The following is a 288,358-nucleotide window of genomic DNA, read 5'->3' as shown; positions in this document are numbered from 1 at the left end:
TACCTTCATTTCTCAAGTGGCCAGTCAGCATCCTGAGGCAGAATATTCCATTGCTATAATTTCGTCTCCTCTGGAACATGAAGCACTGAGGGAAAGAGAAGTCAATAAGAATATTTAATAAACACCACCAGGCCAGGAAGAGTGCAACTGAAATATTGCCAGTTTGTAATCCTTAAGGGTCCTATTCAATCCAATTTGCTTCCCTTAAAAACTAATTTTCACTTATTTCATTGAAGTGCTCACCCTGCCCCACCATTTCAGAAGAATCACCTCTCCAGTGAACAGGCAGAAGAAAGCAACAACAGCACACCATGAGAACCACACACAAGCAGGGAAGGGAGCAGAATAATACCCTGAAAAGAGAAGCAAGTGATGCAATCTCCAGAGAGTCCCAAAGGAGAAAATTCCCCTTCCCAAGCTGCCACAGTTGCCTCCCTTTCCATTACATTAAGCATGATTCATCTGGTTCCCCTTCTTCTGAAGAAAAGGTAGAACAGAGTTCAGATTGAAAATGCCCCTGATGTGGATTTTGCCCTATTCATTTAATCCCCCCCCCCTTATTTAGATCCTCCATTTCACCTGGCAAGGGATCCAGGGCAGCTTGCAAAAAGGCTAAAACCAGATGAATTTAAACAAATAATTAAGAAAGGTTAAAATGCAATTAAACAAATTATCATACTAAAATTCCACTGAATTTTAAAAAAATATAAAATCAACTTCTAAAAAAATGTAACAAAATTAAAAATACAGCATACCCTCCCCCTCCCCCATTGATTTAACCATTAAATGCCTTTTTGAATGAAAATGTATTTTCTTGCTGGCAAAAAGAGAGCAGAAAAGTGGATCACCCATAGACCCAAAGCCACCAAGAAGGCTCCTACCTATATATGTCCTCATCAGACCGGACTATGAAGATGGTGAGACTTAAAGGCTTCCCCCAAGGATCTTAAAGTTTGGGAAGGTTCATATAGCCCTATCCCTGACAAAAGTCCAGAGATAGGAAAGTTACATTCAAGATAATGTAGATAAATATATGTTTACTCCATTATCTATGTCCACTCAATTCATTTTCCTCAACATGGTTCTATCTTTTGACCTTATAGTCACTTCTTGGCTTTTCCCCTTCAGAACTCAAAGGCACTGAGCACTTTTGGAAACAAAGAGAAGTTGAAGATGTGGACAATATTTCGGGGGGGGGGGGGAATGGTGTGATCAGAAGTATGTCCTGGATTGGAGCTCTATGATTGCTTTTTCTTCAGAAGAATAGGGTGTTGATTCTAATCTTGGGTTCTCCAAACTGGATAACCACATGTGTCCTAGCTGCACAAGGAACCATGTTTGTGGACAGGTTCTGCAGGCATAGGTCCTCATATGATGGTTAGCACACCCTGCATATCCCGTGTTGTATTTGGGGTCCTGAAATACAGGCTAGAGTTCAGGTATAAATATTGGTCCAAAAAATCTAGCCTCTGCACACACTGTATGCATACAGTTGTCCGAGGCTGCTCTCTGCATCACCCTGAGACCCCAGTCTGAGCCACTTCCACTTTCTGTGGTCTACTCTTCAGACAGGTAAATATTGCCCTCCTCAAACCCTGCAACCTCCACAGTCCAGTTTCCATATTTCCATTTCAGTTAGCTCTAAATGTTGTGTTTGCGTGAATGGCTATCATGTGTGTGATAGCACTCTGCATTTTTCTAAATAAACCTCTCTCAATTCACCCAAACTTGGAGTCCTCCTCAGTTACTACCAATATACACTGGTGCCAATGGTCCTAAAGATTATCCAGCCTCTTGAAAAACTAATTTATTCCAATGTCTAAAGTAACACTGACATACTTGGTGGTCAGCCCCCCAGTCCTCCCACCTTTCTTTGGGTAGCATGATCCAAATATTTAAGATAAAATTCATTCTCCAGTTCCAGAGAGATTAAACTAGGAAGAAATTTCTCTTGGGGATGAGAGTCCAGAGGAAATTCAAAGCACCACTAATTAGAGTTAAATAGAGATAATCTCTTCATTAACTAGGGTATCTTTCAGGATCACTGTAAGCCCCTTATGTTTTACTTGGATCTCACTCTAGAATCAAACAAGATTAAGCAAGTCTGAGCATGTTATAGTTCAACAGTTATGTCTGCCTATCTATCTATCTATCTATCTATCTATCTATCTATCTATCTATCTGTCCTTTTATCTATCTCATCACTACCCCAGACATTTTTCCTCTGAGGTGAAGATGATACATATTCTACAATGCAGAAGCCAAAGGGCTCAGCAGTTGGAACTGGATTTTAATACCTGGCAGCAAGCTAGTTTAGGAACTCAAGGGCAGGCCATGTATTCTCCAACAGAGGGGAATGGCCATCAAGGTCACAAACTAAAGATAAAGGGTGGAAGATTCAGGATAGATAAATGGAAGTACTTCATCACAAAACACAGAGTTAACATCTGGATCTCACTGCCATAAAATGGTAGTTACACTCAGTTTGTACAATTTTATAAGGGTATTGATACACTCACCAACATCTATTATATGTCACCTCCAGAATCAGAAGGACTGTGATTTTATTTATTTATTTATTTATTTATTTATTTATTTGGTATCAGTTGCTAGAGAGTACAGTAAAGAGGGTACAACAGCATTCATGTCTGGCTGGTAGGTCTCCTGTGGGCAACTCATTGGCTCCAGCTTGAACAGAATGTTGGTCTAGATAGGCCTTTGGTCTAATCCACAATGGCCCTTATATCCTTAACAGAGATAGACAACACAAACATAAAACAATCAAAAGACATAGGCCCAGAACATACAAGCCAAATAAAGCGGATTTCAGACACTGTGGGGGCCTGGTGTTCAAACAACACATGCCCCCAAAGTGTCTGGAAGCCACTCTGATGCCACACATTGGACTGGAGCAAAAAGGAGCTGACCTGGAACTGCAACAGGCCACTGGGACCACGGTGGCAGCCCGCTTTGGAAGCAGGCTGTGCAGTCACCATGATCCCGGTGCAATTGCAGCCAGAGCGGCCAGAGGCCACTCCTTGCCACCCATCTGTTTCACCCCATAGGTATGGGTTCAAGAAGAACTATACATATAATAAATGTTTGTACATAAACAGAAAGGGAGTACTTCCTGTGTTGGCATCCCCTCATGTCATGACTAACAATTTTTGTGATTGCTGCTATGTCAACTTTGACATAGGGCAACACTATGAATGAGATCCCTCCACAATCCTCAGTCAACAATTGCCCTGCTCTGCTCTTGCTAATTCCATGGCTTCCTTGACTGAAACAATTCATGGAATCATAGAGTTTGAAGAGACCACAAAGGCCATCCAATCCAACCCCCTGCCATGCAGAAACTCACAATCAAGGTACTTCTGACATATAGCCACCCAGCCTTTAATTAAAAATATACAAAGAAAGAGACTCCACCACATTCTGAGGGAGTGTGTTCCACTGTCAAACCACTCTTACTGTCAGGAAGATCCTTCTACGTAATGTTTAGGTGGAATCCCTTTTCCTTTAGCTTCCATCCATTGTTCTGTGTCCTGTTCTCTGGAGCAGCAGAAAATAAACTTACTCCCTCCTCAATATGACATCCCTTCAAATATTTAAACAGGGTTATCATATTACCTTGAGCATCTCTTCTCCAGACTAAACATACTCAGCTCCCTTTGTCTCTCCTCATAGGGCATGGTTTCCAGACCCTTCAACTATAATGTGGCATACACTTTTACTATTGCCTTTCACTTTGCCACATATTTCATACATCTCATGAAATGTCCAAGTTATGACAGTCTCCATTCAGTCATCTTTGCTTCTAGTGAAAGTTCAAGCCTGATCTATTCTAGGGCCCTTTTGATTCTCTTTTTAGCAGTCCATGGTTTCCACAGAATTCTCCTCAGGCACAACGTTTCAAATGACTTGATTTTCTTCCTGTCAGAATTCTTCACTGCTTGACTTTCATACTCATATATAGAAATCAGGCAAACAGCAATATATGGGGAATTGAGCCCTGAAACTGGATAAGATCAAATACCTGTCTAGACCAGGTTTCTGTGACTTGCAGTGGCCAACCAGTTCCCTATGGGAAGCCATCAACAAAGAGAACATGATTGTATAGTACTGCCTAATAATAATAATAATAATAATAACAACAACAACAACAACAACAACAACATATAAAATGCTGGGCTAGATGATCAAATAATCTAATCTGGTGTATGACAGCTTCATATGCATATTGTTTTCCATCAGCACATTTCAATTACAATACATGAATAAAAAAGCAAGTTACCAGCCTCCAATGATTTCTAGGCAATGAACATTGGACAATTTTACCCTCAAAACACCCTTGTGAGGTAGGTCAGGTTGAGAGAGGGTGACATATGTCAGGATTTGAAGGGTTAAAACACAGCACACAGGGAAATGCTTGATGTGTGTGTGTGTGTTTGGCCATGAGCATTCAGCACGTGGCAAGGCTGATCATCCACAGCTGATGCTTCAGTGTCCAAGTGCACGTAGCCATGGATGATGAAACATGTGTCTGTATTGCACAGGAGACACATGACATGGCTACACACCTGAACTCACAGGGTTTGGGAGACCACATGGTCTGGAGTCTATATAAACCCAGGGGTTCCAAGGGTGTGGTGTGGGTTTGAAGTAGGAGTTTGGATTGGTTATGTTTTGGAGTTTTAGAGATCTAGTTTTGTATTATAGCACTGTGAATAAAGAGCACTTTGGGGACTTTTGTTTCTCTGGTGGTTTATCAGAAGAAGCTACAGCATCGGTCTGCTGTGTGTCCCTGGAGGTTCCTGCATTGCTGCAGTTCCTGGAAGACATCCAGTTGCTGTCATCCCAATTGGACTCTGGGAGCCATGCTTCGGCTTCTGGAAATTTGCCAGCTCTGCTCCAAGGGTCTGATTTAACCCCAGGACTCGTTGGAGTCGCTGACAAGGGTTGTTGGACCCCAGCAGTTGCACTGACAGTCTACCATCAATCAGTAGCGGATGGTGATTGACATGTGAACAGGGCAATTAATTAATTCTGAGTTGTTATTAACATCAGTATTAGTATCATATTTATTTCTATTTTGATGTTTCCCCAGTTTAGGATTCAAAGAGGCTTACAGCAAATTTAAAAAAATACAAGAGACAAAAAGTAAAATGAAATTAAGCAATCAAAAAGTTAAAACCAGGTTAAAGCATATATTGTTAAACACGCAAAATGGGTACATGGTCAAAATCAGTACTTTGAAATGTGCTCAGACCTGGACACGCAGCCAGTGGATTTGCAACAAGGGATTGTGTGTTCCCTGCAGCCAACCCAAGTTAGCAATCCAGCTGCATCCATCTGAACCAGTTGAAGTTTCCAGTCTTCAAAGGCAGCCCCACCTAGAGCATGTTACAGTAATGCCAACCGGGATGTAATCACAGCATGTTGCACTGGAGCAAATCTGACATCTCAAGGAATGGGCATGCACAAGCTTTAACTGTGCAAATGCATTCCTAGTCCCCAGTGAAACCTGAGCTTCCAGGCTCAGAGCTGAGTCCAGGAGCAAACCCAAACTCTAGACCTAGGTCTGAAGGGGAAGTATAACCCCATCCACTACAGGCCAAATCTATATTTCCTGATCTACCTTTCAACTGACCAAGATTTAGCCTGAACTTCAATACAGATGGCCCTCTATATTTGTGACTTAACTTTTGCAGATTTTATTATTCATAGATGTGATTAATATGTTCTCTCTAGGTCCTCCAGTGCAACTCTGCTAGAAGTTGACCATACAGTCATGCTGGAGGACCTAGAGATTCCTAGAGAAACCACTTCTCTAGGCATTTGAAGGTCTTCCAGCATGATTCTGTAGATTAGTCAGTTTCCAGGGGATGTTGACCACAGAGTTGCACTGGAGGACCTAGAGATTCCTAAAGAAGTGTTATCTCAGGTTTTTTTTAAAAAAGTGTTTTTTATTTTTAATTCCACTTTTATGGGAGCCTTGCATCCTTAACCCCAGAGAATGTAATAATAATAATAATAATAAAATTATTTATATACCGCCCTTCTTAGAATCAGGGCGGTGTACAGCAAATATATAACAATACAAATAGAAGGTCCACTGCAGAGCTATTCAGGCTGCTGAATCTATTTTGTATGAGGGTTCATCTCCTTTACAGTTTGGACAAAACTCCAGAGCAGATTCCCTGATATGTTGGCTCACTTGTGGCTTGAACAAGGATCGTAGGTCATCCTAACCACTGCACCACACAGTTTCAACCTTTAAACTTTCTTTTTGTCTTGAAGTACTGAAACACTCTAAGTTAACATGGAAACAGAGGTGGACACAAATATATATACACAGAGAGAGAGAGAGAGATTGGGGCTTGGAAAATTACTTTTAAAAAGCAATGTTCCCCTCCTCTTCATTTCCTTTCACTGTTTTAAGAATATCCGATGGACTGTTTCCACACTGATTTTGCTTCATAAACTGTCATAGGTTTTTCTTCCCATTTGTTCCTAGAGGCTCTATTTGAAAGCTGATATATGTGTTCCTTGGGACACTGAGCAGCCTGCTAATTGAACTTCATGGAAAAGCCAGTTCACTTTTCTTAGATTTTTCTGTTTTACAAGAGCTGTCAGGGAGCAGTCAGATTTTTTTTTCTGTGGGATCCACATGAAAGACCCTTCTACCCACAAGCTGGGTCAATTAAGCATTCTTTCTCAGGAGTTGCTCAAAGATCAGTCATTTCCCACAGAGCTAGAAGCTTATCTGAGGAGCACCAACCTTACTGTAAAGAACAAGGACAAATATAACTGTGATATGAGACAAGAGCCAATGTGGTATAGTGGTTTCAGTGCTACACTAGGTTTCCAGAAGACCAAGGTTCAAATCCCCACTCAGCCACAGAAACCCTTTGGACTTGGGCAAGCCATAGTCTTTCAACCTCAGAGGATGGCAATAGCAAATGTCCTCTGAACAAATCTTGCCAAGAAAACCCTATGATAGTTTTGTTTTAGGATTGCCATATGTTGGAAACAATTCATGTGAGAACTTCTTTATCTGGGAACAACCACCAAGGTCTTTTTGCATATCCCCACGAGTCTTTTCAATGTAGCTCCATCATAATTAGAAGTTTGCTGCTTTTGATCCTTCTTTCTTTCCTTCCTTCCTTTCTTGGCCACTTTCCTAATAAACCTTAATATGGAATCTGCCCCCCCCCCCCCCGCCAACTGTCATTGCACATATCACAAATTTTGCCACTTAATACTATAATGTTTCTCAATATCCCTTTCCTAAATGAAGACAGTTAATTTGGGGCATGGATCTTAGGGGATACAGTGGATCACTAGCTCTCCAATGGTAGAAAACCACCATCCCAGCAAATGTCATGAACCATGTCATTATTTCAACCTTCGCAGTCCACTACAAAGTAAGTCCTGTGCCTGCTTTGAATAAATGGAATTCAATTAGAGGGCAGATATTCTCTGATCTCTTTTAATTGCCTGCAATGGGACTCTCTAAAGATGGTCAGTGAGCCAAGGTACTCCAGTTTTGCCTGAATTAGATGCAAGCCAACCGCTAATTCACTATAGTCCTACAGAGCCAGATTGCAATAGTTTACATTAGAGCAGAGAAAGCAAAATCTTGAGGAAGGATATGATAGGTGCCAGGATTCTTCTGCCCTTTGCTCCAGGATCCTCATGCAGTATGACAAATGCAACATGTCCAACAAAAGTATCTTTTCTGCTCTAATCCAATCAATTGTGCAAGTAACAAAGGCCATATGAACAAATCCTATTCTTGTCTGCTTCCAAAGAAAGCACAATGCTACTCCAGTGTTACCCTGTCCCGATTCAGCAGCAGCGAGTCTCAAATAATCCTCTGTCCTCCCATGTTTTCAGTTGTTTTTAAAATATCCAAGTTTCTCTGTCTTTTCCTCCCACTTTCCCCCTTTGTCCTCAGCTTATCTCAGTGACTGCAAACTGAGTTCAGAGTGCAAATGTAGTTTACATTCAATTAACTCTGGTCTTCTCTATACTGACCAGTGTTCCCAGAGTATTCTGGCCCCAGTGCTGCCCCAGATTCCCCTGTTACCTTTGCACTCCATAGTGACACCAGGTGACAGTCTACACACATGTCCTGTGCCACCCAGTGCTGGCCCCACTGTTGCGAGTCTCTCCCTTTAGGATCAGAAACCAGGCACCCAGCTTCAATCTCAAGGCTGGGTGCCTTGTGACCTCAGAGGAAGTGACTCGCACCAGAAGTGGTGACAATGAGTGGCACAGTGGGACATGCATGTAGAAAGCTGCCTGCCATCACTACAGAGTGCTATGTATTTTCCTGCAAAATCTGGAGCAAATGGTGCAGGGTTTTTTACACCAGTTTAGGGAAGGGATAGGACAAATTTGATGAAGAATTGACTTCATGTTGTGAAGACAGTCCGCAGTTGGCTCAAGAATTTGTCCCTATGTCATGGAGACAAGTTGCAGTGAGAGCAGGGGCAAACCGGTTTAACTGACCCATGTAGATATGCCCTCAGTGGGATAGGAGGAGAGGAGAGGGTGGGGTCTTCCCCTTTCATGTAGTAGGCTCAGGCAAAAACACATAAATACCACCCTGACCTTGGAGGGAGAGAAGGAGAGAAAGGCACAGCTCCAACATGCTTAGTCCTAAAGGATGTTGAAAGGCCCTCCCTCCATTCAAATTGGCACTGGCTTTGTGTAAGAGGAAGAGAAGAAGAGGTAGGCATAGCTCCATCATTCCTAAGTTCAGAGGGAGATGAAAGCCCCTGCCTCCAACTTAACTGCTACCATCCTAGACTCAGAAGGAGAGAAGGAGAGGCAGGCACAGCTTCACCATGCCTAGTTCCAGAGGCAGATGAAAGGCCCTCCCTCCATCTTAACTGCTACCACTCTGCCCTTGGAGGAAGAACTGGGAGCATCTGCCAGACTTGATCCGCTTCCTCATTGCCATTCCCTTCTCCTTTGTGTCAAATATTTTGGACTTTAAGCCTGAGGACAGGGAACAGTCAAATCAACAATCTGTAAGCCACTCTGTAGCTTCTTTGTAGCTGAAGACTGGGGTATAAATACTTTAAATAAATAAATAAACTGTTGGGACCTCTCCTAGCTTGTGTGTTTATATAAAGTTTCATTGATAACTTTTGCCATCTTGACCTTACTGTGATGTTTCTCTGAAGTGCTGGAGGAGTGTATGCAACAGCTGCTTCTCAGCAAGGCCAAGCATGTGAGGAGGAACCCAACTCTCCTTCCTAGACCAGTTGCATCAGTGGCCACCCAAGCCTCATGATGTTTCAAACTCGTGGCTTTTCCCAAGTTGCCAAGGTAACAGCAAAAAAGTCCACCAGTGTGAGGAAGGCTTTGTTTCATTTGGCTTGTTTTATATTAACTTTAACATTCTTGAAAACAATGCTATGCCTTATTCTGTCCAGAAAAGCAAGGCTAAGTGGTACTTCTGCCTCTGAAATGCCTAAAAAAAAAATCAAATGCACATTTGAAAAGCTGACCTACATATGTGAATGCAACAAAGGAAAAGGGGGAAAGAAGGGAAAATCTATACCTAAGGAACTTGAGCTGTTGTTTTCACTGCAATACTCCTGCCAAAGCATTAGCTTTGATAAGGAGACTTTTTCATCTCTGCCGTTTCACACTCTCCTTCTCCATCCTGTTTTAAAAGTCAAAAGAATAAAGGCAGAAATTTTGAGGTCTGACTTATTAAAAGGTCTGAAACATTTTTTTAAAAAAGCATTTCAGGAAAACTCATTCTGAGATAAAAGTCTATCATCAGAGAATGAGAATTACAGCAGACTTAATCGATTCTGATATAATCAGATTGCTTTTTAGGCCTGGTTTTTTCTCTCTTTCTTTCTTTCTAATCCTGCCAGGCTTGTAATTTTTTTTTAAAAAAATACTTTTTCGGCCTCAGCAGCATGTGGTGCATTGTGTGGAATATAGTGGCAAATGAGGAACATTATTTTTGAACCTTCCTTTTGTCTACAGTCTTCCAAATGGAATGAGAGGTCATCGGTGATGGATAGAAAAATTGTTCACAGATGAGGAGAATATGTTCTCCCACCCATAAATGTTACCTATATGGGAATTGCCGATATAACAATCTAGGAAAGCTCTGTCTGTGTACCTTAAAGCAGTGTTTGCAAAACCATGATTTAGCCATGCACAAGTGAGAAAATAAATGGTTTTTTTCGAGCATAACAGACAACCTGACAGTTTTCTATTAGATGGAGAGATGGAACTGCCTCCACAAATACCAAGCTAGGAGCAAGCCATTGTTATCAGCAAACCTACATATCTCTTTACAGTGAGCAAAAGGTAAGTATATTGCAAACACACATATGTACATTATCACTCCATGCAAATGACAAATTTGATTTGTTGGGTCACACGCTTTTCTGCCTTGCAAAAAGCTTTTATAAAACAGAAACTTGGCAAAGTTACCGCCAATGGCAGCTAGTAACAGTCAGCCTCCATATCAGTGGAGTGGTGAGTCTCCTCAGGATTTTAGTCTGAAGAACTTTTAGTCTAAAGACCAAAGTCCTGTTTAGCCCACCATTATGTTTTTACACTGGCAAACTGGGTGGAGATTATTTTTGGAAGCCCACAATTTAAAGATGAGAGCAACTCCCCCTTTCATTCAAGTTCACTCAGTAAATGCTAATTACTTGCTAATTAGCTTACTTGCTGTTCACTGCTATGATCTTGGAATAGCGGTATATAAATAAATAAACAAACAAACAAATGGTATTCTGGAATATATTATTAATAATATTTATATTTTTCCTAGTCTGGGACCCATACCCCCTGTACACACCGGCCTTAAAGGCTGGGTTGGGGGTGGAGTTGGGGCATAGTGTCTATGGGACATAAGCCCCGGCTCCACCCCCAGGATGGCATGATGCTGCTTGCTACACCCCCAGCACTGCATCCACACAATGCAGCGCTGAGGGAGTGCCATAAAGCCACACCGGCTTGGCTATGACACCCTTCCAGGGCACAAAAGAAGCTGCTTTAGGCTGGATTGGGGCCACAGTGTGTGCTTGCCGCAGCCCCAATCCGATGAAAATGGAGGCACCTGCAGGCCACCCCTTAGGGGCAGTCTGCACAGCCCCAAAGAGCTCAAAACATGGGCAAACTCATACATTGCCTCTAATGAGGGAACTGTACCAAGGACAAGAGGTCACCATCAGAACAGAATTTGGGGAAACAGTAGTTCCCAGTAAGCAAAGGGGTCAGGCAAGGCTGCATTTTATCACCCTACTTGTTTATATGCTGAAAACATTATAAGAAAAGCAGAATTAGAATCAGTAAAAGGAGGAGTTAAGATAGGAGGAAGCAGCATTAACAACCTAAGATATGCAGACAACACTATATTATTAGCAGAAGACATTCAGAAATTGGAACAGTTACTAGGAAGGTGAAAGATGAAAGTGGAAAGGCAGGTCTGATGCTGAACATAAACAAAACAAAAATTAATGACCACAGAAGGAATACACAAATTCAATCTAGAAAACGAGGAAATTGAAATAGTTAAAGAATTCCCATATATAAGATCAAACATTGACAAGAATGGGACTGCAGTCAAGAAATAAGAATAAGACTAGGAATGGGAAGGGCAGCTATGAAAGAACTGGAAAAGATACTGAAGAGCAAAGACTAAAGTCAGAATCGTCCAGGCTATTGTATTCCCAATTACCATGTACAGATGTGAGAGCTGGACAGTGAAGGAAGCAGACAGAAAGAAAACCAACTCATATGAAATGTGGTGCTGGAGAAGAGTACTGACAAACAAATGGGTTCTTGAACAGATCAGACCAGGGCTCTCCTTGGAAGCAAAGATGATCAAGTTGAGACTATCGTACATCATGAGAAGGCATGGATTACTAGAAAAAACAATAATGCTATGAAAGGTGGAGGGTGGAAGAAAGAGAGGAACACCAGAAACCAGACGAATAGACTAAATCAGGGGATTATGTCAAGGGTTTGCTGGATGTGGGCAAAACAATGGAGGATAGGGATTCTTGGAGTTGTCTCATCCACAGGGTCGCCATGAGTCGGAACCGACTCAAGGACAGCTTACAATGACAAACAAACAATTACTCTACAAATTTTTAGCTTATTTCTCCCTATGGCCGAAAAACAGTAACCTCCAACTGGATCAGAGAAAGTACTATGACATTATAAAGATACCAAAATGGATACATGCAATAATCAAGACTGTTTATGAAACTTCAGAATGACTAATTTTAGGTGTTTCAAAAGAGGCATGCAACACAGAATGTGGTTCACTAAGTCGAATTAGAACAATGTTTTCCAGAACAACTAGATATACTGATACAAAGTGTCCAGAGGAGATTACAGTAATGATACAGCAACTCAAATAAGATGATGACAAAATCCGTTCCCGGGATCTTGAACTAGACGTTACGACCTGATACTGATCACTATGTTCAATCAGTATAGTCGTATTCTTCCTTTTTCATTCACCATGACTGCATAGTAACTGGGATATGTTTTTAAACTGAAATCATAAGAATTATCTAAATAAAATTACTTACAGATTCAAGAATTCCTCAAGAGTTTTTGTATCTTTATAATTTCACAGTACTTTCCTTGTTCTAGTTGGAGGTTATTGTGTTCTGACTGTATCTCCCACCATTTCATTTCACAGTATTATGCAGTGAAGGGAATATCTACTTTCTCCAAATCATGTATAATTTTATATACTCTTATCATGTCTCCCCTTGTTTGCTTGCTTTTTTATAAGCTAAATAAGACCCAGATGAATAGAACCATACCTCTTTATTGGTTCCAATTCAGCTGTTTGGTAGAAAGCAAAAAGGATGTGATAACACAATGTTTTTGGAGCATTTTGCACTCCACAAGAGCAAAGTATATTGAACTGAATGCAGTAATACAGAGAGAATGAACAGCTTTTTATTAAACTGGCTAGCTAAGAAAGAGCAAACAGCATTCTTTAGCTCCTAAAGTCTAGAAATTCCCAAATGTTAGGGGCTATTTCTAAGTCAGCAGTTCATTTATGACATTGACAGTGGATTGATTTGCACTAGAGTGGAAATTAAGAATATTTTTTTAAAAAGCATTACAACTGAGCTGTTTTTAAAGAGAGGCTTTCATTCTTAATTTGATTTTTTAAAAATAACAAATGTGTATGTGAAAGCCTGCCTCCCCCTTTCCACCCATCGCTGCTGACCAATGCAAAATGTGAATTGTTCAAGCAATTTACAGCAATCAATTCTTAATGGATATCTTCTTTCTCAACCCATCTATTAATTTATAATTTTGCTACTTCCAGTGCCAGAAGCAAAATTTGCTGCTTCTCTGGTGTCTTTAATGGGATATCATTGTCTTAGTTAATTGTTCTTGGACTCATAAGTCAAGGTGCAGCCATGTTGAAGACACATTGGCCTCACAAGAAAACCAAGTGGTCTGATGCAAACTCTAAGCACTGCCAAACTAACCTAGGATCATGGGACATACCTGAAGCCTGATTTGCTGGCATGGGGGGGGGGGGGAGGGAGTCTGGGGGCTAGCACGTTCTCATGAAAATTGTGACTTCCTTTTCTAGGAAGCTGATTTTCTTGGCATGACCAGTTGAAGATGTAGGCAGCTGGTCAGTCAACAGTTAGATGCTAGTATTGGGATGTTCCTCTTAGAGCTGAGGTCAGAATGCATAGTCTTTCCTCTGGAAAGAGCCTGGAAATGTCACTGGCTAGTAGGGATCTCAGGGTCTGGGTCTTTTTCTTTATTTTCCAGCAAGATGGAGATGAATCCCAGAGTGATATCATTGTCTTGAACATTCTGTGTTTGTGTGTGTGTGTTCTCTTTTGTTAGACTTGGATATTTGTTTATTTTAATAGCATCTGTTCACCAACCGTGGCTGATGCTTAACGTCTCATGGTTAACGACATCATCAGGGTCCCCCCCCACTTTGTTACATCTGCAAGGGATTCCCCCATGACCTCATCAGGCACCCCTGAAATCCCAAGGTCTGGGATGGTACCAACCCTGGCAACCTTCCTGGGCTGACCTTGATAAATGGCATTCTCCCACGTACTTCTCTAAGCTCTCTATGGTCTATGACTTAATGTTGGATTTTGAAGTGATGTGGTTCACCTTTCATTTTTTTAGTACAGGTGGGTGACTATTAGAATCTGGGGCCATTCTAAAGTCCCTGGACAGCTTCTAGGGTCACACACGTCCCACAAAAAGAAATCAAAATGTTGGTCCCAAATTGGGGGGAAGGGGGATATGATAAGGATTTTTGCCAATTTAGACCAAGAAGAGAACTTTTTAACCACAGAAAGCTACTGGGAACCCACTTCATGTTCTCTTTCTGTGTTATAAAAAGGTCTCTACTGGACCTAAAATGGACCAGGCAGCAAAAATGTGGTTAAAATGCCCCCATGCTTCCTAGAATGTGTTTAGGAGCACATGAGAACAAAAGAAAAGGTTACACCTGGTGGCCCCCAAGGGCCACAAAAGAGCCATGAGGCCCATGGTTTAAACCCTCAACACCAGTAAAACAATCTGATTCCACCTCAACTGATAGGCTTTGTTTCTCTCCAACATTTCACAAATGAAAACCAGGACAAGTGTTACCAAACAACATCAGAGTTTGCTTTTGCCTAAGCTTACTGGGAAGGGCACGATTCCTTCCCCTCTCAGTCCCTGCTGAGTTAACTGAGTGACAACTACTTTTGCATTTGCAATTCAAATTTCAGCAATTGAAATAAGATGAGGGTGAAAGGAGAAAGTGGGAGGAAGAGAGAAGTACTGGGACATTTTAAAAGCAACGAAGAAAGTGGGAGGACAGAGAATTAACCGGAGACTGTCCCTGTCAGACTGAGACAGTTTCAGGGCATGGTAACAACATCACATTCTTTCCCCATTATGCGTTTTTATCATCTCTATCAAATGAAGAAGCCTATGAGGCTTCATGATGCATTTTATGCCTTTTGGTTGGCCCAGTAAATGCAGTGTCATGGGATGGAATCTGGACCTTGTTGTTCTGGAATCAAAGTGAATTTCTTCTCACGCCAAATTTTGAAGTGCAAAAAGGCTACTTTCCTCAAGCAGTATCTAATCTACCCAAATCAATTTGTTTCCCTAGCCAATGTTTGTGTAACTGTTTCCGCCTATCTCCTTGGTGTGACTTTTATATCGTATCTATAAAATTGTGATCCTACAAGCAAAGGATATTTTGGGCCCAAACAGACAGGTCAAAATAAAGCTGCTTCGAGTCACTTTGGAGGTATGCTGTTTAAATGATGCATGCGTCCTAAGAGGCCGGAAGCCACCCCAAAGCCATACTCCAGATCTAAGGACTGGAGCACAGCTTTGGCACAGCTTCTAGACTCTTAAGATGTGTGTCTCATTTAAACAGCATACCTCCAAAGTGATCCAAAGCAGCTTTACTTTGGCCTGTCTGTTTGGGCCCTTAATCTTTTAAAATTTGAAAGCACATTTTTGGGCACTTTATAATTCCTTATAAGTATTACATAAATAAAGAAAAAAATGATGCTGTCTCTTTCATGGCACGCCTCTCCAAAGCCTTGGAAGATTAAATAACAAGATGATTCCCTCCCCCTTGTTTTTTCACACATATGTGTGAAGCATATTGAAGAACCAACGATGAGAACAAGCGAGACAGAGAGGCAGATTATCAGTGGTTGGCTTGTTTCCCTTTTCTTTTAACCAAAACACAATTGTGACAAGGTGTCACTCTCTTGAAAATATGAGCACGTGCAACAAATTGGTTCAGTATGTGCTGGAGCAACATTAATCCAACTCCAAATTTTCACTGTGGAGACATAACCTAATACATTTCAGCCACTCTATAACAACAAGACTGAGGTCACATAATGTATGGCTGTTTTTCTCTCTTTTTAAAAGGACTGTTAGTAGGGAGGAGATACTATTTTCACTGTAACTTAAGACTCTTATTGACAGAAAGAACTAAAACCACTAGTGGATTTTATTTCAGAAAGTAATAACAATAACCTACTATAGGACTGCAGCTTATTTATTGATGAACCAGTTAGATTAATTAATTTTAAACATTTCTAATTGACTAAAATGCCATTCCCACCTAATTAACCAACATTTTTCAAAGTTGCATGTTATTAATCACTGAGCAATTGTTTACAAAATTAATTAACTTTACCTATACCAATGACACTAGTCCAGGTGTGAGGGGTCTATTATTCTGCAGATGCTGATGGATGCCAGCTCCCATAAAACCCAACCAACATAATCAATGAGCAGGGATAACTCTAACATCAAGAAAATTGATGTACTCTAACATCAAGAAAACAAAAATAATGGCCACAGATGATTTACGTAACCTAAAAGTGGATGATGAAGATGTTGAATAATTAAATGTTTTTCTTCACCCAATCATCAATAAAAATAGAGACTGTACTGAAGAAATCAGAATAAAAGAATCCAATCCATCTAATCCAACCCATTGCTGCACAGAAAAGAAACAATTAAAGCACCCATGAAAGATGCTCATCTGACCTCTGTTTAAAGACCTCCAAAGAAGGGGAGTCTATCACTCTCCAAGGCAGTCTATTTGATTGTTGAACAGTTTTTACAGTAAAGAGGTTCTTCCTAATGTTTAAGTAGAATCTCTTTTCTTGCCATTAGAATCCATTGGTTCATTTAACAATCATCTTCCAGCCTGTGAGGGAGAGAATAGGCTGGTCCAGTTCCATCAGGGCTAGCCTGAAGAAGAAGAGCCCTCCCTCCGGTCCATCTGCCTTGGTCCAGGCCTCAGAGGGAGAGAAGAACTGCTGGACGTCATCCCCTCCACCCCACACCATTCCCTTCTCCTTTTGTGTCGTGTCTTTTAGATTGTAAGCCTGAGGGCAGGGAACCGTCTATTATCCCCTCTGTTGTAAGCCGCCCAGATTCCCAGTGATTGGGCGGCATATAATTATTATTATTATTATTATTATTATTATTATTATCTAATTTCATAAGCAGCAAATAATAAAAATTAATTAAAAATAGAATAGTGAAGAGATATAAGGCAACTAGTATAAAGAGAAAATATAGAAGCAAGGTTGATGAATGTATGTTATTATGTTTGAAAATGAAAATGGAAAGATACATTTAGGTGAGGGGAAAATTAGATGTACATTCTCAAAGATGAAATATCTCTTAGCATAAGATAAGAAATAGAAAGACTGAGATGGTTCTAGGGAATAGACAGTCAAGGAGGAACGAAGAAGAAAGTTGAATAAGCTATGTAAGAAGATGTGTGTAAGAGACATCTAGATGGTAAAAGAATATATGTAAGGGAAAGCGGGGGTGGTGGTGGAAGGGATGGTATATGGTAACATTGTAATAGCGGAAATGTAAATATATGGACAGGTTGCTTACCTGTAACGGTATTTCTTCGAGTGGTCATCTGCGAATACATACAAATGGGTTGTACTGCGCCTGCGCAGTGCCTTCGGAAACTTCTAGAATCACTGGGCAAAGTACTCTTTGCAACATATAGAAACTTTTTGGCGGTAGCTCCGCCCATCCCTTATAAAGCCCCTGCTTTCCCACTCTTTCCCCAGTTCCGCAATTTTTCCGCCGTGTAGGCGACAAGGAGTGAGCCAAATTAGAGCAGGACACCGAGGGGAGGATGGGTGGGATTTGTATGTATTCGCAGATGACCACTCGAAGAAATACCGTTACAGGTAAGCAACCTGTCCTTCTTCTTCGTGGTCTCTGCGAATCATACAAATGGGTTGAGACTAGCAAGCTAAGGTTAAAGGCGGAGGGAGTGTCCTGACACCATAGATAACCAACAATTTGTTTATTTGACAACAATAATAAAAAGCTCAAACATTGTCTCAAGACTCGTCTATTGAAACCTGAGTGATGGTCTGCATACTCTTGACCCATAAAGGGAGGGTAAGTGTTAAACCATTAACTCGGTAAGCCTACAGGAAGGCTGAAATCAGTGCAATCCAGAAACCAGGATGGCCCTGCCAAAGGCTGCATCTCTCTTGGCCCTGGTGTCCAGCCTGTAATGTTTAATAAATGTGAGGGGCTGTGCCCACACAGCAGCCTTACAAATGTCTTCCAATGAAACCCCTGACAAAAAAGCAGAAGATGCTGCTACCGCCCTTGTGGTATGAGAGCGGACCCTGACCGGTAAAGGCTTACCCAAGAGTTCATAAGACAAATAGATGGTGTTTGACACCCATTTAGAAAGTCTCTGGGCCGATACCGGTAATCCCCTCTTCGGTCCCGAGTAGCACTGGAACAGCCGCTCGGAACGGCTGGAGTCCTTAGTCCTGTCCAAATAAAAAGCTAGTGCCCTTCGGACATCTAGCGTGTGGAGGGCCCTCTCCGCATCCGTGCTCGGGTTCGGGGCCAGGGTAGGAAGCACAATGTCCTGACACATGTGGAACAGCGACACCACTTTGGGCAAAAAGGAAATGTCAGTTCTAAGGACTACCTTGTCCAAATGAAACCTGAGGAAAGGCTGGTCCCGTCTCAGAGCACAAAGTTCACCAGCCCGACGAGCCGAGGTAATTGCCACCAAAAACACTGTCTTCCAAGTCAAGAGCCTTATGTCCGTAGTGGCTAGGGGCTCGAAAGGCTTAGACTGTAAGGCTCCTAACACCCCCTCTAGGCTCCACGCCGGGGGTGGCAAGGACACTTGTGGGTTCAGGTTATTATAGCCCTTGAGAAAACCCTTAATAAGGGGATCTTTGAAAAAGGAAGGTTTATCTCGAAACTGGAAAAAGGAACAAATGGCCGACAGGTAGCATTTAATTGAGGTGAGGCAGAGGCCCGAGTCTACCAGGGACATTAAAAAGTCCAGCACAACCGGTGTCAATACCTGAGCAGGGGAGAGATGTCTGTCAGCCAGAAACTTGAGGAATTTGGTCCACTTCTGGGAGTAAGATTTGTGGGTGGCCGGCTTCTGGGCAGCTAGGATCACTCTGCGTACCGGTTCTGGCAGGCAAGCTAGGGACGGATTCTCCATGCTACTAGGGGAAGGGTGTCGATGTCGGGGTGGCGGACTCGACCTCCTTGAACCGTGAGAAGATCCGGCCTGCGTTCGAGTCGGAGAAAAGTGTTCTGGGAGAGATGAAGGAGGCTCGGGAACCAAGGCTGTCCTGGCCACCACGGGGTGATCAGGATGGCATCGGAGGCCTCCGATGCCATCTTGGACACTGTCCTGGTGATCATCGGGAATGGGGGGAAGGCGTACAGCAGCACCCCCGACCAGTCGAATCCGAACGCATCCCCGAGGGAGTCCTTGCCTCGCGTCCGGGAGCAGAACTGGGGACAATGGGTGTTGTGGACAGTCGCGAACAGGTCTATCTGAGGGGTCCCCCATCGACGGAAGAGGTCCCTTACGGTGTCCGGATGGAGCCTCCACTCGTGGCACGAAGACGGGGACCTGCTGAGGAGGTCTGCGAAGTCGTTCAGTGTCCCTGGCAGGTGTACAGCTTGAAGCAGGATGCCCCGGGCGATGCACCACTCCCACACTCGGAGTGTGATGTCGAGAAGGATGCGTGATCTGGTGCCTCCCTGTTTGTTTAGGTAGTACATCACCGTGGTGTTGTCCGTCCGGAGCTGTACGACCTTGTGGAAGAGGGAGGATTCGAATGCTCTTAGGGCCTTTTCCACTGCCATTAGTTCTAGGGCATTGATATGCAAGGCCCTTTCGTCGGGTGACCAAACGCCTTTCGCCCAGAGATCTAGAGCGTGGGCTCCCCACCCGTCGTCCAACGCATCCGTGGTTAACACCACCTCTGGCTGGGGCTGTGAAAATGGCATGCCTGCGCAAACGTTCCGGGAGTCGAGCCACCAATGGAGGGAACGGGCGACCGGTCTCGGGATGGTAAGACGAAGGGATGGAGCGTCGGTCTCCGGGTCGAAGACTGACAGGAACCAGGATTGGAGGGTTCGGGATCGAAGCCGTGCCCACGGTGTGACGAAGGTTGTCGAGGCCATGTGTCCGAGGGCCACCTGGACGTCTCTGGCAATAACCCGTCTTCGGTCCATGCACCGTCGGATGGCAACGCAAAGGGCCCAGAAACGGTCGAGAGGTAGAGAGGCCATGCAGGTGTTGGAGTCTAGTATGGATCCGATGAACCGTATTTGTTTGGTGGGAAGGAGCTGTGACTTTTCGAGGTTGACCACTAGCCCTAAGTCCTTTAGAAGCGTTAGGGTTTCGAAGGTGTGTCGGTGAAGCTCTTGACCCGAAGGGGCCACTATCAACCAGTCGTCCAGGTACGGGAAGATCCTGATGCCCCGGCGATGGAGATGGGATACGACCGGTGCCATGCACTTGGTGAAGACCCGTGGGGCCGTGGCTAGGCCGAATGGCAGAACATTGTAGCTGTAGACGTCCGTCCCAACTGCAAAGGTTAGGAACCGGCGGTGACTCTCTCGGATGCTGACATGAAAATAGGCGTCCTTCAAATCGATGGTCGCAAACCACAGGCCCTGGTGCAACAAAGGTAAGATAGAGGCAAGGGTTACCATCCGAAAACGGTGATAGGAAAGGTAAGTATTCAGGGCCCTCAAGTCCAAAATGGGCCTAATGCCCCCATCAGTCTTAGGGACCGTAAAATAACGGGAGAAGAAACATCTAGGGACGTCGACGGCATCGACGGGCGAGATGGCGCCCTTGGACAGCAAAGTGCGTACTTCGTCGAGAAGGGTGTCTGAGGGGGGGGGGGTGGACAGAAAAGCTCCAGTTGGAGGGAGCTCCTTGAATTCAAGGGCATATCCCCTACAGACAATGGTTAGGGCCCAAGAATCGGTGGAGATGGAGGCCCAGATGTTGCAGAAAGGCCTCAGTCTGTCCAAAAAAGAGAGGGAAGAGGAGACGACGGAGTACGCGGCACCGCTTCAGGTCCTCTTTTTATTCTGGTCGGGATCCTGCCTCCGGTAATTTTTCGTATATTTGGGAGCGGAACGGCGACCGGAAGAGGAGGAGGACTGCGAGGGGTACCTCTGCCTGGACTGATCCTGGCGCTGATAGGGGCGATCCTGCTGAAAAGATCTCTGACCCTGCCCGTACCACGGACGGACGCCAGTGAAGCGTTTACGGGAGGCCTGGGGAGAGGAAGACATACCGTGCTTCTTTGCTGCGGTGCGCATCCGGTACTTAAAATTGAGTTTTTCATCCGTCTCGCGGTGGAAGAGGCCGTCCTCGTCAAATGGCATGTCCTCTATGGTGGTACGGGCGTTCTGGTTGAGGTCCGAGGATCTCAGCCAAGCGTGTCTGCGCAAGGCAATTGCCGCAGCCATGGATCTTGCCGAGCAATCAGTGGAGTGTCTGGCAGAAGTGATTAGCCAACTCCCGATCGAGTGGGCCTCGTCCCGAACCTCAGAAAGGGTGGCCTGTGAGTCATCCGGGAGGTCGGGGATGAGAGGGGAGATCTTCTCCATCAGCCACTGTATATAGGCCCCCATACAAGCATTGTAGTTGGCCACTCTAATCCCCAGGGCTGAAGAAAAATAAGCCTTCTTGGCTAAGGCGTCCACCTTCTTTGCTTCTTTGTCGGCCGGCATCACGGACAATTTCGGGGTAGATGTCCGCTGAGCGCCCTCTACAATGGCGGAATTCTGCCTCGGGTGGCCGAAGAGCCATGAAGGGATGGAGGGAGCAATCCTATAAAGGGACTCAACCCTGCGATTGCTCGAAGCGGTAGAGGCGGGAGCTTCCCACGAACGCCTCGCGAGCTTCTCTAATGACGGTAGCAGGGGGATTGCAGGCGGGGTGGGAAGCTTGCCATGGATCCTCCTTTCAATGGGGTCCGAGGCCTCATCTTCCACCTGGGAGGTCTGGATGTCAAGTGCATTCGACATCTTTATCACGTGCTCAGCAAAGGTGCGGACATCATCCGAAGGTGAGACGGCCCCGGGCTGGGCGAATTCCTGGACGGAAGGTTGGTAGTCTCCGGCCTCCGAGGAACCGGAGTCGCTCCGGGGACGGTACCGAGCGTGAGAAAGGGTCTCCTCCTCGGGATCCAGATCCACTATCTGAAGGTCGGGATCGGGGGCAACCTCAGCCCGGCGGGAGAGTGACGTGGTGTCCCGAGTCGGTCTGGTACGTGGGTCTGATTTGGACCTCCGCGACGGAGTCCCGTATCGGGATACAACGGAGTCATGTGGGACCGCCATATAGTAAGTGTCTGTCTCACTGTCATAAAGGTAGTCCGGTTTCTTCGATTCCCTCAGAGGAGAAGGCGAAGCGGCCCGGTGGACTAAGGCGGTGTGGACTACCGATCTCGGCATCGGGGTGACAGAACGAAGGCTATGCGTGGAGCTCGCCGGAGACGCCGGTTCGGAGATGACGTCAATAGTGTCATCTGGCATGTGGCGAAAGCTAGGCAGGGCTCGGCCAACTGCAGGAGGACTACTAGGGCGGTCCGGTCGGGTAGCGGGGGCCTTTCCATGCTTGGAGCTCCCGACCTTGGAGCCTTTCTCGGCAGGGCGGGATTCCAGGGATCTGCGCTCGGTGGCTGGTCGGTCCCGAGAGGTCTCCCTATGACGGGAGTCGTCCAGGCCTCGCTTCTCGGAGCGGTGACGCTTGGCAGCTGGGTGTTGGTCCCCGGAAGAAGACGTGTGGGCCCGCTTTGGAGCCGAGGACGACACTGTAGCCGAAACTGAAGCCGGGGTGGCCGCCTTGGAAGACGTGGGCCTCGAAGCCGAGTCCGCTGAGGCCGAAGGCTTCGGGACCGACGGTGAAGGTCCTGAGCTCTTAGTTGAGCCAACCGAGGTCAAGGCCTTCGGGGCCGAGGATCTCGAGGCTGAACCCTTCTGGGCGCTCGAATCCTTCTCAGAAGCGCGGCTCTCCTTAGAGCCCTTCTTGCGCTTATCCTTCTTGGACGGTCGAGGAACGTCCATCGAAGGGGTGCCGGCGTCGGGGCCCTCACGGGGGGTCACCACCACAGAGCTTGGAGGCTCGGCCATAGGCTGAGTTGGGGCCTCGGGAAGAGCCGGTAGGGGCGCGGATCCAGACGAAGAAGGCAGGCCCAGAGAAGACATGGCACCTGCGGAGAAGACCTTGGAGTAGATGGCCGCCTTCAACCTAGTCTCCCGGTTCTTCCTCGCCTGGGGAGTGAGGGATTTACACAGGGCGCAGGATGCTGGGATATGCGCCTCTCCCAAACACAGGAGACAAGCCGAATGAGGATCCTGACCGGGGATCTTTCCCTCGCAAACGGTGCACTTTTTAAAGGGGACCGATGGCATGATCCGCTTACGGTTCGTCGTCGACAATCCGAGGTCCGCAACAAGGGTCAATCCGGTTGGAGAGAATGGGAAGTCGTACAGTCCAAGGTCACAACGTTCAATCAATCGAGGGTCAAGCAAAGAGTGGTCAAAAAAACAGTCCGTGGTCAAACTACCAGTGATCCGACAATTCAAAGAGGAGCGAAGTTCCCAAAGGCAGCTAACGCGGCGGAAAAAAGGAACTGGGGAAAGAGCGGGAAAGCAGGGGCTTTATAAGGGATGGGCGGAGCTACCGCCAAAAAGTTTCTATATGTTGCAAAGAGTACTTTGCCCAGTGATTCTAGAAGTTTCCGAAGGCACTGCGCAGGCGCAGTACAACCCATTTGTATGATTCGCAGAGACCACGAAGAAGAAATGTGATTTATTTTAGATTTCAAATAAAAAATAATTTAAAAAAAAAGGAAGGAAGGAAGGAAGGAAGGAAGGAAGGAAAAGGAAAAGGAAAAAAAATAAAAGAAGAAGCTTCTCTCATCTTCTACATGACATAGCTTTAGATACTGAAAGATAGTTATTATGTCATCTCTTAGTCTTCTTTTCCCCTGGTTAAAAATACTAAGCTACCTAAGTCATCCATTATAAGACTTTTTGCCTAGATGAAGTACCTTTACATTTGATGATGATGATGATGATGATGATGATGATGATGATGATGATGATGATTGCCTTCTATTCCATAATCTAAGTCACCCAACACTAGGGTCAAGACAGAATCCTGAGGCATCACAGTAGTCATTTCTCTCCTGGATCAGTCAGTCAATCAACTATGAATCCATCTAACAGTAGCACTGTCCAGCTCACAGATCACCAGCTTGCCTGCAAGAATATAATGGGAGATCTTTACAAAAGCCCTAGTGAAATCAAGATATACTACATATACAGTATTCCTTGATCTATCAAGCTTGAAAATGTGATAAAGAAAAGAAATAAGATTAGTTTGTCATTACTTGTTTTTGAAAAACCCATGCTCATGCTGGCTATTAGTAATCACAGCATTTTTTTTCCAAAGTGTGCACAGACTGACTGTTTATTCATCTGTTCTATAACCTTTCCTAGTATTGATGTCACGTTCACTGGTCAGGTTGCCCAGTTCCTCTTTGGAAGGACAGCTATGAAGGAACTAGATGAGATCCTGAAGTATAAATATATATAATTAAATATCAAAGTCAGGATCATCCATGTTATAGGATTTCCAATTTATATGCCTGATTGTGAAAGTTGGACAATGCAGAAAGCCAATAAGAAGAAAATAAACTCATGCCAGACCCAGGTTTTCAGTACTCCATCTTTCTTTTCTAGGAAGCACATAATCTTTTACTTGCTCTAAGACTGATCTTTTGACCACCTACGTTTCTTTCAGCAAACAGTCACAAGGCAGAGCTTGAAAATCCTACCTTTTTACCACTACAATTGCCCATGCTGACTGGAGAGGAGGAGCCCCAAGGTTATCACTCTCCAAAAGGAACTTTTCCAAGCAATTTCTCAAAGGACATTATCCTGCTTCAGAACCATTTGGCACATCCCCTTCTGTGCCTGCAACTCATCATAGGTCTCTTGACAGTATAAGAACTGGAAGCAAGAAGGAGTGTGTGAGAGAGTGTGAGAGAAGCAAAAGGAGAGAGAAATGAGCTTTCAAGAAAGATTAAAATTAGGACACTGGGATGGGGAATTGGAAAAAAAAGCTGCAACCAGCAAGAAAGCTGAAGTCTGGGAGAGATTTTTTTAAAACTTTTTTTGAGGAGGTTAATGTATTATTTTTGTTCTTCAGCAAATGTATAAATGGATGTCAAAATTAGATGTCAGGGAGGAATTCCCATGGAATCTCCTCTCAACAAATGGGGGTGAAAGCCACCTTCAGTGAATGAGAAAAATCCATTTGTGCACTCTTTGGGGAAATAAGGCCTTGCATGAAGAGATACACCCACCTATTCACCATACAAATCTCCTGTGTTTGTGGCTAGATGGGACACTGACTATAAAGATGTGCAAATGGCAACCCAGTCCATCAAAAAGAATTAAGAGAGAGAAAGAAGCCAGCATAGTACCCACGTTAAATATGGATCAAAATGAACCTGAACAATACAAAACACTACACAGTCAGATGGGCTACCCAACTGAGAGCCAAATCTCATGGCAAGAGATGTCACCAAACTGAAGCGTTGGGCATAGGAAATGTTTCTAGATGCTTAATTCCCTTTAGTTTCTACCTAGGGATGAAGCATGAGTCAGGTGTGTTTGACAGTATATGTATGTGTGTGGAAATGATCTCAGACTCAGAAAGTAATACAATGTGCCCGCGTTATACACGGACACAATATACGTGGCTTTCAGCATAAGCTGAAAGCTGCAAGGGGCACAAGGGGTGGCGCATCCCATTCATCTGAATGGGGTGCGTGCCACCACACCACAGCCACATGCATGAGCCTCATTACTGTCAATGGCGCTCAAGCATAAACTTTTTTTATGGATCCCCACATAAAAAAAAAAGGGCGGGCTGTAAAATGAGTAGTAAAACTAAATCTACACATTAGGCTTTTTTCAACGTTATCCTCCGAATGTTGAGGTGGAATCTCTTTTCCTGTAGCTTGCATCCATTGCTAAAGGAAAAGAGATTCCTCCTCAACATTAGGAGAAATTACCTGACAGTAAGGGCTGTTCGACAGTGGAACACACTCCCTTGGAGTGTAGTGGAGTCTCCTTCTTTGGAGGTCTTTAAACACAGGCAGGATGGCCATCTATCAGGGATGCATTGATTGAGATTTCCTGCATGGCAGGGGGTTGGACTGGATGGCCCTTGCGGTCTCTTCCAACTCTATGATTCTATATCTCTGTCACTGGCTGACATCCTAGGTTGGGGTTGCATAATATAAAACTCAACATGCAGAGGTATGTATTAATTGTGCTGTGCCACACTTGTGCTGAGTGACACAGGGGGGATACAGACGGGCAGCTCCATGCCCCCCAATTTTGCCCCTTGTCGGCAGAGTTCGGCACCAATGAGCTCCCTAAAAAGGAGTTGCTCTGTATCTGGGATACAGATGCGCCATGATGACACTTCCAGCTTCCTCCTGTCTGCTCTTCACCATGATCAAATAATTTTACTTACTCTCAACTTTTTCCATTAACCTGTTTTGATGCCCCCCCCCTTGTTTTTTCTTCCACAGCCATCAAATAAATGAAACAGCAGCTGAGGAAGAAACAGTGATAGGATCTGATCCAATTTGGAGGTAAGAATGAACTACTGTCTTTTCAAAAAATATATTCTGTGTCAGTTATACATAAAGGTGGATCCAGATGAGAGATTTTTCACTAAGTTTCTTCTCAAAGCAAGCAATGATCAATCATAACATTTTTCTTCCTACTGTAAAAAAGTCTTCAAAAACAACCTGTTTTGGGGACCCTATTCCCAATTTAGGATTTATTCTCTTCAAAATTCACATGTAGTTGGTTTATGCAGAGAGCAGCATTTTTAGTGCAAGGAATGACATTTTGTGGCAGGAAATAATAATAGTGTTATTCTGTGCAAAACAACCATGTCCACAGAATAAATCCTGAACTGTGAAGAATCTTGCCAGTCCAGGATTCTTCTCTGTAGGCTTTCTCAATAATCCAAAAACATGGTTTATATTAATTTTCTGAATAGTTTAATATCTTAATATTTCCAGACATAGCCACGCTTAGCATAGACCCATTGGAAACGCCCTCACTGTATGACAGATTGTGAAAAGTTACTTTTAAGAAAAATGGATGTAATGACATATTGAAGCCATCCATAACTGAGCAGTAGTAAGCTGATGTTCTGGTTCCCACAGCACCGCATTTACTGTGCACAGTTATGGATGGCTTTAATGTGTCATCATATTAATTCTTCTTAAAAGTAACTTTCCAAGCTCTAAAACAGCATCCCAATCTATATTGGGAGGGAGCAGGCACACACTGATTATTTGTGAAAGAAAGGCCCCATACAGACTGCCAAAATAAAGCTGCTTCAGGTTACTGAAGGTATGCTGTTTAAATGATGCATGTGTCCTAAAAGTTCAGAAGCTACAGTAAGAGATGATGGATGGATTGATGGATGGATGGATGGATGGATGGATGGATGGATGGCATTATATAAATCACTATATAAATGTTTCAAATAAAATTAAATAAAACCCAACTGAATGTTTTGGGAGGAACAGCACTATGGTAAAATCAAGTGGTTATTCTTTCTTTCCACCCAGATGTAGCAAATTGCTCCAGTCAAAGCTGAATAAAATCACATTTCTATTGTGATAACCACAATTAAGGCTGCATCTACACTGTAGAGATAATGTACTTTGACACCACTTTAACTGCCATGGCTCCATTCTATGGAATCCTGGCAGTTGTAGTTTTGTGAGGCACCAGCACTCTTTGGCAGAGAAGGCTAAAGACCTTTTAAAATTAATAATCCCAGGATTCCACAGGAGCTACAGCATTTAAAGTGGTGTGAAACTGCATTATTTCTACAGTGTAGATGCACCCTATAAGCAAGAGGGTATTAGCAAGATCTTGAGACAGGTGGCACCTTCATTTCTTGTCAGTGGTGGCACCTTCATTTCTACGGAAGATCCAGCACCTTCTGGGTCAGTTAGTTCCACTGCTGAAAATGTCATATCATCAAGATATTCTTCCTAAAGTCAAGTCAAAATCTCCTAACTAGTAGCCTTTCTTGCATCTGATGAAGTGACTGGTGATCCCCCAAAGTTATGCCTGATAAAACGTATTATTACTTAAGGTGACACAAGGTTCTTGGCTCTTTGTACTCCCACAACAAGGAAATGAGAAATTTCACAACAGAGCTCCATGAAGCCAGGAATTGTCAGTGTCCACTTGCAGCCTCTCTAGGTGTTTTTTTTAAAAAGATTTAGTGCCTATAAAAGAAGGGGAAAAACATTAAACTATATGACATTGTAGGTGTTAGATTTCATGATGCTGTAGGCAACTCAAGGCCTATTTCAAAATAAACAAAAACATTTTCTCTTTTAATATTGTAATAGTTTAATTCAATTTTGTCACGTTTGCAAGTATTTAATTGTACTGTGCTTTTAAACTGTAAGCCACTTTGAGTCCCAATCTTGGAGAAAAGGCAGGATACAAATGATGATGATGATAATAATAATAATAATAACAACAACAACAATAAGCTATGAATGTGATGTTTGAGCCAACACATGAAACATCTCCTCTTTTAAAAAAAATTACCATTATCTCTTAAAAGTAAACAGTTTCTGTTATGCATATAAATATATACATACCAGTTCTCTGAAATTTCTGGAGTTTGTACGTAGCCCAAAATGTAATGTTCCAAGGCCTCAGAGACCTAAGTTCAAATCCTTACTAAGCTATGAAGTTGATCAGGTGAACCTTGGGCCACCCACTGTCTCCCACTCTGACCAACCTTACAGGGTTGTTGTGAGGATAAATGGAGGTTGGGCCGGGAAAAACCAGTTATGAGGCCTGGGCTCCTTGGAGAAAAAGGGAAGAATATAAATGTAATAAGTAAGCATAGATGGATAAAGTCAGAAGATATTTTGTGATATTTCCAGAAATGCTATGGAGAAATTTCTTAGATAACCCTGGAGGCTAAAGCAAGGTGATGGTGAAAACTGGGATTTTTTACTGGGTTCTGTTGAACTTGAGAACTATCTGTTAAACTCACCATTTGAAGGTTGAAGGGAGAGAGTTTTCTTTTAGAACTATTTGTGTTCTAGGGCAAAGTACTTTTTAAAACCAAATCCAGTATAATAAGAGCATTTGGAAGCCCACCCATCCAAACACATTCTGATCAAAATCCAAATGGGAAAGGGAACCAGAAACTGCTGGTGATGGAGATGGTGCCGGTAGGAAGCAGGATAAACAGCCATCACATTCCCTTTGAAATAATATCAGCAATCTGGTCTGGAGGAGGTGGAGTGGGGGAGCTGACAGATGTACATAGAAAGCATAATTAGTGAAGGAAAGGGGGAAAAGACTGAGTTGCAAGGTAGGGTTTGGTTGATGGAGCTGTTGATTTCAGACGAATTCACAACAGACAGATGGCAACGAGAGGCAATATACCTCCTTAAGAACGGATGGGAGGAGAAGCACATTGAGTCTGGAAGATGGGGTGACATCAGACTTAAAAAGAAATTGGAAAGTTACTTTGAAAAATGCCACAGATGACTTACACAACTTTGATGACAAAGACACTGAAATAGTACAAGATTTTCTGTATCTTGGCTCAGTCATATGGAGACTGCAATCAATAAATAAGAAGGAGACTTGGAAGGTCCTATGAAGGGACAAGACAAGGTCCTATGAAGGGACTGGACAAGGTCCTGAAGTGTAAAGATATATCATTGAATACTAAAGTTAGGATTGTCCATGTTATCATATTTCCCACTTCTGTGTATGGTTGTGAAAGCTGGGCAGTGAAGATAGCTGATAGGAAGAGAACAAACTCATGTGAAATGTGGTGCTTGAGAACAGATCTACAGATCCTGTGAACTGCTAAAACAGACAAATAAATGAGTTCTAGGGCTAATCAGACCTGAACTGCCCCCTAGAAGCCAAGAAGACTAAACTGAGACTGTTGTACTTTGGAGATATCACGAGAAGACATTCACTAGAGAAGATGATTAAGATTGGTAAGCAGACAGCAGGAAAAGAGGAACACCACATTCCACATGGGTAGACCTACAGGCTATACAGACTGGCAAAAAATGCTGGCATCAGGGTGGGCTGGGGGCATGGCAACAGACTGCCACCCACCCTGACTCCACCCCAATGCCAGCGTCATGCTGTCACCTGCCCAGATGGTGGCTGATGTCATGACATTTCTGCAGCGCAGCATTTTGATATGCTGCACCAAGGAAACAGGGAATAGCTGCTGCTACGGCAAGGGTGACTTTTTGCTGAGTTCAAAAATAACAGCTTTCTGCCACTTCTTTCTGCCAGAAAATTGCCAGATCGAGGCCGCGGCATGCAGTTACTGCAGCCCCAATCCAGCAGTCAAAAGGGCCGCTCCTTTGGGGCCATCTGTTTAGCCCCTCAGTCAAGGAAGTCACGGCCCTGAGTCTGCAAGACCTGATCAAGAGTTAAAAGGTGCGGGAAGAGACAGTTAAGGGGTGATATGATCGCCCTGTTTAAATATTTGAATGGGTGTCACATTGAAGTTGGGACAAGCTTGTTTTTGCTGCTCCAGAGACTAGGACACAGAACAATGGATACAAGCTACAGGTAAAGAGATCCACCTCAATATTAGGATGAACGTCTTGACAGTAAGAGCTGTTCGAAAGTAGAACACACTCCTTCTGAGAGTGGTGGAGTCTCCTTCTTTGGAAGTTTTTAAGCAGAGGCTGGATGGCCATCTGTCAGGGATGTTTTGGTTGCGATTTCCTGCATGGCAGGGGGTTGGACTGGATGGCCCTTGTGGTCTCTTCCAACTCTATAAGTCTATGATTCTAAGTCTATTGATGATAGGGTGAATTTGAGGTCTCTCCTTCATGAGATTGCCATAAGTTGAATTTGAGTTATAGTAGTTAAAAACAACAAATGAACCTGAACACTATTAGTTACTCTCTGAGGAATTGACATATTCAGTTAACTGTTGAATGGTAACTCAGTTCAGGCCACTCCTCCTCCTGGTTCTAGGAAACAAAGAGTTGTAAGGTTCAGGAAATAAAATTTAAACTCCATTAGCAACCCAGATCTCAAATTATTATTATTATTATTAGTAGTAGTAGTAGTAGTATTTCTTACCCACCTCTCCGCATGGATCGAGACATGGTACAACAACACTTAACAAGCAACATCAGTTAAAATACACATCAGTTCAAAAGGACAAATAAGATGTACACATATTAAAATAATCCACATCTAAAATTCATCATTTAAAATTCACAAAGGAAGTAACTTTTTGTTTTGCTAAAGAAATTTAACATTTTTCCTGGACTTTATGACTCTTTGTCTCCCAGAAGTCATATGGTCAGAAGGAGGAGTGATCTGTCTACATGAATATCCCACCATGCCATTTTAACTGAGAACAACAACAACAACATCTTGACAAAATGTAGGCCTGTGACTCTAACATTATACCTTTCTTTCTCCTGTATGATTTTAACACCTTTGCTTGATGAAAAAGCAAGTGGAGCTTCAAAAGCTTATAATTTATATTTTGTGCATTTTGGTCACTCTAATAAAGGTATCACCCTTTTGTGCATTTTAGGTGTTATTGTACTTTACAAAAACACTGGTTAGTCAAGACTTACTTAAATAAAGCTGTGATGAATGTCTGAATTTTCACATCATTCTCCCAGTATAACCAAGGAGTTCTCAAAGGATGTCTCCCTGATATTAGTAATGAAATGTTTAAAAAACCAATTGCTATTCTCGCTGGCTAATAATAATAAAATAAAACCAGGCAACTGCTGTTGGTGTAAGTTGTTTTTTCCTCCATTGTATTTTACTACATCAGTCCAATGGGATTAGAATGATCGCCATTATTATAATCACCAAAAGCCACACATGTCTTGGAAATATTTTGCATTTTAATTAAAGGGAATAACAATTAAATAAATAAGTCATTGAGCCCATAAAATAAATAAAATAAACAAAAAGACTCCCAGCTGGAAAAGAAGTACTAAAAGAACAGAGGCATTTCTGGCCCTACTCACATCCCAGACATGAAATATTAAATGCCGCAGTAAACAAAAGGCAGCGCAAGCAATATTTTCTATCAGATGTAAACTGGAAGGAAGCAGGGACTGAGACCAAGGAATGGACAAACAGACAATGAAGGAACCAGCTGCAATTTTGGAGAGTTCCATAGCAGTAATCTTTGGGGAATTTTACACTAGTCTAACCAGGGATTACATCGATGGACTGACTTTTTCTACTGTTGCATAAGGAGGTTTCCAGGACCTCTTTATGCAATTGTTTTTGTTTGGCTGACTACTGAAAGGCACCTAGGTACAACTCTGCTCTCAACCAAAACAGACAAATAAACCCCATCCCCTGATACCCCCAAAGCTGGTAGACCTCCAGTTTTATACCACAAACAATATCTGATCACAAACCCACAAAACACAACCACTACCACCACCACCGCAATGACTGAAAATTGGCCAAAACAAAAATGAGATCCAACATCACTTCTGGGTCACCAACAATGTCTTAGAATAGTTACTCAAGGAAGCCTGGAGGTGAAATATGGTTTCTACCCCAGGACATCTATCCAACCATCCCTTACAGTGGTCTTGCCACTCAGAATCGACAATACTGAACTAGGAAGGCCAATGGCTTAGTCCTATGATGAGGACCACATCAAACTACAAGTTGCAAGTGGCATGATTCCCCGTGCATAGAAAACTAGCATATCAAGGCAAATAGTTTTCTAGCCTGGCTTTCTCCCTAGCATCCTAATATGGTGTGTGGAGAATATTTCTTCAGGGGAACTTTTGATTCTGCAAGCTTGCTGACTGAAACAGTACAGTCAAGACAACCAGGCTTTGCAAGATCATGCTTCAAATAATATGCTTTCTTTTTAAAGCAAGGCAATAGGAAGAAAGAGATTTCTGCAAGTGACCCCATGGAAAGCAGACTGACATGTTCTTTTATTGCAGGATGAATCCACTCTACCATGAATGGAAGATTTCCATCGCTTTTCTATCCCCATCACTCACCTCCTCTTAAATCAAGGTGGCTTGTTTAACTCTTGACTCCCTACAAGATTCAGTGCCACAAAAATTAGGAGAGAGATATACTGCAGAAGAATTTCCACTTTGAAAATTATACAGGGTCAGTATCCCTTATTCAGAATGCTTGGGACCAGAAGTGTTTTGGATCTGGGAATATCTCCATAAAAGCCTGAAGGTAATTTTATAAACAATATTTTTAAATAATTTTGTGCCTGAAACAAAGTTCATATACGCTGAACCATCAGAAAACAAAGAAGTCACTATTTTAGCCACCCACATGGACAATTTTGGGTTTTCTAATATTTTGTACTTTAGAATTCCAGACAAGGGAGGCACAACCTATATTTCCCTTTAGACCAGGGGTAATCAAATCCATGCAAGGCCTCCTGGGCTGTTTCTGTGGACCCTGGCTCTAATGTTTTTTGGGAGAAAGATCACTAAACTGAGACTGTCATACTTTGGATATATCATGAGAAGACATAACATGCTAGAAAAGATAATGATGTTCACTAAGATAGAAAACAGTAGGAAAAGAGGAAGACAGGGTTCCAGATGGATAAATTCAATCAAGGAAACCATAGGCCCGAGTCTGCAAAGTCTGAGCAGGGCTGTTGGGGATAGGGTTGCTTGGTTTGATAGCTGCTCTTCCTAGAAAAGGCTATGGGGGCTCTTTCTGGTGCTGGACGTGTCAGGAATAGGCGCTAGTGGCAACTGGATGGCTCACATAGAGCCTGGATCACCTGAAGGAGGAGCAGCCATAAAACTGAGAACAGATTTGCCACCACTACAGCAACAGACCTGCTGACTGTAAGAGATCTTGGGGTGCTCTTTTGTAGATGGATGAACACAGTTCTGCTGCAAACCAAATGCACTGAATGCAAACAGTTGCACATATTCAGCCAGTGGTATCTCTACTTAAAAGGCTGAAGCAGGAGAAGACGGGAAGGCCTTGTGGAGCTGGGTATGTTTAGCTTGGGAGTTAATAGGGTAGCCATCTTCGGATATTTGAAGGGCAGTCCTGTGGAAGACAGGGCATGTTGTTTAACACCACTTTAACTACCATGGCTCCATCCTACAGAATCCTGGAATTTGTTGTTTTGTGAGGCCCCAGCATTCATTGGCAGAGAAGGCTGAAGACATTGTAAAACTACAGATCCCAGGATTCCATAGGTTGGAGCTACAGCACTTAAAAATGATGTCAAACCGCATTATTTCTACAGTGTTGATGCACCCTGAGTGTGTGATGATGAGGAGGAGATGATTCCAAAGAGAGGACAGAAGGTCCACAGAACTGCAACTTGCATTATTAACAGTGCTTAATTTTTTTAAAAGTTTCCAGTGCTTTTGCATGCAAAGCTTGAAAGTCTCCAACATTCTGGGTGCAAAGCTAGGCTCAAAAATGTATAGGGAGGGGATCCCACTGAAATCCCTAAAGCGAGAAAGATTTTATCTGAATAAATATTTCCAGTGTTTAGAGCAGGGGTGCCCTGTGTATTTATTATTTGCTTGTTTGTTTTATTTGTTTGTTTTATATGCCACCTTTCTCCCAGAGTGGGACCCAAGGCGTTTCAAGTCTGAAATACTTCCATCCCCCTCCTTGTGACTGGCAAATTCTGAAAAATACCAAACACGGTCAGAGAACCGTGGCTTTGCCACAGCATAATTTGGCTCCCTTCAGATTGACAACTCTGCCAGACAGCTATTAAAAAGAAAGAGGCTGCAGCTCTCATACGAAACAGAAAAATGTAGTGGGTTTAATTCAGAATTGACTCTTTCTCTCTCTCTCTCCTCTTCCCCACAAACGTTGGACCACTTGGCTATATAAAGAAGCATTGCCTCTATTAGGTCTCAGCTATTCACCGTATTAATCATAATCCAGCGCACCTTTCAAAAAGTAAATAACATCTTTAAGATGATCAGACTCGGTTTCAAACAACATTTTTTCTTATTAAACAAGCATGCGTGAAGGGGTGGGGGAATCAATAGGAGAGAGTTGGAGTGGCTTGCAATAGCACCGCCGTCTAGGAGGCATTTGTTATTGCCAGCAGACTCTGTAAAAGATGACAAAGCTGCCACATTATAGGCAAAGGTAATCTTACAGTGCTCAGCTGGGGTGAGTCCTCCCTGGTACACTAGAAATATAAAAAGTTATGCACCTTTTGTGGGCACTCCTGACAAAAGCAACACAATACAGTACATATCTCAAGTTGAATTGTAAGCTAAGTTTAATTCTGTAATACAAGAAGAGCCTTGCTTCTTGCTCTCCCCTTCCCCATTTTTTTTCTCCTTTTAAACCCAACACAGAAATCCATATCTGGAGGGAAATGCCAACCATAAATCTACAGCTGTCCTTTTGAGGATATATAAAGACACTGAACACTTCTTCTGTTTTCTTCTTCTTTTACTTCCAAGCCAACATTTTTTTATTGGCTGCTCTTGTTCTGAAAAAACTTCTTCTGGTTTAAAATAAATATTGCCCAAGACCCTACATTGGAGCAGGGCTACACAGAGTGGTTGCCCATGAATGAGCCTTTAGCTGCCAATCCCTGGCGTTACCAGTCCCTGGTGGTGGTTTTCCAGGAATAAAAGAAACATTTGTAGCCAATGGGTACAAATATGGTACCAGTCCCTAGCACATATCATTTGGGGGGATGTCAGTCTCCCACATCAGAGGGCTCAAGAGGCACTGGTATAGCATAAACCTCTCCATGTGGAGCCACACATTGATTGTGCTAGATGTGTGTTTTGTTGTGCTGTGCTGTGTTGTGTTGAATGGCAAAGCTGTTCAGTGGGAGGTATATCTGATTGCATAACCAAATGCACATCCATCTCTACAGCTCCACAATGGGACCACATGCACAACCTTGAACTTATTGTGGATGTTATACATGCACATTGTACAACAGACAAGAGATGCTCAACCACGCCTGCAGGGGAATTAATGCATGCATAAGAAAACCAACAGAATTCTGGCCACTGATCTATTTGTCAGATAGATAGATCTATTTTAAGCTATGCTTTAGTGTTCATGTACAGTTTTTAATTTGTTAGCTATGTTTTTTTTCTTTTTTACATCTCATATTAATACATCACATTGACTGTATAAATCCAGTAATGTCTGCATTCCAAAGTTAAGAGGGGTCAGTTCTGCTTAGTTGTTCAACAGAAGATAACCAGTGGATACCAGGGATCTCCTAATAGGGCCAGGAAAGATTCCTAGCTGAAATCCCAGAGAGGCATTGCCAGTCAGAATTGGTAATATTGGCCTAGATGCAATAATGGTCAGATTTAGACAGATTCCTATTTTTCCATGCACCGGGACAGGGCATTTCTGTAGTGTTACATTGGTTTTATTGAATTCCACAAAGAACAAGGCTTGTGATGTAGGCATTGTGTGATATTACAATGGGCCCCCCACATTCACTGGGGTTGGGGTGGAAGGATCCCCCATGAAAGTGTGAAAACTGCAAATAAAAAGACACTTTTTTCACCTGAGAGAACACCTCTAGGAATCTCTAGGTCCTCCAGCATAACATAATGGTCAGTATCAAGAGACAGCTGACCATAGAATCACAGTAGAAGATGTACAGATATCTAGAGAAGTGTTCTTTTTAGAAAATTCTACATCCTTCAACATGACTCTCTGGTCAACTTCCAGCAGAGTCGTGCTGGAGGACCTAGAGAACATATTAATGAAATCCATGAATAATCAAAACTGCTAAAGTCAAAGCCTCAAGTGTGGAAGGTCAACTGTACTACCTGAGCAGTTGTAAAAAAGAGAGCAAAAGAGAAAGAAAACCCTCAAATTCCAGCCATTTACAGTGTATAGGTCTTTTTCTACAAACAAAAACTGGTGAAAGCAAAAATATCTTAACAAACCCATTGATTTTTGTCATGGACAACAGTATAATACATTGGGGGGGGGGAGGTAGTTTGGCCCTAAAGTGACCATAAGCCCTAAATAAAACAGAGCCATGTTGAAGAAAACAGTTTGCTCAGACACAGAAAATTAAGTCCCTAGTGATTTCAAGTTACATTAAACATGCACAAAATGTTCTGGGCCACGTTCCAAAATATCTTGACATGTTCTGCTGAGAAGATAACAGCTAGAAAACAAGAATAAGTTTCAACAGACATGTGTAGCATACACGGGCTGCAATTCTTTAATGGCTCAGTGTGTCATGCCATACCCCGAGGATCTAGATACTGAGACAGAGGACAAGATGGGCCAGAAGGGCAAGAGAGTGAGACAGAGTGCCATGCTAATGAGGGAGAGGGGCAAGAAGCATGGCAATATCTGAACAGAACTACACAGAGCTAACAACACCTACAGTAGCCAAATAAAGGAACGAAAGGGAGGTTCAACCAAACACTCATTAACCAGGCAATAGCTGTGTGCTAAGAACAGACAATAAATTCCAGCACCTTCCCCAGGGAACTTGTTGCTCATAACCAACCTATGTTGTGGAGGCAACATTTATATGACTTGGGTACCTAGTCTGTGTTGCCTGATAACCTCAGACCTTACTGCATTTAAAGACTACACTTTTGGATCTCCCTTTCAGACTGCCATTTGGACTGATCGCTTGACAGTGTTTGACTTGGATTGGCCTGACAACACTGCTACACCATGCTTGCTGCTGAGCCACACATCTTTCAGGGATTCTCCTCTGTTTTGTTGTCACTTGTTCTCTTTTGGGGACTTTGATTCATGTTGGCTTCAAAACAAGATACAGTAGCATAGCAGTTCCTCATGCAGAACTCTGCTATGCTGAACCATTCAACTCTTCCTGGACGTACTGTAAAGCCACTGAACCTCCCGACTCATGGTTATTAATTCCTGGAGGAGAGTCAGTGGGATTGCAGAAGCATTTGACTATTAGATCAGCTGCTGAGGTCTACTCTAGAGGTCTCAGCAGATGCTGTAGCACAGTGGTTCTCAATCTTTTCTAAGCCCACACCCCTAGGATATGTTTGATTAGTGTTTGCACCCCCTCCCAAAGCCATATCATATTTGAAAATGAAGAAGTCTAATTTCTAATTTTAGAACCACAAACTGAACCACATACAATACAAATTGAACTTTTGGACTGTATTTCAACTGAACAAATTGAACTTTTAAAAAATAGGCTTCAGTGGCTCTTCATTAGGTCTAGGGAGGACCTTTGGTCACTGCAGAGGAAGGTAGGGCATACCAACCTCTGAAGTCATCAAAAATACTCAAGCAAAGGCTTAACTCATGCCTTTGTATTAGCCACTAACAGGATGCCAGTCATAATTTGGAAATTGTATTTGCTCCTTGTTGTTGACTTAGTATGACAGCAAATAAACTTAGTATGACTTGGACAGACTCAAGCAAGCAAGACACAGCCCTGAGCCTGCAAGACCTGAGCAAGACTGTTGATGATAGGGTGACTTGGAGGTCTCTCATTCATGGGGTGACCACAAATCAAAGTTAACAACAACAATAGCCTTATGTCACTCTGTTGCTGCCACTGCGGGTTTTTTGTAAAAATTCTATATAAAGTTGGTTTAATTGCTTGTTTGGTATAGAATCCTGGGCTTGCAGCCCAGAGTCCACCTGATGCTGTACCATTAAATAAACCACAGAGTTCAATTTAGTATCAGAGTCCATTCATGAACCTTAGCATGTATCCAAACTGATTGAAAAGTCCCAGATTTTGTTTCTGTTCTTTCCAATTTTATATTGGGCTAAAATAAACTAACCTGGGGAGCTGATATAAAAAGTCTCTGATCATGCCAGGAGCTGACAGAGAATATTCTGGGATAAACAAAACATGTTGAGATCTCCAAAATAGAGCAGGAAAGAACAGGAACAGAATCTAGGACTTTCTGATCTTCTAACTCAGTTTGGATGCACCTTTAAAGGGTTTTAAAATTCTCCTTCAGTCCCATCACAAGAAAATACTGGGAGAAGACTAGAATACTTGGGGGGTCAGGAAACACTCCAAACTACAAGAAGTATATGTTTACCTTTTTTTACTGGATGTTATTTTGCTTTCTCTCTAATTCATGTTTTCATGCTCTGGGTTTTTGAGTGGGATGAATTTCACTTGATACATATAAATACTCCTTTGGACATGTTGTTGTGGTGTTGTGTGCTTTCAAGTCATTTCTGTCAGGTTTGGTAGAGCTTACGTAGTTAAGTATACTTAACTAACTTAACATAATTTAAGAATACTTAACTAAGTACAGCGGGTTTTGGGTATCCACTGGGGTTTGGTTTCAGGACACACATGCACACACACCTGTGGATACCAAAATCTGTTGATCCTCAAGTCCCGTTATATACAAGAGCACAGTAAAATGGTGTCTCTTATATACAAGGGGCTTGGTAGTGAAGTTTGATGGGATGTGTAGTGTTTGTAAAAGAAAAATGATTGCCTGACTGGGTAATGAACAGATGTGAGAGGGTACTAACTTTCACTAGGGTAAATCTCATGGGAAGCCTATTAAGGAAATGGGAAGCAAGCAAAGAGTGAATGTGAAAATACTTTGGCTTATGTGTGAATGAGAAAAAGTCATGAACTGATAGGAGGGTCCATTGCTTATTATATGCTTGTAACTGGGGATTGTGGTAGTTCTGTCTACAGTTGTCAAGATGTTAACTTCTTTGGTTACTGAAATAAAGTATACTATAAATACTGTTAACATACAGACTATTGATTTGGGGCCGGTACAGACTGGCACTAAAAACTGCCTTGCGGGCGCCATGAGAGTATGGTGTATGCATGGCGCATGTCCCAAGACCACTCCAACACTGCCCAAAGGCCACCCACCTGCCCACATGTGTACTGGCTTCATGGCACTCCAGCAGCAGTGTTTAGAAGTGCCACAAAGCTGCTGCAACGCACGAAAGGGTACCCATTTGCCAGCTCAAAAATGAGTGGTATTTTGCTGCCTTTTTTGACCCAGCAAATAGCCAAATCAGGGCTGTGGTGTGTGGTTCCTGCGGCCCCAATCCAGCACTCACTGCCCCTTTGGGCCCTCTGTTTCAGTCCTTACTGAATCAAAGGGATTAGGCAGATTCTGACAGGATGGTTGAATCTGTAGATGCAGAATCTGTGGATACGGAGGGGTGACTGTGGCTGATATGGAATACTGTCCTATGTTATCTAGATGTTAGGGCTATAGTATAGGAGCCTTATTAAATAAAATGTTCCACTCCTTTGATTATGGCTACCATGTTTGCTATGATTGTCATGCAATTTTATTAATAATGTCAGTATTTTATTGATTGTATCTTTGTATTTGTATTTTGTTTTTATTTTATCGGATGTAATCCCGCCTCGATCCACAGGAAGAGGAGGAAAATATACATACATACATACATACATACATACATACATATTACTTAGCTCTAAAAGTTTCCAAATAGATCCCTGTGCAGGTATGAAACCCATTTTTGTGAGGCAGAGACCATGAGGAAGAAAAATAATTACAGTAAATGAAATAAATAAGAAATCATTCCTCTCTGTTTCTCAGGTTCAAGCTGTGATAGTGAGCAGAAATGCCAGTAAAATCCATCACGTAATCTTCTTGCACTGGGTTTTTCATTCTGAAGGGGTGGCATCTCATTGATGCTTTGCTGCCTTCTCTCAGTGGAATCTGTGGCTGGGCCACAAAATTTACAGAGCTATTTACCAATATGCCTGTGGAAAATAGTGTGTTATTTTTATAAGTGACGGCTTAGGATGAAAGAGATGCTAATTAAAGGGAAGGAAGAAGAAGCATATTTTTGTGTATGTGCATATAAGTGGCTTCATTTTCCTTCACTGTGTAGAAAAATGAGCATTACCTTGTGTATTATTTTCCCCTCAAAATCTGCTAGCATTAAAAAAAAAAATCCAGAAAAAGAACACTGTGGATGAGAGTGAATGAAAGTACCTGGCTTGTTGAAACAAATGCAAAATGGATTAAGTTTGCTTCATACATCCCTGGCTGGAAATACTCTTCCTTATGTAGCCAGGATAATACTTCCATGCATCTTCCAAGCAAATCCCCCAAGAGGAGCTATTATCAAATTTAGAGGGAAAGCCAGATTTGTAGAACTGTGAACAAGCTATACAAAAGAGACCAAAGAAGCAGACCTAACAGCCATTAGAAGACCTGTACCCCAGAAAGTTTCCTTCTTAAAGTTATTTTAGGCGCTTTACAGAGTGCCCAAAAAGTGCGCTCTGCCGGCGCCGGTGGTTGCTGCGTCAGGGAACCGCAGCAGACAAACTGTGCTAGGCTGCTGATCCAGAGTGTCCCCTGTAGGAGACTCAACAGCCCCATGATCTGGTAGGACCAAACTAGGAGCTGGCAAGGCAGGGTTGGGGTCTAGCACTCTTTCAAGTTCCTCTGAGTCTTCCTTGTTGCTGGTCATGACACCTAGAGATTCCTAGAAAGAACATATTAATCAAAACTGCAAATAATCAAATCTGCCAAAGTTAAAGCCACAAATGGAGGGTCAACTGTACCCTCTTTTAGGTAAACTTTCATTTATATCATCCAAAACCCACAAAACAGTGATACCTTTATTCAACCAACCAAAATGTTCAAAAAACATGACACAAGCTTTCAAAGCTCAACTGGTTTCTTCATCAGGCAAAGGTGTTAAAAATCATACAGGAGGGGAAAAATAAATGATGATGTTAGTCACAGGACTGCATTTTGTCAAGATGTTGTGTTAATCTGTGCTGAGATAGTTTGGAGAGATATGTATGGATGGTGGGGTAATGGGACTGGTTGTTGCTCAGCTTCTGCCTTTCCAATTTGATTAGTAGAGCTACGCTAAAACTCTCATATTTCCCAACGTGTCAGTTCCATCAAAAGCAAACAGCATCTACATTGGGCCCTCATTAGTGCCCTCCATCACACCCCATGAAGCAAACCATAACTACTTGGAGGATCTCCTTCAAGATCTCATTTTTAGCTTATTTCAAAGCTCACATGTTCTTTTACTTTTCTAGACAGCACTGCATTGCTCCAAACTGTTTTCTCTCTACTCCATGCAGGCACAAGCAGATCAGTGACCTTCACAATGCCCTGGCTAGCCAATGAGTCCTGATAGGAATTAGCCACGGACCGTCATGGGCAATTGGCCAAACATCATACAACCATTTGTACTCACTGAAGAAACATTGGCTAATCATCACTGACCATTAGCTAGCAATCAGGTACGTAAAAGGTGGTCACTTAATGGCCATTAAAATACAGAACTTGGCAAGCATGAGCTAACCTATGACGGGATACACACCGCCATATAGTACGTATTGTATACGTACTAGGGTTAGGAAGGGGAGGTGCTTCCGCACCCCCCTAACCCTAGTATGTATACAATACGTACAAGATGGCGGCGCCCCTTCCACATGGGCGCCGCCATCTTTATGTACTGGACGCATAGCGTCCAGAGGTGTCGCGGCACCTATGACGTCACGAATGCGCCAGTGGCGCTTTGTGACGTCATCAGTGTGCCGCAAGAAGAAGCTCCGAAATGGAGCTTCTTTTTTGCTCCGCGCGGGAGCCACGCGGTTTGGCTGCTGTGGCTCCCGCGTGGAGCAAATGGCGCCGGCGGGGAAGCGTCGCAAAGCGGCAGTTTGTATCCCGCCAAAGTAAAGCCTGCAAAATGTTAATGTGGGACATTGTTAATTTTATGCCAATATTTGTGGACAATGGAAGTTTTATCTGCAGAACTTCTTCCTGCTAATACCTACAGTTACTGGAATAAAGGTCTTGCTGTTTGAAATACAGAAGGGTGGTTCACTAAACTGAGGGATGAAAGGGGCAGTTCTTGACAGCTGATGCCAAACAATATCAAGGACCATCAAGTTCAATCCCCTCCCATGTAGGATTTCACAATCAAAGCACTCTAAAGAGATGGCCATCCAGCCTCTCTTTAAAAACCTCAAAAGAAGGAGACACCGCCACTCTCCTAGGCAGTGTATTCCACTGTCAAAGAGCTCTTACCATCAGGATGTTCTTCTTATTTAGGTAGAATCTCTTTTCCTGTAGCTTGAATCCATTACACTGTGTCCTGGTCTCTGGAGCAGCAAAAACAAGCTTGCTCCATCCTCAATATGACATCCCTTCAAATATTTAAACATGGCTATCATGTCACCTCTTAACCTTCTCTTCCCTAGCTTCCTAAGACATTCCTCATAAGACATGGCTTCCAGACCTTTCACCATTTTGTTCACCCTCCTCTGGACACACTCCAGCTTGTCAATATCTTTCTTGAATTGTAGTGCCCAAATGGCCAAATGTTGCTCAAGGCCAATATAGTTTAGCAGCATTTGAACTAGCTCAAAAATGAACTTCCTCATCAGCCTTGCTGAGAAAAATGAGGAAGAGGGAAGACGGAACAGTCCCCACCTCCAGCATAGAATCAGAATCATAGAGTTGGAAGGGTTGACAAAGGTCATCTAACATACTTGCCATGCAGGTATACACAGTTAGCATGTCTGAGAGATGCCTATCCAACTTCTGTTTAAAGGTCTCCAAAGAATCTACCAGGCTGTGAAGCAATCCATTCCACAATTCTTAAAGTAACACACTCCACTCTCTAAGTTGTTCCTGGTTTCCAGTTGGAAACCAATCTGGACTTGTTTTCCTGACATTTTGTCATTGTGGTTGCCCTTTTTTGGACACGTTCCAACTAGTCAGTATCCTTCTGGAGCAGCATAAGGCTCTTCTTTCTCTTCAGTGTGTTCAAGTGTAGTCAGAACACTCACAAGCACAATCCCACAGATAATGAGTAGCCAGGGAAACAAAGCAGTATCTAGGATCCCCTGAATGCTGTTTCACATACATGGCAAAGGAAGTTGTGGAAGGAGGTACCAGATACCTCCTTCCACAATGCTCATTAAAATACACATGCTTGTGTAACTGGGGGCATGCTTCCTAACTGAAAGGATTCTGCCCAACATGTTTCCAAACAGTATATGAACACCAGTTTAGGATTTCCAGGGAATATCTTTTTTTAAAAAAAAAAATACCAGAGAGAAACACTTCATCTCAACAAACCAGTTCTACCACTTTTCATCTCCACTAGAAGCAGGCTGTTTGTAAAATGTACAGGTTTTAATTGCCCATTTACATTTGAGCCATCTCAGGATACTTTGCATTATAACAGAGATAGCTCATCACAACACACAGTTAACTGGGAAAATCCATTTTCCCCTCCAAGCTATTGTAAGGATTGTTGCAAAACTCAGAGTAAGCAGGGTAATCTGAGCAGGGTAGCAGATGGCATCATCAAGCCTTCTAATTGCAAACCCTGGCTTCATTACAGCATGCCTTCAGTTGCATATGCAAAGAACTTTGTTGTGCAAGGTTTGTTTGAAAAAACAAAGTAGATCCTATAAGTTTGAAGGTGAACACCCTTGCCCTATGCAGTTTTAGGATGTGTTCAGGTGAATGTGGGGGTTTACCACCTAACCCACTGGTTTTCCACCAGGTGTGAGGCTCTACCTAAGCCTCCACTGCCACCAAATGTGAAGACTTCCACGAATTGCACTGTGTGGGCTTTCCCTTGTCCCCACCTCTGCTACCAATGTCAGACCTCCTGCAAATCAGAGATGTGGCCTCCTTCATTGAGTTAATCCACCTGTATTATGGTCTTCCTTTCCCCTACCATCCTCAACTTTTTCTAGCATTATTTTTGATGGGATGACACAGAGGATGGATTAAACTGTTTTTCTCCTGATCCAGAGGGCAGGGCCCAAATAACTAGGTTCCAATTACAATAAAGGAGATTTCAAGAATCATAAATTTATAGAGTTGGAAGGGGCATCCAGTCCAAGCCCTGGCCATGCAGGAATACACAATCAAAGCAGTCCCAACAGATGGCTATCTAGCCTCTGTTAAAAAATCTCCAAAGAAGGAGACTCCACCAATCTCTGAGGCAGCATGTTCCACTGTTCAACAGCTTTTAACGTCAGGACGTTCTTCCTAATCTTTAGGTGGAATATATTTTTCTGTATTTTAAATTCATTACAGTATTAGAAAACAAGTTTACTCCATATATGACATCTCTTCAAATATTTAAATATAGGTATCATGTCACCTCTTAACCTTCTCTTCTTCAGACTAAACCTAACCAATTTCCTAAGCTGCTCTTCATAGAGCATGGTTCCCAGACCTTCACAATTTTGGTTGTGCTCCTCTGGACATGTTTCAGTTTCTCCACATTCTTCTTGAACTGTGGTGCCCAGGATTAGACACAGTATTCCAGGTGAGGTCTGACCAAAGCGGAATAAAGTGGTACTATTACCCTCAATCTAGACATTATACAGTGAGCCCTTGCATTATGTGGGTGATTGTCATGGCCAGCCAAGATCAGCTCTCGGAGGATGAGCCTCCTCCAGAGCAAGAGCTGATTGAGGCTACACCGGGTGGCAATCCTGCTCTGCCAGGTCCCAGCTGTGCTCTCCCAGCCCCAGAAGAGGAGGCCCAACCAGGTCCTAGTGCTAGACAGGGGCCTCCTATGGTGCAACAGCCTAGTGGTGACTCTGGGGAGGAAGCTTGCCTGGAGGTGCCTACGTTCAAAGAGAGAAGGGCTGAGAGTGCTTGCAGGCGCAGATCCAAGAGGATTGCAGAGAGGCAATCAGCCAACCAGCCTCAGGTGGCACGAGGGAGAGCTTCCCTTACTTAAACTGTTGAGAGACCTTCACTGTTTGCCAGAGTTTATTGCATCCCTTGGCGTGATTGCTGCTAGCAGTGGCTTCTTGTATCTTGATTCCTTGTTGCTTTGACTTCGGACCAGACCCTTGTTATCTTCTGGCTGCTTTGACCTTGGACTGCTTTGACCACTCTGACTCCCAGTATCCTGACTTTGGCTTGGCTTTTGGATTGCTTTGACTTCTGGTATCCTGACCTCGGCTTGACTTCTCGGACTGCTTTCACGCTGAATCCTTGCAAGGTCTGTGTTTTGCATCCACTTGCTGGGCTGAGCCATTCTTATCGACATGTGTCTGTGAGTGCTGGCTGCAGTCCAGGACAGTGATCTGTTCCAGACTCCCCCCCCCCCCCCTGCATAAAGGGAAATAGTGCGTATGCTTGAGCCTCATGGAAAATAATGGCTCATGCATGACACGTGGTGCAGAGGTGCGCCATGGGTGCGTGCCCCATTCATACTTCCATTGTGTGGCTTTCAGCATAAGCTGAAAGCTGTGTAAAAGGTGCCCATGTATGACATGGTCACACTGTACTTCTATCAGACTAGAATTGCATTGGATTTTTTAGCTGCCAGATCCCACTGCTGACTCATGTTTAACTACAAGGACTCCTAGATCACTTTCATATGTCGCTGGAAAATCCAAGTTTGACCATATTACACCTATTTTAAAATCACTACATTGGCTGCCTATTAGCTTCCGGGCACAGTACAAGGTGTTGGTTATCACCTATAAAGCCCTACATGGCCTGGGTCCAGTCTACTTGAAGGAACACTTCCTCCCATACAATCCTTCCTGTACACTCCGATCCTCCGGGGAAAACCTCTTCCAGTCTAGAAAGACCAGACTGGCGGTGACCTCCTGGAGGTCCTTCTCTGCCACTGCTCCAAAAATTTGGAATGACCTGCTGGAAGAGATTTGCCAATTAGCCTCACTCAAGGCTTTTTAAAAGGCAACAAAAACCTTTCTATTCCGGCAGGCCTTCCCCGATTGATAATGTCCAGAACCACTTGAATCCCCTTTTTATTATTTTTTATTATTTGTGATTTGTTTTTAACTTTGATGTATTGTTATGTACTTTTTAAACATTTTTTTACTGTTTAATTTTATAGTTGGGAGGGTTGGTTTGGGGTTTTGTGGGGCTTGTTGTTTTTATTGTTGTATACTGTATTTACTTTGTTGTTACCCGCCTCGATCCTCAATCGGAAGAGGTGGGATATAAATAAACATTTATTATTATATTATTATTATATGTACTGTTGCCAAGTCAGGTGTCCCGAATCATAGAATCATAGAATCATAGAACCATAGAGTTGGAAGAGACCACTAGGGCCATCCAGTCCAACCCCCTGCCATGCAGGAAATCCAAATCAAAGCATCCCTGACAGATGGCTATCCAGCCTCTGTTTAAAGACCTCCAAGGAAGGAGATAATTTGGTGTCATCTGCAAATTTTGATAAGGATGCCCTCTATTCCATTATCCAAGTCAGTGTTGAAGATTTTCAATAACACTGGGCCCAAGAACCCTGTGGCATCCTACTGTTCACTTCTCTCCAGGATGAAGAGGAACCGTTGTTAAGTACTCTTTGGCTTTTGATTGGTCAATCAATTACAGAGCCACCTAATAGTTGCATTGTCTAGCCCACATTTAGCTAGCTTTTTGCAAAAATATCATGGGAGGTCTTGTCAAAGGCCTTACTGAAATCAAGATAGATTACATTCACAGCATTCCCTTTATCTAACAAGCTTGTGCATTTGACATGTCTTATTTCAGAGAAATCCATACTGACTTTTTGTAATAACATAATTCCTTTCTAAGTGCTTACAGACTCTCTGTTTAATGATCTGCTCTAGAATCTTTCCTTGTATTGATGTCAGGCTGGCTGGGTCTTCTTCCCCTCCATTGCCCTTTTTTTTGGAGATGGGGGCATTTACCTTCCTCCATTCATCTAGGATCTCTCCTATTCTCCAGGAATTCTCAAAGATTATCGACAGTATTTCTGAGATAGCTTCTGCTAGTTCTTTTAATACCCTTGGAGGTTGTTCATCTGGCCCTGGATAGTAAGATCTGTTTCATGATGTAATCAATTGTACCAAAGGATAGTGGGCTCCCCTTTTTATATGTTTAAAAACTTAAGTTTTTGGCCATTTATCAGGGGTGCTGTCTGAATTGGCAGGATGTGTGTTGTCACTTCCAATTGCACAATTCTGTGATGATGTGTAACTTCCCTGTTACCGTGTGAAGTCGAAGCCTTTCACAGCTGGCATCCATAGCTTTTTGTGGGTTTTGTGGGTTTTTCGGGTTATGTGACCGTGTTCTAGGAATAAATTCTTCTAGAACATAGGCACATAGCCTGAAAAACCCACAAAAAACTATGCCCTCTTACTACCTGTATCCTGAAATCCAAGTCAGTGCTCAGATACTCGTACAAAGTCTGAAGCTGTTTTGTCTCTTGATTAAAATATTCTTGAATGTGTGTGATACGTGTCAAAAAAGATTAATAAGAACCCTATATATACAATGGTTACACAAAAATAAAATCAAGTGGCACTCCATCCACAAACTCAGTAGGTATCTGACAGAAAGTAAATAAGAAATTGCATTTGGCACAAAAGATTCTCCCCACCCTGACGCCCAATGCTGAAAACCTCATTGAAAAATAAATTCCGGATTGCAGTCGAAACAATTGCCAGCTCTTCAGATGGAGCAGCAAGGGAGCCAACGACCAACTGCGATGATTAATAAGTGCTGCCATTTACCAAGAAGCTGTTTGATTAGCGCAGTGTTCACTTCTCCTGCACTCCATCTGCAGGGCATAATCAAGATCACTTAATGCAGATTAGCTACCCCTTAACACACTCCTTTGTACACCCAATCAAAGTGGTTAAAGAGTATTACAATAATGGACCATAATACTCCCCACACCTCCTACCTGGCTAGTTTTTTTAGAGTGTGTTTATGTGCGAATCAGATGTTGTGAAAAGCCGAGATTGTGACCATTATCTTGCATGTATTGTTCAAATCTATCAGCATGTAGACATTCCCTTTAATAGAATTATTCTTTTGGAATGCACCTTCCCAAATTCCCCATGGCTACTGGGGGATTCTGAGAGCTATAATCCTAAAAGTAACTTTCCTAACCTTGAGAGCATCTGGAGATCCTCCTTTAATATGGCAAGCCTTCTCCTGAATGAAATCTTGGGAAGTTTATTTTAAAGAAAAACACAAAAATCACTTTATTTATTAATGTGTTTATGCTTTAGTTAGTTACTTATGATCAAAATTAAATTCCTATCTCGCTGTAGAGAGAGATTCCCAAGGTGGCTTACAGTACATAGCTGAAAAATGCTTTTTAAAAAGAGCACAAAAATAAAAAATGCAATTAGAAAGCACAAAAGCAGGCTCACTAAGCCTATTCTCATTTAGATTCTAGACCATGTGCTTTCCAAGCAAATAAACATACTTGAGGAGCTGTTAACTGGGATATTTTCTATCCCATGTTTTCTATAGTGGTTTAAGTGTTGGACTAGAACCCTTGAGACCAAGGTTCAAATCCCTGCTTGGTCATGGAAACCTACTGGGTGACCTTGTGCAAGTACACTCTCTCAGCCTCGGAGGACAGCAAGGACAACCTCCCTGTGAATAGATTCTGCCAAGAAAACTGTGATAGGTTGCCATAAGTTAAAAATGGGTCAATCTCTGAGTCAGTCTCTTTCATTGTGGGGGAAAAATGGAGATAATGGAAGGAAAAACTTCTCTCCGTCAGAGTAATAAATGCAAATTATAAAGTAGAGGATAATAGTATTGTGGTCCCATTGCATTACACTGGCGACAAGACCTTGGATATACACAACAATATGCAGGGACCTGTAGTTTTACAGGGTCTCTAACCTTCTCTGCTAAAGTTTGCTGGTGACTCGCAAAACTAGAAATCCTAGGATTCTGTAGGATGGAGCCATGGCAGTTAAAGTGACGTCAAACTGCATCATTTCTACAATGTAGATGCACCTTCAGTTGCATCAATCAACCTGTAGATGAACTGTTGCCATCCAGAAGGAAATAATCCGTCCCCATTTCAAGGATGTGTGGAATGCTTGCCTCTCCCAAGCTGTTTCGTGAATTGCATCTCCCAGGTTCCTCTGTCATTCATTGTAATGTTTGGGACTGATGGGAGTTGCAGTCCCTACTTTGTTAGGTATAGTTGCTCACTAACACAGATACACTTTTGTAATCCCTTTTTACAGCATCTTTCCATTGCCTTTGCAAAGGAGAAAAACTGCTTTGTCGCACACTCTCTGTTTAAGACCTGTTTTCTATCTGCACAGCGTGAATGACTACACCTTTGTCACACTCGGTTCCTCTTTTTGGTTAACCTACACTTAAGTGCAGGTCATGCAGAGCTGCCAATCTGGTAAACTGCTGTTTTATGTAAAGATCCCGAAGTTGTAATGTCAGGAGGTTGTTGTTTCCAATTGCTTTCTAAATCCATTGCTTGGAGTGGCTTATAAACAGCTGAACAATGAGGGGGGAAGAGGAGGGGTAGGGAGCCAAAGAAGATTATCCTTCCACACGTATTGAAAAGACAAGGTTTGAATGAAAGGAAATTTCACTTCCTTCTAAATTCAGTCAAGTTTCTTCTTAAGCTTCTCCTTCAATTGCTTTGGAAGATACTTGTCGCTATGGGCTGCTTTGTCCTAAAGTAAAACTGAGTATTGGGAAAAAGAAAAAGAAGAAAAACTAATGAGCTCACTATTGTGCCATTTCTTATAAATAACCTCAATATTTAAGCGGCTTTGTGGATGAAATGTCATTTGACTAATCTGGCTAGAACATTGTAGATTGACTCTTTCCATTAATTCAATCTCAAGAGGACCGTTAAATATGGCTCCATTATGTTGCCAACAGGAAATAGAAGTTCCTTCTATCCTATTTGCCCTAGTATCACTTGCAGGCTCTCTTTTCCCCTCTCCTGCTTTTCACTCTCTTTGTTTTCAGATGGAACTGAATCAGGGAGAGATGGTCGCTATTCCCATTTTAAAGACAGATCAAAATGTGGTTCTTTAAACTGCTTTCCAGAGTATAGTATAGTTATTGGTCCCTCAAATTGTTCCCGACTTATGGTGACCCTATCATGGGGTTCTCTTGGCAAGATTTATTCAGAGGAAGTTTGCCATTGCCTTCCCCTGAGGCTGAGAGTGTATGAACTGCCCAGTGGTTTTCATGGCTGAGCTGGGAATCGACCCCTGGTTTCCAGAGTAAGTGGGGGAAAGCATGTGCTACAGACATCTTGAGGCCCAGACATCTTGAGACCCAGTGGTTTAAACATTGAATTATGACTCTGGAGACCAGGAGTCCTTGCTCAGGCACAGAGACTCACTGGGTTGTCTTGGGCTAGTCACAGTCTCTCAGCCTCAGAGGATAGTAATGGCAAAACAGATCTGAACAAATCTTTGCCAAGAAAACCTTGATATAGGCTTACTTTCAAGTCACCATAAGTCAGAAATGACTTGGAAGCATACAGCAACACAACAATAGCTATTTTGGGTCCACTGAAAATACTTTGCTGCCTAAAGCAAAGGGCAATGGCAGCTTCCTCCAATTTGTGTAGCTGTCAGATCCATATGCAGGTTCTATCATGATGATATGATGGTAAGATGACATGGTGATGTAGCATTAGGATAAATGCTGGTTTATTGAGAGGGAATAAGAATCCTGTGGGAAGCCAAGCTTGGGAAACAACTGGAGGGGTAAAATGGCCAGAGTCGAGAGATTTGTGGTTTTATGGCCCTGTTGTTCCTGCAAGTTGTAATGACTGGGCCCTCCAGTCATTTGGGGACTTCTCCTGAACCACAATGGGTTAATCTGGGGGGAGATACATGCTAATGAGCTGTGACATCATAGCTGATGTAAGGTCTAACTGACCAGAGAGTAGGACCGCGAGATTCAAGAACATTCAATGGAAAATCTTTAAAAGGCCCTTTGTGGCCATGTGGTTTTTTGTCTCTCCCTCCTTCCTCTTGGGGGAAACCAGATGTTTCTTTGTTCTCTGGGCAGCTGGGGAACCGGCTCAGGAATGCAGGTGGAGTTGGCAAGAAGCCAGCTCCTTGCACCCAAGAACTCAACACGGACTGCAAATCCCATCACGGTGTGAGTAGCTAGGGAATGTGTTAGTTAGTGCGCTTAGGTTTTGTTATGTTTATCTAATAGCTTGCCTGAAATGAACTCTTTGTAACTATGCTTTCTATACCTGCACGGCAAGGAGGCCTTGCATGAGTGATGTCTCCTTATCCTAATCTATTTCTTTAAAATAAACATCTTTCTTTAAAAGTATCTGCTGTCTCTCTTTCTGCTCCTGTACACGCGTCTTAAGCTCGGGTGCTGATTACTGATTGCTTAAACTAGATCTCTCCCTAGCAAGTCTCAGTGTGTGCTTAGGGAACGTAGTGCATTATAATTCACTGAGTGATGGCAGCGAGATATAGGACCTCAAGGGGTCTCATTCCACTCAGCAGGGAGTGGGAATAGAGACCTAGGAGATCCTAGAAGGGAAGTGTTAAAGGGACTCCCTGGGAGTAATAGCCATGCACAGGGCTGGTTGCTCCAGGGATCATCCCCAGATCACCACACAAGTGGATCAGGGCTGTAAACCTGGGATGCTCTTCTTCCTTAAGTGCTATTGGATGATAATGCTGTGGACTGCTAAAAACACAAATGAATGGGTCTTAGAACAGATCAAGCCTCCCTAAAAGCCTTATTGTTGAACTCAGAGTATCACACTTTGGACATATCATGAGAAGACATGACTCATTTGGAAATATAATAATGCTTGGTAAATTGGAAGGCAATAGGGAGAGAGGAAGACTGCATTACAGAGGAACGGACTGAATGAAGTCAGCCACACTCTTGAGTTTGCAAGACCCAAGCAGGGCTAGTGATAACTGGGATACTTGGAGGTCTCTCATTCATGGGGTCACCTTAAGTAAAAATCAACCTGATGACAAGTAACAACAACCAGTGATGGGACATTGTTGTCCAAGACTCACGAGCAATGGATGGATTCCATACCAGTCAATGTGCTCTGGGTTTTAGTCTGAACTTTAAAGAAGTTACTGTAGAGGATTTTCTATTCCTAGGAACCCCAGACGAAAGGAAGAAAGACCACACTGATGGATCAAAGGTCTCTGTGTTGTGTGCCTTCAAGTCATTTTTGACTTATGGCGACTCAGAGGCGACCCTATCATGGGGTTTTCTTAGCAAGAGTTGTTCGGAGGATGTCTGCCATTGCTTTCTTCTGAGGCTGAGAGCATGCCTAAGGTCACCCAGTGGGCTTCATGGCCGAGACAGGATTCAAACCCTTGTCTTCAGAGCTGTAGTCCAACACTCAAACCACTACACTGCACTGGATCAAAGAGCTAGATTTATTGAAAGAAACACATTTCTGCCTCGCACTCTGACAGCCAGGCTGCTTGCTGTACAAAATGAGAGCACTGGACCAGTGGCCTGGATAGTTTTCAGAAAGTTTGTAGAGCCCCCATGCATTGTGTATTTGCTGAGTGATGTTTCACACTGCTATGCATTTCATGCTTTGGTTATCTATATGAGGTCAGGCATCAGACTGGCCATTTATTGTTTCCTTCTGAATGAGCAACTCATTCTATCAGGGAGCTCCTGTACTCCTCTGTTCCAGTGAAGAACATGTTTTGCTGGCTTAGCAGTTTTTTGTGGAATTCCCTATTAGCCATGACAAATATTGTGTTGAAGCACCTTATGCCAAAATAAAGCCATGTTAGATTAGTTTGCCTTCACTATCTATATTGCTGAATCTGGTAGAAGAGAGAGGCACAGAGACTTTCTTGTGGTTAATGGGATAGTATGGAGACAGCACAGGATTTGTGCATTATCGTTCAGTTTACAAAGCTTCTCTTTACCCAGAAATAGTAATGCAACTATTGCATTAATGGTCAGGTTATAGAGCTTATCCAATTTATTTCATTTATACCCCACCTGTCTTTCAGTATGGGACACAAAATAGCTTACAGTAGACATAGCTAAATGTAGTTAAATAAAATGTAGTGAAAGCAATATACAGTACAAAAGGGTTTGGGGTATTTTTTTAAAAAAGAAATAAAACAAACAGGATTTTGCAGTTTAAACATATTAGAGCTTGCAATTTTCTACTGACATCACTAATATGGTTGTCAGATTAAAAACTGAGGACAGCTCCTGTACTTTTGATGGCTGAATAAGAGAGGGAATTTCAGCAGGTATTGCCACACAACTAGGTTACAAGCCACAGCTGCTGAACTTCCCTCTGCTAAGCAACCATTGTGAACTAGCATGGCATGGTAGTTTGAGCATTGGTCAACAGGATTTGGGAGATGTGTTTATGGGACTTTCTGACTTCTGGGTCAAAATAACTTGGTGACATCCTTTGCCTTTCTGTAGAAAGTCTTAGTCCAGCCCTGGCCCTATGCCTATGCAGATTCTGAATTCAGTGGGCCTTACTCCCAGTTGTGCTGACATGTAATCATAATTATAGACACCATCGCCACTATTACAAGTTTTCAGAAAACAAAATAACACTTATCCTTGGGTGAAGGACAGGGTAAATAAGATACCACTAACATTTGTGAAGTTTCCAAATACTGTACTCTTCTTAATATTCCTACAGTTTGAATTCAAGATGCTGGTGATGAGATTCAAAGCTCTACATGGCTTGGGACCTCAAAACTTGGAGGAATGTCTCTTCATATAGATGTCTGCCTGAGGAATGAAGTCTGGGGATGGGTCCTTCTCTGTGTCTCCCCTGCAGGAGCAATACATTGGAAAGGACAGTGGGAAAAGGCCTTCTCTGCTGTGGCTCCCCAGTTGTAGAATGACAGAGGTCCAATTGGCGTCAACGATGGACATTCCAGAATCAGGTAAAAACCTTGGTGTCTCATTGACTTAATCCAAACCTACACATGCACATGGTTTTTAAATGTCTTGAACTGTTTTAACTGTTTTAAAGCTGTCTTGTTTGAGCATGTCTAATGGTGTAGTGGTTTGAGCATTGGGCTATGACTCTGGAGACCAGGGTTTGATTCCCAGTTTGGCCATGAAACGCACTGGGTGACCTTAGGCAAGACACACACTCTCAGCCTCAGGGGAAGGCAATGGCAAACTTCCTCTGAACCATTCTTGCCCAGAAAACTGCACAATAGGTTCATTTTAAGGTTGCCATAAGTCAGAACCAACTTGAAGGCACACATCAACAACAATTGTTTAGTAAGGTTTTCACCTGTCTAAGGCTGCTGCCACACTGCGAAAATAGAGCAGTTTCACACCACTTTAACTCCCGTGGCTGAAATATATGGAATTCTAGGATTTGTAGTTCGGTAGAGCACCAAAGCCCTGTGACAGCAAAAGGCTAAATTGCTCACCAAACTACAAATCCCAGATTACCATAACATTGAACTATGTTAGTTAAAGTTGTGTCAAACTGCTTTATTTCTGTAATGTAGTAACAACCCAAAGAGTTTTAATTGTATGTCATCCTGAGATCCCATGATATAGGATATAGGATGAGTATTTTCATTAATAAATGATACATTTAATGAAATTAGGTTATGAATGAAGCAGGAATGATGTGACCCTTATTACATTCCTTATTAAAAATGTCTAAACATATATACTGTATATAGAGGGGCACACAGTGCTGCCCCTGAGTTTCAGGCATGAGGATTATGGGCATAAGTGAATGAAAAGCTGTGGTCCTACCCTATGCACAGATACATCAGAGATTTGAAAGAGAATATAGCTATGCCTCTTTTTTCATTTGTGCCTGATCTCCCATGCATTCCTTTGCAGTTTCTGACTGTCACTTTAATAAAGATTCCTCACCAAGTGGGAGCTTGAGAAAGGAATAATAAATAAACCTCTTTTGGGTTCTATGGGGCCAATTATAAATAAATATTGCCAACACAACCACAATTTAAGTCCAACTTTTTTTTTACAACAATGCACCAAATTATATACTACATTGAAAACATAGTCACTGTCTCCAAAGTCCCATGAATCCAATATGGTGCCTGTTCAAAACCTGATTATAGGCCTCTTTTGCATGTGATGCTCAGCAGTATTACAACTTTGCCTGAAAACATTAAAAGCTTCTAAATTAAAACACAAAATAGGTGGAAATGCATTACAGACATTTTACTACATCGGGCCTTTCACATTCACTGGGGTTAGGATCATAGGACTCCCATGAAAATGGGGAAAAAATCTATAAATAAAAAGCCCAGTATTTTTTACTTCTCTAGGATTTTCTAAGCCCTCCAGTGCAACTCTATGGTCAATATCTGGCACAGATTGACCATAAAAGTGTGCTGGAGGACCTGCAAATACCTATTGAAATGTTATTGTTGTTTTCTAGGAATCTCTAAGTCCTCCAAAATGACTCTGTGATCAACTTCCTGCAGAATTTTGCTAGAAGTCATCGAGATTCCTAGAGAGAACATGTTAATCAAATCCACAAATAATCAAATCTGCAAAAGTCAAAGCAACAAGTGTGGAGGACTGAGAGTATAAGCAATTTACATCCTCCTCTTCTTCCTCCTGCCTTTTTTCCTTTTAGGGTCTGAAGGCAACATAACAGTTTAAAAAACACTGCTAAAGATTCACAACAGACAGAAGTTAAAAATGTAATGAAACTATCAAAACAGGTGGATTTTAAGTCTGTTTTTAACTTAACTATATTTTATGTGATTTTATATTATATGTTATTGTATATATTTTTGTGATGTTATATATATAGATGTTTTGTTTGAATTTTATAATGGCTTTAAAGGTTTTATCTGTGAACTGCCTTGGGTCCATCCAGGGAGAAAGGCAGAATATAAATGAAATAAATAAATAAAATGAATAAAATAGAAACTTTGTTTCATGCACAAAGGTTTAAAAAACATTTTATATAAAATTACCTTCAGGCTATGTGTATAAGGTGTATACAAAACATAAATTAATTTCATGTTTAGATTTGGGTCCTATCACTAAGATATTATGTATATGCAAATCTTCCAAAATCTGGAAAAACTCTGAAATCCAAAAAACCTTCTAATCCCAAGCATTTCGGATAAGGGAGACTCAACCTGTATATGTATCTTTTCAAGGACTGAAGCCCCCATATTTTCATGTCCTCTAACTGTCCCAGTTCATCAGGGACAGTCCCAATCAATCCTCTTTCATCCCATTTATTCAAATGCTTTTAACATGTCCCAGTTTGCCTTCCTTTTTCCCGTTTTCTTCCTTGTCCTCAGATTCCTTCAGTTGCTACAGATTATGTTTAAAGTGTGAAAATAGTTTGCACTCAATTAACTTCGCAGTAGGAGAGGAAGAAGAGGAGGCAGAATTTTGTCTTTCCTTGTAGGCTCAAGCAAGAACTAACTGCTGCAGCCTTTCCCAGTTTGTGAGTTCTTCTTCCTTAATAACTTTTTCCATTTTGGCCACACTCTGATGTTGTTTGGTCACGTGTATCTTGGATTTCATTTGTGATATGATGAAGGGTAAGCATAAGTCTAGTTCAAGGGAAGTAATTATGATGCTCTATTCTGCTTTGGTCAGGCCTCACCTGGAATATTGTGTCCAGTTCTGGGCACTACAATTTAAGAGAGATATTGAGAAACTGGAGCATGCCCAGAAGAGGATGACTAAAATGGTGAAAGGTCTGGAAACCATGTGAAGTCGAAGGCTTTCATGGCCAGCATCCAGTCATAGATAATGGTGAAACGTCAGGAATAAATTCATCTAGAACATGGCCACATAGCCTGAAAAACCCACAAAAAACTCTGGAAACCACATTTATGTTTAGCCTGTGAAGGAGGAGCAGGTTAAGAAGTGACATGATAGCCAAGTTAAAATATTTGAAGGGATGTCATATTGAGGAGGGAGCAAGCTTGTTTGATTGTATGATTTTAAGTCCCTAAGTTGCAGGTTTGGTCCCTGAACTCTCAGGGACTGGGATAATTCTAACCTGGCAATGGTCTGCCAAAGTCCTATTCAAACATTCAAACCACTGCACTTTGCTTTACAATAAAAATCAGAATAATTTTCCTTTTCACAGCCTTTGAGTTCTGAAAGAACATTGGAGAGTGTTGTGCTTGAATGTCTTGTGATGGGGAAGACTTGGCTTGGCTGACGTGAATCATTTCAGTAAGAACAGGTTATCAGATTGGCGATTGTCCCTTCTAAATGAGGACAGGTGGAGCGTGTGAGCTACATTCTACTTAATCCCATTGTTCTGTTGTTATGTAAGAACCCTTGGATAAAGGTCAGTGTCTGCCTCACCTTGCTGCAACCAGAAAGGCAGCAGAGTGTGTTTTGTTTTGTTTTTGGAACATGAAGCAGTCATAAGTGAGACAACTTGGACACTCTAAGTTATTCTGGCAATGCAAGCCATTTATACTTGACTTGAAAACCAATGATTGCCTAGCAATGTCTGCGGTCCATTTCTTTGCATGCCTAATTGCTTTTAAAGATATCATTTGGTGATGGTACACACTGGAAATTATTTCCAACATGCCTTACATTTTCCTCTTGATCACAGGAACTTTCAGTATGGGACTTTTACGGGCATCAGACTTGTCTCTGGCAGTTTGACACATTATCCCAAGATTCAAAGAAGCTGTTGTGTGTGTTGTCTACAATATAGACTAATTGGGCATTCATGGACATTTGACTGGTGTGGTTCTGCATAACTGTTATTCCAGTGGAATGTTACCAAGGGGACATTTTACATCTTGAGATCCTTTAATCACTTCCACTTGCAGAGCTATTTTCCAAAGGAACCTTGAATTATCCAAAGACAGCAGAAAGAAAACTCCCAGAAGTCTCATAGAACGAATACTGTAATAATTAATAGGGGAGCATACATCATGAATGTAGAAAATGCTATTTCCAGGTGTCTGGGCCATGTGACTGCCACTTTTTAGAAAAGTGGTAGAAATAATAATAATAATAATAATAATAATAATAATTTATATTTATATTTCCCACCTCTCCCTGCAGATCGAGGCGGGATTACCACAATAGAAACATTACAAGATAAAAAACTACAATTTGATATACACTCAATAAAACAGTAAAATCGCTATCAATATAATACATAGACTAAATCATCATTTAAAATACATATCTTTACAAATAGAGATGGGGTATTTCTAACTCTCTTATAGCAGATTGGGTGGATAGGCCTGCCTAGGGATGCCATATCCCGGTGGCCGCCGGGAAAATCACGCTTTTGGGGGCCCCTTCCGGTCACAGTCCGGTTTGGCCCCCAGCCATGCATTGATCCCAGTTCGGGGCCTGCTCTTGCGGCCATTGCCATTGCCGCTAATGCGGCTGGCCACGGCGCCAACCCACCTTCTCCTCCTCTTCTGGAGTGGTGGGCAGCGCCAACTCATCTCCTCCTCCGGCTCCGCCTTCCTTCTCCTCGGCGGCGGCAGCACCGCCGCCACCGCTGCCGCACCTCCCGTGCACGCGCCTCTGAAGCAGGAGCTCGTCCCCTGCTTTGTTGTTGGCCAGCTGGCCAAAGGGGATGGATTCTTCTGCGCGTGCCGCCCAGGCGTCAGCAGGGGCCAGGGGCAGCGATCGCGGTGGGCCTCCGCACGCCTTCCTGGCTTCTAAGGAGGCTTGAGCCTCCTTAAAGGCCAGGGAAGAGGGAGGAGGCTGGCCGGGATCGCAGCGATCGCCGCCAGCCCCTGCTCTCCTTCCTGGCTTCTAAGGAGGCCTCGGTCTCCTTAGAAGCCAGGGAAGAGGGAGGAGGCCGGCTGTGATTGCAGCGATCACGGCCAGCCCCCGTGCCCCTTCTTGGCTTCTAAGGAGGCCTCGGTCTCCTCAGAGGCCAGGAAGGAGGGACACTTTTTTTTGTAGGACACTTTTTTATTTAATGGAGGACGCCCCGTGCCCCTTCCTGGCCTTTAAGGAGGCCTTGATATCCTTAGAGGCCGGGAAGGGGCGTGGGGTGTCCTCCATTTTAAAAAAATGTCCTACATTTGAAAATGTTGTCCTGCATTTGTCCCGGTCTGGCAGTCCTGACGTATGGCAACCCTAGGCCTGCCGGAAGTCATCCATCTTAAGTGCCTTCTTAAAGGCATCTAAGGTGGTAATGAGACGGATCTCCTTTGGCAAGCCATTCCACAATCTAGGAACTATGGCAGTAAATGCCCTGTGGGAAGTTGTTGTTAACCTGGTGTTTACATATTGTAATAGGTTTTTCCCAGTTGTTCTGAGAGTGCGGGGTGGATTGTGTAGGGAGAGGCATTCCCTACATGTAGGGCTTTAAAGGTAATAACCAACACTTTGTAAAGCTTGCTCTAGTAGAAATCTTAGATGGTGTCCAATCTTGTACAGCTTCAGCAGACACTGAGTTATTCCATTGTTCAATGTAGTTTAGCGTTGTCAACTCTGAAAGGCAGCACCTTTCCAGGGTTTCAGGCAGGATTCTTTCATAGTACTACCTGGATATGCCTAGTGTTTACTGCTTAGATGAAAAACAAGATCAGTGTATTTAAGGTTGTAACTGCAATGACAACATTGGGATTTGAGGGATGCCCAGCAGTGGAAGAATAAAAGGCTAGGATAGAGCCAAGTGTAACACTAGGAACTAAGGGCCCGAACAGACAGGCCAAAATAAAGCTGCTTCGGGTCACTTTGGGGGTATGCTGTTTAAATGATGCATGTGTCCTAAGAGGCCAGAAGCTGCACCAAAGCTGCACTCCAGTCCTAAGGACTGGAGTGCAGCTTTGGTGCACCTTTTGGCCTCTTAAGATGTGTGTGTCATATAAACAGCATACCTCCAAAGTGACCCAAAGCAGCTTTATTTTGGCCTGTCTGTTCAGGTCCTAAATGAACAATACTAAGGACTGATACAAGGAAGGAATAGCAACTTAGTCAAGGGCTGCATCTGCACTGCAGAAATAATGCAGTTTGACACCATATTAACTGCCATGGTTCCATCCTATGAATTCCTGGGATTTGTTGTTTGTTTTGGCACCACAGCTCTCTGATAATCAAACTGCATTATTTCTGAAGTGGAGAAGCAGCCAAGGATGTGTGTCAAATGTTACTTTTTAAAAACAAAAATTAGATAGTTATCAACTTGAGTTGGTTTTGTGCATACACTCATCCTGCCACATTTGCGGCTTTGACTTTTGCAGCTTTGACTCGTCACAGATTTTATTAATACGTTCTCTCTAGGAATCTCTAGGTCCTCCAGCGTGACTCTATGGTCAACTTTAACCAAAAGTCGCACTGAAGGACCCAGAGATTCCTAGAGAGAACACTCCACTGGGCATTTGGAGCTTCTCCAGTGCAATTCTATGGTCAATGTCTGGTAGATGTTGACCACAGAGTTGCACTGGAGGACCTAGTGATTCCTCGAGAGGTAAAAAAAGTAGTGTTTTTCTTACTTGTGGTTTTTCCACATTCACGAGGGTCCTGTGCCCCTAACCCCAGCAAATGTGGAGGGAGGGGTGTATTTCTTTTACATGGCAAAACTTCTGTTACTTTGTGCTGGGAATGTTGGGTATAAATGTCAGATTTTTTTTTTATTTTGAAAAGATTTTATTAATTAAAAACAAATATACATAGAAACACAATGCATTCATCAATACACACAATTCTAATATCTATACATAGCTTTCCTATATAAACATACTTACTTCAACCTCTTTGTTATTTCATTCTCTTCTAACATACAACATCTAAAAAATAAAAATCTTCCCTTCCTTTGAACTGAAGAACTAGAGAGTTTTATTTCCTTTTCGACTTTAATTACCTTTAATCTTAATTCCGTCACCATTCTATTAGTTCCATATGTAATTTCTATATTTTAACTATATTATATGAACATTACTTTATAATACTTCTATTCCAGAAATACTTCTAGGATTCTCAATACTTCTAGGATTCTCAATTACACCCTTTAATCACATCCACCCTTGATATACAACATTATTATTCCATATGTCTCTATTTAATTATTCCTAATCTATGTACTTAATTCTTTTTTATCTTCCCCCTTCTTTTCCCCAATATAATCAATAACAGGTATCCATTGTTTTTCTACTTTATTATCATTTATATCCCTTAACAAAAATGTTAACTCATCAGAAACTGCCATGTCATATAACTTGCTATACCATTCATTTATTGTTGGGACCTCCTTACTCTACCTTTTGGCAAATGTCATTCTGGCTGCAACCACCATATAAAAAATTATTCTGCCATATTGCTTTTCTATGTTTTCTTCTCCTATCATTCTGAGTAGGAACAGCATTATTTCAAACTTTATTTTGATATTCAAAATCTTTTCTTTTTCCATATGTATTTGCTTCCAGAAGTTTTTTGTTCTCTTACATTCCCACCACATATATACAAAGGTGCCAACATTTCCCACACAATTCCAACATTCTTTTTTCCCCATCCTTATATATTTTACAGTTTTTCTAGGGTATGGTACCACCTATATTGTATTTTATAATAATTTTCCTTAATATCTGCACAGAGGGTATATTTAAGTCTTTTATTCCAATTTTTCCCCCAATGTCAGAATTAAATAGGAATTTGGGTGATACAAAGTACAAGCGATGGTCAAGGCTTGTTCAGCCAATGAAGAAAGGAGGAAGTACCAGCTGTAATCTCAGGCCCATGGCATGGCTCACAAGCGGGCAGTGCATGGCCTTCTTGATATTATTGGAGTGTAATGCCAGCAATCCTCACCAGTGGCTAAGGTTGGTGGCAGTTGTAGCCCAACCACATACTCCCCAGCCCTTCTGGAGCTGGTAAACAGCAAGTTGTAGGCAAACATGAAGCAAATCATTCCATTCTAGAAGCAAATTCCACTTCTGTAGGACAGAATAGGTAAAATGTGGCCTGTGGATTGTATGAGACTGTTTTTGCGGCCTCTAAGTTCCCAGGAATTATTAATAAGCATTTTTGCCACATTCTAGGCTTGCAGTCATTTTGGACTCAGGAAGGAGAGGCCTTTTTCTAAAACAGAAAGCGACGTCTGATGACTTTTGGCCACATCCTTAGTGGTACAGAAGGGGAAAGGCTCAAGGCACAGCAGAAGGCAGGTAGAGGAGACATTGGATGCTTGGAGTCAGTAGATTTTGTCGGTCTTTACTTACCAGTGGTACATGGCCCTGGGAAAAAAACTTCTAGCATAGTATATCCGTATGACTCCAGTCATGGTTTGAATGAACATCCTGCCAGGAAGGTCTGAGGGAAGAGAACTGATAGGGCATTGATGTGTGTGCCTAAGACAGCATCAGACCAACTGCCCATGAACCCTAGAAACCTGCTCCAGAGAACTGGGAAACATGGCAGCATTTGTGTTACCTTTTGCAAGTTGCCTTGTCTCAATTCTGGGGCAACGTTGGGACAATTGTTTAGTAATGGTGGTGGCAGTATCATCCCTTGTTAGAAAATGTGGATCCAAGGTCAACAACACAGCCTTGCAGGAAACAACCGCATCTCCAAATTACTTATGTAATATCTTTCCCCAAATCCAAGCAAAACCCAGCAAGCACTCTTGGGCAAATGCAAAACAGTACTTGTCCTTAGGAGCAACCAGATCAGCCATATTCCTTCTGTCCTAAGTGAATTAAGAGAACCACAATTGTGTGTAATGGTAGGAAATTCTGGCAGACCAGTGGCAACCCTGATCTGTGATAAGACAAATGTATCTCAACATCCATGTTCATTAGCTCTTTCTCACACATACGTTGATGTTTAAAACACCTGTCTGTCCACTTGCATATATTTGTTCCATATAGGGCACCAACAAACATAGTGTACATGCAAAATGTGAAACTATGTTCAGTTACTTTAGTTCTCTGGAGAAGTAGGGATGATTTAGATGTCACTTTTCACTAACATCTAAAAAGCCCTGTCACATGGAAGTTATTAACAAAGGTCAAGTACTGGGCTAAAGAAGTGGAACACTCCACTAGCATTATTGCATGGCCCAAGGGGTAGTCAGTGCTAGTATGCTAATGGTCTGTGACTTTAGGATGGTTCATGTAGACAGGACACTAAGTCTGCAAGCCTATTAACCAATGATGCCACTGAAAGCCCCACTGAGTCCAAGAGCTTTTATTTCTGAGTAGATACAAAAAGGACTGCACCCATAAAATATTGTAGTTCCTTGCACAGATTACTTTTAATGGGAATTTTTTTAATCAATTACAGTGGGCCCATGATATCCACTGTGGTTTGGTTCCAGGACACCCCCCCCCCCCCCGGATAACAAAATCTGTGGATGTTGAAGTCCCACTAAATACAACGGATAGTAATCTCGAATTTTTGAGTAGGTGGTGGTAATAACTGTAATTACTGTGAGCCCGCGCCATATGCGGCTTCCTGCTTATGCGGAAGCCGCACAATATAAACAATGATGTGCGAGCATACACGGATTTTCCCTTATGCGGGAGGGTGGAACGGATCCCCCGCGTAAGGAGAGGGCCCACTGTATTACAATTATCACTGAAGCAAAATGCTTACTTTGTGTTCAGGTTACATGAGTGATCATTGCAGAAAGTATCTCAGAAGATCTATTTTTTCCTCTGAGAGAGAAAAGGGTGTTAAACTCTTAAGGTGGTGCTTTCTATCTCCACTCGCTCCATATACTTGCATTGAAATTATGTTTGGATAATTTGAGGAATATTTTAAATGGATCTGATGTTGGGGGGGGGGGGGTTAAACACATTACAGCCCCATTTAATTATTTGAAACAGTGCCATGTATGCAATGTATATTTATAAATTAATAAATAAAATTACAGACCAGAGAATAAAGAATTCTCTGCTCCCAAAGAGCTTACTGTAAAAAACTGGAGCACAAGAGAATCCCTCAAGGGAGTGAGGAATGTGATGAAGTCAAAATAGCAAATGGAAATTGTGCTTGGTGTAGTGACACATACCTTTGCCTTGTTTCAGTACCAAAAATACATTCCAATACCTGTTTACATTTGCAGGCAGACTGACAGTATTATTGAAATATTGATCAGAGTGTAGATTTGCACACATCTGCTTTTTGTAACTCAGCTTTGCTACAACCCCTTCTCCACTTGCAGTCTGTCTCTCCTGCAAAGCTACTCTTGAAAGGTGGGGATCCTCTGAAATAGCTTGATGTATGGGAGCTATATGTGGAGTAATGAAGTTGATGACCATCATACCCTCTCCTCCATATGTGAGCAGAATTCCCCACATGAGACTCCATTTGAATCCAAACTGATGTGTGAATTGCAGTTTGGGCGTATATGTTGGTAAACTGAAGCTTCTGCCCAAAGCACCATGTTTGACTCTATTGGATCAAAATAGTTAAATTCGTCTGCCTTTCTACATTTCCAATTTTAGCTGCTCTGTTTCTTTATACAGGTTGAGTTGCCCTTATCAGGAATTCTGAAATGCTCCATATCCCAAATTGTCCACATGTAACTGAAAGCGCTTTGCTTTCTGATGGGTCAGTGTACAAGAATTTAAAATTTGTCCTTTCTTACAGGGGACCTGTGCCTGAACAAAAAGCAAATGGGAGGAAGTGACAAGGCAAGTCAGGGCAGGGGCTGAAGAGAGCAAAAATGGTATGTTATGAAGGAATACATACTTCTAGCTTGTTAGTATTTTTTAAAGAATTTCAGTAGGCCAAAAATAGCTTCCCAGCTTTAATCCCAGGACCTCCAGACAGGATTGGGAGAGGGAAAAGCACCTTTTGCCAACAGCTTTCCAGGGGTTTCCAATTCTTGTACTGGCAATAGCAGGCCAGACAGACGGATGGCCTAAAGCAACTTCCTAGAATTCCTAAGATACAACCAGCCTATGTTGTGCTGCACAAAATGAAACTGGAACCAAGCCCCTTACCAAAAATGTGTCATTAAAAGGGACGTTCTTGGGATGTTCTTATGGGTAGCACTAGCGGACCAAAGGTGAAGTACAAAATTTTGAGGAACAGAGATAAATAATAAGGAAATATGTTGACCAGCAGAGGACCTTGTTCTGGGTAAAGAGAGAAGACTGAGCCTGCAGTAGGAGCCATACACAAAACAATGAGGGTGAGAATGTGTATTGAATGGAAATGACAAGTCAGAGGAGAGAAGTTACAAGGCTGATGCACATGAATCCTAGCCATGCAGGTTTGGTTTCTGATAACAGGTTGTTCAAATGGCAAATGAACTGCCATGTGTTTTTGTTTTGAAGGGGCTACTATGTGCTCAGATTCCAAGTGCACTGCCACATAGTAAAGGGAAGAGAACAGATACTGCACCAAACAATACTGGGATTTTATAATGCAATTTTTATCAGCAGAATGTTGCGAGTGCCAACAAGCTCACACAATGGTATGGAAATAAAATGTGGCTTCTTAGTCCTTCAGAAATCCTTTCCCATGTCCTCTTGTGCTGAAAGCATATCTGCTTACATTAGCCAAAGTGTTTTCTGCAACACACTCCACTGTTTACTTGCCTTAGCTGCTAAGCCCCTTCCAGTAATGTGCAAACTTGAAAGGGACTCCTTTTCAAGGTTATTCTTACTCTAAAGAAACTAAAAGAATCTGATGAAGAATCAATCTTTCTTTGTACAAGACAATGAAACAGAATAGCTTTTATTAACTGCTTCACAAAGGTACAGCAGAAGTAAATGAAACATTTTTAGCATTAAAATTGAGATCTGAAAAGCTATACATACTATAAACCCTGCAGTTCAGCAGGTAGTATAAAAAAGGAAATCCAAGTGAAGCTTCATATAGCTGCTGGCTATTGTTTCCAAGGCACACTGGTGAGAGGAGTATTTTGAATCTGTCCATAGCGAAGTCCCTGGAAAACAGCAGAACAAAAAAAAAAAAAACTGCAGATGTATATATTCTTGGAACTAGTAATTATTTGTGACTCTCTGGGGATTATCACGTTGCAGGTGGTGGAGAGCAGCAATTAGAAATGTTACTGATTTATGTGGAAAAGTGTATTGTATGTCTTTCTGGAGAAAAACAAAAGAATGGCTTTGCTGTTAAAATAGAAAAGGCCCATGGTTTTCACGTTCACAATAGTTAACAGTGTGTTTTTAAAGGTAGAATTTCTCACAAATTTAATGCAAACTAGCTGTGGTATCTCACCTGGATAGGTCTAATTTTAATTTAAAAGGACACAGGTTCAGCTTTGGCAAGATCACATAATTGGGTTTTAGAATACAGTGGCTATGTGGTATAACACAAAGAATAGCAGTTCTATACCTTTGTGATATATAGTGTACAGAACTATGTATAAACCTGTATTATGCATGTGGTACAGGGCATCATGCCACTTCAGGTTACAAATGTGTGGTGCCAGTTTCGAGTGCTTCCCTTGTAAGCAAAGTAAAAATATTTTTTCCCGTCCTGAAAATATAAGCAGGTTTTTACTCTGCAAGTAAAAAATATCCAAAACAATGTCCAAGATCTTACACTGGGGTTGTGTAATATAGGCACAGTATGGACAGCGCTAAAGTGCTGTGCTTGTGCCGTGGTAGGGTTATGGGACCGTACAGTAACTGCAGTCCCTAACCCTAGCACATACTGGCGTATACACGGGCGCTGCCATTATGACATAACGGATGCGTAGCATCCTTACATTGTGTCACTCCAGTTACATCACAAGTGCGCCATTGGCGCACTCGAACATAACTGGCACGACAGGAAAAAAACCCCCCGCTTTTTGCGGGTTGTTTTTCTTGCGGAGGGAAGCCACGTGGTTTGGCAGCTGCGGCTTCCTTCCACAGGAAAAAAGGCCGACGCCGTTCCAGACTTTTTTACAGGTATGTACAAGGCCATAGATCTCTTGATGTGGAGTTATGATGTAATGTGTAAGGGAAAATTTTTATGTTGAATGGCAATGTTGTACTATAGAACTATGACACCAAATATGCAAGCAAATGCACAGCTCCACTTCTATGACCTTAAAACTGCAATGTGGATGTGCATCAGTGAAAAATACCCAATCACTTTCTTGGTGGAATTTATGTGTGTGTAATTCCCAAGAACATATTGCCAAAACCAGGTTTGACTTAGGGTCACGATAATTTGGAAATGACATGAAGGCACGCGACAACAAAGACACCAACAGGATTCAGTTGTTGTTCTTGTTGCCATCCAGCCTTTTTCTCAGAATGGGAACAATAGTTAAAATATATATAGAAGTTTCCTACTTCTGGGCAAGTATTCTTTTAAAAAGTTGGGGTAGAATTAATCCCTCCCATCTTAAAAAAAGGTCAGCCAAGTCTTCAGATAACAGACCTGTCTGAGGTATTATCCGGGATAACTGAATTGACTCCTGAGAAGTGATATGTAGGTCTTATTGGGGTGAGTAAACTTATGAGTGGATTGTACCACTTCAAATTGCAAGTGTGGGCTCACGTTGAATGCTCTTCCATACTCCAAAAGCAAACAAAAAGGTACTTTCTATAGAAAGTTGCAAGTAAGAGAAGAACTTCACTGAAAACGTTTAATTTATAACAGGCATGAAAATCATATGACCCTGTGGATGTTGCACAGATGCAACTACCAGTGTTCCTCAAAACTGGCCTCCTGGATAGGGCTGCTGGGAGGTGCAGTTCAACCACATGCAGATGGCCACATGACTGCCACCCTGATCTACCAAATAAATGATGCAATCTCACACAGAGATTACTACCTCAGTCAAAAGTAGTCCATGGGGGAAAGGATGAATATAAACACACTTTTTTTAAAAAAAATTAGGAGGCTTAAAATATCTAATTCTAATGGCAAAGTGTCTCTTAAATTATAAATAGGCTAACATTTTAAGTATGCAGGTCCTACAAATAATACCTAAAATGTCTGCACAAGATACACTGAGTTAAATGTGGCTTCTTTATGTAACTAAAGAACTAATTTGATTACTTCTCAGATGCCAGTATTTACCTACTGAAACACAGGCCTTGTATTTTCCAGTTATAAACAGTTCTATTTTGCCCAGTAACTATCCATTCTTACTTTTACTTATAGTCATGCACTCATATGTAGATTCTGGCAGTCTTGAGAATTTGAGTAAAAACTAATTTTAGAACTAGCAGCAAGTTGCTGTTACAATGCTTTAATCTGATTAATGCACAGATATATCTGGTAAACACGTTTATTGCTTCCAAGTTTTCGTTTGCAGGTTTTAATTTTGTAATTCTCTGGAGTTTGTATTTTTGAAATTTCTTTCTTAGAAAGCTGATATATATATAAGCAACAGCAGTTTAATTATATTGTAGTGTTAAGCAATGATGTCTGAACATCTTTGTCGAGTTCACCCATCTGGGCTCTTATGCAGTCTTCGCCAACTCACTGCTCTCTAGATGTATTGGATTACAACCCACAACCTCTCAGTCAATGTGGCTGGATAGGGAAGGGTGCTTTTATGCCTTCAATATAAAGACTGCTTTCATCTTCAGGAGGCTGACTGAATTCTGAAGTCATCAAGAGAGGCCCTTATGATTTGCTTACTACCAAAGCTGGTTAGGTTTATGAAAACAAATAAACAAACATTATGGCTGAAAACCTGTTGGGGCATTACAGTAGTGTTAACACTTTACAGCTGTACTCTTTACTCATTTGTGTAAGGGTATCCAATAAGTGGTCCTCCATTTGCCTGCAGCTTAAAGACATGTTGGACTCTGGTTCAGACACATCATTTCATGGATAAAACAACCTGTCCAGTGCAGGCAATTCAAATGCTCACCTGAGAAGTGGGTAAATGTGCGAATCATATAATTCAGAGTTGGAAGGGGATAGATCATTGAATCCGAACCCACTCCCTGCTTCATGCAAAAATCCCATCCAGAGCATCCCCAGCAGGTAGCTGTCCAGACTCTTTTTGAAGTTGGCCCAAACAAAGAAACCCAACCACCTCTCTAAGTAATTGGTTCTCATTGCTGAAGTGCTCTTTCTGTCAGGTTGTTCTTTTTCTAATGTTCAACTGAAACCAAATGTTCAACTGAAACTGAAATCCCTGAATGGTTTTGAGGCTCTTTTGATGCAGTTTGGCCATAACTTAATTAATTTCTTTGACTTTATGGCAACATGGGCATAACATGGGGGGAAAAACACCATCCACCGTCAAGTCAAATCTTGTCAGTATGGATTACCATGTGTGTATGTGTGGCACATGGAAGAAAGCAGTATAGTACCCTATATTTCAAACATTATTTCTCAATGAGGCAAACAAGAAGTCATCAAATAATGAATAGCAAGGTTTTGGGAGATTAAAAATTGATGCATGAACTGGCCCCCTGATTCTTATATATCCTCAAGTAGACTGACAATCCTTCTTGCAGGTTTGCAGTCAAGGCTACAACTGTCCATCCCTCCTCCATTAATCTGTATGCCTAAACACAGTCATTATTTACCATGCGTACAATACTTAAAGCCTCAAAAAAGGGTAGGCAACTGCACAAAGTGTGGTTATCTACTGCTATTCCTTGATCAACAGGAGACATCAACATTCTCAAAGGGGAGAAAACCACAATGAGAACTACATTTTGTTGCAATCTTATTTTCTGGAGTTTGGAGTTCTGAAGACTGTTTCTTGTAAAGCCACCATAGCTAGAGTCTTCCATGCAAGGCAGTTTACCACTGGCTGGCCCTTTTTGTCCTTTCAAATGTGGAAGGAGGAGACATGGCATCTGGGATGAGCCAAGAAGGCAGCAAACAAACAAACAGAAACAGATGGACTGGCGGAAACTTCAAGAGACCTGTGGGCTGTACTTTACCCATTGTATCTTTAAAAAACCATTCTTTCTAAATTTAGGAAGCAGAGATTGCCAGAAGACAATTCTTATTTGTCAAAGATGACCATATGAATGATGACTTCCAAGCCTACATTTTGATATACATTTTTATTCTTGATCCCAGACATAATACATTGATTAGAACAACCGATAGTTCAAGATTCTGAAATTCAGTCACATGACTAGACACTCTTTCCCCCCACTAAAATGAAGAACTAGGGAGAGAGTTAAGAGTGTCAGTCTAGCACTAAGGCGATCTGCAATTCAAATCCTCATTCAGCCTGGAAACTCAGTAGATGGCCTTGGCCTGTCGATATCTCTGAGTTTAACTTCCTCACAGGGCTTTTGAGAGGATGAAATGTCTGTCTATACCATCATTAGTTCCTTTGATGGATGGATATAAATATAAACAACGTTATTTTATGAGTGGGTCTAACAGAAAACACCATTCTAGCAAAATCTTGAAGTTACTGCTGCCATGCTAAAGAAAAAAAGCGAGTATGATAATGCTCTCACTGTATTTTACAATTAATGTAAAAGTTGTGCTTTCTTTTCTTTCTTTTTTTTAAAAACTTTATTCCAAAAATTATATAGCATTTAAAACACACATTTATATAGATGGCATCCACTCTGTGGTTTATTTCTGGAGGGCAGTGATGTTATACATCATGTGTTGGTTCATTGACATGGAATAGTGAGCATGGAATTGTACAATTTTACCAACATACGCTGCCATTTCGAGCCTCTAATTGTTTTTTTTTTAAAGGGCTTTAGTTATGAATACACAACTAAGGTGTACTGTCCCAATAACCCTCCCTCCAATCCACCTTAAGAGCCAGCAGCTGTGCTGAGCAATGGAGGTCTGTTTTGCTGCTGATCGGGGTGCAGCAGGATGATGTTTCTAGATTCCTCCCACCAGCAAGGCTGCTGGAACACTGCAAAATATTCAGAAGCAGGAATACTGTTGCAGGTTTTTTTTTATTGTAGCCTCGTTTGTTGATAGAAGGAACAGAAACATCAATCTGCTGTACCCTGACCAGCAGCAGGATAGACTTTCATTGTTTGGTATGGACAAAAGATGTTAAGGTAGGGTTGAGGGGGCATTTATGATTGTGGCACCAGTGCCACAATCATCAAAACATAAGGGACTATGGTGTGGTTTTGGATCAGTAACTCTAGGTTACAAATCCATAACTGCAAAACAGGAAGCTAGCTAAAGTTTCCATTTTTAATTTGTTCAAAGCTATATTTTAAATAAGGGGTGAGTTATGGACCCCTGCATATCTCACACTGCATTTTGGGGTCCTCATATTTTGAGATCTCGTATTTGGAGAAAGCATGTTTCTTTCTTTAAAGATGCCAGCCACAGTTGCTGGCAAAACATCAGGAATAAACTCTTCTAGAACATGACCACATAGTCCGAAAGACCCACAAAAAACTATGGATACCGGCCATAAAAGCCTTCGACTTCACATGGAAAAAGGAATCACTTCCCTACGTATGTGGACATCTAAGTAAATAAAACTATCGATTTTAAAGTGCTTTATCCTTCCCCCTAATATTCTACATTTCCTCTTAAAACCTGAGACAAATAAGCTCTTTGCATTTAAAGCAGTAAGCCAGACTCTCTGCCTATCCCCTGTTGTGATCCCAGCACAACTTTTCCATCTACTCTTCCCAGGGCCATCATCCCAATCCCACCCTTGCTTTTGTTAAAACCACCAACCACTCTGGAGGCTGCACACCCACAGTCCAGCCCACACACACACCCACACTCTATGTATGTTGTATGTCCCCCTCAGATCCCCTTGTCTGAATCCCTCCAGCCTTCCATTGTCTTCTCTTGATACAGGTAAATATAACCTTATTGGAATCCCTTAAACTCTGCCATCCCTTTTCACTTTTCCATTTCAGTTAGTTCTGTATGCTAATAGCTATCCGTGTTTGCACTCTGCATATCTTCCAAATAAAGATCTTTTAATCTACCAAGAATTAAGAAATTTGCCAGATATAGTATGATTAGAAAACTATTAGCTGCCCTAGCCAGCCTATTAAGGGAAACTGTGGTCAATCAGAGGAAACATTCTGGAGCTCATCCACAAACAAGGACTTGTTAGCTAAATGTCTACAATCACTCCATCATACTCAGAGGTTTAGGACTCCCACATGGTCAGGAGTAATACTTCACAATGTGAGAGAGGCTGCAGACCACCAGATGTCAAAACCATTTCCAGCTTGGGACTTACTCTGCACAAAGGAACATACATTTCTGCACAGAAATTCCCAAACTATGAAGATTTCTTGTTGTAGATCATTCTTCTTGTCAGGATTTCTGGACACTCAACAAACTTCTTTTGTTTGAATATTTATTAAATTTCTTTCAGTCACTTGTACTTGTTCACTAACCAAACAAAGCATTCTGGGTTTAATCCAAACTTTATCCCAACTAAGGTTAGCTACCACTTTCATAAGGCCCATTGAATTCAATGGACTTCCACCAGCTGGGATGAAAATTGCAGTTACACTTCCTTTTGCTTTGTAAACAACATTCCTAATCACGGGGGCTTTAATACTGAAACTTGTCCACACTATCTGGGCACATTTTTAAATTTCATGTTAAAACTACCCATTGACCCATCTCCATACTTTGGATGAGCAGGAATGATGTTAGCACAAAGTTGTTTATAAAACAGCGTTAATTTGTGATGCAATACTCTAGGGTTTGGCATTCCCTTGCAAAGCATGGTTTATAAGCTAAGAGTTTTAGAATTTAAATACTTGTGTGATATTTGAATGCAGCCACTAATGTAGTAAGAGCCAGCATGGTATAGCGGTTTGAGCACTGGATTATGTTTCTGGAGATCAGGGTTCTAATCCCTGCTCAGCTACAGAAACCTTCTGGGTGATCTTGGGTAAGTCAAACTCTGAGGCTCAGAGGATGACAATGGCAAATCCTCTATGAAAAAAAACTTGCCAAGAAAATCCCAAGATAGCTTTAGTTAAAAATGACTTGGAGGCCCAGAACAATAACTAATTTAATTCCACCTCAACATTAGGAGGAACTTCCTGACAGTAAGGGCTGTTCGACAGTGGAAAACACTCCCTTGGAGTGTGGTGGAGTCTTCCTCCTTGGAGGTCTTTAAGCAGAGGCTGGATGGCCATCTGTCGGGGATGCTTTGATTGAGAGTTCCTGCATGGCAGGGGGTTGGACTGGATGGCCCCTGTGGCATCTTCAAACTCTATGATTCTATGGCCTGTTACAGACAGGCCAAAATAAAGCTGCTTCAAGTCACTTTGGAGGTATGTTATTTCAATGATGCATGCGTCCTAAGAGTCCAAAAGCCGCACCAAAGCCACGCTCCAGTCCTAAGGACTGGCGTGCAGCTTTGGTGCAGCTTCCAGACTCTTAGGACTCATGTATCATTGAAATACCATACCTCCAAAGTGACCTGAAGCAGCTTTATTTCGGCCTGTCTGTAACAGGCCTATGATTCTATCTCATTTCAGGCCTGAGGAATAAATATGACCTAAATCCAATGATTAATTTCAACTAGAGCACTCCTACTAAATCAACAGGAATATAGTAAGTCAACATTGCACTTACTCTCATCAGAACGAAACTGGATTCAAGTTAATATATACCATTATGCCAATATTAGAGATAAAACTAACCTCCACGTGCATTGCATGAGTGACAGAAAAGATGCTGAACAGAACTGAATGCAGTTTACTACTGTAGTTACAGTACTACTGAAACTTCAAGTAAGTACCTACCAAAGCATCAACAGGGAACAGGATTTAATCCTCCTGGCTTTCCTTGGCTGTGTTTCCTGATAAGAGAAAAGATTTCTTTGTATTAACTAAAACAAACCAGCACTTCTAAAATCTAAAATAACATACACAATTTATAATAGTACCATTAAAAGACATCAAACCAACAATTAAGAAAAAGCTTTAGAAAAAGACTTTGCAATGTTTTAAGTTCTCAGTTACATTATTTGTCCATAAATTCTAGGATTACAAGTTACTAGTTATGAGGTTTTACATTTTTTTAATAGGGAATAATTTGCTCCAATTAAGCTGACCGAGCTATGGCTTTTTAGATGACTAAAAACAAATTAAGCTTTTTAATATGAAATTTTAGGTGGTGATCTTAAAGCCTCCCTCTCCATCATCTAAAATAGAACTTGCTGATTGGCACTTCTCCCTGCTTTTATTGGTTATATTAAGATAAATTAAGTGAGATTAAAATCTTATTTGGTTTATTTACCTTTGCAAATGAAGACCGTTTTAAGGGTTACACATCCTCTGCCTCTGACGAAAGCGACCTCAATTAGTCAAGTCAGAAAGTCTTTAAAAGCTTTGTGTTTATTGCTTCCAGCACGGAGCGAGGTTGTCATTAAGGTACCAAAATTCTCAAAAGAACAGAACGGAAAAAAAAAAAAATTCCAAAGTTGCACTAGTGAAGAAATGCTCAACAAGATGAAAACTAAGTCACAGGTGTTTTTCTCTTTTTAATTTTTTGTTTGTTTCAGAAAATGCATTAACTATTTTAAAGCAAGAATTTGTTCTTTTATATATATATATAAAATGGCATTCCAGCATATCAAGACCATTTGGATTCTTTCTTTAACAAGTCTTTAAATCTATATTGTGTGTACGGGTGAAAAATATATAAATATATATATATAATGAAATGCACCTTTGGGTTTATACAATTTTATTTAAAAAAAAGAAAGAAGCACAGTGTTTTAATAGGAGACATTTTATGTTGCTCATTGTTAAAACGACTCCCTCCCTGTTTTACTACTATTTATGAAAGTTTTTAAATAAATAAATGCATACTCTCACACACACTGATTTTTCTTCCAAAAGTTTATTTAGTATCAAGCAAGAGTAAACTTTGCTTAACACTACAGAACATTTCAAGACTCAAAATTACAAAATACCACATTTGCATTTCTGATCTGCTTCCCTTTTTACGCATGTTTGCAAGAGAAAGACTAGCAAAATGGTTGAAAGGTAAAACTAGAACTAAATTGTTGAAAAACCTTTAAAATAAAAGGTTACGCTTAGGTTAAAATAATAGACTAACATATTTAGTAAACCTAGCTGCTTTTAACACTAGTTAATCAAAGGTTATTTTTTTCCTTTTTTTTTTTTTTTGTTTGATCACCTATTTTCCCCCCTTTTTTCCCAAATACAATCTGGAATTAGCAAAGCTTCTCCTTTCACATGTCTTCCTGTCCAGGCTTTTCATTCAGCAAAAAATAGATTTAAGCTCAGTCCGTCCATTCAGATTAAGCACTTTTGATTTTAATAAAAAGGGATTGTTCATAGAAAAAATTACTTTGAACAGTATACAGGACTGGTGGAGATTGGGTATTTCACAACATCAGACAGTATAATCAGTATCTGGCATATGGCTGCTCTCTGTAGGCTCCCTTTGCTGTCCTTGCAGGAGGTGCCTTGTGTCTTGAGTTGGTCCATTCTTCCTGTCCTGAAATAAATAAGTACATGCATGGTTAAGCCTTTTCTTTCATTTCTTTGTGTCTTATTTTCATCTGTTTTGTGCCAGAGGAAGAGATTAGCAAATTCATCCAGTATAAAGTGGGGATCGACCTCTATACCCATACACACTCTTTCCTTGGCTTGTCACCCTAGAGCCTGTGACTTCTGAGAAAAACAGGATGGAGTCTATTTGGGAAGCAAAAAAGGATAGGTTGCTTGCCTATACATGTAGTTCTTCAAATGATCATCTGTGCTCTCTTACAAATAAGTCTTGTGCCTGTGACGATCCATCTACCAAATGCTGAATTACTGAGTAGCTTTTGGTAGGTACCCTGCCCCTTTGGGCACAAACATAAATAGTGCCAAGAGCTACTCCCCCTTCAGTTTCAACTTCTGTCACAAGTACAATGGATCTGCAGAAAATGACAAGAGGAGGGTGGGTTTGTGTGAGGACACAAATGACCACTTAAAGAAATACAGTAACAGAAACCTGTCCTCCTCCTTTATGGTATCTCTGCTTCACACAAATGGGTAATTAGCTGGTTTACCAATGCAGTTGGGGTAGGCCAATCAAGGATAGATGACAGCATTGCCATTCCCAACACCGCATCAGCTTATGCCTTGCAGTCAATCCAATAGTGCCAGATGAAGGTGGATAGCTGAGCCCATGGAGCCACTCTGCATACCTCTGGCAAGATGATGTTTTATAGTCACACATGGGATGTGAAAACAGCATGGATCAAATAGGACCTAAGCCCCAGCGGCTGAGCATCTTAGCAAGTTGAAGGGCAGGTTGATTAGGTTAACAATCCATCAGCATAGTCTTTGGGATGAGATCAAGAGCCCAGATTTATGCCCTTGATAGCAGAAGAATAGTCTGCAAGATCTTCTGGGAGGAGGAACAGTATGGTGAGTGTAGTAGGACAAAGTCCATCATACGTCCAAACAGTGCAGCGCCTTCTCCAGCTGATATGAGGGGTCCTGATGGAAACACCATGTACTGATTAGGTTGGAAGACCATTTTAGGGAGAAAACCAGGGTCTAAGTGCAGCAACATCAAGTCATTGTGCAAGATTATTGGGCTGATCAGACAGCAGGGCACAAAGCTCTCCAGCCTGCTTAGCAGAGGTGACAGCCACCAATAAGATTGTCTGGAGTGTGAGAAGTCAGAGGTCCACAATAGCCACTGGCTCAAAAGGCTTCCCCATGAGCTGCGAGAGAACCAACTAGACAGACTAGGGTGGAATAGAGTCCCTGATGAGTGGATAGAGTTGGGACAAACTGTGCAAGAACCTCTTGACAGTCACAATCCTGAATGCCAATGAAGGTTGACCCATTGGTTGGTGAGTCACTATGGCCATCAAATAAACCCTCAAAGAAGAAAAGGAAACACCCTCCTCATTCACATAGAGCAGGAATGACATCACCATCCTCTCATTGGTCATTACAAACAGGAGATCTGCAGCCAGGATAAAGGAGCAGAAGCATCACCATTTGATGGTGTAGGATGCAAGCAGCACTGACTGAATGTGCTCATCTAACACTTGTGGAGGAGCCACACAGGCAAAAAAGCTCGGGATCTGGCAGCCCTCCACCTGTGTGAGCAGAATGGAAGAGTAAGACAGGTAGAGGTATTTATGGCCGGACATCTGAAAGAATGTCACAAACCAGGGCTGCCAAGGCCACCAAGGGCCATGAGGAAGTGGTCTGATATGTCCTCCTGACCAGCACCCTTGTGCCCAGGCTAAGTGGTGGAAACAAGTAGAGCAGGGACCCTGTCCATCACAGGAGAAAGGCATTACCCAATGACCTGCAACCCACTCTGCTGAAGAACAGTTCACATTTGGGGTTTGGTCTAGAAGCAAACACATCTACCAATGGATGGTCCCACCAGTGCACTATCAGGTTAAACGCTTGCTGGGACAAGGACCATCTGTGTACTCCACTACAGTCTGGCAGAGGGCATTTGTTAGAAAACTGTCCAGTTCTGGGATGTGGAGGGCCAGGAGAAAAATGCCCATTCATTGTGGAGGATCTGGTGCAACTTTACTTGTTTATGTAGTACACTGTGGTCATGTTGTCCAACAGCACCTGTGTTACCATTCCCTTGATGGAAATCTTGAATGCTCTGAAGGCGTTCATGACCATGATAATTTCCAGGGCATTGTGACTGGCACGTTTTTCCCCCCAACTTTGACCATATCCATTGAACTGTCACACACACAAGAGTTGTAGGTGTGGAGGGCAGAATGGCATACCTTTTGTCAGGTTGAGGGGCTAACACCAATGTAGCAAAATAATAATAATAATAATGATAATAATAATAATAATAATAATAATAATAATATTCCACCTTTTCCCTGGGGAATCAAAGTGGATTACAGCAGAAGTGTAACAATAAAAATATCATAAGCATAACATTCATAATTAAAATCAATCCCACATCCCAATCCTCCCCCCCAAACATAAAAACATAAACCAAAAAGCAATAAAATAGAAATTAAACAACAGATGAATTAAAATTAATTAATTACAAATACAAAAATTTGTTTAAACATTTCAGGTAGATTTGAGGCGGGATAAATATCTTCTTCAAGACGGGAATGGGGCCCCCTCTTGGTGAGGGGGAGGCCAATCTAGAAGAGCCAATCTGGAAAGGCCTGCCAGAAGAGATCTGTTTTAATGGCCTTTTAAAAGGCTTCTAGAGTAGCAATATGATGGATCTTGTCCGGCAGGTCATTCCAAAGCCTAGGAGCAGCAGATGAAAAGGTCCTCTGGGTCAATGCAGCCAATCTGGTCTTCTTTGGCTGCAACAGATTCTTCCCAGAGGATCTAAGTGTGTGGGGTGGATTATGTGGAAGAAGGCGCTCCTGCAAGTAGTCTGGATCCAGGCCATGTAGGGCTTTAAAGGTAATAACCAGCACCTTGTATCTTGCCCGGAAACTAATTGGCAGCCAATGCAGAGATTTCAGAACAGGTGTTATGTGGTTGGTTCTAGATGTACCTGCAGCCAACCTGGCTGCCATATTTTGTACCAATTGAAAATTCTGAACTTGGCATAAGGGTAGCCCCATGTAGAGCATGTTGCAGAAGTCGAGAGGTTACCAACACACGTACCACTCTTTCTAGGTCATCTGACTCTAGGAAGGATTGCAACTACTGTATCAGCCGAAGCTGATAACAGGCACTCCTGACCGTCGCATCTATCTGTGCTGTCAACTGGAGAGACATGCACATTTGAGATGGGATTTGCAATCTCTTCTGAGTAGAGTCCCTCATGAAATGGGAGTGTCACAGGAACTAAAGCTGCATGGTCTAAAGTTGCACATGGGATAACCATTGAGACGGTGAAAAGGCCCAGCAGTTTCATGACAACTAGTGCCAGGACCTGCCTCATGTGCAGAATTTGAAAATTGGAGAAAGGAACGCCTGGGCAAGCCTGGAGCCCAAAATCATTCCTATGAAGGGAAGATAGAGAGAAGGGGTGAGACAGGACTTTTATCTGAAGGCTGAAGTCAAGAAGAAAAGAGAGGATCCTACCTATGGCTCTCCAGAACTTGTTTTCCATCAGGGCAATGACCAGCCAATCATCCAGGTACAGAGAGATCTTTATCTCCTTGGTTCTTAGATGCGGCATGAGGGGTTTAAAAAAAAACTATTGAGGGAAATAGGTGAGGAAGCTCCATCATGCTGCCTGGGCAAACAATGGAAAGCCTAGGAGTCTCAGCAAATCTGCTGTCACTTGGAAAGATGATCTAAGAGGTAGGGAGGCATGAAAATGGTAAAACGGTGGCACAGAGACGTCAGCAGAAACAAAGGAAGGAGTCAAATATGCTGCTTTCCTGTGAACTGCAACTTTTGACTGGCAATGATTGCTGGTACCTGGACTGCCCAGAGGAGTGCTGGGAGCTCATCAACTGACACAACTGTCACAGAGGGAACTAAAACATCACATAAGATGGAAGACAGGGCTTATGCCAATAAGGTTGGAGATAGAATACAGGTCAGGTAGACTGTCCCAAACCCATCTTCTTAGCCATGGTGCAGGCCAACCATAGCTTTATCATTTCATGCATTGAAGAGATATCTTCCATGAGGTCAGCCAAGCATAGCAACAAAGGCCAATTAATGTTACCATGAAAATTTCCAGTACAGTCTGTATCCATGCTGTCCTGCATGGATCTAATAAGAAGCCAACTTGTGAGCTTCTTGGGGGCACAGCACTGCAACGTTCTTTTGATCTTCCGGAGAGTATGGGATGTAGGATGCCATCTTCTTCCAGAGGAACTGCTGATACCATGCCATGCAAGCTTGATAACTGTCCACTCTAAAAGCAAATGCAGAGGATGAGTAGAATCTCCTCCCAAAAAGACTGAAGCTGTGTCCTTTTCAGTTTGGAGGGGATGGCTTTGATTGTGAAGTTTCACTGATGATTGAATTCTGCATCATACGGATGAAAAAGAGTGAGGTCTTTTGCTGTTGCACCTTATGCAAACTCTCCAGGCACCTAGCCATTGTGGGTACTGAAGATGGTTTGGTCCATGACTGCTTCACAACCTCTAACAGAGTCGGCAACATGAGAAGCATAGCATCTATGTGCTGGAACACTGGCTGCATCTTAACCTCCAGGCTGAGATATTTGGCTATCCTCAACACCAGCTCCATGCAAGAGTGCTGGTCATTGGTAGATTACATCAACATGGTGTCTCCAACATCTTCCACAGAAGAGGTGAAGAGTGAAGGTGACTGCGGTGAAGTGTCACCCACCCTCTCTTCCTCATCCCTCTGAGGATGAGGTCATTGAGGCACGCAATGCCAAGCCTGCTGGATCACATCCTTGCGAAGGAGACAGAAAGGTCTGGAATGCAGATGATAAAGGCAGGTTCTGCACTGCCAATGTTGATGCTTCTCAGTCTGGGCAATGGGCTGACATGGCTAAGGACACCTCTTGGTTTGACAGGTAAGCAGTTGTGGCAGGGACAGACTCACAACCCAGTTGTCAAGCCATTGACATCAATCTTATGCCACACTGTGGCAAATCTTTCAGGGCTACTTTGAGGTTCCATAGATGGCATGGTTGGAGCAGGCCTGGAGAAAGACATGGCTTCCTGGGCCAATTTCAGGGTGGAAGAACCAGTGAAATCCTCCAGTAACAGCCACTTCTTACAGATAGAGACAGAAGCGGAGTAGAGATGTCTGTTTGGGGAAGCTGGGTCGACAACTCTGAGGGATTGCTTCCATAGATGTAACTTCAGCCAACACATCCAGTTCTTAAGTCCCTGAGTTGCGAAATCCTTAAAACAGAAGACCTCACAGTGACTCTCACTTAGACAAAAATGGCACTGAAAGTGGCTATCAGTGGTGGCTATTTTACCCCCAGAAGAGACACAGCTTTTGAAGTAAGTCTTAGTGCCCATAGAAGAGGCAATGACACCACTGATAACATTGGGAAGAAATCTAGGGGTGGTGGTGGTAATGGGGAGGCTGGGATGGAAACTAACACTACTAAAGTGGGCCCTTCGTGTCAGCTGGGGTTTAGTTCCAGGATCTCCCATGGAAAATCTGTGGACGTTCAGGTCCCATGATATACAATGGGACACTAAAATGGTGCACCCCTTATACAAATTGTCCAAATCAAGGTTTCCTTTTTTGATATTTTAAAAATTATTTTCAAGTTGTGGATGATTCAATCAATGGATGCTGAATCCATGGATATGGATAGTGACTGAAGGGAGATGCTCTTGACGCTATTTATGTCAGTGCTCTGGAAATTCCATGGATGGATTTACACAGGTGCAAGACCCATTTGTATGAAGCACAGGGACCACAAAGAAGAATGAAGGTTTTTTTTTTTTTTTTTTTGAATTAAGCATGTGCTGTAACATTTTACCACAGTGAAGAAAGAGGAAGGCAGGCTCCCTGCTGCCACACATCTCATTTTAATGCTAAAGCATGGAACAATCAAAGCCGTCCAAGTCCGTGGAGACCAATTTAGCAAGTTGCTAAGGGAGTACAAGGAGGCTTAAGGCAGCCTTTCCTTTTTGATATGATTGTGTAATCAGCTACTTCCATGACATACGGACCATGACACAAAGACAGCCTGCTTGGTAGAATGATTTATGATGACAAATAAACTCAAGCAAAGGACATCATTGCTTTAGGTAGGAGACACAAGTTTTAAAAAAAATGTCTACTACAGTTCAAAAGAGTCCCCAGAAAATAGTTATCAGTTAAGATCTCTGAAAAGTGCTGAAACATCAATTAGCAAGAAATTCTGAGTCACCTACTCTGAGAACAGACAAGTTGTGGTGGAAAATGTGCATGTGCCCATGTTGGAGGTCTGCCTCATGACAGATTGAAGTCTGAATTCCTCTGATCTCTCACCAAAGGTTTAGTTTTTATCCCTAAAGCAAAGGTGTCTATTAAATTGCTTTGTGTATCTAATCCAGAGCAGATTTCTTTAATTAAGCTTGTCACCACTGCACGTGTGTCTCTCTGTGTGTATCTTATTAATCCTCATGATTTGCATGTGGTTTCTGCTCTGCAAGTTATTCTTCATCAATAACTATCCCTAATGTCCTCTTATGTCTCTAGACCTATCTAGAAGGCCTTTTATAACCTCCGTTTAATGACTATGTCGTTGAATTTGTTCAAGTAGCACAGAGAAGCAACTCTAAAGAACTGCAAGGAAAAGCTTGTAGGCCAAGTTGAAAATGTTCCAAGCCAAGCTCTGATTCAGCAAAGAACTTGTAATTAAGAATGAAGTTGAGGGTACTTGTCATATCACAACACCAGACCATGTCAAAAGACACCAGTGACAAGCCTGGGATAAAGATAATGAGAGAATAAGTTGCTATTGTTTCCATAAGCACTGGGGCACTACTTTTTCATAAACATGGCAACTCATTTCACAATCAGGAAAGATTTAGAATAGGCTCTCTTCCATGGTCCCTTAAGGCTGTTATTCTCCTTCCTACACATCTATGTCCTGTCAATACAGTGCTTTCTGACCATCCCTAGTTCAAAATCTAACCCCCTTCCCTTCATCTTTAGCTTTTATTCCTCTTGTCCTCCCCTCAGAAATGAAGCAAAACTAAACTATAGGAAGCTGCATTAAAAAAAAGAAATAATTTTTTAAAAAAGGAAACTGCATTTGCACGTACTGATTCCTTCTTAGACATGCCTCTTTCCTTTCCCTTCTGTCAAAATACAGATGGTAGACTCCCTGAGACTGATGGACCAATCGACATACCTACTTATCTTTCTTACACTATTATGTAAAAGCGTCATGAATCTACAAAATTAATCTTGGGGAATAAAATTTCCAAAGGGACCCGCAATAGAATATTGACAGGAATGGAAAAGCCAATGAGGAAAAAATTATACAAGTTTTTTACTGGGGTATTCCAGGGTAAACTTGGCTCTGTAGTGAAGTAAAAGTTTATAGGTAGGGAAATGGCTGTTGACTTGTCCATCTGACCTACGTGGGTCAGGCCAGACTTTGTGTCACAACTAGGCATGGCATGTGTATACATCCATGAGTGCTTAATTGACAGGTCTACATAGAAATCACAGTTAATGAAAATATCTGTTTGACACATGTTTGCTTGGCTGCCTGAACTGCAGACAAGGAGATCAGGGGGTTGCACTACCCTTCCCCACCATGATTCAAATACCATAAACTTTTGTTTGTTGACCCCTAAAGATTTCCATTGTGCAATAACAACATTGTTTCTCTTCTGTTTAAAACCTCAAATAAGCAGCCAGATAAAACAGACTATTTCCTAAAATATATTCAGGCCAGAACAGCAATACAGTGCGTCCTCGCCTTACGCGGGGGATCCGTTCCGGATCCCTCCACGTAAGGCGAATTCCGCCTATGCTCGAGCCCCATTGGAAACAATGGGGCTCGTGCGCGGCGGCACGGGTGCGCACGGGGCGCAACGGGTGTGCGCGCCCATTCAATTGAATGGGACGCGCTGCCCCTTCCGCCCCGCGCGCACGCCGCGGCTTGAGCACATATGCTCAAGGCCGCGTATGGTGCGCCCGCGTATGGCGCGGGCGCACTGTACCATCTTCACAACAATCTAAAAGAAACTCAACACAGCATTCTTTAGCCTGCTATAAACCTGCTATGATGTAGGGGGAGACAGAATGGGCAAATGGCAGGTAGGAAAACAGCAAAACACCAGGTTGTAAGAATGTTACTTGTGAGAGTGGTGGGGGATCAGGGGATGGGGAATTGGAGAGGACCCTGGCTATGTCCCTGTAGCTAGATGTGAAATGAGTGCATCATTTCCAACTGTCACCGTCCAGCCTGGAGGGAGTGAGAGGGCGGGTCCAACACCGTCGGGACTGCCCTGAAGGGACAGAGCCCTCCCTCCACGGCCAACTGTCATCGTCCAGCCTGGAGGGAGTGAGAGGGCGGGTCCAACACCGTCGGGACTGCCCTGAAGGGACAGAGCCCTCCCTCCACGGCCAACTGTCATCGTCCAGCCTGGAGGGAGTGAGAGAGCGGGTCCAACACCATCGGGACTGCCCTGAAGGGACAGAGCCCTCCCTCCATGGCCAACTGTCATTGTCCAGCCTGGAGGGAGTGAGGCGGTGGGTAGGGGCTAATTTTGTATTGCAATTTTTATTGTACACCGCTATGATCATTGTGGAATAGCGGTCTATAAATAAAACTTATTATTGTTGTTGTTGTTATTATTATTATTATTATTATTATTAATGTAAGTGCAACTCTGATGGATTAGTATCCAGTGCAGAGTTCTGTTTCCCCATTACAGCAAGACCATGAGCAAGATACAATGCATGAATGCTCCTTTACTTGTATTCTCCACTGACTGTGAATCAGAGGCATATTACCTCAGTTTGTAGAGGCAATATATAGTCATTGTGAGCATAAGTACTTCTATTCTCCATAAATTTGCATAATACTCTTTTTCAAGGACATCTACTCCATTGGCAATCACACTGGCACTATGGCGATGAATATCAAAGGTTAACTACTGTGTGTGGAAGCCTTTCCTTTTCTCTAACCTGGGTTTCACAACATGCAGCTTCACTGAATGACCATGAGTTCTATGTGAGAGCATGAAAAACTTTCCAAGCCACTTTCTCCAAACCATAAATAATTTAATTGAGTTTCATTAGCAATAACTTCAGACGCCATTACCAAATGGTAAGTGAGCAGATTTTTGCCATTACTCACGTGTATATGAGAGCAGATTTTTAGATTAAGGCAGCAGACATGAAAGCTTGAAAACCACCCCACCTTTCACACAAAAAGAAACCTCTTCTAGAGCATTAAAGTTACTTACTGTAAGAATCGTATGTCTCATCACTCAGGCCATGGGCGTAGTCATAGTAATCGGCCCCACTGTTTGGAAAGAATAAAAAGAATCCAGTTATAAAGAAAGATTATACCTCGAAGGAGGGGATGATTCAGAACCGCTTGAAAAAAAATGGTAGCCATTGTAACTGTACCCTGCCTGTCCACTCAAAACAGTGCTGAAATTTAATTATGCCTTCTTGAAACAACTTACGTATCTTCAGTTGTCTCTCCACGTTTGTGGCCTTGACTTCTGAGAATTTGATTATTCACAGATTTCATTAATATGCTATCTCTAGCACTTCCAGTATACAGTGGTACCCCGGGATACGAATTACCCGGGGTACGAAATTTTCGGGATACGAATAAATCCCATAGGGATTTATTGCTTCGGCTTACGAAGGTTTTTTCGGGTTACGAAAAAACCCCGGCGCTGTTTCAAATGGAGCTGCGGCGGAGCCGCGGCTTTTTTTCTATTAGCGCCTATGGCAATTCGGGTTACGAAGGTTTTCGGGTTACGAAATTAACCGCGGAACGAATTAATTTCGTAACCCGGGGGACCACTGTATATCAAATATCCAACGTAGGGCTTACAGTGCCCTGCCACTAGATTGAAAAAAAAATCCAGCCAAAAACATTAAAAAGCAACGAAAAACAATTAAATGAGCTATCATGTTATGACCAAGTACTGAATCACAAAACAGCTTAACAATAATTTTCAAATGCAATAAAGGAAGGTGAAGACACGCTCATTGAAAGACTCTTTCACAGTGGCCAAAAGCCTCCGTAAATATAAAGGTCCCTTCCTGCCAGCAGTAGAACAGAGGAGGCCAGCCAAGACTCCAATGGAAGGGAATTTCATAGTCAAGATGCAGCCATCGAGAGAATCCACTTTCTCAGTCCTTACCAAATGGAACTGAGAAAAAGCCTTCCCCCAAAGATCTCAAAACTCACACAGGCTCATATGGAGATTCAATTGTGTATCATGTCACAACTCCCATGTTTTAAAACCTGAAATCTGTTTTGTTTTGGGCAGTTGTAACCTGGAATCATAAATGTGTAGACTACCATAGTTTTTTCCCATGAAAACAGAGAACAATGCTAGCAAATACACCTTCAACAGAGCAAGCTCAAACCTTGGCATCTCCAGTGATAAGTGAGTGTGAAGCACCAAGCTGTGGAAGAATTTATTCTAGAGAGTCATTTCCAACTTGAATAAGCAAATTGAGGTTAAAGGGATCAATGATCTGGCTCAGTATAAGACAACTTGGTACTGGATCATAAAATGTATGCCATTTTAAATTAGTCTTATGAACAGAAACTTGTATGATGTACTGTAAGTAAGCCCTGATGAAAAGCAGGTCTTGAGATCTGATCCCCACATCTCTGCCATACTAACTGAAACAGAGACTTCTCAAACAGGTACTTGAATCCCTCCTAAAACTCACATTCCTACCATCAAACTCCAACATTACCCTACAATTCAATGTAGGTTCTACACTGAATACATAATTTAATGTAGGTACATAAGAAAAAACATGGTAGCATTTCCACTTTGTGGTGTGCTTGCTATTATAGAATGCCAAACTCTCTACCCAGACAATAATTTCCACACATTACTTAATCTTGCCAAAGGCCTATACGTTGCACTGGATCTTATTTTTAAGGCAAATGTTCAATTTGTTCAGGGTACAGGCAAGGCACTTTGGGACTTTTTAGTCAGGCTGCACATGAAACAGGGACAAGACTGATAACGGAGGACAAGCTGGCTTTGGGAGACCTTGGAAGACTATTACTACTTTTTTCAATGAGCAACCCCAAGTTGTATACAGTCTCAAAATAAAATGTTCTACATGATCAGAAACACTAGGTCATAAATCCCAGCAGAATCACAAGTAGGGCATCATTTCTGGCCAGCTTAAGTTCTCCAAAAGTGTATGCATATGCACACACACACACACACACACACACACACTTCTGACATTTCTTCAGAGAATGTTAAACTGACATTTGCCATCATTTCATACAGTATCTGATTACTTATTGTAGACTCATCAAGTCTAGATGCCTCGAACAGCTGAGCCCCTCATTCCCCTACCTGTCAATCCTGTCAGAATTACTTCGGCTGGGCTGCATTTTATAAACCTAAGTGCCTGTTAAACTAAAAATGACTTGCCTTTCATGGCATGTAAACAGCAAAACCAATAATCCTTGGGAGGGAGGGAAAATCACTTATTTACATTGAAGGTATATGAAGGGGAAAAATCCACCCTCCTTAAATGTTATTAGCTGACAGAGCCTTCAGCACCAATAATCATATCAAACAAGTTGTAAGAGGAGGTGATAGAAGCTGCTTGCCAGGATGGAGACTGTATTTCTGCGGATCCTTGTCTGCTCAAGCAATGGGGTAATTGAATAGTCCTCTTGCAAGTCTTCTTAGCCTGGAAGGACTGCTTATTGAATATGAATCTTTCACAGAAAATAACCATCAAAACAGGAAACAGTGTATCTAGTGATGGCTGTGTGGATCAAAAGAGGCAACCTAGCTGGCCCTTCAGGTGACTGGGCCATCATTTCATCTTCCTGGGCAGGCAGGATGTAGGGCCAAGAAAAAGAAAATGATCTATAGTGGTGCCCAAACCTCCAATTATTCCCCTGGTTTGGGGAAAGCTGTGTTTTTAAGATAGCACCCACCATGGTAGAAAATGTTTTGCTTTACACTATTCTGATTGCCCTAGCAATTTTAGGTGCTTTATAAATAAATAAATAATAATATATTATTTGTTATTATTCTAGTCCAGTATGTATATGTGTGTGTGTGTGTGCATGCGTGTGTGTATAAAAACAGCTTTCTGCCAGAAGGGAAAGCCATTTTTTGCTCATGTTCAGGAATGCTCTTACTAAAATGCCAAATCCTATTTTCTAGAACAGCTTTAGTGGAGTTTATCAGACAAGGGGAATTGGAAGTATAATCCAATGGCAATCTGAATACAATCATGGGGTTTAATGTTATTGAGTGATAACCCACTACACACAAATTCGGGCAATGGAAAGTCAGTCCGAACACAATCATGTGGTTTCACATTGTGTGATAGACCGCCACACGCACATTTGGGCAATGGCATGCTATTTTCGGGCAATGGGGAGTCAGTTTGAATGCAATGCGTATTTACATAATTGCGCGAAACTAGTGACTTTAAATGAATGCATTCTGGCACCATTTTCTTTTCATTCAAATTTAAGAGAAATTCCTCCCGTTTGATAAACTCCAGTGTCTTGCAGATATCCTTTAAAGGTCAGAATAAAGCTGCTGCCACACTACAAAATTAATGCTGTTTGACACTGCCCTGGCTCCAGCCTATGGGATTGTGTGATATCTAGCTTGTGGAATCAGAACTCTCTGACTGAGGTGGCTAAATAGCTCACAAAACTACAAATCCAAGAATTCCATAACACTGACCCATGGCAGTTAATGCAGTATCAAACTGCATTAATTCTACAGTGTAAACATAGCCTAAATTCCAGAGTGGATTCATTGTTCATCTAACACTGGATTCACCAGCTACAAAAGGTTTGCAGACAGCACTCAAGTAATATAAAACTGCATATCTAGAGAGCCGGACAAGGTGCAGCAAAGTACACAGGGAAGGAGACACAACTGGACACTGGAATGGTGTCTGCAGCCCAGAGCCTGGAAATTCATGATTTCAAAGTCCAAGGATCTTCCAGCCAGAATGGTCACTTGTCTTGCTGACTGCAGGATTCTGCAAGTTGCTGTCCAAACAGTAACTGTCCCAATTGCTGTTGTAAACAGCAACCAACCAGCCAGCTCCCCTTATGTGACAATTAGCTTCTTTTTGACAGAAGGAACACAGGGTGGAAGCCCCTTTAAAGCTACTTTCTTTGGTAAATAAAATGTGCACTTGCTATAATACAAAGCATTGCAATTTAGGAGGGGCAGCCAGGAGGAACACTCCGAGGTGAGTGCTCTGCTTCAACAAAAGAACCTGGCATCTTCCTGCAAGCAGAGGAGGGCAGGTGAAAAAAGTGAGAAGGGCCAAAGGAGAAACATCAAGAAGAGGGGAGAAAAAAGAAGAGGCAAGAAGGACCAGGAAACACAGGGGCTTACAGGGACCCAGGGCTAGTGCCCTCCTTGACCTTTTGCAGGTTTGCAGCTACCTTCTCCTCTCAAGGGAGGAAGAAAACTGGAGTGCCGGGGAAAGGTTCAATCCTCCAGGAAAAGAATGAAGGTAGGATGTTTTCGAGCCATAGCAAGAACCTTTTCTAATTCCAGAAAAGCACTGCTTTATACTAACCTCTGCACAACAGGGGCATAAAGCTTTTTCAGTGCAAAGAAAGGAACCAGGTTACCTTTTGGGCATTTCATGATTCCCTCTGAAGTGTTCCCAGAAGCTGCAGTACACATCCTGGAACAGTCTTGGACACAGTTTTTACAAAGTGCATGCACTACACTTTGCAAACCACACAGCAGACAGAAAATTCTCCACTGGGCTAACTAGCATTGCTAGAGTGAAACCTAGAAATGGCTCATGTACCTTTAATCACTGTGTAGATTCATCAGGATGAATGACAAAAATGAAACAAGCAGGACTTTTTGTACCTGCCTTGAATCCCATTGTGGGAGAAAAGTGGGATAAAGTGGGAAAGTATGAATGGTTCCAATGATGAAGAACCTAGATGGGAAACATTTATTGAATATTGTTAGAAGCGTTGGGGAAACATGGTAAAGGTTGAAAATTTGTAAACAAGGGAAAATATGTATGCTATAAGACTGGATATTTTGCTTTTTATTCTTTTCTTCTTCTCTTTTTTCTGTATTTTATCGGATTCAACAAACAGAGAGATATAGAAATTGATGACAAATATAAGCTTATAATATTATTCTTTAAAATGGTAACTAGAAGACTATTACACGTTCTTTGGAAGGTCACAAGAGAATAAAAGAATGTGAGATAAAGAATAATAAAAACAGGAGGAAAATTTAAGAAAGGCTGTTAATATTTGCAAGTTATACAAGGAAATGTAAAAAACAAGGGGATGGATTGGGGAGGGGAGGGATGGAAGTGGGTAAAGCACAGTAATAATAATAATGAATATTGTGTGTGTGTGTGTGTGTGTGTGTATTAGACAAGGCTATCCCAGTTTCTTTTTATATTGTAGGATGTTTTTAATTTTGTTAAGAATATTTATTTGAAAAATTAAAAAAAGTGGGAAATTAAAAAAACAACACTTCTATATACCCAAGAAGTCATGCAATGTAGAATATATCAAATAAGGACCATGTGATCTGGGAGAACCGTGTTTTATTATAATCTAGTAATCTGGTCAGAAGAAAACTGGCATTCATTTTAAAAAAACACCTGCTAATCTAGGTGCTCTGGGAGAGTCTTGACACTGCCTTAACTATTACAGTGAAGATAGTTCCTTGGTCAACTGTTTGAGCCATTCAGCTATTAGAGATGTAGTAGCTTCCTAACCTTTGAAAAGACCTCCATGTCATGCTTGACATAGATCATTTGCGTAGGACAACTGGGCCGCTCAAGGTAAAAACTTTAGTACTCCGGCTGAACAAAACCGCAGGTTCATAGCATCCAGTCAAATAGAAAGAGAACTACCTAATCACATTAAATCAATAGCTATGGAGATACAAACCAGACAAAATACTGGACAAGCTTGGCTGCCCAATGGAATTCTGTGCAACTCAAAAGCCTGCGTTTCCCAATTCATCCCAAGGGCCTTTTCACACATTATACAGCAATAAATTTGGGAAAGTCACAACCAATCCTGGCTCCCTAATGAGTTTGTGTATGATAAATATATTTGTAAAGACAACCCTGTCTTACTTGTTCATACTTTACTTTTTCTAATACGTAGTTTGAACTATCGTACTCATGAATCTTAAATGGAAAAAAAAAATCTGTAAACCAATACAGGCTTTTCAGATTCAAAGACACTTTTCTGTACCCTACCTTTTGGGATTAACATGGCAACTGATATCTAATCAAGAGCATGGAGACTGACCCACTTCTTTTTCTATACCAGAAATTTAATCAAGCCATCATTCCCTATAGGAAGTGTAGGCAATATATTGTTGCCTCAAGGCTGGTTTTGCACCCACCATGACAGGGTTTGCTGCTATTAGTGTCATTTGCTAGACTACTCAACACACTAAACTGGCACTGAAAATTGACAGTATTCTTTTCTACTGCCAAGAAAACTGCAATGCTAAAAACTGGTGGTGGTACAAAAAACAAGAAGTCCTTTTGGTCTCCCCTTCTGGAAAGGAAGGAGAAAGCTGTGTCCAGTAGACTCTTGAATTAGAAAGCCACTGCAGGAACCTCTAATTTTTCTGTCACATCCACAGTAGTGGCAACTAATTTTTGACAGCTGAATGAGAAACATGTCAGCAACCAGTGAAATGGGTTTTCTGGGTAAAGAATTGGAAAACATTTCTAGTACTCTAAATAATGTTTATCTGATTTAGTACATTGGTTTAAATGTTATATTCAAACACCAAAAACTTCATTGAAACAGCTATAATAATGTAAAAAGAATAGACTATATTTCTCTTACATTTAACAAAAAAACCCTGACTCTATGTGAAGGATTTTTTTAGGACACATGCTTAAAGAGAGCTTTACCAAATATATCTAATTCCCTTTTGCTGGGGTATAACTGTAGTACTATCAGCTTCACTTCGTCACACTTCACAATTTATCCGTTCAAAGGTTGAAATGATTCAGTATGATTCAACAAATATGATTCAGTACCAACTGAAAATTCTATTTTACTATAGATGTGAATTTGTGAGTCCAGGCAACCTAGCACATTTTGTGTTGACTTGTACCTCTGGCTGATTGAGAAGAGATTTTGCAAAACCCAAACAAGTTTAGCACTGGCGAGTTACAGACCGCCCAAAATGGGCGGTCTGCCGCCACCACCGGTTGCTGTGTCCGGGAACCGTAGCGGCCAAAATGCGCGGTTCCCGGGCGCAGCAAGAAAGAAGCACCGAAATGGCGCTTCTTTCAGCGACCCGGAAGTGGCGCCGTGAGGCACTAGTCGCGCACTCACAGCATCACTTCCGCCGCACGACGTCCATATGCTATGCGTCCGCGATATCAAAATGGCACCCCCGTGTGGACGGGCACCGCCATTTTGTATGGACGCGGTCCGTATTAGGGTTGAGGGGCGTCCGGAAGGGACGCCCCTTCTCAACCCTAACACGCCCCTTCCTAACCCTAGCACGCCCCTTCGGCGCGTCTGTAATGCGCCACTGTGTTCATTTGTTAGTCTATTCCTGTGAGCACTAGGGATTGTCAATGCTTCTCTCCCTAGGAGTTTATACTCCTCATTTATTATATGTTAAGTGATTGATCGCAGCACAACAGTTCAGACAACCATCTGTATATATATGTGGGGGTGGAAATTTTTCTACATTTCATTGCCATTTGCCACAACACCCAACAAACTGAACTACAGTGCCACCCATAGTGGATTGTGGCTTTCCAGCTGCTGGTATATTGTAGGGTTTCTCCTATGGGCCTCCATAAAATACCCATTCCAGATCTGCCTAGAATTACTGATTCTTCCATACACTATGAACATTAAAACCTGAGTAAGATAACACCAACCAGGCATACATACACATACACAGAAGCTCACACACTTGGTTCATTCCTCTCTGAGAATAGCATTCTACATCCTTCTTCTTGATCCTGTTATGAAACACTGTTAGATCTACACGGGATAATCCTTTAGATTATCCATTCTAAATCTCTTTATATTAGCACAATGCCAAATATACTTAGGATATATCTAGTTCAAAGAAGTGGACTCAGATACACTGTCCCGCGTGTCAATCACACTTGGTGACAGAATGGCAGCAGTGAATTGACAAAACGAACAACACTTTCACAGACTGGATTTATTTGCCTAATGTGCTGAATGCAGACTGTAGAGGTTCAAGGTATATAACATTATTTCCACATTTCTTCCACACACAAAAAAGTGCTGATTTATGCAAAGAAAATTAAACCAAACTTTGCACTCTGGGTATATGAGATCCAATTCCCTGCTCTGTTCTGAATAATCAGTGAGGATTTTTGGGGGGTGGGGAGGCAATATGAAAAGGAAATATACATAGAGACTACAAGCCAGCAGGATGGACAGTGACATGTAACAACAGCTATGCAGGTGCAAAATATTCTCTCCTCAAAAGCAGAATCTTACACAGACATCTCCCGCACATAATGGCTTCCCCATTTATCTCAATCCATGTGTGAGGAAAACAGGTTTCATCTATTGACAGGAAGCGAGATAGTGTATGAAATGCATTAAAACAGCACTTTTTGTATATGTGCACATTCAAAGTGTTTCATTGTATAGTGAATACAGTGATTTGCTTCAGAAGATTTTCTCCGTTTGTTGTCAGGTGCCTTCAACCTGACTCTGTGTTAGAGACCCTGTACTGGGGCTTTCTTAGCAAGATTTCTTCAAGAGGTTTGCCATTGCCTTCCTCTAATACTGTCCAGTAAGCTTCCAGAGCAGATTGAGGATTCAAGCCCTGGTCTGAGCCCTAGTTCAACTCATCATGCTGGCCCCTTAAGTTTTCTTAATTTATAAAGAAGAAAAGAAAATACAAGGAAGGTTAGTACTGTGTTGCACATAAATCCACTGGTAGTAGTGCTGGAGGTTAAAAGTAAGTAGAGTGACTTGCAAAAGGGACCTGGGATTTCAGTAATTTTTTTTACAATAATAATAAACTAATTTTTTTAGAGATAATTTTATTATTTGTTTGTTTTCTTTAGTCTATATCCCACTGTTCTGTCACCATGGGATCCATGGGAGAGAATGTCTGTGTGCATGTGTGTGCGCACCTTCAAGTCGTTTCTGACTTATGGCAAACCTACCATGGAGTTTTCTTGGCAAGATTTGTTCAGAGGACGTTTGCCTTTCCCTTTTCCTGAGGCTGAGAGAGTGTTACTTGTCCAGAGTCACCAAGTGGGTTTCATGGCAGAGTGGGATTCGAACCCTGGTCTCCAGAGTCATAATCCAACACTAAAACCACTATGCCATGTTGGCTCTCAGAATGCCTAGTTTCCAAAATGTTCTTACTCAAAAGGGGTAGAACCTTGTATTTTATAAAAGAAAAGCTTCCGTTCTCAGATCACACTTTGCACAGTTCTGCATATGCAGATAAAAAGCCCTAATTAAAGCCTCCCCCTTCCTCCCCCCTTGAAAAGTCATTTTGTGCAAAGTTCCTAAGCAAGCAGAACAACTTTGTGTGAAGAAAACATGTCTGACTTATAAGCAGCAGCCTTGGAGCATCAGAAAATTAGATCTCAAGCATTTCTTCCTTGCATTCCTAGCAAGGACAAATGAAAACTTGCGATGTGTCCCCTGAGCCTTCTGTGATCACAAAAGCAAAGCACTTGCTAGAAATCTGAAGCACTTTTTGTGACTAAAACAGAAAAAGCCTTCCAGATCCTGTTCTATCCACAGGGCAGCATCTGCCATGTGGAGCTGGGAAAGTCAAAATGCATATTTTACTTTTAATATAGCATTGCTTTATTGGGAACAGACATGTTTTCAAAGGACAGAGAAGGCAGATGGTTCATTAACGCTGGCTCTTATCTCCATTACTTGTTTTTCTAGTAAAAGGCAACCAATAATTTATTGCCAAGCATAGATTTTAAATGCACCCGCACACTTACTCATAAAAATGTCAAAAAACATTATTGTGATCTTGTCAAAGATAGAGCCTTATAAAGTTCTAAGTTCATATAACACTATCATCATAGTATTTCAGCACCATCATAAACTGGGGCACAGGATATTCCATTTACAAAGTGAAGGCTATTTAAACTTAAGTATACTTTTATTCTTAATACCGTATATACTCAGCTATAAATGGACCTCATGTATAAGTCGAGGTCAGGTTTTGGGGCCAAAATTATGGATTTTGCCATGACCCATGTAGGTCAAGGGTAAAACTTGGAGGCTCCTTCAGTGTGTGTATGTGTGCATATGGCAAGGGAGACTCCCACTGAGGCTTTCTGCTTCATCACTTCAGCTTTCATTTCAGCCAGACGTGGGAGATGGACAATAAGTCGACCTGAGATTTTGGAGTCAATTTTTGGACATAAATTTTTAGACTTATAGAAGAGGATATACGGTATTTACAGATCAACAACAATGATATAATAGCTTCTGAAGCCTTTTTACAAAGCTCAAGAGTTTGAAAGGCTCATAAAAATCCAGAAAATTCAGCAGATGGATACTTGAACTTGGACTTGACACACAAGGGTTCAAGTCCCATTTCATCAAATCACAAACCCTTTGGGGGTCCTTAATCAAACCATATTCTTTGCCATCAGTGGGACATTTTGATTAAAAATTATGTTAACGGCTCTTATGTGATGGGTTAAATTTAACTAATTATCCTTAAACAGTAGAAATAAAAAGTAGGTAATTAATATAGCACTGAGGACCATGTTAGAAAATTATGTTGAGTTGCAACAGCACTGCTAATCTGCATAGATAAGTCATCCTATCAATATAAATTATATCACCAAGACAATAAATTTCTATTCATGCAGTACTTGTCATGGAACCATGATTTTTTCCTGGTGGTCTTCTGCCTTGAATCAAGGCAAAACAAGTGATGCATTCCTTGCATAGCCTTCTCACCAGAGAGCACAGAAAACTAGTGGAAGGAATCCTCCTAGTTTGCAGATGACTGAAGGAATTGAGTGGTGTCTCATACAGATTCTAGAGACATCTGGAACAGACCTTTCAATGCTTGCATCACAGTTCTCAGTGCAAAGCCAGATAAGAGATCCTCCTCATATTCACCAGATCCTCCTTGGATGCCAGAGGCAACCACAACTATGACAGCTCTCAAGAGCAAAATCCACTCATCTGTGGTCTTTGAAATAAACACATACTCCATGTGAAAATATGGAGACTTTGTTACAGTACTTGCCAACTGTAAAGTGCCCCCCCCCCCCACATTTGGTATCCATGAAGCAAGATGACTGCAAGAGGTGCACTCTCTACCCAACTGCTAGTTGAGGTTAGTGATCTCTGTACCTCATGCAGCAAAATGTAATGCTAAATATCCTTCTTGTGGGCTGGCATAAATAATAAGAACATACAATGCTGGCATACAAAATATTTTATGAATGGAAAATGGTACACAGGCAATAAATATTTTTTTTTGCTACACTATCACCCCATGAGGGTGCAGCTTTTATACAGCAACCCAGATGGAAAATTCACATCAAATATACCCATGCAACATATCCAGGGGTAGCTCTGTTGACCATGTAGCAACTTACAATAACATTCAAAATCCACAAAACAGTGCTACCTTTCTTTATTGGACAACCAAAGCCATTTTTAAATTAATATTTTTAAATTTTACAATACAAATTATTACGCTTTCTTCATACAAATATATTCTTTAACACTTTACTTATTTTTTATACTAAATATCACCTCAGTGCACCCCTTCCCCGGAGCCATTCCCATCCATATACTCCAACCACAATTTTAATTCAACTTGTGACAGTAATTTTCCATCTTATTTTCTTAATATTTTTTCAATAATTTTTTCCATACTTCATCAAAATCACTTCTATTCCATAATCCTTTCTTCACATTCCATTTACACGTTAATTTATCATTAATTGCTATTTGCCAGACTTCTTTATGCCAATCCTCCAGTTCCACATTTGTTTTCGATTTCCAACTTCTTGCTATAATTAATCTCGCTGCTGTAAGCAAATTTGTTACAAGATTTCTTTCTTCTTCTTTTCCATTCTACCTCATTATACAGTGATAACAATACTATATTTGGTTTTCTATGTATTCTTATGTCCATAATATTTTGTATTTCTAATATTACTGTTTCCCATTTTTTAACATATTTACATTGCCACCACATATGTATATATGATCCCACTTCATTACATCCTCTCCATAGAATCATAGAATCGTAGAGTTGGAAGAGACCACAAGGACCATCCAGTCCAACCCCCTGCCATACAGGAAATCACAATCAAAGCATCCCCGACAGATGGCCATCCAACCTCTGTTTGAAGACCTCTAAGGAAGGAGACTATCTATATTATGTAATCTCACTGGTGTCAAGTACCATTTCCAGATCAGCTTATAATAATTTTCCTCAATTCGTACCGATAGATTTTTCAAATGTCTTTGTTCCCAAATTTTATTCCATTCTTTTTCACATAATTTACATCCTAATTCTTCTTCCCATATCTCTTTCCAAATATTTTGGTTTCTTTTTTTCTTTTATTCTCCATTAATATTTTATAAATTAAGCAGAGCAGTGGAGGACAGATGGTCTTGGAGATGTCTCAGTCATAGGGTCACCATGAGTTGAGAGCGACTCGAGGGCAGTTAACAACAACAAAAATCCACATGGCTAGAAAGAGGAAGGACCTGCCTGCATCAATTTCTCTCCAGTACCACTTGAATTGAGAACAGCCACATCTTGACAAAATGTAGATTGCGATTAACACTGTCATAACCCCTCCCCCCCCAGTACGATTTTAACATCTTTGCCTGATGAAGCCGTCAGTGGAGCTTTGAAAGTGTGCAATGTGTATTTTGTGTATTTTGGTTGTCCCAATAAGGGTATCACTGTTTTGTGGACTCTGGATGTTATTGTACTTTCATCCCCAGACAGGTGTCTTAAATCTTGCTCAGGTATTCAGGTCAGAATCAACTGCAATGTGTAAGGAGAGAGAACAGCTAAATCCCACCGGTCTCTCTTGTTGCTCTTGTCATGTGGAGCATGGTACAGTGGTACCCCGGGATACGAATTGCTCGCGTTACGAAATTTCCGGGGTACGAAAAAGTTAGATAGGAAAAAACTGTTCCGGGTTACGAAGATTTTTTCGGGTTACGAAATTTTTTTCGGCGCGAAATTCAAATCTGAAAGCGCGGCTAGCGGGCGGCTAGCGGCTTTCCAGCGCCTTTTCGGGTTGCGAAATTTATCGGGTTACGAACGGCGCCGCGGAACGAATTAATTTCGTAACCCGAGGTAGCACTGTAACCTAAAAGAGAGAAGCTCTCCATATGATTCAGAACACCCAAACCATGTGAAGGCTGAAAGCAGAGGATACTTTACTCTTCAGTATACTGCTCTCCGCATTAACAGAGGGCATAGGGCTACCCTGTTCATTCTCCTTGTGCATTGTTCTTCCTTTCTTAAACACCTTCAGTTATCTTTGTATGCCCACAATCTAGTGCTTGGTGCAACACGTTCTTGATGCTGTCTTTCAGTGACAAGTCTGGAAGATATTAGGCATGCTGCCTTAGTGATCTGTCCAACCTGCAACACTAATACAAAGTGTCTTGGTGTGTTTTCTCGATTTTAAGAACATCACCTCCTACTGTACAGATACTTTTGCTTAGCCTAATGTCACCATGCATCATTTTTGAGATGCAAAGTAGGAAGTGCAGCCAACTTGTGCTTCATTTCCCCTTTTGTTCTTGAGCTCATCAAAAGTGGAACTTGTATAATGATAGCAAAGTGCATGAAAGAAGGAAATATGAATTATATTCCCCTTCACTCAGCTGCAGTAATACCTGAAATGGCCAGTGCTTCAGCACTCAGTGTCTTGTGGTTTTGCATGTGGACATTATCTGCAAGAACAAGACATCAAGAAGCCAGGATCACAACTGAGTTACATCAGGCTGCCAGCCTAAACACATGTGGCCAAGTCCTGCTGAAGTTAACAGCCAGGCATTTTGCCCTGGAATGAAAGAATGCCTCTAGTTGCAAACAATGGGTCATTGATCATCACACAGATCTGAGAACAGGTACTGCCTCAGGGCTTAGCTTGTCCAGCTAGGACTGAGCCTCAAAGCCCTCATCTTAGATACCAAGTTCTTAGAGGGAATTCAATAGGACTTTAACTGCAGGCAAGACTGTAGACTTAGTGCTCAAAACAGTACATTTTTAGGTATGCCCTGAAGACATTCAGTATGATGCTGGCAATTAAATTTTAGTACAGCTTTTAAATCTCAACACTACCACTTCTACACATCTGCCTCCAATGAATATCTCCAAACTTGAATTTTCTAATTAAACACACATATACAAAAAGAAAAGAAGATTTTTACAAGTTGCCTTTGCAGCAGCAGAACACCAGTCAGTTAGTAATTGATAACTGCAGGATAGTATACCACAGCTCTGGTGCGCTCAGCCTCTTAAATAAGTACTATGGCTTTCATATCTGAAATAATTTCTCTGCAATACACTTGTTTTGCTTTAGTCCACTATCATTCCTGAGAGGTCTCAGTTGCTTAATTTAGTTCTCAACTGTATGAGCCACTGCAGTTTCTTAACACCCCTAGAATTACAGCATTTGGTTATATGTGCATTTCCAAGATAGAATTTTTTTTTCCTAAGTGGCTCTGGGATCACAAAGAAATCAGTAAAAACCATAACCCTACACAGCTAAGGAAAGGGCATTGGGTCATAACATGCCAAAGTATCCACAGTTGGGGGGGGGGGGGGGATTCAATACAATGCATTTGAGACAAAAAAAATTTTTTTTTACTAATTATTATTGAGAAGTAAGAAGTTTAGAGCCATGATGCTGCTGCTCAAAGGTTTATCAAATCCAGCATGCCATTCACATAGAGACCAACCAACTATCATGGGGAATCCACAAAAAGGACATGGGTGCAACTGCAACTTGTCACTCAGTTTCCCAAGCAATGGGAATTCAGAGGCATTTTGTTGCTATGGTCCTGACTAATGGAGACACTGAAAACAGCCATTATGACTAGTAGCCAGAGGCAGCCCTATCTTCCACACACTCTTCCAATTGCCTTTTAAAACTATTCACCACCACTTCTTGTGTTAGCAAATTCTACAGTCTAACTACAAGTTGTGCAAGGAAGCACTTCCCCTTCTAACACTCCTGAACGTACCAGTACTCAACTTCAGTGGATACCCCTAACTCAACATTCTGCTAAACTGTAGTGGTTTGAATGTTGGACTACAACTCTGAAGACCAGGGTTCAATTCCTAGCTTGGCTATAAAACCCACTGGGTGACCTTGGGCAAGTCACACACTCTCAGCCTCAGGGGAAGGCAATGGCAATCCTCCTCTGAACAAATTTTGCCAAGAAAACCCCATTATAGTTTCAACTTAGGGTTGCTTTAGATTGGAAATGACTTGAAGGCACACAATAGCAATAACAAGTACATTTCTAAACTGCTTATCAGTGCACTTAAGCATTCCCTAAGCAGTTTACAAAGTGTAAGCTAATTGGCCCCAATAAGCTGGGTACTCATTTTACCGACCTCGGAAGGATGCAAGCCTGAGTTGAGTTTGAGCCCCCTTGGCTGAGACTGAACTCACAACCTTATGGTTTGTGAGTGAGTGGCTGCAGTATTGGCATTTAAGCACTGCGCCACCAGGGTGCACGCGCACACACACATACAAATAAATGTGAAAATGCTTCCTCAGACTTCAGTGTCTCCAGCCTCACAATCATCTAGTTGACTTTTTATACCTTCTTTAGCACTGCAATAATTATTTTCTGGTGTGGCATTCCTAGTGCAGTCACACCATAGATTAATTTAAGCAAATGTCAGGCAGTACAATACAGGCAGTTTTATTCTAATTCAATTTCTGATTATGCCCCAAAAGGAATTCACTTTTTTAAAAAAGTCATTGTGTTGACATTTGCACTGACTCATCATAACCCCCCTGATCTACCATATTCCCAAGCCCACAATTTCTTTGTCAGCCATAGCCAGCTGAGAACCCTGTGTTCACAAGAAGTTAAGAATTATCTATTTTTTGCTCAAATATGCATCGCTTTGTATTTGCTTACACTGACTCTTATTTGCCATTTTAAGTAGATACTATCCTTGAAGCTGGATCAATTATACTCAGATGCCAAATATCAGCCATGCCACGATCACGAAGGCAACAGACATATCTGGTGTCTATGTGTGCAGATTCATGTCAGAAACCACATTTTAGGCAACCTCAACTTTCAACTGATTTGAGGCCAACTATACAGGATTTTACTTGTTCAAAAGTAGTTCCGAAATTGCCTTAGCTTTTGCAATAGACACCGAGGATAAAAACTCCATGCAGTTCATTAGCTGCATTGTGCAGGAATGAGATACTGAGGCTATCAGTAGTGAATATTAAAGTTACTACGTAAAAGCAAAGACTTTTACCTTTTTACTAGTATGAATACTAATCTACATTTTTCTCAGTTACTGCTCAAAAGTCTTTTCTTCAAAAAGCGTACAGCCTTAAGCAAAGTGACCAATTCAAAAACAATTCTATAAAATGCTTTCAGAGTCTTCTGAAATGCTGTCAGATTGAACCTGAAGACTGGAAACGATCAGGTTGAGAGACAGAAAAAGGAAACCTCCACATGGCACTGGGCACAAAACTAACTATTTCCCTCCCCTTTCCCCTGCAACCTTGTCACATAATCCAAATTTCAGTAACAAACCTCATTCTCTGCCATGTTAACTCTCTGCAGCATCTGTCACTGCTATGAATGGTTGATCATAAGTACCTCAGTAGTCATCTCAGTGCTATTAAGCAGATGGCAGTGCTAAATCCAAATGATGTAGTACATCTCCCCAGTGGACTTTGTTTCCATACTCCACCATTATTCCACAATTCCTCTGTGATAAATCCTACGTATTCTAGAGAACATTAAATAGTGAGCCGACATCGACAACTGATTTATTAACAGTGGGTTGCATTTGCTCCTGTTATCGTCTTTGCAAACACTTGTGAGGACGAACCCTCAAGACACATAGGCCATTGGCCTAATTTCACATAATGCGATGTTTTTAAAACAGATTCTGCATTTCAGCACTATTTGTCTTTATAAAATGTGTCTAATCTGCCACGTGCAGAACTTTTAAAAATATGCCTGTTAAAATCTTGTCCTTTCTCTAAGGGAAGATCTAATCAGGCATTGCTTAAAAAAAGAAGACACAGTTACTCTAGTGCTGATGCTCGCCACCAGAATTGTTGACTTTCAGCCACAATTTGAAGAACTGAATTCTTCATCCTCTAAATCTGAATACGATTACTGGGTAGCAATTCAAGGAGAATTATAACATAATTCTGCAGCATTCCATAAATATCCTAGGGAGAGAAGCAAAAGCATAAAGACAGTCACAGTGCATGCATTAACACAGGAGCAGACGCACAGAAGCCAGTATATATGGAGCATTTAAACATCAGAAATTCGAAATCCAGCCTGACAGAATCCACAAAAAATCAAGTCACTTATCCATCTAGGGCAGCTTTTAAGAGAAGATTGCTCAAAGCACTGGGCAAAAGGTGCCTGCCCATCTTTGGTGTAGCCATCTGGACCGTGTTCAAAATCTAGCTTTTGACAGTTTGATATTCAAACAGCTTGTCCAAAATCAATATAAACAAGCATTCGGTAACACCCAGTCTTCAAAACAGACTTCCGTATGGTTGGTCTCAATACTCACTGTGTCACATCAGAATGGCACAGCACCAGCTTGTACCATTAAACGCTTTTCAAATGGAGGAGCTAATTTCTACTAAACGTCATCCCACAACATTATAGAATTACATCATCTTTCTTAGTTTAGTCAGTGACTACGGCCAGGAAAAATCCCAGCAGGTTCAATACACATTCTAGTCAGTTCTAAAGATAATTCACTTAGAGGTCCAGTGAAGGGTCCACAAACTGTGTTGCTGGGAATCCATTTCTTCAGGACCAATGCGATTGCATGTGTCTAGGTCACAAGAATTAAAATTTGTTGGATGCCAAGATCATGCCTCCCTCCCCAAATTGATCTCCACAACAAAGAAAAATATAAATGCATTTCTTTAGCAACTTAATTGAGTTATATGAGAAAACTGACACATAACTTCTGAAAACACAGTTGTCTTATTTTCCGTGAAAATTGCCATGTCTTGGATTTGATGCATAATACCCCAAAGGCACCCATTCCCATCTGATCTTGGAGGTTAAGTAGGAACATCCCTGGTTAGTACTGGGATGGGGGACTACCAACAAATATCCGGTGCTTTAGGCTACATTTCAGAGGAAAGACCTGGCAAAGCGACCTCTGAGTATTCCTTGCCTGAAAAAATCCTATGAAATTCATGGGGTCACCATAAGTTGAAAGGTGACTTGAAGGCAAAAACATACACTTGGATTTGATAGTTATATGGTAGTAAAATGACTGTGTACAGTTGGCCCTCCATTTCCACAGATTCTTTATCTACAGATTCAAGCATCCATGGCTTGTGAAATTATTCAAAAATATATAAAATCCAAAAAAGCAAACCCTGACTTTTCCATTTTATATAAGCGACACCATTTTGCTATCCATTACATTTAATGGGACTTGAACACCCATGAATTTGGGCATCCACAGAAGATCCCGGAACCATCCCCCAGTATCAAGGGCCCACTGTACTAAATAAGGTTTCATAGTGAATCATTTAATTTGCTTTGAAATGATATAAAATTGTTTGCTTTCACTGTAAATAAATTGTAAGTGAGCTAAACTTACAATCAGAAACCTATAATATATGACCACAGTTCAGTCCAAAGATATGTTCACACACTCTGTGGGCTGTACTGCTGGAAACAAAGATGATGGCCTTTGGATAAACAGAAATATATTCTGGCTATGAAAAAGAGGAAGACATTTTGTGAGACAAATTATGTGGCCAAAGAGAGCAAGAAATAAAGACCTAAGCCCAACTGGAGTAAGCCCACCAAATTTGGGGGACCTTCATAAGTAGGAGGGGGGTGTTGAAAATTTTTTGGCCCAACCCACTCCCAAAATCTAAACACAGTTGTCACTGTTGCTTTTGAAATTGTAAACTGCCAATTTGAAGGATTGTCGGTATAATTTGATTTTTTTTCTGATCACTGATAGAACCATGTCAACAAAAAGTGTGGAATTTTCAAGTGTTGAACTCCAGGCCATCATGAAATTCCTGATCCCATAGAAGAAAACTCCAAAGTAAATCCATAAGTGTATGATGCAGACACTGAGTGCCAAGTACCCATCCCGCCCAATGTGAAAAAATGATGTGCCAACCTTTCAGCATGATGGTTTTGAGATCAAAGATGAAGCAAGGTCTGGGAGGCCTTCAACAGTGTCAACTCCTGAAATTATTGAGTGTGTTCATGACCTGATTTGGGCAAAAATCTCACAGAATAATTGCTGAAACACTAGAGAAATCCTGGGAATATCTGGGCTAGGCCCAGCCAAGTGGGTACCAAAATGTTTGAATGATAACCAAAAATAAAACTGAGTGGATACTTCCAAGTTGATTTTATAGCATTTTAAATAATTTTTTGGAACAACTCATCATAGTTAATGAAACATGGTTACATCACTATGATCGAGAGACCCAACAAAACAAACAAACAAGCTTCATTTATATACCACTTCATACCGCCTAAGCAGTGTCTAAGCAGTTTGCAACTGTAAGCTAATTTGCCCCCAACAATCTGGGTACTCATTTTAGCGACCTGAGTCAAGCTTGAGCCTTTTTGCTGATCTTGAACTCGCAACCTTATAGTTTTGAGTGAGTGGCTGCAGTACATATTTAACCACTGCAATAGTCTTTGCAGTGGTGACACTCAGGTTCTCCACAGCCAAAGAATTCAAGACACAAAGGTCAGCAGGAAAAAATCATGACCAGAGTTTTTTGGATAGTAAAGATATTTGGATGACTACCTTCTGAAGGGCCAAATAGTTAATGAGGAATACTACTCTAACTTGTTGTGTTGACTAAAGGAGGACTTGAAGGGAAAATGTTGAGGGAAACTGTGGAAAGGTGTTCTCTTTTTGCATGATAATGTACCTGCTCACAGGGCTGGCAAAACAATGAATATTATAATGAATCTGGGGTCTGATGGTCATTCACTTCTTGGTTGGGCTGAGAACTTTTCAGCACTTCCTTGTATATGCTGGATTAATTTATTCAATGGGTCTATTCTAACTGGGTCTAACAACTGGATTTAGATCAACGCTGTCTAATTCAGGGAGGGACTAGAGCTCATTAGTCTGGCACAGATTAGATTTCTTGACAGTTTTAGTTGAAAGGATCAAGCAGGAGGTGATAGGAAACACTTGTGCCTGAGTCCACAGAGAGCTGCTGTTATTCACTAGACAACAGGATACTAGATGGACAAATAGTCTGACTTTATAATCTTACACCAAGAATCCTACTCCTGTCAACAAAAACAGGACAATAATCCTGAATTAATAACACTCAGCCCATTAAATATCAAAATTTTAACAACTACAGTGGACCCTTGTTATACGCTGGGGATCTTGGTTCCAAGATCCCCCATGTATAACAAAATCTGCGTATGCTCAAGTCCCATTAAATATAATGACATAGAAAAATGGTGTCCCTTATAAAAATGGAAAATCAAGGTTTGATATTTGAAATTTATACTTTTTTTGAACATATTCAAATTGTGGATGCTTGAATCAGTGTATAAGAAATCCGTGTGTAAGAAGGGCCAACTGTACTCTTAAGATGCACTGAACCTTCTTCCTTACCTCTGTGCAGAAGTATTATAGCTGTTATCATACGAATCATAGCTCTGTTCATCATACGAAGTGCCATATCCATCGTCATAATCCTGGAAAAACAAGGCAGTATTACAATCCAGAGAATGACTTCAGAGCTCTTGAGAACTCCACGCTTTGCAGTTCAAATAACATTCTTTCCTGAAACTTAAATTCACTGACAGTACTGCAGGTACAGATTAATACACAGAAAGTGGATATAAAGAGAACTAAAACTAGCTCTGTTTATTCAAGAAAGCTTTATACACCTTTCTCTTGAACATCAGTCCTTTGTGTCATAAGGTGAATCTCAGAAACAGACGGCAGTATGGGCATGGACAATCTGCCTTGAATGGAAAACTGACAAAAAGCACCGAGAACATCCAATAGGTCTTTCCATCCTGGCTCAACAATGGAGGACAAAGTTGAGCTGCTGGAGTAATAATTAACAAACTAAAAACTTGCTTTACAGGTTACTATTGTCCAACTTTTATATATGTGTGTGTGTGTATATGTGTGTGTGTGTGTGTGTGTGTGTGCGTAATTTTCTACTGCCTGTTATTGAGACAAAAGGTCTCTCCAAGTTTCACACAGATTTCATCCTTAGCTGTTCTTCCTATCTCTTTTCAGGTTTCTACTACTATCACATACATTCTCTTCTCATTTCTGAACACTAAAAAAGTCACATGTGCTCCAAAAAAATGAAGGCATGCTTGTTTCCTCTCACAACCAAATCTGTCCACCACCTCCAACAAAGCCATCAGCAGGGTACTGGGTCTCCTCAATGTCTAGGTTACGTATATTATGCCCCATCAAATCTGGTGAATATGATGGAACACATTTTAATTGCGCTTATGATGTGCTCACTCTCCATGGGGCCTGATTCAGCAAAAAGCGAGAGATATGATAAGAGCACTTGTCTGATCTCATCATCATTCTGATTTAGCTCTTTAAGTAGGTCCTTTGAGGCAAGTCCCATAAGGACTGCTTCAATAAGTTTTAACAGATGATTTCAACTGATCTCAGAGATCAGAAGATTTTTTTTTCTACTCAGAGGAAACAGCCATGAGCCAAGTGTTCACACCAAATTTTAGGCCAGGTAAAAGCAGAAGAGTCATTTCTTCTCTTACCTGGAGAAACACAAACTCAGTACATTAATCTTTGATGCTCATCTCCTGCTCTTACAAGATTGTTAATGCTACCTCTTGCCTGATTTCACCCATGCATTTTTACCTTAGATTTCATAAGATGACCTGTCTTGTGAACTACTTATGGCTTGAGCACACAAATAAAACTGACATGACAAAAAAAGTAACCATCTCATTAAGATGATTTGACTTAATGGTACACTTGAACTACATCACCAAAACAGAAGGTAAGAGACTCATCTGAAATTCTCCTACAACCCACGGATTCTCTTTAAATAGCAATCATCAAGTGGAGCTCAAGAATTCTTTAAAGCTTGCCCTTAATTAGGTTTGACATCTTCATGTTAATGTTTTCTGTGTTTGAGGTTTCAAGTGCTGCACATTTACTTTAATTGGTCTAGTTCTGAATATAAATTGATATCCTATGAATTTTAAATAAATCTCAGAGATATGAATTTGAAGAGAAATTAGGGCCACTCTTGGTTTTCGAAATGCAAAACCTCCCACAGTCCTAGAGAGTTCTGTCTGGTCACGTTATTGCATATTATGTATTTCTTTTCTTTTCTAATTTTAAGGGAGAAAGATATTATGCTCATTATAATTGTGCTTCCTTGGTTACTTAAGACTAGGTTTAATGAAATTGTTTAGCAACATTATGTAAGTAGCCTACTAAAATTCCGTTTTTGATAAGTATTACTTTAAATTACTTGAGTAACTGTTCAAGTTAATGATAAGTATTACATTAAATTACTTGAGTAACTGTTCAAGTTAAAAAAACAAAAATAAATCCCCAAACCCCCACATTTTTTTGTGCTGAGAGCACTAACTTAAGAGACACCAGAATAATGGAGCTCTTTTCAAAAGACACTTTCAGAGTCATCAGAATTTCTAAAAAGCACCCTTGGTTTCAGGATCAATACACACATTTGTGTTTTTAGTGTACCCCCCAAAATATTTTGATTTACAAATGTAAAATGTATGTGTGACCACCAGGTATCTATCTTACACTAGAGTACTTTTGTCAAAAGAATCAGAAGTGGTTATGGTTCCCTAAGCATGTTATACACATTGAGTGGAAGTCAGTTTGCTGCTGTCTCATGTAAGTTTGCTGCTCTCTCATGCTTTGGGAACAGTGAAAAAAACCCTTAAGTCTTGAGGCTGAAGGCCTTGAGGGGATAATTTTCTGCTCTCTGTAACTAGCTCAGGGATCTAGGACCACAATGAAAGAATGCTCTTTGCCCACTACAAAGAATATCACGGCAAGGTGGAAACCAATCTGCTCTGCCCACATCCCACCCTGGATGGAGTCCAGGATAGTGTCTGAAAAATACATAAATAACTGAATAGTAACAAGGACCAGCATATGGTAAAAGCAGCAGCAAAAATTCTGGGATAAAAATCAAACATAAACCCAACAATAAAGTAAAAGAGTACTATGACTAAAGATGTACAATGTCCAGTTCTGGGAAACCTGGGCGGGGAGGCAGACAATGTTAACATTCTTTAGAGATTGGAAGTCGTCTTGTTACTTCGGAAACATAAAATTCATTACGAACAAATTGACTTGTCATAAAATTATTTTAAGTGGACAAAAGTCTAGTTCCTACACCCACACACTTGTAGCTTCAAAATTTCTGGAAATTCTTTCTCTTTAACCTAACTCATGGTACCTAAAGAAATTAGATATGGGGCGAGGTAAGTATGAGAGGAGATACTCTTTCAGGTTTCTTAGCTGAGTAGTTCTCAAACGACATATGCGTGCTGTAATTATGCTCTCCACAACATATTGGGCCAAGCTGATCAATGGATGTATTTGGATGTTTGTTAATGCCTTTCAAACCAACTGTTTCTCATTAGATCTGTTTTTCCAAAATGCTCCCATGGCAAGCTCTGCCATGCTTACCAGAAACATCTGTTGAAAAGTGAACAAGTTAGGATTTAAATATTAAAATTATACATGTGCCCCATTGTTATGATAGCTCAAACAAGTCTGTCTCAAAGGTGTTAAAAATATCCTAAACTAGATAGCCTGGCAAAAGAAAGATAGTAATACTTCCATAATGGTAATAGGCATGGAAACTAATTTCAGAAGTCAGAGGTTTTCCAAAATTACTGAAATGACTAAACTAGAAATACAGGTAAGAAAAAGTTTATTTCTTTCCTTCTTAAAGAAATTCAGAATAGATTTTTTTTTTTGCTTGTTTGGAATTCATGTGTTTATTAATGGCAAGTATTATGCACTAGTATAGAATCACAGAATCATAGAATCATAGAGTTGGAAGAGACCACTAGGGCCATCCAGTCCAACCCCCTGCCATGCAGGAAATCCAATTCAAAGCATCCCTGACAGATGGCCATCCAGCCTCTGTTTAAAGACCTCCAAGGAAGGAGACTCTATCACCTTCCGAGGAAGTGCATTCCACTGTCGAACAGCCCTTACTGTCAGGAAGTTCCTCCTAATGTTCAGGTGGAATCTCTTTTCCTGTAGCTTGCATCCATTGTTCCGGGTCCTAGTCTCTGGAGCAGCAGAAAACAAGCTTGCTCCCTCTTCAACATGACATCCTTTCAAATATTTAAACAGGGCTAACATATCACCTCTTAACCTTCTTTTCTCCAGGCTAAACATCCCCAGCTCCTTAAGTCGTTCCTCATAGGGCATGGTTTCCAGACCCTTCACCATTTTTGTCGCCCTCCTTTGGACACGCTCCAGTTTCTCAATGTCCTTTCTGAATTGTGGCGCCCAGAACTGGACACAATATTCTAGGTGGGGCCTGACCAGAGCAGAATACAGTGGCACTATTACTTCTCTTGATCTAGACACTATACTTCTATTGATGCAGCCTAAAATAGCATTGGCCTTTTTAGCTGCCGCATCACACTGTTCACTCATGTTCAACTTGTGGTCTACTTGGACTCCTAGATCCCTTTCACACGTAGTTTCATTCAGCCAGGTGTCACCCATCCTATATCTGTGCATTTTATTTTTCCGCCCTAAGTGCAATACCTTACATTTCTCTGTGTTGAATTTCATTTTGTTAGCTTTGGCCCAGCTTTCTAGTCTATTCAGGTCATTTTGAATCTTGATCCTGTCCTCTGGGGTATTAGCTATTCCTCCTAATTTGGTGTCATCTGCAAATTTGATAAGTATGCTCCCAATTCTGTCATCCAGGTCATTGATAAAGATGTTGAATAGCACTGGGCCCAGGACAGAGCCCTGTGGGACCCCACTGGTCACTTCTCTCCAGGATGAAAAGGAGCCATTGTTGAGCACCCTTTGGCTTCGGCCGGTCAACCAATTACAGATCCATTTAACAGTTCCTTTGTCTAGCCCACATTTTACAAGCTTGTTTGCAAGAATGTCATGGGAAACCTTGTCAAAGGCCTTACTGAAATCAAGATATACTATATCCACAGCATTCCCTTCATCTACCAAGCTGGTAATTTTATCAAAGAAAGAGATTAGGTTTGTCTGGCATGACTTCCTTCTCTGAAACCCATGTTGACTTTTTGTGATTATGGCATTGCCTTCTAGATGTTCACAGACTCTCTGTTTAATGATCTGCTCCAGAATCTTTCCTAGAACTGATGTCAGACTAACTGGACGATAATTGTTGGGATCCTCTTTTTTCCCCTTTTTGAAGATGGGACAACGTTTGCCTTCCTCCAGTCAGCTGGGATCTCTCCTGTTCTCCAGGAGTTTTCAAAGATTATTGCCAATGGCTCCGATATTACATTTGCCAGTTCTTTTAATACCCTTGGATGGAGTTCATCTGGTCCCGGAGACTTAAATTCATTTAGATTAATAAGGTGATTTCAAAGTAATTTCAAAGTAACTAGGGAGTTCAGTGTGGGATGATGTGACTTAGTGGTTAAGATGCCAGTTCTGATGATCGGAAGATCAGAAGTTTGGCAGTTCAAGGCCCAAGTGTTACATGATGGGGTGAGATCCTGTTACTAGTCCCAGCTTCTCCTAACCAGTTCGAAAGCAAACGCAAATGCAAGTACTGTATATATGCATGCATAAGTCTAGAAATTTTAGCCAAAAAACTTGAGTTGACTTATCTGCAGGTCAATGTAAGTACTGTATCTTAACTCTTATTAAAAAAAAAAAAGGAATCGTTCCCAGTGAAATCTATGTTGGAAGCACTGGCCTCCCTCTACTAGCTCATCCATCTAGCCTTCAGGGTGAGCAAAAACAGTCATGTCTGCTGGAATTTTGTAAGTTTTTTTTTAATATTGTTTTCCTTTGCTCCATCCTTTGCTCCATATAATGGGACCTGTTTCATGCCCTTAAGTTTTACCGTTGGCTTATCCACGGGTCATATAAAAATCCATAATTTTGGCTCCCAAACCTGTCCTTGACATATATATGTGGTCGACTTATAGCTGAGTATATACAGTAGATAAATAGGTACCACTGTGAAAAGCTCTTACTGTCAGAAAGACTGTCAGAAAGTTCTTCCTAATATTGAGGTGGAATCTCTTTTCCTGTAACTTGAACCTGTTGCTCCATGTCCATGTCCTAGTCTCTGGAGCAGCAGAAAACAAGCTTGCTCCATCCTCAGCATGGTATCCCTTCAAATATTTCCTGGAAATAGTACTTGGATAGGGAACAGCCAATGAATGCCAGGTGCTGTATTTTCTAAATGTGATGCAGAGCTTAAAAGACCAGTCACTGCCTACGTGCTCACAAAGGAATAGGCATCATCTAAGAGTCAAGTACAAATGGAAAAGGGAAGGAACAGGGAGCTGAGTGTTTATTTTGGTGGGGAAAGGAAGCTCCACCGAACAGGTCCTCCTCTTAGCATGATGGAGCCGTGCAATAGCAATGGCAAACCCTCTCTGAAGACACTTGCCAAGAAAACCCTATGATCGGTTTGCCTTAGGGTCACCATAAGTCAAAAATGACTTGGAGGCACACAACATCACCAACAAGTTAGCTCAACATCCATTGCAATGAAGAGTTGCGCTCTTCAGGACCTCATTTTCATTTTAATAAAGGATGACTATACAACCCCTAGAGTAATGAGTCAAAAATTTAATATTATTGTCTGTTTTCTAGCCGGATCAATGTGTTTTGGGACCATTTGTATTTGATTTCTTTGAGGAGCTCAGAAGCATATTGAGTGTTATATTCACTGAACCTTCCAAATATCCTCATTGTACCTCTGAGATACCTATCACCAAACAGTAACTGGCATGAGTTAACTGAGTTGAAATTCTTGCTCGGGGAGAATCATAGAGTTGGAAGAGACACCAAGGACTATCCAATCAATGCCCTCTCATGCAGGAACACAGAATAAAAGCACCCCCAACAGATGACCAGCCAGCCTATGTTTAAAAACCTCCAAAGAAGGAAACTCCACCACTCAGCATATTCTACTGTTGAAAAACTCTTACTGTCAATGAAGTTTTTCCTAAAGTCTAGGAAAATTATTATTATTATTAAAGTCTAGAGATAATCTCTTTTCCTGTAATTTGAACCCAATGCTCGATGTACTAGGCTCTGGAGCAGCAGAAAACAAACTTGCTCCATCTTCAACATTAAGGTCAACCCAGGACACCACAGCTCTAGTCCACATTATCCTCTATTCCATGCTGAACAAACTAACAGGTACAGACTAGAAGGCAAGGATTACCAGTTTTTACAACTACAATTTTAAGAATACTTACGGAATATGCAGTTAGGATTTTGTTTGTGTTTAATTGTGTTTTGTTTGTTTACAGAAGCACTGCTGGAGAAATTATTTAATTCTTTCTTCTCATGCTATTTCTGTGCTGTAAATCATACCTTTAGTCATGGCTCAGATAAAGATGCTATAACTGTATCATACCTTTATTAACCTAACAGCAGCTTTGGATGCACAGGCAGAAAGGGTTAAGCCCCCACTTCTTCCAGCTTTCCTTCAGTATCAAAATTGGGGAGCAAAATAATGCATCTTTTTGTTTTACTTCTGCTTTGGCTCTTAATCAAAAGGCGTGGTAACAGAGGTGCATCATATTCTCCAGTGTGTGGACCAGGAGACATTCTTCTCCCTCTGTAACACTTGATCTCACATTCCACCACTGGTGCCAAGATCTTTAAGACAGATAAAAGGAAGTATACCCTAGCAAAGGACATAGGATGGATCTACACTGTAGACATAATGCAGTTTGACCCCACTTTAAGTGCTGTAGCTCTATCCTATGGAGTTCTGGGATTTTTAGTTTTACAAGGTCTTTAGCATTGTTTTTTGTGGGTTTTTCAGGCCATGTTCTGGAAGTTTATTCCTGATATTTTGGCAGCATCTGTTGCTGGCATATTCAGGGAATGCTGGCATGGAAGTGAGTGGGGTAGAGCCCTTGCTTGAGAGGAAGTGATTTGCATGTTAATCTCTGTATTGGTCTCACCCTGGGTGCTTTTCATTTGCACTTGTTGGGTCTTATTTTGGTGTTTTTCAGAACAAGTAGCCAAACTTTGTTTAATTTCAGGGTTTCCTCTTTCCTGTTGAAGTTGTCCAGGCGTTTGTGGGTTTCAATAGTTTCTCTGTGCATTCTGACCTGAAAGTTGTTGGCATGGTCCAGAATTTTAGTGTTTTCAAATAGCATTTTATGCCCAGGATTGTTTATAACATGTTCTACAGTGTCTCCCGTGTTTTTTCCTTCAAGTTTGAACACTGCATTTGGTGGTCCTACATAGACTTGTCCACAGCTGCACAGTATGCAGTAAACTCCTGTGGCCATGAGAGGGTCTCTCCTGTTCTTCGCTGAGCGCAGCATTCGCTGGATTTTCTTGGTCAGTTTGTAGATCATTTGGAGATTGTGTTTCCTCACCAGTTTCCCTATTCTGTTGTGATTCCTTTCATGTATGGTAAAAATAACTTCCCTTTTGGTGGTTGTTTGTCTTCACTCCTATGGGTTTTTCTGGGTCTGGCAGCCCTTCTGATGTCTCAGCTGGAGTCTTTAGCATTTTCTGCCAAAGAGTGCTGGTGCCTTATAAAATGCTAAATCGCAGGATTATTCAGGATGGAGCCATGGAACTTAATATGGTGTCAAGCTGCATTATTTCTACAGTAGATGATACCCATAATTAATAATAGAATTCAGTACCACAGGATGGAGCAATGCCCATCAGCTTGGATGGCTTTGAAGGAGACTTAGATGAAATCATGAAAAATAAAGATAATCAAGGACTACCAGCCATGATGACTAAACATCATTTCCAGGATTAGGCAACATGCATTTCAGTGGCAAGTACTACAGAACAGGAGTAAAAAGGTACTTATGCCTCACTTGCTGGATTCCCAGTAACAGCCAAGTGACCACTTTGTGAACAGAATGCTGGATTAGAACAAACTTTGGTCTAATCGTGCACAGTTCTTTTTATGTAAAGAAAAAACAATTGCACACACTATCAATAAAAAGTTCTTGGGAAGTCACTTGTTTTCCATAGAATTAATACATACATCACTGTTTTCTGGTCTTCAATAGTCTACTGACTTCCATAGAACTCCCCAGATGAACAATTCTAGATAGCTGTACTCACATATTCTCCATATGTATCCTGTGCTGGAGGTGGTGGAAGGGGTCGGTAGCCTGCAGATGGAGGAACTCCTCTTGCTCTGGGAGTCAAAATACCTCGACCACGAGTGATGGGACCTCTGCCAGGGGGTATGCCTCTGGGTGCTGGTGCCCCCCTTGGAACGCCAGTGGGTGGGGGTGGTACACCTCCACGGGTTCTAAAAATATGAATACAATTTATGGTACAACGTGACATTCAAATTCTTCCGTCCTTCCACAAGACTCAACACTGTAAACTGTAACTTAGGGAACAGTACTGAAACTTAGTGTAAACCAAAGTTCTGTCTATATTACTTTTTTAAAATGTTATAATCTGACATCCCCAGAGGCTCTCCTAGTTACAAACTACAATAAAATGCAAAACAAATACAAATCAAAAAGGACCATCATCACAATCAAACAACCAAAAAAAGCCACACAAAATTATAATCAGCTCTCAAAAGCTGCTCTGGTTGTGACCTTTCAGATATGAGTCAACAATGTTATAAATTTAATATTGACCTCAAAAAGACAAAAGAAGAGCAAATAACCTGCAAAGGAGAAATTAATAGATTAGAGTTGTTCAAGCACATTCTGTTTGCTATGAGATACAAAAAAACCTCACCACCATCCCTGTTATCAATCCTGCTAGCTGGACTGGACTAAGAGCATTTAAAAAGGAGAGCATTGCTTCCTCCTGGACCTGAACACATGGTCCACTGCAGTCTTTAGTGTTTTCTTTTACAGTGGATAGAGACAATTAGTGTCCTAACAGACAGCAGTTTACACGTTAGATCCTGTGCATAGGAATTGCATAAGAATTTAAACAAAAAAATGCAAATATATTCAGATATGGAACAATTGCTCTTGCTATAGTGATGCCCAAACATGTATTTCTTCCATTTAACTGCTTAACAATAAGTGGATGAGCAATAATGTCAAGAAGCCAACCCTTTGGCTGCTTCCCCACCTTAAAAGCACATTTCCAATCCCACTCACCCGCAAATATATCCAGGCAGCCCTAAGCATGTGCATTTAAATTTAAATCATTATAATAAATGCCCACTAACAAGGATATGTGATAGCAAGAGATGTTTGTTTACATAGTGGTTCTGCTATTTAATTGGCAGCTTCATCTGTAAAACAGCCATAAGCATCCAGGAGATAAATCAGCCACTGTTTGAAATTAGTATGCAAATACACCACTGATGGACTCATGAAATGTCTCCTTAATCTCAATAAGCAATCATCATCAAAAATCTTTTGGGCAGACAAAAACCTCCAGCTTCATCTACCCTCAAGCATGTAGCATGCATCAAGATGAATACAACGCGTTTCCAAATATTATTTTACTTGCACTTGCAAACATATTGGTTTTTCCTCCCCTAGAGTACCATGGCCCGAAGACTAATTTTAATTTGAAATGCATCCATCTTCTCTTGAGGAAAACAAATGGTAAAATTAAGTGTTCATAATATAGTGTAAATTAAGTGTTTATAATCTCTCCAGTTTCTCTAAACACTGGCTATATGGTATTTGAAACCATGCATCATTAATAATAATAATAATTTGTTTTATTTATATACCGCTATTCCAAAGATCATAGCGGTGAACAGCAAGTAAGCTAATTAGCAAGTAAGCTAATTTGCCCCCAACAGTCTGGGTATTCATTTTAGTGACCTCAGAAGGATGCAAGCCTGAGTCGAGCTTGGGCCCTTTTGCTGGTCTTGAACTCGCAACCTTGTGGTTTCGAGTGAATGGCTAATTAAAAATTATTCTGCTATTCAATATGTGGATCCTTGTGTTATATCCTGTATGAGAGCCAGCATGGTGTAATGGTTTGCGCACTGGATTATGACTCTGGAGATCAGGACTTGAATCCCAGCTCAGCCATGAAACCCATTGGGTGACCTTGGGCAAGTCACTCGCTCTCAGCCTCACAGGATGACAATAACAAACCCTCTCTGAAGAAACCTGCCAGGAAAACCCTATGATAAGTTTGCCTTAGGATCAATGTAAGTCAGAAATGATTTGAAGGTACACAATATCAACAACAAAACAGTTACAACATGGCAGCATCTCCTGACATTTATTTGCTAACTGTTCCTTATGTGGATCATTTCCTATCTGATGGAATATTTTTAACCCAGAGCCAGGCATAAATTGGGCCAATTTACACTATATACATTTTCCATGGCTCCATATGGTGGCTTGAAATGTGTGACGCGCACTATGGGCCCCTGTGAGGTGGGAGCCTAAGCCATGCAAGCACTGTAACTTTTGCATAAATATCAGAAGATCTAGATTAAAAAAAAAACAAAACTGTCTCAAGCATGGAAATAATTAGTTACAAGCACTGTAGGAACCATTAAGAAATTGTTCTCCCCCTTTTTTTCTTTTTGGATTGAGGTTGTAGTAGTGAAAGAAGAGGAGCTGTACTGACTTGAGATAAATTCCAGCTTCCATATTTGTAGAACATCCATGAAAAAAGGCTCCAAAATCTTTGTGCAAGCAGAGCAATGCAAACAAGTAATAAAGGTAATTTCAAGACTAGTGTAACAAGTGAGAATGAAGTCACCAGGAGTTACCTTTCTGGTGCACAAGTTATAAATTGTTGGGACACTTTATAGCAGCATGGATTTTGTAGTAGAATGTGTCCTTCTCATAAGACCTGGGTAACAATGGGAGTGTCCCCAAATCACCATTTTGCAGTAGACCTGCACCTTTAGAAATTGATATTCAAACCCAAACGTGATTCAAGATTTAAATATATAAATAACTTATATGCTGTCTTTCAGTTATAGAAAATCCAAAGTGAGTTCAAACTATTGTGAAAACTCATGAAATAAATAAAAATTAACCCTCACTAAGAGGATAACAAGAGTTACAAAGCTGCTTTTTACTGCAGCCTGTTAATTTTTCAGCTGGAAGCACTGCCAATTTAAGCCCCGGCTCTTGTATATACAAAAACATGTCCTCTATGTCTAATTAATATCCCCAGTCCTAGCAAAATTATCAGCCCCTCGTCAAGGTTTGCTATTGGAAATTTATATATATTATTAGTATTTCTCACCTTTAGTGCTAGAACAAGCCCATGAGTTTTCACAAGAAATTTCTACAATTTGAGCAAAATGTCTCCATGTCAAACAAAGCACTCTTACATACAGTAAGCACAGAAAGACTGGCTGACTTAACAAAAAGGGGAAACAAGCCATCTAATGCTTCTTCCTCTAAGACGAGGCCTCAGCCCTGGCTTACTCCCATTATTAAGTTTCTCCGGTCCTGCTCTAGAGCGGCCGAACGTCGTTGGAGAAAGTCCAAAGAGTGGGCTGATTTTATCCATTTCAAATTTGTTCTTTCATCCTTCTCATGCGCCCTCTCTATGGCAAAACAGAATTATTACAAATCACTGATCTCCGCCAATGAAAGGTACCCGCAACATTTGTTCTCCACCTTCAACTCTTTGCTTAAACCTCCCACTCCTCCAGTCTCTTCATCATTCCCTCCTAATGACTTTGCTAATTATTTCATCTCAAAGATCACCACTATTCGTTCTGAGATAGTCCCACCCGATTCTTCTTCTGCTCTTAATCTTCTATTGCCCTCGCCTAAAAAATTTTCTGTATTTTCTCCTGCTTCTTTGGATGAACTATCTACACTTCTGAACCCTTGCAAACCTGCAACCTGTCCTCTTGATCCACTTCCTACTCTTTTAATTTCTGTAGCTCCCTCTTTTCTGCCCTCGCTTCTCCATATCTTCAATCTCTCTCTCTCTACAGGCTCCTTCCCTTTGGACTTCAAACATGCTCTCATTTCCCCAATTCTGAAAAAAACCTTCTCTCGACTCCGCCTCCTTGTCTAGCTATCGTCCGATTTCTCTTCTTCCCTTTCTTTCTAAGGTTTTGGAACGAGTTGTTTATTCTCGCGGTCTTGAGTTTCTCGAAGCCAACTCCATTCTTGATCCCTTTCAGTCTGGTTTCCGCCCAAGGCATTCCACAGAGACAGCTCTCACTAAGATCTCCAATGACCTTTTATGGGCCAAGACTAATGGCCTTTACTCTGTTCTCATCCTTCTTGATTTGTCTGCAGCCTTTGACACCGTTGATCACTGTCTCCTAGTTGACATACTCTCTGACCTTGGGTTCTCAGACTCTGTTCTCGACTGGTTTAGATCTTATTTGTCTGGCAGATCTTTTGCAGTGGTTGCAGGAGGTCAGACTTCATCCTCTGTTCCCTTATCTGTTGGTGTTCTTCAGGGCTCTGTTCTGGGTCCCCTTCTGTTTTCTTCTCTACACACTGTCCTTAGGTAAACTCATTAGTTCTTTTGGTTTTTCCTACCATCTGTATGCCGATGACACCCAGTTGTATCTTTCTACCCCTGACCTTTCTCCAAGGCTTGAACAGCAAGTTTCATCTTGTCGACGCAGCTGTCTCGCAGTGGATGCGCCATCGGCGTTTGAAGCTCAACATGTCCAAGACGGAGCTTCTTGTCCTTCCTCCTAAGCCCACCCTTCAACACTCCTTTTCTGTCTCTGTGGACAACATTTCTATTCAACCAGTCCAGCAAGCCCGCAGTCTTGGTTTTATCTTTGATTCTTCTCTGTCATGTATTCCTCAGATCCAGACCACAGCCAAGGCTTGTAGATTCTTTTTATACAACATTGCCAAAATCCAACCATCTCTCTCTGCCTCTACTGCCAAGATCCTGGTCCATGCCCTAGTGATCTCACGACTCGATTACTGTAACATCCTCCTGGCTGGGCTTCCTCTTTGTCACCTCCGTCCTTTAATTTCTGTCCAGCATTCAGCTGCACGCATTATCACATCCACCCACCGCTCTGACCACATCTCTCCTGTTTTGGCATCCCTTCACTGGCTCCCCCTCCCTTTTCGTATTCAGTATAAGCTTCTGCTGTCGACGTTTAAAGCCCTCCATGGGCTGGCCCCTCCTTACTTATCAGACCTTATTTCTCCTCACCTTCCCACTAGGGCCCTCCGTTATGGTAGTCAAGGTCTGCTGTCTCAGCCCAGGATTTCCTCTGCCCCATCTCGGATTCGCCCCTTTTCACTCGCTGCCCCTCACTCCTGGAACCTTCTTCTCCCGCAAACAAGAGCCATCTCTTCTTTAACCAGCTTCAAAACGGAGCTGAAGACCATCCTGTTCAGAGAAGCATTCCCAGGCATTGCATAATTGTCACTTGCTTTTTGTTGTTCTTTTGTTGTCTGTTTTATTGAATCATTTCCTGTATTGCTATGTATTTTATATATATTATCCTACTAGAGGGGCCCCTTCCCCACCACCTTTCCCTTCTCCTTTTGTGTCGCGTCTTTTTAGATTGTAAGCCTGAGGGCAGGGAACCGTCCAATTAAAAAGATTGTATGTACAGCACTGTGTAAATTAACAGCGCTTTATAAATAAAGGTTAATAATAATAATAAATAATAATAAATTTTAAAAATCCATGCAACATTATTTGCCCTTATTTAGTTATGCAATATAAGCAAGTATTATTCTTGCAAATGGAATAGGTTATCAACACCAACAGAAACTATTTGTTAAGAAATTTTTGCAGTGTTTTCTTTCCACCTGCAAGAACAAGACAAGTAAGGATTTATATCCCTAGAATGAAGATATTACATTAAAGTCAACAATATCAAAGACAATGTACAAAGTCCTTTCCTTCATAATCATTTCTGCATTGACCCTATCTGATTTTAACATGAATTAACTGCAGCATGTTAACATGTGTAATGATCTGTTTTTTACTTAATGAGTTTTAATTATAACTTTATTATGTTATTTCTACATTATTTTTTGTTGCCTGAAGCCCTATTTTTAGTGGAAAGATGGAATATAAACAAAATAAATGCATCTGGGAAAACATCCTGGCCTGCTGTTCTATTAAAATATCTTCCTGAGAATGCTTTACCCTTCTCATTCCAGTTTCCTAGATTGTTCTAACTCCCCTAATGTGTGCAGACAGCTCTGAGAACTGATCCAATTTGTTTCAACCACTTTCATTTTCACTGGAACAATTGCTGATGTCTCCTTCACTCCTCTCTTATTCTCTACACTCTTTCCCATTAACCAGAAAGGAAATCTGACCACTGTATATTTTAGATAAATGTAAAACACAAAAAGGACTGCATTCCAACCTTCTTTCACCTTATTAACAATATGTAGTTGTTGCTGTATAAGGGGTCTGGTGGCTCAGCGGTTAAGATGCTGACTCTGACAACTGCAAGCTCGGCAGGTTGGCAGTTCAAGGTCCAAGCACTGTGGGACAGAATGAGTTCCTGTCACTAGTCCAAGCTTCTGCCAACCTAGCAATTCGAAAGCATGTAAATGTGCAAATAGATAAATAGGTACCACCTCAGTGGGAAGGTAATAGCGCTCTGTGTATAACTATGGAGTCTTCTTTGACAATGCTGGCTTCCTTGGCTTAGTAATGGAGATGAGCGCTGTCCCCTACAGTTGGACACAACTAGACAATCTTGTTAAAGGAAAACCTTTACCTTTAACTTGTTGCTGTATGCCTTTAAGTTGTTTTCGACTTATGGAGACCCCAAGACAACATTATCATGGGGTTTGCTTGGCAGGTTTCTTCAGAGGAGGTTTGCTATTGCCCAAGGTCACCCAGTGGGTTTCATGGCCGAGAAGGGAACTGAGAGTCGTAATCCCAACGCTAAAACTATCACACCATGCTGGCTCTCACAATTTCCAGATATAATAGGCCCTTGGTATCCTTAGGGTTTGGTTCCAGAACCCACTGTGGATACCAAAATCCCTCTATGATCAAATTCAATTAAATGCAACGGCACAGTAAAATGATGTCCCTTATATAAAATGGCAAAATCAAGGCTTGTTTTTTGAAACTATACAGTATATGAGAGAGAGTATTTTCAAGCCATTGATGGGTTGAATTGGAGGATTCACAGTGTGATGGAGTCTTCTTTAGAAGTTTTTAAACAGAAGCTGGATGAATGTATCATATGCCAAGGATGCTTTGGTTGCATTTCAATTTGAGAGCCATTAGCCATTAGGGCTGAAGGGCAGGATATAAATACCTAAATAAATAAATAAATAAATATTCCTGCATGGCAGGAGATTACACTGGATGGCTCTTGAGGTCTCTTCAAACTCTATGATTCCATGAATCTGTGGATAAAGAATCCGTTGATACGAAGGGCTGACTGAACCTGTTTCTATGATTTCTGCCACAGGTTACACTAGTTATATTTATGGGTTCTCAAAATCTACAAATACTTCTTTGTTTGTACAGTACTGTAGACATTTGAGAATCCTCAGATTTTTTTTTTAAATGAAGTGCGGGGGGGGGGGGGGAGATGAAGAAGAAAGACACATAATTGTTCAAAGACTTTTGAATGCCAAGTATTCCGTTTCCTTTTATACTTGGTAAACTAGAGAATTTATTCACCCAAAATGTCGTTTACTAAAAGAAATAATATGACAGAACAGAGAATAGGAACATATAATGGGTAAAACCTAGTTCCTAGTTTTAGAAATGGCATTATTGTTGCTGTGAGACACACCTTGTATTTTTCATCTCTCAAACAGCTGTTAAGCCTTTGAAAAATTCCAATCTATTTTTCAAGCATATGCACATGCTGCTTTAATCCTCAAATTAAACAAAAAGTACACAACGCTATGAATATAATGCTAGATTACCAGAGATACAGCTACCATCAATGCATATTCTGCTGCTGCATATGGTTTCACAAGCTTCTAAACATATTGGTAAATAGTGCCATAGCAATAACTATGGTTATAAAAAAAAGCTAGAACAAATATAAGGACAGCCATTGCCAGGTCTGAAACTAAAGTACAAGATGAAGAATATTCTACAGAGTGGAAAGGAGCAATATGGGAGCCTGCAGAGTGCTCCTATACCATAGTTAAGGAGTGAAGGGTTATATCCGCCATGGTACTAATAAAAAACAGGGGAAATCAGATTACACATATTGTTGTTGTGTACCTTCAAGTCATTTCTGATTTATGGTGACCCTAAGCATTTCTGATTTATGGCATCCCTATCATGGGATTTTCTTGTCAAGATTTGTTCAGAGAAAGTTTGTCGTTGCCTCTCCCTGAGGCTGAGAGACTGTGACTTGCCAAGGTCACCCAGTGGGTTTCATGGATGAACAAAGAATTAAACCCTAGTCTCCAGAGTCTTAGTCTAACTCTCAAACCACCACGCCATACTGGCTCTCCTACATTAGACACATAATACAGCACACAATGAATATTTTACTGATGCTGAGACACTTCTAATCACAGATGTCCGATTGCAGCCCTTCCCCACTGTATTTCATCATACAAACATCTTCACAAACAGACTGGAGTCTGTGGTTTCTTGACAGAAACACTGTTTAGGGAAGAGAGAGAGAGAGATCTCAGCGCAACACGTTCTAATAAAGGCTACAGGCTGAATAATTTGTGTTTTGTATGATGAAATGCATTGGGGAAAGCTGTAATCTTTTGTCAGAGAGAGCACTGTTTGTAATTAGTAATTTAAACACTGAGGCCAAACATGTTAGTTTGTTTTCTCTCTCCAGCAGGATATTTGAATACATACACATGAAACTCAAAGATGTGCATGCATAAGAAACTGGAAGCTCTTCTTTAATGATCATGATATTTTATATTTTATTCCTACTGCAATTATGACAAAGGTGAATAGTATTGAAGTCTGAAAACCTACTTGGTTACCTTTACATGTCAGGAACAAAAAAAAAAAAAAAAAAAAAAAAGGAAAGCAAAATAGAAGCCAAAAACATTATGTTGAAACAAGCAAACAAACAAACATCCAGCTGCCTCCAACACAGAGCAGCTGCACCAATGAATAACTAGTCCTGTGGACCATCCCAGAGGATCTGTTGGTCATAACCAGGTCGGTAGAACAACTGTACAGTTGTCTACTAAGGAGAGCTGGTCATAAAAGAATGAGTTGAAAAGTGGCAGACAATGACAGTGGAGGAAGGAGAGACACTAGTGCAGTAATTCCCAAACTTTGGTCTTCCAGATGTTTTGGACTTCAGCTCCCAGAAGCCCTAGCCATTTTGGTAAGCAATCAGCAATTCTGGAAGCTGAAGTCCAAAACATCTGGAAGACCAAAGTTTGGGGAACATAGCACTAAGTGTTTTGTGGAAATATGGAGCAATGGTCCAAAAGAAGTCATGAGCTACCAAGTACTGTAGTTTCTATACCATTTCAACAACTAATGTTCCAAATTCAAGTCTCAAAGTTTCCTTGGACCCAGCCCATGTTTGTGATCGAGCCTCCTACTGGAAATTTCCTGCTAGCAAGACCGTGAAGTAAGCTGAAGGGAACTACTACAGTTCTCTTAAACTGCACCATGGCTCTGATCCTCTACCCACTGTTTGGCCACAACTGTGCATCATATGTTTCCATAAAACCACCAACCTGTTGTCCAAGATATTGTGACCACTCCATGCATTTTTTGGATGAAGGAGTACAGTTGGCCCTCAGTATCCATGGGAGATCCATTCTGCCCCCCCCCCCCCCCGCCGCCACCGCAGATACCAAAATCTGTGGATGCTGACGTTTCATTATCCCTAATGCATGTGGCCGTGCCACCATTAGGGAAAATGGAACTTCAATGACGGTGTGTGCATGTGGCCATACTACCATTAGAGACAGCCCCTGCTGTCCCCAGTGGCCGTGTGGCCGCATTACCAATGACATGGGCTGTCCCTAATGGTGGCATGGCCATGAGCATGCACCACTATGGGGACAATCCAAGGATGGCAAGTTTGCAGATACCGAGGGCCAATTGTACCCTAATGAAGTGTCTTGGTATATCAGAACAAGATCTATCTTATCCAGTCACAATTTTCACAATCTTATACTGTAGTCATCTTCAGGTTCTCTCTTTCTCTCTGTGTGTGCTAAGTGCCTTCAGTAGATGATTTAATGCATTTAAGTTCCCCACAGGGTTCCCAGGTTCTTCCTAATCTTCACAAACATGTTGTTGATGACAGGCCATAGTTTTGTAAAGATCAATGAAAGAGCTTATGGCTAAACTAAAACACTGACTGGGAATTTTGTAGCTCATATTGATATCCTGTTACGAATAGTGAGCTACTGCAACCATAAACTATGCTGACAGTGTAAATATAGGTAACAGCAGTCAGGTGAAAAAGGACAGTATAGTTCTCTCAGCTATTGATTCAAATTTAGGTATAAATTTAGTAGGGGTACGGGAAATTAGGCACTTTTTTTTACCATGTGTTCTTCATCTACAAAATAGGAAATGGACATATCTAACTGTACTATTAGTCAACAATCTTCTGCTGAAGTCTCTCTCTCTATCTTGCTGCATTTCTGGTAGCCTTTTAGATACTGCACTATGCATTGCCTTAGAAAATCACTAGTCACAATTACTCCTAGTGTTCTGTGGGCTGAAATACATGGAAACCAATGGCTCTAGTCATCCCCAACTCAGACTGGAATCAACATAAAAAGACAGCTGCCATGTTTTCTCTAGTTTCATATCTAGACAAAAGGCCTTTCTAGTTAACAAGGTCCCACTGGACAACCATTCTTCTTTCTATGAGATTGATCAAAAGTAGTAAACTTGTGTGTAGTGCCTTGGGAGGAAGATTTCTCCTCTATAATATAATGGTTCTAAAAAAACAAAACAACAAAAAACAAACCCTGGTCTTTTTAAAACTTAACTTGTCTTAACTTTAACAGTCATTGAGCTAATCCTCTAAGTCTCATTTCCCACTTTATTGAAACTCAGTGCAAAAATCTATGCCCCATCACTTGGGAAGATTCTCATTTCCTATCTTCATCCCAATATGTTCATACACTTGACTTCAGATATGCAAGAGAACAAGGAAGCAAAGCAACCACACAGCCAAGTGGATTAAAGGAGGGATGATGCCAAGTTGCAAAATATTTTCATGCACACATAAAGGTGTAGAAATTAAGCAACTATGTACCTTGCCAAAGCAGGGGCTGGTACTCCTCTTGCCCGTAAGGGAGGTTTTCCACGAACTACTGGAACTTCTGCATTTTCAGAACCTCCATTTAAGTAAGTTAATTCTTGCAACTGTGCCTGTCGGATTTCATCATTATAGTCCTAGATAAGGAGGAAAAGAAAATGATTAGTCATCTCAAAGACATTCAAATAAAATATTTAAGGGTATTATTTAAAAAAATAATAATCTCAAAATCATTCATAAAGGTGATGGCTAGTGCAGATTGGCTCTTTATAACTAGGCTAACTGGAGTAATGGATTAAAAATGGTATAATGCAGTGGTTCTGAAATGGTGAGGCAGGACTCCCAGGGAGGCAAGAGTTGCTCAACAGGGACACAAGAGGCGACCCTGATCTCTTCTCCTCTTCATCTTTCCAAAGCTCTTATGTATAAAATTTACACATGTGTTGGGTTAAATGTTGAATTAACTTAAATAAAACTGGTGTAATTTGAATGATGTTATTTCCTTATAAAATGTTAAAATATGAATATACATAAATGTACAAATGAAAATATGCACATTAAACAAAGTATTTTTATTCATATAGTGCATTGGGTGGGGGTGATGTCTGCATGTAAATATAAAGGGGACTCCCAAGGGTTAAAAAGTCTGAGTACCATTGGTATAATGGAAAGATTTGATTTCCCCAGAATTCATGAACTCATTTAAATTCCTTGCATTCTGGTCCTCCTTAAATTACTGTTAAAATGGACACTCTTGAAGATTATTCAGTGAAGTGGAGCAAGTGTCAGGAACAACAGAATTGCTGCCATGAGATCATGGACTTTCTACTCAAACTTAGCATTTTCAATCATAGCCATACAGATTCCTCTGGATATTCACAACACAGGTGTATAGTAATTGCATGTAGAGCCGTACAAATATTTGGCAGAATTGCCTACAATGAGCACCTCTAGCAATGCTGTTTGCCCAGGGTATGGTTGGAAACTTTGTTAAATATCATTTTTATTAAACACAAGTAACACAACAATCACTAATATAAAAACTATCATACAAAAACAACAAACAAAAACCCTAAAATACTAACAAAACACTAACAAACACTGACTTCCTCCCATCCAAAACCAATTGTTATATCCCCCTATTACTGGGCTTCTTATAATATGTACTACACAAAGCTTCTACAATATAAGCAAACACAGTTCATTTTACAAAACCTAGACCTTTCTACTGGCAGTCAAAGATCTTTTTATTCAGGAAATACTTCAGCAACTAATGAAAGTGTTGGACTTTAAAACTCAACAGAACATTTAAAGGAGGATTTTTTTACAGCACTTTAACTGATACTTAAAATTAAGCATAATTTAATATATATAAACATATTGTGATGTTTTTAATATGTGTTAGCAGCCTTCAGATTACTAAACTGAAATTATCATTTTTGAGGCAAGGTGACTCACTTCGAAGGACAATAAGGTTTGGTAAAGAGGAAAGCAGTAGGAGAAAAAAACCACACTACTGGTGGATTGATTTAAATCAACCAAGAAAGCTACAGCCCTATGTTTGTAAGACTTGATCAAGGCAGTTGATAACACTTACAGGGATAAGGAACTTTTTAATTTCTTCCAGTGCATGTCCCATCCTGGCATATGCTTCTGCTGGTGGGGCAAACACTTCGATTAACACATGCAGGTCATCATTTAGGTGGAAGTACTTTGCTTCTCCACTTTTTCTCAACTCTTCCTCCTGGGAAGACAGAATATTTATATACAGAATTATCATCTGGGGGAAAAACAGAACAGAAAAATTTCCATTATCTGTGCCTTTATACATATTTTTTATTTATTGTAAATACTATAAAATGATGCTGAAACATTTTTACAGAAGACTTGACACCTCATGGGTTAATCAAGGAATTGCAATATATTGGGGGAGAACACATACTTTGCACATAAGATTTATAGCCTCTCTAGTTATGGCTGGGTAAGCCCCATGTTTCAAATTCTGGAGAGCTTGCTCTTGGTACAGATTCTGATCCTGATGGGCCAACAGACTGACAAGGCACAGCATTATAGTAATAGCATTTACATTTCTATACCGCTTTATAGAGCTAAGCACTCTTTAAACAGTTTAGAATGTATTAGCCAATTACCCCCAACAAGCTGGGTACTCATTTTGGAGACCTAGGAAAGGATGGAAGGCTGAGTTAACCTGGACCACTGCAGGATTTGGCTCACAGTATACAGAAGCTTCCTTTGTTTCTAGCATGATCCAAAACATGGTATATGTCAAATTCATTGTTCAAGTGATAGTTTTTTATCAGAGGTTGCTTAGTGCAGCCAGTCATTCCACAAGCACACATACACACAGCACCATTTCTCAATTTTGAATAAATGGGGAGTTATTCAAGCATTGCTGAAGAGGGGGAACTGAAAGCCATACTGCCCATTGTAGGACTATGAGATCAGGTTTGACTATGCCTGCATTACATTCACACTTGGCTAAAAATGCATTGGACCTTGGTCACTCTTTGATGTTGCCACCAGACTTTTCACTAGAAGAGGCATGTCAGCAATACAACCTATGTGTCATCTGAATTGTATGTTTTCAGGCATAGTATACGTAAATAAAATGAATGATTTATGTTTTAATCTCTCATTCAACCTCTTGCCAGCTCTTTCAAACAACAACATTACTAAAGGTGGAGAAGGACATGCTGCAAATTACACTACGGATGGAGGAGTTCATATTGCAAATTACACTGAACTCACACAAGTACATGTAAACCTACATTAATGTCTGAAACAACTAACTGCAACATCTTGGATGCAATACAACGCCTAGGATATGATCTTTTCATTGCTAACTTTACAAAGTACACACAGCGGGAGCCATGTCCAACTGACATATTTCAAATAACAGGGTAACCTCAGTGTTTTCAAATACAACATATAGTCTAATCCATAACATGTGACGCAAGGGTTTATAGTAAGCCTCTTAGAAACTGCAAGTTCACAACAGGGCTCAAAACAACAATAAGCAGATACTTATGATACTAGTAAAGTTCTTGTTCTCTAAAACAAAACAGTAGGCTACTACGAATCAGAATCTTTATTCTAATTGATTCTGATTTTATTTTACTTGAACTCAAATAATAGCACATAACAAATATATGGAGCTGTTTATTATACAAGCACTTCTGATACTTGATTCCCTTATATTTTCCTAATGTCATTTTTTTTGTAAAACATGCTTAACAAGATGGTCAATTTTAAATACATCAAACACAAGAAATATATATCTAAGGCATAAGGATCCCCTAACATTTGCACAGTATGACCTACTTAATATATAGTTTACTTCACAATTTATTAGAACTGTGTATGAAGACTTCATCAAGAATTAACATTTCTTTGAGCTAATAATGACTGTATTTTTTTAAAAAACAAAACCATTACTACAAGTACCTTGTAAGGGCTTGCTCTAAAAGGGAGATTATAAAATAATATATATAAAAAACTGAACTAATTGAATCAATAGCCTCTACTAACAGTCAAGGATTTAAACCCAATGCCATACACATACTTGGGCAGCCTCAACTATATTTTCACAGAATCACCCAGGATAAGGGAAATACTTGGCAACTGCAATGTCATAGCAGTTAATATGGTTAAGAAAAATCACAGAATGTTCCATGAGTGCAGAATTAACTTTCCAAACTCACCTATCCAGAAACAAGATAGGTAGCTTCCACAGAAGGCTTCCTATTGAAACCGGTGTGGCTTCGCAGCACTATTGGTTTAGACAGAGGGTTCTTATCATTTGTCATCTGAATTTATCTATCTGGAGGTCCTTCTCATCACCTTTTCTTGTTACCTGGGCCTTCAATGACTATACAATGTGAACAATGTATAGTCCAAGGAAGTAAATTTAGCATCAACACTCCACTTAAGCTCTCTCAAACACTGGATTTACAGGATACTGCAGGATATTTTAACATGGGAAAATGAGCAAATAGCTTTGTAATCATTTAGACTCTTTTATTAATATAAACAAAATAATGCATACACACACACACACACACACACGCTTTCAGGAGGAACACAGATTTTTCCATAATTAGGTACATAATTTATATACTGACCTTTTAGGGAAGACATCAAAACATCTCACATTATATTGGAACAGAATATTCACCTTACAAAAGATCACTAAGAGGCAGCCATACAAACTTACATTTGTAAGGAAATATCTTTCATAGCACTATAGCATAATCACCAGTTGGGAAATTCTACACAGCATCTTTTATAGAGCCAGTGTGGTGTAGTAGTTTGAGTGTTAGACTATGACTCTGATGAACAGGGTTCAAATCCCAGCTCGGCCATGAAATCTACTAGGTAACCTTGGGCGTCACATGCTCTCAGCCTCAGTGGAAGGCAAACCTCCACTGAACAAATCTTGCCAAGAAAATCCCAGGATAGGTTTGCCTTATGGTCACGAGTTGGAAACAACTTAAAGACATACAACAACAACAACAACAACAACAACAACAACAACAACGCTCAGCAGTCATCCATGGAGAAAATCATACTTTCTAATGCACTGTAGTGTGTGTGTGTGTGTGTATTTTCAGTCATTTATCTAAATAGATAAGAATTCATGTTTAATATAGCCTACTTAATATTTCTCTTACTAATATGTTAATGATATTTACCAGACATTAAGGGCATTGGCACAAAAAGGGTATGAGACAAACCAAGGTTGTGACCTCTTCAGAGGCTGTCATGAATAACTTAACTTTTGTGTCTCAAGAGATAGCTTTAATATCATCTCCAGCATTGATCTGTAAAATCAGGGATGAATTTAACTGGTCCCCTTTTTCCCCATCCAATTGGAAATGATATTTTACTAACCATCTATACAAGGCCACTAAGTTTCCAGTCACCTAGGAGTGTTACTGGTCACCTGTCAACAGACAATTGCAACATGTATGTTTCATCTCAATTAAGCACTATCATACCAAAGCCACAGTCTTCAGTTTTTCCATTGTTATTGTTTCTTCTCACATCTAGACTTGCCCCTTCTTTTATCTTATATTTACACTTCTTTTATGTTATATATTATGGCTTAAGTGGCTGAATGCCCAGAACCAGATAGGAAATCATATATTTTAGTACTTTGTTGTCTGGCACACAGAAATTTTAGCTTTTACTATGAAGATACAAGTCACATTTCCTTTTCTTCTAATACAAGGCTTCAGCAATTTCAATTTTGAAAAAACAAAACACAAAATATGGCATCCAGCCTTCAACACTCTACTTCTGGTTATTTTATACTGGCTGTTTTATACAGAGGTATGGAAAGCGACCTCTTCATTAAATGTAAAAATAATAAAACTTTAATAAACAATCTTGATATCCAGGAGATTAATTCTTGGAGATGAGATTCTTGGACATGGACAAAGTCTGCTCCCCACTTCCTATTAAGCCAAACTAAATCTGCCGCACTCCTCTAGTTTTCGCCACCTGACCTTTCAAGTTCTGCTCGTGGTCTCAATTACAGTATCATTACTTTTAAGACTAGAAGGTGGCAACCATACCACTCATTCTATGCATCTTGAAGGGCTTACTGTATATAGTCATGTATAAATCTAAAAATTTTAGTCAAAAAGGTGACCCCAAAAAACCTAGGTCAACTTATCCATGAGCCATTGTATGTAAGTACATGTATATACATATGTAAGTACTTTAACTTTTATTATTAAAGAAGGAACCATGTCATGTGGCAAAAGATGAGACTTAATATGGCTTGGGAGCACCTAAAAGAAGCACTGATCCCCCTCTACTCTCTCATCCATCAAGCCTTTAGGATGAGCACAAACAGTTTTACCTGTCAGAATTTTTTAAGTCCTTTGGCATTACAGTCGCCCCCCTAACTTGTGGATCTGAGATCCATGACCTTGAGCATCTGCGGAGGGGTACACTCCACTATTTTCAATGGCATATGCACCTGGCGCACAGGCTTGAACGGATCCCCTGCAAAAACGGAGGACCAACTGTATTTTCCTTTCCTTCATTCTTTCCATCCTTTGTTACACCCCTTTAGGTTTTACGCTTGACGAATTAATGGGTCAAATCAATATCCATAATTTTGGCCCCCAAACCTACTCTTGACTTACACAAGAGGTGAACGTACTGTCAAGCATATAGTTTTTCCCCTCTTACACAGCTAGGATCTTCCCATTTTCCTCCAACTTTTCATTCTCATCATACCATTTTTTCACTTGGTAATTTTTCACTCTTTTTTTCTATCCTCTCTTGCTTGGCAACAGAAAAGTTCAACAAATGCTCAGGACCATCACAAATTGCAAAATAGGTAGGCAGATGAGCCACGGAGGGGGCAGCAATATAAATCTTCACTTATTTCACTCTCCACATGAGATCAAAAGACTTCAAAAAAAAATTCTCCCACTAGGTTACATCATGAGAGGTTGGGGCAGTTTTTCAAATTTCATTACTTATTTTCAAATATTTTGTGATGGTTGTAAGTAAACACAATAGGGTCACTACAGCCAGATGGGCCAGTTTGTGTTGACCAGGTATCTGCTTTCTCATTGCACTTACTGACCAGAATACTAGAGGAGAGGAATTAGTTTTCTTATTATTACCAGATTACAGCTTTCTCCTTTCCAATGTAAACTAGATGTATATATAGAAACTAAAGTAGAACTAACATGAGCGGGAATACAGTGGGGCCCACCATATTGGTAGGCTTCTGATCCATGGACTGACCACCCTCAGATACTCAATGGTGATGACATGCACACACATGCTGAAGAGTGCATCTTCAAATTATTGCCATATGGGGCACAATCATCCATGTTTTGGGGGATGGGGGGGGGGGCAAACACCTGTCAATATGAAGGACCCACTGTACCAGAATGTTTTAAAGAGGGTGGCTTTCTTCTCCAGCTATAGCCACATACACAAGATGCTTCCAGTTTTACAAAGCAGTCAATTTTAACCTGTAGATTGGCACTTCAACATCATTTAATAGAAGAAAGCACATCATTTGTTTTGAACTCCTCCTATGGCATGGTAAGATACTTTAACAATGTTTCTAGTTCTAATTAGCAAATGTTAAAAATGCTCTCACGGTAGCACCTCTCTTTCTGAATAGGTCCACAAACAGAAGTCTGACTGCCTGACTTTTAAAAAGCTCTCCCGCTTGCTCTTGGAATGTTGTAATTATCCATTACTTAGAAATGACAATCAGTACCAGCTTATTACCACTAATCTTTTTGTTTTAAAATTTAGAGCATTCAGGCTGCCTAAATTGGATGGAAAAGGCAAAGCAATCTGATTATTTGATTAGCAAATTCAGAGCAGGGGGAATTAACACACCATAATTAGCTGTCGGAACATGTCAAAGCTGGTAATAAAAACAGCAAATATATATATCGAAACTACAGCCTCCCACAATATTCCCCTTTTAGCTGTTGTTTTCTTCTTCTTCTGTTTGTAGAGCTGAAAAACACTTTGGGTTTAAGATTTCTAGGAAAGGGTTTTAACCGCACACTGTTTTATTTGCATGTATTGTAACAGCCTTTTGAAAAATGCGGATAATTTGTTACTTATGAGTAATTTGGGGAGGTCCAGAGGCGGAATCAGTAGGAATAGCAAGAAAGAAATTTAAATGGAGAAATCTAAGCCAGCTATCACAAAATCCTTCTCAACGGTGAGATCTGTTAGATTCTAATAATCTCCCTTGAGAAGCAGCACCAGCCCCAATATACTGAATAATTTAAGGCTAAACAAAGCTCTAGGAGAGAGGAAAAAAATACACAAGCTTATTCAAAAGCAGCATGCAGGATTCCAAGACAAAACTTTGCTCTAAAAATATACGGTAAGTAAGTCATGCTAATGGTTAAGTATATTGAAATAAGTGTTCCAGACTAGATATGCTCATTTGATAGCTGTATAAAGATCACCAAGTAGCATTTGAGTTGACATGTCAAAGCAACATACTGTGTACACATCCCTCCCCATTCGTGAACTTGGAGTCCACGGTTTTGGTCCTTCACAGATGGAAAGCAAGGAGGGCCAAAATGGCACGCACGGGAACACACCACCATTATAACCATTGGGGCTCGAATATCCGCAATATTTCCAATTCACAGGAGTGTATGGAACGGATCCCCCGCAAATCGGGAGGGACAACTGTATATACAAATTTATAAATCAAGAAATATTAGTCAAAAAATTGATTTAAAAAACTGAGTCGATCCATGGGATTACTGTACTTTAATTCTTTTTAAAATGGAACCATCCTTTGGTGAAAATCAAGAATGTAATACATACACTTTCTACTCTCTCATCCATCCAGTGTTTAGAGTGAACAGAAACAAGTATATCTGCTACAATTTTTTAAGTTCTTTTGTATTGTTTTCCTTTGTTTTATCCTTTAGATCTTCTCTTATGTGTCCTTAAGTTTTACCCTCAACCTATCCACAGGTCATCCATAATTTTGGCCCAAAAGCCTGCCCTAGGCTTTACATGAGGTCGACTTATAATTGCGTATATAAGGAAATGGGATTTAGACTTCCCAATCTTCATCTCTAGCAGGAGAGTGTTTGGCACCAAATATATGTACACACACTGTTTCAATGAACTCGATAAGAAATTATTCGTGTGTGTGTGTGTATGATGGATTTAAGATGATCAAGAACTTAGGATAGTTGAAATCAAGGCAAAGACATACCTTCTCTGAACAAATCTTGCCAGTGAAAGGTTTGTCTTAGGTAAGTTGAAGGCACACAACACTACGTCTAACCATCCTGATGACAATTCACTCAATTTTGTTCTTATTGTAATTTACATAGCTACTTTTATAAGTTGAAGCCTTCAACATTTTGATTCCGAGACATACATGGAGACAATTCAGCTAAACTGCAGAATTTAACATTCTGAGAATCTCACCATGTTTTCCCAATTGTTAAAAGAAGCAAGGTTCCTTTCTACTTTAGAAATTAATTATGCAAAAATGTACACACTAAGCCACATAATACAATTTGATGCACACTCCCAACTTTTGTTGATTTTATTTTTAAGCACATGGAACATTAAAACTCTTGAGTTAACCCCATGCCCAGTGGCACTTGTTCTCAGTCTCCCTAGCAGATGGCTGTACCATCATTAGAGCCAGCCTTCAAGGCTAGAATTTCCATGGACACAGCCTGGAAAGGTTGTGTTGCTATTTCTTTGTAGTAATGCCAATCTGACTACTCATTTGCTCAGAAAGGAATCAGCATGACGCACCATACTCTGGCCATCTTCTGAGTATTTATAATTTATAGCAAATTTACTTTATAGTCAGTGTACAGTAATTCTAAGTTCTCCTTGTGTTAGCTTATATATTGACTACAGCCACCCTCCTGAAAATTCAGCCAAATAGGCATATATTAGTCCTCATTTTATATATACAGGATACTTTCTGTATTTAATGTTCCTTAAAAAAAATCCAAACCATGATCTATTTTGCAATCAACTAGCAATCAAAAAAATAGAACCAATATGTGGTTGGTCTTAGATCATGGAGACCAAAATTTGATTGCTCATTCAGTGATTATGATTTTTCAGCTCACTGTGTTTATACCATGCCCCTCAGCCAAAAGGCTCCAAGTGCCACTTACAAATCATCAATTTGATAGTTTCCTGTCCTCAGGCTTACAATCCAAACAAGACATAAAACAAGGAAAAAGAAATGGCAGTGTGAAAGGTGACAAAATCCAGCAGATGCTCAGTACATGGAGGGAGGATCTCATACCAGCAAGTGGATCACAATACATGATGGAACTCGTGCCTTATCATTAGCAAGGCGAGGCTAGTTAATTCAAACAGGGATGGACACCTGTCACACTCTCCAGATATTTCAGTTGTGACTGATAGTGCTTCAATGCTGGCTACGATGATGATGAAGGGAGTTGTAAGTCTAAAATACTTTATTTATTGTATTATTTTATTTATGGTATTTATACCGTGTCCTTCAGCCCTAAAGGCTTTCTGAGCGGCTTACAATTATTATTTTTAATTAGAAAGTTACCTGCTCACAGGCTTACAATCTAAAAAATGTGACTGTTATCAATTTACCAAGCACTTTTGTCAACTGGTAGGCTTTACCAGTGATCTTGTAAACGTTAGCACTGAGTCAGTTATAAAGTATCATGTGATTACAAAGGACTAATTATTCAAGAATTACATAAACCTATCTGATTATCTATATTACTGAACAAATACTAGTATTGGAACCTCATGATTGTCCCTAAAGGTTTTCCAGTAATATTTCATGTTAGATTAAGAAAAACACAAAACAGGAAACGTTTCATAGAATACAGTATCATACAAATGGACTTCTCTTCTGCCACCCCTGGGAAAAATATTACATAAATTGCCTTGGTGGACTCGTGGTATCTGTTCGGGTTTGGTTCCAGAACCCCCAATGGATACTGAAATCCATGGATGCTCAAGTCCCATTAAATACAATGGCATAATAAAATGATGTCCCTTATATATAAAATGGCAAAATCAAGGTTTTCCTTTTGGAATTTATACGTTTTCTAAATATTTTCATGTTGTGGATGTTAACAACAGCCAAGTGAACATGGAGAACCATTACTTGAATCTGAGTCACTAAGACCTTGAAACTGGGAGAACTGGGTATGGATTATCCCCATACTTCTACTACAGGCCAAAAGCCCCCTGAAGGACAAAGTGACTGATTAGTTCCAAGTCTCCTCTCAAGAACAAAATTCAGGAGGGGATGATAGCTCATTCTAGCATTGCCTGCATTGTGCTTCTGAGGTGTCTGAAGTCACCTAGAAAGTGCAGTGTACCATAACTAGACTTCCCATGCCCATTTCTAGCTAAGCGGGTGGGGAAATGTCCAGCTGCACTGCTATGCCGTGTTTTCAAGGATCCAATGTGAAACTCTGACCACAGCATAACTGTTGGAAAGAAGAATTCCACCCTGGATGAAGAGGGGCAGGGCTGAGACAGATCACTCGTGTCAGCTGAGATTTCTATTAGTGAGATTATTTGCAGGCCTGTGTACACAAGTGTTCCCATGTTGAGCTGTATTTAAATGTTTACACTTCAAAATATGGTAATATGATTCAGAAGTAAGAAACCACATAATCAAAGAAAATGCTTAATATTACAAAATGTTTCAAACAGGTTAAAATTTAACTTCTGGACATTTACGGTATACTAAAAGAAGGGAAATAATGAACCAAAGTAAAGAGAAATAGTACAGGCACAGCATTCTGAAGCTCACCAACATCCACAAAATTGAGATGATTTTCATTTATTATCATGAAACATTATCCTGAATTAATGGAACAGACCTTGTAAGGTTTAGCCAACTCAAACTATTGAAATGCAGTGCCTATCAGTTTAAAAATGGGCTACCATTATTTGCTTCATCAGACGTTACTCTGTCCTCCTGACTGGCCTTATGAGTTTATCAGACAAGGGGAATTGGAAGTATAATCCGATGGCAATCTGAATGCAATCATGGGGTTTAACGTTATTGCATGATAACACACTACACACAAATTCAGGCAATGGGAAGTCAATCCGAATGCAATCATGTGGTTTCACGTTATTGCGTGATAGACTGCCACACGCAAATTCGGGCAATAGCATGCTATTTTCAGGCAATGGGGACCAGTTTGAATGCAATGCGTATTCACGTAATTGTGCAAAACTAGCGACTTTAAGTGAATGCGTTCTGGACCCACTTTCTTTTCATTCGAATTTAAGAGAAATTCCTCCCGTTTGATAAACTCCTTAGACTCATAAGCTGGCTGCAGATCAGTGAGATTTTAATAGGAATGTAGGACTTTGGGTTTGTGACAGGTTTTTGGTTGCTTACCTCAGAAGAACAAGATATAAATAAATTAGTAATAAAGGTTTTATTTTTACCTCGTCTCTCTGTCAAGGAGACAATCAAGATAGATATGTATCTGCAAACTGAAAAGCTGACCTTTCCAATTCTACTGATATAAATGGTTTGTCTAAAATGACTAGGATTAGATGTCTCCATCTCCAGATAGAATCACTCCAAACAGAAGTCAGCAATGTGTTTTTCAACCTTGCTACTTGGTCCAGCATGAGAACCAGTGAGGTGTAGTGGTTTGAGAACAGTGGAAACCAGAGTTCGATTGCCCACTTGGCCATGGAAACTCACTGGGTGACCTTGGGCATGTCACACATTCTCAGCCCCAGAAAACTCAGTGCTAGTGTTGCCTTAAGGGTCATCCTGAATCAGAAATGACTTGAAGGCACACAACAATTTGGTTCACTTTCTTATCCCTTCCCAAACTCTTGCACAAGTATTTCGCAGGTTTTTTTCAGCCCAGAGTTCCTGAGAATATGGCAGCCAGAGAAACTTCTACAGAAGAAAACACACCAGATGCATATCAGTATGTGCTCCTGTTGTCCTTAATCACAAGTAAAATTCCTGGTTTATGGTAAGCAGCTCTTTCTTGGGCTTTCTGAAGAGATTTTCACAGTGTGGTTTTAAAAATATTTTGACTACTGTATTTTCCGGCGTATAAGACGACTGGGCGTATAAGACGACCCCCAACTTTTCCAGTTAAAATATAGAGTTTGGGATATACTCGCTGTATAAGACTACCCCTCTTCCAATGCATACCAAATAAAAATTAAAAAACATCAATATGGTAATTTTAATTCAAATGCTTATGACATGCAGGTACTTAGCAGGAAAACTTGTTGTATAAAAAGCCTGCTTGGATTGGTCAGCTCTCCCTGCCTGCCCAGCCCTCCGTTTCAAGATTTTCTTCTACTGTACTTGTACAGCGCCGCCTTTGCTGCTTTCATATGGTCGCCACATACGGAGGGGATGCAGCCGCCATTTTTGAGCTCCCCCCACCATATGCGGCAACCGCAGATTCTTCAGTCCGGCTCAGAAGTTTCAGCACCTGCCCTATAAGATGACACCCGGCGTATAAGACGACGCCCAACTTTTGAGAAGATTTTCCTGGTTTAAAAAGTAGTCTTATACGCCAGAAAATACAGTATATTTGTGTAACATTAGAAATGAATAAATAACATCCAACCAATCAGCCAAAATAATTAATTTGTTTTAACTTGTTCTTTTTATATAATTTAATGTAACCTATCTATACCTTTTAGGCAAATTTTATATTCCTTATACTGTTTTAAGCTTTTGAGTGACATGTTGGGTCCATTCACTGTAAATAAAGATTGATGGATTGATTGATTGGATTGAATAACATTCAGGATAATAAAAAGAGCTATAGGACTGTTAAGGAAAATGCAACATGGGATATACAGTGAAAGAAATAAAACATGTATGTGAGAGTCAGGGTGACTCAGCAGAAGCAATTAGAAGCCACACAGGTGTAAAAGGTAATGGAATTAACAAGTCCTAAATGCCAAGGACAGAAATGCAAAGTGGATAACTGAACACACCTGAGAATTGTTAAGTGGACAAGGTGAAATGATGAAATCATTAATTGTGGGTTGAACCAAGAGAGCCAATGAGAGTGGATGTACACGCCCACTGGGTGCAAACAGACAACAGTGGGTGGTATTTTGCAATGACTATAATAATGGCTATGAATCCCAATGTATTTTGTGGGTAGTATTGGAGTAGTGAGGAGTTGTGTTGGATAGTTTTGGAGCTGTATATAGTAGAATAAAGTAGATCTTTTATATAAGACTACTGAGTTGTCTGGTGTCTTGAGTGAAGATACAAGAGCCAGCTGGATCCTGAAGAAGTGTGAAGACTTCTGTGGAAGCAAGAGTGAGAAGGCTTGGAGAGTTTGTCAGGGTCTTCAGCCTATTCTCTGTAACTCTGCTGCTTTAGAGCAAAGCTTTAACCACTGGCCAAAACTGGTCAGTGCCGGTGCATAACAAGGTGGTGAGTTCGAGCCAGAGGTGAAGAGCAACAACTCCCATCATCCCTGACAAGGACAGCTGTATTTTGTAGTTAGCTTTTAAACTGTTTATGTCCTTTACATACTGTTTAACAGAATAAAATCTCAAGGTGAAGTGAGAGCTGAAATCATGTGAACCTTGATACATACAGGGGTTGACTAAATGCAAAAATACTAGTGCACTGCTTCTCCAGTTTCCTTCACATAACTATTTATCAAGGTGGGAAGCTCAGCCAGATCCATTACAAAACCTAACATTAATGATCCTCTTTCAACACACTTGTTGTAGAAGTCAGTGATAAACAGACCACCACAGAGAAAAGGAACACAGCATACAGCAACTGGAGGACAGATAGCAAACCTCAATGACAGACATGAGAGTGCTATCAGTAATCAAGGGAATTTTCACTTAAATAAGGACAACTGATACGTATGGCAGTTGTGCCTTTTCCTATAAGTAAGGGACCTAGAAACTGTAGTGCATGCACTGGTAACACTGGTAACCTCACGACTTTATTTCTGCAATGCATTCTACATAGGGTTACCCTTGTACCTAGTTCAGAAACTACAGGTCATACAAAACATGGCAGCCAGGCTGATCACTGGTAAAACTAGAAGTGATCATATTACACCTATTCTGAAATCTCTTCACTGGCTGCCTATTGGTTTCCAGGCGCAGTACAAGGTGTTGGTGATTACTTTAAAATGGGTCCAACCTATATAAGGGATTGCCTACTTCCGTACAATCCGCCCTGCACCCTCAGGTCCTCTGGGAAGAATTTATTGCATCCCATAAAACCAGACTGACAGCAACCTCCCAGAGGATGTTCTCCGCTGCTGCTCCCAGATTATGGAACACCTTGCCAGAGGAGATCCGTCAAATAACGAGCCTAGACAGCTTCAATAAAGCTGTCAAGACGGATCTCTTCCGGCAGGCCTTCCCAGAATAGTTCAATCTAATTTCTCTACTTTCCCTGCTTTTATGTAACCACTGCCTCTACTAGAATGTTGCTGTCATTTGAACAGGTTTAATTTTAAAACTGTATTGTATTTACTCCTGTTTCAAAGGGGGAGGGGGGCGTATCAATTTATTTATTGAAAGTATGTAGTATTCCAACATATTCTAGTCATGTAAACCGCCTTGATTGCTGCAGCAGAAAGGCGGGGTATAAGAATAAAGTTTATTTATTTATTATTATGTTGAATATTGGCTATTCAACAGCCAATTAACAGAGGCCTAGCATGACTGTGATGGATCGGTCATACCAGGCTTCTCAACTAGACTCCAACTCTACACTTCTGTCACCTGATTTGCCCCGAAACACTTCAAGCCAGTGCTACTTAAAGTGGTGGTCCACAAGCTTTTTGCTGCCCATCCAAAGCTAGTTTCCAGGAAAGAAAAAATATAGTGTCAATAAACACAAATATGGTGCTGCTCCCTGGCACACTGGGAACGAAACCTGGTTGGTCCTCCATTTTAGAAAGAACTACTTTAAACCACTCCTTGGATGTATCATTTCGGAGTCCAAAGTGGACACAATGGTGGACCACCAAATGTCTTCTACTTTGGGTTGGGGGTTTGCATATGTGTAACCAATCTCTTTTAACAAGCCTCACTGAACGATACTAAGATTGAGATGTAAACTAGCAAATAAACTTTACTGAATCACAGATGATTTTAAACATCAAGCATGTAAGCTTGCACTGTGCATATTTCAATGTAGCAAATAGTTTTTACTCTAAACTTTCCCCTTTGGACCCTTTCCACCAACCCCTCCTGCCCAGCTGCCAGCTCATGAACCTTCCTTGACTCATTCTGTCCTGTTCCATATCAGACAGCTATACTGTCAAGTCTCACCTTTAGTATTCTTCCCCTAAACCCCCATCAGAGAACTTGAGGGCTTTGATGGTCTGGCTATGCAAATACTACTCAAGCACTGGCCCCACTACCCACCATGAAGAGTGGTAGGGTTTACCACATCTTCAGGACCCCCACTTTGCCTGGGATGTTCTAGTTCTTGCATCAAACATGGGGTGGGATTACATGGCCTACAAGGCTTCCTCTGATTCTCATTAGTAATATTACACTTTAACTCTGAAGTTAAATAACCCAAAACCGAACTTCAGGAGACATATAACTGACCCCCCCACACACACACACACAAGGCAGTCCCACATTTCATTCTTTACTCAGAATGTTCACCAAGAAAATATATGATGTGACACCAATGTAACTGCAATTTACTTCCATCTCTCATTAGCAGCTACTAAAACAGAAATAGGCATAGAAACCTGCATACTGCAACAACATCATAGTTATATTGGTAAACCCCAACTAGGCCAAGTCCACTGAATAAATTATATTTACAATGTGGACTCACTATTCAACAAATGCCTCCATGGGTCTAATTTTAGTTGGTACTATTAATAGGATATAAATGGCATAATATCTTTAGAAGAAGAAACACTATGTCTCTGTACATCTGATGCTGGGAATGTGCAGTTGTTCTCATATTGGGCTGGTGGGCTTTCCATAGGCAACTGAACCCTGGTGGTACAGTGTTTGAATGCTGGTACTGCAGCCACAACATGTTAAGTTTGATTATAGAGGAGAGCTCCAAAGCCCACTCAGCCTTTTATCCTTTTGTAAGTCAGTGAATGAGTGCCCAGCTTGTTGGTGGCAATTGGCTTACACATTGTAAACCACTTAGGGAATGCTAGTTCACTGATAAGCAGTATAAGAAATTGCTATTGCTATATAACTGACAGAGGAGATTGGCTGTTGGTCTGACCCAGCAGGGCTCTTCATAGGCTCTTATACGTCATATACTTCCAGATACTACCGGAGGATGAAGAGAACAAAGAGGCTAGCTGCTCTTTTTGAAAGCTGTTACATTCAGGATGTAGTGGCTCAAGTGGTTAAGACGCTGACTCTGTTGAATGCAATATTGGCAAGTTGGCAGTTTGAGGCCTGGGTGCCGCATGGTGGGTGAGCTCCCATCACTAGTCCCAGCTTCTGCAAACCTAGCAGTTCGAAAGCATGCAAACGCCAATAGAAAAAGAGGTACCACCCTGATGGGAAGGTACACAGCATTTTGTGCAATCATGCCGGCCACATGATCATGTAGTTTCTGACAATGCTGGCTTTTTGGAGATGAGCACCGCCTCCTTTGGTCAGACACGACTTGACAACCTTGTCACTGGGGAATACCTTTACCATTTACTTTATGTTCTATTGGCACAGTCCCCTACTGTGTTATAACAGTGTCTATAAAGAAAACATAATCATGGTGTTTCCCTTTAAAGACAGGAATACACTATAGGATGAGGTCCAGCTGGCAAGGAGAACATAACATCAGACAGGGTAATATATACAACTTGATTTGTGTTTACTTTGATTATCCCCAGATTACACTAGGGTCAGGGAAGAATGGCACACACAGAAGTACAGTGCACACTAATGATCTTCAGCTCACAATTTTACCTTTGCTTTGTCCCTCATGGATCCTTTTCCCAATATTGACATTTTTGTCAATGTTTCTTCTTGCAAGCGCTTCAGAGAATTGCCACGTGGGCCCAAAAGTTTTCCCACAAAGTTGAACTGAAAGACAAAATAAGCAAGAAAAAAGAGCAATAAAAAACTACCCATTGTGCTGAGGAGCAATATGAGTGACTTAACATTCTTGCCAGGTATGAAAAATGTTGCTGAAAACAGCATTTGGCTGTTTCTGCAAAATAAAGAAGTGTATTGGGTTGTAAATTTTAACAGCCACTGAAGAAGGGAGGAAGGAAAACAGACATAGAAAATAAGTTACCACCATTTCTTTGGTTATTCCACACTAAGAATAAATGCATTCAAAAATGTTGGGAACAGTAGAAAGCTTCTTAAAGGAAAAGTAGATAGAAATAAAAAGAAAAACACAGGCTTGAAAGGAACAACAATATCCATATAGGGCCACAACTCTCCTTTAGACAAAATGGGTTAATTCATATCCATTTGCTTCATGTATTTGAATGAGAAAAGGACAGAAAAAGGACTGAATCTCAACTACTGCTAGCAATAGGAAGCTCATGGAGGGGGGCTTTGCCCTTTGCTCCTAAACTATATACTTTTCTCACCCTCTGGATTATTAGTGGACTCTCCTTAGGAGATGCAGATGGTTACAGGTGAAGGGTAAAGCTGAGCTCCCTTAAGATTCCTCTACTCAACCTAGAAACATTCCTCTGTTCAATAAACTCTCTTTTGCCCACAGATTTTAGAATGTGAGCCATTATGTTTTGTTCCCACTCCCACAGTAGGAACCCAGTTTCCTCCTAACTTTGCCAAGTGAATGAAATACTCCACAAACTCTTTCCTTCCACTCATACTTTACTTGCTAATTAGCTTACTTGCTGTTCACCGCTATGATCTTTGGAATAGCGGTATATAAATAAAACAAATTATTATTATTATTATTATTATTATTATGTGGGATACTAATATGTCTTTTATTCTTTCCAAATAAGTAGCATGAACGTTTTTGTTCAGTCATACTGCATTGAGAAATAAGAACAAAATGAAAAAGAAAGAGCAGTGCTGCAAAATTCTGAAAGAGATCTGTACTGCTAACCTGAGAATTTTGGGGAAAGCCCCATAGAGGTTCAGTTGCATCAGTTCCAACAACAGGATTCACTAGAGGACCCCCCCCCCATTCTGTCACAAACATGCAGAATACATACAAGTTAAACAGATAGTGTGAAAAAAATTAGCCTTGCCTGATCCTTTGCCATTTGGAAACTATCCAGTTTCTCCATATTCTGTTATAACAGTAGCCTATTGTCCTGAGTACAAGTTACACATCATGACAATCAAATGTTGTGGCACACCTATTTCTTCAAAAGGGACTCTTAATTTTTCATGATCTACACAATCAAAGACTTTGCTATGTACCAATGTAGACATACACAATTAAGAGAAAGCATTCTTTAGCACCAATGACAATGAGTGACATTAATGTTGACAGATAGCTAGATCACTGTAGAATGGGCCCTTCTGAACTGATGTAGTACAATTCTGCCTGGATGTTAACTTCATTTCTTGTCAACTTCAAAAGCACACCTATGTACAATGCAGGAATCTCATCAGGAAGTCTCTAACATTTGAAATACTATTGCCACACCATTCCAGTCCAGGAACACTCATGCCCTTTAAGGCTACCTGAACTTCAAGTGAGGTGCTGATCAAGGAGAAACCCAGCACTATACACTTGATGTTTCAGAGGAAGTGCAACAACATCTAGAGCAGGTTATTTTCCCAGTCCACAGAAGATGCACAAATCCAAGGGGCCTCCACCTAGTTGTGATTTAGCTTCAGTTTAAAAATCCTCATCCAGGTCATTATGAAATTCAGGTATTGATTCAATATATAGACAGTATCACCTGATTAAAGTAAGCATGGAGGGGGGAAAAGCCAGGTGTGAGGGCCTAAAGAACCTCTAAAGGCACAAGACGTTGTCTGATCCTGGACGCTAAGCAGGATCAGCATTAGCTAGTACTTGGATGGGAGACCATAATTGAATACTGCTAGTGCTATATTTCTGAGGAAGGAAATGGCAAAACCACCTCTCAGTATTCCTTACATAAGGAAACCCTATTGACACGTGACTTGAAGGCACATACATTCACATCCAAATAAAGATATTTGTCATCCTATCCAGTAAATAAAATGTAAACTGTGGTGTGTGTATGACAAGTTGTCAGTCAATGCATAACCATAGTTACAATGTGAAAACCTGCCCTACTACAGCTGAAAGAGCCACCTCCAAGACCAATGCAGACTGCTGAGACATTGTATATATCACACCAACATGCCAGGAGTTCGCCAATCCTTTCGTTAAGTGCACCAACAAATGCATGTATCCACAATTATTAGACTCTTGGATCAGGAGACTGAAGTAACTATCTTATGAGAGAAGGTTGCAATGTCTCCTTTTCAATTGAGGGGGAATAAACCCTGAGGTCAGGGTGGCAAAAACTTGATACAGTCAGCCCTTCTTATACACAATTTTTTTATATGTGGATTCAAGCATACACAGTTTGAAAATGTTCAAAAAAAGTATAAATTTCAAATATCAAACCTTAATTTTCCATTTTTATAAGGGATACCATTTTGGTATGTCATTATATTTAATGGGACTTGAGCATACATGGATTTTGTTATACACGGGGGATGCTGGAACCAAACCCCAGCGTGTAACAAGGGTCCACTGTATAAATAAATACAATTAGGTACGATGTAAAAACAAATATATGTGTAGGAGACTCAGAATACCAGAAGCTAGGGTCATCCAATGAAGTTAAACAGTGGATCAGCAGGAGGTTGGGACAGAGAATAAGAAGCATTTCCCACAGTGTAATTTACTACAAGATGCAATGCTGGCCCCCAACATCAATGGCTTTAAAAGGACATGTTACAAAATTCATGAAGGAAAGGCTATCAATGAATTGTACAAGTCATTATGGCCTATTTAAGCAACCTCAAAATGAGAAGCAGCACATCACTGAAAACTAGCTGCTGTGAAATAGCAGGAGAGAGCTCTTGCTTTCATGTTTTGCTTGTGGGCTTCCTATAGGCATCTGGCTGGCCACTCTGGGAAAAAGGAGCCTAACTGAATAGTCCTTTGATCTGATCCAGCAAGGCTCTTTTTGGCATGGAAATATTTGAGAATATAATTTTAAAAAACAGCTTTTCTGTAGAAACTCTTAACAATAATTCACCATAGCAATAAAGAAAACATAAATTTTAAGCATGATTCACTCCCCTCAATCTGGGGAAAGACTGAACTATTAGTTGATAAAAAACAACAGCACGTAATCTACTGGCTAACATAGGGCCCTTGGTGCAGAGGCACAACATGAGGGTGGGGTAGAAGAGGGAACAGCTCACAGTCCATCTTTTTTTGCAGAACAAGAATTATCATAAACAAGTCATGCCACATTAATCTGATCTCATATATATATATATATATATATATATATATATATAATTACCAGCTTAGTAGATGAAGGGAATGCTGTGGATATTGCATACCTTGATTTCAGTAAGGCCTTTGACAAGGTCCCTCATGACATTCTTGCAAACAAGATAATAAAATATGGGTTAGACAATGCAACTGTTAAATGGATTTGTAATTGTTTCCAATGGGACACAAGCATACGTGGATTTCCCCTTACATGGAACGGATCTCCCACGTAAGGAGAGGGCCCACTATATAGTGTCTAGATCAAGGGACGTAATATTGCCACTCTGTTCTGCTTTGGTCAGGCCTCACCTGTAACACTGTGTCCAGTTCTGGGCACCACAAATTAAAAAGACAGGATGACAAGCTAGAGTGTGCCTGAAGAAGGGTGACCAAAATGGTGAAGGGTCTGGAAACCATGCCTATGAGGAGAGACTTAGGGAGCTGGGTATATTTAGCCTGGAGAAAATAAGGTTAAGAGGTGATACGATAGCACTATTTAAGTATCTGAAGGGGTGTCATATTGGGGATAGAGCAAGCTTCTTTTCTGCTCTTCCAGAGAATAGGATCCGGAACAATGGATGCAAGCTGCAGAAAAAGAGATTTCACCTCAACATTAGGAGGAACTTCCTGACAGCAAGAGCTGTTCAACAGTGGAACACACTCCCTCAGAGAGTGGTGGAGTCTCCTTTGGAGGTTTTTAAACAGAGGCTGGATGGCCATCTGTTGGGAGTGCTTTCCTTGTGAGTTCCTGCATGGCAAGGGGTTGGAGTATATGGCCCTTGTGGTCTCTTCTAACTTTATGATTCTAGGTCAGTTTGGTTGGGATTAAAATGTTGGCAAGAGAAGAAGAACCAAGAAATGATCTCAGGAGCAAGAGTAATCAAAGGACAGGGAACCCAAAAAGAGGGATACGGAAAGGTGCACAGCACGCATTGGAACTGAAAGACGGAAGTGAAATGAAGTGTAGCTGGAAAATGAATGTTGGGGGGAGAGGTTGGAGAAGAGTTACATAAGCTCTTACTAGTGTATGCAAGGGCAGGAAAAAGTACTGATGGATCAAGGAAATGGGACAAAGAAAGAAAAAAAATCTGATGGGCAGGAACTAGACGAAACAAGGGATGCTAGGGACAAGGAGATGAATTTACAAAGAAGTGAATACAAAAGAAAGATGGAAGGAAAAGTAAGCACATAATCATGTAAACAACAGAAACTCCATACTACTGGAAGGAAGCAGGGAGAGTCCCATGGCTCCTGACTCAACTATAACTTTGTGATTTGGAAACCCAAACCCTCCTGAGCAAGCCTTAGTTGAAATGCTTGCACTTATAGAACTAAGAGCTCCTGGCTAACTTGGTAAAAATAAATCAAACAGATGCATGGTCAAAGTAAATGATAACACTGTGGCATCTCCAGTGTCAGAAAAGTCTTCTCATGATCTATAAGCAGAACATATCGACAGAAAAATATGGAGAAATTCTTTAATTTCAGCTAATTACTTGTGATAGCCAAGTTTGCTTGAAGTGAAGGATTGCTGACATGAGAACTGTTAACAGTAATTATTATGGTTAGCATTCTAGCTCCAAAACATAACAGTGAATTTCAGTTAGACTGCTTGTTTATGCAACCACACTTTTCTGTGACATGTTTCCCGGCACAGAAAAGGCTAGAACATCCCTAGGACTAATTCGTTTCATCCACTCCCATATTGAATCCCGTTTCAATAAAACTCTTTATGCTTATTCTCTACCTCCTGATCTCTTCCATTTACAGAACCTTATAGATTTGTTACTGGTTAAAGGAAAGAGACAGGAATAAAGAACTATCAGAGTTGTTGTGGCACCTCCCAAGGTTCCATATTGGGGTCAATTCTATTTAACAGTCATCAAGCATATTAAGCCAGGCCCGACAACATAGTGTAATTTGATAGGCAAGTAAATAATGCACCAGGCTCTTAGTTATCATGGCTTTTCCAGAGATTCAGAATTAAAGGTCAGCCAACAACACTTCAGAAAATCTCCAAGTTTTAATTCCAAATACATTACAATTAACCTAGCTAATTCTTAGAGGGTTTTTCTTTTCTTTTCCTTTCTTTTCTTTTATGGTGGTAGGGTAGGGGAACAGATAAAGCTTCAGACAATTAGTAAAGTGCATTTACAAAAATTCCAGACATCAGCAATGCCTTGTCAACAATTCTTTCATTTTATTAGAAACAGTCGTTGCTTAAAATGGTACTCGATAGTTAACATGTATAAAGATCTTCTTTTCAGTTTAATGGAAGAGTGATCAATATATTTCAAACCCTGTCATGATTTAATGATTACAAGGCTTCTATTGCAGTAATAGAGCAATCTGAAATACACAGCCAGGTATGCTATTAAGGGAAAGTAATATAAATAAATCTTCAATGCATTCCTAAATGAGAAATTATTCATTTACAGTAAACCATGCAAGAAATCTATTTCACGATGTCAAGTAGCTACTTTAAGATATAAATCTCAAGTCAGAACATTCATACAGACCCAAAATATCAATTAGGAAGTATTAAACTTCTGTTGCTTGATGTAAGCAATTTGGCAAGCCAAGTTTTTTTCTAGTTTTTGAAAGATACAGCAATAACACTGCTTTTTGCAGTCTTCCCACATAATCACAGTACTGTGAATAGTGTTTACCTTCTAAAATATGGATTTCAATGCATAATTAATTGTAGTAGTTGAACTTGCCTTCCCTTTGATATCAATAAAGATATTTCTGTTCATTTTGCACACTTGTTCCTTATTATTCAGAGGCATCAGATGGTAGAGAAACTGTGGCTATTCCTTGCAGAGATGAAGAGAAAAGCCACAGTACACTTGCCCTGGAACAAAAAGTAACATTCATCCTGTGTGCTCATCCCTTCAGGCATCAACAAAATTCTTAAGAACTAACTGGAATGAAGAATGCTCAGAAGAAGTTTCCAGTGCTGCTTGATTGGATGCCTTAAAATGTGTGAATTAGTTACTGAATAGCACAGCCATTAACTTTTAGGGTATAAGAACACCAAGGGTGAACAGCTTTGGCAAGTCTAGGGGCCACATTTCACACACCTCCAAGTGTCCTATGGTCCACATTCCTTGTCAAAATGGAACACTGCAACTTACTGCAGTGGTATTATTATTATTATTATTATTATTATTATTATTATTATTAACCTTTATTTATAAAGCGCTGTAAATTTACACAGCGCTGTACATGGTAGGAAGGGAAACCTTCATGCTGGGTCTGGCTCCTCCCATGTGCTATTACAGGCAGGGCTTCTGATTTGTCAATCATCCTTACCACCCTACTAAGAGGAAGAACCAATCCTACCTTCCTAGAAATGGTATGTCAATGCTCTAGACCACTGGTTCCCAAACCTTGGTCCTCTAGATGTTTTGGACTTCAGCTTCCAAATGTCCTAGCAGCATGACCAATAACCAAGAATTCTAGGGGTTGGAATCCCAAACATCTAGAGAACCACAGTCTGGGAAATACTGCTTTGGAGACACACATCATCAGTAAACACACCATAAACTACACCATCGGTACTTTAAAATGGACAAACTCCACCAATTAACAGGGAGAGGATCCCCTCCTCACCACCACAGAAAATGAACCTTTACATTGTAATAATGTTCCATTTTCCTGCAATGTGGCGAGGTAATCCTTCATGCTGGTACCTACATGAGTGGTCACACCACCCAGGCAGGCCATAACCTACTACTTAGACATAATCTGTTGCAAAACATGCCTACCAAAGAAGTGCCTGCTGAAGTAAATCTGTCAATCCTATAGTTTCTGATAAAATCAGACAAGGAAGTACAGTTGGCCTTCCATTTTCACAGGGATCCATTCTGGACCCACCCAACCCCCCAGCAAAAACGGAGGCTTGCGCTTACTCCAGCCCCATAGACTTGAATGGGGCTTACTCCCATTTGTGCGGCCTGGGCACTCATACCGTTGAGAATAGCAGAAGTCAGTCATCTGCCTGTATTCAAGGGCGGGATCAGAAGACATCTGCTCCCAGAAATGGACAAAGTGCAAGAGTCACGCTCTCACTGGACAGTGCTCCAAGTTAGAAAGATTAAATGGACTTTTCACTCTATTTGTTGGAAGAGACAGAACTGACTTTACTGAATTTAGAAGAGTGCTGTCGCCAGGCTTGTGGTTTGCAAGAACTCCTGATCTGAAAGACCTAAATTCCCTCTGTCAAAAACTGGGACCTACACCCTCAAAAGGACTGAGCCCCAGACCAAAAGGGCTTCTTCCCTTCAATGATAAGACTTTCTTTTTGTCCTTGGTCTCAATCTAAACCTCATACAAGCCTTCACCAAATAATCCTTAAAATGGCATGTAGTGAAATTAACTTTGAATTTGTTACAGGTCCTCTAGTTTTTTAGCCAAAGCTGACATCTGGCAGCAACATCAGCCCACACAGCCCATGATGCAAACTGAGCAGAATTCCCCACAAGAAGTAAAGGCAAGAAAGACCTGTGCTGCCTGGAAAGACCTTCCTGCTTGCATTGGACTTTTCCACAGGAAGTAAGAGCAAGTAAGACTTTCTGCTCCCTCAGGCCCACCTCCTGCTTGCATTGGACTCTTCCTCAGAAGGCCTGAGCTGGCAAATAGCCTCAAACTGCTTTAACACCTCAGAAAAAGAGCCAGCTACACTGTCTGCCATTGTCACATGTTCTCCCGTTGATCTCTGGGTAACAAATCCCATCCTTCCCGTGGCTCCACACATTTCTCCTAACCTGATCCCCATTCAGCCTCTTCCTATCTCCCTACTTCCATTCTTCTGTTCCCTCTGGAACTGTCGCTCTGCGGCCCCTAAAGCAGCAGCAATTCATGACTTTTCTCTCTCCAAATCCTTTAATCTCCTTGCTCTCACCGAAATCTGGCTCCCAGCCCATGATATTGCTACCTCCGCTGCCCTTTCTCTTGGTGGTCTCTCCTTCACCCATTCCAGCCGCCCTGAAGGTCGAGGAGGAGGGGTTGGTATCTTGCTATCTAACTCCTGCCAGTTTCAAGTTCTATCTTTTCCCCTCAGCTATCATTTCTCTTCTTTTGAGTTTCATCCTATTAGACTCTTTTCTCCTTTACAGCTCCAGGTTGCAGTTATCTATTGCCCTCCTGCTTCTGCCAGTTACTCAGACTTTGAATCATGGCTGACATTCTTTCTTTCAGATTCAGTCCCCACTTTGATCCTAGGTGACTTCAATATCCACGTTGATGATTCCAATAACCCTACAACGTCTCGCTTTAACTCTCTCCTAGCTTCTTTTGGCCTCCAACCACACTCCAACTCTTCAACTCATTCTCTCGGTCTCTGTCTTGACCTAGTTTTTGCTGCAAATTGCGCCATTTCTGACTAGCTGGCACTCGACTTTCCACTATCTGGCCATCACTTAATCTCCTTTGCTCTCACTGATACTCCACCTCCTCGTCACACTGTCCAACACTATTTTCGTGATCTTCAATCTGTTAACTCTAACCATCTTGGTCAGACCCTGGATTCATCTCTCTCTTCCCTAAATCTTGGGGATTCTGCTGACTCAGCAATGTCTTTATTTAACTCCACTCTTTCCTCGACTCTGGACAGCTTTGCCCCTGTCTCTGTACACACTTCCTCCTCTAAGACTTGTCCTCAGCCCTGGCTTACCCCCATCATCAAATTGCTCCAGTCCTGCTCTAGAGCGGCCGAACGTATTTGGAGAAAGTCCAAACAGTGGGCTGATTTTATTCATTACAAATGTATTCTTTCTTCTTTCTCACGCGCCCTCTCTATGGCAAAACAGAATTATTACAAATCATTTATCTCTGCCAATGAGAGGTACTCGCAGCGTTCGTTCTCCACCTTCAACACTTTGCTTAAACCTCCCTCTCCTCCTGTCTCTTCATCATTCTCTCCCAATGACTTCACTAATTACTTCATCTCAAAGATTACCACTATTTGCTGTGAGATAGTCCCTCCCAATTCTTCTTCTGCTCACAATCTTCTTTCGCCCTTGCCTAAAAAATTTTCTGTGTTTCCTCCTGCTTCTTTGGATGAACTCGGTACACTTCTGAACTCTTGCAAACCTGCAACCTGTCCTCTTGATCCAATTCCTACTCGTGTTCTAATTTCTATAGCTCCCTCTTTTCTGCCCTCGCTTCTCCATATCTTCAATCTCTCTCTCTCTCTCTCTCTCTCTCTCTACAGGCTCCTTCCCATCGGACTTCAAACATGCTCTCATTTCCCCAATTCTGAAAAAACCTTCTCTTAACCCCTCCTCTTTGTCTAGCTATCATCCGATTTCTCTTCTTCCCTTTCTTTCTAAAGTCTTGGAACGGGTTGTTTATTCTCGCTGTCTTGAGTTTCTTGAAGCCAACTCCATTCTCGATCCCTTTCAGTCTGGTTTCCGCCCAAGGCATTCTACAGACAGATCTCACTAAGATCTCCAATGACCTTTTATGGGCCAAGGCTAATGGCATTTACTCTGTTCTCATCCTTCTTGATTTGTCTGCAGCCTTTGACACCATTGATCAGTCTTCTAGTTGATATACTCTGACCTTGAATTCTCAAACTCTGTTCTCGACTGGTTTAGATCTTATTTGTCAGACAGATCTTTTGCAGTGGTCACAGGTGGTCAGACCTTGACCTCTGTTCCCTTATCTGTTGGAGTTCCCCAGGGCTCTGTTCCGGGTCCCCTTCTGTTTTCTCTCTACACACTGTCCTTAGGTAAACTCATTAGCTCTTTTGGCTTTTCCTACCATCTGTATGCCGATGACACCCAGTTGTATCTTTCCGCTCAACATGTCCAAGACAGAACTTCTTGTCTTTCCTCCTAAGTCCACCCTTCAACACTCCTTTTCTGTCTCTGTGGACAACATTTCTATTCAACCAGTCCAGCAAGCCTGCAGTCTTGGTTTTATCTTTGATTCTTCTCTGTCATGTATCCCTCAGATCCAGACCACAGCCAAGGCTTGTAGATTCTTTTTATACAACATTGAAAAAATCCGACCATATCTCTCCGCCTCTACTGCCAAGATTCTGGTCCATGCCCTAGTGGTCTCACGACTGGATTACTGTAACATCCTCCCAGCTGGGCTTCCTCTTTCTCACCTCTGCCCTTTAATTTCTGTCCAGCATTCAGCTGCACGCATTATCACATCCACCCACCGCTCTGACCACATCTCTCCTGCGTTGACATCCCTTCACTGGCTCCCACTCCCTTTCCTCATTCAGTATAAGCTCCTGCTGTCGACATTTAAAGCCCTCCATGGGCTGGCCCCTCCTTACTTATCAGACCTTATTTCTCCTCACCTTCCCACTAGGGCCCTCCGTTCTTGTAGTCAAGGTCTGCTGTCCCAACCCAGGATTTCCTCTGCCCCATCTCGGATTCACCCCTTTTCAATCACTGCCCCTCACTCCTGGAACCTTCTTCCCCCGTGAGCAAGAGCCATCACTTCTTTAACCAGCTTCAAAATGGAGCTGAAGACCATCCTGTTCAGAGAAGCGTTCCCAGGGATTGCATAATTGTCACTTGCTATTTGATGTTCTTTGTTGCTTGTTTTATTGAATCATTTCCTGTATTGCTATGTATTTTATATTTATTATCCTACTAGAGGGGCAGGCTATCTCCAACAGGCCTCCTTGCAATTAGATTAACCATCCATTAAGAAGCCAAGCCCTCCCTCCAGTCCATCTCCCCTGATGCAGTCCTCGGAGGTAGAGAAGAACTGCTGGCCCTCATCCTCTTCCCCACCACCATTCCTTTCTCCTTTTGTGTCATGTCTTTTTAGATTGTAAGCCTGAGGGCAGCTAATCATCCAATTAAAAAGATTGTATGTACAGCGCTGTGTAAATTTACAGCGCTTTATAAATAAAGGTTATTAATAATAATAATAATAATCAAGACTAGCATCTGCCTTAAGAGAGACCTTAGCCAGTTTATTGACTCTCTGTCACAGCTTAATAATAATAATAAAATTTATTTATATACCGCCCTTCTTAGAATCAGGGCGGTGTACAACAAAAAGCATACAACAATATAATAATACAAACATAATTTAAAAACAGTACAGTACAATAAAAACAATAAAATTCGTGCTTGCTTGACAATGCTGACGGACGGGGGGGGGGGAGGGGAGAGCATTCTGGGGCGAAATAGTCAGGGGTAGGCCTGCTCGAAGAAGTAGGTTTTCAGCCCCTTCTTAAATTGGGCTAGGGAGGTGGCTAAGCGGAGCTCAAGGGGCAGCGAGTTCCAGAGGTTGGGGGCCGAGATGGTGAAGGCCCTCCTAGAGGTGGAAGCTAATCTAGCCTTTGGAACTCTTAGAAGTTGTTGCCCAGATTATCTGAGTGTGCGGGGTGGATTATATGGAGAGAGGCGGTCCTCCAGATACCCTGGGCCCAAGCCATTAGTTTCCTTCCTGAGATGCATAGACCTTAAGTCCTTCTCCCAATGAACAGGAACCCTGATAAACAGGGAGGTCACTGAAGCAGCTCTGATCACAAGAGTGGAAGCCTCATGAGACCTGCACAAAAAAAATTATCCAGCCTCTTAACCTCTGGACTCCTAAACATCAATAAGAGCCAGCTTCAATTTCTTTATCACTTCAATAGGCAACAAATACAAGTGTTTAGCAAAAGCTTGAGCTGCCCTTGCCAGAACAGGATTAGCTTATTCCCCTAACATAATCTCTGTAAAGAAAGGGTGTAACTGAATGCTTTTGCTTAACCTTAGCACCGATTTTGTGAACCACCTTTGCATGAGTACCAGAAACTTAGCTGCTACAACTCAACCAGAAAGACATTTTCACCTTTCAAAGGAAGACAGGATATTGTTCAGATTCAAACAAACAAGGAGAAACATGCTCAGGAAGAGAATCCCACTCCTTCAGGGTATGCTCCTTCCTCCTTGTCTGATGTCTTTGGAGAAACGGAAGACTCCACATCTACCAGAAGGTTTACATAAGAGACATGCTTTGTCTTTCTTTTCACTGCCGCATCACACTGTTCACTCATGTTCAACTTGTGGTCTACTTGGAATCCTAGATCCCTTTCACATGTTGTCTCATTAAGCCAGGTGTCCCCCATCCTATAGCTGTGCATTTCAAAGGACAACAAAGAATCTGAGGCATCACATATTCTGGAATGTTTTTCATGCTTCTGGCCAACAGGCCTGTGAGCATCAGAAAGTGCTTCATTACTAAGCTTGCCTCTCTTTCCCCAACACATCAAATCCCACAGCCTACCTGGCCATGACGGAAAACCATTTATATATCTCATGGGGGAGCTCTTAACCATTGATAGTCATTTATAACCATTGATAACCAGGGTTGGGGGGAGGGGAAACATCCAATGGACTCATCTGCATGTCCACAGTTGCACTTGACAGATCTCCAGCCACCTCCAGAGCACAAACAGGAACCAAATTAGGTCTTCAAGTAAGGGTGGATCGATCTGTTCCTTCTATGCAACCCAAAGGCACTTCCAACATGGCAGAATCATAGGAGAGCTTGGGACTGTGGTCCATATCTATTAAGCTAAGACTGATAATCCCTGTTAGGATGCTCAGCACAATACAAATCAAGGTCTCCTGGCCCACAAACTGGAGGAATTATCTTGAGAAACTGATCCCCAGGGCCCAAACCAAAGTCACCAGAGCATGGGAAGCCCTGTCCTGATTCCAAATGAGACCAGATGAAACTAGGGAGATGGGACTGGCTCTCCCTCTTAGCATGGTAAGGTAATTGGCAGATCTGACTCCTGCCTATAAAGTGTGGGGAAGGAGCCAAATCCAGAATAAAGAATTACCTCACTTCAGGAAAATAATATTTATCCCCTTTTTTAAAAGTCCTGGATGATTCGATTTTCTTTGAAGAACAAAAATAACCCATGCACATTTAATAAGGTAAGGCAGTATTAGCTTGCTTTAAAGCCAAATTGCTCTTCCTAAAGATTTTCAGTGATTCAGTTTTTCTTTCCATACCCACAAAATTAATGTAAGCAACTAAGGGTCATCATGGTGGGATGGAGTGTGAGCACTGGAAGCATCAGGTCCACATGTGGCCCACCCCAATCTACACCACAGACCTACAAATAGCTTAATGCATGTTTTGGCAATTGTGATTCTACTACAGTGGTTAAGAAATCTCTGATGCACAATTCCACACACCCTCACTTATTCTTTAGGGAAAGCCCTTAATGTTAACCTATAATGGAAAAGACATATGTCTGTAAGAGAGATGTGGTAAGCTAACAAACTGCCTTGCTTTTGAACTGCAATTTTTTAAAAGTCTAAATCAGTTTCCTATTATTATTATTATTATTATTATTATTATTAACCTTTATTTATGAAGCGCTGTAAATTTTGGACTACAATATCTTGGACTACAATTCTCACAATCTGTTATGATTGGCCATGTTGGCTGGTGCTTCTGGAAGCTAAATTCTAAACTCTTCTCTGATTTGTCAAAACATTAATGTTCTTGTGACATCCCACTGTTTTGCTTTCTCTCATTATGAAACCAATCCATTTGTTCAAAGCTCCTCAGAAATAGCAGCTGATCTTCATTAAAAGTAATACAGCCTATGCCAAAAATGAAAGACATGAAAGGTGATATGAATCATTTGGAAAATTCAGTGAACTGACAATATAATGAGAAATTATTCCTGAATATTTCTTGTCTTCTTCTCAGGGAAGGCCCCCTGAAATAGGATTTGTTGTTGTTGTTAACTGTCATCAAGTCAGTCAACTTCAACTTATGTTGTCCATATGAATGAGAGACCTCCAAGTGACCCCACCACCAACAACCCTACTTAGGTCTTGATGATTCAGGGCCATGGCTTCCTTGATTGAGTCCACCTATCTGGAATATGGGGGTCTTCTTTTCCTACTGCCACCTTAGCAAGCATAATTGTCTTTTCTAGTGAGTAATGTCTTCTCATGACAAGGACAAAGTGTGACAGTCTTAGTTAAGTCAACTTGGCTTCTATGGAAAGGTTCAGGCTTGATTTTATCTAGGATCCATTAACTTCTCTTTTTAGCAGTCCACAGTATCTGTAGAACTCTTTTCCAGTATCACATTTCAAATAAGTTTATTTCTTCCTATCAGCTTGCTTTGCTGTCCAGCTTTCACTAAGCAGACATAGGAACTGGAAATACAATGTCATGTAAAAACCTAACTTTAGTATTCAATTATGTATCTTTACTCTCAGGAACCTGTATAGTTCTTTCATAGCTTCTTTTCCAAATCCTAGTCTTTTTCTGATTTCTTGACTGCAATCTACATTCTGATTAATGACTGAGTCAAGGTATGGAAAATCTTGAACTATTTCAACATCTTCATTGACTGCTTTAAAGTTATGACAATTATGTGGTCATTATTTTTATTTTATTAATGTTCCACTGTAAGCCTACCTCTGAAACTTCCTCCTTGACTTTAACTAATCATTCCAAGTCTTTGCTACTTCCCACTAGCAGTATGGTTTCATCTCCATTTCTTAAACTGTTGACGTTCCTTCCTCTAGTTTGCACACGTTCTTCCTCCAGGTTTCATCCTGCTTTATGTATATGTTTGGTGTACAAATTATAACAGATAAGGTGATAAAGTATAGCCTTGCCTGTCCACTCCACTTGCCAAATGGAAACCTAGCAGTAACCTCTTGTCCTGAGTCCTTACATATCAAGATAATCAAATGTTGTGGCACACTCATTTCTTTAAGAGCGACTTATAGCTTTACATAATCTGTACAATCAAAGGATTTGCTATAATCAATGAAGCACAGGCTGATTATCTTTGAAATAATTTGGTACAATCTATTGTCCACCATATGCTTGTAATATACGATTCTTCAAACCATTCTCAAGGAAGTAGTCCAGATTAGGCCTTAGGCATGCATTGTCATCTATCTTACCCAGCCTCTCTCTCTCAAGAAAACGAGACAAATTTAGTGATACTACTGCTGTGAGAGCCAGCACAGTGTAGTTGTTCGAGTGTCGGACTACAACTCTTTGAGAGATCAGGACATGGAAACCCACTGGGTAGTGCTGGACAAGACACATTCTCTCAACCTCAGATCAAAGCAATGGCAAACCCATTCTGAACAAAACTTGCTAAGAAAATGCCAACCTCACTTTAAGTTGGAAATGACCTGGAGACACATAATATTCAAAGGATGGTTCATTTGACTGCTGACAAAATCTGAGGGCTGTTTCCAACTGCTCTGATCTGCTGAGATACAAACCACCACAAGTAGGACCTGAAACCAAACACTGCTAAGTGGAATGCTCCTGTTCAGTGTACCAACTAGGCAGCTACACTTTTTTTCAGAATATTCAGTTTCATTTCCACTGTTCAACAACTCAGCATTTTCTGCTGAGCTGGCTCAGTTTTCAATGGGATGTTTTAGAGTTCCCCGCCCTTAAGACAGCACCCTTTTTTCTTGTATCTCTTACAAAACTCAAGGTTCCTACAAACAAAATTACATCCCTCCCGCTGTATTTCATAAAAGCCCTTTTGTTCAGCACTTGAATTCAGTACTAATGTATATTATTTGAAAAAGCTATCATATCCTCGCAGAACTCAAACCTACATTTTACTTACAGTGTGAACATGTTTACTACAGTAACACTGTCTTAAAATATGCTTAGGCCTGGTTCAAAGATCGCAATTAATCTGATAAGTACTCATTTGTTACCCACAATCTGTTGCACGTTTTTGGAAATATTTCAAAACTCATTATTTTAATACTTTTAACGTCAACAGCACTATGAATAATACTAGATGGTAATTAACTCATTACTCTAGGAGACTGGACACTTAAGATATATGAACATATCTAGTTGCATAGTAAAAGTAATGCATCAATAATACATAACTAATGATTAACACAATGAATTTAATAAACTCCACTAAAACAATTAGTGTTAATTAATTAATGCTTATAATAATGCAAACACGCCAGCTTTAACACTAACATTTCCAAGTTTGGTCTTAATCAAATAATTCTGCTGCAGCAGCAACTTTCCTACAAATCACATACTGTAAAGGTACTGATATAGAATACTCTTCCATCAATTCTCAGGCAGCATGCACATCCATTCCACCCCCATGTCCCTCTTGCAAGTAGTTAAGGGCTGATAGGCACATAGATAACAGTACAGTGGACCAACTTGAGGCATTTTCTACAACAAGCTGATTATTGAATCAATTATAATAAATCGTTTGTATGAGCATCATCAGAATTAAGTCCTTGGTGAATATAAACACCAAGTCATTGTGACTATGTTACAGAATATTAACAACTCAGCTTTCTAGTTCAGCTAAACGTATTGGTTCACCAATAAATACTTAAGAGCTACAGTTGCCACAAAATTACTCTATTCTCAGTATAAATGACACTGAAGGATAATGAAATTCCACTACTTTTTTGCAGTTTGTATAATGAGATAATGTAATGAAACTAAATATATAAAATGCACGTTTGGCTGAACAAATGTTCTTTTACAAATGCATACTGTTACAGAACCTATCCTTAATCAGAGGAAATGGGACAATGTTTACTACATTCTTAGAATCATAAGAGCCCCCATAAGCCATCAGGTCCAACTCCACCACCACTATGCAGGAACTCCATCTAGACTAGAGCATTCCCAGGAGGTAGCTGTCTAGACTCTTTTGGAAAGCATCCAAAGAATTACCATCTCTCTAGGTCAGTGATGGCGAACCTTTTACAGACCAAGTGCCCAAACTGCAACCCAAACACACTTATTTATCATGAAGTACCATGTCCCTCAGGCTTTCTAATAACGAACTCTGGCAAACTCTGTGCTGGGGCAACAGCATGTGTGCCCACAGAGAGGGCTCTGAGTCCCATCTCTGGCACGCATGCTATAGATTCACCACCACTGTTCTAGGTAATTGGTTCAACCGTCAAACCCTTCTTACTGTCAGTTTTGTTGTGTTCAATCCAAATTTGCCCTCCTGTAATGTAAAGGCATTAGGCCTGGACCTATGCTCTGGAACACTAGAGCACAAACCTCTCCATAACAGTTCTTGAGATATTTAATCATGTCACCACTCAGTGTTCCCTTCATCAGGCTGAACCCCTCTAGCTTCCTCAACTTTTCCTCGTTTCTTTTGTTCTCCATGCCTGCTCCAACATGTCTGAACCTGCTCCATCTCTGAACCTGCTCCAACATGTGTGTATCATCTCTGAACCTGCTCCAACATGTGTATATCCTTAAAATGAGGTGCCCAGAACTGAACACAGTACTCCAAATGCAGCATATTCCAAAACAGAACCCTGCAGCACTCTGCTCAAGACTTCCCTCCAATGTGAAGTGCAGTCATAAATGATGACGTTGAACAATGGTTTACAACCAGTTATGGAGCTATCTGACAACCTTCCCATCTATTCCCCATGTCATCAGTTTGCTAAACAAATGATCATGGAAGGCTCTCAAATGCATTGCTGAAATCCAGATAAATGACATCTAAAGCATTCCCATCATCTACTAAACTACTGAGCTGATAATAATTATTATTATCATTTTATTATTTTATTTTCTTATATCCCTCCTTTCTTCCAATATAGGGACTCAAGGCGGCAAACAAATATAAAACAGTACAATTTAAAAACAATACAAAATATTAAAATACATAAATTTGTATAGCCCCAGCATTAAAAACCCAGTCCTTCTCAGCTTAAAACGCCTGATTGCACAGGAACAGCTATACCTGGCATCGGAAGGATAGTAAGGATGACGCCATCCTGGCCTCTCTAGGGAGGGAGTTTCAAAGCTTGGGAGCAGCCACTGAGAAGGCCCTCTTTCTTGTTCCCACCAAACACACCTGAGAGGGTTGTGAGACAGAGAGAAGAGCCAGATGATCTCAGTACTTTGGTAGACTTGTACAGGGAAATAAAATCTTTCAAATAGCCTGGACCCAAGCCATATAGGACTTTACAGGTCAAAACCAGCACTTTGAGTTGTGTCCGGAAACGGACTGGCAACCAATGAAGCTGTTGCAACAAGGAAATTGTTGTCGATAACAAAAGATCTAAGGTTAGTTTGGCAGGATTTGTTCTTGAGAAGTATGTGCTGGTTGCTACTAATCACTGCATTGTCTTCTTGATACTTGCAAACAAATCTTATAATTGGTTGTAACATTTTTCCTGGTACTGAGGTCAGGTTGACTGGTCTGCTGTTCCCCAGATCTTTTTTTTTTTTTTTTTTTTGGTCCTTTTTGAAGAGAGGGACAATGTTTGCTCCTCCCCAGGCCTCAGACATTTCACCTGTTCACCAAGATTTCTCAAAAATGATGGCAAGCAGTTCAAAGAGCACCTCAGCAAGTTCCTTCAGTACTCTGGAATGCAGTTCTTGCTTCATACAACAGAATAGTCACAACATCTGGTAGGCAGGTTTAATCTAGACTGGGAATTCTTACTCAAGCTAATTTAAAGCATCCTTTTTTCTTGAGGTCTATTAAAATGACTTCAGGATTTCTTCCAGAACACAAAATACAGTTCCATTCTGTTACCTCCACAACGAGCAGAAACAAACCTGACTTTATAATTCAGAAATAGCAAATCAATTAAAAGGTTCACTAAATACGCTCTATATTCAGAATTTGTGACACTGAACTTACCTTGGGAAACTGTTTTACTGGAATTAATACTTTTTGTCCCAATTTCATGTTTTTGTTTATCACTACATCAATGTACTTTTCTTCTTCCTTGCCTTCCCCTTTCTGGCATTTATCGATTTCTGTAACACAGAGAACAATGTATCTGGGCATTAATTTTCTTAGACCATTTTGAACACACAGTTTACATTTATACATTATTCTACCAATTTGTCCACCTGACCCAGCAGTCTACAGTTGATATTAAGAGCTCACCAGATAGAAGGCTTTCCGGGTCATCTGATCCGTCGAACTAGAGATAATGAAGACTTTCAAATGCAAAACATGTCCTCTCCACTGAGCAATGATCATTCCCCATACTTTCATTGGTTACTTCAAAAACAAAGGAAGTAAGTCCTATGAATACCAACTTCTGATCCACAGTTGTTAATCCTCATGGTGTAATTTTTGAGAGGAGTGGGGGAAACAGCCAAATACATAATGGCATACTGTCATATACAAAGTCAAGTCTTCTAATAATAATGATAATAATAATAATAACATTAAAATAGGAATAGATTAAACACATTAAACAAATAAACAAAAAGAAGTTTCCTGACACTATCTAGTGGCTGCCTTATATAGAAATGTATTATAAACAGATTAACTAAGCATGTCTCACTGTAACTAGCTAAACATCCCTATTTATTTATTTGTTTGTTTGGAGCATTTATGCCCTGCTTTTCAGCCACAAAGGCTCTAAAAATGGGTACACTTGGTACATCAACAGTAGCTGTGCAAATGAATTGTGCAAACTGTGCAAATGCATTTCTGGTCACCATGAAACCCCAGACCTCCAAGTTGAGGGTTAAATCCAAGTGTGTTCTTAAACTGTGAAACCTTACTGTGACTGAGTCTTGTAAGGAAGTGGAACTTCACCCAACCCAGACTAAATCTTCCTCCTCTCAATCTGCCTTCCAAATGGCAAGGAACATTTTGTCTTGCCTGGATGAAGCTTCCATCATTCAGACAATATGGACATACAGTTTTAAATTAATTTTAAAACCAGTCATACCTGGATATGATGTATACTGGTAGTTACTACTCATTTTGCTGGTAAGGAACAGATGCAAACCAGGTCATATACACAATGTGGAGAAACTTACTGGATCATGCTCATTCCCTCAGCACAGGAAGGGTGGGGGACTTCATGCAGCTCTCCAGAATAAACCCTGGTCTAGTACATCTCTAAAAAGCAGCTGCTACAATAATTCTTCATGTCTGGTATTCATGGCTACACTGCCTTGAATATGGATATTTTGTTTAATTATCATAGCTGAACTAGGTGTGGAAGGGATAAAATCATGGACTGGATAGTAGTAGTAGTAGTAGTAGTAGTAGTAGTAATAATAATAATAATAATAAATTTTATTTATATGTCCCGCTTCTCCCTGCGGAGCAAGGCAGGATTACAGCAAAAAATTCAACAATACAAAATGCAAATACAATGTTATCTCAAACTATAAAATGGTCAGCAATACTGCTACCAATCATTAAAATGTTCAATCATCGTCTGTTCCTATACTGTTGAGTCGGAAGTGGAGGGGTGTTCTTTAGGATTGATTATAGCAGTTCAAGTGTGCTTTTCAAAATACCCGAACCAGAGGCTACTAAGTGCTATCTGCTGCACTTTTTTGGTGTCCCTCAGCAGGGACAATCTTTTCTGGGGACCTATACAACCAGCTACCCAGGTCTTCTTCAAAGATACTGTTGAAACATAAGCGTGGCCCCCATTTGGTTTTGCATTTTTTCAGCTGATTGGGGAAGCAGCCCCTCAAGGTTTATAAAATCTTTTTGCAAGCCCTCCAAGACAGTCAGGCAGGAAATTCTGTCTTCTTTCACAGGAACCACACTGTGTTATCCAAAGTTTCCTTCCACTAGAATAGTCTCATTGTGGTCGACTGGATGCTACAAATTCAAACTTACATGTCAGGTAAGTTACTCTATGTTTCCTGCTCCATGTCTTCATTTTATTCTCTTACATTCCAAGATTGTAAATAACTGTTGCCTACAGATATATGTGACTTCAGATGGAACATGAAAGCTTTGAGTGTTCTAAACTTCGCTTTCCCAAATTACAACTAGAAAGATTAATTCCTATCTCTCTCAAGCCCTACACGGCTCTTCAATTATTCTTAAATGGATTTTTTGCCATTTAACAAGGACTAAACCTGAACACAGTATTCCTAAGCACCTTGTTAATGACACTGATACAATGGATATTCATTACCATAGAAAGTACTTTTTGCCATCATTTGTTCCACTTTCTTAATTAAATTCAAAAATGCCTCCTATAATGCTCAGATACACTATCTAGTGCATAAAACATCCTGTACGAAAGGGGCAGCCTTAAAATAAACCCATTTGATGCTATTATATTAATACCAACAGTCCATATGCCACGTTGTCATACTGAAAGAGCTACACATGCAGTGATTCCTATAACTACTCTATCGCAGTGCTTCTCATGTTACCTGATGTGGGGAATTGGCACCACATTTGTGTCCATTGGCTACACTTGTTTTTTGTTTGGTTGTTTTTGTTTGGTTACTTGTTTTTTGTTTTGAAACTCACCAGGGAGCAGCAGCCAATGGCTCTGGGACCAGTACAGATTGAGAGACACCAGTTAGAGTCTATACAACAGATGGATATTACCTCCCTACAACATATTTATGAGATCCAGCCTCATGCCTCTACAAAGTACACACAACTGACAGCTTTACACAATGAGAATTTCTGCAAACAGAGTGGGCAAAATAAATGCCCACCATTCTCACCAAATGAAGCTAATGCTTGTAATTGCCAGTTTGACTGTATCTGCCAGGGCCATCTTTTGAAAGAACTTTCAACAAATCTAAGGATGCTTTCCTGCTTACAGCCTGATTTCTGATAATTAGATAATGTGTATTAGTGTGTACTGTTTTATAGTCTATTCTTTCAGAGTTATTTTACTGATAAATTGTTAGATTATATTTTGCTGCTTTTGATTTTAGATTGTATGCTATAGGCAGGTTTTTATCTGTATTTTGGTATGACTTGTAATGCGCTGTGTAAAACTTACAGAGCTATATAAATAAACTTTAATAATAATAATAATAATAATAATAATAACTATAGATTCTGATATATTATCAAGCTGTTTGTTTTGTGTGGGTTTTTTTTTCAAAATTGCAATTAACTTTTTGGTAAAATTCCTTAAAAGGTTAAATAACCTCAATTACCGTGCATCTTATTTTACTTGTTAGACAAATGATTTACCCTCTCTGAAAGATCATCTCGGTACTTCCGTCTTGTGTTGTTAAGTACAGATTGCTCACAGAATTTTTATACCCAAACACTTACTGGTCTTCTTGAGTGACTCCACATACTTGCAGATTATGGCCTTCTGCCTACATACAGAAGCTCTGCAAACCCATGGAAGATATCAATCTAAATGCTCTTAATGTTACAGAAATGAACTGAACAAGATATGACAGTCCACCAAATAAACCGACACAAACTGCAACTGGTGGAAATTTTTTTAAAAGGAAGTGCCAGATCTGATTGAGAAAAGTGAAACATGTTTCACCACAATATAAACATTGTAACACAATACGAACACTGTCAGATGAGCTAGACAATGATACTAGGCACACTGAAAAAGAATCAATATTGTAATATTTTGTCAAAGAAAGCCAACTTTAGTGATCCAAAATTCTAAATTTCTGATTTACAAAGTAATAGCAAACTGTTGTCCACTTTTGTTCTGCACAGTGGATCAACCAGAAGCATCAAAGAGAATAAAGCAAATAGAATAGACGCTTAGAGCAGGAAGAAACCATAAGGCCTATCAAGTCCAATTCCCTGCCATTCAGGAATCGAAATCATTCCTGAAACATGTTTATCCAATGTTTAGAGACATTTGGAGAGTCCACCAAGCTCCAAGGAAATGTATTCCACAGTCAAAAAGCAATTAAAAGTAAATATGGTGCAAGACTAGTAGATATTAGGAGCCTGACAGCTACCAGGAGGAAGAGGAACACTGTAATCAAGAGCTCTACTAATTCTAAGAAGGCATTGGAAGTCAAACTGCAAGCAGAGAGGCTAAATGTCTGGAACAGAGATGAGGCACTGCAAATCTATGTAAAGGTGCTATAAAACCTGTTGTTCACTAGCGATCTATCAGCAAGTCTGGCTAAGGTTCATTTAGATTAAGTAGCCTAGGTAACTTATATGTAAGATGACCTCTCAGAAGTCACCTCTACCTCTATTTCTAGAAGTGCTCAGAGAAATGGATAGTCACCAAATAATAACTGTGTTGAAAATAAGCTTGCATTCCCTACCTACAGCACTATTAGGCAAGCTAGTACCTTACTGATGTTTGGGATGACAACTCCCATAATTCCTGCCCACTGGCTGGTGCTTATGGGGCTATAATACAAAACATCTGGACATCACTAGGCTGCTTATTCTTTACCTGGACAATTTCTTCCAAGCTTTTATTCCATGAATACACTCATGGTTATGTTGTCTCTTTCATTATTAACCATCACAGACTACATCAACTTCCTTTATACAGCCATGAGGATAGCAGATGCAACTTTTTTATTATTTAAAGTAAATCAAGGCATGGTCCAAAAAAAAAAAAAAAACCAGCAGTAAAGAACCTCATTTACGAGAAGCTACAAACTGCCAACTACTCTTTCAAATGCCAGAGACAGAGGTTGGATTCTGAGTAGCACAAAATAAATGCTTATTGTGAGAGTTTTCCCATTTTCCTTGTTTTCTAAACTGGTTTGGGAAACAATGAACACTGGAAATAATCAGAACAGTCCTAAACTCAATGGAAGGCTGTTTCTGATATATAGCATGCTAAATTAATTGGGGGGAGTCAAACCAGACCAATGAGGAAATCCAATCAGATTTTCAAGGTCAAATGAGTAGGAGGATTTGCCTTCCTTTAATCCCTAGATTACATTCTGCGCTACTAGTAGGCTTTGTGTGCCGACATAGTCTCCTAGCTCAGAAATAATAGATGAACATGTGATTAAAGTTTCTGATAATGCTAAGGATTAGAAATCCCATATTCCCAGACCATGGGTCCAATGTTTACAGAAGTCCAAATATTCATGTCAGCGGAGGAATTACTGCATTTTATTGAGAATACAGCAGGCTAAGTAAGGATTGCTTCCCAGCAAACCCACACAACAAACCACAATATCACTGAGAGCATTAGATAATGGAGAAGTAGACATATTTCAATTTAATCTCAAAGAATTAATCTTCCTGCAAGAGAATTGTTATTGCCAGCCATGTTACTTCTATTAATATTGTATATACAACTGAACTTTAAATCATACTAAAGTGATTTGTTTGGAGGGGTGCCGCATTTGCCTTCCACTGAGAATGAGAGACTATGACTTGCCCACGGTCACCCACTGAGTTTCCATTACCAAGCTAGGATTTGAGCCCTGGTCTCAAAAGTCTTGGTCCAACACTCCAACTACTATACCACACTGACTCTCCCATGCCTGTGTACATCAATGCATATTGATGGGATTAAGCATCCAGATGTCAGATTTGTATCTTACAGTCTAAAATAACAAAAGCACCTCAAAAGTACTTCAACATGCTAATAAGATGTTTTGCACTAGCAAATTCTATGACAGCTATGGAATTTGGTATACAAGCCAGATTCTTTTACATGTGAATGTTAACTGCCTCTGATAGATCAGGCAAATATGCACATGACACCCACCACTGGCAATGCATCTTAATTATAATGACACACCCCTGCTTGATATTATGCGATAACTTGTGCTGGCTGAAGACAAACAAATTGAAAGAAAGAACCTCAGCAATTGCATCCTCTGGACTAGTATGCATGAACAACTGTCAGGTGATCAATTCATGCATATTGTATGGCTTGTTAAGTTAAATGCTCCCTTTTGCAGATCAAAAGCAAATTAACTGTGTTAGCAGTAGGGCTCACATTAGAAGCTTCCTTGCTGCTTCATAATACCTGCTCTTTTGATATTTCATATAAGCCTAAAGACCTCTCCCATGAAGTGTATGTCAGGCTTAGGTCTATAAAGACTCCCCGCTGCCTTCTGAAAGAGCTTCCAGCACTCTTCATGTCAATGCTCTCATATGTCCCATCTCTTCCACTAATCAAATGCATGTTTTCTTTCCCATCTAAGTTTAATTCCCCATGGATCTCCCTGTGCCTTAGCACCTTTACCCTAACTACTCAAGTACTCTCACACAAGCATCCCTTTTTAAGTACTTCTTTAAATCTCACTTCAGAAAATTCAGAGTGGCTTTCTTAACAGGTCACTGACTAAGCACATTCTTTTCTAAAAGGACATGTTTCTTGGCCCTATCTGGCCATTATATTATTTTCCTGCTCTATTCCATTACAATGTTGTCTTCTTTTGTGCTGCAAAGCACATACCCATTTACAGGTTTGATTTAAGGGCTTTCAACTTAAGGAATAAATAAAAGGGCAGCAACTTTTAAGGTACAGTTGTTCTACTGCACTCCATCTATAAAATGTAATTGCTCACGCCCATTGATTTTTTATTCCTTTGAATAGCACCAAGCAACAGTTTTACATCTCTCTTGGGAAGCCAATATATAAGGAATACTCCCTTGTGAGGGGTTACCTCTTCAAACTGTTTTTTTTCCCCCTATTTCTTATTCTGATGAGGAAGCATTAATTAAAGGCTTATTGTTAAGCCTCCTCAAAAAAAAGTACAGCTGTATTGTTAAAAGACTCTTTGATTTAAAAGTCTCAGAGTTTCATTTTAAATGATTATGTGGCATTCTAGCTGAATCATGATTCTCTTTGTTTTGTATCTTCATGAATTATAACATGGCTCCAAATCAGCTCTTGTTCATAAGACAAAAAAATCTATACCCAATTGCACCTTTACGTTGACTGATGCTCCAAGACCATATGGTTACAATTACAATTGGACCTCCTTATCCACTGATTCTCCATCCACAGATTCGAGCTTCCACAGATTGAAAATATTCAAAATACATGTAAATTCTAAATAGCAAACCTTGATTTTGTCATTTTAAATAAGGGACACCATTTTGCTATGCCGTTGTATTTAATGAGACTTGAGCATTAACAGATTTTGGTATCCATGGGGGGAGGGGAGAACCCACTATATACATACTGTATTAAGTCCAAACAGATTAGTGTTTAGAAATTCAGTAACTTCTCCAACACTAGTGCAAGGGGGAAAACCTCCCCTACAGAGAGAGGAGGGACTCTGTTGTCCCTTAGGGCAGCAGTTCCCAACCTGTGCTCCAGGAAGTCCTTAAAGCTCCACATGCATTTCCCAGGCGCTCTGCAGCCACTCCAGGGAAATGAAAGAAATAAAAATTGAATGAAATTAAAGAATAAACAAAAAGTAGAATCAAAATAATAAAACAATTAACTTGTAAGAGATAGGGTAGGCCTCTGAGAGGCTCTGCCATAGAAACTGATTCTAAAAAGGGCTCAGTGAGTCAAAAAAGTTGGAAACCCCTGCCTTTGAGTATTTCATAATTTGAACCTACAGAATTGGAAATGATGCAGCCTATACTTTAATTTGAATCCTGTGATACTGCTGAATTGAAGCTGATAAGTCAGTGGTAGGTTTTAGATTTTTAGACATAAATGGTAAGAACACTGCACCTATTTGTGTGATGTTTGTTCTCAGAATCCTTCTGTAATGGGTTATTCCTTCCATTACAGGAGGCTTTCCTTCCACTGCTGGAAAACGTTGCCATTTCTGGAGGAACATTCCCATTCTCATCTGATGTGCACTGGAGATCAAGCCAAACAAGGCTACTCCGGTGTCCTTCTCAAAGCCTTTTATCTGGCTACAACAGAGAGAAGGATGACAAGTGCCCCTCTGCCACCAGCTCTTCTGAAAAACCAGTTCCATTATTCTCCTCCTTCCTGAACTGCCTGGGTTCTCTCTCTTTTTTTTTTTAATTGATTATTATGTAAGCTGCCCTGAGAGCCTTTTCAGATAAACAGAAGGATAAAAATGCTTTAAGTAAATATTATTTGCTGTTATCTAAGAGATCACACATGAACTCCATATGTCTGCATCAATCTCCATTTGTATTTCCATTCTAAACATAAATATTCAGAATAACAGAGGCAGAAAGATATGAGTGTTTAGAGCTCGCTCACTAAACAAGAGTACTGAAGCTGCTTATATAAACCACCCAACTTTTTAGCATGGAACAAGCTAAAACACATTCCAGTTTAGTCATGCACTGTAGGATTTTCAGTGTTAGCTAAGATATATCCAGCTCCATACATGCACTTGTTAGCATTATGATAAACTGCAATGGAGACATCAGTGTCTCTAGAAAGCTTAGTATCACCCCCAAAGAAAACAGTACTACCTCTAGCACTGTTAGGACTATTTTTCTGGTCAAAGCCTAAATTAAGCAAAACCTTGATTTTTATCAAGCTTACAATGTTATGTAAATTAGATTTTATTTTTGAAATCCTAAGTGTCTCTTATTTTTAGGTCACACAGGAACATGCCTTACAACACATGTACTCCACAAAGACTTTTTATCTTAACCTTGCAGAGATAGACTAAACCTCCAGGCATTTGGGATAGCTTCAAGAAAGGCATATACAAAAAGCTTAGTTAACTGAACTAAAACACTGAGGAAATATTTTCCTTTGCCACCTCTACAGAATTTCTAGCTTTGGACTAGGATTATTACTAACAACTTGGAAATGCCTGATACAACTCTGGGACAAAACTCAGTAGCTACCGGTATTTGTCATTTGGATAGGTTAGTGATTTAAAAAACACACACAATCAAATAAAACCAACTCCACAGTATAGGACACTATACTATCTACAGACAATTTCCTCCCCTGTTGCACTTGCAAGGGCTTCCTCTGTGTTTGAAAAACCTTGCCAAAGACCTAGAGTGAGCTAGTTTTTATCTTCTGTGATCTGTGTGTTGTCACAATGCCTACAGTTCAATGCATTTTATATTCAGGAGGAGATGGGCACACTCTGGATCTCTTCAGTTAAGGGACAACCAACCTATGCTCTTGAGTAGCACCTTCCATGGAAGATTGGGACTTGAAAGAGTTCAGTTCCCACCAACACCATCCAGGATGTCACTGTTGGCTCATGGCCAGATTTCTAGTCTGTCTACTGCAAAGGCAAACATTTTTTGCCAATGGCTTGCTCCAAAGCTAGCAATCTACTGGTTTGGACAAAACAGGTAAGTAGTATAGAAAGGCAGCATCATTAACAGGACAGTGGAGCACAAATAATTAGTATCTGTGCTCCTTTTTTGAGGCATCTTAACCATTCCTCAAGACTGTGGTGGCTGTGCCACCCAACCCTCCTGGCCTGGTAGTATTGTCATCAAACACTACTCTGACATGACTCGATTTGGGGATGACCTTGCATTCTTATCTGAGACTGAGGTGAGTGGTCCAAACATAATCCAGTTTTGCCTACCAGGATAACCAGTACAGCAGCATACCCAACTGGAAACCAGGATAACCAGTACAGCATCATGCCCAATTGAAAGGCTGGGGAGATGTTGCAATAGTCTACAAGAATTCTGCCCTTCACACCAAGAAGCAAATTTAGGAGATAGATGCAACAGACTGCATCTGACATGGGGTTAGAGCAGTGGTTCTCAAATGGTGTGGCAAGACATCCAGGGGGCAGGCGAGAGTTGCTCAAGGGCGGTAGCAAGATTTGATGGTCCTGATCCCTCCTCCTCCTCTTCTAAAATTTTATATGCAAAATGTGCACATGTTAAGGTAAACACTGAATTTGATTAAACAAAAGTATTCTAATTAAACTATTACTTTCTTATAAAATGTTAAAATATGAATATACATGCATGCACAAATTAAAATACACACACTATATAAACAAAGTATTTTCATTCATGCCCTACATCAAGTGGGGGAGGCCCAATGTCTGCATAGAGGGGTCCCAAGGGTAAAAAGTTTGAGTACCAATGAGTTAGAGACATTCCAACATGCACACACAGGAGTCACCTTAGTGAACTCAGCTCAGGGCCCCTTAGCTGTCATAACTACAGTATAGCATTCCTGGCTTGGCCTCTTTAATGTAGAAATGAGTAATTACATACAACTGACAATTCAGAAGAAAATTCTTTGATTTCCAAAATCTGTACACTTAACAGTCTAAATAAGCACCTGGTCCCTACGCACTGTATCCAAGATACTTCTCAGGACAGGTTTATTTTACATGCACCAAAGACCACAAGCAAGGGGTCAGAAGGAGCCAGCCAAGAACAAGAAACACAAGTATGTCATCCAAAAATGGTTCCATCTGGAATCCCCAACAGTGGCTCTCTCCCTTCTGTCCTGAAGGCAGAAATTTAACATGAATGATTTTCCCAATCCCCACCTTTCTTCTGAGAAAAGGGCACCTGCAGTGCAGTTATTTACATGGCACTGAGCCAAAATGAAAAGGTTGCAAGTCTGAATCAAAGCTTCCAAAAATGGATGCTTTATGCAAAAATAAGCTGCCATATGTGTTAAGTATACTACTTCAAGATTGTACAGTCCTCATATGCAACAATCCCCTTACATGTGAGGACTGTTAGAACATCATCACTTTTCTTCTAACACATTTCCTTAAACATTAGTGAGCTGGGGGGGGGGGTGGCGGAGGGAATCCACTTACGTTAAACAACATTGGATGAGGAACATTTTTGAAGTTATACAGTTAAGCTCTGGCACTAATCTGCTGTTTTCTTCCACCCACCATCACAACCCTCAGCAACATATATGCGCTGGGCTGACCCTTCACACTAGGGATTGGCACAAAACATTTTTAAAATCCCAGGAAAATGCATCTGAAAATGCATAAATGACCTTTAAAATAACTATTATGTGACAAGATTAAAAACAGGAAATGTTGTTCCAACATGTTGCATTATTTCAAATCACTGACTTGGAAAGGAACGCATGGGTCATCTAGCAGGCATAAATCATTAAAGCACTCATGAGATGACTATTTAACCTCTGTTTAAAGAGCTCCAAAAGAGGAAGAGTCCACTACCCTCTAAGGCAGTCCACGCCACTGTTGAACAACTCTTCCTCTCAATAAATTCTCTCTCCTGCTTAGAATTTTTTCCTGTAATTTGAATCCACTGGTTCGTTACCTAGTCTCTGAAGCAACAGAAAACAAGCTCACTCCATCTTTTACATAGCATCCCTTCAGTTAAAGGTGGCTACCATATCATATCTCGGTCTTTTATTCTCAAGCTAAACAATTAAAAAATTCAAAATGAATGCCCATTACACCAAGTTAAGGAAAACTGTGTTGCTTTTGCTTTATTACCACCAACTTCTGATTCTAATAAATTAGGACATGGTGAGAACAGTTTGTGCAACTCTTTATTCTTTCACTACTGGGGTGGGAACCAGGAGGCCCTCTATATATGGACTGCAAGTCCCAACAATCCTAGCTAGCATATCCAATGACTCCTGGTAGCTGCTGACCAAAGACATCTGGTGGACCACATGATCTCCACCTCTGGGCTTCCCCTAGGCATCTGTCTGACTGCTATGTAAACAAAACACCGGACTAGACATGCCTTTGATCTGTCCCCAGAAGGCTTTTCTTATGTTCGTAAACGGCAAGCATATGAAAGTGAGACAGCACACGGACATATCCAGCTGCAGTCTGAATTTTTACACCACAGAGCACACTTTCAACACACAACATAAGGATTTAGTACCAGCAGTCAAATAACAGGCAAGAACATGACTTCAGAGACAAACTAGATTCAGATATTAAGCTTCCCTCTGCTTTTTCTTTACCTGCCTTCCTCTGTCTTTGTGCTCTATATGAACTACCACTATCAGCCTAGCTGCCTGCAGTTTATCTTTTCTCATTCACTCCATTCTGAACAATTTACCCCCTCCTGTTTGCTTAGCTTTTTCTCTCATTCTTTCTGCAAAATATTTTTGCAGCCTCGCCAACTGAACTATTTCTGGACAGAATTCAAAGCATTACTTCTATAACTGGCTGACCACCCCTATTATTATTGTTTGGAGAAGTCACACATGGGTCTATTAATTCAAGATCTTGAGAAGGCCTACAAAATAGATAATGAACTGAGGTGGTGTCTACTTGTTCTTCCCTAGATCTCAGATATTCCACCCTCTGCTTTGATTTTGAATCTCTGCTCTATGGCAGATTTCAGAGTAATGGCTGCTGCATCAGCTTGATGTTATCATCCAACACAGTGAGGTTTCCCCAATCAAGCTACTATTATTGGCATTGCCTACAATTTTGACTCCTGATGGTTGATACAAAAGAAACCATGAGACTATTAAGTGCTTAGAAAACTCCTCTCCCCCACCAAGTCATCAGGAAAATTCCAACTTCTACTTTTTCTTAATCTGTGGTATAAGCAGGCCTTAGAGGAAAATGACCACAGCCTGGAAATGGTTCTCAGGAAAGCCCAATATTAATTCCTCAAAGGGCATGGCTTCTTTATTCAGAATGCTCCAGCTACTTGCAATTTTGGTTCCTGATGCAGAGGCAAAAGTCACAAGAAGAGCTAATTTTGATTTCCCAACAAGTCTTTGGTCTTCCAACTCAAAATAGACATTATATTCAGAAAAAAATTGCATTCAAAGGGAAATTATGGCTGCCCTAAAGGAAACAGACAGCTTTCACCTTTGAAGCTTTAATGCAGTGGTTCTCTAACTTTGGTCTTACAGATGTTTGGGAGTTCAGGTTCTAGAATTCCTGATTGTTGGCCAAACTGACTAGGGCTTCTATTAGTTGAAGTCCAAAACATCTGGAGGACCAATGTTCAGGAAACATTACTTTAATGAAAATCAAAGAGGCAGCTAACTGTAAGACCAAACGACTACTGACAGCTGCAGCTAGGGTTGCCATTTCACAGCGGTGGGCGGGACTTTCCCGCCTCCTGGGGGGCGTGCCCGGTCCCGCCCCGCCCTCCCCCCATTCCCGGGTGGCTGCCCGACTCTGAGCTCCCAGAGTTGCTGCCTCCCTTTGCTACAGTGCCGAGGAAGAGGGCTGGAGCAGCAGCACAACTGAACCTAGCAGGGGGCGGGGTCTGCTGCTCTGCCCTGCCCCTATTGGCCAGCCCTCTGCTTCCTTATTTGGCATGCTCCAACATCCAAGCAGGGAGGGCTTTGCACTCAGGCAAGCTGCTTCCCCTCTTTCGCTTTCTCTTTCCACTCCTTCTCTTTGTTATTCCGTTTTTTTTCTTCTCCTCCTCTTCCCCTCCTCTCCTTTTTCTTCCTTTCTTCCCCCTCCTTTTTCTCTTTGTTCCTATTCTTCTTCTTTCTCCTCCTTTTCTTCTTTCTCCTCCTCCCCCTTCCTCCTCTGCTGTTGTTGGCATTGTTGTTGTTGTGTGCCCAACTCTTTTCTGACTTATGGCTACCCTGCCTCTAGCCCCCTCTCTCTAAGCCCCCCTCCTCTTCTTCTCAGGGGTCCAGGGCTTCTCAAGGCTTTGCCCCCATTAGAAAAGAAAAAAGACTTTGCAAGAGTTCTGACCCATAAATCCCCCCAAAGTTGAGACATACTTGGGGGAAAAGAGGGGGTGAGGGGTTTTGGGGGGGGTTGGAGGGGGCAAGGAAAAGGAGGAAGGGGGGAATTGCTAAGAAGGCTTGGGAGTGGGACATGTAGTTTGCAGTGGTCTTTAAATGCTATGCCTGCTTGGGAGTGGGAAATGTAGTTTGCAATGGCACAAGGAACTGCCTGTGATCTTGCAAATGCTATGCCTGCTTGGGAGTGGGAAATGTAGTTTGCAGTGGCACAAGGGACTGCCTGTGATCTTGCAAATGCTATGCCTGCTTGGGAGTGGGAAATGTAGTTTGCAGTGGCACAAGGGACTGCCTGTGGTCTTGCAAATGCTATGCCTGCTTGGGAGTGGGAAATGTAGTTTGCAATGGCACAAGGGTCTGCCTGTGATCCTGCAAATGCTATGCCTGCTTGGGAGTGGGAAATGTAGTTTGCAGTGGCACAAGGGACTGCCTGTGATCCTGCAAATGCTATGCCTGCTTGGGAGTGGGAAATGTAGTTTGCAGTGGCACAAGGGACTGCCTGTGGTCTTGCAAATGCTATGCCTGCTTGGGAGTGGGAAATGTAGTTTGCAGTGGCACAAGGGACTGCCTGTGGTCTTGCAAATGCTATGCCTGCTTGGGAGTGGGAAATGTAGTTTGCAGTGGCACAAGGGACTGCCTGTGGTCTTGCAAATGCTATGCCTGCTTGGGAGTGGGAAATGTAGTTTGCAATGGCACAAGGGTCTGCCTGTGATCTTGCAAATGCTATGCCTGCTTGGGAGTGGGAAATGTTCTTGTAGAATTGGGGGGGGGGGGTGTTTGGCCAGAAAGAGAAGTACATTTCAGCCTTCTGTCTAGGAATAATGCCAAAATGTCCTCCATTTTGAGCATGCCTAAGAAACATGCATTTATATTAACATTTTAAAAAAATTATCAATTTTTATGTGTCCTCCATTTTTAAAAAAATGTGTCCTACATTTGAAAATGTGGCCCTACATTTGTCCCGGTTTGGAGGTCCTGACTTATGGCAACCCTAGCTGCAGCACTTGTGAAAGGCATTTGTTCAATGATTATACATTTTAAAAAAGTATTTATGAGAAAACCTGCCCTACACTCATTTCTGTGGTTTTAACACACATCTCTGTGGAGTATACATTTTCTGATAGTGCACACATAAACTAATTCATGGAAGGTTCTGAACTCAGCATCTCAAATCTGTTGAGCTCTGAGGTTGCTCACATTTAAATACTGTACTTCCCACTTCAAACAGGTGGGGAGTTCCCACCAGATTTGATGTTTGTGTTCAGATTCCATTTGTGCAAAGTAGTCAGTGAGAACCAGCATTTTTCTTGGAGACAACTGTTTCAATTGCAACTACAATTCTCATGTTCACAGGAATCTGAAATTAGCAGGATGTAATTTCAACAGCCATGCTTACAACAACAGAGGTGGAGCTACAAATCTGTGCTGTTACAAAATGAGATTTATATCTACATATAATAGTTCTGTAGGTAACCACCATCCTCAGACACATATATGTCAGATTTATATCCTTGCTTTGTTCAGCCAATAATTCTTTGAGATAATAGTCTTAATGAGAGTTTCTGAGCACGTCTATAAAAGCCCTGGTAGCTTCTTGTAATACCCACTGCTAAATCTCCTTACCACACAAACTTGCCACCAAATTCTCATTGTGTAACATATACAACACAGCTACTTTGCTCAGTCTTTGAGAAATGTAATTACTTTGTTCCATAATTCCGTTAGAAGATGGGCCATTACTAAAGAGACAAAGAAGAACGAGCTTTGTACTTAGTTGTCTTTAACTACCACAGCGGGTGACACAGTTTGGAGTCTGCTTCACATAGTAAAGACATTTTGTAAAAAATAAAGAGTGCAACAACTTCTTCAGAAAACTGAGTATTTAATATTTTACAAGAGTTAAAAAAAATCATTTTAGTATTGCTTGTAACTTTGACCCTTAGCCAGATTAGTTTGCTTTAATCCAAAACAACTCCTGGGGGACACCAGGTTGCTTAATCTTTCTCTAAAGTAATAGAGAATGTCAGATAGGTAAGGTGTAAAAGCTTACAGAAGCAAGAAACTTGCCTCCCCCCCACCGCCCCAATATTCTGGTGTTCAGGCAACAACATGAATAACTACGGTGGATGCAGCATGGAAGGCAGAGGATATACCTATCAATCTCTCCCTAGAGTTCCATTTTCAAGCCCCATTATGCTATAGACTTAGCATTGGAAAATAAACAATATACAGTGGTACCCCGGGTTACGAAAGTAATTCGTTCTGCCGCCGCTTTCGTAACCCGGAAACTTTCGCTAGCCGAAAAAGCCCATAGGCTTTAATAGCGAAAGCCGCGATTTCGTGCGAAATCGTGCCGAAAAGCACCAAAATTTCTTTCGCAACCCGGAATAACCTTCGTAACCCGGAAACAATTAATTAAGTGAATTTCTTTCGTAACCCGGAAATTTCGTAAGGCGGCGCATTCGTATCCCGGGGTACCACTGTAGTGACTGCAATCCTGCATGTCTCAGTGTAGTGTAATCCTGCATGTAGAACTATGCAACAGTGAGCCATTTACCTGACCTTCCACAAGACCACCAAATTCCCTCCCATGGCCATCCCATGCCTGATGGAAAGGGGAGGAGCACTGCAGAAGTGCCTGGCCACATCCCTGTAACCCAGTGGTTCATGATGAGACAGGACCCACAGGGACACATAAGAGTTGCTCACAGGGACAAGAGACTTGGAGACCCTGCAATGTCTACATGTTGTTGTAAAGGTGGATCCCAAGTCTAAAAAGTTTGAGTGCTATTGCTGTACCCACACAGTAAGTAACTACATCCTCTGCAGTGGTCTCCTGGAGGTCTTAGTAGCTGATAAAATCATTCCACTTCTGCCTATGAGGACACAGCTACTTTTGCAATCCTTCCACAACTGCCTGCTCTCCTCCAGGCAAGGAATGGCCAGGGGAGTGTTTTGGTTATGTAGAAGGAAAGCAATATTCCTCTTAAAAGTTACCACAAATAGGTATGTGCAGGCATAAGCTTAAGCTTATGTATGCCATTAAGAGGCTGTCAGCCAAAAAATGATTAACTCAGTAATTTATCATATACACACATTTCTTATTTTGATCACCAGATATATAGAACTATTCTCTTCTTCATTCATCAGAATTAATACAACAATTTGAATGTCAATAAGTCTTCTTTTTTAAAAAAAGGAATGCTGTTGCACAACAGGTCCAAGGAGCAGAATTTCTTCAACTACTTGTTAACATGGCAGTGCTACCCACTGGTCCCGTAGAGACAGAGGTATTTCTTCTTCTAGATTATTATGTCTACAAGGAGATGCTGACTACATCAAAAAGAATTCCTTGAGGGTAGTTGCCCACTGTAACTAACAAGCAGTTATGCTTATCAGAGGTATGCTGGATTTCCTTCTCTAGCTACACAGAAATCAATAAGTTATTCTATATAGCTCAGATTTCACATTCTTAAATACCACTGCACACATTACATGGATTTGATATTGAGCTACATTAGCACAGAGATGCTCACAGTTTGTTTCTGCACTGATGTACTAATATGATATATATCCATGCAAATATTTTACATCATCTCACATGCTGGGAGAAAGGCAGGACATTAAGTTATTTTAAAAAAACTAAACTTTGAAGTGCAAACCTAACATATATAATGTGTAAATTGGATTTCAAATGATCACAGATGACTATCCCTATCAGGTTAGCTGGAGACATGTAACAGGAAGCCTGAAGTTAAGTATTTAAGGTAATATTTTGCTAACTTGTGGGATAATGTAGAGTTACAGGATTTTAACAGAACACCATCTTGCCTCTATTTTGTTTCTCCACTCTATTAGAATTCTATATTATCTGAAACTTGAGGCAGTAATAATTAAACAAAAAGGGCTAACCTGCATTTACAGTTCAATTGCTACAAACTCTTCTATATCCATAGAAGATACCTCAGGCCATGGTAATAGTGGCCTAGGAACTCTGGAATGTAATATTTCACTGCATTTGGATACTTCTAGGGGGCCTTGGGGGTTATAAACATGGGGTTTACGGGCTGCATCCTTCCCATCTCTGACTTGCACTAAAGTTTCAAACATTACCAGATTGACAGGCTGTTCTGGTTGTCCTGCAGCAGTCAACAGCCAGGCCCACAGATGTACAAGTTTCTGCAACACTGCAAGATCTCCACTCATTCATTTGTATTCCACAAAGGCTTATTTTTTGAAGACAGAAAAGCAGGTTTCAAACACAGGTAAAGCTGCATGTTCTCCTGTTCCAGTACTTCCCCCCAGCCTACAAACCAATTATTTTGAAGCAATGAAAAGCAGTCAGTCCTCTACATTTTCAAATTCAGGAGTTTCACAGAACGAAGCTGTTACTGAAGTGAACAGCTCAGCTCTTTCAATTGTAATGATCTGAATGCCAAGGACAGTATACAGATGATTAATGCTGAACAGTGTACCCTCAGCCAACTCTTCTAAGCAAGATTGGGTTAAGGGTTAAGCTACATTTCTCACTTTTAATTGTGCAGGTTATTTAGGTGTACTGTTTGAGACCAGCTATCTTCTGCAATTATCAGACTCCAGAGGTCACCAATTAGAACCCTGCAAGGATTTGAATTAAAAAGAAGGCTTTGCGATTAGGTGAAGTAATGATCCAAAAAAGAGATTAGTTCTGTTCAGATCGCTCTCATTATAAAAACCATTTCCTTTGTGAGAAGATTCTGTCTCGTTTATCCTCCTGGCGTTATCACACCACGGGACACAACAATGATTGTACAGATGTAGCCTAGAGGCTGAACAGGAGCATGTTTAGATACAGCTGCATGTGAGAGGCAATCCTTTGGCTTTTACTACTTCTCTCTAACAGGGAATTAGCCTGGTTGATAGCAAAAAGAACCTGGTAATTCGCTTAATAAATGAGAGGGACTCATTTGTTCTAAATTAAGCACCATGCCCAGAGGTCTTGATCTAAACAGATCCCAGAAAACCATAGTAGTTCCACTTTACCAACTTTCACCCTCTAATATTTTCCAGATTACCTTCTGCACTGTGTATCCTACAATTCTAGTGTACCTGCAGAACAAAGGAGGGCATTTTTAGTGACTACACATTACCTGTGCCTCTAAAAACCTACTCCAAAGAGCGGGGTGCCCTCCAGAACCCCATTTGGAAGGGAAAGAGCCTCATGTAGAATGTTCAGCACTAGAAGCAACCCAAGGAACTACAAAAGCCAAAAAGGGAAAGCAAAATGGGAGAAACCTGTGCCCTAAATGTTCATGCTATATCAGCAGCTTGTGAGAATTCAGCTCTCTTACTGTTTTACTGTCTGTAATTCTGACTATTTTTTCCCTAAGCAAAATTCACTTTGAGAGGAAGGAAATGTTGGAGTTCAGTTAGTCAGTCAGTAAGTAAATAAACAGTCTTTTTTGGTCAAAGCAAACAATTTGATCAGACACTGAAGAATCTTTTTTGCTTGCCAAGCGAAAAACATGCTAAAATGTAACAAGCAATTAACATTCCTGGAAATACTGTTTTTAAACCATAACTTCAAGCTTCAATGCAACAAAATATAAGAAACATTTGTGAACAGGTAGGTGAAGCCTTAGCCCAAGAAACATTTACTATTATCTTTCCTATTACTCTGATCATTGTACCTGTATTACAAGTGTCATTTCTTAAAGTTTCCTATTTCTGAAGATGACCACACATGCTCAGACTGGGGGGAAAACCGCACATGCAATAACAGAAATAGGGAGGTACAACATGTCTAAAAGCAGTATGTGCTGCATAGCTGCAATACACACATATATCAGTTCACATGTTCCTGATCCAGAAAAGAATGCTATGGAAAGGATTAGAATCCAGAGGTAGAAGACTCTGTTTTTGCCACCTGTTTCATTATGAGACGAGAGGCACCAAGGAAATTCTCCCCTCCTCCCTTCATCTTTCATCTATAAAACATTAACTGTAATCATTTTACAGGCTTCCTGGAAGATCAAGCATGATAAAGGCAGCAAAAGAACATCATATGAGACTGGTAGTTTCCTCCTGTATCTCAGCAGTCATAAGGTTCCCTACAGCTACTTCCTAATACCTCAACTTCCTTTCCCTCTTCCTACTTCTTTGCCCACTACTTCTGCTCTATCACCTTCTCCTGCTCGTCCTTTGCCTCATCTGTTTCCCTCCCTTCCTTCCATAATTCAACTCTTCTGCATTTCCCATTCCTCCTCTCCTGTGATTTGCACCTAGCAATACATGTTTATCTACATGCATGGCTTAAAATCCATGTCCAACCCCCGTCTGTACTTCCCTTCCTTGTACAACCCTTCTCCTATATTTGGAAGTTCAATTCTATCAGATACTTGCACAGCTGCAAATTGAGATGTATTCTCAAACTCATGGGGAAAGTAAGATCACTCCTCAGGAACAGAAAAGAATTACAGAAAGGACAGTAGAGTTGCCACATGTCTGTGATGGGTGACTGGCAACAAAGTCATCTGTGAGTTTGCTCCACAGTAAGGGCCACTGTGATCAGTAAAGCTTATTCTCAGAAATAGGATTGGAATAGGATTCCATCCCTTCCCTACTGCCATTCCCTTCTCCTTTTGTGACATGTCTTTTTAGACTGTAAGCCTTAGGGCAGGGAATTGTCAAACTAACAATCTGCAAACTGCTCTGAGAGCCCTTGTGGCTGAAGGGTGGAGTATAAATATTGTGAATAAATAGATAATCAATTTTAATGCAATTATTTATTTGAAAATATAACTGGCTCATCACCTTCTCTTGGCATTACAATTCTCTGAATACAGCACTGTCCACTAGCAAGCGCATTATAGCCCAAAATCAAAATGTGAAAGATTGTTTCAGTAAACTGATTCTGCACACACACACCCTCTCTATCAATTGAAAAAACATCAAGTATCCTGGAGAAAAGGCTGATATGCAAACATTTCTCCTGTAGCCATGCATAACTAATGCTGCAATCCTATACACTCCCTTCCAAGCAAACATAGAGAAGATGAGGCCGACATTCATTTCACAAAGATTGTACCTTAATTTACAATGCCAGCGCACATGATCCTCTTCGGAGAGAACGACAAACTACAGTAAGCATAGGAAATTATGGTCCCAAAATTTCAGGCAAAAAAACCCCCTGGCCTGAAAATGCCCAAATTGTCTTCTCTCCCCCCCCCCCCATCATCTAAACCGTTGATTAAAATATTGGAGAGTGTTGGCTCCAAGACAACCTGCTGCACTTCACTCGAGACTTCCTTCTAATTTGAAGCAGTTACTGATGACAACTCTTTGAGCACAAATGTCAAACCAATTATGGATCCATCTTATGTTTCGTCAGCTTGCTAACCAAAATATGGGAGACTATCAAATCCTTTGGTGAAATCCTGATAAACGATATCCACAACATTCCCACCATCTACTAAACTAATGACCTGATTAAAAAAAGTAAAAATTACAAATTATGCTGAGTCCTACTAATTATTGCATTGCCATCAAGATACTTACAGATTAAATCCTCTATATTTTTCCTGCTACTGAGGTCAGGCTGACTACATACCTATCTTCAACTCCTCAAAAATCCAGAAAGATTACATATTTATAGATACTTGTCCAACTTGTTTTGCTTTCAAGCAACATAAAGGGGTCTGTTTCTCTGAAGTTCTTATTAACTTATTTATGTTTACATTCAGCTAGTTGTAGATGCATGGCTTCTTGAAGGGTCAGGAAATAGGTAAGCAACAAAATAGGATGGAGATAGATGTCTCTCAAGCTTAAGTTTCTGAGAGAAAAACAAATCCCCACCCCACCTTCTTTTTCCTGCTACTGTAGACAGAAGACATTGTGAAAGAAGTATATCCAGAATAGCCTGAAACTCTATAAATGGAAAATGATGTCACCTGGGACCTCACTAATGCCAGGCTGCCTACACCAACTCAACAAGAACTTCCCTGTACAATATAAAATTGCAACTTTTACAACCTTCAACGTTACTCAAGGCTTCCAAGTGCAAAAGAGGTTAATTTCATCTGTACATTAGGAACAGTTCAACAGCTTTCTTGCAATTCAATTTAATTAAGTTTGACCTCTTGCTCATGGATATTCTTAGTTTGCTGATCAAGTAAGGCCAGCACATTCACTGTCATTATGTTTAATGTCTGTATTGTCCACTGGGATTGGGGATGTTAGACAGGTGACCTCTTTATTAAAAAGACAGAACTACAACAGAAGGGCATACAAGCTGTGCAAGTTAATGAGGGCAATTGGTAAGTAAACACCACAGCACAAACTAAGCTAAGAAAACCAGGCTTATCTCTACAAGACCTGAATCATCTTGCACTTTTAACTTAGGAGTACAATCCCTCCAATGAAAGATAATGTGAATACAGATCTAAAGGAGTAATTCTCCATGAAATCTGAAAGCATCTTCTGCATAGGGCCAGAACCCTGGTTTGTACAATGGATTATTTATTGAAGAGCTTACATTAAGAAGAAATGCCTTCACTCAATGCAGAACCCAAGAGCTGTAAGATGTGGACAAATCTCATGCAAACCCTGCATGACAAAGGAACTTTCAACCCAGCTAAGTTTGAAACGAAACATGTATAAGAAATGGAAAAGGGGGGAAATCACAAAAAAAGGAATTCAAAGAAATAGCAAGCATTTGTAGGGGTAAAGTCAGAAAAGCTAAAGCGCAGAATGAACTCAGGCTTGCTAGAGAGGTTAAAAAGAATAAAAAGGGATTTTTTGGATATGTCCGCAGCAAAGGAAGAAGGAGGAAATGGTAGGGCCACTGCGTGGAAAAGATGGCAAAATGCTAACAGAAGACAGAGAAAAGGCAGAATTACTCAACACCTTCTTTGCCTCAGTCTTCTCAGAAAAGGCAAAGGGTGCTCAACCCGAGGATAATGGAGCAGAGGACAGAATAGGGGAATTTCAGCACAGAATAAGTAAAGAGATAGTAGAGGAATACCTTGTTAATAATGAATTTAAGTCTCCAGGACCAGATGAACTACATCCAAGGATACTAAAAAAACTGGCAAATGTAATATCGGAGCCACTGGCAATCATATTTGAAAACTCCTCGAAAACAGGAGAAATCCCAGCAGACTGGAGGAGGGCAAACGTCCCCATCTTCAAAAAGGGGAAGAAAGAGGATCCCAACAATTATCGTCCAGTTAGTCTGACATCAATACCAGGAAAAATTCTAGAACAGATCATTAAACAGAGAATCTGTGAACATCTGGAAGGCAATGCCATAATCACAAAAAATCAACATGGGTTTCAGAGAAACAAGTCATGCCAGACAAATCTGATCTCTTTCTTTGATAAAATTACCAGCTTGGTAGATGAAGGGAATGCTGTGGATATAGTATATCTTGATTTCAGTAAGGCCTTTGACAAGGTTTCCCATGACATTCTTGCAAACAAGCTTGTAAAATGTGGGCTTGACAATGGAACAAACTCCCTCGGAGTGTAGTGGAGTCTCCTTCCCTGGAGGTCTTTAAGCAGAGGCTAGATGGCCATCTGTCAGGAATGCTTTGATTTGGGTTTCCTGCATGGCAAGGGGTTGGACTGGATGGCCCATGCGGTCTCTTCCGATTCTATGATTGTACAGGTTCCCCATATTCTGTTACCTCCTGCTTGCAATATGAAAGGTTTTTTTATCCTGTTCCTTGGAAAAACATTTTAGAAGGGATTATTTCCTTTATTTTAATATAGGTTTATATCTCAAGGACAACACCCGGATTTCAAAGCCCAAAGGTACAGGAAAGAGCAAGAATTTGGCCAATGTATTCTCTTCCATTCCCTCATTATTTTTATATACTTTTAATATTTGTAGGCTTCGTGAACAAAAGGTAGCCCAAGCTGACAGGTAGAAGCATCTATTTGCTAATGTGTTTTCTGAATGGACCACCTGCTCCTCTCTGTTAATACTATGTCCCAAACTTTATCTTTATACAGTGGACCCTTGTTATACGCTGGGGTTTGGTTCCAAGATCCCCCGTGGATAACAAAATCTGTGTATGCTCAAGTCCCATTAAATATAATGACATAGCAAAATGGTGTCCCTTATAAAAAATGGAAAATCAAGGTTGGATATTTGAAATGTATACTTTTTTGGAACATTTTCAAACCATGTATGCTTGAATCCGTGTATAAAAAAAATCTGTGTATAAGAAGGGCTGACTGTAGTGCTGGGAGATTTCAATTGTATTTTTTTAAAAAATGATCCATCATAGGATAGCTGATTTGGCTGATGGAAGGTAAAATTCTATTACTGAAACCTGATACTTTATTTTTTCCAGGGCACAAATAGCTAATTAGTTTTCAATACAACTGAAACAGTACCGTCTAGTTTCACTTTATTATGCTTTACAAGGCAAGATCCATTCCAACTCAATGTGGTCAGCTTTTTAATTACATATACATCCTACATCAATGAAGGCAGATAAAAAAAAAAACACCTCCAAGCATATCAAGGACTCCAACCAGTCCTATTAGGAAAATATGGAGGAAATACTATGTGAGTTCATACATCTTCAGACCCTCATATGAAAAACAGGAACATTAACAAAGAACACCGAACACCACACACACACACAAAAATATAAGCAAGTAAAAACCAGACAGTATGGTGACTTTATTTTGATGTACCAGCATGACACTGCTGAAATATCAGGAATAAACTCTTCTAGAACATGGCCAGATAGCCCGTAAAACCCACAAAACCCTATCAGGAATGGACAGTTTGAGATGCACTGGGGGGCCCACAGAACATCAAAAGTTATATAGATACAGAACTGGCCATAAGTCTACTTTGTTGTTGTGCACCTTCAGGGAATTTCCAACTTAAGACAACCCTAAGGTGAAGTTATCATGGGGTTTTCTTGGCAAGATACGTTCAAAAGGGGTTTGTCATTGTCTTCTCCTGAGGCTGAGCATATGTGATTTTCCCAAAGGCACCCAGTGGGTTTCATGGTTTAACTGGGAATCAAACCCTGGTATCCAGAATTGTAATCCAACACTCAAACCATTATGCCATGCTGGCTCTCCTAAAGTCTACTACTAGTCATGAAAGATGATTTTTTTTAAAAAAAAAATTAAACAATGTATGTTTGTGTGGAGGCAAAATTACTGATTTAGACGATAGGCTGCCACTCATGAAAGCTTCAAAAATGGCAACGACCCTTGGTGTTTGTCTGTTTGTTTTGCCAGAGGAAGGCTGTCCTGGGAGCGGCAGGATCTCCATCTCGAACTCCACATTCAGCCCCATGGCTGCACTCTGTCCACCTCAACAATGAACTACATGCAAAAAGAAAGCGTTCTACATTCACACATCCCTCTATTCCCTTCCTTTCTTCCACATGACAGTAAGAATAAAAAAACACACACACAATTTAGTATTACTTACAGCAGATTCATGTGGTCAGAAATTTAAATTTAAAATGGACAAACCATACAACAAACTAAGATTTGTTGATGGCATATTTAACAATTAACTAGTTTTAAGCCATGTTCCTTGGATTGTAAATACTTAACAATTAACTAGTTATAGGCCATGTTTTGCATAAACACAAAACTGTGCAAGTATGAAATTAATTTCTGATTTGATTCCTCCTATTTGTAGGGCAGGGTCTGGAATTCTGCCAAGCATATCCATCGTGCAACATGGTAGCAAGATCTCTACAAAACAGCTTTTGAGTCTCATTTTTCACCTTCAAATTCCTCCATCCTCTGCAGCCTGTTAAAGAATCTGACTTATGTCTGGAAAGACACAGAACCAATGCAATGACAAAGAGGCAGAAAGGTCCATCAAGACAAGTCTTCCTTTTCAAGACTTCACAAAAATAAAAGATATCATCATAATAAGAAATAGCCACTAATGGTACTAGCTCAGAGATGAGACTATATGTAGTTTCATGAAGAATATCAGTATTCAGTGAGCCTTTAGTCTCCCCTCCCCCTCATTTTTTCTGGAAAAAAAGTGTTTTTTTGTCTGCTTGATGCTGCCCGAGAAGGCAAGTTTAAAATAGTAACCTTTGCCCCCGTTCAACAGCATAAGCCACGCATGTCAGCAGAAGAGCCATCATCACATTGTTGAAATAGTTACAACTTCCTCCTCTCACTTCCTATGTTCTGGCTGCAAAATAAAAACAAAAAACAAAAGAATATTGGAACCAATATGTTCGTAACAGCTCACAGTAACTTAGATCCCATATTTAAGTTATAATGACACGATAGCCAATTCTTCAGAAGCGACAAATCATATCCACAGTGGTAGCCAAACTTTTTCGTAAGCATGCAGCTTGACTCCGGTGACATATACCTGTTCAGCATACCTTTGCCCCCAGTCTGAAGCAGACAGCAGGAAAGGCAGGCTGAGTGAAGAGCTCAGCATCTCTCCAGTCTAACAGCACTGTATGTTCTGGTCATGTCACAACTTGGCTATTAACAGGACACTTTCTCAAATACATTTGGACTCATAGTCTCAGTGAGATTCAGCTATCCTTTATGATCTTCTGTTATGTTAGCATTGTGCTCTTAAAGCCCCAAAGCACCTTTTACACTCCAGCATTCCTGTGTTTTAGGCACATGGATTGCATGAAAAGGTTACCAAAACCAAAACTAGGGTGCCACAGACATTTTGGTCTCCAGCATGAGATTCAATCCTCCAAGCTGCCATTCATGAATCTACTACAAAGACTACTCCTATATTACTATTACAATACTCCTACACTATTATTCCTCCAGTTGCAAGGAACAGGGCTAGAATAGGTCTCCCCAAGCACATGAATCAGGCATATGTATTGCCTATCCAGGCCAACCATATCATAGTCTTTAGGGATCCAGTTTCTCTCTATTATCCATTTCACCTTCCAAGTCATGCAGTCAGTTAGTACTGGTTAAGGAAGTTGATGTGTATAGTGGTATCTTGGGCTAAGCTTTGGTCTTTCACTAGCAATTACTTCAGCATAGTGAATTAAGAGAAACCAATGCCAACACTGATTTTTCCTTCTCTTGTCTATACAACTGAGGGCTTTCTATCTTTGAAGACAAGTAACTCCTGCCTTCTCTTGGTTGACCCTGACTCTACACCCAGCCCTTTGCACTGCACAGATGACCCAGAAAACCTGTTGGAGTAGCCAAACTGACAACTCCATATAGGAATAGTTAATAGACTGGCAGGAAGGTTGAAAACTGGTGCAAAGCAGCAGATGCTACTGCTGCTAAGATGTACTGTACAACCATCCCTCCATTTTCATGGACTTACAGACTGCAGTCTCAGTCCTTTGCAGGCCGGCAAGTAGGGAAAGTTTAAATGGCACATGTGCAAGCCATTCAAGCCAATGGGGCTTGAATATTTGCAAATTTCCATTTTTGCGGGGGGGGGGGGGCAGAACTGATCACCCACAAAAATAGAGGGACAACTCTACGTGTTTTCCAGAGCAATATTGTCCATAAACAGTATCAACATCATTTGAATACCTGTCATCCCTGAATGTACTTGTGAATCATCATCAGCTATCAGGGTTGGATTGTTTTTTGCCTTGAGATGGCAACCTACATGGGAAATGTACTTCTGTATTAACTTATACAGAGATTTAGAAAATTATCTGACAGGCAACTATCCACATTACTGTTTCTATCAAGCTTTAGCCTGTAACATCTGCTAACTAATCTACCTTTACATAAAGCTCTTAATGGGACACTGTCTTTTGCCAACATTACTCCATTTCAAGGTAGTTCCATTTATTCTGAAATAAGTATGGACAGGTATTCATGGACTCCTATGCAGGGCAGCTTAGATGACTCACAAGCTTAAGATTAGAGACTTATTTTCTGCTGAGAACAAGTCTTTAAAGTAAACAGCCTCAGGATTTTTGGGTACATACAGCTAAGCTTACCAAATGAATCTGAAGGGTCTTATCTGTGAATGCTAGTTACCATTCTGGGAAATTTCTATATGGCTTCAGGGACCCACTTTATGGGATTCAGGAGTGTTGTTAAATACGTGAGGGTTTGTGTGTGTGCGTCTTCAAGTCACCTGTTGTTTTATGGCAACCCCATGAATTTCACAGTGTAATCTTAAGCAAGGAATATTCAGAGGTGGTTTGCTAGTTCCTTCCTCTGAAATAGAGCCTACAGCACCTAATATTTTTGGTAATGTCCCATCCACATACCAACCAAGGCTGACCCTGCTTAGCTTCCAAGATCAGACAGGATCTAAACACCTCGATGGAATTTGTGAGAGGTGGTACATGTTCTTTGGTCCTCTGATCAAATACCTGCCACAAAAGTAGGGAAAGAGAAATCGACTTGATGTTTGAATTGAACAGCATGTATTCTATGTGCATAATTTCTATTGTCACCACCAAGGTATTAGAAACTTGAAGAGGTCCGCTCTCTCCTTTCCCAAAACACAATTCTCTTTAATCCCCTCAGTTCACAGCTTAACATACTGTAGTTCCTGAAAGAGCACATTTGTTTTCAGACTATGACATTTTAGGAACATTTTGATTTATAAGAATATATGGACTATGAAGTCCTGGCTAGGCCAAATCCTGACTCTTGAAAGTAAATTCAGTGACCTGAGTGCTGGGTCAGGACTCAGGAAGACATGAACGACACTGAAACAATTTTTACACAGTTCTAAGCAGTAAAGCTCCTGTTTCAAACAACTGTTCTGTTACCCACAAGTTTTCTATTGATCTTGTTTTTGAACATTTTGGAGACAAACTTGCTATTGGTAGACCCAACTAATACAGATGCATGGAACCAATTAAAATTTTGTTTAAGGCAACAGTTAGATTCCATTAGGATCATTCCTTAAGCTGAAAAGAACAACTGCTCTGAAACTGAATTCCTGAATGCGCTACAGGTAAATACACATGCAAGATGAAATAAGGACAACAGAGCAAAAGTCAAAATCAAGGTAAAAGTAAAACTACAACATGTAAAGCCAAAGGTAGAACTAGCAGTTTAAGGAGAAAGTTCTGATGGTGTGATCTAAATATCTAGAAGCATAAAGAAAGATCTGAAAGCATAACAGTAATTTCTGGAATGCCTGGGAATATAAAAGCAGGCTTTTGCTTGACATGAAAAGATACAACAGGCAGCAGTTGAGCCCCTCTGGATGGGATACCACAACAATTTATTTTCACTGAACACTCCATAGCTACTGTGTTACTGGTTTTCTGGGGACGGTTCTTTTTTCATCCTTTCATCTGACTTTTTAAAGATTGTCATCTTCATAAATGTCATAGCTGTTCTCACCATCTCAATCCCTAAAGTACTATTTTGTCCTCTTTTTTTGTCCATGATCTCGTTCTGATTCCACTCCTATCAGTATTCATCATTTATCATCCAGGTGCTGTCCTAGAGAACCTTGAGATTTGTAGCCTGTTAAGGACAGAGGAGCATGGAGATGTCTCATCCACAGGCTCACCATGAGTCGGATCAACTTGAGGGCAGCTAACAATACGGATTTCAAATTTTCTGAACAGTACACTCCCCTGAACTACAATTACCCAAGTATCCTTGAAATGAAAGCAACCAAGGATTAAAGTAATGTAGCTATACAGTGTAGACAGGCATTGGGTCTGTTACTAGAGGATGTGATGACAGTAGCCAAATGTTCTATAGTCTTTGTGGAGGTGCTACTGCCTGTTTAGTCAACTGATCCATCAAGAAGTTCTACTATTCAAGCAGTATCTCCTGAAAGAAGCAGGAATCCTACAGACAAAAGCTTGAATTTAACTCACCTTTGTAAGATACCTTGATTTAGGAACTATCTTTAATGAAAAGCTTGAGCCCACTATATACCACAACATGGTCCCCATCAGGAAGCACAGATAGCTCTCACCTCTTCAGTTTCTTTTTGTATTTAAAAAATTCCAGCATCTTCACTTCCCTAGAAATGGACAAACTCAGATAAAGGAGGTTGTTGTTTTTTAAGAGTGCACTGAGGATAAGTGCTGACCCATGAAGGATACTCATGCCATGAACAAATTTAGTAACATCAGACTGTTCATTTCCTCATGCACTTGCATGAGCAGATTATTTACAAAGGCACAGCGGTCTGCTCTTACGTTACGCTCAAAGGGGTCACCATGTTTACTGCCTGATACAAAGAGGTCTAGCAGGATAGAGAAGATTATTCCAGAGCAGGTTGGAGAACATGGTTATCTTTGGGAGAAGTTCTATTAAAATAAAAATAAAAACAACTCAACTAAACACAGACATTTAACCAAAAGTCAACCTGCCAGTTACAACGGTTGTAATGCTCCAACAACGCTCCAGCAATGGTTGTAATGCTCCCGCAACACAACCAGAACTACTAACTCTTTCAGCAGTCCACTGATGGGCTCCTTTCCCTTCTTCTGAAGGACACTGGGATTCCAGGTTATGGAGGGATTTGAGGGAGTTAATGAACAACTTTGCTCCTCTGGCAACCTTATCCTTATCACAAGGTGTTCTAGAGTAGAACCAGCAAAGCCTAACTTGTCCAGGAAGGAAAATCAAATCTGTTTCAGCTCATGAGCTGCCAGATGGACAAAAGTCAAACAATTTACAGTTGTCTAATGTCAACCAGTGTATAACAAAGAACAAGTATATTACTTTTTTAAAAAGTAACCCAATTAAGATGCCACTCTTAAACTAGTTACAGGATTTAAAATGAAGTTTCAATACAAACATGATTGCTCTTGTACGGACACAGAATGCTTGAGGCTGAAATCACAGCTAAATATTCAGCTTTTAAGAACCGCCATTAGGTAACTATCATTAATTACAAATATGCATAAGAGAGCCTGCATGCCATAGTGGTTTGAATGTTGGACTATGACTCTGGGAACCAGGGTTCAATTCCCCAACTGGCGCCATGGAACCCACTGAGTGACCTTGGGCAAGCTGCATGCTCTCAGCCTCAGGCAATGGCAAACCTCTTTGGAAGAAATCTTTCCAAGAAAACCCCAGGATAGGTTCATCTTTGGGTTGCCTTAAATAAAAAATGGCTTGAAGGCACAAAACAAAATATCTATCAGATTGCCAGCATGGACATTTTTACTTTCCAATTTATGAAGAAACATACTGCTTGCCCACTAATTCAATTTGGAGAATTCCAAACAAGTCGCTTGGTACTGGTAACAATGATTGTGGCCCTTATTTTCAGCCAAGTTATTTTGATGCATTTCATGCATGTTTGTAGAGAACTAGCAAAAAAACTATTATACAAATATTTGTTATGGAAGCAAATATATTTAACACAGAAAGGTGCATGGGTCTTGTGACTGCTAGAATTTGGGGGTTCTTTTCTTCAGTATAAACAAACTAACTAATGCCAATATATTGTAATTGTTATGACAACCAGTTCAAGTATTTTCTAGTTGAGGTAACACATGCTTTACAGGGAAGTAAATCTGATTTAAACAGTTCAGTGAAGTAAACTGTTTTAAATGATGATTTAAATTCAGTTACCCATAGGATAGTCCTACAAAACTATTCTAAGCACATATATAAGTAGTTTCCAATTGAAGTTGCAGAATGAAGAAGGCCACCAAGAGAAACACTTGAGAAAAAGTCACCAAGTCCACATCACCCTACACATTTTTGGTGTTCACAAACACCTGCTGCAATATTCTCAGTTTATCGTCATAAAAGCTCTTCATCATAGTGGGAAGTGTATCTTCTCACATTGCTTTTGCACAAATCATAAGACTTTTTCTATTCTAATCTTCCTAACTGCCAACATTGATGTGGAGTTTTTAAAGAATGGCTACTAGTTTAACCTGTGATTTTTACAAAGAAGTTTAATATTGCCAGCTTGATCAACTTCGTTTCGTATTTTAAACTGTGTTTATGATGATGTTCTGAGTTTCTATTAGTCTAATTGAAAGGTAAATCAAGTCAAGGGACCTTCATGCCTCCAGATGCAACTCCTTTGATCCAATAATGGTCAGAGCATCTTGAGTGCTTAAGCCCTAAAGAAAAACAGTTAAAAGCTTTTAATAAAAATAATAAAATGTAAAAAGTACAGCAGAAATGCTTATTCCTTCTGATCTGTGTTTTTGTTGCTTTCAGTTTCTCTCTCAGCAAAGGCTCTAGTCTTTTCACAACCTATTATTTCATTTGCTTTTATGTACTCCCAACAGAAAAGCCTTACCATGTCAAAGGCTTTCCTACTGGCAGAAATGCTGGCTATTTTTACAGGTTTTCTATGGCCATGTGGACTAGAACCATAAGCTTACAGTCCCATATATAAGCACAGTGAAGTAGCTTCATTGTGCCTGCCCACAACTTTTGCATTAGAATGAAAAGTAGAGGATTTCCAATCATTACCTCACAGCTGAACTACCCAGAAAGTCTATGTGGATACCAGATGGCACTGAACAGAGAACCTGGAACACTATACTAGGCTAAACCCAAAAAATAAAAAATTAAATTAAATTAAAAATCCACCTCTCTCTTCCCAGTACCACCTGATGTTTACGTAGCTAATATTACCTATACAGGTCTCAAAGATTACGGTCTTAGAATTATAATAAAGTTAGTTCTGATGCCTAACCTATGAGATAGGTAAAGACTGGTTTCACTGACAAGTGCTAACAAAAATTAGATCAGATTAAATCTTACCATGCAAAATTGTTTAATTTCTCTTGACAGCCTATGGGGATTAATAAACAAAGCTAACCTGAAAGACCATTTTCATTTTCCAAAGAACTGTTTACAAAATCTATTTCAAGCATTCATCAATATTTAAGAAAACTTGAACTCCATGCATTTTATCCCAATTTCAAAACAAAGTATTTCACAGGCCCTATAAGCAGCACACAAGGAATATAACTGAACTGTAGGGAAGCAAAATTGAAGTCCCATGGTGTCAAGTGGGTGAGCCAGTGTAGTGTAGTGGTTTGAGTGTTGGACTAGGGCACTGAAAGACAAGGATTTTAATACCCACTCATCCATGGAAACTCACCGGGTGAACTTAGGCAAATCATATTCTCTCAGGCTCAAAGGAAGGCAAAGGTAAACTCTCTCTGAACAAATTCTGCCAGAAAAGCACCTTAGGGTTGCCATACGTCAGAAATGACTTGAAGTCACACAACAACATCATCAAAGGAGTTGATTAAGGAAATGCGTTTTGGCATCTATACAACACAGCTGTTCAACTTTGCATGGTGTAAGCTCTTGGGCTAACACAAACTGAATCAGGAAAAAATTCAGAGCATCTAACAATCAAATTAGCATTAGGTAATCTTCCCAGGAACCAGGCATATCAAATTGCTGGTGCCATCTATTCAATTTAACCATGCAGTACAGTGATTTATTTATTTTTTGTCTAATTCTACCAGTGCCAGTACAAGTTAGACACTAGTGAGTTATCACAAATCATCTTCCAAATACAGCATAAATATCTATTATTTTGAATGTAATACTTCTGGAATGTTAGAAAAGGAACTTTTGCAACTTTCAAGTCATTTTTAAGGACTCAAAACGGATCATGCAAAGTTATAATGCATAACAACTGTAAAGAACAACAGGCAGGCTACTTTTTATCAAGCTATATTAATTATCCAGCTAACCTAGTTCCACTGTACCAGTTTCTCAGGAACAGAGATCTCTTTCTTCACCGGATACTCAGAGGTACCTTGAGATGCTATGGACTGGCCTGGTTACTTGCTACAGGTAGACTATAAATTCTTGAGGGGGCTCAATTCAAATTCCTGTCTAAATGGATTTTGACTGCACCTCCAAGATCAATGTGCAGACCAGAACTCAAGCCAACTTCTGTACTACGTTTGCAGATGTTTTCACAATTCAGTGCTCAAATGAGACCTATTTTGAAAGAAAACAGGTTAATTACACCTAAACCTGAATGCAATTTTTTTAAAAAAAGAAAGACTACAGTGGTACCCCGGGTTACGAAATTAATTCGTTCCGCCGCCGCTTTCGTAACCCGGAAACTTTCGCTAGCCGAAAAGCCCATAGGCGCTAATAGCGAAAGCCGCGATTCCGTGTGAAATCGCGCCGAAAAGCACCAAATTTTTCTTCGTAACCCGAAATAACCTTCGTAACCCGGAACAATGTTTTTAAATGGATTTTTTTCGTAACCCGGAAATTTCGTAAGGCGGCGCATTCGTATCCCGGGGTACCACTGTACAGACTAATTTGGATCACTGGATGATTGACATGAAATAATTTGCCCATTCCCAGTTACAGCCACATGCTCTACCATGGAGCAAACCATTTTTGTAGACCGAGACAATTATCAGAAAAGTTAACATGTTTCGTTTACTATTCTGCTAGACCTAGATAATGATCATTTCATTGGATGTGTTTTGCTTATTTTCATTTTAGGTTTTTTGAAAGAAGAGAGAACACCTGTTCAGCTTCTGTATAGAGTTAGTTCTAATCAAGTCACAAAGAAAAAATTTGTAACACTCAATCTAGCCTCCAGTGATGAAAATATGTAACAAGAATTCACTAAAACAGAGTGCCCAAGCCACTCAGTGTTTGAAAGCTCAGAGCATCTTGAAATTGTACCTAAGTCAACAAGAAAACTAGTGCAGCCTTACCAGCACTAGTAATGTATTCCCTACAGCTACAATTCAGGCAGATTCAAGGAGCAGCTTAAGAGTAGGAGTGGGCAGAAGATAGTTCACCGTCAGCCAGCAGAAGCTGGCCTGTCTGCAGTAGAGCAGCAGGTATTTGACACCAAGTGTCTCAATACTTCAGCTTAGCCCTGTGTCTTAAGACTTTTGTTATGTGCCTTCAATTGAAACTTCAACTTACAGAAGCACTATCACAGGGATTCCTTGGCAAGATTTCCAGAGGTTTGCTTGGCAAGATTTTCAACCGCCTTCCTCTGAGGCTGACAGAGTTTGATTTACCCAAGATCAGTCAGTGGGTTTCTATACCTGAGCAGCTAATTCAAACCCAGGTCTCCCTGGTCCCTTACCCAATATCCAAGTCACTACACCCTACTATTTCCACCAAATTAGACTTAGCATTTCCAACATACATAATTCAAGTAACAGATCATAGTTCATACTTCACAGATGGCAAAGTAGTTGCCAAGCCCCACAGCTATGACTCTAATTTAATCCTTTTTGTTATTGTTGTTGATGAATCTCTAGAGAAAAAAGTAAGTTCTACATGTCTAATGCCAGGGCATGCCAATGTAGACCACACTGCAATGACGGAAATACAAAAATTTACTAAGCCACCATGAAGTGATTTGATATAGAGCTCATAAAATGCAGTTGTAGTTGGGATCATCACTTGAGGAAATATGAACTGTACTAGATCCAAATGAAGTCAAGCTGCAAAGTTAAGGGGGAATATACAAACTCTGTATGGAAGAGGTAAACCCTCAAATCCCAGTATCTCAATATGTATAAACTATGCAAACCAAGAGTGTACAGACCAAATAAGCATTTGGCACTGCTGTAGAATTTAACAAGATCTCATCCTCTTTCTTGCAGAAGCTCATACACCCGGCTTGCTTGTCATTTCTGTTCACCCAGCAGCCGCTTCACACTCTTAAATCTGAAAGATTCACTAAGGGTCAGCTCACAGGCAGGCAGTTTCAAAGGTTACATAAGCCTGCCTTTTAATTGAGGCAGTGCGTTTGTGGCTATACTGCTTTGTCTCAGTACATCTAGGTGAAATTCTTAGTGATTCATCACCACAAAATTGCTCTTGCAGATGCCTAGACAGATGCATTAAGTCCAATATTACAAAGCTCTCCACATTCTCCATGCCACGATGAAGACATTAAGAGCTTCATTCTGAGATTAGTAACTGAGATTCATATACATATGCCCCTTCACCAGTAGCTTATACATCAGTGTTCATGCCTGTGTCAAACAACCATTTGGATTTTTATTAATAACCCCTTCCCAGCAGGTAACTTAATTAGGTTTTCTAGTGCAAATCTAACATTCACATTATTAATTCAGCTATATCCTGCCTCCTCCCCATAATAGCCACCTTACAAAAGTTTAAACAAATACAGCTTACAGAGAAGTAAAAAAAACATCAAAAGTTGTTAAAATGCAACTAAAAAAATCACACAATTCATACAATTCAAACACTTTAAAACAGAGCCATTAAAAGCAAGTGATTAAAATTGGCAAACTGCACAACACCTTTAACACCCTGTCCTTAATTTCCTAGTACAGTACTTCCAATATCTACTTTGACTTAGCTTATATGCCAGCAGAAAGCCACAATGGCCTACACTGGGCATAGTAGTATGTTAATTCAGTGTTGAGGTATGACTAACTTTAAACTGTCATATACACAACTATGTCTTTTATACAACCTTAAACTTGTTTTTTTCTTCATATTTTCTACTAATCCACCAGCATGGTATAACAAATTAAAAGAGTTATCTTTGATCTCACTCCAAACCATCTATTCAAACCACTCCCTTTATAGCAGGGAACTAGAAGATGCCATTGTGGAAAGCACACAGGACCTCTTCCCACTGTCTGTCCCAAATATCATGCCTCTGCACATGTTGGTGCCATTTCACTGTGATGGCCAAAATCTATGTTGTTATGGAAATCTTCTCTTTCTTGTAGCATTTGCTGATCTGTTTGAACTGTTATGTAAAATGATCCATCCTGAAGCAACAAACTGTAGATTTCATTGCTATTGTTGCTTTGTAGTTGTTCTTGTTAACTGCTCTCGAGTTGACTTCATCTCACGGATATACCGTGGATGAGACATCTCCAAGATCCCATGTCCTCATCCTCTCTACTCTGATCCTGCAGGCCCATGCCTTCCCAATTAAGTTCATCCATATGGCACATGATCTTCCTCTCTTTCTCCTGCCCTCTATCTTTCCTAGCATCATTGTCTTTTCTAATGATTCATACCTTCTCATGATGTGGCCAAAGTACTGTACAACATTTTCAATGTGGTCATCTTGGATTCCAGGGAGATTTCTGGGTTTATCTGTTCAAGGACCTGTTTGTTTGTACTTCTGGCTGTCCTCAGCAGTCTTCTCCAGCACCACATCTCATATGACTGGATTTTCTTTCCATCAACTTACTTCCCTGCTCAGCTCACACAGCAATACATGGTGATGGGGAATATTGTGACTTCCAGATGTTGTACAAGTTGTGGCTTGAACCATCACTTTAGAGTCCAGTTATATCTTTGCACTTTAGGATCTTGTCCAGTTCTGTAATAGCTGCCCTTCCCAATCCTAATCTTCTGATTTCTTGACTGCAGTCACCGTTCTGAACAATATTTGATCCAAGGTATGGGAACTGACTATTTCAGTGCTCTCATTATCTAGGGTGAATTCTTGTAGGTAACATCCGGTGCCGGAAAAACACTTAGTTGGGACACGCGGTCCCGAAGAGGTTTGCCATCACTGTACTAGGTTTTTGTTTGTTTTTTGCAACATTTCTTCAGCTGAAGTTTGCCATTGCATTCATCTTAAGGCTGAGAAACATGTGATTTGCCCAAGGTCACCCAAAGGATTCCCATGGCTCAGTGGGAATTCAGATTTGCCATCAACACTCAAATGACTACACCCACTAAATGTTACTGAAATCTTATTTAAACAGAGGTCACATTGCCACAGAACAAAAACTGCAGTCTTCCCTAGTAGCTAAGCCCAAAGGAACTCTGTGGGTCTTAAGTAGAAATTTACATCTGTTGAGTCAGGGCTGCAAACTACTGACTCTCACAAGAAAATACCTGTTAAAATTGCAGAACAGCTAGAGTTGAATCACCTGCATTTCTAATTGTTTTACACATTAAGTTTCTTTGGTTGTGAAGTTTTATTCAAGTATAATAGAAGTATTATGGATTAATAAACCAACTCACAATTGAGCTGACTAGCATCATTCTAACACAAAGCCTAGTAGATGACTAGGTTTTGTTTAAAAAAAACAGTGCAGAACTGCACAGCCAGATGTTCCATGAAGTAGTAGACAAACCAAGAAAGATGACACTAATACTTCCCCACTGTTATTCACAGCACCTAGCATTCAATGGCAAATCTCCAAACATCAAACATTAGTCATGGTCTACTTTTCCAAACTGTATCCAAGTATTAGCCAAAGATTACAGGTCTTAAAATAACTGGTTGTCTACCACAAGCATCGCCTAGACAGATCGATCTCCCGCACGCACACACTTGTCACTGGAAAGGCAATGCTCTTCGGGGAACATTTGACAGTTCCTACTCAGAAGTGTCAGGAAAAAATGCAAATGTTCAGTTTTGTGAGCCATCAGAATAAATTACCATTACCCATTAATACTCAAATGTTTTTAGCAGGAGGCAGCCCGAACTAGAGTGTTACAATCTTCAGCCTATTAACAAGCAATTCCTTTTGAATCTACTGGGTCTTACTTCCATGCAAATTCTGTTGAGCAAGGCTGTAAGATCTCTTGTGCTCAACAACTACTCTCAGTTACTGAAGACTTTCTACATTACAATTGTAATTATGAAATGTCCTTGGAATCTGATGTTGTGGACTTTTGAGGGGGTTGTTGTTTGCAATTATTAATTCAATTATGTAAATGTATGCAATGTACAGTAGATATAATAAAGCAGGGATCTGGCAGGAGAGGATGAGAATATGAATGTTGTGAGTGACTGGTGGAATGTCTGAGGGGATCTGATCAGGGATGATGGCGGCAAGATTAGGAATTAGTGAGGGCGTTAGGAGTTTGAGTAGTTTGTCAGAGATAGAAAAGAGTAACAGTGAGGATATAAGTGTGAGAGTGAGAAATGTGTTCTGGAATTAGCATCCATCAGGGTTTCTATATATTGAACGATCTGTGATGTTATGTTCAATTTCTGTTTAACAAATAATTTCTTTTGTAATATACATTTGAGCCTCTGAGAATACAACGTATTGGAAAGCTCGAGTTCATAGAGACCATGCCTGCATAATTTGTGGTGACAGCAGTTATCACAGGGTGGTGTCTGTGGGGATGTAAAGAGGAATTACGTCTCTCACAGGAATCGAGAGGGCATCTAGGAGGTCCCCACAGTTGATGGCTACACAGAGGGAAAGGAGGCAATCCTTACATTTGGAGGAAGAGGAGGATTAGTGAAATCCTCAGTGGTGGTGGCTCATGGAAAACCTCAGACTTTTCTTGAAGCAGAAATTGCAAATGGCGTATTAACTGTTAACAGTTTGCTGGAACAATTTGATACAGACATTCTAGCAACAAACAAGCATTGCTTCAAATTCCAGCAGGTGTTTGGTTGCCTGTTATTTACTACCAGATCCATCTGCCATTCTTCTTCCTAGCTAATCACTCTACAACCCAGCAGGTGATCAGACACTCATCATACTTTTCTCATGCACATGCTGCCAGGAAATAACATGAAGCTTCAAGGTCACAAAAAGCAGTCAGATTTGCAGACTAACCAAAAAATATGCAATGGGATTTTGGTGTATTTAGGAAAGTGAAGACCTTTACAAGCTTAAAATTAAAAACAAATACTTCTGACCCAGAAAAAATAAAAATTGGAAGTTTAAAGCTGACCCACCTCTCCTCCCAGAACAAGTTAGATTAATTCAGCAGATATGTTGGAAATAAACAGTATCAAGCAATTCAGTTCTACACACTTTTTAAATCCTTCCTCTACCATGATGAGCAGAACATGACTTTCTCTACAGCTGCTGGCCTGAAGATTCTTACAGATGCAAGATATAGAAAGCATACAAAAACTGAGGTGGGACAGTTAAAGTTACATCAAGGGGGAGGGGGCAGAAGAATCAGATTTAGGGTTTTAATGTTCCCCAATATTTTCTCTTCTGAAATTATTGCTTCCATCTAAGAAAATGTATTTTAGATAGCTCTGGGGCAGCAGGTGTGCCTTCCCAACACCAGTCCCTCTGGGAATGAAATACTATAGCATCCCATCCACTTTCTCACCATGTCACTGGCCAGAACATAGAAATAATAAGAACATCCATCACTTGATCTTCACCATGAAATTATGTAGGCAGAGTAATGATAATAATACAAAGATATTAGCCAGGAAAATCAATATGCAAAGGGATCTTGCAGCACCTTTGAGACTAAATGAAAGAAGCTGGTAACTTCTTTCTTTCAGTTAGTCTCAATGGTGCTACAAGGTTCCTTTGCGGAATAATAATAAGGTTTATTTATAACACCCTTTCCACCAAAGGGCAAAACATCACACATATATAATCAAAAACAGACGATAAAATGCAAGACTATAAAATACTAAAATAATATGCTAATACAGTACACTAAAATATCATTATCAATCTCTCTCGGCAACCTTAGGCATACCCAACAACTCAGCAATCCAGCAAACCAAAGGTCTTCAACCAGAGGCAAGATCAAAAGCAAGCAAAACAAAAGCACCTGCTGAAGCTACCAAAGAGAGGAAGAATATGGGTCCCTGGCCCCTTTACTCTTCCTAGCCACAACACAAACACATATCAGATTTCCAGGGACACCAAGATGACAACAGATACCAAGATGACAACACCAGCTGCATCTTCATGGTTGTTTCCATGCTAGGTCATGAGTTTTCTCCTCTCTACCTCCCAACCCCACTTATCCATCCACCAAGGTGTGCTCCGTTTGCTAGCTGACAGCCGCTGCACCTCCGGATCTAAGATGCCAAGACTCTGTGAAATGACAGAAAAAACTCTCCCAGAGGACAAGTAAGAAGGATCTCTCTGTCTCATCTATTGTGCTGGATATTCACTTTACTCTTCATAGAGATCAACACATCAACTTGTTTTTCTTACAGGGCTGTCGCCTTGTTAGCAATGATCCCCAGTCCTAATTCTCTGTAGGCTTCCAGGATAAACTTGATTTGGCAGCAGGAGAATCTAACATGCAGATTCTAGTAGTTTACACAGCACACTTTGTTCTCCTCGCTTCACCAAATAGATCAACTTTCTTTTTCCCTGCCCCATTTATGCAAGCATCCATCCCCTCCATCTATTTATCAAGGGCATCCCCCTACCCTAGAGATTTATGTAACTGCACAGAGATTCCGCCTCCTAGAATACTTTCTGTGGTCTATGTCTCAATAAAGATATCACTGTTTTGTGGATTTTGGATGTTATTATACTTTGCTACATGGCCAACACTGCAACCCCTGGATGTTTCCATGGTCTATTGCTCACCTTGTCTTTCTGTCAAGGTAGAACTTTTTCCTGAAGCACACCCAGCTCACAACCAGGATAAATCATCAGTTGGACACACACTTCACAAATAAAAAGATGTGCAGTTCACCCTCTGAAACTCTTCTGAGATCTTGCCAGTCAGTGTCAACACCATGTAATTGCTGTGTGTCTCCAAATCATTTTTCATTTATGGCGAACCTATCATAGGATTTTCTTGGCAAGTTTCTTCAGAGGGGGTTTGCCGTTACCATCCTCTGAGACTGAAAGAGTGTGACTTGAAAGTGGCTTATTATGAATGAAACCCCGATCTCCAGAGTCACAGTCGAACACACAGACAACTACAACATGCTGGCTCTATACACCATACTGGGATATATATGAGGCCACATCCTTGTACTTCTGGAAATATACATGTAAACAGGATGGTGTGTTGCTCTACTACAAGTCCCCTCTTACTTGGCCTCCTTTTCTGAAGATCCCCCTCTTTAATACTTAATGAAACCATTCCCCCTATCCAATCTGCACTGTGTTCTTACTAGCCCAGCACCACAATGAGCCTGCCCACTAGTAAGTGTAGATAAATGAACAAGGTGTATGGAATTGCTCCCCATCCAAATAATCCTCAACACCTTTCAGCTATCATGAAATGCTCTGTCTGGGTGGTTTAAGAATTGATCTCTTCTTCCCACCAAAAGGAAAAACCACACATCCCATTATCTTTCACATACATGTTAAAAGAGCAAAGGAATTCCTCAAGAGGCTTTCTTTTGACACAATCTGCTTTGAGTGGAATAGCCAGCGCACACCCTGCTTTCGCCTCTGGAGGTTAACAAAGAAAACACAGCATGCTGTTTACCTACAAGATGCATCCTCAAAGTCAGACATAAAAACACCTTCTTCTTTCCTTTTGTCCTCAATGAAGGGCAGGCAGACGGACACTGCCCTGGACATGGGAGGCTCAAACTCACTTGCACAGCAAATCCCACTGATAAGACTGACCCCATAGCTGTGCCTAACCTTACAAGCACCAGGCACTTAGTGCCAAGGGACACCATGGGTGCAAGGAGGGACCACAAACTCAATGATTGTCATACCTGCCACCAACTCTTGAGACGCAAAAGGCAGTCAGGTGGGGAAAGACACTGACCTACCTTGAGTACTGACCTACCTTACAGGGATGTTGGAAGGTAGCCCGAAGGCACACAAAGCACTAGAATCATCCTGGAGGACTACTTAAAACATTTTTAAAAATAAACTAATGCAAGCATAGTCATAAAGAGTGAATATCAACCCTGTGGAGATTTACTCAGAAGCAAGGTCCCCTTTCCAGTTCCCAATTGCATTGTTCTTTTAACTTGTAAGTCACTTTGTGTCCCAATTTTTTGGTGGGGAGAAGTGGGACATGAACAAATACAATAGTAATAGTAAAAGGTGGAGTTGCTTCCAAAGTGGCGTGGCACTGTTTTTCAAAGACACAACTCCACAGGCTTTAGTCCTCACCCCAACTTCCGTTTCATGTTTATTTTTTAAAAAGAGGGCGTATCTACCTAGAAACACACAACCCCTAAAATATATGCATTGCTTTGTCCTGCTGCAACTGGTCCTTCCCTTCCAACTGCAATCCTTTCCTTGAGATTTATTTATTCATTGCACTTCTACCTCCTCAATTCTCCCAAAACGGGATCCTAGGCAGCTTACAACAGTTTTGCAAAGGTCCAATTAAAAGACTGGTTTGCAAAAGTTAAACAGGAAACGTTAGCATTAAATGGAATAGTAGTAATAATTCCTACTCGCCTCTCCCCATCGATCGACCCACTCCTAAACCAACCCCCACAATAGAAGAAAATTCAGAAAATAAGAATATAAAGGGTGTGATGATCATCTTTGGTTGTTCTTCCCAATGCTTTGGGCTTCCAGTTCTCACCACACTCACCTGAGCCTTGAACCTCTTGCATTTGCAAATGGGATTTTCATTTTGAACCTGTCAAGGATCCCTGGTTTGGAAAGAAGGCTGCTGTGGGTTATTGTTTTTTCCAGGTGGTCCATCCCTATTGCCTGAGAGGCAGCCTGATAATACTCCTCCTCTCACCCAGATCTGCTCCTGTCCTTCACACACATATATATATACACACACACACACACACACACACACACGGACAGCAGATCTATTTGCAAAAATAATGGTTTGCAAACCTATTTTTAGACTGTAAGCTGCTTTGAGTCCCAATTTTGGAGAGGAAAAGGGTACAATTAAATAATATATATATATATATATATATTCACAGACACATAAGTTAAAGATAGACTAAGCCACGCTGATCCCAAATGCATTCATGCATTATAAATACTAAATATTTTTTTATTTGTGTATCCTCTTTCTTTTAACTAAATCATTAGTTAATAGAAAATCTGCTCTTATACCGCCAATGGTTTGTTACCATCCTCTCATATATAAATGCATTACTCAATTTATATCATTCCATTTGTTTGTTTGTTTCCCAAAAAGGCAAGTTAGTTCTTTCTCAGTGGATTTCAAACATAAAACTCCAAACACTTGTCAAGAGCAGAGAAGAGGAGGAGGCAAAACAGAGCAATGGGCTCGAAAGGAGCAACAATAATATCTTGTTGTTGTTGTTGTTTTATGCCTGGCTTGCTCACCTTGGTTGACCAGCCTCAAGGCGTGGGTGAAGGAGGGGTCCAGGGAGTCCTTCTCGGCCATCAGCTCCGGCAGGTACTTCTCTTCCATGGCCCACACCCGCCTGACCCCCAGGAAGGGGGGTCACGCGTTCACACGACTCTTCTGACACGCGTGTTCTAGACAGAGCGCGCACACGATACTGCAGACACGCAAAGGTAATCCTCGTTTGCGGGGGAACGAAAGAAAAAGAAAAACAGGAACCTAAACTTCGAAGACAGCTGGCCCCAAATCCCGCCGAGCCAAAGGCAACCTCTCTCTCTCCAAACCGACCCCGCCGCCTCGCAACCGCAACTGAGGCTCCCAGGGCTCGAGCAGCGCGCTTTATATAGACTGCCGCCCCCTAGTCACGCCCACTCTTGGCAAAAGGCTCCTCCTCTCCTTCTTCCTCCTGCTTTGGCGTCTCCCGGCTTTTGTCCGAGTTTGAGAGCTTCGTTCCTTAAGGCCCGCCTACCTTTGTGACCGATTGGACAGAGAGGGCGCGAGGAAGGGTGCTGATTGGCTGATTTCTCTCCCTCTCTCTTTCTCTCTCTCTCTTTCGCTCTAGCTCCAGCTCTCTCTCTCTGAGCCCGCCTACCTTTGTTACCGATTGGACAGGGAAGGCGTAAAGAAGGGTGCTGATTGACTGGCTTCTCTCTCCCCCTCCGCCTTCTTTCTCTCTCGCTCTCATCCGTTCTACGGAACTGAGCAGAGTGGAGCTTAGACTAGCCTCGCGCGCTGCTAGGCAACGGCAAAGGGCGGTTTTGGGCTGCGCGAGCGAGGGAGCGTTAGCCGTTAGGGGGCGTGGCGCAAGCCAGGCGCGAGACTGTCCTACTGGGCATGCGCGCCCGCGGTGTATATAAGGGTGGCCGTTAGTGCTACTCCCCTCAGTCAGAACACAGAGTGCTGAGTGACTGAAGTGGTGCTGTGTCTTAAACTGTGGTCGTTCCCTTGCCCCGCCCTACAGGCTAATAACTGGAAGGGGTCTTCTGTGCCTTTAATGGCTGTGAGGGGACATTGTTGTTGTCGTTTTCCCAGCAGGTGTTGCTTGTCACACAACCAGATAAGAACCAGCACCTGCTGGAGTTTCCTCATCCACACAACCATTAAAAAAACCGGTACAGGACGCCCTCCATGTTTTTAGCTTTAATGAAAGCAAATTTAATTGCCTGAAGTGGAAAAAGCCCCAAACGTGTGTCTACACTGCAGAAATAAAGCACTATGGTCCACAACACACTGCAGAAATAATCCGGTTTGAGAGACCACTTAAACTGCCTTCAGCGGCTCAGTGCTAGGGAATTCTGGGAATTGGAGTTTTGTGGCACATTTAGCCTTCTGAGAGAGAAGCTCAGGTGCCACCACAAACTACAGTTCCCAGGATTCCCTGGCACTGAGTTTACTGTGGCACCAGAGTGCTCACTGACAGAGAACGCTAAATGTCTCACAAAACTACAGTTCCCAGGATTCCCTAGCATTGAGCCAGGGCAGTTAAAGTAGTCCCAAACCAGAATGTTTCTGCAGTGTGTTTTGGACTAACGACTTAAAGGCAAATTGCAGAGTCTGGGAAAGGGTTGATTTCCCTCTTGTCCCCTGTTTACTCTCAACCATATCAACCCTCTTGCAGTGAAATAAAGAGGGTTCTACCGCACTCTTAGAGGGCATCTACACTGTAGAAATAATGTGGTTTGACACCACTTGAATTGCAGTGGCTCCATCCTATACAACCCTGGGATTTGTCGTTTTGTGAGACACCAGCACTCTTGGGCAGAAAAGGCTAAACGCCTTGCAAGACTACAAACCCCAGGATTCCATACGATGGAAATACAGCCCTTAAAGTGGTGTCATACTGCATTACTTCTACAGTGTACATGCACCTTTAATACAGGCTGACCAGGCATCCTCTTTTTCCAGGGCGTGTCCTCCATTTCAGCCTTCTGTCCAGGAGGGATTCCAAAGTGGCCGCCATTTTGAGCATGATTAAGAAGCATGGATTTATATTTATGGTCCAAAACGCACTGCAGACATAACCCAGTGCCTTCTCTTTTGTGGTGATGGCTGCAAACATTGGACTCAGAGCGGAAAGACTTTAGAAATGAGAAGAATGCAATGTTTGTCAAAGATGCAGTGTTGCTTTGGGAGGGGAGAAAGTGGTTCCATTGCAGCCGTGGCTGCTAACATTAGACTGAAAGTGGAAACACGTTGCAAATGTGAGTCACCCGTACATCCACATTATTACCGCACTATACTCTTATGACGCTGCTATTCCACATTTACTGCTCTGGCAACTTCCTGTTGCATTTGGGGGTTTGTAGTTCAGTGAAGCCTAAGAGCTCTCTGGCTGAGACTTCTAAATGCCCCTCCTTAAACTGCAAATCCCATAATGCAACAGGAGGCAGTCAGAGCAGTTAAAGTGGAATAGCAGAATTATAAGAGTGTGGTGCAGTAATCTAGGAGCTCATTCCCACTTACATTTAAAACGGTTTGCCATTGACCTTCGCTCCGTGTTGAAAAAGCAGATCTTTTCATTCTCCCCTTGTAATCGCTTCTGTTTTGGCATGATTGCCATCCCCACTCATTTGCAGCAGTTCAAAATGTATGGCAGTCACCCGTACATCATCAGTGATGTAAGCAACAGCCTGGGCAGCCCGGCTTCACATATATATATATATATATATATATATATTAAATTGATAGAAGATTTGATTTGGCAACTACTTGCCTCACCATGAGCTGCTGTCAGATTGCCCAGGTAATTGCAAGTATTTTTTTATTTAAAAAATAAAAGTGATAGGAAATTCAGTTCATTCATTTTGCAACTACTTGCCTCACTGATTGCAAGTAGCTGCAAAATCAATGAATCGTATCTTCTATCAATTTTTTTTTTTAAAGAAATCATGTGTCCATTGGTCATACCACAAGCACAAAGGCAGCGCTGAAGGGGGGGATGGTGGATCTAACAAAAACTGAGGAGGGATGGTAAACACTCCTCTACCATGAGTCCTTCCCCTGCAGAATGATGTGATTCAGGCCTGTCATTCCCACTAGTTGAACATGCTTCGGAATTGATTCTTTTCATAAGAACCACCAAAGAACTAGAGTCAGGCAAAAGTGGTTTTTCTGCATTTGCCTCACTTCATCGCAATTGAAACCAATCACAGTAGGATCAGAACAGGTTTCAAATGGGTCATATAACCCGATCAGCAGTTTGCTTTAGATCATAGTGGGAACGCAGCCTAGGAAGTGTTTCAAGGTAGCAAATAGAGTTAGGGTTACAGGTGCTGCTCTTAGTGGGGTGGGAAAGGACTCTGGAGCGTGTCCAAACAAGGGCAACCGAAATGGTGAAGAGTCTTCAAGCCATGCCTTATGAAGAGAGAGTTAGGGAGCTGTATATGTTTAGCCTGGAGAAGAGAAGGTTAAGAGGTGATATGATGGCCCTGTTTAAGTATTTGAAAGGATACCATATTGAGGATGGAGCAAGCTTGTTTTCTGCTGGTCCAGAGAATAGGACCCAAAACAAGGGATGCAAAGTACAGGAAAAGAGATTCCACCTAAACATTAGGAGGAACTTCCTGACAGTAAGAGTTGTTTGACAGTGGAAGACGCTCCTTCGGAGAGATTGTTGGTAATGGCTATGACAGAAGGATGTCCGGAGAGGTTTCATTCTTCATTAAAGGTATCAATCACTCTTTTTCCTGAGAGACGTCCCTCCTTGGAGAAAGTAACTTAAGTGAGCGGGGCTCATTGTGGCAAACGTAGCACTTACCAGCACTAGAACATGGACCAATGGATGCAAGCTACATGAAAAGGGATTCCAGCTCAACATTAGGAGGTCTTACAGTGGACCACACTCCCTCGGAGAGTGGCGGAGTCTCCTTCTTTGGAGGTTTTTAAGTAGAAGCTGGATGGCCATCTGTCAGAGATGCTTTGTCTGTGAGTTTGTGGCATAACGGGGTTGGACTGGATGGCCCTTGGGGTCTCTTCCAACTCTATGATTCTATGATTCTTTATCATTCATGTTGAGGGGACTAACATATTTGTGGTTTTTCCACTTTAGTGGGGGTCCTTCGCCCCAACCCCCACAAATGTAGAAGGGTGGTTGTACTATGGGTTGTTAATTTTTTGTATGTTGTATGCCCTGTGTAATTTTCTAAATGATTTTTAAATCAATAAGATTTATCCAAATTTATTTGAATTCTCTGGAAAGCTTTGCTTGATTTTTGTTTAACTTTACAGGTTTTTTTTATAAAGATCTAGGATGCGAGGAAGGAATCTCATACCAGCACTGTTTTCCTTGAACAAAGCACCCCCTGTAAAGGCAGATTTTGATTTTTGCATTCTTGACTACGACTCTGGAGACCAGAGTTCAAATCCCAGCTCGGCCATGGAAACACCACTGGATGAACTTGGCCAAACCACACTCTCAGGGCCGTTACAGATGGGCCTAAAAGTGCGCGCTCCACACATGCTAGGGTTAGAAAGGGGCGTCCTTTCTGGACGCCCCCAACCCTAGGACGTGCGGAGCGCGCACAAAATGGCCGAACCACACGGCCGCCACCATTACTACGTCACAACCGCGCCGCCTCTAAACGGGGCGGCGTGGTTGTGACGTAGTGGGGCCGTGCGAGGGCGCCTAGTGGAATAGCAGCATTATAAGAGTGTGGGCCGTTTCGGAGCTCCTTCCAGGTTTGCGTCGCTGGGCACAGCCTTTAGATGGCGACGCAGAGGAGAAAAAGGCCATGCGGCCCCTTTCTCCTCCTCCCCACCACCGCGGGGTGTCCTTGGGGCTTGAAGCAGCGGATCGGGGCCTCAGCGGCTGCCGCTCTGACCACTGAGGCCCCGATACGGTGGGGAAAGGGGCAGGTGCAGGCCGGCACTTTTCAGCAGTCTGTAACGTGCCAGTGTCTCAGAGGATGGCAATGGCAACCTCCCTCTGAAGAAACCTGCCAAGAAAACCCCATGAAAGGTTTGCCTTTGGGTTACCATAAGTCGTAAAAGACTTGAAGGTACACAATAACAACAAATTCTGAGGAATGAAGTCTGTATGCATAGCTTGGGACTGCAAATGCAGCTATCAAAGGAACCCAAGTCTGGAAGGAGAAGAGTTTTCTACTGAGTTTAACAACCAGGGAATTCAAAGGGACAGATTTTTGGGTCCTTACCTTCAGTAGTTACAGTGCAGAGTAGGGAATCAACCTTTGCACATCTAAAAGGACCTTTATTTGTTTGTTTGTTTGTTTAAAATAAAAACATTTTAAAAAGCCACTGAGATTAGTGATGTATGTCACTACTTGTCTTTTAAAATGTCGCCTTGAGTACTAGTTGACATCTGCATTGCAGATGAACACCAGAATGAAACAATACTCAGCCCTCCATATCCATGGATTCAAGCATTCACAGGCTGAAAATATTTTTATATATAAATTCCAAAAAGCAAGCTTGGATTTTGCCATTTTATATAAGGGACATCATTTTACTATGCCATAGTATTCAATGGGGCTTGAACATCCACAGACTTTGGAATCCACAAGGGATGCTGGAACCAAATCCCAGTGGCTACCAAGGACCCATTTACAGGTTCTTGAGGAGAAGAAAGTGAGAAGCACCTCTCATGGAGAAACAAGATATTTCAATTATCGTGTGAGTAATGATCTGATGTGAAGGATACTGATGTGGACACCCTTCCCCACTCCTAGTAGAACTTGATCTATTTAAAGTCCTACTTTTATTTTACTCTGTGGCTTTGAAAACTGATAGCTTCCTCCTTTGTCCTTCATGAGTGCCATCAATGAATCACCTTTTGATAATGTGCTTCAAACAATGAAAGCAAATAAATAAATAAATAAATAAATAAATAAATAAATAAATAAATCATGCAAAAGTCCTTGCAGCTAACATTGTCAAATTCCAGTTCAAATATTAAGTGAAAGAGTAGGAATATTGGCTGCTAAGACCACATACATAGCATATGAGTTGTCCTTGTTTTACACAAATTCATGTGGGGCATCCAGAGTCAGCGTGGGATAGTGGCTTGAGTGTTGGACTACGACTCTGGAGACCCGGGTTCAATTCCCAGCTCAGCCGTGAAAAACATTGGGTGACCTTGGGCAAGTCATATGCTCTCAGCCTCAAGGAAAGGCAATGACAAACCTCCTCTGAACAAATCTTGCCAAGAAAACCCCATGATAAGTTGGCTATAAGTCAGACACAACTTGAAGGCACACATCAGCAGCAGCAACAACAAAGTACAGTATCATCCAAAATCCACAAAACAATGATATCTTTATTGGAACAACCAAAATGCACATTATACATGTTGCAAGCTTTCAAAGCTCCACTGGCTTCTTCATCAGGCAAAGGTGTTAAAAATGATACGGGAGAAAGTAAGGCGCGTTACAGACCGCCCCTCTGAGGCGGCCTGTAGGCGCTGCTTTCCCCGTTGTATCGGGGCCTCAGCCGCTTGGCCCCTTTCTCTCTTGCGTTGCTGGGCGCAGCCATCTGAAGGCTGCGCCCAGCGACGCAAAGCAGGAAGGAGCTCCGAAACGGAGGCGGCGTGCTCGTGACGTATTGATGGCAGCGGCCATGTGGAACGGCCACCGCCATTTTGTGTGCGCGTGTTCCATCTTTTTGGAATGTTTTCAAGCTGTGGAGGGTTGAATCCATGGATACAGACTCTGTGGATATGGCGAGCCAACTGTGTAACTTTTAGGACTCGATCTTCTTGTGTGATGTGTTTTCCCATGGGTAAACAAAGCGTCTCAGATACAATTTCATCTCCCCCTGCTAATGATGGCTGTGGAGTTGTATCCAGAAACAATCCAGCTGTCCTTTAACATGTAGACTGAAGGAGCACATAAAACCCTTCAGTTCTGTCTAGGTCTGAAGAAGCAGTTTCCATCCTTGTTTGGAAACTCCACTGCCTGCTGGCCCATTTCCAGGCATAATTCAAGGTGCTGGTTATGACCTATAAAGACCAATAAAGCTGGTGTCCAGACTTTCAAAATGACCCTATTTTCCCATATAAGCCTGACTGAATTCAAAGATCTTCAGAGAAAGTGCACTTCTCAATCCCATCAACTTCACAGACATGTTTGGTTGGAATTTGGTAGAAGGTCTTTTCGGTGGCTGCCTCTAAGCACTGGAACTCGCTTCCGGGGGGGGGGGGGGTAGATTGGCTCTATCCTTGCTGTTTTTCCACTGTCAAGTGAAGAATTTCTGTTCCAGCATTTGATAGGGAACTGATTGTTTTTATAATAGATTTTCTATTTTAGTGCTGTACTGCTTTTAATCTGTGTTTTCACACTGTGCTTGTAAATTGATGTTTTATATGGTTTCAGTTCTAGAGATAGTTTAATCTTAACTTCTTGTGTTTTTAGCCACACATGTATCCCTTTTCCTTTGATAAGTCACTTTCAGGGACAAGATAAGATATAAATGAAATGACTGATTGATTGATCTGAGGATGACAGCTGCTGCTTCTTGTTCCCTGGGTGAAGATGAACAGATACCAGGCATATTCCCATGGCCAGTCAGTGGCTGAGAGCAGAGTCGTCCCAGGGAGTTTCTAGATGCCCTTACACACCATGGAGAGACGAGGCATCTGACTCCCAACCACTAGTATTTGTACACCACTTGAAAGTTACACATTGCCAGTATAACTATTTCATTTTGGTCTCAGGCTGAAATTCAGAACACAGTTAGGTTGTAATTTCTTTTCCTTTTTAGCTGCCACATCACACTGTTCACTCATGTTCAACTTGTGGTCTACTTGGACTCCCAGATCCCTTTCACATGCAGTCTCATTCAGCCAGGTGTCCCCCATCCAAAATGCCCAGATATAGGATGGGGGACAGCTGGCTGAATGAGACTGCATGTGAAAGGGATCTGGGAGTCCAAGTAGACCACAAGTTGAACATGAGTCAACAGTGCGATGCGGCAGCTAAAAAGGCCAATGCAATTTTAGGCTGCATCAATAAAAGTATAGTGTCTAGATCAAGAGAAATAATAGTGCCACTGTATTCTGCTTTGGTCAGGCCCCACCTGGAATATTGTGTCCAGTTCTGGGCACCACAATTCAAAAAGGACATTGAGAAACGAGTGTGTTCAAAGGAGGGCAACTAAAATGGTGAAAGGTCTGGAAACCATGTCCTATGAGGAACGACGCAGGGAGCTGGGGATGTTTAGCCTGGAGAAAATAAGGTTAAGAGGTGATATGATAGCCCTGTCTAAATATTTGAAGGGATGTCATATTGAGGAGGGAGCGAGCTTATTTTCTGCTGCTCCAGAGACTAGGACCCGGAGCAATGGATGCAAGCTGCAGGAAAAGAGATTCCACCTCAACATTAGGAGGTACTTCCTGACAGTAAGGGCTTTTTGACAGTGGAACAAACTCCCTTGGAGTGTAGTGGAGTCTCCTTCTTTGGAGGTTTTTAAGCAGAGGCTGGATGGCCATCTGTCGGGGATGCTTTGATTGCGGTCCCTTCCAACTCTATGATTCTATGATTGTGTGCCCTGTAGAATTTGCCAGTACACTCATCCCTCCCGATTTGCGAACTTTTGAGTCCATGGTCTTGGTCCTTCACAGATGGCAAGCGGGGAGGGTTAAAACGTCTGAGAAACACACGCAGAAGCGTGCAGCCATTGTAACAAATGGCAATTTTAACATTTTCATTTTTCTGGATTCATAGGGGATCTGGAATGGATCCTCTGCGAACTGGTAGGGATGCCTGTAATTCCTTTTCTCTCTCCCTCTCCAATTAATTGTCCCACATTTAGTTTTTATATGAAATTTTTAAGGGTTTTTTATTTGTGTGTGTATATGTGCATAGTTTATACATGCACACACACAAAATGTTTTGAATGCTTTTGCAAACATTCAGAAGTGATGCATATTGTGTTATTTATGTTTTTTGGCAGCCAAAATGAATTTGCAAGCTGAAAAAACCTTGATTTTCACTTTTCAACCAATTCCACTTTCTGACAGTTCTCTGATACTTAACCCATCAGATAAAAGGGGGATTTCTGTAAAATAAATAAATACACTCTCTATCACATACACACACACTGGAGACCTCAAAGTTCAAATCCTGGCTTGGCCATGTAAACCCACAGGATGACCTTGGGCAAGCCACATTCTCTCAGCCTTAGAGGACAGCAATGGCAAACCTCTTCTGAACACATCTTGCCAAGAAAATCTCATGATAGGTTCACCATAGGGTCACCATAAGTTAGAAACAACTTGGCACACAACAATAACATACACACACACACACACACACATATATATATATAATTTAAATTTAAAAATCCACGAATTACATTTAGTAAAAGAAGAATTAACATGTACACTTAACTACCCCCAAATCAGCAGTATTTTGAGATGGGAAGCTGGTAAAATTCCACAAAGAGCAACATAAGTAATGAATAATCTTCATACAAAGACATAATAAGAAGAACAAGCACATCCCCTATGATAACAGTAATGCCATCTGTAATGTCCTGGTAGAACAAACAGTGCTTTAGTCTTAAGTGTACACATGTTTCATACAAGCCTGTTAATCTGCTCCATGAAATGGATATCAAATTTCTGTGAACTGTCTGAAAACTGAAAAATTTGAGTAACATCAGGAGTTCTCAGGACTTGATCCTGTTTGCAAAGAAACAGGTGGATATAATTTGCAGTGTATCTCTCTCTCTGCAGGGGGAGGTTATTCCAGTCCTTATTGTGCATTAAGTACAGAAGCGGGGGAGGGAGTTAGGCCTTCATCAGCCAATTACTCCACCTTGCTTGACGCAGATGCTGGGACGGGAAGATCTAGCAAAGCAGACTGTTCCTGGCATTTTCCACAGCTCTCGTGCTTCAGAGAGTCAGGGCAACAGAATGGAGAACTCTCTGACAGAGCTGTACTCCCACAGTTCCAAATCTATTTGCAACTGCTGAGCAGCTTGGTGCCAAAATTACTGAATTTTAATAAGCTTTCCACCCCAACCCTCAAACAAGCTTCTTTTGAAGTAAGTCCTTTGGATTTCACATTAGCCCTGCAGAAAAAAGAAAGATATAGCAGGCACATTTCTTTGGAACTTTCTGATGCCACGGAAGAAGAAAAAAACAACCACGGAGCCCTAAAGAACTCATGCTCAGGTGATGCAAATTTGATAACTCCATTGAAGTAGGCTTTGGTACTCCTCCCACCTTGTTTGCTTTCTAAGTTGCTAATTAAAACAATTCCTATATTTGCTCTTTCAATTCTAAGGCCCAAATAGTACTAAAAACAGGCTAACATCCTGATGGTGCACTGTGTATGTACAAGTATACAGTGGGCCCTTGGTATACACTAGGATTTGGTTTCAGGACCCCCATGGATACCAAAATCCATAGATGATCAAGTCTCATTATATATACCTGCATACTGATATGATATCCACTTGATCTTAACCAAAAGGCCGAGAAACCTTATATAAAATGGCAAAATCAAGGTTTGCTTTTGGAATTTATATATATATATTGAATATTTTAAAGCAGTGGATGCTTGAATCCATGGATTAAAAAAATCCATGGATACCAAAGGATGACTGTACTTCAGTTAACAGAGTATATGTGTTCTTGGACATTACTTCTTTAACAGAACATTTGGTACCAAAGGCAGAAATAAAATGGAAAGTGTAGAGATAGGTTACTATACTACAAAAAAGAAGAGCATTCAATAAGTTTCAGCAAAGTTTTTCTTTAAAATTATCAATATGCACATGTAAAATGAGACAACCAGCCAGGTGAGCCTTTAGAAAATAAAATCATTTGAACCTGCTTGAGACCACATGAAAACTTCTTCCAAAATATGTCTAGGGATGAATGTGCATTCTTTCACCAGCTTCATTTTTTCTTGTGCCATTTTGATGGCCAGATCTATGGTCTTTAAAACACACAGAGGTAGCTAGTGGGACATGACTATCTGCTATCCTCATCTTTTTCTGTTTTGCTGTTCACACATGCTCAATAAGGGATTCCTATGGCAGCAGCTGTTTGCCTTGCCTGTTGCAGGGCAGCATGCCCAAATACAGGAGAATCACATTCTTTCCCAGCTCAAGCATTATTGTAGTGTTTAGTGCAGACACTGTGTTGCAAATTTATATAAAGATATACATATCTGTGCTTCTCCAGTCTTCTTTGCTTCTATAAAGCATCCAGCTGGACAGAGAATAAGAAGGAAAAGGTGGGGTCTAGGCAGGTATAAAAAGACATTGTAAAAAGTTTGTCTGATGATTTGTTAACTAGGTTATGGGGAAATGGCTTTCCTAAGATTTTGGGGAAATTCTTTTGGGGAGAATACTGGGGAGATAAGAATCTTCATATTTCAGGATAAAAATGTATTCTTCATGAAAAAAGCATTTATGTTTATGTTTATTTTATTTATTTATTTTGCACAGAAAACAGTGTCTTTGGCACAGAGAACAACATTTTCTGCACAGCCATGTCTCACGCAGTTTTGAGGATTTTCTTACAGTGAAGATCCACAGTACTCATTATTGCCTGCTAGAATGGAATTTAGAGTGATTTGTAGCCCAAACATAGGGTTATTACAGATTATAATTATGGTGAAAGCAAGGAAGAGAGGGTGAGTGTGGTGGCAGGCTGCAGTGCAGTGGATGCTCATGCAGGCCTGTGCCACACTGCAGAATTAATGCAGTTTGACACTGCTTTAACTGTCATGGCCCCATCCTATGAAATCCTGGTATTTGTAGTTTCCTGTGGCACCAGAGATCTGACAGAGAAGGTTAGATATCTCACAAAACTACAAATCTCAGAATTCCATAGCATTGAGCCGGGGCAGTTAATGTGGTGTCAAACTGCATTAATTCTGCAGCGTAGATGCAGCCTCAGTGGAGAAAGAGAATAAGGGAAAGTAAGGAAAACAATTGGAGAGTGAGAGTTTGGATATCAATGTGGGAGGTGGCTCTGGTGGGTGAAAACAGAAGAAGATATCAGCAGTGATGACTTGAAAGGTAGACTGAGAAAAGTTAAGAAGTGTAATAACAAGTTAGAGCCAGTGTGGTGTAGTGGTTTGAAAGTTGGACTAAAAGTGCATCTACACTGTAGAAATAATGCAGCTTGATACCACTTTAACTGCTATGGCTGAATCCTACATAATACTGTGATTTGTAGTAATCCAGCACTCTTGGACAGAGAAGGCTAAAAACCTTGTAAAACTACAATTCCCAGGATTCCAAAGGATGGAGATACAACACTGAATGTGGTGTCGACCTGCTTCATTTTTACAGTGTAGTTGCACCCTAGGACTTCAGGAGACCAATCATAGAATCATAGAGTTGGAAGAGACCACAAGGGCCATCCAGTCCAACCCCCTGCCATGCAGGAAATCCAAATCAAAGCATCCCCGACAGATGGCCATCCAGCCTCCGTTTGAAGACCTCCAAGGAGGGAGACTCCACTACACTCTGAGGGAGTTTGTTCCACTGTCGAACAGCCCTTACTGTCAGGAAGTTCCTCCTAATGTTGAGGTGGAATCTCTTTTCCTGCAGCTTGCATGACCAAGGTTCAAATTCCAGTTCAGCCATGGAAACCTACTGGGTAACATTGGATGCATCACATTCTCTCAGCCTATGAGAAGGTCATGGCAAACCTTGTCTGAATAAATCTTTGCAAGAAAACTCTATGATGGAGTAAAACTGAAGGCACATAACAATTGCAATCCCAAGCTTACATAAGCACACTTTTAGACAATTTGTTTGATTTACCTACCCTTTAATAAAATGTGTTTAATCAACTATGGCAGGTTACAGACTGCCCGTTTGGGGCGGCGTGCACCTGCCCCTTTCCCCGCTGTATCGGGGCCTCAGCTGCCAGACCGGCAGCCTCCGAGGCCCCGATCCGCCACTTTCCAGGCTGCGAGGAAGTTGCAAAATGCCGCTTCCCCGCGGCCTGGAAAGGGGTGTCCTTGGGGCTTCAAGCCCCAAGGACACCCGGCGATGGCAGGGAGGAGGAGAAAGAGGCCGCTTGGCCCCTTTTCTCCTCTGCGTCGCTGGTGCAGCTGTCTGAAGGCTGCGCCCAGCGACGCGGCCCCAATACGTCACAACCGCACCGCCTCGTTTGGAGGCAGCGCGGTCGTGACGTAGTGATGGCAGCGGCCGTGTGGAATGGCCGCTGCCATTTTCTACGCGCAGAGCGTGTACTAGGGTTAGGGGGGTGCGGAAGCACCGCCCCTTCCTAACACTAGTACGCGCTCTGTGCGTACTTTCTGGTGGCCTGTAACCCGCCTCAGCCTCTTTAGTTGGCCTGCTCATCAAAGGCTTTGTCAAAACAGCAATAGGCAAAATACAATGGCAGCAGATTCCCAGTAGGAGGGATGAAAGCAATTTGTGCAATTTTTAAAAAGTCTTTTTTTTTTTTTTGCTTCTGACTAGCAAACCTAAGTGGGGAGGGCAACATTATAAGTCACAGAGCTTCACTTTTACATCCACTTCTGCTGCAAGTGGAAGTGACTAGACAGCATGAACAAGTATGCAGCTTAGAACTGGTCAGGTTTGGATCCAGGCTACTTAAAGGACTACGGCAGGTTACACACTGCCATTTAGTAGGTAATGAATACGTACTAGGGTTAGGAAGGGGCGGTGCTTCCACACACCCCTAACCCTAGTACGTATTCTGTACGTACAATATGGCAGTGGCCGTTCCACACGGCCGCCGCCATATTTACGTATCGGACGCTGTGCATCCGCACGTGTCGCGGCATCTATGACGTCGCGAGTGTGCCCCTGGTGCCTCGCAACGTCATAGAGGCACCGCTTAAAGAAGCTCCATTTTGGAGCTTCTTTTTCGGTCCGTGCGGGAGCCGCGCGGTGTGGCTGCTGCGGCTCCTGCACGGAGCAAACAGCGGCGGCGGCAGACCGCCGCAAAGCAGCAGTCTGTAACCCACCTACATCTCCATGTACAGATTCTGGGGTTTCTCCTGCTTCTGCTGAGTAGATGCCTGGGACCTCTAGTGATCATATAGGCTGATACCACCCATTGGTTTTAGCCCCACTTCCCTAGTAACTCAGTGGGAAGTTACTGGGGATACTGGTCTTGTGCTTTCCACCTTAGACTCTGCAGACTTTCCTCCCCTACTCCTGTGGGGTATAAGCCTAAGTAGGCATGTGAAAGAGTGTGAAAGATCTGTAACAGAAGCTTTATTCTATACTGTAATCTCTGTTAGCAAAAGGGTATCTCTTACATTGAGTCATCATCCTGCAGACAGTCACTTAAAGTTACAAAATTGCAACAGCCTATGTCATAATCAGCCACATTTGTGGGAGTTAGGGGCCAAGGACCCCCACAAAAGTGCAAAACCTGCAAATATGATAGCCCCCCACGGCATGAATGATAAAGAGTCCCACCAAAGGCAGGAACACTCCCCCATTGAAACTAATGGAGTTTGAGCGTACGGAATGAGGTTTGAATTTCTGGAATGGATCCTCGTGTATGGGGAGGGCCACTGTACATGTTGGAGCAAAGTACGATAGCAATCAAAATCCACAAAACAGTGATACCTTTATGAGTCAACCAAAATGGACAATATGCATCTATATTGTACATTTTGGTTAATCCCATAAAAGTATCACTGTTTTTTTTTCCTGGATGTTTTTGTATGATTTAAGTTATACATCATTACCATAGTACTCAGAAGGGGGGAAGGATTGCAAACACATTAAACATGTAATCTCCACAATGCGCAATATACACATTGGGGCAAAGTACAATATCATCCAAAATCCACAAAGCAGTGATACCTTTCTTGGGCCAACCAAAACACACACTATACATGTGCACATCATACAGGCTATTCCTAGATTTGTTAAATCATAACAGTGGAATTTCTTGGTGGATGATGTCCAGTAGACTATGAATTTCATTTGCGGTGCACATTTTGGTTATGGTGTGGATTTGGGATGTTATTGCACTTTGCTATATGAGCAACACAGCTGCCCCTGGATATGTTAAGTCATACAGTGGAGCTTTCTGGTGGATGATGTCCAGTAGACTGTGAATTTCATTTGTGGTGCACATTTTGGTGGTGGTGGTGGGGAGATGAACTGGAAGTTTGAATGTTGCTTTAATAGAAAGCAATACGTGGGAACATTGGGCTGATCACATCACTAAAGTTCCCCACTCACTGCCAGATTCTTCCTACCCATTTCTTCCTCTCTGAAAGTCACAGATGATATTTCTATCCTGCGCAGGATGTCATCATAGCTGTCACTTTGTTGTGTAATACCTGTCTGAACAGTGTGAAACATAACAGTTTTCCTGACAGTCTCCCCGGTTGTTTAAATAGGTCAGAGTAAAGGCCTAAATTGTAAAGTACTCTGGCAAGATTAAATGGGCTGCCGTAAAGGATAAGAACCAAAAGTAATCCATAAGCAGGATGGAAGCTTATGGAAAGTATGTGTTTTAACATTTGTCTGTGGGTTTATCAACAATATCTGCTCAGTGAGATGTTACGTACAGCAGCCTTTAGGAAATAAAAAGTGGGGGGAGGTTGGCAAAAACTTCCAACAATGCCTTCTGTTCTAAAGTATTTAAGGCTTCCAACCCTGCTGTTCATCCTCAGTAGCTTTTTGTGGTTTATGCAAATCCCTTCAGGGATAACATGCAGTGCCTATGCAAAAGGCTGTGTCATTACAACAAGAGTGGAAATTACCTAGCCCTCCAGATTTTATTGGACTACATTTCCCATAATCCCTGACCATTAAACCTGCTGGTTGGGCTGACAAAAGTAGGAATCCAGAAATACCTAGATGAACTTCAGAACTATCTAATTACATATGACATAGTTACATGTAATTAGTTACCTTTTGAAAGATGGATGTGATGAAGCTCTCTTTGTAAAGTACTGTATTTTCTGGTGTATAAACTACTTTTTAACTCAGGAAAATCTTCTCAAAAGTTGGGGGGTCATCTTATATGCCGGATGTCATCTTATAGGATGGGTGCTGAAACTTCTGAGCCAGACTGGAGAATCTGCGGTTGCCGCATATGGTGGGGGGAGCTCAAAAATGGCCGCAGCCACATCCCCTCCATATGTGGCAACTGTATTAAAGCAGCAAGGGCGGCGCTGTACAAATACAGTAGAAGAAAATCTTGGAGACAGGGAGGGCTGGGCAGGCAGGCAGAGCCTGTTATATACAGGCTTTGTATACAACAAGTTTTCCTGCTAAGTACCTGCATGTCATAAGCATCTGAATTAAAATTACCATACTGAAATCAAATGTGATGTTTTTAAAAAAATTTATTTGGTGTGCATTGGAAGAAGGGTAGTCTTACATGGTGAGTATATCCCAAACTCTTTATTTTAACTGGAAAAGTTGGGGGTCATCTTATATGCCGGAAAATATGGTAACTGAAGAACAAGGTGGCGATACATAACTGCTTCTAGTTACTTTTAAAAGTCACCCTTTCAAGTCATTTTCAGGGGCATTTTTCAACTTTTAGGCCATTTTTAAAATCAAGTCTAGGTTGGTTTTTTTTTACAACAAACATGTAATGGAAGGTAACAGAAAAGTAACAAAACAGCACAATAAATCCAAAAGGTTACTTTTTCAACATCACAACAAGCTCCTTTTAAAACAATGCAACCAGTAATGGGAACAGATTACTTTTAAAAGTAACTTTTGTAGTGCTAGCTTTCCTAGCCCTGCTCTAGATGAATCCAAGTAGATTTTTAGGAGCTACCCTAAAGGTATCAGATCACATCTGGTCCTGGAAGCTAAGCAGAGTCAGCCCTGGTTAGTACTTGGATGGGATGCTTCCAATGAATACTAAGTGCTGTAGGTTATATTTCAGAGGAAAGATCTGGCAAAACCACCTCTAAATACTTGCTTATAAAAACCCTACAAAAAATTCATGCAATCACCATAAGTTGATAAGCAACTTGAAGGGGTGTACACTCGCACGCAAACACTATTTGCTAAAGGTAGCTTTTTCTCCTTTCAGTACTATCAGGCATCCTACTAGCTGAGGTGTATCTTATTATCTATGCTTCAACATCTGGTCTTTTACTAGATTCAACACCTGGTTTTAATTTATAAATAGAAATGCTTAAGGAATTTGATTGTTCCAAATATTTACATGATGTGTACTGATCCACCTGTCTCAGCTTGGAACTTAGGGCCCAAACAGACAGGCCAAAATAAAGCTGCTTCGGGTCACTTTGGAGGTATGCTGTTTAAATGCTGCATGTGTCTTAAGAGGCTGGAAGCCGTGCTAAAGCCATTATCCAGTCCTAATGACTGGAGTGCAGCTCTGGTGCAGCTTCTGGCCTCTTAAGATGCATGTGTCATTTAAACAGCATACCTCCAGAGTGACCTGAAGCAGCTTTATTTTGGCCTGTCTGTTCGAGCCCTTAGCTATCCAGTGGATTTCACACTTCTTTGAAAGGTGCAACACAGTTACTTGGCAGTTTAAACTTTTCAAAATTTGGGTTTAAATATGTATTTTAGTGATACCATATATGTGTATTTTCAGAGAAAATGCTATACAGCTATACTTCAAAAAAGTAAACGTATATATTTGAGGCAGTTTAAAAGAAAAAAATGATTACAGTGGAAGCAGAACAAAACTATGGATCTGAAAACATGCAAACACATCCCAGAACAGAAGCAGTTTTATCCATCTTTTCTTCTAAATTTCTTAGGTACCAAATCTAAAGCTAATAATTACAAAAACACTTTCTTTTGTACCATTCCAATCTTTAATAATTTGAAATAGTCTTATCTATTATATTTGGAAATATTCTAAGTATAGTCTAAATGCTCAACTGAAGTTTTAAGTCACTTCAGTGCTAGAAATTTTAATGCTATAAATTTGAAAAATATTCAAAACGTGATAAAGCTACTTTATTTTAAGAATGATCAGCTAAGGGCTGCATGCTGGCCCAGATATTATTGTTAGTCCTAACTAGCATAGACCTTTTGAATCACTAGGATTTACCTACATATTAACTCTATACTCAACAGCAGAATAGGCAGGGTTACTCTAGTTGGGACTAACCAACAAGATTCAGACCTATGAAAAACTGTTTCATCTGAACCATTGTTTATTAAGGGAATATAAGAAGTGAACATTCCTCTATTGCCGTGGTTCTTAAGCCATATATCTGGAACTTCAGTTATCAAAATTCCTGACTGTTGGCCATGTGGGCAGTGACATCTGAGACTTAGGAGTTCATCCCACCAGGCTCTTCTCTTGCTTAAAAAAAGGATTTTGGGCCCATACAGACAGGCCAAAATAAAGCTGCTTTGGGTCACTTTGAAGGTATGCTGTTTAAATGACACACACATCTTAAGAAGCCAGAAGCTGCGCCAAAGCTGTGCTCTAGTCCTTAGGACTAGAACATGGCTTTGGCAGAGCTTCCAGCCTCTTAGGGCGCATGCATCATTTAAACAGCATACCTCCAAAGTGACCCAAAGCAGCTTTATTTTGGCCTGTCTGTATGGGCACATCGTTTCTAAAAGCAACATACAAATGGGAATCCCTCTTTTCCATTTCACATCTTGGGAAGTTTTCCAGGATTGCAACCTTCATTTGCAACCACACACAAGACTTGGGATTGTCCACCTGGTACCTTCTTCAAGATATTACCCACTCCTCTTTTCCTAGATTGGTTTTACTTGGCCATTTCCCTGAAGGCCATCCTCGTTTCTTCCTCCCTCCATGATTTAAATCTATTGTCTTTTTAATATAAGCCACAGAAACACATACATACACCTTTTTGCAGCCCTAGCTACATAATTTTTGTTTCCACCCTCCTCTCTCTCTCTCTCTCTCTCTCTCTCTCTCTCTCTCACACACACACACACACACACACACACACACACACAAAGATACACAGATGCCCCCTTGCCACAGAAATATAAATGAAAATATCTTACATTTTGGCAAGCCATTTATTTAATCACAGTACAGACGATTTCCAGCCTTCACATTTTCCCTTTGCATTGTGTATAGGAACGGGGAACCTCCAGATTCAGGACAGATCAAACTAAAGTAGCTGCTGGCTTTCATCTCCCAGCAATTAATTAAGTCTCAAGCTGGAAGTAACAAGAGGCAGAAGATATAAATGGCATTTTAAAATATAAGACATTTTCCAACAAGGTTTTGCCTTCTTGGCTTCTCCGACAAGAAGGGGGGGGGGGGCATGTTGCCACTGGAATTTTTTTTCTATAGACAAAAAATGTTTAAAATTTTCTCATTTACTTTGCCATGTCAAATTGAAAAGAAATCAAATTAAAATTGCCCAAAGGATGTAAGCAAAGGGCTACCTAAGCTACACCCAAAGCCTGCCCACAGAACACCACTTGAGTACCCAAAATCAGCATAAAGCAGAATTGAATTTTCACACTAGAAATTGCAGCAGAACAGTAGTGAGAAAGGAGGCCATTATTGGAATGTTTGTGTTTGTAAAAGAAAGGCTTTCGAAATGGTCACCCACCCAGAGACCAACAGATGATGAATGACGTCATGTGATAAGTCCCAGCCAAAGACCCCCATTATCCTGCTGTAATGGTGATTGACCTGCCTCCGTGTGATAATCTCCTTAAGAGTCAGAAATCTAAAGAGCCAAAGAGTTAGAATGACTGATCCAGCCCACCATCATATTTTCAGTCCTGGTCAGCCAGTCACATAGGATATGTCTGGGAAATTCAGAAGTGAAACATAAAGATATCTTGCTACTTTTATTCTGTGCTTTCCAATGGTTTTCATTTGACTATTTTAATCATAACTTCTTATATGTTTGTACCCACATGTGACTTTCATTATATTTCTTTCCATTTTGTAAGCTGCCTCGAGTCCTACCTTTGGTGAAAAAAGGGCATACAGCTTCATAAGCAGGGGAACGTTGTCCTTCTCCTGAAGAACTCTGCCCTCATGTAAGACCCAACCAGGACTTCTACAGTATATATATCTAAACAACTCAAGAGAAACCAATGCTTTCCCTAGGGGCAAAATTGGGAGCTGGAAATGATAAAACAGGATCCTCTTCATCTGCTTCCTAGTGTTATCATAAGGCACATTACTTGAAGTTTAAGCCTATGAAAATGAAGAAAGGAACAGCTGATCCTGACATCATCGTTTACAGGGAACTCAGGAACAATCTTATATTTTGGGTAGGGTCTAGCTACCCTAGAAAAGCAGTGTGCAGCCTGTTAGTAGTCCCCAGTAGGGCAGGTCCCTTGAGTCCATGGGATTTACATAAATGTTGACTCAGTGTTCAACAATTAGTCTTGTTGCCAATTCGAAATGGAGCAAACCCATTAAGTCAATGGGAATCAATACGATTTACATAAGTGTTAACTCATCATTCAACAATTGATTCAATGGGCCTACTCTAGTTGAGATTTCCAGTAGGAATCAACCCAGTACATACTGGTTCCACCTGTGGTCAGCCCCTTGCAAAGTGAGGAAAGCCTATGAGGAGCACAGAACTGAAGTGTGTGTGTGTGTGTCTGTGTGTGTTTAAGTGTAGAAGCAGTTCTGGAATTCAAAAAGTGAAGGTGAAGATGAAAAGCTAAAGAAGGTCAAAGCAAAGCAATGAGCACTTTAATGCTCAGGAGGGAGTTGGAAGAAAGAAAAGCCAGGTCTTCATATGAAAAGTAAGCAGCAGAGATGAGATACTTTCTTTGTGTAGTCCTGACCTGATTTAAGTTTTAAATTTAGAGTCATGGGATTCAGGGCTTGCAATATTCATTTCCCAGGACTTCCCGTTTCTTCGAAAAGGAAACCACTTCTTGTCTGTGAAAGCTCACTGTGGGATCAGAATGAGTAAAGCACTCTTAAATCATGGAATATAAGCAGCAGGAATCCAAGCATCTGGAAGAACTAAAGAGGCAAACTGTAAGGACAGAGGTGAAGTTGGAGGCTTTCATGGCCGGCATCCATAGTTTTTTGTGGTTTTTTTTCTAGCGAATGAAGATGTCAGCCACAAATGCAGGCAAAACGTCGAGAATAAACTCTTCTAGAATATGGCCACATAGCCCCCCCACCCCCCACCCCCCCCAACCACAAAAAACTATGTAAGGACAGACAAAGACTGGCAGGCAAGTTTTCCTCTGCTCAGACTTTTTGGACTGAGGTAGAAGCTGTATCTTTGCCATTCAGTCTTACAGGTTGTTGTTGATGATTATGGTGATTACAACTGCTACTGTCATTTTAACTTTTCTCCAAAACTGGGATTCTAGGTGGTTTACAAATTAAAGAAAATTTAATTTTAGTTGAATGTATACAAGGTCAGCATGAAAGCAGAATTTAACTGCCAGTAACATTAAAACAAATTGAAACATACAATTAAAACAATAAAAGGCAGTTTTTATACAAACAACAACAACAGTACAATTAAAAACAGCAGTGTCCTATTAAAAGCTCTTTCTTTAAAACATTCAGTTTCCCAAATTGTGGGAATGAAAAAATAATATTTACTTGCTGATGGAAGGAGAGCAAGGTAGGGGCTATTCTAGGCTGCATTCTCACTGCAGAAATAATCCATCTTGACACCACTAACCTCCCTGGTCCAATGCTATGGAATTCTAGGAATTGTAGTTCATTGTGGCACCAGAGCTCTCTGACAGAGAAAGCAAAATGTCTCATGAAACTATAGTGCTCAGAATTCCACAGCACTGAGCCATCACAGTTAAAGTTGTCTGAAACTGGAATATTTCTGCAGTGCGTATGCAATCCTAGTTTCCCTAGGAATAGAGTGGTCTTTTCCATGTCTCTGCCTCATGTGTAGATGTGGAGGTAATGGGACTCAGAGGAGATCTTTTCCTCATGTAGGTTTACCATAAGATTGGCTCGGCCAACACTTATAGTTTATCTCAACACTGCAGATTTCTATGCTTTTGGACTAGCCCAAAACTGGACAGGATGATAGAGAAGATCTTTCCCTATGGAGATTATCACAGGGGAAACAGAATGTCATTGTCCTGTCCCTGTCCTGTCCTTACCCATGTGATCAAGCAAGCGACTTTCAGATGGCGCTGTGCTTAACTGGACATTATCCCATGAGTGACAGTGATTGTGCGAAGGCCTTTCAAAAGATGTTGTGCTGATCCTGTAATTGTCCCGTCATTGAAGTGGCGTTGCTCAGCATTTTACATCAACAGCAGTTCGTGTTAATGCAATACTGCTTCAATGACAGGATAATGACAGGATCAGCGCTACTCTTATGAAAGGCTTTTGCATGATAGCTGTCATGGATGGGATAAGGCTGGGGGAGCGATCCCGTCCCTATCCTGCCTGTGTATGATAATCTCCCATGTCTCTGCTAATATGGTTGCCTGCTCAGGATCTCTGGGAGAAAGTCAGTTGGAAGTCTAGATCTAAATGCAAATTGGGTTGTATGAGGCATGTCAGCTGAAGATGTCAATTCTAACCCATCTGCCTCATGAACCTCTGTCAGGTGTTCATTTCTTGTAGCATTTGTAGGGAAAGGAGTTAATACATTAAATCCTCTGTCTTATCGATAAACCATTAGTCACCTTTTCTTAACATTAGCAAAGAAACTCTTCCAAAGAAATCACTGCAGGCTTCCTCACAAAAGTGGTTAGCCTGCTATCGACTTTCAGTTTACCTTTTACATAAGGCCAGTAGAAGTGCAGAACTTGAAAAATAGGATATAAATGAGCCCTTTAAATTAGCTGAAGGAGCTTGGGATATCTTTACAGCATCAGTAGTTAGTCGTTGATGCATTCCTCCTAAATCTCAACTTTGCTGGTGCAGCAAGTCCCACAAATTAGCATAACAATCCTATGAAAAGAAATGGGTCCCCTGTCTGCAAGCTTTCTTGCATCTCCTTTTTGCATTCATTACCAGGAGTCCTGTCTAGAGGGGTTGCCATAAATGTGCTGCTCACATGATATAATGCAACACTTAACATTAGTTCTTCCTTTTACACTCTCTCTCCCACCAACTTGCTTGTGCCTTACTACTGCACTCTTATACCCAGCAATCCCGTAAAGCCAGTAAGGACTCTCTAAATGACACATCCCATTATGTTGTTTTAATATCAGTGTTCTGCTCTTGTTATTGGAGAAACTCCCTTTGAGACAGAGAGGCAATCGTAATTGTATAGTCATTCAATATACTTTTCCATGCTCTGTTATTAGAAGAACATGGATTTCTTTAGTGGATTGTGAAACAAATTCCTAATAAATGGTTTAAAAAAAACCCCAGAAAAAACACACATTATGAAGTTGTTTATCTCTTTTGTTAACACAAATATAATTTTCGAGTCACAACGCAAAGCTGAACAGCATTCTGACACATCAGATGCACTGGAACAAAGGGTGGTTACAGGGGGAAGGAGGTGTAATTTCAAATTTTAGGTGCAAAGAGAGAAAAGTCATATCATTCTCTCTGCAAGGTTTTTGCCTGCCCTGCTTGCCAATTATTTGCTATTGTTGTTATATGCCTTCATGTTCATTCCAACTTATGGAGACCCTATCCTACGGTTTTCTTGGCAAGATTTATTCAGAGGAAGTTTGCCATTGCCTTCCACTGAAGCTGAAAGAGTGTGACTTGCCCAGGGTCACTCAGTGGATTTTTATGGCTAAGCAGGGATTCATATGTTCAGAGGAGATCAACCAAGATGACAAAAGTTCTGGATACCAAGCTCTGTGAGGAATGGCTTGGGGAGCTGGGTATGTTTGGAGAAGACAGAGAGGTGGCATGATGGTCATCTTTATACAGTTGAACGTATGCCATCTAGAAGATAGGATGAGCTTGTTTTCTGTTGTTTGAGAGACTAGAACATAACCAATTGATTCAAATTATAAATAAAGAGACTGAGGGTGAGTCTATATGATGAAAAATATCTTGGGAGAATGTGATTTTCCCATACACAATTTGAATGCATTTGAATGAATTTTAGCATAGTATACAGAAAGATGCACATTATTGAATGGGTGGACATTGGATTATTCACATAGCAGTGCATTTTGACAGAGGATGAGTAGATGGGAATTTCTTTACTCCACTTCTGAAGATGGTGGTCATTTAAATAGTGAAAGAGGATAACTGGTTTGGAGGGCTGGATTGAAGCTTGATATCTAGTTGTCTCAATTACTGGTCCATGGAAAGCAGGTGTGGCTGAGATCAGGAGTCCAAGGGCAACACGGGACGCTCAGACAGGAGTCCGAGGGCAACAGCCACTGAGGTTATCTTTTCTAAGTCATATTTATACTTTAAAACTACCTCTAAGCTAAGGCAATTTCATGAGAAACAAAGACTTAATAGCCCTTCAGAAGAACTGAAAAAGGTTTATGAAGTGGTAGATTGCTTTGATATCCGGAAGGTGAAGAAGACTAATTTGATTGATGGTGGCATCATTGACTTCAAAGCAATGACAGGATCTGGGATACCCCAAAATGTGTGGACATGAAGGCTACTTGGGAACACAGTAGGGAATAAAGGGGAGTGTGGTCTTGTTTGAATTGTTGGTGAGAACCCATCTTTCACTTTGTGTTTCAATGGGAAAAGCATACCATGGGGGAGTTGCCTTCTTTAGCAAGCCACTTTTATCCTTTTGTGTTTAAGCCATCCACATGTCTGGGATATAACATCCTTTATTCAAAATACTACCTTTCCAGTGTTTCAAAGGTCAGGGCAGCCTCTGCAGCACGTGCTGCCATCCAGAGGTGCAATATCAAAATATAGCTGGATCAAAAATACATTGTGGGGTTATCAGGGTGCTTAGCCCTCACAGTTTTGTCTGGAAGCCTGGAACATTTCCGAATTGACAAGCCTAACACCTTAAGCATGGATCACATTTGTACAGAATATGCCATTCTAATAAACAGCACCCAGCCTAACAAGTGAGGAAAATACATATGTACAGATATTTTTCAAAGAATCCTATCACCTTGAGCTTCCTCCCCTCAGTTTGCAGGTCAGTGAAGAGGGTCTGGGCTTTGAGACTCATGGTCAGGACTGAGGAATTGCAAAGTAAGGAGCTACTCCATGATGAGTCTCAATGCCTCTTTTAAAAAGAAACAGAACAGTCTGATACACCAGACTGAAGACAGCCACAAGCTATGCATTGTTTGCCCTGCCAGCTGCTTGACAACCCTTCATAAATGGTTTTTGTTTTTGTTTTTGCATTCCCAGTCAAGCAGCAAAAACAGGATAGGAGGTTTATCGATCCCCCTGTGAGTTGCCATCAGCTCAATGGGTCACAAGTTGTGCAGCCTGATATCATTTAAGCCCAAGTCTGACAATGTTGTGGCTCTTTTGAGTTGAATGCATTCCAATATTTACACACAGCTAGAAAGCTTATCCAAATATTGGTACTCAGCTCCTTTCCTAATGGGACTGGCATTCTTCATCTCCATTTGAATAGCGTCCAATAACTAAATAGCTGGTGATATATTTTCTTGTCCTGTAGAGATGATTTTTTTTAAAGAAAAAAAAGCATAATTCCATTTAAGTGTCAAACCACAGTAATGAACTAGCCTTGGAGATGGTAGCATTTTATTTTTATCCTGTTTTTTTACTTAGTTCTATAGGCACCAGCTCTTCCAAATACCTCTGAATACCTTCTTTAGAGGATTTAGAAGATGTCTGAACAAGGTTTTCCCATCAGTGGAAGCAGAACTGACAACCCACAAAAGAATTCAAAGCACATTTACCTGGTAAGAAAGCCTGCTGATTTAACTTTTCCTCCATATACAATGTAGTCCGGATCAGGGTACTCTCTAAATGACTTTTATACCTTGTAAAGTTAACTCTGGAATACGCTGCCCATAGAGCTCCGCTCGACTACCTCCCTAGCCCAGTTCAGGAAGGATTTAAAAACCTTCTTGTTTAAGCGAGAGTTCCCCGATACGAGCTCTAGTTAGCCCCCCCCCCCCCCCCCGATAGCCAATGTTGAGCTGGCTAGTATCTGTTTTTAAGGTATATTTTAAATTGTTTTATTGTCTTTGCATATTGTATATTGTATTTGTTACTATGCTGTGCACCGCCCTGATTGGAAGAAGGGCGGTATACAAATAAAGCATTTATTATTATTATTATATTAACAGATGAGTTGTTATTGGATTAGAGAAGACTGCCAAAGTAGTAAATGTATCGAACAATGTACTTAGGGATTTTTGTTTTGTTTTTTGGAGGGGGTCTTTTTTAAAAAAAGAGAGAAAAGCAAAAATACTTTAGTAGTTCAACCATGCTTTGCATGTTTAGAACAGTTTACAAACACCAGCTAATCCTTATCACTCATGTGGGCAGGTGAGGGTTACCAAGGATCAGACCAGATAAAAATAACCTCAGTGTTCAAAAGAGAACTCAGGATAAAAATGTCAGAGATGGATTATTGTATCACACAAATGGCATTTGCAGGAATAGGACCAGACCTGTAAGTATAGGGTTCCTGTTCCTCACAGCCCATGAAGAGAGTGTGAGACTGAATCCCTATGCTGCTTCTGTAGTATTTTATTTGGATATTAGGAAGCTGTTTTATATTCAGCACTGACCCTATCTTTAGGCAAGATCTGCTGCCTCCAGCAGGAAATTCTCTGATTCTAGGTGTCATGAAAGGATAGCAAGTTGACTGATAGATTGATTTTTATATATCTCATTTTCCTCCTAATATGGGACCCAGGGTGCCTGACAATATACATTAAAAGCAAGATATCTGCTGTCAGCAATGGACTGGATGAGGGCAAACAAACTGAAGCATAATCCAGACAAGACAGAGGTGTTTCTGGTCAGTCGAATGGGAACAGGGATTCAGCCTGCGCTAGATGAGGTTATACTCCCCCTGAAATCTAAAGTTTGCAGTGTGACTCTACATCTGGACTCAGCCCTGAACCTGGATGCCCAGGTTTTGGCAGTGGCCATATAATTTGTATGATTAAAACTAATACACCAGCTGCACTTGTTCCTTGAGAAGCCAGATCTGGCTATGGTAACAAATGTCTTGATTGCATCCCATCTAGACTGCTGTAGCACACTGTAAGTGGGGCTGCCTTTGGAAGCTGTTTGAAAACTTCAGAAGGTCCAAAATGCTGTGGCCAGAATGGTGACTGAGGCCAATTATAGACAGCATTTCACTCCCTTGTTGAAACAGCTTCTTTGTTCAAAGGGTTGGTCACAACCTATAATGCACAATACGGCTTAGGTCCAAGCTATTTGAAAGACCTTATCCCCCCATGTGAACATTCCAGAGCCTTAAGATCTTTAGAGGATTTTCTCTGAAGCTGCATCCATGCTGCAGAAATAACATGGTTTGACACCACTTTAACTGCCATGGCTGAATGCTCTAGAATTTTGTGAATGCTAATTTGGTGGAAGCTACCAAACTATCATTCCCAGAATTCCATAGCATTCAGTCATGATAGTTAAAGTGGTGTCAAACCACGTTATTTCTGCAGCATGGATTCAGTCCACATCCTGCCACCATCATTTGGTGAGGACACGAAAGAGAGACTTCTTAGCAACTGCTACCCACCTTCTGAAATTCCCTTTGACATGAAGTTAGTCTGGCCTCCTCCCTGGTCTCCTTTTACTGGCAGGCAAATAACTGGCTTTTAATGAGCAATTGCTCACAGAAAGTCCTCTTACAGAGATGAGAAGTTGTGCTCTATTTTCTTTTTTTCTATGCTTTTGAATGAATTTATATTGTTTATGGTTTTAATATGCTGGTTTTTAAAATTATGCTTTAAATGTTATTGTCAGGCTTTTAGCTGATTCTTTTTGTGAATCACCTTGGGTCTTACTCCAAGAAAGAGGGTATATAAATGAAACAGCAACAACAACGCAGATCATCATCGTCATCAGTTGAAATAAACTTCCCTGTTAAGGTCAGCACAAATTTAAAATAGTTTAAAAACATCTCAGACTTTATTTCATGAGATAGAATAAAGTAAAAATAGAAAATAGAAATGCATCAAATGACAGCTGTCTAAATAAAAAGAGCTGAAGAGTTCGAGCACATTGAATCATTCATTTTAAGTCAGCATCCCCCTTCCATAGAAGCCATTCAAACTATCTAGACATCTACCTAGAGCTGCATTTCAGAGGAAGAAACTGGCAAAACAATATCACTTGTCTAAGAAAACCATGTGAAATTCATGGGGTCACCATTAGTCTACAGGTGACTTGAAGGCACATACACACAAACACAGAACTGTGACTGTTGTTATAATCATTATTTATATAGTCTGCCCGCGCCAAATGTGGGCTTGCCATCTGTAGATTTGAGCACCCAGAGATGGTCCTGCCTCATTCACACCAATGGCGGTGAATGCATGCTTCTGTGCTGCATGAACAGTGCACCACCATTAAAACCAATGGGACTTGAAGTCTCACAGGTTTGCCATCCGCTGGGGGTGATCCAAAGTGGAATGCCCCTGGATACAAAAGGCAGACTGTACCCCAAACTTTGTCTAAATCCATGACTCAGGATTGCTTAAACTTTCTGGAAAGAGCTCTGATGTAACATTAATGAGGTCACTAATCAACTGGATCTTTGGCATAGCCAAATTGACTTAAATATGGTATAGCCATATTGACCTAAATCCTGAGTAGAGCCATTGAATCACTGATATTTACCTGTGTGTTGAGTCACCATTCAGGAATTAACAGTGGGTCTACTCTAGATGTGCTTAACCAACACGATTCCATCCATTAAAACCTTAGAGAAGTAGAGGCGCTGTACTTTGTGCCGGCCTGTATGCACATTAGGGTTCAGCTAGGGCTGAGCGTTCACACGCTCAAAGCCCTTGTTGCGCCACCCAGCTGCCATTATGGCACACACCTGTCCACACAGCACGCACCATAATGATGTCTGTGCGGCACAATGCCCAAACAGCGCTGCGCAGAAAGGGCATCATCATGGCACATGAGCATGCCTATGATGCCACTGCCAGGATGCAAAAAACAAGAAGCAGGTTCTTTTTGGTCCCTCCAGAGGCCACAGCATATGGTTGCTGCGGCCTCCTTCTGGGTCAAAAATGGACCACAGAATAATACAAATTGAGTCTTCCTTGTCTGAAACACATGGGACCAGGACTATTTTGGATTTATTTTATTTTATTTTTGGATTTTGGAATACCTATATTTGCATATATGTACATAATGAGATATCCTGGAGATGGGACCCAAGTCTAAACACAAAATACATTTATGTTGCACATACACCTTATACACATAGCCTGAAGGTAGTTTTATACAATAATGTTAATAATTTTGCGCATGAAAGAAAGTTTGTGTAAACTGAATCAACAGAAAGTAAAAGTGTCATTATGTTAGTCACCCATGAAAAAGTCTTGGGTTTTGGAATATTTCAGATTTCAGAATTCCAGAGAAGGAAGATTCAACCTGTAATAGAAACTGAATATTGGTGGCTCAGTGTAGATATACTTATAGGCTGTATTTGTCATATTGTTATCCCTTGGGGGGGATAATTTAATTTTTTAAAAAAGAACCCAGTAATTCATAAAGAATGTGGGGCAACATCTTCTTTAAATTAAAATACCTTTGCTGCAAAAGGAAAAAAAAAAGTAAACCTGCCAGCCTTGTAATACAAACAAAACTTTTTTTTTGCCAACAGCTAATTTTAATTTTATTATATTTTATTTTGCATTTGAGTTCCATAAACCACTGAAAATATGGCAGTTAAACAGTAAACACTGATACATTCTAAGTGCAAGTGACAATGAACATCACCTAATTAAATTGGTTCGAGTGAGCAAGAAATAGAGACGGAGAGCCAATTTCTTATTTCGGTGCAACCATTGCAATATTGTTGCTCAGTAACAGTCTTCTTTATTGTGGATAGATGTCATAGCCAAACCAAAAGAACTGTGGGAAAAGTTAACTTAAGAATTACAGGCTTTCTGGAGGAAGCTAAATTAGTTGAACGGCCAAGCCGGACATTGTTATATTCTTTTTAATTAAAAGCCTATTGTGACGGCTGAAGTAGATGGATTTCAGTGCACTGCATTATGGGGTTCAAAAATCCCATTTGTCCTTCTGATCACCCAGACAAGAGACAGCAAAGAAATTCTCTTTCAGAGAAAATAAGGAGCAGGTGTCTAACACAGTCATGTATTTCAGAAATCAGGAGAAGATTGACATGTTAACCGGATTATGCAAACTGGATAAGTGACCCAGCTGGCTGTGGGGTGGTTTGAGGAGAGGAAAGCCCAAACTAACCCAGCTTCCTAATGTCATTGGCATATGTTTAGGGTATCCTTTGGTACTTCTGAGTGCTGAAAAGGGCAGGTTAAATTTTGCAGGTCATTTACCTCTTTCCTCAAGGGAGCTGCCTTGAGTCCCAATGTAAAGGCGAGCTGGACAAGGAAGAGGAAGAAGACAGACAGACAGACTTGCTGAACATGATGCTTTTCTGGTAGAAAACTGAATTCTTCATACCTTCAGATTCATTCTTGGGTGGTCAACTGAAAGACCAACTCATGAGTAACCATTGCTCATACATATGCTCCTATCACCATGGCCCTTTTCCAAGACTGCATCTACATTGTCAAAATAATGCAGTTTAACACTACTTTAACTGCCATGGCTCCATTCTACAGCACCCTGGGATGTGTAGTTTTGTGAAGCATCAACATTCTTTGGGAGAGAAAGCTAAAGGCCTTGTAAAACTACATATCCCAAGATTCCACAGGATGGTGCTATAACACTTAAAGTGGTATCAAACTGCATTATTTCTACAGTATAAATGCATACCCTGGTGTAAATGATTCTACTGTCATTCTGAAGACAGTGGCTTTCTTACTGCTGTCACTTACTTACAAAACGTTCTTCCCCAAAGAAATGCAACTGGGCATCAGTGTGTCATTATTTCCCCCCCTTTCTGTCTTCTGATTAAGAATTTTTGCTTTTTGCAGGCCTTCATTCTTTTAATACCTCTTACATACACGAGTGTTGGATGTAACTCCTTTAGTTATAGCATGGTTTTTAGCTTCTAATTTTTGCCTGTATTTTACCAAATTACTTTTGTTTCATTCATGTGTGGTGATTATAAAGCAAATCAGCAGTATTGCTCCCATGTTTGTCTTGGGTCCAAGAAGGATGCAGTTAACCACTCAGTGTGTGTGTATGTGTGTGTGTTCCACAAACAGAACTAAAACATATGAAATGAGCAAAATGGGTTCTAAATTACCACCTTGGATGCATATCGGTTTCATCTCTAGCAAATGAAAAAGACAGTGGCTGAAACCTTTTGCTTATTAACAAACAGAACACACACACACACACACACACACACACACACACACACACACCTGGAATCAGGAGGCCAGAGAAACCAATGGCCAGGCATTTCAACTCAGAACTTAACAGCATCTCTGATTTTCCCTGGCAGGGTACAGACTACCAGAAAGAGGCGGCCAGCGGCTGCCTTTCTTTTCTGCATAACTGCGCAGCAGCATCCAAAGTGTGCAGCACAGCTACGTGGAAACAAAAGAACCGCTAAAAAGTGCCTCCTTTTAGCACCGCCGCAAACTGCCTGCGGCGATGTGAGGACATCGCTGCCATGCGCGCCCGTCTGGAAAGTGTGCGGCAGTGACGTCACAGCTGTGCGCGCCATGTATACGGCACTGCACAGCTGTGACATCCTGGTGACGTCCTAGGGTTGTGAGGCGTCTGGAAACGGCGCCCTGAGGCAACCCTAGTACGTTGCCAGGATGTGCTGAAGGTCCCATGTGTACAGGGCCCCTGTTTGGTATTGAAGTGCCTTTCCCATCAGACATTTTGGACAAAAGGTAGAATTTCTGGGTTTATAGACTTAAGACCTTAACAGTACATGGCCGCAGCTTTAGAGGATAATACCATGATCCACTGAAGAGTGCTGGAAAAAGAGTGTTCTAAACTGCCAGCTTGGATGCAGTTCAGTTTCAGCTTTAGCAATTGAAGAAGGCAGAAACTGAAATGTTTTGTTTTGTTATATTTTTCAGTTCTGCTTGTTAATTGCTTTTATACAAAAACATCAAACTGGCTTTTTTCACCCATATTCCCCCTATGCTGGTTTTGCTGTTGTATTTTTGCATTGTATTGCACTGCTCAACCTGGGAGGAAAAATGAATTTGCTCAGTCTGTGGGAAATGAAGCCGATGATGCTGCAGGGGAAATGCAGCACAAAATAGGTAAAGAGGTAGTAGAGGAATACATCTGCACATCTCCAGGGGCAGATGCAGTACATCCAAGAGTATTAAAAGAAGTGGCAGAAGTAATCTCAGAACCACTGGCAATAATATTTGAGAATTTCTGGAGAACAGGAGAAGTCCCAGCAGACTGGAGGAGGGCAAATATTGTCCCGATCGTCAAAGGAATAAGACACAAATAATTATTATCTGGTCAGCCTGACATCAATACCAGGAAAGAATCTAGAGGAGATTATTAAACAGACAGTCTATAAGCACTTAGAAAGGAATGCCAAGATCACTGAAAGTCAACATGGGTTTCTCAAAAACAATTCATGCCAAATTAAGCTTCTCTCTTGTTTTGAAAGCATTACAAGCTTGGTAGATGAAGGGAATGCTGTGGATGTAGCATATCATGGTTTCAGTAAGGCCTCTGACAAGGTCCCTCATGGTATTCTTACAAATAAGCTGGTAAAATAAGGGCTAGACAGGTGGATTTGTAATTGGTTGACCACCTGAACCCAAGAGGATCTTAGAGAGAAGCGACCAGTGGGGTGCCACAGGTCTGTCCTGCGAGTAGTGCTATTCTACATCTTTAACGATGACTTGGATGATAGAATAAGGGACATCATATAAAATTTGCAGATGACACTAAATTAGGAGGGATTGCTAATATCTCAGAGCACAGGGTTAGAATTGAAAATGACTTTAACAAACTAGATAGAGGGACCCAAAATAATACAATGAATTTCAACTGGGAGAAATGTAGGGTACTAAAGTTAGGCGGCAGTGGCAGCGGGGTGGTGGTGGTAATAAAAAGTTATAGAATGGGTGACACTTGGCTTGACAACAGTATATGTGAAAGGGATCTAGGATTTTTAGAACGTGAGTCAACAGTGTGATGTGGCAGCTAAAAAAAAAAGCCAGTGTTACTCTAGCCTATATCAATAGGAGTACAGTATATAGATCAAGAGAAGTAATAGTATCACTTTATTCTGCTTTGGTTAGATCTCACCTAGAATACTGTGGCCAGTTCTGGGTACCACAGTTCAAGGGGCATATTGACAAGCTGGAATATGTTCAGAGGAAGGTAACTAAAATGGTGAAAGGTCTGGAAACCATGAGAAAAGGTTCCACTTAAACATTAGGAAGAACCTCCTGGTGATAAAAGTTGTTCATCAGTGGAATATGCAATCTTACAGTGTGGTGGAGTCTTCTTTTTAAATAGTGGCTGGATGGCCATATGTCGGGATGCTTTGATTGTTTATTTCTACATAACAGGTGGATTGGACTGTATGGCTCTTGTGCTTTTTGTACAACACTTAGAAGACATATTTTGTAGGTATCTGAGACACAGAAATAGTGAATAATGAATAAATATAGTAGAATGGGTTCTCATGCTTTGTTTAAAAATCCTTTGCAGACCAAGTAATTAGTTAGCTAACTAATTAAATAATCAAATTAGTTAATTTTGCTGGGAACTACAAAGTATGTGCGACTCAATTATAGGCCCTTTTCACATCTACAGTCAGCAACAGACCATATCCATGTAAGACATGTACTAACTAACTTCAGGAGTATATGTGTAAATGAAACAAGCATATTAGCATGGCAAATTGTGCACTTCTTTTCCATGTAATTATCATCCTTCAAGAGGACAGGTACTAATTGGATAGAGAAGATACCTGCATTCATCATGTGAAGTTGAGCTGAATGGTTACTTTCACACATCCCTGTATGTATTATTCCCATATTGTAGGGTTGAGATTTCACATCAGAAGCAAAATTCTGGGCTAATACCTGTGTAATGTCATGCTCTAATTGAACCCAAACTTGACTCTTCTACCTTCGGCTCTCCAGGCTGAGGAACAAGTGTCATCCTCATTTGCTATAACATTAGATCACTATGTGAATGAAGGGATAGTGAAAAAAAGAAAAGGGATGTTGCTTTCTCTCTGCATGAGGAACAGTAAACAGGATTAAGACTTTTATTTATCTCCCCCCCGCCAAAAAAGAAGAAGAAGCATTTGTGTGGAATTAATGAGGATCCAGTGCAAAGTTAAGTTTTTGATAATGAATGTAAGTACCATACATTGCTGTTCATCTGAAGGGCTTGTTTGGGGGGGGGGGGGAGTCCAAAGCCAGCAGATAAAAAGGAAATTAGGCAAACATGACTGCTGTTTACACAGGATTACATGGACATGTTGGACAAACAATGAATCTGAACAGCAAAGCATTCTGGATATGATAGATTCAGTTCAGTATTGGAAACTGGTCTAAAATATAGCCTTGATCCAGCAGAGCTTCTAGGCAGTAAAGTACAGGCTACATGCTGAAGAGGACCATAAGAACACCCCCAACCACATCCTAACTGATCATGTCTCTTCTCGTTCCTGGCCACACATAGATATAATGCCTAGAATCTACTAGTACTACTATTATTATTATTATTATTATTATTATTATTATTATTATTATGCTTTATTTATATAGCACTGTAGATTTGCACAGCGCTGTACATGCAAACAATAAAATAGATAAGAGTAAACCTGCCCATGGCCTACAATCTAGGAAATAATAGCCAAATACATATAAATAATACATAACAATACAGGAAAGGGTTCAATAAAACAGGCAACAAATTGAAAACATCAAATAGCAAATGATAGTTCTGGCAAATGCTTAGTATAAATTCCTCCCTCCATTCCAAGGCTATATCAAATATAAACATGTTCAGCTGCAGAGGTTACATAAATATGTACAAAAACAGCCAAGGCCAAAGGTTCAAAGACTTCTGGGAGAAATATGCCAAGTATAGCAGTATAATGGAAAAATTCACACAAGGCAATCAAAAGCTCTTTATACAATGCTCTTCCTGTACAATGCTCTTTCCACAACAAGAGCTATAGACAGAGAGATCCAAAGACTGGGAGTAACTACTGGAAAGCCCCTCTCAAATGCTTCCACCAGACATATGATTGTGGCGTACCTAGATACAGTTTTACTTGACAATATTGAAGGATGTAAGAAATAACTGACTTACTGAAATATCATTTCAGCATATGAAGTATAATACCTCTCATTATACTAAGGGAACTTTTAGCACCTTTGAGACTAACTGAACGAAAGATGTTGGTAGCATGAGCTTTTCATAGACTTGAGCCTACTTCCACAGATGCACAAAATAGGCTCAAGTCTATGAAAGATTATGCTATCAACTTCCATCTTTCAGTTAGTCTCAATGGTGCTACGAGATCCCTTGCATATTGCTGGCCACTAACATGGCTATGTCTTTGAATACCCTTCACTGTATAATCACAATAACTCTATCAGGTTAATTAGACTCACATGATAATTTACATAAGATTACTAAATTATTCCTGTAGTTGAATTCTAACTATTTAGAATTCATTGAATTCTAACTATGAAGACATTATATTGTTGTTGTGTGCCCTCAAGTTGTTTCTGACATATGGCAACCCTAAGAGGAGCCTATCATAGGGTTTTCTGGGGCTGAAAGTATGTGACTTGCCCAAAGTCATGCAGTGAGTTTCCATGATTGAGCAGCAAATCAAACCCTGGTCTCCAGCATTGTAGTCCAATCCTTAAACCACTACAATATGTTGTGCCTCAAACATTATACAGTTAACTCTTATTCTCTGGTTATTGTAGGATCTGAAACTTGTTTGGCTATGGCTGGTGACCTGACTCATGAGATCTAAAAACATGCTATACGTTTCAAAGTGGAATTGATTATGTTAATGACAGCAGCAATATGTAGAATTTTGCTTCATCTACAGGATTATCCCTTGGAGGACATATTTTTCAATCTCAGATGGCATCATAGCTCTAGCGACTATAAGATATATCCTTCAGTGATAAATTCTGTCTACCAAAGAATTTAATCTAGGTGGAAATCTTTTATTCTCCAAAGCTCCAGACATCTGGGAATCAAAATACATTGCTGCAAGACACATGTTGTGATAAGGAAATGACAAATCACCGATGTAAGCTGGCACCAACTGAGAAAGGAAAAGGCATTCTGCTGAACCTGAAGCCCTCAGACATTGGGTTGATATACAAGAGGGGCACCCCAACTGCAATGAAAATTGGCCATAACTTTATTTGCATAAATCATTACATAGTATGAAGGTGAAGAGGTGAGATGTGTGCCTGCAGAGCTGGTCTAGCTACCAATACAGATTCACTACGCTCTGGACCAGCCTTTCCCAGGTTCAAAACCAAGCCAACAGTGGCCAGATTATGGAAGAAAGGAGCATCTGAAGAAGAAATTAACATGGTTTTGCATGTGCTACCCCAGTGCTTACATCTCTTTTATTTGTATATCCTGGCCCCAAGGAATTTCCTCCAAAAGAAAAAGCTCACACTGTGAAGGTTATCTGGCATACTTTGTTCACTATGGCGGGTTACAAACCACCATTAGGGACGTCCTAAGGATGTCCCAGTTTGGAAAAGGGGTGTCTCTTCTAGATGCCCCTTGCCCTATCACGGACTCAGTCCGTACAAAATGGCGGTGCCCTGTTCATACGGGTGCCGCCATTTTGACGTAACGGACGCTCTGCGTCCGCATGTGGCACCCCGGAAGTGACGCCGTGAGTGCGCCCTTTGGCACTCGCAGCACCTCTTCCGGGGCCTGAGAAGGAGCACGATTTCCGCACTCCTTCTCTGCAGTGTCCGGGAGCCGCGCCGTTTAAAGGCTGCGGCTCCCCGACGCTGCGAGCGGCGGCGGAGGGAGAGCACTGCAACCTGGCGGTTTGTAACCCGCCTATAACACTAAGGGACTGGGAACTATGTTATGTAGCAAGGACTGGGAAAAAGTTGTTTACTATTCAGAAGGCTGTACATGACCGACTGCTGCCAAGAAGTCAAAACTGTTATTGAATTTGTTAGCTTCATGGAATTTTCCCAGCACATGTGCTTTCCAGTAATGACTTGGCAACCTTGAAAAACTGTATCAGAATGTACACACTCAGGGCTCCCATTTTGTTTGGATTCTGGTCTGTCAGGGTGAGTAGGAGAAATTTATTTATTTCTTCCTCTAAATAAATTTGGATCTTTAATTTCTTGGTGCATCTAGGAGAAGCAATTCTACTTCAGGGGCTAGCCCCAAGATGTTGGTTCCTGTTACCCAAATGCATAATCAAGCCCACCAGGACCTCTCCCTCCTCCACCTATGATAATATCTATATGGCTTGGGCCCAGGGTACTTGGAGGACCGCCTCTCCCCATACATTCCGCCCCGCACACTCAGATCTGCTGGGAAGCAATTGTTACGTGTCCCAGAGGCAAGATATTCTACTACCACTCAGAGGGCCTTTTCTATCTCTGGCCCCATCCTCTGGAACTCACTTCCGCACGAGCTCCGCTCAGCCACCTCCCTGGAATACTTCAAAAAGGGGCTTAAAACTTTTTTGTTCCAGCAGGCTTACCCCTAACATTCCATGTTGCCCCCTTCTCTCTCCTCATTGTTCTTGTAATTCTGTGCTAGTTGGAATAATTTTTTAACTGGATTTTAACTGTTGTTAAGATTTTGTGAGATTTTGTATTTTTTGTATTTTAATTTTTTGTATATTGATTGTATCGTGTTTTTGGCTGTTGTGACCCGCCTTGATCCCAGGAAAGGCAGGCTAAAAATAAAGCTTTTATTATTTATTATTATAAACCTTTGAGTGTTCAGATTTCCCCTCACTCAGCTTCATCCCTACCAGTTGTAAGATAAGAAGCAACAGCCCAAAGTCCATCAATATTTACAATCCCATTTATACATCAACCCTTTGGCATTACCCCACAACATCACCATTCCCTATGAGTTGCCCCCAGGAAAGACAAAAAACATGCCATAATGACATGAAAAAAAAATCCTTCCCAGCCCTCAAGAGTGACCAGCAAGGACCCAGGGATACCTAAATTGGTATGGCAGAAACCTGGCAGCTGAAAGAGGATGGGCCTAGATGTGCACACACACACTCTCTGCACAAGTCTCACAAAATGAGGCCCAATCTCACAAGACTACACCCTCCATGAGATCTCATGATGCTCAGAAATTACACCATTGTGAGATCTCCTCCTCAAATACAGTAAGCCCAGCTAAGCAACTTGCTAGGCAAGGCATATAGAATCATAGAGTTGGAAGAGACCCCAAGGGCCATCCAGTCCAAACCCATTATGCCATACAGCAACTCACAAACAAAGCCTCTCCAACAGATGGCCATCCAGCCTCTGTTTAAAAACCTCCAAGGAAGGAGATTCCACCACTCTCCAAGGGAGTGTGTTCCACTGTCAAACCTCCTAATGTTGAGCTGGAATCCCTTTTCATGTAGGTTGCACCCATTGTTCCATGTTTTAATAAGTGCTAAGTTTGCCACAATGGGCCCCTCTCACTTAAGTTACTTTCTCCAAGGGGGCACAAAGAGTGATTGATACCTTTAATGAAGAATGAAACCTGGCCGGACATCCTTCTGTCATAGCCATTACCAACAATCTCTCTCCTCCCCTCTGTTCCACCATATTCCTTAGCTATATAGTGTTTCTACAGCAATTCCTTTTATTACTCACAGCCTTAATATGATGGATAACAAAGACACACACAGCTGTGAGTCTATTGCTTTTTCATGCCACATCCCATTGGGGTTATATTGCAAGGGATACTTACCTCAAGATGTTTCAGCAAGCCTCCCTCGCCTCACCAGCACCTGGTATGTTATTTATTCAGTGTATATCAGTTAACAGCTGGCCAATAGCACAAGGAAGGTTGTTTTGTATTTAGTAAGGGCTGCTAGATAATTTGTACTTTAGTCTGTTAGTTCAAGGATATAGAGGCAGGGCTGGAAGAGATCAGTGGAATAAACCTTCCTCTTAGCAACTTGCCTATGCTTTTCTCTTATGTATTACGATGGGAGATAGTCCGTGGACAATTCAGTTTCTCTTTTTCCACCTGATATCATTCTAGAGATCCATCTTCCAGTTTTCTCCTTGGAGTTAGGGGGTGATCCCAACCCAAAGAAGCTATTATGCAGCCACAGGGATCTGTAATATTAACCCTTGGTCAAGAGGTGCATCTACACTGTAGAAATAATGCAGTTTGGCACCACTTTAAGTGCTGTAGCTCCAGTCCAGGTATTTTAAAATTCAAATGCAATTGTTTTTTGATTGCTTGTCTGTTCGTATTGAATTATTGCCTCATTGGAAAAGCCACCATTTCTTCCCTGTATGCTTGCGAAGGTGATGTTTCCAAAAGCTGTTAAGGAGTAGTTTGTTCGTCATGACCTCCGGTTGCATTATATTAAAGTTACATCTAAATAGCACGTGATGGACAAGAAATGGTGTATTGCACAAAAAAGGGGATGGGGACGGGGGAAAGGCTGCCTTCAGGTCACTTACAAAAGTGGTTCACTGCCTTAACTAAAATGTCTTCAGTACAGTTCAAGGGAGATTCAGATATGTTGGGTTCTAAAGATCTGGCTGCAATATGTATTTTCTACACTTTGATGTATTTATTTGGGAGCTGACCTGCACACTGTACTACTCCACTCTGCTGTTCAGCCTCCCAGAGGACTTGCAACACAAGAAGAAGGGAGGGTAGGTACACACAGGCCTGCTTAGACTGTAAGGCAACACTGCCTCCTAGTGGGATGTCCTTCTCAGTTTAACAATGGGAGATCAGAACTGAATCACACTGTTAGACTCTCATGGGAACATCAATATATATTTTAGACTCAAATACAGTTAGCACTCTGTATCCTTGGATTCTTTATCCACAGATTCACCATCCCAACTTGAAAATATTTTTAAAAATATGAATTTCAACAAGCAAATCTTGATTTTGCCATTTTATGTAAAGGACATCATTTAACTATGCTATAATATTTAATGGGACTTGAATATCTACAGATTTTGATATTCACAGTGGTTCTGGAACCAAACTGCAGTAGATACCAAGGGCCCACTGTACACTCTCTGTCAAGAATCCTGTCCATGCACTATGCTGGTGTAACTATGTTGATGAAGACAGTGGTGACAAGAAGAAAAAGGCCAGAAGTGTAGCAATTGTGGAAGGAAGGTATTAGAGAATGAAGCTACTGGAGATGGCAGATTTTGAATGGAATCCCACTATTGCCATGTGTGTATGTAAATGTGGGTGGTGTATCTGGGGCTGCATCTACACTGCAGAATTAATGCCATTTGATACTCTTTAATTTTCATGGCTTAATGCTATGGGATTCTGGGATTTGCAGTTTTGTGAGATATTGTCAAAATGCCCTGGTGCCACAACAAACTACAAATCCCAAAATTCCATTGGATGGAGCCATCACAGTTAAAGTGGTATCAAACTGCCTTCATACTTCAGTGCAACCAAGATTGTAAGCCCGAGGGCAGGGAACCGTCTAACTAAAAAGATTGTATGTACAGCGCTGTGTAAATTTACAGTGCTTCATAAATAAAGGTTAATAATAATAATAATAATAATAATAATAATAATAATATGGACCTTATTACACAGTAGGCAAAGAGGCCACACCCCATGGATAAATAGAGTTTAGATCCTGGAATTGTTTTCAGACACGTCGGACTAATTGAGCATTAATGCAACATTAACTTGTGCAGAAAGTGGGCAAAATCACACTGCTTTTTACTTTCGGGAATTTCCTGAAAGTAAAAAGCGGCACAATTTTGCGACTTTCTGCACGGGTTAATGTCGTGCTAATGCTCAATTAGCCTGATGTTGTCTGAAAATAATCCTGCTTTTTGTGGATATTCCCTGATTTCAACCCCATTTATCCATGGGATTTGGGCACTTCCCTTCCATGTGATAAGGTCCTATGTCTCTGTTTGGAAGGAGCATAGGGTCTTATGTTGTAGTATTTTGTGAAACTTCCAACTTTACTCCCCATGCCCACAGCAGTCAAACCCTAAGAGGGGCTGCTTCTGTGGCATCTTACCAGTGAGCAGAGGAGGAAAAGGAGAGACAGCTCAAATGTTTTAGAGGGAACGGGATAGGAAGGTGCATTCCCACTCCATCTGGGAACCCATTCCCATCTCCTTTCCCCTCTGAGCCAAGATGACCTGCCTCTTTATTGTCTGACTTGCTTCCTCATTCCCTCCATTCTCCATCAGTAAACAACAGGGATTCCCTGCTACAAAGAAGGTTTTAACTTTTGAACAGGATACAAAGGGCTAGAGGACAGGAATTCTCTTGCACCTCATCCAAAAAAGACATATGCCACAAGTGAGAACAGAATTGCATAGGCAGAGCATCATGCTCCATTTATTTGATGTAAAATTTCAGCCCATGTGTTTCTTCCCTTGCCATCACTGATCCCAGAAAGTGGAAAACCACTACTATTGTGCTCTGATGGGATTCTGGTTTATGAGCACAAGCATAAGACACCTACGAGTATCTTGCAATGAGTAAGCTTAATGACTATTTAATTTGTAGTTCATTATGTGCAATCTAACCTGAATTTATATTGGAGTAACATAGGTTTACAGCCCCAGAGAGACCCCAGTTGGGTTGGAAGTCCCAAGATACCTCTTTCTACTAAATGTTTTTACAAAATAGACCAAATTCCTATCAATTAAGTTCTACAGGATGTAATATTGTTTATGAAGCGAAGGCTCTATATAGAATCATGGAATCATAGAGTTGGAAGAGACCACAAGAGCCATCCAGTCCAACCCCCTGACATGCAGGAACTCACAATCAAAGCATCCCCGACAGATGACCATCCAGCCTTTGTTTAAAGCAGTGGTTCCCAACCTGTGGGTTGGGACCCCTTTGGGAGTCGAACAACCCTTTCACAGGTTCGCCTAAGACCATCCGAAAACACATATTTGCATATAGCAATGAAAACTTTATGGCTGGGGGTCACCACAACATGAGGAACTATATTAAAGGGTCGCGGCATTAGGAAGGTTGAGAACCACTGGTTTAAAGACCTCCAAAGAATGAGACTCCACCTCTCTCTGAGGGAGTATGTTCCACTGTCTAACAGCTCTTACTGTCAGGGGGTTCCTCTTAATGTTGAGGTGGAGTCTCTGTTCCTGGAGCTTGCATCCATTGTTCTAGTCTCTGGAGCAGCAGAAAACAAGCTTGCTCTGTCCTCAATGTGACACCCCTTCAAATACTTAAAGAGAGTTATCATATCACCCCTTAACTGTCTCTTCTCCGGGCTAAACAAAGCCAGCTCCCTAAGTTTTTCCTCATAAGGCATGGTTTCCAGACCCTTCACCATTTTGATCACCCTCCTCTGGACATTCTCCAGTTTGTCAACATTCTTTTTTAATTGTGGTGCCCAGAACTGGACACAGTATTCTAGGTGAGGCCTGACCAAGACAGAATAGCGTGACACTATTACTTCCCTTGATTTTGACACTATACTCTATTGATGCAGCCTAGAATAGCATTGGCCTTTTTAGCTGCTGCATCACACTGTCGACTCATGTTCAACTTGGCAGGAGATTATCAAACATAGACAGGGTAGGGACAGGATCAGTCCCCTATTCTTACGCTATCATTAACCTGTCCATGACTGCGATAGCACAGAAGACTTTCAAATTATAGTGCTGATCCTGCCATTGACTTGTCATTAAAGCAACATTTCAATAACATGAACTTCCTTTAATGCAAAATGACGGCCAATGTTGCTTTGATGACGGGTTAATGATGGAATCTATGTGACGACATCTGAAAGTCTTTTGCATGATCATGGTCAATCATGCTTTTTTGGATGGGATAATGACAGGATCTGCTCAATGTCATCTAAAAGTCCTTCTCGTAATCGTATGGGAAGGATGGGACAGGAATAGGACAAGGATAGGATAGGATAAACCCTGTGAGATAATGTCTGCTTGAGTATTGTGAGGTGTGATTCCCAGAACTGCCTGGCCAACATGGGAGGGATTCTGGGAGATGTAATACACAGAGAAACGTTTGCTAACTGTGATCACCATCTTCTTCCACTTCTTGCAACAACATTTCAGGGTCAATGCAGGTGGGACAGGGGACATCCATCATTAGGATCTCCCAAGGCTTTTGTTCTACCGATATAACTGTTCCACTAGGTTGGTTGAAGGACTCAGGAAATAATGATGCTGTTTAACCCATTTCTTTTGTACAGAGAGGGTCAATATAGTTTAGTTGCTAAGTGACACCCGATTGGGATGCATCTAGATGAAGTCAGAATTATATGTTGCCTTTATGCAAGAGGAAGACATTAAAATTCTTGTGCAGCTTCTTGACCGCTGTGTCTACTAAGCCTTATATGCCATGTTGTATGCCCTTTTCCCCAGTCCAGAGCTTATGGATTTTAGCTACAGCAACTTTGGTAAGCTGAAAAATGCCAGTAAGAACCTCCATGACCATTTTTAAACCACCTTAAAGCTTTAACCTGTACAATTTTGGAGGCACAAAGAAAACAAAAATACAGTAACTCACTAGTTTATAATGAAAATAAAATGTAATGCACAGTCCCCAGCCACAGCAATGTATATGTGTCATGTAAGAGCAATTAAATTAACTGATGCTACCTTCATGATGTGGAATTAAAATGGGAAAGGGAAAAAATAGCAAGTCTTTTTGTAGAATTATTACCCTGTTGTTCTTCACTTTGTTGCTCAGATTTGTTGAAATATAGCTATAGAAAACTGCATTGGGTGGGGTGGAAAAGTCACAGGAAAAGTCACAACTTGTACAACACAGACAGTAGTTTTTGAGAGAGTTGACAATGGTGCCGTCTCAACCTACAATATGTGTACTATGGTGGCTACTGTCTAATCATTCCTTTATTAGGCTGACTGCTAGTTAACTCAAAGAAAGAAACTGTTGAGCCATAATTGGGAAAGCATCCATGTTTGAGTGAGATGCACGGCAGAGTTTGGTGAATATGACAACATGAAGCTGAGGGGATGAGCAAGAGGCAAGGTCTGTGAGTCAATGGCAGCCTTACCTCATCAGGATGTCAAGAGAGGGCTCTCTGAGGCACTACTGTGAATATTTGCAGTAGTAAACTGCTGGGGAAAGTGATAAATCAGAAGAGGGCCAAGGCATTGGTTCAAAGGTTCTTGAGGTTAAAAGGAGACAGGAAAATGGGAAAGAGTTCTCAAACCAAGAATAGGGATGCTATATGACCAACAGGTAAATGCATTACATTATTATTATTATATTTATCTATATCCCTCTTTTCCCCCAAAACAGGGGGAAGTGCATTACATAACCAATTTGCAAATAAAAAGATGATGGAGACAATACACTGAAAGATATATAAAAGAGATGAAGGAATGACAGATTCATTCAAGGAAGAACCATTTGAAGATGAAACTACAATTTTAGAAAGTAAAGTGGAAGTACATGGGAGAAACACATCACCATAAGATGTGAGTACATGGGAGATGAGAGTACATGGGAGAAACACATCACCAGGAATATCAATAGAGGCATACCAACAGAGTGGCTTCAAACTACAGAGACAGAATTTACTCTTGTTCCAGTTAAAATCTGTCAACAAATATGGAAAAGAAAAGAATGGCCCACAGAATATATGTTCCAATCCCCTAGAAAGGGGACACCAAGTATTGTTCTACCCAGAGGACCACTGCATTCATTTCCCAGGCAAGCAAAGTAATGCTCAAAATTCTACAGCAAAGACTTTTACCATGTATGAAGTGAGAAGTGCTAGATGTCCAAGCTAGATTCAGGAGAGTCTTCTTTCCTGGAGAGAAGGAAAGGAAGAGGCACTAGAGTTCATATTTCCAACATATGTTGGATATTGGAACACACCTAAGAATTTAAATCATAAATAAATATCAGTCTGTGCTTTATAGATTATAACAACGCCTTAAAGAAATGGGTGTGCCATAACATTTGACTGTTCTGATGTGTAATGTGTAATCAGGACAAAATATGGAGAAACTGAATGGTTTTCAGTTGGTGAGGGATCAGGCAAAGTTGTATTTTATCACCCTACCTGTTTAACTTGTGTGTTGAACATATTATACACAAAGCAGAATTAGACTTGAAGGAAGGATGAGTCAATATTGGAGGAAGAAAGAGCAACTATTTAAGAGATGCAGATGACAACATACTACTAGCAGAACTTAACAAAGACTTGGATCAATTCCTAAAGAAAGTCAAGTAAGAAAATACAAAGGCAGGTTTACAGCTCAACATTTAGAAATGAAAAATAATCACCACAGATTATTTACATAACTTTAAAGTAGATGATAAAGACATTGAGTTAGTTCAAGATTTTCTGTACCCTAGCTGGAGACTGTTGTCAAGAAATTGGAAGGGCAGCTTTAAAGGAACGAATCAGGATTCTGAAGTCTAAAGATAGATAACTGAATACTAAAGTCGGGATTGTTCATGCCATCATATTTATAGTTTTTTGTGGGTTTTTTGGGCTATGCTATGTGGCCATGTTCTAAAAAAAAATTCTTCCTGATGTTTCGCCAGCATCTGTGGCTGGCATCTTCAGAGAATGCTTTGCCTGGGAAAAGTTGGGTGTATATATTAGGGCTGAAGGGCGGGATATAAATACCTAAATAAATAAATAAATAAATAAATATACTGTGTACTGTGTGAGCCTGTGAATGCAGGAGTGATTTGCATGTGTATTGTTCTGTGCTGATGGCCGGCCTCAGGCTGGGAGGCTAATGCAAAAGAGGATTAGTGTCTGCTAATTGGTGATCATTATCTGATGGGAAAGCCCCTGACTCTAAATGGTTTCCCATTTGCATTTGCTGAGTCCTTATTTTGCTATTCCTCAGGACTGGTATTTATAGTTTCTATGCATGGTTGTTAAAGCTGGACAGTGAAGCAAACTGATAGGAAGAAAATCAACTCATTTGAAATGAATTGGAGAAGAGTTCAGCAGATACCATGGAGTGAAATAAGGATAAATAAATGGGTCTTAGATCAAAGCAAGCCTAAACTCTTCCTAGAAGCCAAAATGACTAAACTAAGACTATCATACTTTGGACAGATCTTACTAAAAAGGAAAAAAATGCTTGGTAAGGTAGAAGGCAGTAGGGGGAAAAAAGAGACCACATTCCAAATGGATAGATTAAATCAAGAAAGCCATGGCCCTGAATCTGCAAGTCTTGAGCAAGGCTGTTGTTGATAAGTTAATAAAACAATTATAAGGAAGTAACCAAACACACAATTCCTGATCTTCTGAAGAAAAGTACAACTGCAGAAAAGTATAACTACAAGAAATGGCCATTGACAGATGCTCCACTGTAGAACTGGAAGGGAATGTTTTGTGTTTATTTTTGCTAACAGAATGCCTAGAGGACATTATAGAATAGCTTGGCAAAAAAGAAAAAGCGGGGGGGGGGGGGGAAGAGTCAAGAAATCAAAAGTGTGTTCAAAGCCATTTTCCCCTTTCCTTCTGCACAGGGTTGCAAGTATTCTCACAGTGGGAAGGAAATATATTGTTAACATTCCTTTGAGAAACTGTAGGGAAGCTGTTGGAGATTCAGAGAATGTCACAGAAGCTTCCCATTTCATATCGTCTGCTCGGAAAAAAATACTAGAAATGTAGGTTTCTATGATTTAGAGACAAATCAACAGGCCACAGATGGGAGTTACCTCAAAGGTAGGGGTGACTCATTCAGAAGCCCACTTAATAGTAATAAACTGAGATTTATAGTGCCTTTCATCCTACCAAAGATCCCAAATCACTTTAGAAACTCAGCCAACTGCTAGGCAGGAAAATGCCTTATTCACCAGGGCTGAAGATGGGTGATGGTTCTTTTCCCAGAGTTAGCCAGATAGCATTCAAGCATCATTGCCCCCTCCTTGTATGCAGACATTTATGCCTAGTACTGTGTGACAAACTGTGTGTATTAATACAGAAAAGTTATGTCTGTTGGCATCTAACACATAAGTATGTTCCCTTACAGAAGGTCATGCAAACTCAAATTAAGCATTTCCAGAATGTTTTGACTTGCTCAATAACTAACTGGCACTTTCTACTAATAACATTAACAACCTGAAATGTAAGGAAAAGGTTCATCATGCATCATTTTTATTTGGTGCCTGCTTTGTGATTTCCCATTACGGCTTATTGACTTCTATTTAATAAGGGGCTAATATATATTTAGTGTAGTCCTGTAATTGGCTATATGAGTTTATGCTGTTGCTGGGTAGATGTTTCCAAAACTGCTATAAATGGTGAGGTGTATGTTTGTGTCAGTGCAAGGTTGTTCAGTTTGCATGCTGGACATCTGGTATAGCGTGTTATTAAATCAACTGATGTCTTCAGTACATGACTTCATTCTTGAGCCCAAACCAATGGATGGATGGGCAGGAGTTTCCTCTATAAAGGTGACAAAGATGGATTAGCAAAAAATGGTTACTGGGAGGGGAGAAATTAGAGACATATCACTGGATTCCTAAACTGGGTAACATTTCCAGGGTATGTTGTAAACATTAACCTCCTTTATAATCTGCAGAGGTATTTACAGGAGAAGGTTTTCCAGCAATGGTTTTTGACCCCTCTCCTAATGCTGAGATTTCCAAATGCAGACCCTGGGAGTACACTGTTGTGGTTGTGGTCCTTATAGCGGTTGTTCCAGTTGGATGCAACTGGGTGGCTTAAATTCCCCTTTTAAAAAGTTTTCTCTGTTTCTGCAGATGGGTGCCTCTGGGAATCGTTTATTTGCAGACAAAGTAAAGAGAGGTTTTTATCGGGTAGCAAAAATACCGCTTGGTTTTGTTGCTGTATTTCTCAGCTTTTGTTTTGAGAGATTAACCTGTACAAGAAAAGCACTTTAACGGAACATCGCTGTTTTATGAACACAGCCCAAGGAGATCTCTATGCAGTATTTATATGTTCTCCTCAATTACTGAAGTGCAAGAGTTCTGATGATTCAGCAGGGAAAAAAAGCATACAGATTGTCTCCCACTAACTCTTTGCTCCATTAAGATCTGGGCAGGGGGACCCAAATCTATACTTAGAACTCAGCCTTATATTCCCTTTAGGCTGTTCTTTTTTCAGCACAGTGAAAAGAAGAATGTTATCTGCTGCTGGGCTGAAATACAGACGGACTAATGAAGCATAGCCAAAGGGAACAGCAATGGTTTGTGGTCCTCTAAATGGCAGCCCCCTCCTCCCATTGCCAGAGATGCATCAACTCAGCACTATTAAAAGGCTGGTTCTAGTTTCTGCACCAAGGAAATCCAAATGTTACATTTGGAATAAATTATGCAAAGAGTGTTTGCATGCAATCCTATCTGCATAATTCTGTTTGGAAGGGGGTGCATTCCTTAAAAAATAGCTACAGGTGGCAGGCAAATCAGGAGGTGAAATAATAGTGTCTTAATGGCTTGACCTTGTCAAAAAAGAATACTCAAATTAGCTTTTCCTTAAAGCAAATCCAGGTGGATGATTCTTGAAGTTACATGTTTTCATATTAAGGGATGGAGAAGGGAGAAGATCCACCCAGCAATTGGTCAAAGTAGCAGCTGGTAACTTCCATGTCCAACTTCCATAGTGTAGTGTGCTGTTTTAATGGTTTTATTGGTTTAAACTATGCTGCTTTTACCTATGTTTTAATATTAGCAATATTTAATTATTTTTTAAAACTTTTGTAATCAGTGTTTTGGTTCCATTTGTTAAATTATTGGAAGTCACTTTGAATCCCATTTTTGGGAGAAAGGTGGGATATAAATCTCCTAAACAAGCAAACAAACAAATGTCAGGGGGTTAAGGACTTTGTGCTGGTTTTTAGTTTGAATTTTAACAGGGGATAATCCAAACTGGTGAACCTATTTTGGGGAAAGGGTTAAGCACCTAGGATAGTTCCTTTAGTGTTCAAAATAAAATCTGGAGTGGAGTCTCTGCACAACTGATATGAAGGCCACCTACTACTTCTGGCCAGTGGCTTCCCATGACAGTAAGTAGTTCTGGCATTTAAAGTAACATGCCCAGACACCAGCCAGCCCACATGATATCTGATTGCTGGCTGCTATGGTGAGACTCCAGTCATGCAGAAGTGTGTGGTTCCAGACAGGGCCAATATATTTTGCTGCTTAAGGCAAAGGACAACGTCACATCCTCTCCAGTCCATGCACAGAATATTGATATAAATCTTCACTTATCTCATTTCCACATCTAGGAACCATATTTCTGGCTTCACGTGAAGGTAAAGGTTTCTGCAACAATCTTCAAGCATTATTTGTATGTCAGGACTTTGTGAATAATTTGCACAAGAATACATATGGTGGGATTTTTCTAGAGTTAATATTCATTTTAGGGCAGAAAATGTGTAGCACTTTTACTTGGTCAGAACCAGAGAATGGCCAGCAACATGAAATCCTGCCTCACAGAGTCCATTCTAGATATTTTCTAAATGTTTTGCTTCTCCCTCTCCCTCAGCATACATACATACATGTTGTTGTTGTAGTAGTACACCTTCAAGCCATTTCTGACTTAGGGCAACCCTAAGGTGACCCTATCACAGAGGTTTCTTAGGCTGAGAATGTGTGAGTTTCCATGGATGAGTGGGGATTCAAACCCAGGTCTCCAGAGCTGTAGTCCAGTGCTCAAATCACTACATCATGGTGGTGCTCACTCACTTTTCACACACACACACACACACACACACACACACACACACACACACCATTTTTCAAGGTTTATGTCAGATTCAGGGCTGGTGAACAAGTGATTCTCCAAATGTTTTTGGCTTCTAGTAACCACTAGCCCCAAGCTTCATGATCACTGGTGAAGGATGATGAGAGAAATATTAGAATATTGATTAATATTCTGGAGGATCTCCGGTTCCACAGTGTGAATCAAAGTCAATGTTTCATTCCCCCCTCCCCCCAAGATGGCCTTAGCCTTCCATTGAATATATGGCTGAACCATGTACACACACACACACACACACACACACAGAAACATGAACCTATCCACTCCCACACAAAACACAGCTGCTTAGGAGAAGAGGAAATATCATTACATATTCTTTCACATCTTCTGGGCAATAATGCATAGTGACAGTTCCTAAAGGAAGGTATCACTTTAAGCTTGTTTGTGCATTTTAAAAATACAGGCTGGAAGTTAAAAGAAGTTGGGGAAGAGGAGGGGAGAGATATGCCATCAAATATCAAATGCAAGGAGTAAAGGCAAGAAAGGGCAGATGGGTGAACACATAAGCACATGGTACTGTGTGGGAGATGTTACAAAGGAAGCACCTCTCTGTCTGTCTGTCAGTCTCTCTTTTCTGCCCATTACCAAAGACAGAACACACATCTTCTTCCAGAGAAACTGCATCGGGGGAGTTGCAAGCAAGTGCCACTTGCTCAGGAATATGTGGAAACACTGCTGTTAAGAATATTGTGACAAGTTATATGTATCCCCCAGGGTTGCTCCCAGACTTTATCAAGAGTGAAGCAATTGCTCCTTTAGTCATAAAAAATACCTTGGTAGAGGAAGGCTGTAAAAGTCATAAAAGGAGTGGTGAGCAGAAGGTTGTTGAGTCTTCTTTTTCTATTCTTTTCTTTTCTGTCAGTTGATGATGTTGCAGTCCCTCATTTTTTTAAAGTCAGATTGTAAAAAGGGAAGAAATCGGAGGAAGGGACTGATGCAATGGAAGTTACTTCATCCAAAGGAGTATCCACACTGCATAATTATAGCAGATCAATGCCTCTTTAGCAGCCATCTGCCTACCCTATGGAATGCTGGGCTTTGTAATTTGGTGAGGTACTTAGACCTTCTTCTTCTTCTTTTCATGAAGAAAGCATAATGCTCAAGGGAGGGGACTAAAGTGGCATCAAACTGCTATAATTGTCCAGTGTGGATACAGAAAAGACACCAATAAGAAGACCGAGTACTCTACTGTAGTCTCATTTGCTTGTCTGAGGGAACTTAGGAATCTGGAAATCTCAACTAAATTGAGTGAAAACATTGGTCCATCTTGCTTAACATTGCCAGCTCTCATTGGCAGGAATGGTTCTCTGAGCTTTCATGTAAAATTATTTCCTGACCCTGTCTGGAGATTCCCTGGCATTCCCTGGTGATCTTCCTACCAACCAGGCCAGATCCAATTTTGTTTTCAGAATCAGACATTATCAGGTGTGCTTGCAACAGGGATGGAAAAAACATTTGTTCCTGTGCACTTCCCAGAAGAATAAAGGTTTTCCTGAGCAGAACAGAGTGAGAAGAATAGAGTAGTGGTAAAGATTATTCATGGTTTACAAAGCCTTGGGAGGAATTATTCCACTCAAAAATGCACATGGTTTTTCTATTCAAAAAACACAATTTTCCTCACCAAAAATGCATTTCTTGCACACACAACACATTTCCTGCACGGGTGACAGTGTGTTTTGTGGGGGAAATATTGTCTGAAATTCTACATCCTGGAGATTTAGCAGTAATTTATGCTCAGGGAATTATGCTTTTGTTGCTGGATTTCATCTTGCTAGACAACTGCAATGATAGAAAGTGAAATATGCATTGTGTAGGATTGCCCAATGTGAAACTATGCACCTCATTGTCTATTTCACAGTGCAAATCAATGCATCATTCTACAATGCATAGCCATGCACTTGCATAACTTGATGTTTGCATTTATGGACTAAATGCAACCATTGTGCAACAATGCAAAGGTTTGCCCTACTGGCATAACAGTTCTTACATCCGTGTAAGTGACTTACAGGATGCCAGCCATTGTTTCCTGCCTTTAAAATGTGCATGGTTGTGTGTGTGTTTTACAGAAAAAGTGCCTGCCTTTCTATGTAGAAAAATCCCCCTCCCTAACTTGTCAAAGTATAAACATCAGGAATATACTGTATAGAGATCTTTGTGATCTCCTGCACATTTGGTTGAGCTCTCATTGCACATTCACTTCTTCACTTTAGCCATACAAGGGTTTTGTAAATAGTCAATGTGCAACTGTATATGTGAAGATTGACACTTTGGCATCCCGATGTAAGAGTTTAACCACCATCTTAATTTCAGAGGCCTGTCCTGCCTTTGAAAAATGTGGTAATAGAATCACAGAATCACAAATTTTGAAGAGACCACAGGGGTGAACCAATCCAGTCTAATCTCAAACAACTCTTACCATGAGGAAGTTCTTCCTAATGTTTAAGTGCAATCTTTTTTCCTGTAGCTTGAATCCATTGTTCTGTGTCCTGCTCTATGGAGCAGCAGAAAACAAGCTTGCTCCCTCTTGAATATGACATCCCTTCAAAGATTTAAACATAGTTATTATGCCGTCTCTTGACCTTCTCTACCCCAAGCTAAACATACCCAGCTCCCTAAGTTGCTCCTGATAAGGCTTTATGTGTTCCAGACCTTTCATCATTTTTGTTGCCCTCCTCTGGACATGCTCCAGCTTATCAACGTCCTTCTTGAATTGTGCTGCCCAGAACTGGACACAATATTCCAGCTGAGGTCTTACCAAAGCAGAATAGAGTGGTGCTGTTACTTCTATAAACTAGAAGCTAGAGGACTCTTACTGGAATCAAAGAGAATTTGGCAAATGCTCTTCCATCTTCCCAGTCTCCTTTCCAAGGCTCTCCAAGGCAGAACCAGGACTTACAGGACCAGATTTCCTTTTGCTCTTAGCCACAATCTTCACATAAGCTGAAGTTTTCTCAGCAACAAAATGCAGTATGCTGTGAGTTATCTTTGTTGCAATGCAGAGTATTTTGGCCTGGATTGATCTTGAGTGGGCAACCAAGAGCCATTGTTACAAAAGATCTGCTCTTTGAGTGGGCAAAAATGGGTCCAACTGATTTCTTGGCTTTCAGTTTTGTTTTTAGTTTAATATTGTTTTAATCACAACTTTTTATAAGTTTTTAATCATATACAATTGTAATTCTCTCTACTTTGTAAGCCGCCTTGAGTTCTCAATTGAGAAAAACAGAGTAGTGAGAGATAGATGGATGGGTGGACAGTATTGATCAACTCACTGACCTGATTTTTTTGTTTTTACTTTCTTTTGGGGGATAACTATGGGAATTGCTGTGATGAGAGTCTGAACTTCTAAATTTGCACTGCCTGACTGCTTCTCCCACACCATCCGTAATGGAGGAAAGGCATCTGACTTAAGCAGCAGCCAAGCAATTATTTTTCAGCACCAGCAGTATGTCATCCCCAACCAGGGAAATACATCTTGTAAATTATGGTTCATGGCATAGGACTGTAAGCTTGCAGTTGTAGCTTTTAGACATCCTTCTGCAAGCAGCTCTTTCCCTTGCAAAATCCTCCCATCTGCCACACACAGGGCTATAACACAATAGGATGGGCATGTTCAATGAAGATACAAAGAAGAGAAGGATAGTACCCCACTAGGGATGTGAAAAATCTCAGTCTCAACATCATTGCATTTCTCTGGATCCCACCTACAGTTTCTTCCTGTCTTTTCTTTGTACTGGGTTGTGAGATTTTAGGGGATGAGAGGTTTGTATTTTTCTCAATGGGGGGATGAGAGGTTGCAGGGACATCTCTGCATTTTTCTCAGTGTGCATTTTGTACATGTTTTCCTTAATTTCAGAAATGTCTTCCATTGATTTAAGCATGCTTCTGCTTTATTTTATTTTATTTATTTGCACTTTGACAATTTTACAATTTGAGCACCGTTTTATTAAAATTATTATTAAAAGATTTTATTTGAATTTTAAAATACGTACAGGACAAATAACATACGTTCATTCCACTTCTGTTCCTTGTCCTGAGTCCCACCCCCCCTCCCTTATCCCAATCTTACCCCCCCCCCCCCCGGTATGCCCTCTTGCACATACCTCTAAGAATAGTCATAATCTATCAGCTATTGACTATTTATTTCTACCTCCTTTCTGAACAACATTTGCTTCCCCATCTCACTGTGTTTGAGCACCGTTTTATGTCCACATTATTCTCTGAAATACCCCACAGACCTCACAGATGTGCAAATTCTTGAAGCTAGGTGCATGTGTTCTCATGGCAAAACTTGGGAGGGTGAAAAGGCTATTTTTTTTTTTTTGTCAAGTCTGTTGAGTCTAATGAAATCCTTATCTATCCCCATGCCCAGCACCCTCACTTTTCATATACACCCCCCCCCTCCTCCAATGGCTGCTAGGTATGATAATGTACCTTTCTTTGATGGTGTCATCTTTCTGCACCAGAGTTTGTGGCTCAAGCATAACATTCAGCTTCCTGAATATCCCAGCTGATAATGCACATGATGCTGTCATTAGTGTAAACATTGCATTGTCATGAATGTAGAAGGAACACTCCCCCCCCCCCCCATGTGATAATTATATATTATAGAACGACAAGTTCTCAGCCAATGTCTTCTGAAAGGGAACACAAACTTTTTAAACCCCCCTCCAAAAAAAGACATCTTATTAAGGGTTTCTTTGGGTAAGATGTTAGCATGCTACTAGATAGATGTTTAATGAAAAGTCTTCTATTAGAATAAGCAGAATTTTTATAGGACCTGCAGAGATGTCAACACTCTTACAGCACTAAGTCCATTTTTTTCACTGTTGCATGATTAATCCAGCTCTGTTGTCCCTTCCCTTCTGCATTTTTCAAGGCTTTGCCATATCCATTTTGAGTTAAAGGGGATTCATGCAGGATGTAGCCCTCCACAAGGCATTTTATTGTATTTACAATTCCTTCATTGGGAATATTGTAAGACCCCAAGGCCAAGGTATCTAATATATGGTTTTAGAAGAGGAGTTGTTTAGTCTCTGTGATTAATGAGAATAGTGATAGCTCTCTAGAGATGCATAAAAAGCCATTAATGACTGGTTCATTTATAAGTGATGAGGATCTCTCAAGATCAAAGTTTCTCAAAAAGAACAATAAATGGGAAGCTTTGAACTATGCAAAAACTCCAGAAGGTGTTGAAATGTAAAATCTCCACCTAATTACTAGGATTCCTGATAGATTAGGTGCAGAGTAGGAATGTGGAGCAGCAGGGTTAAGTTAATTCTGTTTTTCCTTTGGTGAAACGTTTCCCACTGATGTCTGTTTGGTTCCCTGTATCATTGGGGTTACAGTCATGGGCCTAAATCCAGTTAACATAGACCCATTGAATTAATGGCACCTTGATGAGTCAACACTTATGTCATTTCCATTGGTTCAATGGGCTTACTCTAGTTGGAAAACTAGACAGCAATGTCAGAATGTTAGTAAATGTGTTCCTGGTTTAAGTCTGAGGAGCTGAAGCCTATACTAACAATAGATTTAACAGATTGGATAGTTTTTTGAAAGTTCACACTAAAGCTGGAAGTGGATTCACAGCCTCAATGATACTGGAGCCATCATCCTTCACTGATTGGTACTTGTAGGATTCAGGACAAAGAAACATAGAAATTGCCAGATACTTCATGGAGGTCCTAATGTTTTACAGTCTACAAATTATAGGTAAGAAAGATATCTAGGTTTCAGTCACAATTACTTACTTTCAGATGATTTATGCAGGAGGTGCTACAAAGTCAGAGAGAAGGTAGATGGTTGTACTCAGTTTGTGTGATTACAACTTGGAAATAATCATAGTAGGCTCAGCAGCATTGTGGCTCACCAGAGAGTGGGAGTATGTTGCCACTACTTTATGATGTCTATATGTTATTTTTTATCTTACAAATAGCAGCTGGGGTGTGTCATGTACTGGCAGACTATAGCTTAGAAATCCAAAACTTCACTTTATAGACAGCAAGCTTTATTCAGAAACCAAAGCAGTTCACAGTATTGCAATGTTGTTATGACTAAAGCAGTTGGGTTACACAGTATAATAAAAGGAAAAGGCAATTCAAACCATTTGGCATGTTCAAAACCAAAACCGAAGGCAAAACATTTCCTTCCCCAGACTGCCCAGTTGTTTTTTCTTGTATCATGTCTTCTCACAGAATTGACCATGATTCCTGGTGCCTATCACCTTCCCTTCACATCTTTTCTTTAGCCATTCCTTTCCATCCAGCATCACCAGTATGACATAACCCAGCATCCAGTAATAATATGATGGCAGGGGCAAAGCCTAATTGACTAAGAAGCATGGCAGGAAATTTGGGAAACTCAGATCCTGACAGAATACAGATTTAAAGAAATATATGGGTGGATAGATGTAACTCCCCACTTTGGATGCATGGAGAACTCCCTACTTTGCTCTTGAATTAAAAATGGGAGGTACTTCCTATAAGTCTCTTATGTTTTGTTTATTATTGATCACCATTGCTTTGGTCTCTGAGGGAGGGAACAACAACCAGAAACAGCACTATCATATTTGATTCCAGTGGCAGAGGAAAAGGTCTCCTTCCATCCCATCTGCCACTATTGTGGCCTTAGAGGGAAAAGAGATTAGGTATCATCATCACCATCATCATCATCATCATCATCATCATCATCATCATCATCATCATCATCATCCCAGTCCCCCCCAGTCCCCCCCCCCAAAATTGAGACTCCAAGTGGCTCACAATTTAAAATAACACTACAGTTAAAAACATAGAAGAAAGCATTAAAACAGAATTAAACTATTTACAGTATCAAAACAATTCACATTCAGTAAAATAATAAGATACAATTTAGAAGATAAAAAAGCTCTTAAAAACTGTTCAGTTAAAACATGATGTATATATTCACCAGCAATATTTGCTGGACTTACCATATATACTCATGGAGAATTTGACCTCATGTAGAAGTCAAGGGCAGATTTTGAGGCCTAAATTATGGATTTTGATATGACCTATGGATAGGTCAAAGGTAAAATTTAGGGGCCTGTAACAGAGGATATAAAGGATGAAAGAGATGTAGGACCAAATCCTTTGTTCTTGTATTATTGAATTTGTTCAGTGGTCAGAATGTGTAACTTCCAGGATTCAGTTCATTTCTCCAATTTCAAGAGACTCCAGAAATTTCTCCAAACTTCTGTTTCTTTCAATCAAATTGGCACATGTCTCAAGAAATTCACTTGTACTTAAATCCCACAGAGCCAGTTGAAAACGTGCTAATGAATAAATGGCATTCCTGATATGTTATATAATATCTGCTTTCAGATTCCAGCTGTAGTACCATATTTTAATAGATCGCTAAACCTGATTAAACAAATGGCGCAAATAAAAGCATTGTTTGATATGTACAAGTGAGTTTCTCTCCCCCACTCCCTTTTTCAGAAACTAAGATCCAAACTAGTCCTAACAGAAGCAAGGGGAGGGAATTCATCCATGGATTGGTGTTAGAAAATATTTAGCAGGCTTTTAAAAATCCAATTCATATTAGAATCCTTCCTTTATATTTAACTAATTATGTCATTAGTCTAGTAATGTGTTTCTGTTTTGAGAGTAAACATGTCAGACACATACGGTTTGAACCTACATCAGGGTTGCATACCATACGTTTCTGTATACAGAGTTATGAATTAATTGTGTTTTGAAGAGGGCCAGAGAAACGTACTCCAGCACCTCTCTAAGTAATTGGTTGCATTGCAAAACCACTTGTTACCATCAAGAATTTCCTTCTAGATTTTCAACCAAAATCTACTTTCCTGTAACTTAAATCCATTAGATCTAGTCCTACCCTCTCAGTCAGCAAAGAACAAAGTTGCATTCTCTTCTCTATAACAGCCCTTGAGATATTTAAAGAGTGCTGTGTGTCACCCCTGAGTCTTTTCTGTTCCCAGGCTGAACATACCCAATTCCCTCAACTTTGCCTCATATCTTTTGTACTCTTTACCTCTTATCATCCTTGCTGCCCTTCCCTGAACCAGCTCCAACTTGTCTATATCCTTCTTAAAATGAAGTGCCCAGAACTGAACACAGTACTCCAGATTAGACACGACTAGCAGAAAATATAGCAAGACTATTACTTCCCTTGTTTTTGGAAACTATTTCTGTTAATGCAGGCTAAAGTGGCATTCAATGTATTTGCTGCAGCATCGCTCTGGTGGCCCATGTTCAACTTATAATCAACAATAATTCCAATATCTTTTTTTACATGTTCAAGTATAGTGCCAAACCAAGTACTCCCTGTCCTATACCTGAACTTATCTCAAATGGCAACATTGTGCTACTGAACCACACAGCAAATGTACAAATGAATGCATAACAATAATAAGCATGCATGTGGCTGTACAATACAGAATATGCCTCTACATGCAATGGCATTTCATTTTTTTATTGATCTATTTACATATTTATATCCTGCCCTATATAAAAAGGTCTCAGGGTGGTTTACAACAAAATCAATTCAAAACAATCAATGATAACAATAATTTTAAACGTTAAAATATAAATTAAATGATATATGAATGTAACAGAGTGCCAACCATATCAAATGTGCAAACTGGATAAAATTGATTTGGCCTGAATACTTCAATAAAAAGTCATATTTTTGGCTCCAAAGTAATGCCACTGTTGGCTTGGATAATCCTGACTTTGGTATTCAATACTATATATTCTTCATGCTTGAGGATCTTGTCTACATACTTCATAGCTGCCCTTCCAGGTTCTAGTTTTCTTCTGATTCCTTGATTGCAGTCTCCATTTTGATTAATGACTGAACCAAGGTATGAAAAAATCTTTTAGTTCAATGTCTTCATTATTATTTTTGGTTTTCTTTATGTTCAGCCTTTGCAATATCTTCCTTGACTTTCTTCAATAGTTGTTTCAAATCTTTGGTATTTTCTGCTAGTAGTATAGTGTCATCTTCATATCTTAAATTGTTAATGTTCCTTCCTCCAGTGTTCCCTTTCTTCTCAGTCTAAACCAGCTTTATGTATGATGCATTCTGCATACAGGTTGATCAGATAGGGTGATAAAATGGACCCTTGCCTGACCCCCTTGCCAATTCAAAAGTAAGGTTTCTTCATTTTCTGTCCTGATGGTGGACTTTTTCCCCTGAGTGTTGTTAATCCATCAGGACCAACAAATGTTGTGGCATCCAGTTCTTTAAGAATGATCCAAAGTTTTTCATGATTTATACAATCAAAGGCTTTGATAGAATTGATAAAACATAGGCTGATTTTCTTTTGGAATACTTATGCATGCTCCATTATGCAACACATGTTTGCTGTATGATCCCTAGTGTCTCTTCCAGTATGTTGTTGCATTAAGTCATTTCTGATTTATGGCGACCCTAAGGCAAACCTATCATGAAGTGGTTTTTGTTTTTTGGGTGGTGAGATTTATTCAGGGACAGAGGGTTGCTTTTGCCTTCCATTACGCACTCCACTATATCCCCCTATATTGGACACACAGGCATATGCATGTACACAATCTAATTGTGAAATATAAGCACTCTCAAGTACAAGCCACATGATCCAGTTTCTTCAATGTTTTGGTTGGTACAAACGGAGTTCTCCTTCATAGAACAGATGCCACCAGAAGGTATTGTCTGGATCTTTTTTGAATTCACATATTTTACTCTGCACTGCCTTTCATTCCTCTTGTTTTGTACACATTAAATGCCAGTTTCAATAACAAGTGGGTCTTGCCAACTCAAACTGCAACCTGTTTTCCCTTCGAACAGGAATGATTCAGGGTTGCCAGATATCTGTCACCCATAAGCAGGGTGTGCCAGTCCATTTCCATGCTTGTTTGCTTTTTTTCATCTTCAAATGGTGCTTACCATATCCAAATGGCCACAACACTACTCTGAATACATGCAGTCTACGATTTTAGAAGCGAAGTTGGCTCAGGATTGGTTAGTATTTGGATGGAAGACAATCGAGAAATAGTAGGGATATCCAGGTTGGGTTAAGAAAAGTCCTACACCAAATTTGGGAGGGCCATTGCTACCAATCAAAGATGACATTAATGGTCTATATCAGTGGGTTCTCTAGATGATTTGGACTTCAGTTCCCATAATTTCTGACAGCTGGCCAAGTTGACCTGGGCTTTTGGGAGCTGACGTCCAAATATATATATATATATATATATATGGACGGCCAAAGGTTGGAAACCACTGGCCTAGATGGATAAATGGTCAGTCCTAATGTAGGGGACATTCTTTGGTTTCATATGCAACATTTCTTAGTGGACACCCACTTTCAGTGAAACTCATGGCAGCTGGGTGCCCCTATGTCAGATGAGTGGTGAATCAGCTCTAGGCTGTAGCCCAAACTTTAAGAAGCTATCCAATTAGCAAGATCCCGTTTCCAAAATAGGTTTCAGAACCTTGGATAGTTCCTGAAATATTTGAGACTAAAACTGATTCACTGCCCCATTGAAATGGGATTCACTAGCTTGTACTGGCCGGGGGGGGGGGGGGGGATACAGTAGCCCATAGTAGGTCAGTGTCATGATAGTAGTAGAAAATTGGCCCCTTGACCTTGCAAAATTGTTCACCCCAAGACCATAAGTAGTAAGAGAGAGGCTCAAGGGCTCTTTAAGTTTAAAGTACTGAAAATAACTTCACACACACACACACACACACACACACACAAATATATTTTGCCAGCATCATCCTGTCTGTCATCTGTTTTGGATGCTCTTATAACAAATGTAGCCAGAAATTTTATTTCCCCAGGTACGTTGTTTTCGTGTATATAAACAACCAGCCTTGTAAAGAAATGGCCCTCTCCATATGGTCACCCAGATGGCTTGGAAAAATCCCCCAGTGAGGCACCAATTAGCAGTCGCCAAAACATAAATTAAGGAGGAGCTGCAAAGGTGATGTTGTTTGCACAGGGCACAAATGATGTCTTAAGATTGCTTGAAGGAACAATAAGCTCTATCTCATATCTTGGCTTGTAAATATAATGGAGCAGTGCATGTGTGGTGATACTGAAATGAAATAAAAGGGAAGTGTGAAAAATTTAGTGAGAGGTTGGCATAGATCTACAAGCCAGAAGAAGAGAAAAGACATTACTTTTGTTTACATGGTTCCTTCAACACATGGGCAACTTCTGCAACTCTTTTCCAGATATATACACAACCAATGGTCAGACTTTTCTCTAGTGCTGTTGTGCTGGCTAGAGAATCTTCATTTTGAAGAAGGTAAGAGATGGATCTGTGATGCAGACAAGAAATGGGAAGGAGTTTTCTGCCTCCTGAATGAATAAGGCCTGAGATCCTACATTAGATTTGCTTAACTAAAAGCCAGCATTCAGAACTACTTATAGGCACTAGAGCTCATACTACAAATATATGTTGGCTAATGGAGTGCAAGAAAGAATTTCAGAACCAATCAGCACAATCTTTGATCATGAAAAACTGTGGAGTACTGTAATATCCATGTTGACGATATTCCAATAACCCTACAACATCTCGCTTTAACTCTCTGCTAGCTTCTTTTGGTCTCCAACCACACTTCAACTATTCAACTCATTCTCTCGGTCTCTGTCTTGACCTAGTTCTTGCTGCAAAGTGCACCATTTCTGACTACCTGGCACTTGACTTTCCACTATCTGATCATCATTTAATCTCCTTTGCTCTTACTTACACTCCTCCGCCTCGTCATACTGTTCAACGCCATTTTCGTGATCTTCAATCTGTTGACTCTAACCATCTTGGTCAGACCCTGGATTCATCTCTCTCTTCCCTAAATCTTGGGGATTCTGCTGACTCAGCAATGTCTTTATTTAACTCCACTCTTTCCTCGACTCTTGACCATTTTGCCCCTGTCTCTGTACGCACTGCTTCCTCTAAGACTAGGCCTCAGCCCTGGCTTACCCCCATCATCAAGTTTCTCTGGTCCTGCTCTAGAGCGGCCGAACGTCTTTGGAGAAAGTCCAAACAGTGGGCTGACTTTATCCATTTCAAATTTGTTCTTTCTTCCTTCTCACGCGCCTTCTCTATGGCAAAACAGAATTATTACAAATCATTGATCTCCGCCAATGAGAAGCGCCCGCAGCATTTGTTCTCCACCTTCAACGCCTTGCTTAAACCTCCCTCTCCTCCTGTCTCTTCATCATTCTCTCCTAATGACTTATTTCATCTCTAAGATTTCCACTATTCGCTCTAAGATAGTCCCCCCCCCCCCCGATTCTTCTTCTGCTCTTAATCTTCTATCGCCCTCGCCTAACAAATTTTCTGTGTTTCCTCCTGCCTCTTTGGATGAACTCTCTACACTTCTGAACTCTTCCAAACCTGCAACTTGCTCTCTTGACCAAATTCCTACTCCTCTTCTAATCTCTATCGCTCCTTCTTCTCTGCCCTCGCTTCTCCATATCTTCAATCTCTCTCTCTCTCTACAGGCTCTTTCCCGTCAGACTTCAAACATGTTCTCATTTCCCCAATTCTGAAAAAAACTTCTCTTGACCCCTCCTCTTTGTCTAGCTATCATCCGATTTCTCTTCTTCCCTTTCTTTCTAAGGTTTTGGAACGGGTTGTTTATTCGCGCTGTCTTGAGTTTCTTGAAGCCAACTCCATCCTCGATCCCTTTCAGTCTGGTTTCCGCTCAAGGCATTCTACAGAGACAGCTCTCACTAAGATCTCCAATGACCTTTTACAGGCCAAGGCTAATGGCCTTTACTCTGTTCTCATCCTTCTTGATTTGTCTGCAGCCTTTGACACTGTTGATCACTGTCTCCTAATTGACATACTCTCTGACCTTGGGTTCTCAGACTCTGTTCATGACTGGTTTAGATCTTACTTGTCTGACAGATCTTTTGCAGTAGTTGCAGGAGGTCAGACTTCTTCTCCTGTTCCCTTATCTGTAGGAGTTCCCCAAGGCTCTGTTCTGGGTCCCTCTCTACACAATGTCCTTAGGAAAACTCATTAGCTCTTTTGGTTTTTTCTACCACCTGTATGCCAATGACACCCAGTTGTATCTTTCCACCCCTGACCTTTCTCCAAGGCTTGAACAGCAAGTCTTGTCTTGTCTCACAGCTGTCTCGCAGTGGATGTGTCATCGGCGTTTGAAGCTCAACATGTCCAAGACAGAGCTTCTTGTCTTTCCTCCTAAGTCCACCCTTCAACACTCCTTTTCTGTCTCTGTGGACAACATTTCTATTCAACCAGTCCATTATTATTATTATTATTATTATTATTATTATTATTATTATTAACCTTTATTTATGAAGCGCTGTAAATTTACACAGCACTGTACATGCAATATTTTTAGTTAGACGGTTCCCTGCCCTCGGGCTTACAATCTAAAAAGACATGACACAGAAGGAGAAGGGAGTGGTGGCGGGAAAGGAGATGAGGTCCAGCAGTTCCTCTCTACCTCCGAGGCCTGGACCAAGGCAGATGGACTGGAGGGAGGGCTTGGCTTCAAAATGGAAGGTTAATCTTCATCCAGGGAAAATACATACTCTCAAGTAGGATAATACATGTACTATACATAGCAATACAGGAAATGGTTCGATAAACAGGCAACAAAAGAACATCAGATAGTAAGCGACAATTATGCAATGCCTGGGAAGGCTTCTCTGAACAAGATGGTTTTCAACTCCGTTTTGAAGCTAGTTAAAGAAGTGATGGCTCTTGCTTGTGGGGGAAGAAGGTTCCAGGAGTGAGGGGCAGCAAGTGAAAAGGGGCGAATCTGGGATGGGGCAGAGGAAATCATGGGCTGAGACAGGAACCCTTGACTACCAGAACGGAGGGCCTCAGTGGGAAGGTGAGAAGAAAGAAGGTCTGATAAGTAAGGAGGGGCCAGTCCATGGAGGGCTTTAAATGTCGACAGCAGGAGCTTATACTGAATGCGGAAAGGGAGGGGGAGCCAGTGAAGGGATGCCAACACAGGAGAGATGTGGTCAGAGCGGTGGGCGGAAGTGATAATGCGTGCAGGTGAATGCTGGACAGAGATTAAAGGACGGAGGTGAGAAAGAGGAAGCCCAGCCAGGAGGACGTTACAGTAATCCAGTCGTGAGATCACTAGGGCATGGACCGGGATCTTGGCAGTAGAAGCGGAGAGATATGGTCCAGCAAGCCCGCAGTCTTGGTTTTATCTTTGATTCTTCTCTGTCGTGTATCCCTCAGATCCAGACCACAGCCAAGGCTTGTCGATTCTTTTTGTACAATATCGCTAAAATCCGACCTTATCTCTCTGCCTCTACTGCCAAGATCCTGGTCCATGCCCTAGTGGTCTCACGACTTGATTACTGTAACGTCCTCCTGGCTGGGCTTCCTCTTTCTCACCTCCGTCCTTTAATTTCTGTCCAGCATTCAGCTGCACGCATTATCACTTCCACCCACCGTGCTGACCACATCTCTCCTGTGTTGGCATCCCTTCACTGGCTCCCCCTCCCTTTCCGCATTCAGTATAAGCTCCTGCTGTCGACATTTAAAGCCCTCCATGGGCTGGCTCCTCCTTACTTATCAGACCTTCTTTCTCCTCACCTTCCCACCAGGGCCCTCCATTCTGGTAGTCAAGGTCTGCTGTCTCAGCCCAGGATTTCCTCTGCCCCATCCCGGATTCGCCCCTTTTCACTTGCTGCCCCTCACTCCTGGAACCTTCTTCCCCCACAAGCAAGAGCCATCACTTCTTTAACCAGCTTCAAAACGGAGTTGAAAACCATCCTGTTCAGAGAAGCCTTCCCAGGCATTGCATAATTATCGCTTGCTATTTGGTGTTCTTTTGTTGTCTGTTTATCGAACCATTTCCTGTATTGCTCTGTACTGTATATGTATTATCCTACTTGAGAGTATGTGTTTTCCCTGGAAGAAGATTAACCAGCCATTATGAAGGCAAGCCCTCCCTCCAGTCCATCTGCCTTGGTCCAGGCCTCGGAGGTAGAGGGGAACTGCTGGACCTCTTACTCTTTCTCTCCACCATTCCCTTTTTCTTTCTTTGTCATGTCTTTTTAGATTGTAAGCCCGAGGGCAGGGAACCATCTAATTAAAAATACTGTATGTACAGCGCTGTGTAAATTTACAGTGCTTCATAAATAAAGGTTAATAATAATAATCATAATAATAGGGTTGGGTGTGCCACAATATTTAATTATCTGGATGTGTAACTTCTACTCTTGATAAGAGGCCACTGTCAGAATACAATATGGAGAAAGGGGGTCACATAAAGCTGCATTTTTATCACTCTGTCTGCTTAATTTATATGGAGAACATATCCTATGGAAAACAGGATTAAACCTGGGAAGGAGGTATGAAAAGTGGAGGAACAAAGTTCAACAATTTAACATATACATGTAATACCATTTTGCTAGCAAACAATAGCAAAGAGTTGGAACAGCCACTGTTGAAAGTTAAGGAAGCAAGTGCAAAAACAGGATTACAACAGAAGCATTAAGAAAACAAAAATAATGTGCACAAATGATTTAACTAACTTTAAAGCAGGTGACAAAGACATTGTGAAATAGTTAAAAGGGTTTTTTTTATACTTTTGGTCCATTAATCAAAATGGAGAACTGAAGGACTCAGAAGAGGATTAAGACTTGAAGGACTACTATGAAGGAACTAGACTGTTGTTAGCTGCCCTCAACTCATGGCAACCCTGTGTATGAGACATCTCCAAGCCTCACTATCCTCCACTGGTCTGCTTAGGTCTTGTAGATTCAGGGCCATGGTCTCTCTGATTGAGTCTATCCATCTGGAGTGCGGTCTTCCTCTCTTTCCACTTCCTTCAACCTTTCCTAACATTATTATTTTTTCCAATGAATCATGCCTTCTCATGATGTGGCCAAAGTACAACAGCCTCAGTTTGATCATCTTCGCTTCCAGAGTGAGTTCAGGCTTAATCAGTTCAAGGATACATCTGTTTGTCTTTTGGGCTACTGTCAGCATTTTCCTCCACGTCTCAAATGAGTTGATTTCCTTTTTATCTGCTTTCTTCACTTTCCAGCCCTCACATCCATACATGGTAATGGGGTAATGGATGATTCTAATTCTAGTGCTCTGTTGTATATCATAACTCTAGTTCTTCATTGCTGCCCTTCCCATTCCTAGAAGGAGTGAGATAAGACACTGAAATGTAAATACATTTCATTTAATAGCCAAGTCAGAATCATCTATGCATTGGTATTTCTGATTTTATGCATGGTTGTGAAAGAAGGGCAGTGAAGAAGGCTTAAAGGTATAATTTTAATACTGCTAGTTGTTTCTACCATAACTATTGCCATTACATTTGGTGACATACAGGAATCGCAATTTATGAGTACCTTTAGTACCAAAAACATTACTAAAGGTTCTATGTGGTGTGGTATGGGAAGAGGTCAATGAGAAGGGGTGACACCAACCCTAATTACACCACTGAACATGACTAAACTAAAGGTATAGTACTTTGAACATATCATGAGATAACATGACTCAATGGAACAGATGATAAAATTTGGGAAATTGGAAAACAGTAGGTAAAGTAGTACACCACATTACAAATAAATTGATTCAATCAAGGAAACCACAGCTATCTTGAGTTTGAAACACCTGAGCAGGTGTTGATGTCCTCTTGGAGGCTTCCCATTCACAGGGTTGTTATATGTAGGGCATTTTATGTTTAGAAGCGTTTATGCATTGATACATAAAAAAGAATTTGTGTATTAATTTTGTTCCCAACCCTTGTGCTCAATGGCAACTTTGTGCAACTAAATGTGCATACTAATCCCCATGCAATGTGAGTCCATGTGCAATAAGACCACACATATAACTCCAGTTCAACAGTCTTGAACTGAATAATGGCAATTTTGCATTGTGGTATTGCATTTGTTGGGATATTGGAGAACTTAAAGTGTGTGTAAGACATACATGAGATTATGGCCAGGCCATCATTTCATTGTTACACTTTCCACCTTCTTCCCCATCCCTTAATTTTGGGTACCAGCCAATCAGATGGTACCACTTGCTCCTAATGAAGACGTTACTGAAATGCGGATTTTGTTGGGTTTTTAAAATAATGGACCAGCACAACTATCTTTGCTGTGTGTGTTTTTGTTTTCATTTTTAAGGGGAGGTTAGTTTAAAGTAGGTGGCACTTTATTGTTGACATCAAATTTTCCAGCCATCAAACACTTCTTCAGACTTATTTTTTCCAGCTATTGCCCTTTCTACAATTGCATCCATGTGTAACCCATGCACATGGCAGTGGGTTGGCTCCAAAGAACCATCAGCAGAAGTCAAATATCCAGTCATGCTGAAGTGAGGCAATACAAATAGCAATAAGAAACAAAGCAGACAAACAAATCAAGAGGCTGAAAAACAAGTAGCCATCAAAAAATGTATAACAATAGTACCCCCCAAACACACACACACACACACACACACACACACACACACACACACACACACAGAGTTAGTGATGATAAAGAATTTCTCCCAACTCATCAGGTTGAAACTTCAGATATGAAAGGTTGTCAAAATATCATTGCAAAGGAAAAGCAGCCATGCTGGCTATACAGCAAAGTGCAATAACACCCAAAATCCAGAGAACAGTGGCTGCCTACCCCTGTACAAGAATAGTGATCATCTTTGACATTGCTCAGTTAGGGCACTGCATTGTACTTATTTTGCAGGGAAATTTAGAGACTTTAGAATCTGATCAGTCCCACATAAAATAGTGCCCTGGATCCAGGAAATGTTCTTCCACTGATAGAAACCCTTCCATCAGCAAAACTAAAAAATTTCTGATCCCCATCTCAACAGCCCCTGTGTTCATGCACCACTAGATCTTTTCCTATGTCCATATGAAAGTTTTCTATACAAGGTCTTCCAGGGACTGCTGGAGCAGTTTTTGAATGGGATCCTATTTGACTAGTGGAATGTAAAACTCAGCAATGTACACAAAGGAGTGGCGGATGGCAGGCAGTTTGAGGGAGCTGTCCTGGTCCTATCCTCCTCTATGGCCAAGCAGCGGTTGCTGAGGTGGAGCTGAGCTCTTGTCCAGCTTGGGGGAAAGGGCAGCATAAAGAGATTCTTCTGCAAAGCCAATTACAAAATTTTAAATCTCCAGAGGGATTCTAGCACTTGTGGGTGTGTGGGTGCTGTAAAGAAAGAGCAAACCATCTCTTTATGGTTCTGTGTATGAAATGGCTTCCAGCAATGAAAATATACCAGTGGTTTCTTACAAATGGAATGTAAAAGAGTTTCACTGAATCAGTCACATTTTACTTTCAGATAACAGCCAGAATGCTGTTGGTATCATAGCCTGCATCTACATTGTAGAATTAATGCAGTTTGACACTGTTATAACTGTCATGGCTCAATGCTAGGGAATTCTGGGGTTTGTAGTTTAATAAAATATTTTGCCTTCTCTGTCAGAGAGCCCTGGTGCCTTACAAAACTACAAATTGCAGGATTTCATAGGATGGAGCCAGAGCAGTTAAAGTGGTGTCAAACTGCATTAATTGTGCAAAAGCGGGTCGGCATTTTTGTCCAATGTAGAGTATCTGCATTTATTTCAAGTTTGCAGAAATGGTGTTGTGCCTATGGTGCCACTGCACTTGCAGATATACATTTGGTTTTGCATTTGGTTGTGCATTTAATTAGGCATTTGGCTGAGCGTTCAGTTGCACATTGCTATTCAGCACAAGGGTTGTGTAGCACTCTCACTGTTCAACTCCACATGCTGTGATTTACGCCTTAAAACCCTGATGTGGAATTTCAGCCAACAGTTACATTACTGAATTGACTCTGAAAAATGCAGTCCCTGTTCATGTTTTACCGACTCTAGTAATACTTCTATTTCAACTGAAGACATCTTTTACTATCCACTGTCACCTTTGTTATCATCATTTAACACAACTGCATTTGCTTTCACTGATATTAAGAATTTTATTTCTGCTTGGTTCCTTAGTGTTTGCCAGAAACAAATGTGCAACAGAGACTTAATTTTCTGCAAGAAAATAAATTGGATAATTCCGAGTATTACATATTGATTTGAAGCTTGAGACGTGTTCTTTTTGACTGTTTTTGATTAATTCTTCTTTCTTAATTATATCAATTGATATTGGGTTGTATGCAGAGAAGCATGGGGAAAGTGTGATGGATGATTATTTTTTTTTAAAAAAAAAAGAAAAGGGCAAAGAAAGGAGGTGGATTTTCCCAGATACAACTTGAAGAGCTCATATATGATAGAATTTCATCTTCCTGAGCATTTTAGTATGAGGAAGGTTTATGCTGTTATTTTTACTGGTTCAATATTATACCGTATTTTTGCAGAATTGAGGACCTCGTAGGTATTGTATCTCTTGACGTTTTGGAGGTTGGAGTATTATTTCTAAAATTCTGGAAAGTATACTGTTTACATTTTATTTTATTAATTTATATCCATTTTTGCACTAAAACAGTGCTCCATAATAACTCTTCCTGCAACAGCCTGCTCCCTTTCCCCCTAGCATTTTGTCAGAATATAGGACTCTTCAGCTGTCCTCTAAATAGGGGAAATATACTGTAATTACTGCAATAAAATGAAGGATGCATCTCTATCCAGAACCATTGTGGTTTGAATGATGGAGTAGGACTCAGGGAGATAAGGGTTCAACTTAGCCATGGAGACCCTCTGGGTGACCTTGAGAAAGGAAGCAGCCCGACTTACTGGGATGGCCTAGTTGCCGTGTGGGGGAAGCCGCAGCTTGCCAGTCATGCTCCCTTGGCTCGGAGCAATCCCAGAAGGCTGTGCGCTAGGCTGTCCCAGTCTGGATTGGCCAGTGGATGGGAGGAGGGGGAGTTACTTCCTCCCATCTCTCAGGACTTCATGTGCCAGCAGGCATTGGGAGGCAGAAGTGCCTCCTGATTGGGCGGTGTCATTATCTGGAGCCGCCCGGGAGGCCAGGAAGCAAGTCCTCTGTCCCATCTCGGCCTCCCATTGGCCCAAAGGCCTATTTAAGCCCATGTGGTGCTCTGGGATGGTGCCATTTGCAGCTCAGCTCGCCCCACCCACCCTCCCTCTGATGGGAAGAGAGTTGCTGTCACAACTTCAGGGGTATTAGCATGGGTCTAGGATCTGGTGGGCATGGTTTCCAGGACTGTGTAGCACTGGATTGGGGGTCCAAAGGGGACAGGGGGTTGCTGAGGGTGATGCTGTGTTGCCATTGTGGGGGCAACATCGATGCAGCATCCCCGGTGACAAGGGACAGCGATGTAAACAATTGCATGATCAGTTACTGGAGTTCAGATGGGCGATTAATTGGTCTGACCCTTTCTCATCCCGAAGCTTGGCCGTGACCAGGCAATTGGGTTCATCCATCAATCAGGGATTGATGGATGACAGATCCAGACCTCATGCTTTGAAGCCAACCCTATGTTATGGTTGTTTATAAATAAAGTTGTGGCCTTTTTCTTCCCAATTGCTGTGTGTTGTGTTTATTTCAGCTGCAGCTCCCTTCCAAGGCAATGCATACTCTTTCAGCCTTTGGACTTTATCACACGAGGGTTGGAAAATGGAATTAGAGCAGGCTAGTAGTGCCAGTGGTCCTACTTCATGGCATGATGCTGTGTCTGTCCAGAAACTGGTCTGTAGCCCATCTGTTGCTGAACCACTCCTTCTCGTTGATGGGCAAAACCCGTCAATGCCTCCCAGTTATGCTGCTTTTCCACTGTTGATATAGGTGTGATATGTTCCTTCCAAAGCAGTTCCAATATACAAGCAGTCATGTGAGCATAATTATGCTCCTCTTCTCCTCTCCCTTACTATTATAAAGCATGCTGGGTTTTTTTTCTTTGCCATGATCATGCAATTGCTCTAAAAATAAAAATAATAAAATAAATAAATAGAGACCAAAGGCATGCTGGGAAGGGCATAGGGCAGGGAGGCAGGATATTGGGGCTGGCATGATGAAGGCAGAGGCCAGGACAAAGCAGCACCATGGAAGAATTGCATGATAATGAGTGTCCTCAATCTAGTATGTTTACATTTCTTAGAAGCAATGGTTCCCAAACTTTGGTTCTCCAGATGTTTTGAACTTCAGAGCCCAGAATTCCTGGCTTCTGTGGAGAAGCTAGGATTTAGGTTCCCATATAGGGAAGGATAAATTTAAATAGCATAAGAGAAGCCATAGAAAACCAGTTTAAAGTACACTCTTACCCCGGGTTACGAAATTAATTCGTTCCGCCGCCATTTTCGTAACCCGGAAGGCTTCGTAAGCCGAAAAAGCCATAGGCGCTAATGGAGAAAAGCCGCGATTTGGTGCGAAATAGCGCCGAAAAGCACCAAAAGGTTATTCGTAACCCGGAATAACCTTCGTAACCCGGAAATATTTTTTTTTTTCGTAACCCGGAAATTTCGTATCCCGGCGCATTCGTATCCCGGGGTAAGAGTGTAAAAGGTTCTGTGAGAAGTAGCGAGCTAGTGAAGTGAAGCCTTGGATCCACAATAGTTCTGAAGAATTGTGAATTGTGTATAAAGTCTAATATTCATAGTATTGATACTCCTATTGAATATCTTGTAGGGGAAAGTGTGTGTAAACAAATATCACCCCATTAAGTTATAACTGAAGATATTGAAAGAACTGAAATGGTGATAATTTTGTAACCAGTGAAGTAAAATAACAAACTTTAAGAACCAACTACCAAGAGAAATAACATCATAAGCTCTTTGTGTAAATAAAAACTATTTTTCTTCTTGTTCACAATAGAGTGACTTGGAGTGATTGTTTAGTAACAACAACAAAAACACACTACCAAGTATCTGAAAACATTTATTAATAAAGAGAGGTAAAGTGTAAGGTTGAGCATATAGGACCCAGAGATACGTAGATACTATGGCCCATTACAGATGGGCATAAAAGTACGTGCTCAGCACATACTAGGTTTAGAAAGAGCCGTCTCTTCCTCATGGCCCCCAACCCTAGTACGCGCAGAGCGCGTAAGAGATGATGCTGCCCGTCCACATGGGGGCTGCCATCTTTACGTAGCGGACGCTCTGCGTCCACATGTCACGCCCCGGATATGATGACGCGAGTGCATGACTAGCGCCTTGCGGCGTTACATACGGGGCCCAGGAAGGAGCACGATTTTCGCGCTCCTTCTTTGCAGCGTCCGGGAACCGCGCCGTTTGGCTGCTGCAGTTCCTGGATGTTGCAACCAGCGGCGGCAGCAGACCGCCGTTTTTTCGGCGGTCTGTAACCCGCCATAGTTTCTGCGGGAAGAAAAACCTCAAACTACTTTAGGGAAAACAGGTGAGGAATGCTGTACAACCTGGGACACTGGGTCTCCACACTGTCCTAGACTAATGTGATTGTGGCACCTGTGATAAAGTCCTTAGAGGAAAGCAATGGCAAATCTCTGAATAAGTCTTGCTAACAACGTCCTAGAGATGGCACAGCTCAGAGATGATTTGAGGGCCGATAACAATAACATGTCTCTACACAACAACTTGGCTACACTACCCAATGCAGAGAGAACATTTAAGCAGGTCATTCCACTACTCCACTTCCCCTAACTTTCTATGAAAGACTCACCTTGATCAATCTGAACAGCTCAGTCTTCAAATGAATGACCTTATGGATCCTGAACAATTTTAGCATCAGATATCTTCAGGCTGAGCACAAGGTTGCAACAATAGCCCAAGAAGCTTTCTGGCCCCACTCAGCTCATGACGCAGGTTCTCTAAACCACAGAATCATAGAATCATAGAATCATAGAATCGTAGAGTTGGAAGAGACCACTAGGGCCATCCAGTCCAACCCCCTGCCATGCAGGAAATCCAAATCAAAGCATCCCTGACAGATGGCCATCCAGCCTCTGTTTAAAGACCTCCAAGGAAGGAGACTCCACTACACTCCGAGGAAGTGCATTCCACTGTCGAACAGCCCTTACTGTCAGGAAGTTCCTCCTAATGTTCAGGTGGAATCTCTTTTCCTGTAGCTTGCATCCATTGTTCCGGGTCCTGTTCTCTGGAGCAGCAGAAAACAAGCTTGCTCCCTCCTCAATATGACATCCTTTCAAATATTTAAACAGGGCTATCATATCACCTCTTAACCTTCTTTTCTCCAGGCTAAACATCCCCAGCTCCCTAAGTCGTTCCTCATAGGGCATGGTTTCCAGACCCTTCACCATTTTTGTCGCCCTCCTTTGGACACGCTCCAGTTTCTCAATGTCCTTTCTGAATTGTGGCGCCCAGAACTGGACACAATATTCTAGGTGGGGCCTGACCAAAGCAGAATACAGTGGCACTATTACCTCTCTTGATCTAGACACTATACTTCTATTGATGCAGCCTAAAATAGCATTGGCCTTTTTAGCTGCCGCATCACACTGTTCACTCATGTTCAACTTGTGGTCTACTTGGACTCCTAGATCCCTTTCGCACGTAGTTTCATTCAGCCAGGTGTCACCCATCCTATATCTGTGCATTTTATTTTTCCGCCCTAAGTGCAATACCTTACATTTCTCTGTGTTGAATTTCATTTTGTTAGCTTTGGCCCAGCTTTCTAGTCTATTCAGGTCATTTTGAATCTTGATCCTGTCCTCTGGGGTATTAGCTATTCCCCCTAATTTGGTGTCATCTGCAAATTTGATAAGTATGCTCCCAATTCTGTCATCCAGGTCATTGATAAAGATGTTGAATAGCACTGGGCCCAGGACAGAGCCCTGTGGGACCCCACTGGTCACTTCTCTCCAGGATGAAAAGGAGCCATTGTTGAGCACCCTTTGGGTTCGGCCGGTCAACCAATTACAGATCCATTTAACAGTTCCTTTGTCTAGCCTACATTTTACAAGCTTGTTTGCAAGAATGTCATGGGAAACCTTGTCAAAGGCCTTACTGAAATCAAGATATACTATATCCACAGCATTCCCTTCATCTACCAAGCTGGTAATTTTTATCAAAGAAAGAGATTAGATTTGTCTGGCATGACTTGTTTCTCTGAAACCCATGTTGACTTTTTGTGATTATGGCATTGCCTTCTAGATGTTCACAGACTCTCTGTTTAATGATCTGCTCCAGAATCTTTCCTAGAACTTTGAAGCATTGTGAGAGTTCCCATTCTCCATGCTTATCAGATAGCTTGTGCACTTGTTGCTTAGGTAGCAAATGAAGAAAGCAGCACAGCAAGTGCCTTGAAGCCTTGGTTTCCAAACTTAGGGAAATGTCTGCACTTTGTTTCTTTCATTTGTAGAAAGATGCGAGAGAACTGCCTCTTCCTCCTGAGTGACCTGAGAGGTCATGCATGTAACAGCTTCTGAAATTTCTTCTTTGCAACCATTAAAAGTACAGGAGCCCTGTCCTGCATTTCATTTGACACCCAAATTACCCTAGACCTGGGAATGAATTCTTTGGTGATAAACCCTAACCCTAATCTAGGTAGATGCACCAAAATATTCAAGAGCAGAGGTTTGTTGCAGAACAAGGGAACTACAGCACTGTGCAGGAAGTGACATCATTTTTAATGGGAAGAAGTTTTATGGAAGAAAGAATTTAATACAGGATGAGTCTGCTTTATCCAGAATTCTGAAATCTGAAATATTCCAAAAGCCAATTTTTTTTTTCATGGATGGCTGAGATAGTGGCACCTTTGCTTTCTGATGTCACAGTGTACACAATCTTTGTTTCATGCACAAAATTATTGAAAATTTTGTATAAAATTACTTTCAGGCTATGTGTATAAGGTGTATATGAAATAAATGAATTTTGTATTTTGACTTGGGTCCTGTCTTGGATATCTCATTATGTACATATATGCAAATACAGGTATTCAACCCCCCCCCCCCCCAAAAAAAAATATATCCAAAATTCAAAACACCTCTCATTCCAACCATTTTGGATAAGGGAGACTCAACCTGTATATTATAGTGACTATAGAATCGCTTATGATTCATTGACAGATGCAGTATTTCATCAGATTAACCTCCAGTTGTCCCTATTTGACAAAGACAGTCCTAATTTGTCATCCCATTTTTTCAGCTGCTTTAAAAATGTCTCACTTTCTATTTTCCTCCTACTTTCCCCCTTTGTCCTTGGCTTACTTCCATTGGTGCAAACTATCTGTGCAGCTCATCATTTTTAAAGTTGAAAAAGAATTTGCACTTAACTAACTCAGCAGAGGAGAGAAGAGAGGAGGGATGGTATCTTGCCCTTCCCAGTAGGCTCAGACAAATGCAAACTGCTACAGTCTCTCCTATTCTGTGTGTTTTTCCTCATTAATAGCTTTTGCCATCTTGGGCAAACTGTGATATTTCGAGGGCACAGGCAGCCTGGTTTTCATCTGTGAAATGATGGAGGGTAGGCCCCAGGTCTCTTCTGATAATCACACGGAAACCTTCAGCTGCATAATAATAATAATAATAATAATAATAATAATAAGTTTTATTTATAGACCGCTATTCCGCGATGATCATAGCGGTGTACAGTAAAATCGTAATACAATACAAAATACAGTTAAAGGAGGGAGAAGTCTCATCCTACAGGCAGTCCAAGATGTTGCTGGTCTGCCTGATGGCTCCCTCTGAGGCCGAGATGACAGTTGAGGAGGGAGGGGCCTCTTCCATCAGGCAGTCCCTGATGTTGCTGGTCTGCCTGATGGCTCCCTCTGAGGCCGAGATGACAGTTGAGGAGGGAGGGGCCTCTTCCATCAGGCAGTCCAAGATGTTGCTGGGTCTGCCTGATGGCTCCCTCTGAGGCCGAGATGACAGTTGAGGAGGGAGGGGCCTCTTCCATCAGGCAGTCCAAGATGTTGCTGGGTCTGCCTGATGGCTCCCTCTGAGGCCGAGATGACAGTTGAGGAGGGAGGGGCCTCTTCCATCAGGCAGTCCAAGATGTTGCTGGTCTGCCTGATGGCTCCCTCTGAGGCCGAGATGACAGTTGAGGAGGGAGGGGCCTCTTCCATCAGGCAGTCCAAGATGTTGCTGGGTCTGCCTGATGACCCCCTCTCAGGCCGAGATGACAGTTGAGGAGGGAGGGGCCTCTTCCTTCAGGCAGTCCCTGATGTTGCTGGTCTGCCTGATGGCTCCCTCTGAGGCCGAGATGACAGTTGAGGAGGGAGGGGCCTCTTCCTTCAGGCAGTCCCTGATGTTGCTGGTCTGCCTGATGGCTCCCTCTGAGGCCGAGATGACAGTTGAGGAGGGAGGGGCCTCTTCCTTCAGGCAGTCCCTGATGTTGCTGGGTCTGCCTGATGGCTCCCTCTGAGGCCGAGATGACAGTTGAGGAGGGAGGGGCCTCTTCCTTCAGGCAGTCCCTGATGTTGCTGGGTCTGCCTGATGGGTCCCTCTGAGGCCGAGATGACAGTTGAGGAGGGAGGGGTTCTTGTTCTTCATGTTTGAATGAAACCTTGGAAAATGCTATAATGAACGATACAGGAAGCTGGCTAAAGTACAATAAATGAAGAAAAAAAAACATGCACACTTTTCAAGGCAGCACTGTCTGAGATTCTTTCCCCTCACTCTGAAAACTAGAGAAAAGTTGCCAGGCTCTAGGAACCCTAGTCCCTTGCCTCACTCAAATGTTTTTGCATATCCAAATGACAAATTGTGCCTTCAGTCCCAGAAACCTCTGGGAAACTGGTTTGCAAATTACAAATAATTTCACCCTCAAGGGTGGTTGTTGTTGACATTTGTTGACACATTTGTTTTGTCTCAAATGTCCTTTTTGTAGAAACCAGAAGTAGCCAATTGGCCACTTTGTATTGCTTATAAAGGCTATTCAGTGCCAAAATCAGGAAGGACAGGGCAAAATGATGGTGAAATTGCAAATCTTCTGATTTGCCATTTTGAGCATACGAAATGGGGAGAATATGAGGGCCAGGGCCCAGTGGTAAAATTTATCAATATTTGTTCGAAGGCAAAAATGCACCCTGGAACTTTAGATGTTATTCACCTTTGGTTTTAAAAAAACAAACCCTGAGTGTTTCCAAGAATGTATCTTGAGCTTCCTTGTATGAAAATAATGCTATCAAAATGAAAGTGATTGCTTCATAGTGGGAAAACTGCCCACTGAGGCTTAAAATTAGCATTGTTTCACTTCTTATATACTTTGGAATAACAAGTCTTTCTTAAAACCAATGAGGAGTAATTGTGAAATATATGCCATAATTAGTTCAGCCTTACTTAAACTTTGTGTGTGTGTGAAGGAAGAAGGGCGGGTGTGATGATGGGGTGGATGGGGTGGGTCTCTTGTCAAATGAAATATTCATGTATTTTCAACTGGAAAAAATGGGATAATTCAGCCCGTCATTTCTGCTGATTTCTCCCTTTAAGTATGCAAACATTATCTTCATATGAGTTTGGTAAATTAGTTAACTGCAAGAGCCTCGACTGAATATTTTGGAAATGTAAAGTGATTAAGACTCCAGCAAGATCTAAGAGAATTTCTCATTTATGGTGGGTTTTGATTGGTAGTCATGAGGAATATATCCAAAGGTCAGAGGAGAGGTGAAGTACAGAATTAAATACAAATTATCTAAGGGAAAACTGACGAATCAGCTACCAGCAGGAGTTTTATTACTATGAAATCCCTCTTCTGTTTTTTAAGGATGTTGAAGATGTTTATATTTTTTTCCCTGCATTCTGGGATAAAAGTGTCTACATTTTCAGTTTTTGAGAATACAGTTCAGAATTGCAATCAGCAACAGCTAAAACCAAAAGCAAGTGCTACATGCTTCAGAATAGTAGACCAGTTCCTTCCCAGAACCCGATGTTCTACAGCTGTGTTGACTGAGGGACTGTGAGGATTTTATTCCAACACACAAAGGGGATACCAGGGAGAAAGAGGCTCTGACAGAGGACTATCACAGAGACCTTTATTGGCAGTATGACTATATGAATACCCATGGAAATACAAAACTTGTGGGTATGGCACTATATCCACATTTTTTTTTCATTTCCGTGGGTATTCATACAGTCTATAATGATCCTTCCTGGGCATCAGTTCACTTCATGTATTTGAGAAAGTAGACCAAGTCTATGAAAGCTCATGCTACAACTTCTTTCACACAGTTAGTCTCAAAGGTGCTGCAAAATCCCTTTATATACTGATATTCCAGATTAACATGGCTATGTTTCTGAATTTTTCAAAGACTGTGCATCTTTTGAAGACTATTTGCAGTTCTGCAGAGAATTAGCCCATGATACCCATACAGTGTCCCATCTGTTTTAGGAGAAGGTGTCCTCATACTTGTCTTGTGATGTACCCCAGTAGCTTGTTAAGTGCTTTACAACCTGGGAGTTCCATCTTCTGGCACTATCGCTTGTTCAATTTTGGATTGTGTCATCACAGGGTTTTCATGTTAAAAGACATTCAAAAAGGGTTTACCTTGTCTCCTTCTATGCAGTACTAATAAGTGTTAACAATGGTTCCATGGCTGTTGTCTCTGAGAGATCCTCCACCAGTGTCACACACATAGACACTTCTGCTGCTGCCCAGTAGCCATTTGGTCCATTTAGTCTGCCTTCCAGCAATAGCTTTTCTGATACAGGAGACCCTACCATCAGCTCTGCTGCTGTCATTATAGCCCCTTGCCTCACAGGAACAAACAATCCCACCATTCCATAAAGGCAGTGCTATTGATTTGGGGAGTGGCAAAATAAGGATGTTTCCTCCCCATAATAATTCTCACCCCCTAAAATGAAATATTCTTCCAATCTCTAAATTTCCAGCATTGTGGTAACATCAAACATCTACAGCTCACTTACAAGCACAATTTTAGACATCCAAAGAAAAGAGGCAAGTAAGCTTCCCAAGGGAATGCAAACACAACAAGGAGAACAATTCCAGGTATGAATGATTTTCAGTTTTTTACTCTCTGCAATGCTGGACATTGGAAACTGAAGGAAATTTTCATTTCTCATTGGGGGGCAATGCTGTCATTCATGCCCCACCAATATCTACTCCCTGCACCCTCCTTAAGGACAAAACATAACCTAAACTCAATGCAACTGGAATCCTGTGTCCAGTTCTGGGCACCACAATTAAAATGGGATGTTGGCAAGCTAGAGCGTGTCCAGAAGAAGGCAAATAAAATGGTGAAAGATCTGGAAAATATGCCCTATGAGGAGCGACTTAGGAAGCTGAGTATGTTTAGCCTGGAGAAGAGAAGGTTAAAAGGTGATATGATGGGCACATTTAAATATTTGAAAGAGTGTTATACTGATAGTGCAGCAGGTTTATTTTCTGCAGCTCTAGAGACTAGGACATAGAACAATAGATTCAAATGATAGAAAAAAAGATTCCACCTAACCACTAGGAAATGTCCTGACAGTAAGGGCTGTTCAACAGTGGAATAGGGTATTTCAAAGAGTGGTGGTGTATCCTTCTTTAGAGGTTTTTAAATAGAGGCTGGATGACCATCTGTTGGGAGTGCTTTGATTATGTATTCTTACAGGGCAGAAGGTTGGACTGGATGACTCTTGTTGGTCTTTCCAGCTTTATGATTCTAATGTTAGTGTAATGATGTTTTAGATCCTCTCATTTTATGAGCTGCTCCTACAAAAGGGAGCTACACCTATCCTCTGTTTCAATACACAATGACCTTGGAATGTTGCCAAGAAGAATGTGAGCTTGTAACAAAGGAAAATGAGGTTTTGTTTTGTTTTTTGTCTGCTTTTGATTCCCAAAGAGGCCTTTTTCATTCCTTCAAGAGTGTCATGTGCAGGGAAAGCTGTGGCCGTGGTAGAAGCTGAATATAGACAAAGCAAAGGTTTTGGGAAGGCAGGTGAAAAGACGCAGTTATTGCTCAGATGTGCAAATCTGCCTGAATGTACAGACTCAGCAAATCCTTCATTGAGCTATCAGTCTAGAACTCTGCCTCCCTCCATCTCTTTATCTCAGTAATATTTAAGAAAATATAATAAACAAGTACAAAGAGAGAAGACTCCATTCAACAGGATGAAGGGGAAAGAGTATCTTTCAGAGCACATCAAGGATAGGAAACAGAATACTCTTGGAGGGACAGAGGATGTCCAAGTGGACCTCGTGTCATCCTGAAGCCATACACTGGGGCTGTTTCCACTTGTGATTTACAACGATTTAAAATACACCGTTTTAAATAAAACCGATTCAAAATAACCCTGGTCTTATCACACACACACACACACACACACACACACACACACACACACAGGGTTTCCTTATCTCCCCCGAGATTGCTGTGCAGCAACCCTCTCCTTGAGTGGCATGGATGCTGAAGAGATTAAGCGCCTGTAAACCATTAAAATAAAATAAAAATCCTTATCTCTTATTGAAAGACCGCAGCAGAAAAAAGGGGTGAGGGAAGCAAAGATGCCGATGGCCACGACGGATGGGGACAGAAAGGGCAACTCCCCCAAGCCGGCCCATCGCGCTCGCTCCTCCCATCCAGCTAACCCGATTTCAGAGGCTGATCATTCCCATTTAAATAACTAGATTCCTATCCCGAATCAAGGAAAAAATAGAAGGTTCAACCCTTCTATTTTTTTAACGCGGGTTATATGCCTTTAACGCGGTTTATAAAAAGAACCAAGATATGAATCGATTTCAAATCGGGACGCATGTGGGGTGATCTAGAACCGTTCTAGGTTTAAATCGGGTTCAAATGGGAACGCTACTTTCTGAATTCGCTTCGTAACCCGCGTTATACCCCAGTGGAAACGGCCCCACTTTCTCCAAAGCCGGACTTCTTGTCGCATCCAAATAGCAGTGCTGGCAGAAAGAAAAACTTTTCTTCAGTGTTGAACCTAGGCAAATCTAGTGGTGACAGGCATTTAGGGAGCAATGATAAGCCAAGTTGGCCAATGATCAGCCCATAGGCTAGACTTTATCCCTTCTTATCCCAGAAGTTTTACACATATAGAGTGGAATAACTTGAGGCAGTGAGGATGGTGTAACTTTTGGTTATCCTAGTTGTTGTATTAGTTAAATACTAGGAGGCATGCCATATTCTTTTATACAAGCTAGTTCCCTATTTGCTTGGAACACCACAGTATGTAAACATAGCTCCGTCTCTACACTCCATAACCAGAATGGCCACCATTACAACCCCCAAACAGTCTCCAGAATGGCTGACAAGCTATAGGCCCAAACTGTCCTGCTGCTGCAATGGCTGCCATTACCTCTGTTAATGGGTTTCTCCCCATCTTCTGCTCTTGAGTAGAAATGAAGGACCTCTCAAAGTCTAAGAGCTTCCACCACCTACTAATGTTTGCAATACAAGATTCAGTGAACTAGTGGGAAATCATTGAGGGGTTTAACTTGCCCTTTTCTCTGCAGACTTCCCCTTTTCATCCCCTCCTAAATCACGCCTGAAGGAAGGTGCCTTCATGTATGTGATACCTTTGCTAATATATTTACTTGCTCTGTGTGTGTGTGTGTGTATTTCATTTACACCCCAACTTTCCCCCAATAATGGGACTCAAGGCGGCTAACATATTTAAATGCAATGAAGATTAAAAACAATACAAATGTGTCAACTTTAAATATAAAAGTTATTTTAAAACAATAAAAAATTGTTCAAGCTAAAACATTAACATTCTAAAATCCTGACAGCTAAACGGTGATTTAACTTGCTGACAGAAGGAGAGTAAGGAAGGAGCCATTGTGGCCTGTTTAGAAAGGGAGCTCCAAAGTCTCGTATGTATATATGATTCCATGTGTCCCATAGGATGACAAGTTAAAGTCTCTGTAGGCTTAGAGGTAGAAAAGGGCATGTAAACCTCCCTAATAACGTCCGCTAGGTCACTGAATCTTGGGTGAAAAGATTAGTGGGTGGTGGCAGCTGGTAAAATTTGGGGGAAGTAGCCGTCTCCTACTCAAGAACAAGAGATGACAAGGAGAAAACTCTTAACACCTCCATTTATGTAAGGATGCTTGTAGAGCTTTATGTTTCACTGGTGTGAAACAGGAACTGGGCCATAGAAATTTTGCCAGGAGCCTGGCATCTATCTTGAATCCTGAATTTTCAAGTTCCTGACAAACAAAATACACTAAGCATCTAATACTTCTGATAAATGCATCCATTGCAAACCAACGCCAGTATGCAGTACAGTTAGAGAGCAAGACATGGAAGACTTACACCTCAGTCCTATGGGTTAGTCCCAACTAGAGTGGACCTATTGAATGAATGGTTGCATAATTTTTCAGCCTGCTGGTAAATTCCATTTGCTCAGTGCATCTGCTCTAACCCAGCTAGGATTGAGACGCCTAACTCCAATGCAGGTGTGACTACTGAGACAAAGCCAAGCACATGGATTATAAAATGAATGTCTTTGTTAAAAAAACACACCAATCAATGAATATTTTAAAGAATGATGTTTATGATAAAAATATTAGTTGAGTAACAAAATCGAGGGAGAAAATCTTTCACACTCCTGCTTTTTCCCACCTGCCAGCCACTAAAGCATTAGAGATGATGGATGGCAACCATTTCATTCACAAAGCCATTAACAAGATTCATTGAGAAAGCTCAGCCTCTTCTGAATCACCAGGTTCTTGTCAAGAAAATGAGATGCCTAGGTCTCCTAGGGGCTGGACAACTGAACCAATGGAGATGATAGAAAGGAACCAGGTCCCTCCCTCCACCAGTCTCCAACTGTATAATTGGTGAGAGCGCCTACCAAAAAACGAATGTGCCTCTTGAAATAAGTCTGTTCAGGAAAAGAACAGTGAAGTTACTAAAATAAGACATCTGGCCACTTCACCTTGTTGGCAGGCATTCCAAAAGATGATTGATAACTTGGGCCTCC

The 288,358-nt window shown here is 41.0% G+C and overlaps 1 protein-coding gene across 6 annotated transcripts; it reads right to left on the bottom strand.

Annotated features, from left to right (window-relative positions):
- Positions 1–66,376: 66,376 nt before the first annotated feature.
- KHDRBS3 (KH RNA binding domain containing, signal transduction associated 3) lies at positions 66,377–206,468 on the bottom strand. 6 transcript variants are annotated; one of them, XR_016280655.1, is made up of 11 exons: positions 205,761–206,464; positions 162,285–162,403; positions 143,117–143,233; positions 127,248–127,394; positions 125,648–125,787; positions 114,646–114,838; positions 105,964–106,046; positions 85,333–85,391; positions 75,849–75,998; positions 74,273–74,328; positions 66,378–66,552 (listed from the first exon to the last, which is right to left on the bottom strand). XR_016280655.1 is itself a non-coding variant. In XM_089518008.1 (10 exons), exons 1-9 carry the CDS (start codon positions 205,846–205,848, stop codon positions 74,297–74,299), a joined length of 978 nt encoding a protein of 325 aa, XP_089374134.1. In that variant the 5' UTR covers positions 205,849–206,468; the 3' UTR covers positions 66,377–66,552; positions 74,273–74,296. The 6 variants fall into 6 exon arrangements, 3 of the variants coding, with proteins under 3 accessions (XP_089374134.1, XP_089374135.1, XP_089374133.1); XR_016280656.1 differs by lacking the exon at positions 66,378–66,552 and adding an exon at positions 70,592–70,882; XM_089518008.1 differs by lacking the exon at positions 75,849–75,998 and having other exon boundaries at positions 66,377–66,552; positions 205,761–206,468.
- Between the last annotated feature and the right edge of the window lie 81,890 nt (positions 206,469–288,358).

Source organism: Sceloporus occidentalis, unplaced genomic scaffold (genome assembly GCF_023333645.1).
Source record: "Sceloporus occidentalis isolate IW3139 unplaced genomic scaffold, rSceOcc1.0.p SCAF_3, whole genome shotgun sequence".
NCBI lineage: Eukaryota > Metazoa > Chordata > Lepidosauria > Squamata > Phrynosomatidae > Sceloporus > Sceloporus occidentalis.
Note: the sequence above shows the minus strand (reverse complement) of the source record. Positions and strands in the feature narration are given on the sequence as shown.

Excerpts from the sequence above, each read along its gene's own strand:
- KHDRBS3 (XM_089518007.1), bottom strand. The coding sequence starts at position 205,848 with ATGGAAGAGAAGTACCTGCCGGAGCTGATGGCCGAGAAGGACTCCCTG. Across the intron at positions 114,839-125,647 it reads CCAGCCCCTGCTTTGGCAAG|AACCCGTGGAGGTGTACCAC; the intron begins GTACATAGTTGC and ends TCATATTTTTAG. Across the intron at positions 85,392-105,963 it reads TATAATACTTCTGCACAGAG|TGGGGCCGATTACTATGACT; the intron begins GTAAGGAAGAAG and ends CTTTCCAAACAG.